Source organism: Enhydra lutris, unplaced genomic scaffold, assembly GCF_002288905.1.
Source record: "Enhydra lutris kenyoni isolate GAN:26980312 unplaced genomic scaffold, ASM228890v2 scaffoldscaffold37, whole genome shotgun sequence".
Lineage (NCBI taxonomy): Eukaryota > Metazoa > Chordata > Mammalia > Carnivora > Mustelidae > Enhydra > Enhydra lutris.
In genome coordinates this window covers 11,197,346-11,485,703 of record NW_019154121.1, presented here as the reverse complement: position 1 = coordinate 11,485,703, position 288,358 = coordinate 11,197,346, and the positions used below count along the sequence as shown (strand labels likewise).

The 288,358-nt window shown below is 37.0% G+C and overlaps 2 protein-coding genes across 3 annotated transcripts in view; one reads left to right on the top strand and one right to left on the bottom strand.

Annotated features, from left to right (window-relative positions):
* Positions 1-37,711, top strand: part of LOC111154441 (tyrosinase) — a 128,948-nt gene extending 91,237 nt beyond the window's left edge. The window contains exons 8-9 of the mRNA XM_022514041.1: positions 28,439-28,620; positions 37,164-37,711. Coding sequence (XP_022369749.1) covers positions 28,439-28,620; positions 37,164-37,393 — 412 coding nt within the window. The 3' untranslated portion in view covers positions 37,394-37,711. The remainder of the gene's footprint in view (positions 1-28,438; positions 28,621-37,163) is intronic.
* Positions 37,712-62,928: 25,217 nt separating this feature from the next.
* Positions 62,929-223,545, bottom strand: LOC111154476 (NADPH oxidase 4). 2 transcript variants are annotated; one of them, XM_022514087.1, is made up of 18 exons: positions 223,489-223,545; positions 222,732-222,827; positions 197,676-197,786; positions 196,025-196,109; positions 192,874-192,971; positions 188,918-188,945; positions 181,723-181,795; positions 176,849-176,929; positions 157,700-157,916; positions 154,740-154,904; positions 154,363-154,425; positions 135,027-135,087; positions 109,680-109,761; positions 83,890-84,009; positions 81,785-81,893; positions 75,434-75,502; positions 73,917-74,017; positions 62,929-63,049 (listed from the first exon to the last, which is right to left on the bottom strand). In XM_022514087.1, the coding sequence occupies exons 1-18, from the start codon at positions 223,543-223,545 to the stop codon at positions 62,929-62,931; spliced, it is 1,737 nt and encodes a 578-aa protein (XP_022369795.1). The 2 variants fall into 2 exon arrangements, with proteins under 2 accessions (XP_022369795.1, XP_022369796.1); XM_022514088.1 differs by lacking the exon at positions 83,890-84,009.
* Positions 223,546-288,358: the final 64,813 nt, after the last annotated feature.

The window sequence follows — 288,358 nt, the reverse complement described above, 5'->3', positions numbered from 1 at the left end:
AGGGAGAAGCAGGCTCCCTGCTGAGCAAGGAGCCCCATGTGGGACTCGATCCCAGGACGCTGGGATCATGACCTGAGCGGAAGGCAGCTGCTTAACCAACTGAGCCACCCAGGCATCCCTGAATTATTTTTTTTTAAATCAATGATCCAGTCCCACTCAGCTTAGGATATTTAGTACATTCTACTCAATGTCTGTTTCACTCCTTTCCCAAATTAGACCTGACAGAAAAGGTAATCTACTATGAAAGTGGTTCTCAAACCTTGTTATAGGAGTCTGAGATACTTTTAAAAAATACCCATGTACAGGCCCCCTACAGACACACAGATTCTTATCTGGTATATAGAGAGGACTGAGACTCAGCATGTTAATCGATTGAGAACTATTGTGTTCATGCCCACAATGAGTGGCTCTAGAATTGACAACATATATATAACCACAGATGTGCTGAAAGTGAATTTTAAGAACACAGATAGCCATCAGCTATCTTAACCTCTACTCTGCACAGCTAGACTTCTTTCTTTCAAGCTTAACATTCCTCTTTTCATATTGAAAGTTAAATTCTGCCCTGTTGTGAAGGATACTTGGCTAGGACCCTAGTATCTTGCATAACTCTTCTAAGCTCCTTTTCCCAAGAAGGTTGACACTACTTAAACCTCTATTACTGATAAAGAAATGCCAAACAGACAGACCACCTAAAACTCAGCACCTGACTGTCCCTGAACCATAGATTTCACACTAAACTAGGTTCTTCTGTAAAAACAATTAATGATTAACACCAAATATGACTACACTGAACTATGTAATGTAGCTCAATTTTGGAAAAAAGTCATTCTTACGAAGAGCTAGAAGAAATAGGACCAAGGAATAAGTTTTCAAGGCCTGTGAATTCGAGTAAGGCAAAAAGTCAAATCAGAGTCCATCACATACTTTTGAATGCTCATGTTTAGATCTCTGGATTCCCTGCACAGTGGCTTACCTACCCAAGGCCAGGAAAATTTCCTAGATTTACCTTATTTGTGACTCTACATCTCTTATCTCCAGACTGTCATTCCATCAATTTCCCAGCATGTCTGCTTGTCAACCCTTAATGGGTAATAAAGAGAAGCATTCAGGACTTTTAAAATATATTTCACTATTATTACATTGAACATCTCCTAATGTCAATTAAAAACCATTCTCATTATGTAAATCTATTATTCCCTTTTGCTAGGAGATCATAGGTGTATTACATTAATTGATTTTTGGATGTTAAACCAACCTTGAACACTTGGGATAAATCCCACTTAATTGTTGTGTATAATCCTTTTTGTATGTTGCTGTATTTGGTTTAGTAGAATTTTGTTGAATATTTCAAATGTATATCCATAATGAATGAAAAGTAAAAAGAAAATATATACCATACATAAAGGGAGAAAAGCAGTCAATAGATACTATGCCTAAGGGAGTCCAGATGTTATTTCTAGACAAATTCTTTAATAAACTTTTTAAATATGTGCAATAATCTAAAAGAAACCATGTATATAAAACTAAAGGAAAATATGAGAATGGCATCTTACTAAATAGAGAATATTGATAAGGAAATAGAAATTATTAAGAAGAATTAGAGATTTTAGGATTGAAAAGTATAATAACTGGAATAAAATATTAATGAGAAGGACTTAACAGATTTGAGTCTGCAGCAGAATCATTAAACTTGAAGGTCATACAATTAAGATTAATCTGTTTGACAGAGAGAAGAAAGGTGAATAAAAATGAACAGAACCTAAGAAACCTGGGGGACACAATCAAAGACATCAACAAATGCATAATAGAGGCCTCAGAAAAAGAGGAAAGTGAGAAGGAACCAGAAACAATATTTGAGAAAAAATAACATAAAATTTCAAAAATGTGATGAAAAACACTAATCTATATATACAAGAATATCAACAAACTCAAAGTAAGGTAAATGCAAAGAGATCCACCAATAGACACATCATAGTAAAAATACTGAAAGCCAAAGACAAGGAGAACATCTAGAAAAAGCAAGAAAAATGACTTATCACATAAAAAGGATTCCCAGTAAAATTAAACGTTCACTTCTCACCAAAAACTATGAAAGCCAAATAACAAAGGAATGACATATTCAACCTGCTGAAAGAGAATATTGTGAATCAAGAATTCTATGTCCATCAAAATAGTCCTTAAAAAATGAAAGGGAAATTAAGATATTTTCCTGTAAACAAAATCTAAGAGATTGCATTGCTAGTAGACTTTCCCAACAACAATGTTAACAGGAGTCAGGTTAAAAAAGGACACTAGACAGTGACTTAAATCTTCATGAAGAAATAAAGACGTTGGGGAAAGGTAATAAATGCATTTTCAATTTGTAACTTCTTTTTTTCTGTCTGATTAAAAGAAAAATGTATAAAGCAAGGATTATAAACCTAGTTTGTGGGCATACATTATAGGTATGTGTACTATAAGAAAATAATGATATAAAGATGAGCAAGTTCTCTATAGGAGGAAATATTTTGTATAATATTCAAATTAAGTTGGTATTAATTTGAAGTATATTGTTATAAGATGCCAGTGGTAATCCCAAGTGCAATCACTAATAAAATAACTCTAGATAGTATAGTAAAAGAAATGACAAAGGAAAACTAAAAGGGTAACTAGAAAATATATATTTATCATAAGTGAGGTCAGCAATGAAAGAACTAAGAGACAAAAAAGACCTAAGACATAAACAGAAAAAAATAGCAAAATGGCAGCAATAAGGACTTCCTTATTAGTAATTACATTGATGTAAATAGATTGAATTCTCTAATTAGAGGCAGAAATTGGCTAAGTGGATTAAAAAAAAGAAACAAAAATGACCCAACCTATGTTGTCTAAAAAACCCCACTGTAGGGGCGCCTGGGTGGCTCAGAGGGTTAAGCCTCTGCCTTCAGCTCAGGTCATGATCTCAGGGACCTGGGATGGAGCCCTACATTGGGCTCTCTGCTCTCTACACAAATAGGCTGAAAATAAAAGAAGGAAAAAAATTCATGCAAACAGTACTCAAAAGAGATCTGGACTAGTTATACTAATATCAGACTTTTAAAAAGAGACTTTAAAATAAAAATTATTACTAGATACAAAAGTAGACATAATATCATAATAAAAGGACCAATCAATCAAGAAGACTTAACAAGTATAAGCATATATGCACCTATCAACAGAGTAACAAAGTACATGAAGCAAAAACTTACCTAATTAAAGGGAGAAATACACAGTTTAACTGGAATGGAGACTTCAATGCCCGACTTTCAATAATTACTAAGCCAAACATCAGCAAAGGAAAAGAAGATTTTAACAATAGTACATACCAATGAAACCTAGCAGACATATATTGAACATTCCATCCAAAAGCAGAAAATGTACATCTTTTCCCAGTGCACATGGAATATTCTCCAGCATCAATCATATGTTAGACAATGAAATGAGTTTTAAAACTTTTAAAAGATTAAAATAATAAAGTGTATGATCTCCAACCACAGTAGAAAGAAATGAGAAGACAATAATAGAAATTTGGAAATGTTATAAATATGTAGAAATTAAGCAACAGATTGGGTCATTAACCACTGGGTCAGAGAAGAAATCATAAGAGAAATTAGAAAATACTTCAAGTTAAATTAAAACAAAACGTACAAAAACAAAAACAAAAAAAAACAAAAACATGGGATGCAGCAAAAGTGATGTGCAGAGGAAAATGTATAGTTGTAAATCACCATATTAAAAAACAAGAAATATCTCAAATTCATAGCCTAACCACCAACACTAGAAATTAGAAAAGGAAGAGCAAATTAAACACAAACAAGGAGGAAGAAATAATAAAAATTAGACTGGAAATGGGAATCAGAATTATTACTTATAGAGAATAGGAAAACAATGGAGAAAAATCAATAAAACCAAGAACCAATTCTTTGGAAAGCTCAACCAACATGATAATTGACCCAGACTCAAATCACTAAAATCAGGAATGAAAGCGGGGACATTACTTCTGACTTTATGCGGAAAAAATAGGTTATGAGGAAATACTATGAACAATTGTAGAGCAACAAATTAGCAACCTAGATGAAAAGGACAAATTCCTAGAAACACATTAATTATGAAAACTAAGGCAAAAAGAAATAGAAAATGTGAAAAAACCTATAAAAATAATAATATTGAGATAGACATTTTTTAAAAAAATCCAACAAAGAAAATCCCAGGATCAAATAAATGGCTTAACTCATGAATTCTACCAAACATTTAAAGAACTAACACTACTAAGGTCTTTCAAAAAATAAAATATGAAGAAGCATTTCCTAACTTATTCTATGAGGCCAGTATTACCCTGATAGTGAAGCTGGACAAAGCAATCACAGAAGAGAAAACTGCAGAATTAAGTCCTTTATAGAAATGAAAATATTTTCAATAAAATACTGGAAAATTGAGTCCAACACTATATAAGGTTTAGACCACAGCCAAGTGGTATTTTTTCCAAAGATGCAAGGTTAGTTCAACATATTACAATCAATCAATGTAATATACCATATTAATATAATGAAACAGAATAATTTCAATAGATGCAGTAAAAGCAGACACTCTTTCATAAAAGAATAACTTACAAAACTAGGAATAAAAGGAAACTTTATCAATTTGATAAAGAACATCTATGAGAAGAAACAGCATCACACTTAACAGTTAAAAACTGAAATCATTTCCCCTAAGTTTAGGAACAAGATAGGTTTGTTTGCCTTTGCCACTTCTATTTAGCATCATACTGAAGGTTTCAGCCAGGGCCATTAGGTAAGAAAAAGAATAAAAATTGTCCAAACTGGAAAGGAAGTAAAACCATCTCTAGGTGCAGATGACATGGTATTATATAAAGAAAACCCTAAAGAATCTACCCCCCACACCAAAAGTGGGGGTAAAGTAATGAAAGAAGTTCTGCAAATTTGCATGATATAAAATCAATATATAAAAATATATTTTATCTCGGGGCACCTGGGTGGCTCAGTCGGTTAAACATCTGGCTCAATTTCTGCCGAGGTCATGATCTCAGAGTCCTGAGATTAAGCCCTGCATCACTGGGCTCTGTGCTCAACGGGGAATCTATTTATCTCCTTCTCCTCTCTTTGTCCCTCCCCATGCTTTCTCTCTCTCTCAAAAATAAGTATGTAAATAAATAAGTAAATAAATAAATCTATTTTAGAAGCAATAAGCAGTCTGAAAATGAAATTAAGAAAATAATTCCATTTGCTGTAGTATCAGAAAAAATAGAATGCTTAGGAATAAATTTAAACAAAGAAGCACAAGACTTGTACACTGGAAACTACAAACCTTGAATGAAATTCAAGAAAATCCATTTAAATGGAAAGACACCGCTTTCATGAACTGGAAGACTTGTTAAAATGTCAACACTTCTCAAAATAATCTATAGATTCAAAGCAATCTCTGTCAAATGAGAAGTAAAGGGGTCATGATTCAAATGCCAGAGGGTTTTATGCTAAGTGAAGTAAGTCAGATAAAGACAAATGCCATTTGATTTCACTTATATGGGGAATCTATAAAATAAAACAAATGAACAAACAAATAAAAAACCAAAAGCAGACTCCTAAATACAGAGACCAGACGGGTGGTTACCAGAGGGGAGGGGGCTGGTAGGAGGGCTGGGCTAAGCAGGTAAAGGGGTTTAGGAGGTTAAAACTTCCAGTTATAAAATAGGAAAGTTTCTTGAATAAATGCTTCTTAATTTTTTTTTTATATGACCTCATGAAATGTTCTGGGAATTTTAAATTGTTGGGGTTGTTTTTCATGATTTTCATGACTTATGTTTGATTGGTGAACCAGGTCCACAGAGAGCTTCTTGCACTGCCCCTCAAGAAGTGGAGATCCCGGGGCACCTGGGTGGCTCAGTGGGTTAAACCTCTGCCTTCAGCTCAGGTCATGATCTCAGGGTCCTGGGATCGAGCCGCACATCGGGCTCTCTGCTCAGCAGGGAGCCTGCTTACCCCTCTCTTTCTCTCTGCCTGCCTCTCTGCCTACCTGCGATCTCTCTCTGTCAAATAAATAAATAAAATATTTTTTTAAAAATAAGGTAATCAAATCTCTGAGAAACTCTTGTATTTTTAAATGATTATGTCTAGTAATATTTTCTTAATAGCTAGAGATTCTCAAATGTTTTGGACACAAAGAGAAACTGTAAAGCCTCACTGACACAGACAAGCTCAACTTTCAGAAGGAAATAAGGAAATCCTAAGAACACGGGACATGAAAGATAAATGGAATTACTAATCCTCCCTGTCTAGGAGTGTATAGGCAGTTGAAGGAAAGGCTTCAAACAGGACATTCATTCCTGGGCTTTTGAAAAGAAGAGAGAGGGATTGTCAGCTGGGACCAAGGAAGAGTTTGCAAATATGGCTGCCATGTCCATCCTGTCCTTCAGAATTCCTCTCTTTCTGCCACACGGTTATGGATTGAAATGATCTCCATGGTTCCATTTCCCTTGAAGTTCCTTAAGAGCATCCTTCTCATTTCATGAATTTTACTCTTAATCACTTGGGGGAGAAACAGGTAATAAGTAATAACAATTTGGGACATTTGTAGAGATTCTAAAGTTCTCACTGTCATAAACACTTGTATATCTCCAACTTATCTCAAGATGGTCTGTATTTGCTCCTTTGGTCTTCTACCTTGTTAGTCATTGTTTTCAGAAGGGGTCTCTAATGTCTCTTCTCTCAAGAGATCATTCCTTAGCACAGAAGACAGGGATTCTTTGTGTTCACTCTCGTCCTGTAACAAAGACCCAACACAAGCAGAATAATAGATTTCTCCTTTGCCTAAAGTGGCAATTTACATTTTTTTACAAGATTGGTGACACTCAGAATCAGTAATCTTTGCAAGAAATACATTTGTCACAAACCATGACAGACTCTTGACTCTGGGAAAGAAACTGAGGGTTGCTGGAGGGGAGGTGGTGGGGGGTGGGGTAACTGAGTGATGGACATTAAGGAGGGCATGTGATGTGATCAGCGCTGGGTGTTACAAGCAACTGATGAATCACTAAGCCTACATCAAAAACTAATGATGTGCTATATGTTGGCTAATTGAATTTAAGTAAAATTTTTAAAAAGAAATACATTTGTCAATTGGAATAGAAGGCTAGAGGAATAGAAAAGAGAATTAGAAATTGTGGTAAATAAAGATATTTGGCTACAGAAAAAAAATAAAAGGGGTTAGATGGGTATATAACAACTACTTTAGAGAAATATACACAGAAAATCTTTTTTTTTTAGCCCTTGATCTATCTTTTCATGAGCTCCATCCTTCCAGCAGTCGGAATCATTTGTTGTGATTAAGATGTCGGGTTGTCAATGCCAGTTGAATTTGCTTTCTGAAAGATGTCTTACATTATCTTCTTTGTTCATTAGGCTAGACTTGCACACAATATAATTTTTCTCATCTAAATTTCCAATGATATTACTATTATTGCTTCATAAATTATTTGTGTATTTGTGTTCCATATGTTTCTATAATTATACATCATAAATATTCTTAGGCATGCATAGAATATTTGCTGTTCACTGGAAAGAAGCATTTGAGCTCATATTGAATTTTTCTTCTGCCAGATGGCATTCCTGGTGTTCAAACATTTGTGACCTTCTTTGCTTTCTTGTTTCATTTATAGACATTAACTTTGGTTTTTCTTACAGTGTTAGTATAGGACCTAGTTACTTAGCTACCTCATATGTTTTGTCGGTCCCTTGCCTCGCCTCTCCAACAACAACAAAAAAATCCTTCCTGGGCAACACTTCCTCATACATCTTCTCATGCACAACTTTTTGTAACTTCATTCACCTTCTCAAGTGACAGCAGTGACTCTGATTACATCTGGAAAAAATTCAAATGCCTTATGATGACACCCATAGATTTTTGCTATTTTGCCCCAATCTGTCCATTTTCCCTCACTATTCCTTCTTTTATCCATTTGCACCATATGAACATATTCTTTTTTTTTTTTTTTCATTCCATGTCCTGGAAAAGAGACAGAAAGCTAGGAGATATGCAGGCCAAGTATAGTATTCATGAGTTGGCACCTGTTCTATTAGTGACCCAAGGTAAAGAATGAGATTCAGGGGCGCCCGGGTGGCTCAGTGGGTTAAAGCCTCTGCCTTCGGCTCAGGTCATGATCCCAGGGTCCTGGGATCGAGCCCCGCATCGGGCTCTCTCCTCGGCGGGGAGCCTGCTTCCCCCTCTCTCTCTGCCTGCCTCTCTGCCTACTTGTAATCTCTGTCTGTCAAATAAATAAATAAAATCTTAAAAAAAAAAAGAATGAGATTCATAGTGATTTTTATTAACGAGGGCTCCTAGAACCTACAAGGAAAATAAAAGATATTCTATTTCATGGCAGATTGGCAAAAACTGATTAATGGAATTATTGCCTTTGTGCAGCCAAGAATGCAAGGCTCTTTAGGCTAGGAGATAGGCTGTTATGTGAAGAAATAATTCCATAACGTCTCTGAATTTCTTTCAAACAATACCAATTCTTTGTGAGGCTGAAAGCATTAGAAGTACATCTGAAGGGCCAGATGCCAAAATGGTAGTAATATCCTTTTGTCTGGAGAAAAGAGCTTTCAGTACAAATAAAGGAGTTCTCCATCTGTGCGGGTAATAGATGTGTGGTGAACTCTGCTGTAACCCTCAGAAGCAGGTAAACTCAATCACAATTGGGGAAAAGTAGTAAGACTGCTAACATCACATCGAAAGTTGATCCCTAGGGCCTAGAGACATGGTATTAAAAGCCCAATTTAGGGACGCCTGGGTGGCTCAGTTGGTTAAGCAGCTGCCTTCGGCTCAGGTCATGATCCCAGCGTCCTGGGATCGAGTCCCGCATCGGGCTCCTTGCTCGGCAGGGAGCCTGCTTCTCCCTCTGCCTCTGCCTGCCACTCTGTCTGCCTGTGCTTGCTCTCTCTCTCTCTCTCTCTCTCTCTCTCTGACAAATAAATAAACAAAATCTTAAAAAAAAAAAAAAAAAGCCCAATTTAGAGAGAACATTGGAAACCACAGTGTGTCATCTGGTGCTCATGATAACAATGCCAGGTCAGTGAAACGGTGCTTATACTAAGTACGCACACCTTGAACTTGTTTTACTGTTCTTGCCATAAATGATGACTTCTACTGCATGATACCTAAAGACAGCTTTCCACATTAAATACAGGTCCTAGAGCTTCGGCTAAAGTAAAAATACTATATATATACACACACACACATATATTTATGTGTGTGTGTGTGTGTGTGTATATATATATATGGTATAAGTAGCTTTTCTCACTAAAAGTTGCTTAAGGGAAGGACTCTCATTTGAGACATTTTATCTTGCACTTTACCATACACTTCCTATACTTGCCTATGTAGGTAGATACTCAATAACTATCTGTTAAATATGTTTTTAAAAATATGTATGTATATAATACATTCTCCTTCCCATGGGACAGATTCTAGACTAGTTACTTATCAAATATTTATTGGGTGCCAAGCACTTACAGGTGCTACTTTACCTTTTACGGATATAGCAGTGAGTGGAGTAAGCTTTCATTTCTCATACAACATGCCACTGGTTTTTCTACTCACAAGCTCTTTCGCAATATTTTTCTTTTCCTGGCTAAATGAGAAAATGGGCAAATCATGCACGCTCGCTCTGTTTACAAAACATGCAGTTGGAAGCACTTGTTATCACGGAAAGTGCCCAGCGCAGCAAACCAGAGTTTGATTTCTGCTGCTCCATTTATTAACTAAATGAATTGAAGGAAGTCATTTAGACTCCTGTTTTTGGTCTGTTTGTTCGGTCTGTGTGTGTGTTTTCACGCAAACACTGCAGTGAGGTGACACTTTGCCAAGGCTAAGGACAGGTACTGCAGTGAGATGCCCTGGTTTTGAATCCCTGTTTTGCCACCTTCCACTATACCAGCTGTGTAACCTTGAGCACGAGTCTTACCCTCTTTGCTTCAGTTTTCCCATCTGTGAAACAGGGATAATCAAACACTCCCCACGGGACTGGGGTTCCTACGTGAGTTCCTACGTGAGAACTTTCAGCACCATCTGGCACGTAGTGTTGCATAAGCTCACTGCTACTAATACCTCTCTTGCAGTACTGTTGGAAAAATAATACAATGGATGTCAAAATCCCCAGCATAGTACCACATATCTAACTACTTAATAAATGGGAACGATTACCGAACTAATTGTTTGTCACTATTTTAGGAGCCTCGGAAGCATCACTATAATGAGGAATAGTAGGAAGTAATGGAGAATTTTATGTTAAATGAAGAGAAATTTTGTAAGGAATGGGGGCAGCATAGCTATCTTAAGAAAAGTCTTATTTGTCTGCATATGTAGAAGTTGTCTTATCATTATTGGTCTACTGATACATCATGATCTCCAGTAGATGGAAATTGTATGTGTTGGTTTATTATTATTTAATATAGTATATAACAATACAAATAGCAACTGTAATCATATTTCTGAAATTCAAATTCAATCATGGCCACTCCTTATCTAAAGTACTTAGGTGGCAAATTAACTCTCAGGATCAATCCAGACTATACCCCCCTTCCCCTGTACTGTATATAGACCTTTCACAATCTGACCCTTCTCAACTTTCTGGTCTCACTCCCTATTAATCCTGTGCCACTCTACATTCTACTCCCACACACCAAAAAAAAATTTTCAGTTTTCAATTACATCGGTGTCCAGGCTCCCTGTGGATCGCTAGTTTGAATGCAAATCCTCCAGGGTAATCTACTCCTCAGTTTAAATACCATCCCTGCTGTGAAAAGCTTTCCTTGACTCCCAGTAATTAGTTGCTCCTGTTGCAGCCCCATAGGATTTATACACATGTTTCCAAGAGCATCATGAACCTTGCTTTGGTATTTTATGTATCTTTTTATCACAAAATTGAGTAAAGATCCATGAGGATAAGAATCATTCTGACCTGTCCATTGATTTTGACATGAAGTGGGTATAAGAATATTTAATGAATAAATGGGCAATTTAATGAAGGGGGCAAGGGAAGCTGTATTATCACCATTTCCTTAGGAAGAACACTAAGAATCTGGAGGTCACTCAGTCATATTTATTGAAATCTAGATGAAAAGCCTGCCCCATTTACAAAAAACGTTGTCTGGGAGGACTGGCCCTTATGGATATTCTCATGGACTGCTCTGAGCAGATGTGGTCTGTGAGTGCAGCCGGACTCACTTGAGTGTAACTTCTGCCTAACACAATGATTCTCGGTCCTGGATGCACATTAGAGTCCCACAGGGAGCATGGCAGCTTGCTTTTACTCCTCTTTCAAAACAACTCATGGCAGGGTGTCTTGCCACCTAATGACACCCTTAAGTGTTTATGGAAAAGGAAAAATACAACTCTGAAACTGCTTTTCATAGACTTCTAGGTTTTTGGTTCTTTTTGGTTCATTATCACTGACATTTTAGTTCTTATTCTAAAATTCCTTCAAGTTTCATCATTAGCTTAAGTTATTTTAATCTGGTTTTCACTCCTTTACCCATTCCTCAAACACTTGTCTGCCCTTTCCATAACTAAGCTAAGAATTCGTAGAGCATATATTTAAAATTATAGTCAATTGAGGTGGGCCCTGGTTGAATTTTTTAGCTGTGGAACAGGCTTATCATTTGCAGTTACTTATCCCTGACAATCTATGCTCTTAAAGTGTCAATTTCTTTTAAATAAGTTACTTTTCAGTAAAAATTTCCAAATATTCCATAAATGAGTTCTATCATTAGGCAGGTGTGTGAAGAAAAGGAACTTCAGGGAACTGTTCATTTCAAACCCAGAGAGAGGCTCCAAGTTTTTGCAGGGGGTCTCAGGATAAATAAGTTATGTATCTATTGCCTGGTTACTCCCTTTGGGTCTGCATATTCAGCTGTTGATTTATTTAATTATACAGTCATTAAATATGGTTATGTTAATTCCTTGCTTAAAACCCTCCAAAGTCTTCTCATAGATTTCCAAATAATTTTCAGACTGAGGCAATACTGATGGCTAGGGACCTAATCAATACAGATATTAGTAAGATGTCAGAACTAGAGTTCAGAATGACAATTATCAAGGTGCTGGGCTCAAAAAAAGCATGGAAGATACTAGAGAATCCCTTCCTGGAGAAATAAAATCCATTTCTGGAGAAATAGAAGAACTAAAATCTAACTAAGTTGAAATTTAAAAGCTATAAATGAGGTACAATAAAAAATGGAGGGTCTTACTGCTAGGATAAATGAGGCAGAAAAGAGAATCAGTGATATAGAAGACCAAATGATGGAGAATAAAGAAGCTGAGAAAGAGAGAGTTAAACAACTACTGGACCATGAGGGGAGAATTCGAAAGATAAGTGATACCATAAGACGAAACAGTATTAGAATAATTGGAATCCAAGAAGAAGAAGAAAGAGAGAGGGGGACAGAAGGTATACTGGTGCAAAGTATAGCAGAGAACTTCCCTAATTTGGGGAAGGAAACAAGCATCAAAATCCAGGAGGCACAGAGAACTCCCCTCAAAATCAATAAAAATAGGTCACACCCTGTCATCTAGTAGTAAAACTTACAAGTCTCAGTAACAAAAAGACAATCCTAAGTACCTTGGGACACGAGGTCTGTAACATACCATGGTAGAAACATTAGACTGGCAGCAGACCTATCTTCAGAGACCTGGCAGAACAGAAAGGACTGGAATGATATGTTCAGAGCACTAAACAAGAAAAATATGCAGCCAAGAATACTATATCCAGCTAGGCTGCCATTGAAAATAGAAGGAGAGATAAAAAGCTTCCAGGACAAAAACTAAAAGTATTTGCAAACACTAAACCAGCCCTACAGGAAATATTGAAAGGGGTCCTCTAAGCAAAGAGAGAGCCTAAAAGTAACAGAAAGGAACAGAGACAATATACAGTAACAGTCACCTTATAGACAATACAATGGTACTAAATTCATATCTTTCCATAGTTACCCTGAATGTAAATGGGCTAAATTCCCCACCAAAAGACACAGGGTATCAGAATGGATAAATTGATATGTTGTCTGTAAGAAACTTGTTTTAGACCCCAAAACACCTCCAGATTTAAAGTGAGGTGGTGGAAAACAATTTACCATGCTAATGGATGCCAAATAATTTTCAAACTTCTTACCTTTCTTAATATGGAAAAAGACCCTATATAGTTTTGGTTTAGTTGTATGTATCCACATACGTCCTTCCTTCCAGCCCTTTGAACTGCTTGCTGGCCCTAAAACCATACCTCCATTTCTTCATGCTTGTGCTTTATTCTTTCCTATACTGCCTTTTCCCATTTATTACTTTGCCCAGACTTGTGCTATTCATTTTTCAAGAGTTGGTATGAGTGTCACCTAAAATAGGGTGTCTTACTCAACACCACCGTGATGGTTAATTTTATGTGTCAACTTAGCTAGGCCATGGTACCCAGGCATTTGGTCAAACATTATTCTAGATGTTTCTGTGAAGGTGTTTTTAAAGATGCTATTAATATTTCAATTGATAGACTTTGACTAAAGCAGTTTACCCTCCATAATGTGGGTAGATCTCATTTAATCAGCTGAAGCTCTTCATAGGAAAAAAATGAACCTCCCCAAGTGAGAATGAATCATGCTAACAGACTGCCTTTGGATTTTAACTGTGTGTCTTGCCTTGGTCTGCAGTCTGCCTGCCTATTCAGCAGATTTTGGATTTGCCAAGTTCTACAATCATATGAGACTCTCTCTGGATTTCTCTGTTACTTTCTCTTCCTCTCTCTTTATTTTTCTCTGTGTGTCTCTCTGCAAGCACAGAAACATGCATATACCCCACTCGTCCTGTTTTTCAGGGGAACTCTAATACATCATCCATGCCCTTCTGAATCAGATGCTATCTCTTCATTCTTTGTTCTCCTAAGATGTTAATGGCCCTTCTTCTCCCATGGAACTCATACCATACCAAGCTGAGTGACTAATTACACGGCAGCTCTCCTGAGGATGAGATAGTTCTCCATTTGACTTTATATTCCCAGCACCTAACCCAATGGTTATTACATGCTAGGCACTGTGCTAACTGTCGTGGATCAGTGAATAGCACTATCTACAGAGATATCCAACTCAAAGCCATCAGCATCTCTTGGATTCTTCTTTTTCTCAGTTCTGTTATCTAACCACTAAATGATACCTTAATGTATTTAATTCACATTCTCTTTGAGAATTTAGTAAAAATTTGTGTGCTCTCCCAAGAAAACTCTACAACTCCCACTAAATTTCACATATCTTCAAAGTACATGAACCCAGCCCACTTGTTGTGTATGCAGTAAGAGGGACATTTAGTGAACCATGATCAATAAAACATCATTGCTCTCAGTGAGCTCCCGCATACACTATTAGAGTGACACATAATCAAATGATTACAACATGACAAATGCAATAATCAAAGGAGAGGAACAGTAACTTTGATTGATATTTTCATAGACTTGGCATTTGATCTAAGCCTTGAAGGAACAGAAGGTGTGGTAGAAAATAAATTTTAAAGAAATCCTATGAAAGGAAAATTCAAAAACAAGCTAATTATAGTTTTAATATAACAACAATACTTATCATATTCTGTACATTATTCTAGGTTGTTTTACATATATTAACACATTTAATACTTATAAGAATTGCTTTAGGTAAGTACTATGATGTGTTACTTTTGCAGGGCTACCATAACATAGTACTGCAGACTGGGTGAATTTGTTCCCCCTACTAGACCAGAATTTTGGCTGGCTGGCTGTCGGTATCCCAGGCAGTGGGTCTCAAAGCAATGTGATGATCACTGCATCTGTATTGGCCTTCCAGAAAGATGAAACCTGAGAAAACTAATCCTCGATTCTCTTATCTTTTCATCGTCTCACTATTCTCATAGATTCACTTATTAACAGGCTTATGGCTTCTCCATTTATATTTCTGGAATAAATCTTGCTCTAAAATCCAGACCCAAATATCTAGCTCCCCACCTGACATTCCCATTGGGATAGTTCTACAGTATTTTCAAGCGCACAACACATCAAAAGTCAGAACATTAATATCCTTTCCTCATGTCACCCTTCCTCTCCAGTTGTCTACATTTTGGGGGAATAAAAATATTTTGTCCTACAGTATAAGCCAGAAAACCTGGAGTTTTCTATGCCACCTCATCCTTCAGTTGTGCTGATCCAACAGTCACACACCATCTTTTTGCCTAGACCTTGCTTCCTTAGTGATTTCTTCATTCCTTGCTCCCTGTAAGGTATAGTAAAGGATCCCTCACTATCCTTCAGCCCCTCTCCACAGTGCAATCTGTGCAATCCTTTAAAAATGATCATCATATCAGTTCTTTAAAAATTATCACCTACCACCCCAGAGACAGTGACTCCATATTGCTCTTTGGAAAAATACAAATATTTCTCACATGCCTTATGCTGCACTTCATGCTTGGGGTCCCACTTACCTCTCTAGCCTGATCTTAAACTATTTTGTCCCTGCTCTCCATTGACCCATCATCATTTAGTTCCTTGGACTTGCTATGTACTTCTCATCAAATGCCCTTTGCAAATTCTGAGTCTTCAGAAATGTTCTTTCACCATTTATCTAAATGTGCCTTCTTTAGCTCTGGGTTTAACACACTATCAGAGACTTTCCAAGAGGCTGTAGATGAAATGAAGTCTCCCCATCACATCTTCTTACCACGTTGCTTTCTTGCACAGTATTTGCCAGTTTGAAATTACTGGTTAGTATCTGTCTCCACCCCTAGACTTTAAGTACCCCAAGGACAGGAAACTTCACCAAAGGTAACTTGGGGAACATTCGCTTGCACAGAGACAGTTTGTTATAGATGCTCAGAATGTACATATTCATCTGTCTCTAAAATAGATGAATAAATGAAAACTTGTTCTGTTATACAGGGGTATGTTACTTTTTTGTCGTGGTGGTGGTAGAGGTAAAGAAAATCAGTTCCTAAATATCCACCTATATCAAGGCTTTCTTGTTAGTTGTTCTTTAAAAAAATAATAATAATAAACTCTTATTGAAGAATAGTTTTCTAGTTACAAAAATGTTGCCAAGAGAGAACCAAGTTCCCATATATCCCAGCTCTAATTTCCCCTATTATTAATGTCTTAACATTAGTATGGAACATTTGTCACAGTTACTGAAATAATACTGATCTATTATTAACCAAAGCTCAGACTTTATTAAGATTACTTAGTAGTTATTGAACATCTTTTGCAGGATCCCAAGCAGGACACCACATTACATATAATCATCATGTCCCTTGGGCTCTTCTTGGCTGTGAAAGGTTTTCAGACTTCCTTTGTTTTGGATGTCCTTGACAGTTTTGAGGAATACTGCTCAGATTTTTGTAGAAGGACTCCCTATTGGGATTTGCCTGGTGTTGCTCTCATGTTTAGACTGGAGTTATGTGTTTTGGGTAGGAAGATGACAGAGGTAAGCACCATTCTCTTCACATCATATCAAGGCTGCGGGCTATCAACATAACATAAGATTATTGATGTTAACCTTCATCACCTGGCAGAGATGGGTTTGATCAGGTTTCTCAAACTGTTAAATGACCCCACTGCACCTCCCTAATACTCTTTGGAAGGAAGTCACTATGTGCAGAGTTATATACCACCTGCATTAAGTATTTGGAGTATCTACATAATTATTTAAAATTCTGCATGGCAGACTTATGTATTCCCCCCATTTATTTATTTATTGATTGATTGATTACTTTATATCAGCAAGGACTCCTCTATATTTTACATTTTAGGTGATAATCTATTACTACTTTATTTATTCTGTGGCTCAGGTTGTTCCAGGTTTGGACATAGGGAGTGGTTTCAGTGGGTACCTCCGGGTCCTTTTATTGGAGAATATTTCTTCTGCTCTGTTCACTTTTTCTTCTCCTTCTGTTATTCCAATTACATGTATGTTACCCTCTTTTGAAATTATCCCACAGTTCTTGATTTATTTTTCCCCATTCTTTCTTTCCTTGCATTCTGGTTTGGGAAGTTTCTATCTTCAAGCTTACTCATTCTCTTCTAAGCTGTGTCAACTGATAAGCCCATCAAAGCCAAAGGCATTCTTCATTTCTGCTACAGTGTTTTTGATTTCCAGCATTTTCTCTGAGTCTTTCTTAGAGCCTTTCTACCAATCTGCTTCACTGCCCATCTGCTCTTGCATGTCATTTACTTTTTCTGTGAGAGCCCTTAACATATTATTCACAACTATTTAAATTCCCTGTCTGATAATTCCAATATCTATCACATATCTGAGTTAGTGTTTACTTTGCTTTGATTGCTTTGTCTCTTCAGACTGTCTTTTTCTTGCCTTTTGGCATGCCATGTGATTTGTTCTTTAAAATCAGATATATTTTATTGAGTAGTAGGAACTGAGGTAGCTAGGCCTTTAATGTAAGGATTTATGTTAATTGGCAAGAAGTTGGGCTGTGTTTAGTGATTTTTGTAGCTGTAGGTGCTGGAGGCTTCAAATTTTCCTAGGTCAGTCTTAGTCTTCACTCTTGGCTTTGGGCTTTCTTGTATACTAGTCTTCGGACTGTCTGCCTTGTAGCTCTTTTTTTTTTTTTAAGATTTTATTTATTTGACAGAGAGAGAGAGAGAGATGGAGATAGAGCTAGCATGGGCAGAGGGAGGGGCAGAGAGAGAAGAAGAAACATTCTCTCTGCTGAGCTAAGGAGCTCCATGTGGGGCTTGATCCCAGGACCCCGGGATCATGATCTGAGCCAAAGGTAGGTGTTTAACGACTGAGCCACCCAGGCACCCTATCTTGTAGCTCTTTCACTTGCAATTCCTATCATTATACTGGAGTTCTTTTGATATCAAGGTGGGGTGTGTGTGTATGTGTCCTAAAATATTAAATTTCAGTCTTTTACTTGGCCAATGTCTTGGGGCTGTGACCTTCATGACTGTTTCTTCAATTGTATAGCTTTTTTTTTTTTTAACCCTCTCCCTCCTACATGTTTGGTTACAGCAGTCCCAATTTGTTTCCTTGAAGTTCTGACCAAAGTGCCCTATGCTTTATTTTCTCTTAAGTGAGACAGAAAATCTGGAATCCCCTTCCCCTAGTTGGGATAAGACTCTGGAAATTTATTTCCTTTGAATAAAAGAGGTTTGTTATGGAGAAGTCTGGGGACTTACTTCATAATGGTCTCTCTCTCCCTCCCAGGAAAGGATTTTTCACCAGTCTTCATCATGAAAACCTGGTAGAGTTCCTGGAGTTAAAATCCCCAAATGCTTGGGAGTTCCCCTTATGCTATGGCTCCCAGGAGTTTCTCACTACCACTGTTAGGCCATACTCAATCTCCAACCATTCATCAAAATGTTCAGGTATCTCTACCGGTTTATGGATACAGCTGCTTCTGTTCCTGGTGAGCAAGTCTCAGCTGTGTTCCCCTGGATGTACTTATCTCTGCAGTTTTGAGGGGGGTAGGTGAGCCTTTGTCCTGTGACCTCATTCTCTCATGATCCAAGAAAAGTTGTTGATTTTCCATTTGTCTAGCCTTTTCTTGCTGTAAGGATGAGAGTGTCCAGAATTCTTATATATCAGACTTGAAACCAGATTTCTCGCATTACTTTTATATCTAAAACACATTCCTTCCTATTTGCATCTGCAATCATCTTTACATTTTCCTAATTCCAGAAAACTGTCTAGATACAGTTTATATAAATCTTTGGTAATAAGTTCTTGCCAAAATGCCAGTGTGATTATTTAAGTTAAGCATCAGTATTCCAATGTGAGTCATTTTAGACATGGTTTGATGAAATTAACTGAGGATGAGAACCACCGATAAAGAATTTAATCAAGATTAATACCTTCATTTTAAAAGGTTGATAAGGTGGGTGAGCACATTAATGGTTTTATCCATTAAATCTTTTGGTGCTAAGAATTGATGTCCTTGTCTTATCTAGGTAAAGAATTTTTGTTTCTTGGCAGAAAAAAAGATTATTTATAAGTTGAACTACAGTAGTAATTTTTCTCAATTGACAGAAGGCACAATTTTTGCCTCAAACCCTTATCTGGTAGCTTGTTTAGAAACAGTAGGCTGTTTCTAAATCAAAGTTTAGTAGAGGTGGGGTGGGAGATTAATTTTATCAGAGAGCCTCCTTCTCATTTAAAAAAATTAGATTTGCCAATTGAAAAGCTGGTAAACATTGTTTAAGCATGTTTAAATATTTTTTAAACATTAAATATTGCATAATACAAATAAAATAGCCTTTAAAACATTATCTACAATACAATTCTCTTTTTTGTTAAAATGTATGTAGTGTTTTTATGCATATTTTATAAACTAGATGGAACAGAAATATGAAATGATTACATGAATTCTTCTCTCATTTCTGTTCATTTACATTTTCTGGATTGCATGTAATAAACAAGTAATGCTTTTATCAAAAGAAAAAACCTGCAGAAGTTAAAACAAAAAAGCTAATTAATAAAATTTTAGGACCTGAATAGAACGTAGGGTTTGTTTGTTAGGCCAGTTACTAAGGCACACACAGAAAAACCAAACTTTTTGAATCTTCTTTCTCATTCCTGCTGGTCAGAATCATAACCCTTCTTAAAAAGACCCTGCTCAAAGGGGCACCTGGGTAGCTCAGTCAGTTAAGCATCCAACTCATGATCTCACGGTTGTGAGATCGAGATCGAGCTTTGCATTGGGCTTTGCACTGGGCATGGTGTCTCCTTAAGATTCTCTCTCTCCCTCTCCCTCTGCTCCTCACCCCTTCCATCACGGCTTCTTCTAAAAATTTTAAAAAATAAATGTTTACCTAATTAAAAAAGAAGAAGAAGAAAGAGAAGAACCATCTCAAATATACATGGCTTTGGCATTTCTGTAACTGTATGTCTCTTCTCTCTTGCCACTTGTAACATTCTTCCAGGATAACATTAGTAGTGAGGAGTGAGGTGAAGAGGAAGAAGGGAATGTGGATGATGACTGTTTCCACTTAGATTTGTCAAGTACTTATACACCTTACTTATATTATACTAATTAATCCAGAAATATTATTCCCACTTCATAGGTGAGGAAAAGGAAAATCAAACAGGTTAAGAAATTTTACAAATATCCTTTGTCAAAACCCATGGAACTCAGGGTTTTATGCAAGCTTGTGTTTCTCCAAAATTTGGCATATAATAAGAACTCAATAAACATATTTAATAATTGAGCTATTTAGAATTTATGGGCCACATTTTCAGGACTTATCAGTGGCCTTCTGATCCCACAATTAATTCACAATTAAAAGCCAATTTTCTGGGATAAAAGCCAATTTTCTGGGAAACAAACTGTGGGTTAGAAAAGGGAGTGGGGTAACCAGATGATGTTGCAATGAGCACTGGGTGTTATATGCAACTAATGAATTGTTGAACACTATGTCAAAAACTAATGATGTACTATATGCTGGCTCACTGAACATAAATCAAGTAAATAAATAAATAAATGAATAAATGTCAACTTTAAGCACGATGGGTTTTTGAAGTCCAGATTCTCTAAGCAAATAGAATTGTTCTCCATCACGGAAAACATGATCACCATGCTGCCATCCAGCATCATTGTTATCCACTTTATTGTACTTCATAATGCTTTTTCAAATTTGTTTGTTTGAAGCTTTATCACTTTCCTTTATAGGCACCATCACTTGGGCTATGCATGTACATTTTATCTCCTAGAATAAATTTTATAGCAGAGTAACAATATTTATTAGCACTTTCACAAATATTAGCACATTGGATAATCCCTTTGGAAATAGGACATATATTATCGCTTTCATTTAAGGATGAGGAGGCTAGATCTCCAAGAATTTCAGTGATTTGCTTAGAGTCATACACAGAGCTAGGCTCAAGGGGAGTTCTCTGACCTCAGATCTATGTTAAATGTTATATATATAAATACATATATATACACACACAGACATACACACATATATGTATGATATATCTATATCATATAACCTCTGTTATATGACCTGATAATACAAAATCTTTTTCTTTCTCACATTTTTAGTGACACAATATAAATTCTTCTATAGCTTGAGTATTCTTACTCAATCGTTTCTGTCCCTTAATTGTTTACCTTTTGTTCCAGTCAGAATTTTTTTTTTTAATTTTATTTTTTTTAAACATATAATATATTTTTATCCCCAGGGGTACAGGTCTGTGAATCGCCAGGTTTACACACTTCACAGCACTCATCATAGCACATACCCTCCCCAATGTCCATAATCCCACCCCTCCCAACCCCCCTCCCCCCATTAACCCTCAGTTTGTTTTGTGAGATTAAGAGTCACTTATGGTTTGTCTCCCTCCCAATCCCATCTTGTTTCATTTACTCTTCTCCTAGCCCCTTAACGCCCCATGTTGCATCTCCTCTCCCTCATATCAGGGAGATCATATGATAGTTGTCTTTCTCCGATTGACTTATTTCGCTAAGCATGATACCCTCTAGTTCCATCCACGTCGTCGCAAATAGCAAGATTTCATTTCTTTTGATGGCTGCATAGTATTCCATTGTGTATATATACCACCTCTTCTTTATCCATTCGTCTGTTGACGGACATCTAGGTTCTTTCCATAGTTTGGCTATTGTAGACATTGCTGCTATAAACATTCGGGTGCACGTGCCCCTTCGAATCACTACGTTTGTATCTTTAGGGTAAATACCCAGCAGTGCAAATGCTGGGTCATAGGGTAGTTCTATTTTCAACATTTTGAGGAACCTCCATGCTGTTTTCCAGAGTGGTTGCACCAGCTTGCATTCCCACCAACAGTGTAGGAGGGTTCCCCTTTCTCCGCATCCTCGCCAGCATCTGTCATTTCCTGACTTGTTAATTTTAGCCATTCTGACTGGTGTGAGGTGGTATCTCATTGTGGTTTTGATTTGTATTTCACTGATGCCGAGTGATGTGGAGCACTTTTTCATGTGTCTGTTCGCCATCTGGATGTCTTCTTTGCAGAAATGTCTGTTCATGTCCTCTGCCCATTTCTTGATTGGATTATTTGTTCTTTGGGTGTTGAGTTTGCTAAGTTCTTTATAGATTTTGGACACTAGCCCTTTATCTGATATGTCGTTTGCAAATATCTTCTCCCATTCTGTCAGTTGTCTTTTGGTTTTGTTAACTGTTTCCTTTGCTGTGCAAAAGCTTTTGATCTTGATAAAATCCAATAGTTCATTTTTGCCCTTGCTTCCCTTGCCTTTGGCGATGTTCCTAGGAAGATGTTGCTGCAGCTGAGGTCGAAGAGGTTGCTGCCTGTGTTCTCCTCAAGGATTTTGATGGATTCCTTTCTCACATTGAGATCCTTCACCCATTTTGAGTCTATTTTCGTGTGTGGTGTAAGGAAATGATCCAATTTCATTTTTCTGCATGTGGCTGTCCAATTTTCCCAACACAATTTGTTGAAGAGGCTGTCTTTTTTCCATTGGATATTCTTTCCTGCTTTGTCGAAGATTAGTTGACCGTAGAGTTGAGGGTCTATTTCTGGGCTCTCTATTCTGTTCCATTGATCTATGAGTCTGTTTTTGTGCCAGTACCATGCTGTCTTGATGATGACAGCTTTGTAATAGAGCTTGAAGTCTGGAATTGTGATGCCACCAACTTTGGCTTTCTTTTTCAATATCACTTTGGCTATTCGAGGTCTTTTCTGGTTCCATATAAATTTTAGGATTATTTGTTCCATTTCTTTGAAAAAAATGGATGGTACTTTGATAGGAATTGCATTAAATGTGTAGATTGCTTTAGGTAGCATAGACATTTTCACAATATTTATTCTTCCAATCCAGGAGCATGGAACATTTTTCCATTTCTTTGTGTCTTCCTCAATTTCTTTCATGAGTACTTTATAGTTTCCTGTGTATAGATTCTTAGTCTCTTTGGTTAGATTTATTCCTAGGTATCTTATAGTTTTGGGTGCAATTGTAAATGGGATTGACTCCTTAATTTCTCTTTCTTCTGTCTTGTTGTTGGTGTAGAGAAATGCAACTGATTTCTGTGCATTGATTTTATATCCTGACACTTGACTGAATTCCTGTACAAGTTCTAGCAGTTTTGGAGTGGAGTCTTTTGGGTTTTCCACATATAGTATCATATCATCTGCGAAGAGTGATAGTTTCACTTCTTCTTTGCCAATTTGGATGCCTTTAATTTCCTTTTGTTGTCTGATTGCTGAGGCTAGGACTTCTAGTACTATGTTGAATAGCAGTGGTGATAACGGACATCCCTGCCGTGTTCCTGACCTTAGCGGCAAAGCTTTCAGTTTTTCTCCATTGAGAATGATATTTGCGGTGGGTTTTTCATAGATGGCTTTGATAATATTGAGGTATGTGCCCTCTATCCCTACACTTTGAAGAGTTTTGATCAGGAAGGGATGCTGTACTTTGTCAAATGCTTTTTCAGCATCTATTGAGAGTATCATATGGTTCTTGTTCTTTCTTTTATTAATGTGTTGTATCACATTGATTGATTTGCGGATGTTGAACCAACCTTGCAGCCCTGGAATAAATCCCACTTGGTCATGGTGAATAATCCTTTTAATGTACTGTTGAATCCTATTGGCTAGTACTTTGGCAAGAATTTTTGCATCTGTGTTCATCAAGGATATTGGTCTGTAGTTCTCTTTTTTGATGGGATCCTTGTCTGGTTTTGGGATCAAGGTGATGCTGGCCTCATAAAATGAGTTTGGAAGTTTTCCTTCCATTTCTATTTTTTGGAACAGTTTCAGGAGAATAGGAATTAGTTCTTCTTTAAATGTTTGGTAGAATTCCCCCAGGAAGCCGTCTGGCCCTGGGCTTTTGTTTGTTTGGAGATTTTTGATGACTGTTTCAATCTCCTTACTGGTTATGGGTCTGTTCAGGCTTTCTATTTCTTCCTGGTTCAGTTGTGGTAGTTTATATGTCTCTAGGAATGCATCCATTTCTTCCAGATTGTCAAATTTGTTGGCGTAGAGTTGCTCATAGTATGTTCTCATAATTGTCTGTATTTCTTTGGTGTTAGTTGTGATCTCTCGTCTTTCATTCATGATTTTATTTATTTGGGTCCTTTCTCTTTTCTTTTTGATAAGTCTGGCCAGGGGTTTATCAATCTTATTAATTCTTTCAAAGAACCAGCTCCTAGTTTCGTTGATTTGTTCTATTGTTTTTTTGGTTTCTATTTCATTGATTTCTGCTCTGATCTTTATGATTTCTCTTCTCCTGCTGGGTTTAGGCTTTCTTTCTTGTTCTTTCTCCAGCTCTTTTAGGTGTAGGGTTAGGTTGTGTACCTGAGACCTTTCTTGTTTCTTGAGAAAGCCTTGTACCGCTATATATTTGCCTCTCAGGACTGCCTTTGTTGTGTCCCACAGATTCTGAACCGTTGTGTTTTCATTATCATTTGTTTCCATGAATTTTTTCAACTCTTCTTTAATTTCCTGGTTGACCCATTCATTCTTTAGAAGGATGCTGTTTAGTCTCCATGTATTTGGGGTCTTTCCAAATTTCCTCTTGTGATTGAGTTCTAGCTTCAGAGCATTGTGGTCTGAAAATATGCAGGGAATGATTCCAATCTTTTGATAACGGTTGAGACCTGATTTAGGACCGAGAATATGATCTATTCTGGAGAATGTTCCATGTGCACTAGAGAAGAATGTGTATTCTGTTGCTTTGGGATGAAATGTTCTGAATATATCTGTGATGTCCATCTGGTCCAGTGTGTCATTTAAGGCCTTGATTTCCTTGTTGATCTTTTGCTTGGATGATCTGTCCATTTCAGTGAGGGGAGTGTTAAAGTCCCCTACGATTATTGTATTATTGTCGATGTGTTTCTTTGATTTTGTTATTAATTGGTTTATATAGTTGGCTGCTCCCACGTTAGGGGCATAGATATTTAAAATTGTTAGATCTTCTTGTTGGACAGTTCCTTTGAGTATGATATAGTGTCCTTCCTCATCTCTTATTATAGTCTTTGGCTTAAAATCTAATTGATCTGATATAAGGATTGCCACTCCTGCTTTCTTCTGATGTCCATTAGCATGGTAAATTCTTTTCCACCCCCTCACTTTAAATCTGGAGGTGTCTTCAGGTTTAGGATGAGTTTCTTGTAGGCAACATATAGATGGGTTTTGTTTTTTCATCCATTCTGATACCCTGTGTCTTTTGATTGGGGCATTTAGCCCATTAACATTCAGGGTAAGTATTGAGAGATATGAATTTAGTGCCATTGTATTGCCTGTAAGGTGACTGTTATTGTATATTGTCTCCGTTTCTTTCTGATCTACTACTTTTAGGGTCTCTCTTTGCTTAGAGGACCCCTTTCAATATTTCCTGTAGAGCTGGTTTGGTATTTGCAAATTCTTTCAGTTTTTGTTTGTCCTGGAAGCTTTTAATCTCTCCTTCTATTTTCAATGATAGCCTAGCTGGATATAGTATTCTTGGCTGCATGTTTTTCTCGTTTAGTACTCTGAATATATCATGCCAGCTCTTTCTGGCCTGCCAGGTCTCTGTGGATAAGTCTGCTGCCAATCTAATATTTTTACCATTGTATGTTACAGACTTCTTTTCCTGGGCTGCTTTCAGGATCTTCTCTTTGTCACTAAGACTTGTAAATTTTACTATTAGGTGACGGGGTGTGGACCTATTCTTATTGATCTTGAGGGGGGTTCTCTGAACCTCCTGGATTTTGATGCTTGTTCCCTTTGCCATATTGGGGAAATTCTCTCCAATAATTCTCTCCAATATACCTTCTGCTCCCCTCTCTGTTTCCTCTTCTTCTGGAATCCCAATTATTCTAATGTTGTTTCGTCTTATGGTGTCACTTATCTCTCGAATTCTCCCCTCGTGGTCCAGTAGCTGTTTGTCCCTCTTTTGCTCAGCTTCTTTATTCTCTGTCATTTGGTCTTCTATATCGCTAATTCTTTCTTCTGCCTCATTTATCCTAGCAGTGAGAGCCTCCATTTTTGATTGCACCTCATTAATCAACTTGGTTAGATTTTAGTTCTTTTATTTCTCCAGAAAGGGCTTTTATATCTCCCGAGAGGGTTTCTCTAATATCTTCCATGCCTTTTTCGAGCCCGGCTAGAACCTTGAGAATCGTCATTCTGAACTCTAGATCTGACATATTACCAATGTCTGTATTGATTAGGTCCCTAGCCTTTGGTACTGCCTCTTGTTCTTTTTTTTTGTGGTGAATTTTTCCGCCTTGTCATTTTGTCCAGATAAGAGTAGATGAAGGAGCAAGTAAAATACTAAAAGGGTGGCAACAACCCCAGGAAAATATGCTTTAGCCAAATCAGAAGAGATCCCAAATCGTGAGGGGGGAGAAGGGGGATAAAAAGAGGTTCAGAAAGAAGAAAAAAAAGGAAAAAAAAATGAAAGAAACAATTAATAAAAGAAAACCAATAAAGAAAAAATATAAAAAGGAAAAAATATATATATATATTAGATAAACTAGTTAAAAAACGTTAAAAAAGGAAAGGGTAAAAGTTAAAAAAATTTAGCAGAAGAAGAAAAATAAATTGAAAAAGAAAAAAAATTAAATTAACTGCAAGGCTAAAGAATCATGGGGAGAAAGCCATGAGTTCTGTGCTTTGCTTTCTCCTCCTTTGGAATTCCGCTGGTCTCCTTGGTATTGAAACTGCTCTCCTTGGTAGGTGAACTTGGTCCTGGCTGGGCTTCTTGTTGATCTTCTGGGGGAGGGGCCTGTTGTAGTGATTCTCAAGTGTCTTAGCCCCGGGCGGAGTTGCACCGCCCTTACCAGGGGCCTGGCTGAGTAATCCGCTGGGGTTTGCTTTCGGGAGCTTTTGTTCCCTGAGCTCTTTCCGTAGAGTTCCGGAGGGCGGGAATGAAGATGGCGGCCTCCCGGTCTCCGGCCCGGAGGAGCCGAGAGCCCGGGGCCCCATTCCTCAGTGCACCCTCAGAGAACAGCGCCCATTTACTCCCGTCACCCTGCCTCCGGCCGCGCTCTGAGCTGACCGAGCCTGCGACCGGTTCAAGGTAACCCCGAGCTGAGAGCTTACTCCTCGGCTCTGTCTCTATAGCCGGCTTCCCTGTTCTAATACCTGTAAGCTCTGCGACACTCAGACACCCCCGATCCTTCTGTGACCCTGTGGGACCTGAGGCCACGCTGACCCTGCGTGGGCTTCACCCCGGTTAAGCCTCTGGCGCGATGTCCCTCAGCGGAACAGACTTTTAAAGTCCTGATTTTGTGCTCTGTTGCTCCGCCGCTTGCCGGGAGCCGGCCCCTCCCCCTGCGGTCTATCTTCCCGTCACTTTGGATTCACTTCTCCGCCAGTCCTACCTTTCAGAAAGTGGTTGATTTTCTGTTTCTACAGTTGCTGTTCTTCTTCTCTTCGATCTCCCGTTGGATTTGTAGGTGTTTGCAATCTTTAGATAAGCTATCTAGCTGATCTCCCGCTACCTGAAGTAGTCTCAGCCTGCTACTTCTCCGCCATCTTGACTCTCCAGTCAGAATTTTTAATTGCATACAACAGATACTAACTCTGGCTAATTAACAGAAAAAGTCTTTACTAAAAGGATACTGAATAGGTCAGGAAATCATGGCGAATGAGGTTCAGAAACAGGTGGGGAAAAGGGAGGAGGAGGGTAACAACCATGAAATCTGCTAAAACCAAGCTATAAAACACTGGATAGTTCCTTGCTTGTTCTTCCAGTCTTGCAATCTCCCATAAGTTATTGCAACTGTTTTTGCCCACGACCAGAATAGTTTTCCATCATTCTTGTTTCTGTGTGTCACTATATCTGTTTCAAAGGCTTCATGGGTATATCTGACTGACTGAGAATTGATCGTATGGCCATATTCTAGTTTCAGGGGAAGTTGGGAAATGAGTCCAAGTATATTTAGTCTCCGTTGTTGGAGGAGAGCTCTTTCTCTCCCCAAGTTTCATTAAGCATACTCTTCACAAAACACGGCAAGTTGGTTGAAATAATTGAAAATTACCTACTGTGACCCAAAAAAATGACCAAATTCCAGAACTGATTCTAACTTAGTTTTATGTGTTCTTTCTTTGGGCTCACTTTCTTTGAGACAAGAAACATATTTAATTTACATTTTCAACCCAGCTGTCACTCAACCAATAATTATCCTTGCTTTGAAGCTTTCTGAAAGGTCTAAACTTGTCACGTAGATTCACTTACCTAAGAAATTCCCTTTCCAAAGTTATCCTCTCACATTTCTTTCAAATGAGTGAGCTTCATCAGGGTCTGACAGTATGAGCTAGTGCTTTACAAAATATTTTCAAAGCATGAAAAATATATCCGGGATTTTTCCGTGTCTTGGGATTTTAAGATATGCCTTATTATTTTACTCCAAGAATTCTAAATATTTTATAAATAACATGTTTCTGAGTCTGAATAATCCTTTCCTCTACAGTATTTTTGAACAGTGGCTCCGAAGGCACCATCCTCTTCAAGAAGTTTATCCAGAAGCCAATGCACCCATTGGGCACAACCGGGAATCCTACATGGTTCCTTTTATACCTCTGTACAGGAATGGTGATTTTTTTATTTCATCCAGAGATCTGGGCTATGATTATAGCAACCTACAAGAATCAGGTAAAGTTTAATTTCTTTCATATGAATTAGTGAATCTAGTGTGACCAGCTTCTTTTGAGAAAGTACCTAGCCTTACATGTTTATAATGTTATCCCCAAAGCCTTTAAATTGGGAAAGCACATTACAACACTTAATTTTTCACTAATTTATTATTACATGAACTAAGTTGCAAGGATCTTTAAATTCACATCCGATCTGCTTAATATAGGGCATTTTGTATATGGCAACCATGAAAAGAACGCTAGAATTAAAATCAGGAAAAAAAAAAAAAGGCGAGTTTAAGGCATGACTATCAGCTGACCATTAAGTGACCTTGGAAATTTTGCTTCAACCCCGTGAATCTCAGTTTTTTAACTGAAAATATTGGGATCAGAATAGCACAAAGAGATACTGTGACAGTTTTTTAAAGACCTTATTTATTTATTTGAGAGCAAGAGAGAACATGAGCTGGGGGAGAGCCAGATGGAGAGGGAGAGGCAGGCTCCCCGCTGAGCTGGGATCCTGATGCAGGGCTTGATCCCAGAAACCTGGGATCACACCTGAGCTGAAGGCAAATGCTTAACCGACTGACCCACCTAGGTGCACCAAGATATTGTTATAATTAAATGAATATGATATAGTAAAGAGTCCAATATGGTGTGGTACAAGATAGACATCCAGCAGGTTTAGAGTTATCTTTGGGAACTTTCTCCTAGGGTTACCAAGAAACTATCATGATAATTGTTATGACTATAATTAAAGTAATAACATAAAACTCTAAGATTATAATTATATGCAGGCTTTAAATAATCTCCCTGAGTAGAAATATGTCAATATCTTAATAAATGAGGAACAGTTAACAATGCCTTCCCCCACCAAGAGCTTGCTACATGCAGCTCTTATACATGTGTTATTAATAAATCATATATTAGATAAGTATTATTATCTCCAGAAATAGGTGAGGACACTAATACTATGAGAATTTTAGTGATTTTCCCAATAGCAGACACCAGTATATAGAGGAGCCAGATATCAGTACCACAAGGCCCTCTCTTCAATTCACTACATTATGCTTCTACTCTAACACAAGAGGGTCAACAACCAAAAACAGTAAAACAACATATGGCTTGTAGGTAAGAGGTATTCAATAAACATTGACATTTCATTAAATTCATTGATAATTCATAAAAATGATAAGTCATAAAAACGAGAAGTAAATTAAACAAATTGTTGACATTTACCAACTTCCAACCCTCATGCTAGATTTTAAAGACATAAACGACTGACATAGTTCCAAACCTCAAGCAGCTCCAAGTTCAGTGTGGAAGCCAGACAATTGTGCAAGAAAGTACAAAACATCAGGCTGTGTTTAGTGCAGCAAAAGAGTCATAAACAAAAATCCAAAAGGAGCACTGGGGAGAAAGCAATAACTTCTGAATAATTCAGCCTAGAAAGACAACACCTTGAAGGATGAGCAGGCAAGTAGCAGATAGACAAGAGCAGAGAATATTATAAACGAAGAGAATACCAAGAAAAATACAGGTGGAAAGTGTACAGTGTAATTATGCAATGCTAAGTTCTCCTATTTGAGTAGTAGAAGTAATGGAAAATTTCCCTGTGGAGAGAAATGGAATCCCGTTATAATAACTAACATATATTGAGTATTTTTTACATGAATGTAACTCCTCTAGGAGTGCCCTGTGCATTATTTCCTTTAATCTTCATAACTATTATATAAATGAGGCACTATTATTTCTTTTTTCCTTTTTTAGGTGAGAAAACAGAGGCTTAAAGAATGCAAATAAGGAGTCCTGGGCCATCAAGTTAGTATGTGGCACAGCAGAACCACAGTGTAGGGCCAACAAGAGAACCTGTATTTTGTCAAATTTTACCTGCCCTTTGGGGGACCCTTAGCTGAACAAATATGGGTTTCATTAACCTGTTTTGTTTTATCTGAAAATCATAGCCAGTGGAAGGAATACGAAAATGGCTAGCATTGGATATCAGTTTTTTGAAAACCTTGAGATCACTGAGAACAGGGGATTTTGCAAAGTGCAGTCATATTGTAAGGGGACTCAAAAAAGTGGCAGTCTCAAGTAACATGTTTCCCCTTCTGAAAGGGAGGGAAAGGATCAAATTGGGAATGGCTTTTCGGAGATTTACCACTTAGGATTTTATGATCTCCAAAACATGCCAAAGTCTTTCATGGGCACATGCTTTTAAACATATTGTTCCTTCTGGCTAAATTCTGACCCTGTTTATCCATTTGTCAAACTCTCAGATAGTAAATCATCTTATGCATATATATAGCCATGTTTAATCACTCCTTACTAGAGTTACATAGTAATTTTTTATATTTAAAATTTCCCCTGTCCATCATGAGTATAGTCCCACAAGATCAGACTTGACATTCTGCAAGTTTCTCTAGTTTAAGTATCAAATGACATCCAGTATCATTGGGTGAATCAGTTTGAGTACATGTGATATTGACCATGAAGTGTGGTATCTCTTAACCAATATAAGTAAAGCTTGTTATTAATATGTCACCCCTTTTAATACCCAGGTCATTTTTAAATATGTATTTTAACATATTTCAAGTCTTCTATCATGCTATGTATTTTCTAGGTGGTATTGTGATTAATTTATTCTTTCTATATACATGTATTTAGTAACTACCTAACCAATCATTGTCTTAGAATGGATACAGTGGTAAAAAACATAGTCTATCTTCACAGGGTTTGCACTGTAATGGTAGATAAAGATGTTAAACAGCTATGTACCTAATGACTTCTTTGTTTAGGGACATACCTACCTCTAGGGTTCAATGAAGTGATATTTCAGAGGACAGCAGTATGACTGGAAGAAGTGAGTAGTTGAAAAGGGGATCTTGATTATGGGTTTTGGCTACATTGTTAAAATAACAGAAGACATTGATAAATTCTAAATGGTTTGAGTTTGCAAAACCTTCTTGTTGCTGCAGCATATAGGAAATTCTGTAGCAGCTGTAAAGCATCTTCAGAGAAGGACATGATGATGCTGTTACAGGCATCCAGTAGAGAGGTGAAGACAGTGTGGGTGGCTGTCTTTGTGCTCAGGAGAGGGCAGAAGGCATGAAAGAATTTGAACTATTTTGAATTTATATAAAATGTACAGAACTTGGAAAATGATTCATATATGAGATGAGAAAAGGAGATATCGGGGATGCCTATAAGCTCTCTGGCCTATGAAGATGGTGGATGGTGACATGCTCACTGAGATAGGCACAGTAGGAGCAAGGCCAAACATGGAGGACTCTCCTGGTTGCACTAATCACACAGTGAAATGGGTGATAGGAAACATCAGGGCAAATATGTCTCTGGGGCAGGTGGATGGCCTTGAAACTCAGAAGATGTTCTGGCCTGCAGTTACTAACAGGCAATAAATTATAGACATCAGCATATGAATTGCTATCTCTGCTAATCTTCACAGTCTAATGTGAAGTGATTTTGATTTTGTTTTATAGGTAAATTGAAAACAGAAAGGTTAAGTGACTAATTCTGTCCCAGAGGTACTAAGTGGCGAATACTGAATAATCCCCCGCCCCGCCTTTACTCCACAGTAGAGAGGGCTCTCTTTAGTCCCCATGTGTCTTGTCCACTATGTTCTATCTCATGGTTCCTTCTCTGGTGTCCAAATGGGTAATTTTTACTGAAAAGGCAACAAAACCCATCCAAACGGAGGAGGGGGTGGAGGCTCAAAGAGTCCCATTAGGGCCTTATGGTATTTATTATTTCTAGTATGGTATCTATTATTTCTATTAAATATTTAAAAAATAAAATGGATTTGAAATGTTTTATCTATTGATGGTAATTTTCATAAAACTGTGAATCTACACCATTAATTTTAAGAAGGTTGACTTTAAAAACAACAACAATAATTGCCTATTTTCCTTTTACGAATTATTCTATTGCTTCTGATACACATTCAAGGAATTTAAAATTTATTCCTATTTCTTGCTAAACTTTAAGCCTACTAAAAAGAGTCCCTAAAAACTTTTTGATGTAATTTAGTTCTCAAGCAGTTTGTTACTCATCATTCAGGTACTCATGTTTGTAATTACTTAAGTGTTTTCCGTAAAAGGCAGCTGATGTCTGGCATTTGTCAAATATTTTCTCTTATAATTGAATTTAGTGATGCTTTTAAAAATTGAGCAGCAGGTGATTTTGTTGCACGCATAACTGATTCAAGGTGAGACCAAAAAGCTTTGGCGATGAAAGCTTGTGTCCTCAATGCTGTTGGTAAATGTGATCCTGCTTTCTATATGGTACTGCTCTGTTGAGAGCCTCCTAAACCCAATATATTCCCAAAGACCTTGATATTTGATGTTAAAAATGAGAGGAGGAGACATGATCATGGTAACTAGAGTGCCTCGTTCTGCAGATGGGATTTGATGATGGGCTTCTCTCATTCACAGATGTGTTCAATAGCTATGCTTGTCTACACAGAATCTTGTCTATGTATTAATAATTATTTTAATGTATCCATGCCAGGTGGTGGTCCGGTTTCCTTTGCCTGGAATGGCTTGCCATCAACATCACATGCTCAAGTTCTATTCATTCTTCTACTCAGTGAGAAAGTCTTCTGGGAAGCCTTCCTTGACTCCCCAGACAGATATAAGAGGTCTTACCACCACGATTCCATTGTATCTTTTTACATACTTTCATCATTGCAACATTACTCTTGAAATACTTAGCATGCTTGTCAGTCTTTTCTTACAGTTATTGTTTCCTTCAGGCCAGGACCTCTGCTTATGTGTCTTTTCACTTACAGTGCCAGGACCACCACTTGGCATATCATGTGTCTCATGGAACATTTACTGTATGAGTGAATCGACAAATGAATGAATAGAAGAATGAAAGATAAAACAAAAAAGACCTAATACTTGCTCTCAAGAATTTATGATCAAGTCTGAAAAGACATACGTATAAATAATTATTAACACATAGACAATTGTGTCAAGTGACACAAGGGAGCAAAGAAACAGAGAGTCTGAGAATACAAAAGAAAGTTGAACTAAATAAGTAATCAAAGCAGGTTTGAGAGAGAAATTTTTATCAGAAGCTTGTTCCATGGGAATATCATTGAAATTACTATAGAATAATGAGAATTAGTAACAGTTATAAATTGCTTTCTAAGTGCTAAGGTATTATACCAAGAGCTATATATACATTGTCTCATTTAAATATTATAGGCAAACCTTTTAAGTTATAGATTTGTAATTCATTAAGTTACGATAATGGTCCCAAACTAATTGATATATTTGTTGTGTGAGTCAATGAGCATGTGATTCGAACACATTAGAGCAGAAGACAAACAGAATAAACGATTATTCTGAAGAGAAAGGGTGACATGAAAAAATGGAACTTTGGGTAAAGATAGAAAAATTCTGATATTAAGAAAGAATTTAAAGTTGCACTGTTTGGATAGCTGATAGCTGAGAATGAAAGGCTGAATTTCGGTTTGGAGCCACTAAGAAATGTAAAGAGAGTTTCAAAGAAGACCCTTGGTGACAGTAAAAATTGAGACTACTTGGAGTGGACTGAAGTAGAGAAATTGTAAGGGAAGCTGGACAGCAGAACAGATGTAGAAATAGTATTTTGAAATTGTGATTTGGGTTTAAGCAGAGCCAGAAACAGAGGAAATCAGATTTCTTATGTAACCTCTCTGTCCTCTGCAAGACATTTTAAATGTATTTTATATATTGAAGTAACTACTAGCAGAATAAGACAGACATTTGTAGTCACTCTTTCAAACTAATTTTAAATATATTGAAAACAGTAACATTTTGATGTTTCTTTTTAGTTTTAGCTTTTTGACTTTTATTGTTTAGATTTAAATACCAAAGTTATAAGTCATTTGTATAATTTATTTGGTAATATTTATCCTTTGCAAGTTGTTATCCCTTACTGGTGAAGAGAAACTCTAAATTGCAATATTGTTCAAATTATGCTTAGTGGGCTCTTGGAATTATAGAGGTAACTTAGTGACAGCCGGCAAAAAGATGGTGTCAAGGACAGAAGAAAAAGTAATGGGAAAAATGAACTGGGTTTTAGCCCTTTAGCCCCACATAAGCCAGAGAAGCTCACTTTTATCTCCTTTGAATGAATATTGGGCTTTAGTACTATGATATTCATTTGTAACAAATTCTCCTGATTAAAAAAAGAATAATCCTTCATTAAAAAACATTTAGAACATTATCAAGTTTATGGCCAACGGCGTGACTTCCATTTAAAAATTTTTTTTTAAAAGACCTTAAGTTGGGGGCGCCTGGGTGGCTCAGTGGGTTAAAGCCTCTGCCTTCGGCTCGGGTCATGATCCCAGAGTTCTGGGATCGAGCCCCGCATTGGGCTCTCTGCTCAGAGGGAGCCTGCTTCCTCCCTTCTCTCTGCCTGCCTCTCTGCCTACTTGTGATCTGTCAAATAAATAAATAAAATCTTTAAAAAAAAAAAAAAAAACCTTAAGTTGTGTACAGCTTTAAAGATTTATTTTTTTATTTATTCATTTGACCCTGGGACCCTGGGATCATGCCCTGAGCTGAAGGCAGAGGCTTTAACCCACTAAGCCACCCAGGCGCCCCTCCATTTTAAATTTTATTTCATGTTGCTATCCCTGCTTTCCAAGATAGGTTATTAGATAAATATTCCCTTTCTCATTGGTTTGTGTATCTCATTTTTATTATATACGGAGTTCATATATCATTGTAATTCCAAAATTTTGTAAGTTAATTACTCTATTGTCTATTGTGGTGGGTATAAAATCAACTTTTTAAAATAATTAGGACTTTCAAAAATGCAAATGACAGAAACTCCACAGGAATGAGATTATATTAAAAAAGGGGATTTATTGGTTTAAAAAAATCCAAGGATGGAATGAACACTCAAACTCTGGGAAGGGCAGAAATGCAGCTGAGACTGAGGAACAGCAGGAACCAGGAAACTAAAAGCCCTAATTCATTCTCTCTCTCTCTCTCTCTCTCTGTATCTCTCTGTTTCTCTGTTCCTCTGTCATCCTGTCTCTCTCTCCTCTAGCTCTCATCTCTATTTCTTGGAGTGCGTTCATCCTGTCTTCCACAAGTTGAGATGTAAGCCTGTCATAAGCTCTCAAGCCACCTGACAACTCCAGCACAGTGAATTCTGAGTAAAGATTCTGATTGGCCCACCTTGTCAGTGGTCTACCATGTACTGAGCAATTATACCCAAGGAAAGAGTTCATAAAAAAATGTTATAGGGATACCTGGGTGGCTGTTAAGCATCTGCCTTCAGCTCAGCTCATGATCCCAGGGTCCTGGGATCCAATCCCACATCAGGCTCCTTGCTCAGCAAGGAGCATGCTTCTCTCTCTCCCTCCGCCCCATCTCCCTGCTCACAGTCTCTCTCTGTCAAATAAATAAACAAAATCTATAAAACAACAATAACAAAACAAACAAACAAAAAAAGGTTAAAATTTCTGCATCAGTAAGGATGGGAAGGTAGGGATAGGGAGCAGATGCAGGTTCAAAGATCAATGGCTAAAATATATTACTTGACTAACTGCTCAAGCAGCAGTCTTTGTATGTTGTTGAATATCAGCTCCACAATTTCAGGGACCAGAGCTGCTTCTTTCTTGTGATTCCACAAGACCTAGGGTTTAATCTGGACCACATGGTCCATGATGGCTCATGGACACACGATCTGCATTCCAGATAAGCAAAAAGAAAAAAGGAGAAAGGAGAAGACATAGCTTCTTATTTTTAAAGAAACTGCCAAAAAGTTACACATATTGCTTTTGTTCAAGACTTGAGTCACATAGACATAATTTGGTGCAAAAGAAGCCCAAGATGCACTCTCTGGTTTTCTTTGTATACAAAATGAATATGGAGTATCTTAGAGTATCTTATAAGTAGTGATGGTATTTTTAAATCAAGCAGAAGGATACAAGTTACTAACTCCCAAGAAAATATAATATAAAGAAATGTAATCATAGCACCATCTTTGTTTCCACTGTGAATATTTATATACTAAAACCAATGAAAATTCTTGATGTGGATTTGACCCCAAATCATGAATTGTTATACTGAAAAGACAGAGGAAAGAAAAAGGGAGTTGTAAGAGAACAAAATTATTATTTCTGTATGAAGAACTCCAGATAGAAACCTGATGAATTAAAAGATGGTAATATTTGCCTGTTATTTAGAAATGTGCAAGCAAATATCAGAATAAAGATCTAAAAGTTATGGTAGTTGACTTGGTTGTAGACACTGCATAATTTATAGGTTAGATATTATCAGTCAATTTTAAAACGTTCCAACGAGGTGGGGTCATGTTCCTGTTCTCCTGATGAAGAAACTAAGGCATAGGAGTATTAAGTGTGAATTTTCTGAGCTCTTACAGCTCATAAGTGGCAGAGCTGTCATTCGGCCCCAAGCATCTGACTGCATAGTATCTGCAAGGATAATGATGATGGTGTTAATGATAATGATGTTGATGATGATGATGGTGCAGCTAATGATGACAACAGTCAAAACATGGGACATCTTTCTGTTTCAGAACGGGACATTTTTCAGGATTACATAAGGCCCTACTTAGAACAAGCAAGTCGAATCTGGCCATGGCTCACTGGGGCTGCTGTGGTGGGCTCCGCCCTCACTGTTGTGCTGGGAGGGATCACTCGTCTATTGTGTCGTCGTCGCAAGAGAAAGCAGTTCCGTGAAGAAAAGCAGCCACTCCTCATGGAAAAGGAGGATTACCACAGTTTGTTGTATCAGACCAATTTATGAAAGGCTTAGGTAATAGAGTAAGGCCAACAAGGCCCTCACTTTAAATCAAATGATGTTCAAGTTCCCAGGAGTTGTCCCCAGAGCAATCCCTGGCATTTGTTTATGAAGACTGTTATCAGGATTGATACAAACTGTACCCACTCCTCCTCCAATTCAGGTAGAATACACCTCTGCTTGCCTCACTGTCGTTTAATCATCCCTTTAATAGTTTTCCTCAAACCCATATTTCTAAGAAAAGGACGCCATTTAGTAATGAGTAACTGCTACCAGTATCTGAATAAAAGTGCTCTTATATCGGGACGCCTGGGTGGCTCAGTTGGTTGGACGACTGCCTTCGGCTCAGGTCATGATCCCGGGCTGCCGGGATCAAGTCCCACATTGGGCTCCCAGCTCCATGGGGAGTCTGCTTCTCCCTCTGACCTTCTCCTCGCTCATGCTCTCACTGTCTCTCTCTCAAATAAATAAATAAAATCTTTAAAAAAAAAAAAGTGCTCTTATAAAAATGTGGGAATAATTTTGAACTTTCCTCCTGATTGTTTAATGAAATGTTTCCTTTTATTGTCCTCCTTCCTTTGATTTTAATAAAATAGTAACAAATCCACATTGACTCCTTTGAACTTGAGAAGTACATTTCTATTTTCCTCAGAAAGCATGTTTCCTTTGTATTTTATATTCTTGTTCCAATGTGTTAGGGACTTCAAATAGTCAACAACTTTCAGCTCCTTCCTGCCATAGTTCTGACTATGTGTCTGAAGGTCACTGAAAATAAAGGTCACGCCTGTATGATAAATCTGGCTAAGTATCTATCTCAAGATATACTCATTAAATATGTTGATAACAGTGATAATCCTATTGAAAGCTTTTTTAAGTTTCTAAGAAGAATTTTACTAGAGGACATTAAAATGCTACAAAATATGTGAAGTTTGAGAACTATTATGTGAATTGCCTTCTTGTAGTCCTAGTAAAATCACATTTTTGTTTCTCTTGGCTATTAATCCTTAAATTAGGATATGCAGATAATCCTGTTCCTCGAATTTTTGGTTCCCATTGAAATTCTAAGAATAGTACAATTTACATTACATTTCTATTATAGCTATGTATAGCATAAAAGATAAGGACCAGTTGTTGGAAGTTATAAGGGACCATTTTGGTCCAATAAAAGGAAAAACTGTCCAATACTCAGAGCTTTCCAAACCCCAAAGGGTTTGGAACCCTTAGAAAATCACAAGTGGTCACCACTATAATTCTTCACATAAAGGTTGGATGGCTAATTCAACTTGAATTCTACAAAAAGAATTTAAGTATTAAGTCTATAGTAATACTTACTTAAATCTCCTCAGGACTCTTAACAACTCCCTATTTAGAAACAAGGCCAAGCACGTTCCACAGAAAGTCCCTGTGATTCTTCCACAGTATTCCAGGGTGTTTCACCAGATGCCAATCTGCACTCCCACTGGATGTCCAGCCTCATTTGCTCTGTCCTGGTATCCTCCATCTTTCATTTCTCTTATGCTTAGTCAACATTTTCAATATAACTTTAGATTTGCTACTTGATTTGCCTTTCCCACCTCATCTCTGGACACTGTTTTCCCACTGTCTCTTGATGCCAAGATTTAATGACAGAGTTGTCTACATCTCTGGGAGAGTATTTAAAAGGAGACCAACAGACCTGTATGGTACCTTTCAACTAAAATATTCTATAGTTCCTGTTAAGCTCTGAAGCACTGTGTTCAGATTGTTTATGAATGCATTTAAAAATGAGTGGACTGAAAAATGGAGCTCTTAAAAATGCCTTTATCTGGAAAAGACTGAATAGAGAGTTAAGATCATATATCTTTAAATGATTACATTTCAATTAGTCCCAGTTTCAATTTCAAAGAAGAGCAAGAATTAGCCTATTTATACAGATTGGTCAAATGATCTTGGCTAATTTTCATTTAGGATAAAGAGAAATTCACAATTATTGCTGAAGTAATATCTTTGACTCTCAGAAATTACTAATAGTTAATAAACTCAATTAAATAGAGTAATATGATCTTCTAACTCTCGTTAGTCGTCAGACTTATTGACTAGCTTGTCTAATTTCAGATGCTTAGTGAAGAAAAGTCAGGCAAGGGATGGGGTACAGTGTATTTATTTAGACAGTGGAGGTTCTGGGGGGCTTGAGGGCAAATATAAGGGATTCTCTCCTCAACTTGGGGTATCACCTACTAGAAAAATTTTTTTTTTCTTAACATTGGCATCTGAGGACTGGATTCAATTTAACTGGGAATTGGAACCAGTAAAACTGAAAACAAAAAGTGGGAAAAAATTTGGAAAACGATCTCCAGAAGATTCTGAGGAAGCTGTAATAGGGAACATGGTTGATTGTCTTTAGTCAAATCTCGGCACATAATGCAGTTACTTAGCAAGGTTTGACTTGGAGGCAAAATTTTAGTCCAAGAGGTATTTTTAACCATTTTTACAAAGCACCTCAAACAGAAGTCCACCCCAGAAATTTTCATTGCTCCTGACAGTGGTCTGTCATTCTTTTCTTTATCACAAGACAATTCCCTTCTTTATCACTGCATTTCAAGATAGAATATTGTGTTGTTTCTCTAGAGGCTCAAGGTATTTACTTGTGTAGCAGCAATATCTGTGATATAACCACCACCACACTGATTCTCAATAAGGTTTTCTCAATGAGGTACCCAAATTACCTGACTGATATTTGAAGATATCTGACAGTTTCATTAAATTCTTACCAACATTATATTCTGCGGCATTGTTTTAGAGTGTGGCTTTTACAAATTGCTTCATTTTTGGCTCTGCTTTTTTTCTATTGCTACATCACAAGTCACATTTTGTTACAGAGAAAGGAATAAGCAGCTGCCACTCTTTTTGTTCCTCTTTCTGTGTTTTATTTTTAAAAAAGAGTATTTTTAGTAACCAACCTTTCCAACAAGTCAAATATAATTCTCCATCTGTAGAAATAAGTATGTGATGGGTACAAGTCATTTCAACCAGTGTCTCTAGAAGGCTGACAACTGGCATTGATGGTTGATGTTTTTAAATAACCTTTTCCTTGTTTATATGGGCTTTGATTTGAAGAACGTTTTTCTTTGCCATTATAAAAGGGCCTCATTGGAGCCTCCTATTGTTAGCCTGTGCTATTTTGGAGGGCATGTCAGGAGAACAAAGTTCCACTCCCCTTCTGATGAGATTCCTTCTGAAAGCTGCTGAAATGCAAGTAAAAAGTGGTTTTGTGTGTGTGTGTGTGTGTGTGTGTGTTTTATCCTGCTTATTTTCAAAAGCATTTGCTAGTTTGTACAGTATCATGAATATAAAATTGCCTATGGCAACTACTGGAGGTCTTAAGGGCTTTCAAATCGTTCAGCTATTTAAAACTATATGGGAATAATTTGAGTATTTCTTTAAAATATAAGCTTTATTAAAACTCTAGATAGCCCATGCTTATCTAATTGTTTTTTAAGTTCCTTTCTTAATTAGCAAGATAAGAAATGATTCTTATAACTTCATGTTAATGTACCAATTTTGGTGTGCATTACAATCATAATCATAGTGATTTCCAATTCCTTATTTGAAAATAAATACCAGAGATGTTGCAATCTAGTGAGTAGTTATGATTCAAGAAATTCAAGAAGTTCAAGACATGTGTTGAGTGCTTCATATTATATGAACTCATTTACTTCTGTGTCAATATGGGAATAAGTATTATTTGTATTTTCAAATGAGGAGACAATGGCTTAAAAAGGAGACATACTTTGCCTAAGTTCACATGCCAGTTTACTAATTTAGGTAATTTAACTAGGGTCCAATTCCAATTCTTTGTTCATAACTATAAATGCCATTATTGTTTGTTACTCAATTATGCTGGTGTGCCATAACTTGCCAGTTCCTTGCTATGGGAAATTTAGGTTTTATCTAGTTTCTCTTAATTAAAAATTTTTGATTCCCATATAAATGCACAGGGTTACATTGGTTTCAAGGGCATGGTATAATGACTTAATAGTTCGGTATGTTTTATCTAGTTTTTAAATTGTGTTTAGTGCCATATGGAATATCTGGGCATTTCTGGCGTCTAGTTTCTCTTAAATTATCTTCCAGGAGTTCAATCTCTGGATCAAAGCATATGAATAATTTTATGTCTTTTCTAATGAATTGCTTTTGAAAAGGGTTGCACAGATTTAAAAATGCAGAGATGAAGTCTAAGAATAAGAGATCAAAAGGAATGAAGGAGAAAACGAAGAGGTGAAGAACTTTGAAGAAGGAAGAAGAGTTGCAATTCTTTTTGAATGGAAGACTCTAATTGCCACTTGCGCGTTGCTTCTTTTCATAAATCTTTTTTAGAATTATAACATCAATTTAATGGGCAGTTTTTTCTCTCACAAAAATTAGAAGAAAATCCAGACTCAAGCAATTTTAGAGAGATGGGGAATAACATGCATGTAAATTGGTCTCAAAATAAGATGTACATCTTGGCTAGATACAGAAGTGTGTGTGCATCAAACTATCAGAATCATGCAAGAAAAACAAAACCAAAAGCAAAAAATCCCAGCAACACTAGAATCCATCCATCCTTGGAAGAATGAGCACAAGGCCTTAAAATAGACTGAATCAATGGAGAGTCAGAGTCAGCTACGCGGATAAATAAGATCACGTAAATGGGGTAGTGAAGGCTGGGAAGACTCTGAAAACCAAGCCCCGGGACAAGTTTGAATGCTTTTATTTTTAGTGCTTTTGAGAAATACTCTGCCTAGAATTTGGTCAGTCTTTAGCAGACCATGTCAGTTTTTAAATACTCTTGCAGAATAACTGCAAAGCATAGATGTATTTATATCAATGTGTGTGTGTGTGTGTGTGTGTGCACGTGCGCGTGTGCCCGCGCACAGATGTGCCATGTACAGAGAAACAAAGAGAGAAAAAACAGAAAGACAAATTGACCTCTCTCCAAAATCAAAGCTAACTTTGTTGTTGATTGTATTCGTTTTTATTGCTACTGTAGTAAATTGCCACAAACAGTGGCATAAACAATATAAATTTGTTATCTTGTAATTCAGTTGACGAGAAGTCCAATATGGGTCTCATTGAGCTAAAATCAAGGTGGCAGTAAGGCTGTGCTCTTTATAGAGGCTCTGGAGAAGATTTCATTTCCCTGTTTCTCGGCTTCGAAAAGCCATCTACACTCCAAGGCTCCCTCCATCTTTTAAAAGCCAGATACATTATATCACTCTGGTCATTCTTCTGTAGTCATCTCTCTGATCTCAAAAAGAAACTGACAAATGAATTGAACTCTTCAAGTTCACCCATTAGATGAGGTAGTTAGGTAGTCAACAAAATCATGGCAAGCACTGACAAACTGTAGCCCACGGCCAGAATGTTGCCTGCCACCTGTTTTGTAAATGAGGTTTTATTGGAACACAGCCACATCCATTCATTTATGTTACATACTGCCAATGGCTACTTTCATGCTACAGTGATAGAGTTGAGGACTTGCAACAAAAACCATATGCCCCCACCAAAGTTTATGATATTCACTACCAGGTCGATTACTGAAAATGTTAACTGACTCCTGGCCTAAATCAAATCAAGAAATCATGGAAGAGAAATAAATTTAGATTCAAAACCATAAAAGAGAATTTCACCTTAACAACTGTAACAATAGTTCCTTTTCTTGTTATTCTACTGTTTTGCCAGTTTATTAAGATATAGAGTTCTTCAGTAGAGAGAGAAATATAGACACAATTACAGTTTATGTGTGTGTATCTATATCTATAGTGTAGATTAGGAATGATTCACAAGGTTGCAATCTTAAATTATACATATAAGGTCTATGAAATTACCAGATAGGAAATCCTTTATGTTTCTGCCAACAAATCAACAAACTTCCTACATTTTTATTCATCTTACTTTTATTTTCTGCTGTTCCCATTTAAATATCTTTCCTGCTGTCAAAGCCCCATCTCTATAAACTTGAGATCCCAACCCTTCTGAACTCCTGGGTAACCTTTACTTCATTGCTTTTCCTCCTTTCTTGTGTCTTCAACTCTTCCCACTCAATAGGACTCTTGACACTTTAGCATTTATATATGCTCACCTTAAAAACAAAATCACTCTCCTTTGACATCGCATTTCCCCCTAGCTTTTGCCCTATTTCTTGGTCAAACTGTTTAACAGAACTCTTTAAAAATATGTGACGACCACTGGGTGTTATATACAACTGATGAATCATTGAACACTACATCTGAAACAAATGATGTACTATACGTTGGCTAATTGAATTTGAAAAAAACAGAAATATAAACAATATAAAAAATAAAAATAAAAATAAAAAGGTGTGATCTCTATGTCTTTGCCTCCTACTTACAATTCAACCCAGTCCAATCTGTCCTCTGTTTCCACCTCTCCATTGTAACCCTTTTGGCCAAGATCACCAATGGTCTGAAAAGTGCCAAATCTGATGACATTATGGTACTCATTCTACTTGATCCTTGCTTGATCTCTTCTTAAACTTTTTCCTTAAGGTTTCTGGAATAGAACTCACTCCTTCTCAGCATCTCTTATGTGCTCAGCTCTCTATCTAGGCATACTGAACATTTCCTAGTTGGGCTTCTCTGAGAAACAGACCGAGGCAGAAGCTTACATGCAGGAGATGTGTTAGGAAGTACTTGTAGGACTCACACTGCTGAGAGAGTAACAGAAGCAGGTATGGAAGTAAGAGAAAATGGAATCCAATGGAAGCCTCACCGGCTTTACAAGGAGCTCTGCAGCTAGAATGGATATGAATAGTAGATATATATATAATACACATATGTGTATTATATGTATATGTGTATATATATGTATTATAAAATAATATGTATTATTAGAATGGAAGTGTATATAAATTTATTATTATATATTATACAGAAATTATATATATAAATGTATAAAATTTATGATAAGGAATTAGCTTATACAATATGGGTAATTATTAAATAAATCTGAAGTCCTTAGGGCAAGCAACTCAGGCAAGAGGATAACAAGCAAACTGGAATCCCAAGAACATGAGCTGAAATGTCTTCACAGGTAGGAGTCTCTTCATTCAGGAAAGGCCAAGCCCTGTTGAAAGGGCTTCCAACTGTTTCAGCCAGGCCCACTCAGAATAATCTCCCTTTTGACCGACTGAGTGGGGCCTTGGACCATACCTACAAATTCCCTTCGTGGCAGCACCTGGATTAGTGCTTGACCGAATACTGAAGATGTGTGAATGGGACAAAATGCTTCTTCCAGCTCTAGCAGAGAATATTCCTTGTGGCTCATTTTAGAAGCATAGCGGGAATTCTGGTGCAGGAGTTCATCATAGCCAAGTTGATAGAGCAAAAGCTATTGCACATGGTAAGGAGACCAGATCCTCCCGATTTGGAGCCATTCTCAGGCTGCAGCTTCTAATGGATAAGCTGGCAGCTTCAGGGCAGTGCGGTATGAGATGGAGCCTTTGGATCCCATGGTCATGTGCTCCCTGCCACATCTCCTCTGCTGTACAATGTGAGTATCCCAGGATCCCTGCCGGAGTCTGTTCTAAAGCTACATCTCCTACACTTAGTTCTGACTTACAGAGCACAGACACCAGGGAGCTTCTCAAAACTACTGGTGCCCTTCTCAGAGCTTCTTAATAACTTTTGATATTAGACGTTTCTTGAAGACTTACCATGAGACAGCAGGTGGTTTTTCCCGTCCTGTTCACTCTATCTATCCTGGTCTACCCTTTGATCCTTCCTCCACCATCAGCCATGGAGTTCTGACCTTTCACTTTCCTTTAAGGAGGGCCATCTTTTCCTCAAATATCCAAGAGTGATCCTCGCATCATGTTAGCACTGTTTCCTGGGATTCTTTCAAAGATTTTAAATTCTGTATCATGGGAGGTGCTCCCCTTTCGGTAAATTTTTCCTATCTTGACCAGCTTCCTTAGGATCCAGGCTCATATATATTCTCCCTGATCTTCTGGGTTTGTATCAGCTAAATCTATACATTGTTGGTATATATACTTTTTCCTCTTTTAACTGACTTAGTGTGTCTGCAAGCAGTTTCATATTGTTGCCTGTCCCTAATTAATTATCCAATGTCCATGAGGAGAGTTGGAGGTAGGTACTGGAAGAGGAGTGTATTGTTTGCAAAACAAAGTTGGTATCATTTTCAAGCAAGAGAAGAGGACTAGCCTTTAAGGGGGATGAGTGGGCCACTTTTGCAGCCCAGAGGGTAAAGGGGAAGCTGAGGGTTCAAGATTTTTAAGTACACTTGGGCGCCTGGGTGGCACAGTTGGTTGAACATCTGACTCTTGGTTTCAGCTCAGGTCATGATCCTCAGGGTCATGGGATCGAGTCCCACATCCAGCTCCTCACTCATGGCAGTATCTGCTTGAGATTCTCTCCCTCTCCTCCTGCCCCTCCTACTCATGCTCTCTCTCTAAAATAAATAAATAAAATTTTTAAAAAAGATTTCTCAGTGCATCAATGTAAATGTCTTCAACTTGACTCAGGATTCCACTCAGTTCCAACCAGAGTCCTGATCTTTAGGTATCAGAATTGAGAAGGTTAAAAATTCAAACTTTGTAACAATTCAGTTTCTGATATTATTAAGTCTGAGACTGATTATCTGGTGTTTCCGTCCTCTGGTGGCAGGGGCTGAAATCCCCTTTAGATTCTGCCAAGGAGGCTCTCTGGCTTTCACATATCAGCTTACATTGTAGGTTCACTGGCGTTCACCATCCACCTTAAAATAATTACTCCTAGGCTTTCATTGTCTCTTTTTCAGTGTATCATAGTAGTTAACAAGAGCCATTTGCCTTGAATTTCTCAAACCCCTAAATTATGCTTGAGTTAGAGGTGTATTCCATGTGAAGTCTGAAACAACTTCTCACTACAACAAGCCAGAAGTGACCCACTCTTCAAAGATGATAGAGTCTCCAAAGTGATAAAGTTTTCATTGCCAATTAACTGATAGGTTTTCCCACAGCAAGATCCTATTTCAGAGCCTGCTTCTTAAGATGACTTCTGACACCAGATGTCTTTACGTGGTTTCCCCGATGTCTCATGTGATCCTAGAGCTATATGAAACTAACACAGTCCTTTAGAACTGTCCCACATCAAGGCAAGGGTCTTTTAACTTCTGTTTTTCCACCATGTCTGCTCATTGTGTATGAGCTGTCCTGAGGAGGAGGTGGATATTTGGGCAAGAGATCCCCTTCTAGTTCCTAGAGAGGGACTCAGTTATGCACAGTCTGTAGCCAACAGTGCCAAGAGCTGGGGAAATGAGTTTGTCAGTCCTGAAGGAGCAATCTGTCTAATACAACACAGCAGCCCTACGATCCTCTTCTCTTCCCATTCTACTTTCTTCATGAATTTTCTTTTCCCAAATTTCCACAATTATTGATGATTCTCAAGCTTATATCTCTAGTCCAAGTTTTTTTTTTTTTTTTCAGATTTCCAGATGGATACATCCAACTGCTTATTTTTAAAATTTACTTAAATATCTTTCAGGAATTAAAACTTACACAAGTTCTTTCGGGGCATCTGGGTGGCTCAGTGGGTGAAGTGTCTGCCTTCAGCTCAGGTCATGATCTCAGGGTCCTGAAATCCAGCCCGACATCGGGTTTCCTGCTCAAAGGGGAGTCTGCTGCTTCTCCTCCCCCACTGCTCATGTTCTCTCTCCCTCCTTCTCTATCAAATAAATAAGTAAAGTCTTAAAAAATAAATAAAAAATAAAAATGAACTTAATACCTTTCTAAAAATTAGTTCCTCCCCCAAACTGCCACACACGAATAAACGGCACCTATATCCAAGCCACTGAAGTCCTTTCTAATATCTCATCCCCCTTTACCCTCCATCTTGGTTCTACTTTCAATATACCTTGCATGTGGAAGGTGTCCCTTTGTTTCACCTGCCCTCTGTGGAATAACATGCTCTCTACTGGTCTGGTCTCAACCATCATCGTCTCTTGCTCAAACTACTGCCATAACCTCTTGGCTGGCTTCTACCTTCCTCACTTGCCTTTTTCTAATCCCCATAACATGCGAAGTGGCTGTTTTTAAGTGTGCTTCTAACACTTTGGAAAGCAAATATTCCGCTCTGGTTAATTCCCAGGTCCTCTCAACAAAGGTTTCCTTGTTGGGGCTTGCCTGTCTTTCTAGGCCTATCTCATTCCATTCTGCTTCTTACCCACACAGTGTTCCCACCACATGGTGGTTTGTTTGCTTTTGCTTGGTTTCTAGCCCATTAAACGTGTGATTCTTTCTGTCATCCTAGCATCCCAAATACCACTCCCTTCTTGCCCCAAATTCCTACTCATACTTTAGATCTCAAATGCCACTTTCACAAAACAGATCTTCCTCTCATATTTTATTTTTCTTTCACAGCATTTACCACAGCTTTTCACATAACTGTGTACATACAGTTTAATTTATTTTTTCCCTTAAAGCAAGAACTCAATGAAGACAAGGCTGGCGTTAATTTCCAGGCATATTCTCAATGCCTGGCCTCTAGTAAGCACGTGATGAATATTACATGGAAGAACAAAAATGAAATCAACAAAAGTTAGATTTCAGCCAACAGAGAAAACTAAAAACAGAATGAACACAATGTGTACATAGAAAATCACAGCAGCCCCACCTCAGCATATAAAGGACTTGCAAACACCTAGGGCTGCTGATAGTTCTGCAAAAGGTCAAGCTTGCATTAAACTGGGTAATGCTCCTAATAAAGGAAAATGGAGAAGCCGGTGGAAAGAGTGACCCCGAAAAGAGAAAAGTGCTCCTGAAAAGATGCTCGGCAGGAAATGAAAGCGCGGTGACATGATAGATCTGCTAATGGCTCTAGAAGACAGTGTTCTTAGAGCAGATGGTGAGCACCCCCATTAGGGCTTCCAGAACGTGATAAATCATGATGAAAAGGCCATTCATGATAGACAATACTGGAATAATTTATAAAAGTAGTTCAGTTCAGAACAATTCTTTGTAGGAAGCAATCAATAAAGTCATGGGCTGGAATTAAGCATCCTCAGGCTTGGATGTGTGGGCATATAGAAATGACGAGACAGAACTGCTGTCCTTAGAGTGTCTGCAGGCCAGGAAGAAATATAAGACATACTGACATACACAGACTATAAAGCTACAGCAGATTTGACCTGGGGTCATTGGAGAAGTATTATAGAAGTTGAAAGACTTGGTGGTCTTAATATTTACAGAAGACTTTATCATATGTCATGTGAAGATCTGGGCATATTATGTATTTGAGCTCCTTCCACTGTCACTAAAATTCTGTAAGTTTAGTATTATCTTCATTGAAAGATAAGGAAGCTAGACTATCAAAATATTAAGAGGCATGCCTGAGGTCATATTGCTAATGTGGTGCTGGGATTCCAACCTACATCTGATTCCAAAGTTCATGGATTTTCAAATATATGTTGGTGGAGCTACCTGGCACATGTATGGGATTGTGTGTTGGGTGCTCTTGTGTGTGCATCTGTTGGTAACATCAAGAAAATCTCAAGGAAGTAATGACATTTAAGCTAATCTTTCTGGTTATTCCAGTGACTGATATGCTTGAATCAAAGTTCGAATACAAGACAAAAAAGAGTATGTAAGAATTTTCGGTTTGTTTCCTTTGATAATAACAGAGCTTCTTTAACAAAGCAAAAGAAAACCCTGTTCTCCTGTTCCCCAGATGACTACAGGTCACTGGAGTGAGCATTCTCTGAAACTTCTCACTGAGATGCTTCCTTAGCTGATGCCTCAAAGAATTTTGACTGAAGCCATTGATATTAAATAAAACAAACAAAAAGGCTAAGAGCTATGGATAATGAATTTTTTTAATGAAAAATGTTCTCAATATATACATGCATGGAAAAATAATTTCTATTATGTAATGTGAGTAGTCTCTAATGCTCCTCTACATTTTGGCCAATGAATTAATAAATTGGGACTGAAGCTGTATTTACATGTGAGATAGTAGCCATGGGAAAAGGACAGACATGAGAAACTTCAAAAGAAAAGAATTAAGAGGACTTGGTTTCATAAGTAACAAAGAAAAAATCAAAATTAATACTCAAGTTTTGAAGTCTGATTCTACCTTTTCCCCAACTGGTCAAATAATTAAAGTGTAAGTGCTTTAAAAAAAAATCTTTGATCATATAAATGATTAACTGATTCTTTTTGGTTTTTCTTTATAATATTTTTCTCTTTCTTGAGGACTATTTTAAGATTATTTCTCTGCATAGAAGTACCTCTGGCAATACCCAATGTTTCCTATCTGTATGCTCCTCAGTTATAACAACACAATGAGAACTAGATTGAATTTAGTAAGAAGTTACTGAGAATCTATTGAGAATCAGTTATTTTGCTAGGAACCAGAATATAAAAATGATTAAGGTCCTAAGACTGTGCACTTCATTAACGAAATGAACAATTACTGGAGGTGTCAGGCAAACAGACAAATAACTATGAAATTGTAATGGAAATATTATCACCTCAGAGCAATATCTTAAAACACACTTTCATAAACGAGATCATTATACAGAAAAAGTGAAGAATTATCCATGGTCTAATCCTGGATTTCTTCAGGCTGGCCTAATTTCTTCCATAACACTTATCATAGTTACCTTTTTGTCTATTTATATGCTAGACATAATTCTAAGCACTATTATTATGTAATTGCTACTTTTCATATAAATTCTGAAAGTGGATATATTATCTTAATTTTAATAAGGTAGAAACTAAGGAACAGAGACCTGCCCCAAAATTGCAGAACTAGACTTTCAATTCATACCTGTCTGCTCTAGCACCCTGCTTCTAGACTTCCATAATCATCTTTCTCTATGTAATAAAATTATCATTATTGACAGTATTGAGCACTTTCTCTGTGTCCCTAAATACTTCGTGTGTATTCGTTCATGGAACTGTCATTTTTTAGATAAGAAAACTAAAGCTGAGAAAAGTTAATGAAAAAAAAATCATCCAAGATAACCAGACTAAACTTAAGCAGGATTTTAACTTAAGCAGTATGATGTTAAATTTTAGGGAGTTTGTCTCAAAAGGAGACAAACCATTACATTGTATGGTCAGTTCTGGAATTCTGTAGGTCGAGAAAGACACTGATCTGTAAAGTCAATTGAAACAAGTCATTGGCCTCCATCTTGACAAAGTATAACATTAAAAATGTGACACCTGATAAGCAATCAAATGGGCCTCACCTTGTCATGTGTTGACCAGACAAATGCGATCTCAGGTGCGGTAATTCTTCTGTATGAAATAAATCAAAGCATGGTGAGGAAACTGGTCTCCAATCCTTTTGAAAGTGTAATAAAAATGGCTGATGGAGTCAAGTCTGTTGTTCTGTAAGTTACGAGATTTGATATAAAGAGGTTGGAAAATGCAGGTAAGAGAACAGAGAAAAAGGCATATCTTAGAAAAACTAATCTTCACAGCAGAGCCCACAAAGGAAAAGATGGGAACAGACAGGTTGGAGAAGAGGATGGGTAGGAAAAAGAAACAGATGAGTATCAGCATTGTGGGTGGTGTCTTTATGATAGTTAACAAGAGAATATTTGAATCCCGCTCTGACAACTACCTCTGTTTTGTGAGGTACTCTTATTTTGTCAGTATCAGGGATTGTACCTGAGGTCAACAAGATGCAAAGAAGAGAAAAAGTGGTGTTAGTAACCAGGCCAGTGTCTAGCCCCAATATGGAGCTCTCTGATTAAGCAAGGCTGATCCAGAGGATGTAAGCAATAGTTCTAAATGGAGCCCTCAGCTGTTAGTAAAGGATGATTCTGGATCCAGGGCATTTACTGCTGTTAGTCTGTAGGTGGAGAAAAGAAAGTGAAGAGAAAAAAGACACACAGCAAAGAAGACAGCAATTTTCAGACAGGCTGCTTTAAGAGTCAGCCACATGCATGGAATAAAGAAAAGGGAAGAGAGAGCAGAGAGTGTGGGTAAGGTCCTGCATCCACTTGCCTCCCCCGCACCCAGAACAACAGAAAGAGACCAGGTAGTGAGAGGCATGCGGGTTATGTCAGGATGCCCAATATGACATGGATTTGGTGACTCTCTAGGAGGACTTGGCATATAGTTGTATTCGTAGCTAAGATTACAGCAAAAGGACAGAGGCAAAATCAATAAATGGAAAAGGTATGTGGGGTGAAGTCAGAAGGAGGGAGGCACAAGCTTCCAGGAGTCCCTCCTAGTGGAGTCATCAACATACACAGAATCCCTCCAGCAACCAGTGGCTAGTTGCCTTTGTGAACTGTTGTCTACAAGGGAAGCTCATTAGAGATTCAAAATATTTGTTGGGGATTGATCGCACAGGCACCCTGTGCCTAGCCCTTATTGAAATTCCCGACTCCCAGCAAAAAGCAGGTGTTCAATGTAAATCTTATTGCTTATGTGAACATTTAGTCATATTGAGCTACTCTTACCAATTAGGATGGTGGGAACACTCCTGGAACCTAAGTTCCCAGATGCCTACAAATGACCAGCCTTATAAGCAGGTCTTTCAAAGAAGGGTAGAAGCCACAGGTCTGGATGTTAACTTTTTCTGACCACAAATATATGCACAATCTTTTACACACAATAACCATGCCTACTAATGAATGTGAGCCAATAAAAATTCCAAACTCTGTCCAATCAAGTTAATATTCCCTATTTTTGAGGTGGAAGAAGGAAAAGGATTAGAAGAGAAGCAGGTCAAGATAGAGAAGTATTTTTCTCACCTATAGAAAAGATACTCCAAAAGTTAGCTCAAAATCAATAAGTGGGAAGAATAAAGATGAAAGCTACAAAAAGGCACAGAATCTTCCTTCCCAGTTGCCATATCCAGGAAAAGTAGACATGGATTATTAACCTCAGTAACCCTGTTATTCATAGATTCCTTATGCATCAGTCACCCACTTGCTAAATTTTTGGGAACCCCCAAATCAATACTTGCTGTAGTTTACTGGTCATTTGCAGACCTGCACAGAACAATGAAGAATTGGAGTCACTTGGGGTCCATGCTCTCAACTGATGTAAAACATGGCATCTTTCTGCCTTCTTGCTTCATCTCCCATACTGCTGTCCTTTTCTTGGTTCATTTAGTGCCACATTTTTTGCATGTTTATGCTTTTTGTTTGTGATTTTGCTGTTTAAAATGGTCCCCAAACGTCATGAATTCTTGTCTAGTCTTCCTAAGTGCAAGAAGGCTGCAGTGTGCCTTGTAGAAAACACATTATGTTAGACAAGTTTCATTCAGGAGTGAGTTACAAGTGCTGTTGGTCATGAGTTCAATGTCAATGAATCAACAATGTGTATTAAATAAGAAATACACATAAGGTTATGTATTGATTGGTTGATAAAAGTATCACGATTAGAGGCTCCCAAGATCCTAAATGGGAGCAATGGTTCAGTATTCACTAATTCGGTGCATGTGCGGCATCCCTACAGAACAAAACTACGAGACAAAAACATGATTCAGCTATAACTAGAGCATCGCTTAGTTATAGATAGTTATACATAGAAATGAACTCTCTCAATTTCGCATAATGTTACCTGGTTCTATAATATACTGTGTGTGAATGGCAGCGGCCATGACCATGGGCACAGAGGGATGTGGCTGGGCAGGTATGAGCCACGCCTGTGTGACTCCCCTAAGCCCAAGACAGAGGAAACTCAGAACCGAGGATAGTATGTTAGCTCAGGGGTTGAAAGGAAAAGAGAAACAGAGCCTAGGTTAATCCAAAGTCCCAAACAAATAGACTATAGGTCCCAGGGGTTCCAAGATCTATAGCTGGGCCAGGATAACAACAGAAAAAAAAAAAAAATTAAAAATACATGCTTGAGAGTCCTGATAAAGGTTCCAAGTTAAAGCTGGTTTCAAGGCAACAGGTGGAGAATGGAGTCTATATTAAATGATGGAAAAGAAAAGCTTTGGACATAGGACAGTTTCAGCTCGCAGCTGTGGTTCCCAGGGTTGTCTGCCCACTGATAAACTTTGGAGCACATTTCTGGTTACTGACAGAAAGGTTAAAGCGCAGGGCCAACCGCTCCAAAAGGCAAGCTTCAGGAAGCCCCCACAGTTGTAACACATTACTAGACATATTGTTTCCATCTGCTTTGAAAGACCAAATGTTTTTTCCCTTGCAAGTATCCCATCAGGGATTTAAAAATAAATAATTAACTACTTCTCACCACCACCTTAAAAGAAACTTAAAGCAGACAGACAGCTATTTTAAAAACTTGAAGCCTGCATTTGTTTGGTAATCAAAACCTCCCACCAAAGTCTTTTGTCAGAACATACTGGAAATTTAATTTCAGAACTCACCTTGTCAAAATGTGTACAAGGTGACTTTGAAATCTGTCACAATTAACAGTCACTCTAAGTCAAAGAAGTATTTTTTACACAGTACCTTGTGTCTCCGTGTGAAATGCAAAACCAAGTTTTAGATGTTTGCTTACATCTCCCAGTTGGTGAGACATTTATCAGCAAGCTGCAAACAGGACCTCTGTAATACAAGCTACTTAAAAAGATTTCTTATAGATTTCATTGCCTAGTAAAAAGTCTGATGAGGAACTTTTATTGTCACACATTTTCATATTTTTGAGCTCTGGCAAACACATTCTTGACATCAGGGTAATCAACATGAATAAAGGAAGGCATTTTAGAGGAATTTTTAATCTTGAGGATTGAGATTTACATCAAAGTCTCCTTGATTTGTGTACCCCCAAAACATTTTTTCCCCAATTATCTTTTGTGGTTTTCTCTCACTGGCTGCTGCTGCTGAGTATTTTACAACACTAATGCTTTAGCATGCACTCCTGACCCCATTGTGACACAAAGCAAATAATGCTCATAGGGAATGCAAGCACATAACTGCTAATCTTGCCTTTAAATGCATTTGAACTCGACCTATTGAAATGCCCATTACAGAATGCATGACAGCTTCACAAAATACAGGAGGCAAGACACGAAATGAGGAAAGCAGATTCTTTGAAAATAAATCACTAGAAGACTGCAATATGGTAGGAATTGAGAACAATGCAGTACCACATAGTGAAGTAACCTGCTTCCCCTACAAACAAGGAACCACTTATAAAAACTCTAAGATTAGAGCACGGTAGCATCTGATTTGACCCATGAATGACTTTGAGATTAGGGAAAATAATGAATAATACTTTAATGTCAAGAACATACTTTTGTAAATATGGATGGTATAACATCTTTTACCCTGAAGCAAGTATCTTTTCACTCTGCAAAATGATGCAAAAAGGCTTTCCAACTTTGTGTACCTGGCAAGGCATACCTTAGGACCTAAAAGTGACCACAATCATACATACTGAAACATCTTCACTCGTCCTATTATCAAATTATACCACAGCCAAAGCACAAACACAACCTGGAATGAATCTTGGTCTCTAGTCTGTATTATTCTGATGGGGTGGGGGAATCACACGACGAGTTTTCAGATGGTGCTGGAACACAGGTGTGGCTCTGAGAACTTTTGGCAAGCTGCTCATATCCCACCTATGTAAATATCAGGCAAACCCATGAGTGAGGGATTCTATTAGTATTCTTTATTTTGTGTACTTCACAGATTTCTAGAAAGGGAGATAATACTCCTTGTCCACGAGGGAGACATTTGAAGACCCTCAGTGGGTGCCTGAAGCCACAGATAGTACCGAACCTTAGATATACTGTATTTTTTCCTATATATACCTATGATAAAATTTCATTTATAAGTTAGGCACAGTAAGAGATTAAAAACAATAGATAATAAAATAGGACAATATAACAATATACAATAAAAGTTATGTGAATGTGGACTTCCTCTCTCAAAATATCTTATTGTACTGTACTTACCCCTCTTCTCGTGATGATATGAGATGGTAAAACGCTGACGCAAGGTGACAAAGTTGGGTGAATAGCGCAGGCATCTTGACATAGCGTTATGCTGCTACTACATATTGACCTTCTGACCATATGTCAGAGAGAGGGTCTTCTGCTTCCGGAGCACGGGTGCCTGCATGTAACTGAAGCCAAAACCACGGAAAGAAAAACCACAGATAAAGGGGAATACAGCAAACAAAATCCTCAGCCACAGAAACTGTGTGGGTGTAAATATTTATGGCAAATGCAATGTTTAGGTAAACTTGAAATCCTCAGTGATAAAGTATAAAAACTCAACATTTAGACTTAATAATGAACATATTTTATTAGTTTTCTATGCAGAAAAAAATATATAGTTTTGACATCTTAAAATTATACAAATAGGGGTGCCTGGGTAGCTCAGTGGGTTAAGCCTCTGCCTTGGGCTCAGGTCATGATCTCAGGGTTCTGGGATCTAGCCCTGCATTGGGCTCTCTGCTCAGCAGGGAGCCTGCTTCTCCTTCTCTCTCTGCCTGCTGCTCTGCCTACTTGTGATGTCTCTGTGTTAAATAAATAAATAAAATCTTTTAAAAAGTAAAAATACAATTGTATAAATATTTCAGTGGGCACGATTGTGAGATTTAGAAATAATATCCCCCAACACCCCCCTCAAAAAATAAAACCAAAATTCCAAACCCAGCATATTAAATTTAGAGTTTAGAATTCTTTATTTCCCAATTATACATTAGATGAAATGAAAGTTACAAGAGAGTTGAGAGGTTTGGAATTAGACCACTTTTGATTCTTCAAAGGAATATTTCTTAAATATTGCTTATTTAATATTGTCACAAGTAAGACTAGTGTGATCTTTCATTAGGATGAAAATAACACGAACGTGTTCTAAAAGTCCTGGAGACAATTCGTGATTATTATTGCCAAAGGTGCACAATTAGTCTATAATGAGAGGGATTTTAAGCACATTTGTTCAACCTTTATTTGTCTAGCTTTTAAACACTATGCCATGTTCTAAAACAATAAAGGTTTTCTACAAACATACCGTGTCTTTACAATAATAAAATTACATTAAAAATAACTATATATATATTCTTTTTTCCAAATCTTTGCAAGTATTGACTCTGGGTTACTGCTTCCTCTCTAGCAAGGTATAAACTCACACCTCATTTTAGCCAGACAAGTATCAAATGCCATACTTGGATTGCCGAGCCTCTCATATTTTGATAGAACTATGCTTCCTCCAGTTGCAAACCTGCCACCACTGAATGCTTATTATGAAAGCTGGAAAGCATCAATACACAGTATTACAGAATGTCATTTTCATTCAGGCAATTTACTTTCTCTCTCTCTCTCTCTCTCTAACACACACACACACACACACACACACACATTTAAATACAGATATCTAGAAAATAACCCAAGCTTTGATGAAGAAACATAGCATGAAGTATCTTTGGTAAAAGTTAAAAAAAGATAAATTTTATTTCATCCAGGAAAAAAATAACTGCAGTGAAGTGCTTTTTTTTCCTTCTACAGAATTTCTAGTTCTAAGATATAGGCCTTAGTTTTAATTCAGTGGAATGTCTCATACTTGCTTTCTCCTCCATGAAACCTTAAGTAGAATAACTTCCATCACCCTCCAGCAACTCCTAGCCTGTCATAGATCAATACAGCTCTCTCTAGCCACATTGGGCCTGATCAAAATTTCTTACGAGGAATCCAGAAGACAGCTATAGTGGATATAACAGGCAACTTTGTTTACGGGAATCTCAGAAAAACAAAGATAGATAGTGGTGTTTATTTGCTTGAGGGTATTTCTTTACTTGCCCAGAAAACGTAATTAAATACTGAGCCTTTCAGTTGCGATGGACAGTGACTCCTAAAAGCCTGCGTTTTTACTTTCTCAGAGCACTGTTTTTAGTATGTTAGCAAAAAACTTACTAAGGACGATTTACCCAGGAAATTCCTCTTAACTTAGCATTTTTTCCCTCTTCTTCTCCACATGCTTGCTCTACCACATCCCAATAAAAACGATGTAGGAGGAGGTAGAAATTACATGCATTTTTATGTACAGAGTCTAATACTCTTCAGGGATAAAGCCTGTGAGTTTTCAGATTTCTAACCTAGGGTCTGTTTACCCTACACAGTGGAGGTGGCTGGATAAGATGATGACTCTGGCCCTCTCAGCGGAAAGAGAATTGCAGTCAATTATTCCTAATTTTGAAAGCAGTTTCTACTTTTCCCCACTCTGAATCTGAATCAAATTTTAATGAGGAGAGAAAAAAAAGAAGAAGAGTTCCCTGTCAATGCCACTTGGTCAGAAAATAGTGGTCATCTTTAAAACAAGGATATAATTGCCCCTGGTGGATGCCTACATAGGTGGTTAAAGATGTTAAGCTGACTGAAGAGCTATAATGTTCCTGGACAGTCCCTGGGAATCAAGAATATATTGTGAAATATATCGAATCCCAGAACATGGAGTACAACTCAGGTCACATTCCAACATATGCGTGGTAAGGTAGTTTACATTCTTTTAAGACTCACTTGGAAAGGAACACCTGGAATATGTAACTGCTTTCTCCCTGGCCAATGGATTGGCTGCCATATATATTTTTAGCAGACAAACAAGGCTCCCATTTTGTCCACTATGGAGATCTCTCATCACTACAATTAATTATATAGACATCCTAATTGAGAACCAGTTTCAAATGAATGTGCAGATATAGGTGAACAGATACACTGTTAACATACAAGAGAGAACTTCTGTTTCTCAGTGTCTGCACTTGTGAAGAAGGTTTCATTCTCTGGGTGGAAGGATGAGAGCTGAGAAATATGACCTTGCAGTGAGAGAATTTTAATGTGCAGTGTATTTAGCTGAACAAAGGCCTGGCAGACTCCCCTTCTTTATTGCTACATATATTAGAGCATTTACATAGTGCTAGTTCTTGTCTAAATGGTGGGGTTGTGTCCAGGTCAACCAGCAGCTCATGAAAGCTCTAATTCTCCTAGAAGCCAGATGCAATTCTGATCAAACGTAAAGCTTTTGCTACAATTCTAGTCGCAAAGAAAATGTGAAAGGACCCCTAGAAACAAACCAAACATTACATTCTCTTACATTTTCCCAAACCACAGTAACAGCCAGTTTTGCCAAACACTTGAATATCTATTGAGTTGTGATAAGAAACGCATAATCACATCCTGATGTGTTCAGTAATTTCTCTTTCTTTGACTCCTTTTTTTGTCTTCCTAGTTTTGCTCTTCTGAGGCATTTCTTGCCCTCACCAATACTTAAATTGTAGCCTAACACTGCAGGAAGATTACTGGTAATTTTGCCACAATGCTTAAAATAAGAAATCCACTTTTAGATTTTATCAACAGGAACATAACAATTTTGTATAGGAGAAACTAAACATTCTGTGTATTCACTTCAAAGAAAATTTCTGGTCTCTGTTCTAAGGCAACATTGCTTAACTCTGCTAATTTTAAGTGGCTGGCATGGCCATTTTTCTCTTCTTGGCTAAGTATTGAAGGTCTTCTGCTTCTTTCTTTTGGAAAACTTCATCTAGCTAGCTTTTGCAACTTTGTCCTTTGAGAATATCACAGTATGGGATAAAGAAGCTGGGGTAATGGAGTGGAGATTTAGACAGAAGGAAACATAGAGTTCTCATTGTTCTGTGCTGGTTGAAGTAAATGCTCTTTATGCTTGATTTCATTTATTTCCTGTCTCACTTGTTAACAAAAAACTGCTTCTTTTCTCCTGAACATGATGCTCTTGTGAGAAGAGAACAACAATCATCTGTGTTAATATCAACATTTCCATGGACGTTTAGAAAGCTGGGAAGTTATGACTCCTGTTTACGAATCTAAATTTAAAATTAAATATTAGTTTTTCCTAGAAACCATACTATTCCATATTTCTTCAAAGTTCTGGAGAACATAACCCCTTCAGCATAATCGCCGTATTTTAAAATGGATTTCTGGAAATTGGTTCTAACTGGCAAAACATAAAAGACTAACATATTTAGAATCAGAAGATACATAGGGAACAAGAGTGTGATTTTCTGCACCTGAATCTGGAATTAACCCATGGTACATTACTTTCCACCTCGCACTAAAGAGTTTACAGCAAACTCATGGGACCAGATGCATCTTATTAAATGTGTATGTGATAGGGAGGGGGACAGAGCCCTTCAGTAGCATAGAAGAGGAAGGATGAACTCCAGTTTCAGCTTTGTGACAAACTCAATGGTTGACTTTTTTCCCCTACCACCATAAGGTTGTGATATGACTAGGTATCCCCTGTGCTGTACATCTCACCCAGTGGATGACGAAGCAAACTACCATTTCCCTTTATGCCTTGGTGTTCTTGACCACAAAATAAGAGCACTCCTAACTTCAGCCTTTTATGTTTCTATAACATTATTGGATATGAAAATATCCTGGACTGCACATGAAAAGGAAATGTTTATCATAAGTAGCACTTAAAAATGTATCTTACCAGTTTATTTAAAAACAACATCACTGTTCAAGCTGGGTTAACCTTAAGGAAAAAAAATTTTCTTAGGTTTTTTTTTTTTTCTCTCTCTACTATCATAAATATTCTTAGGCACAAGCATTATCTGTTGATGACAACGGCCCATTTGCCTCTGACCAGCCTCTTTAGAAATACCTTACAATTTCAGTCTATTCCCTGCTCGAATGCTCCAAGGAAACAGTGATTTGGGGAGTAGTAAGTAACTTGGATATGGAGATTAAATCAATTCAGCCTATCCTTTGTCTATATTGCTTTTATTTTTTAATGTAAGTGCTTCTGTTATCACAATCACCCAGCTGGCATTTTAAGTTGCTACATGAAAAAAAAAACCCTATTATTTCATTTTTAACCTGACTTAAAAAAAGAAAAAGAAAAAAAAAAGTAAGCCATGAATACACGTGTAGTATGTATGTATGTATGTATATGAATCTGTCTTTTATTATTATGGGTATGTAAAAATCACACCCTTCCTTTGCATAAAGCAGGAGATCTAAAATTAAAAACTGGGGGGACGTTCTGTTGGATTCTCTGTTTGAGTGCATATAAAGAGAATTTCCTTTCCTTTGTCCACAGAGTTAATTTCCTACTAAAAATCTTATAAAAATGGATAGTTTCTTGCAATGAAAAAAAATCACAAAAAATGTATAAGTAGAAAGAGCTATAGTGATGGATTATTCTGTTCAGAGTTTCTTAAATTGGAGTCCTTGGTTTGGAAGACTGTGGGCTCCCCAAAATTGTATGTAATATTTTGTATTAATGTCATTATATTCACTTTTAATCAGGTTCTCAAAAAGATACATTACCCAGAAAAGATTAATAACTACTAATCTAGTCCAAATGAGAAATCTTAATCCCAGAGTGGGAGCAACTTGCCAGTTACACCACAGACCAGTGACATCTACAGCTGCAGAACCAAACTCTTAAGGCTCTGATGCTAGTCCAGATGCAAATAGATTTTTTTCTTCAACTTGCATCCTCTTGTGAAAAAAACACTGCCTGCTTTATTTGTTGCAAAAGTAAATGTACTTTATAGAGTTCCCATGATACCATTTTAATTTTAACATTTACTGCCACCAACATGACTGTTTTAAGACTTGTCGGACAAGACATAGGCCCAGAGGGGGTACAAAAAAATCCCTCAAAACAAAACAAAACTCTCTCTCTTCTACACGCACGATGAAAATCTAATTTATTATTACCTACAGAAGCAGAGATGACTTGTATTTAACACTCCATGTTTGAACATCAACTAGAATTTCAAAGAGACAAAGCTGTTCATCCAGAATAGCAGACCTACCTGGAAAAAGGTCTCCTTTTCTGAAAAAAATCTTCTTTTACTGAAATCAGGCATATTAATATAATCACATCAATAAACTATGATCAGCAAAGAGTCAGTATTGCACATCAAGCCTCTACTAATTCAAATTCCTTTTTACTTGTTCTTTCTGTGTTTTTATGAAAATTCTTTTTGATTTAGAAAGTGTTGCCAAGATGTACTGGTTATCAAATATGCCTTCAGAGCTAAATCTGTAGGAACATTGCACATTTCCCATATTTTTTTTTGACTTGTCTTCCCTCCGCAGAAGGAAGAAGAAAGAATTCCAAGGAAAAGAAGAAATATCTATAAGTAATATGTTCAGGGGCATTCAATGCTAGGTGGTTTACCATGCTTGATTGCTATTGGTGAATCTGAGCAAAAATATGATGATAACATCTGTCATGTTCTGTGAAACCATGCACAATTTTAACAAAGGCAAGATAAGTCATTTTACTTATTTCAGCAATGTGCTCTACTTGATATCGATTGATAGATGTCTACAAAACAAAATCACTAACCTGCAAAAATGACTAAATTCTTAATGTAGGGTAATGTTTTCCTCTGAGCCAAGAATATAATGGCCAGTGAGCATAAAGTGATAGGATCATGCAGTATTGTCCCAACAGTGACTTTAAACTCGATAATTTCCCCTTCAAGACCCTGAATACCAGACAGTGCAACAAATAATATTCCTGATTCTGAACTTAAATTCAAATACTTAATGAAGTATTTCCTCTTGTGTAGAAAGTAAAGTACAGGGTTTGGTTGTTGGTGTTCAGGAACGTCACTGCACTTTCCATGTCTCCAGTATAAACCAACGTGTGGCAAAAGAGAGATATTGTATATCTCAGTGACCACTGAGAGACACAGTGCTCTTCAGTCTCAAAGTGCAAATTAAACAAAGTACCTTCAGAGGTGAAAAATAAGACAATCTACGTTGGGGAAGAAAGTAAATAAGAATAACAGAGGCCAAAATGCTGAACAAGGGAAAAAGTTATTAGTCTATATATTCCATTATGATTTACAGTAGTGATATTTTCCTCATTACTATGCAACAGTAATAGATTTAGCAAATTGCAGATGAAAAAGACCTATTAAATCATTGTGTCTAATGTATGCAAAGGAGGGCAGATTTCCGTAGACAAAGGAAAAAAGAAGAAAGAAAAATATAAAAATAGATACTCTAGCAACATCTACCAAAGTTCATTCGGCATTAAGGCCACAGACATCAAATAGAGGTATTAGCATCAGTAGTGAGGAAGAGGAGACACAAACTACCCGTATTAATACAGAGTCCTGTGCTGTATCTTCAAACATCTACTATATTTGCCTGGAGCTTTCCTCAATCAAAGCTACTCTGTTTATACTCACGTAGAAAATGTAATCTGAGTTTCAATGCATTTTTAATTTCATTCAATCTTGCATGTTTTCAACCAAAAACAATTTAAAGAGGACCAAGGCTATCAGCCTCACAGTGAGCAAGTGCGGTGCCTCCCTAGGGAGTTCTTGAATCTGCCATAAAAATCAACAGTGTGCATCTAATAGTTTTCTTTTCATTTGAGCACTGGAAAGTGAATCATCAGAGCAACTATTCTTCAGGGCCTCTTTGGTTTCCCGATTAAACATGTAATGTGACCTGTCATCTTGCCACATCCTCTGCTTTTCCATTTTAAATAATTATAAATAAGAAAACCTTGCTACTCTTTGGCATGGTACAGCTACTTGATTCAGCTGAGCTTCAAAGTCTTAGAAATTGCACTCATTCCTTGTTCAGAGTCCCAGCTCCTCTCAAAGGCTTTCAGCTGAAAGATTCTTTATTGTATTCAAATCTTGTCCCATATGGGTTGTTTTGGTTACTCAGTTTATGAAGAGTCTTAGAAATTGAATTGGGTCCACAGCAGAAAACACCAACCGTTTTCCTGGTGAGAGAGAGGGAAAAAAGGGAAAATCAGGTGGAAAATTAGGCAGAACATAACACAAAGTATGGGTCAGGAGCATGTTGAAGGTATTAACGAAGTTCATTTCTTGCTGCTTTGCATATGGAATTAACTTCCCAATTATTTCCAAATGTAAATAATCACCATGAAGATATTTTATGTACTTCATGCTTCCCTGCTAGAATTCAGGATAATTCAAAGAATCTAATTCTGAGCACAGATTTGCTTATAATCAGACAGAAAGTGAGCAGTCTGCTCTCAGCCTTTCCATTAGATGCAGGAACCAAATCAAGAGCAGCAGCGGATTGATGTCCATCCACACTGGATCATGTCAGTCTTCTCTTACTGGATGTCTTATATGCATTTTTCTAAAGATCCCATGAATTGTCATGGGCAGTGATGAGTAAAAGAAAGAAAACTACTACCAGTTTGAAAGGATAATTCTAAGTAACTAATTTATATCCATGTTGAAACAAAAGCATATTAATCTGTATACATTTTCTTGTTTATTTATGCACTGTAATAACTACACCAAATGCCAAGCAGGTTTATTGTTGCTAACATAAAATTTTAGTAGATAAAATTATACATATCCCTAACAAATCGACTAAATAAATCCCAGGAAATGACTGGTATGTCACATCAATCTTCCCCCGAAGTTCGTTATTTGCGCTGAATTCTTCCTAAGATACCAAAATGATTAACAATTCATATCCTATCTTGGATAAATATAGTATGTCCTCATTATCTTATCTGAGAATAAGTGGTGCTGAAAAAAAAAACAGTAAATCCATTTAAATGGGTACCAAGATTTTATAATAAATATTTAAAAAATGGTTTTACTGTAACTTTCTACCTTGAAGAATGAAACAAAGAACTACAAAAATAGAACTTTCACTTGTGGCTATGGAGTAGCAGGGACTAGACTTACCCTCATGCATTGAAAAACTAGGGCAAAAAACCCAATATATGGAATAAGTATTTTCAGATTACTAGACAGTAGGTAGAACAGAACAGTGATTCCTAAGACAAAGAGAAAAAACCAAGGTGAGAAAACCAGTTGCCAGCAACTGTCTTTGCTTATGGCCTGGAGGCAATCTACAGCCTGCAGCACAGAGAAACTCAAGCCAAGGCTGGGATTCCCATTGAGCTGAAGAGACAAAAGAATGGAATTCATGGACAACAAAGTGGCTGGAATTTGTGGAAGGGAAGAGAAATCCAAGGAAGGAAGCTCTATCCTCAAGTCTTTGGCTGAGCACTGATGTGCTTCTGTGTGAGAGGCAACTACGTGAATCTGGATAAAGAATTAGCAGGGAGAAGTAAGGCAAACAATTCCGAGTTGACACAAGGTTGTGAATAATTCATATTCCCACAAGCCAGAACGGAAAGATCTCCTTATCATATGTGGGCAATGGGTAGTGTTCTAGAAAGTTATCACCTTACTTGCAAGAGGCAGGATGGATGTTGGTAAAATTAGCCTTAGACTGAAGGTGCTCTGGATCTATACCCAGAAAGATCAAACTGAACCCAAGTCACAAAACTTCATGCCAGAAACAAGTCCAACAGTATTGAAGAGATCGGAATTTGGCATTGAACATCTAAACTCCACAATGTACAGTACTCCACGAGAAATCACCAAGAATTTTATAAACCAAAATTGGGAGTGTTATGGGCTGAATTATGTCCCCTCAAAATTCATTATGTTGAAAAATCAAACCGCCAGTACTTCAGAATATAGCTGTATTTGGAGATGAAAGTTTTAAAGATGTGATTAAGTTAAAATAAGGTTTTAGAGTAGATCCTATTCCAATCTGACTAATGTCTTTATAAGAGAAAATTGGATACAGAGACATGAGAGAACGCAAATGCACAAAAAAAAATATCATATGAAGAGGCAGCAAGAAGGTCGTCATCTGCAAGGCAAGGAGGGAGGTTTCAGAGGAAATCAACCCTGCTGGCATCTTGATATTAGTCTTCCAGCCTGTAGGGCTTTGAGAAAATAAATTTCTGTTGTTTAATCTACTCAGTCTGTGGGATTTTGGTATGGAAGCAAGTCCTAGCCAACTAATACAGAAAGAAGAAAGATCAGTCAATAGAAACAGGCCCAGAATGACAAAAATGATGGACTTATCAAACATTTCATTGAAATAGTGATGAGAAACATGTTTCATTATATTCAAAGGAAAGCATCACCATGATGAGAAGAGGAAAAGAAGATTTTTAAAAGGCCTAAGTGGAAATTCTAGTGATTAATGGAATATTTAAGATCATAAATATTCTGATGGGTTAACAGACAAATAGGCACTGGAGAAAGTAAACTTAGAGGCCTGGTGCTACAATCTATCCAAAAAGACCACACAGAGAACAAAAATTAGGGAAAAGATGAACAGAGGCTCAGTGACCTGTGGCACAATATCAACTATTCTAACATAGATGTAATTGTAGTCCCAACATGAGAGAAGACAAAGGGAAAGAGAAAAAAAAAAAAAAAACACTTAAAAAATAGTTGCCAATTTTCCCCCAAATTTGATGAAAACAAATACATAGATCAAGGATCTAATGAACCCCAAGGAGAATACACACACACACACACAAAACATGCAAGTCAATATAATAAAATGAATCATGGAATACTACATCGAAAACTAATGATGTACTGTATGGTGACTAACATAACATAATTTAAAAATTTTTTAAAAATAAATAAAATAAATAAAACTGAAAACCAGTGACAAAGAGAAAAATATAAAAATAGCCAGAGGAGGCAAAAAGACACACTACAAATAAATAAACACAAGATGAAAGACGGAGCTCTTGTGAAAAACTATGCATGCAGGGGGGTGGGAAGTTGGGCGAGCCTGGTGGTGGTTATTATGGAGGGCACATATAGCATGGAGCACTGGGTGTGGAGCATAAACAATGAATTCTGGTACACTGAAAAAAAATTAAAAAAACAACAACCATGCATGTCAGGAGGCAATAAAGCAACATCTTCAAAGTGCTGAAAGACAAGAGAAAATCCATCTATTCCATACCAAGCAAATTCTACACTAAACACAAATAACTTTCAAAACCAAGGATGGAATACAAGGTTTTCGAACAAAAAGGGAGAGAATTCATCACCAGCAAACCAGCACTATCAAGTATATTAAAGAAAATTCTTCAGGAAGGACAATGAAATGAGATGAAAATTTGAATCTACCCAGAGGAATGAAGAGCACAAAAATGGTAAATGTGTGAATAAATATAATGTGCATTTTGTCTAATTTTTAATCTCTTGGAAATATAATTGATGCCTGAAAGAAATGTACTAACAATGCATCATGGAGTTTAGAGTATATGGAAAAGAACGATGGATAAGAACAACAGCCAAAGATATGCAGAGGGAATGGAAGTACAGACAGTGGTATATTATTATTTGGAGTTCACTGTGATAAGCCAATGATGTACACTCTAAATCTAGAACAATGTTCCTCTGATTTTAGCTTCATCAGAATTATTTGAGGGACTTCACAGACCATAGACAAGCTGGTCCACAGACCATCCCTAGAGCTTCTGACACTGGAGATCTTGGATAGTGCTCAAGAATTCGCTTTTCTAACAAGTTCCAGGTGACGCTGGTCCAAGGAATGAAATTTGGGAGGTAATGCCTTAAAGAAATCACTAAAAGCAAACAGACAAACAGAGAAGTATGGCTAACAGGTCAATATAGGAGAAAAAAAAAAATGGGGTCATAAATGTACTCAATCCAAAAGAAGGTAGATGAAGAAAGAAACAAAGAAAAAGAACAAATGAGATAAATAGAAAGCAATAGTAAACTGCTGGATTTAAACTTAATCAAAGGGAGCCAAGAATACTCAATGAGGAAAAAAAACAATCCCTTCAATAAATGGTGCTGTAAAAACTGGGTATTTACATGCATAAGAATGAAACTGGACCCTTATTTTATACTACTCACAAAAATTTACTTGAAAAGAATTTAAGACTTAAATATAAGATCTGAAACTATCAAACTTCTAGAAGAAAACACAGGGAAAAACTCCTCGACATTACTCTTGGCATTAATTTCATGAATATGATACCAGAAGTACAAGCAATAAAGCAGAAATAAATATGTGGGACTGTATCAAATTAAAAACCTTCTGTACAGTGCAAGAAATGATCAAGAAAATGAAAAGACAGCCTTTGGAATGGGAAAAAATATCTGCAGTCTACACATCTGATAAGAGGCTAATATCCAAAATATATAGGAAATAATACAACAAAATAGCAAAAAAAGACAAGAAAAAAGAAGAAAAATAATAAAATAATAGTAATTGAATTAAAAAATGGGCAAATCCTGAATAGAAGTTCAGGCTATTCAAAATAGCCAAAAGGCACCTGCCAAGATGTTCAGTATCACTAATCTTCAGGGAAATGTAAATGAAAACTACAATGGGGTAACATCTCACACCTGTTAGAAAGGCTATTATCCAAAAGATAAAGAGGCAACTGTTGCCAAGAATGTGGAGGAAGGAGAAACCTTGTGCACTACTGTGGGAATGTAAATTGGTGCAGCCACTGTGGATAACGGTAAGGAGATTTCTCAAAAAATTATAAATAGAAGTACCATATTATCCAGCAGTCCCTCTTGTAGGTTTACATCCAAAGGAAATGAAATCATTATCTCAAAATATATCTGTACCTCCATGTTAATTGCAGCTTTATTTATAGTAGCCAAGACACAGAAACAACCTCAGTGTCCATCAATGACTAAATGGATAAAGAAATCATGATGTGATACACATATATATCACACACAAACAGAGCAGTATTATTCAGCCATAAAAAAGAAGGAACTCCTGTCATTTAAAACAACATGATTGGAACTTGAAGGCACTGTGCTGATACAAATCAGACAAAGAAAGACAAATACTGTATGAGCTCAGCTATATGTGGAATAAAAAAAATAATAATAAATACCCCCCCAAAAAAACCCCAAACTCATTGAAATAGAGAGCCAACTGGTGGTTACCAGGACCAGGTGGGAGAGGTAGGGAATGGGTGAAGGTTGACAAAGAATTATAGACTTCTAGTCATAAGAAGAATAAGTTCTGGGAATGTAACATACAGTGTGGTAACTATAGTTAACAATACTGTGTTGTATATCTGAAAGGTGCTAAGAAGGTAGATCTTAAAAGTTTTCTTCACACACACACACACACACACACACACACACAAATTGTAATCATGTGAGGTGATAGCTGTGTTGATTAACTTCTTGTGGTAGTCATTTTGCAATATATATACATATATTAAATCATTACATTGTACATATTAAATTTACACAAAATTATGTGGTAATTATATCTCAATAAAGCTGGAAAAGTCCAAAACTATTTTTACTCCATGAAATAATAAAATGTAATGTATTTTGTAATGAATAAATATAATAAAATGCAATAATAATAATAATATATAATGGAATAGTTCAAACACTACAACTAAATCCTCCAACTAAAACACTCCAATGGGGCGCCTGGGTGGCTCAGTGGGTTAAGCCGCTGCCTTCGGCTCAGGTCATGATCTCAGGGTCCTGGGATCGAGTCCCACATCGGGCTCTCTGCTCAGCAGGGAGCCTGCTTCCCTCTCTCTCTCTCTCTCTGCCTGCCTCTCCATCTACTTGTGATCTCTCTCTGTCAAATAAATAAAATCTTTAAAAAAATAAAAAAAATTAAAAACTCCAATATACATGAAACAAAAACCAATAGGACTATAAAGATATATAAATCTATAATTATAGCCAATGGTTTCAAAACTCTTCTCTCTGTAATTGACAGAACAAGTAGAAAATCAGTAAGCGTACTGAAGACCAGAATACCAGTATCAAGCAATTGGAACAAATTGATATTTATAGTGTACTCTATGCCCAAACAATGGAATACAAATTCTTTTCAAGTGTGTGTGAAACATTCATCAAGACAGACCACATTCTGGATAGTAAAACAATCTCAAATAAATTTTAAAGGACTGAAATCACAAAGAGTATATTTTCTCAACAGAACCCAAGTGAACTAGAAATCAAAGCCAAAAAGATATATGCAGAATCACATGTTTGGAGATTAAACAAAATACTTTTAAAATAACTAATGGGTCAGAGAAGAAATCACGTGGAGAATTTAAAGATATTTTGAAGTGCATAAAAATAAAAATATACGAACATTTGTGTGATGTAGCTAAAATGTTGAGAGGGGAATTTATAGTATTGAACACTTTTATTAGAAAAGAACAAGGGTTTGAGATCAATGATAGAAGGTTCTACCCAAAGAGACGAGCAAAAGAAAATCTTATTAATCCCAACGTAATAAAGAAGAAAATAAAACAGAAGTGTGAAAATAAATTAAACTTAATAAAATTTAGATTAATATTAAAACCAGATCTAGACATGCTAGGTTACTTAAATTGAATAAAATTGAACCATTCAGTTTATACCACCAAAAAACAAAGACAAACAAAAAACATAATGTGGTTTCCATGAAAATGAGAAAGCACAGAGTCATTTTGTCTGTATACATTCTCCATCAACACTGCATTACAATAAGATACCATTACTTTCTTCATAGGGCAATTATAAAGTTCAATTTTCAATTTTTACAGACTTCTTGAAGGCTCCTCTTAAATATTCCACAACAAAATTATTATTTTTAAAGAACCCATATATCATATATATATTTTTACATTTTACATTTTACAGTATATATATATATATATATTTTTACACTTTATCATTTTAAAGCACCCATATATAATATGGGTATATATATATATATACACGTATATATATCATATATATAAATTTTTTTACATTTACTTTACACTCTAGTAAATTCTGTGTAATTTGAGGAGTTCCCCAATGTCACTCTCACTAACAATGAGATCCTGTAACTTTTTCAAGATCTATACTTAATTTCTGCAATCCATTTGCACTAAATTTGCATTAGGTCCAACAATCATCCAGAGATTTATCTACAAAAACTTTGCTTTGCTGCTCTGGGTAGAGATACACGCTAAAGCAAAGAACGCTGTTTGGAGTCAGATGTTAGGACCTAGTTCCGTAAGTGTTCAATATACTTGTGCATATTTTCCTATTATACCAATCTTTGTTTTTCCATGGAGATTTGTAAGTGTGGGATCTTATAATAATGACAGCTTATTAACTCCTTGGAATACAAGCCCAGAAGGTTTGAGTGACTTGACCCAGGGACACAGATCAAATGTTGGACAGCAAACCTACATATTCTTAATCTCTATTGCTTTTGAAACACCATGAGGCAGGAGAATGTAGACATGGTCTCAGGCATTTCACCCAATCCCAGAGTAATAGTTTTCTACTCCAAAGGCCACACAAAGTTAATCCTTTATTTCTCTTTTGAATAATGTATAAATTCGACTAATATATATGATATGATATATTTTTATTACAAATAATAGGAAAATGGACTTTGGTTTAGGTAATAAAAGAATTTCCTGTCATCTTATCAAATACTAAATATCTTATAAAGTAATATTTAGAATATCTTTTATGTTTTTGAAAAATTAGTTGTTAACACTTTTAGTATATTACAGTTAACATTCTGTTGTAATATATATAGTGAACATGATGGTTTCTTTCAACATCTCACTGTCCCCAAGAGGGGCATGGTAACGTAAAACTGCGACTCTTTCTACTTGTAACCATGCTCTGCTGTAAATGAAGGCCATTGAACTTTACAGCCAGGATTCATTTCTGAATTCTGACTCATTAAACACAGCTTGAGAGAAATCGTCTTTTTTGGGGGGGTCCTATCTTCTTCACTTATAAAATAATGATGAAAGCAGGTGACTTCAAAAGTTCCTTCACCTTCCTGGATCATACCATTACATAATTCATTTTCTGAATTTAAAAAAGGCACATGTGGAAGGAACCACCTCATACACATGTGTAAAGTAAATTGAATATAAATTGATTCAGCATTTTAGTTTTGATAGGACAGTATCTAAATCAATTACTATCTAAATCAATTACTCTTTGAGCCAGCAATTTCATTTCAAGGATCCTAACTTACTGCAATATTCCCACAAGAGCATGAGAAAGTGTGTGTAAAGAGAATTATCATAGCACTATTTGTAACAGTAAAGGACTGGAGGTAACCTAAATATCCCTAAGTAGGGTATGGATCATGTTATCCATATTCTAGAATACTTTGGGGTAGAATCACATGGAAATTATCCATGAACAATATATGAGTGTACCTGAAAAAGACTACACTGAAGAATTCTGTATTATAGATTCATGCAACTTTTTATTTTTCTTCATTTTTTTTCAATTTTTGTTTAAAAATGAAGGTTCATAATTTCAGTGTACAGATTTTAAATATGTATATGCATATACATACACATATATATATGAATATAGACTTTTATAAGTATGTATGTGTGTCTCTACAAATTCTTTCAGTAATTTATGTACTCAAGGGTAACCAAAATTTTACATCTAAAATAAGAAGTTCTGTTTAAATAGCATCTTTTTTCAAGTTAGTGAACCCTTAAGATGTTGATCTGTTCTTTTCCTAAATATGCCATGTAAACATTTTTTTAAAAATAATGCATTTTAGGTGCCTGTCCAGAGCAAAAACACAAAGTGAAAGTGTTGTACAAAATGTCAACAGTAGATGGTGCACACTTGTTCTTCTTAAAGCAGCTTTGCTGTTTGAAGAAAATAAACCACCAACCAAATAAACATACAAAATCTAAGTCATGAACAGTTTAACAAATTAGAATTCTTAAGGCGTAACCGAAGATATCAATAATCCCAATCTAATTTCTTATAAGTAATCCTCTCCTGTTTTAGAGTTTGGTTTTAGAATTGAGCAAAGACAATAGCAACAACAACAAAATGCCCAAGTTTTCATCAGCACACTATAAAAATTAATACAAGAATGCTTGTCAGAAGTCAGCTGAATATCTTTAAAGAGAAAGGAGTCTATGGTACATTGCAAGATCCAGGTGAGTATGACAAAATTATCATGTCTTAGATGGAAGATACTGGAGAAAGATGGGAGAAGAATAACCAAAACTAGTGTGACATTTTTTTTAAGTCTATAGTTCACCTTTAACTAGGGCCTTAGTTACTACAAAGGACGTCTGTTTCCAAAGTAATGCTTCTCTCTTCAACCCAAAACTACTTCCTCAAGAGAAGGGAAATACAGAAATAGTTTCAAATATAACTACAACCTGACTTTCATGGGTAGCTATATTACTTTTTAAAATTTGCTCCTGGGGCTCCACACTATAATTCCTAAAACAAAAACCTCTGAAGATAGAGTCAAAGGACGATGATGATCAGTGATTCTTTCAATAAATCATAGTCATCCAAGAACTCATGAGTTGAAGCATTTTTAAAACTCTTCATCCAGTAAGATATTTCATTCATTTACAGATATCCTTTTTATATTTATAAAAATGTAGTTTTTAAATTATGAGTTGACCAACTATATACTACGAGTTATCATGATAAATCAACCTAGAAGAGCCATAGGGTCTAAGGGAATTTTTAAATATTAAGTCTTCAATTTATCTACATTCTTACTGGAGAAGTATGGTTACCTAAGCAACAAAAATATGATTAGTTCAAATGTAAAAACACACTGAATTTTGATAAATTCTACAGGTTGAAAGGACAGAAATACAAGTTCAAGTAGAAAAAAAAATAATGTAAAATTTCCAAATGCTAATGAACGCTTGTTTGTATATCTTTGCAATATAGGAGGTTGGTATCAAAAAAATTGATAATTCCAGTAGGCATGTTTAAAGAGTTACACTAATTTCAAAATGTCAACACGTGCAATGTTTTAGAAATTAGAGTTCTGTGACTATTTAAACTTTTGATGAAACTACTTCAATGCCAAATTTAAAATGTCTGAGTGGGTATATGGTTTTCAAATTGCTTTTAGAATTCTTACAGACCACTGCCCTGAACTACAAGTTTACAGAAGACAAAGGTGTTGGCTAGTATGTGCCCTCAAGTGAACGCTCTCCTTCCACAGTCATCTCTTCAGATCACGGATACATATTCCATAATGTTAAGATTCTTCAGAGGAGGGGCGCCTGGGTGGCTCAGTGGGTTAAGCCTCTGCCTACGGCTCAGGTCATGATCTCACGGTCCAGGGATCGAGCCCCGCATCGGGCTCTCTGCTCATCGGGGAGCCTGCTTCCCCCTCTCTTCTCTGCCTGCCTCTCTGCCTACTTGTGAGCTCCCTCTCTCTGTCAAATAAATAAAATCTTTAAAAAAAAAAAAAAAGATTCTTCAGAGGATTATAGCTTCCAAGAAAAAAATAATTATGTTTGGAAATACTCCTGATTTAGAGACTGCATAGTACAACTAAGGGTTTTTTAAAAATTTATTCATTCTCATAGAAAAGTTCAAAAATCTGATTTTTAAGTGCATTCATTGTTGGAACTGCTGGTAGAACTCCTTTATTTGTCAGTGTGATTTTGAAAAGGCTTTCCAGTGATCACCTGATACAGGATGTTGGAATGAATACCCATTTTAACATGGGTCTACAAAAATTTGAAAGTCCGTAGGAGAGTTTCATTCATAAATACTTTAATAGACTATTTCAAAGCCAAATTCTAATGATTTGGTGTTCCAGATATGTGAGGTGGTCCCTCCCTTGCCTCCTCCTTTGCTAGTGATAATTGAGTGTTTAAGCGACTTTGTAATTTGTAAACCCGTTACCCAATTCATCTTTAAAAACTACATGTAATGACTTGAGAATATTTTAATTTGATCATTAGCCACATGGCACATTTCCTGAGCAACAGTACTTACCCTCTGTTACATTTTGCTATTTCATCAAACAGAAGTTTCCATCGAGGACGTCCAATAAAAAGTCTTGAATTCAGTGCTTGATATTTTTCTCCAATTATTTTCTGCCAAAAAGAAAGCACTATATTTTATATGACACAGAGTTGGACGAATAACTGACTTCTCTAACATCATTTCTACTGGTACTGTGGCTTCCTAACAAATTGCTGTGATATCAAGAATATAAGTATAAAATGGCAAGCTATTAAGTACAGTCATTTCGAAGCATCATCTCCTTCCTCTTTTCCTTTAAAATCCATTAACTTCTTGAGTGCCATTATTACAAATGGCTGATTTTCCTAGACTTTAGTTTGTTGCTTCATTTTTAACAACCACAGTGTTGAAGAATGCATTTTAATTGCCTACTCTCAAAACGGGTGCTGCACATAAACGTTATTGAAGTGTTTTTGCACTGCGAATCAGTCATCATATTTGGCTCATTATTTGAGTAAAATACTACAAACTGTCCTCATAAATTTGGGGAAATGATCCTAGGCAAGACAGCCTAAGACAAAAGGGCTCCAAATCTTGGGTCTATCAACAAATAACTTCTAAAGGGCTGGTGTTTGCAGTAAACAGGAGATTAGATCTGGATTGGCAATAAAGGGTCAAAGGGAAGCGAGAAGAGAGGGAAAAGTGATGGCAGGCAGACAAACTGAGAACCAATGCAACGTACCCTCCGAACCTTCATTACAGCCATAGCATTAGGAAGAATGATACTGACTTGTTTCATGAGAATAGTAAAAGTGAATCTTTTTTTTTTTTTAACATACCAAGTGGAGTAGAAATCTGACTAGAAAAAACAGGGTTAGATTAGTTTTGAAGTAACTGACAAGCATTCGTACTTTGTATCCAAAGTATTCTAGAAAATGTATAATGGAAAATACTAAAATATAACTTGTGAAAGCATCCATGCCCAGACTGACACCCCTATGTAACCCTTCACTGTCATCTGTAAACATCAGTTTCTTCATCTATAACATGGGGATATCACCAACATCTATCTGTTGGAATTACACAAGATAATATAAAATGCTTAGCACAGTGTCTAGCACAGTTAATAAATAATGTGTGATGGCTATTACTACACTTTTAGGTTCCCTTGAAGAGAAGAAATAAACTTAATTAGGTATGTCCTTATCTTGTCTCTCCATATAAAAACTCCCCTTGATGAACACAATCATGAGACTGTTTGCTTCTGGTCCAATCTCTAGAGGTAAAGGATTTAAGACAACAGTGAAAAGGAGAGAGATGAACTCAAAGGTCTGTACCAGCTTCCTGTGAGGAGGGCAAATGAAAGGCATAACACGGTTGGCTTCAAGGACAGCCCATGGGTTTTCTGGACACACTCCAAAAGAGGCATTCCTCTGGGAAACTTCTCTTCAAACCACCTGCAGAAATTTTCTTCCAGCACAGCCCCTACAGTAAATCTTGTATTACCAAGGGGCTTGTTTAATTTATAAAAACATCCAACCACATACCTGTATCCCATCTGTTTGACTGAGGTACAACTGGATGTTGACATAGTCGGGTCTGTTCTCCTGCCAAAACTGAGAGGACATAAAAGTAAATGGACATGTGAATTCTCTCTGCAGACTCAGACTTTCTCCTCTTCTAACATACGTGATTCCACAATTTAAGATGTATCTGGTCTAATCACAGTCAACATTTACAAGCAATATACATGCCAGATTCTAGCATGTAACCTGTGCCTCCTGGCACAATTAGCGTAAGCAGCAGTAGTATAAGAGAAGAATTCTGTTGTCGTTACAGATATAGAATCAAGCATGCTAAATACGACACTGATATTCCCCGAAATCCTTCCACATATCTCATATTTTATTCCTGAATCCCTAAATTATAGCCAAGAGTTCACTCATAAAGAGCATGATTTTCTTACAAAAATAACATCAACACACAAATAGTGATAAATAATATGCATGCGAAGAATCAAACAAAACAAAACAAACAAGACAAAAACGAAAGGCTCTGTTCCTGTTCCTGCCTTCCTCCTACTCAGCCCTGGTTTTCCTTGTACAGAACTGTATGAGGCAGGAAATACACCTGCTAAAGAAAAAATAGTCTGGGGAAAAAAATCGTGAACATTTCAATACCTTGAAAAGTAAAATAAAAAGGATACCGTCTAAAGGAAAATAAACTCAACAAAGAGGGTAAAAGGATGGTTGTTGTCCCTATATGCTTCCTTTTACCTTCTTCATTTTCATTTTAAAATAAACCTACTAGTAACTGACCTGACTCTGACTGACTCCTAACTCCTGAAATCTATTCTTTTAAAAAATTTTTTGTACCTGAAACTAACATTGCACTGTATGTGACTAACTGGAATTTAAATAAAAACTTAAATGAGAAAAATATTTTAAAATATATTTTAAAAAATATTATATTTAAAATTTTAAAAATAATTTTTAAGATAATTATTTTATTCATAAAAGTATTCTTCTTAGGGCTGCCTTTCATGACCCTGAAATAAGGAGAAGTTAAAAGTTAAGGATCAGGCATCAAAAGTGGAAGAAGAGAAGGAGGGGCATACAAGAGCATGGTGGGCTCCTCGGATAACAGGTGTGGATCTGAGTGTCTGAGGTGATAGGACCAGCATTTCTTCAAAAGCCAAACCATTTCTTGAGCCTAATCAGCATAGTGGGTTTGCTTGAGATGGAAAGGTTTGCTGGAGTTTACTGCAGCAAGAAGATCGCTGATTTAAAGTACTATTTCTATATAGTATAATGATGTTTAAAGCACCATTATCTATAATAGCCAGATTATGGAAACAGCCCAAGTGCCCATTGACTGATGAATAGATAAAGATGTGATACACACACACACACACACACACACACACACACCCCATACATTATACACACATGCAGTGGAATACTACTTGGCCATCAAAAAGAATGAAATCTTGCCATTTGCAATGACGTGGATGGAACTAGAGAGTATTATGCTAAATAAAGTAAGTCAGTCAGGGAAAGACATATACCATATGATTTCACTCATATGTGGAATTTAAGAGACAAAACAAATGAGCAAAGGGGAAAAAAGAGAGAGGGAGACCAACTAAGACTCTTAGCTCCAGGAAACATGCTGATGGTTATCAGAGGGGACGTGGGCACTGGAATGGGTGAAATAGGTGATGGGGATGAAGGAGGGCACTTGTGATGAGCACTGGGTGATGTATGGAAGTGCTGCATCAGCCCTCTGGAACACCTTACAATGGAAGGTAAGAGCACTTGGCAGGTAACTGACTTGTTTCTATCGCCACCATTGTCTGGCCCTGAGACTTCTAAGGAGTTACTGATTCATCTAGGCCTCTGTTTCTTCATCAGGTCAGTGATAGATAGGGTTGAACGTCATCATTCCCCAGGTCTCTTTTCAGATCTGAAATAATACATTTTCTGATCGGTGGAAACTCTGAATATAAAAGCCCAATAAAAACATATTTTACTTTAAGAGTGATGTGATGATTCTCAGCTCTCATAATATTCTTAAAATATAATCATTAGTTATATCCCATCGAATGGTTGCTTCAAGTTATATCCAAATGCTAAATTCATTTTAGGCCATTTCTGAAATGAATCAGAGTTTATGAGTTTTAACTGTGAAGAAATAGAAACTTCTACATGCAAGTAAAGAATAGCACCTCACAAAACACATGGCTTGTGTCGATTCTCGTCTTAAATGTCTACCAGGATGCTGTTCTGAGATCGGTCCTGTGACTCCTGCATCGATAACTGTGTTTGGTGTCTACGGCCCCAAGTAAGAACTATGCAAATCTGGATAATGTTTTTTAATGATTTCAATGTCTCCACTTTAACTTACCCATTACTGAAGACAATAATATCTACTCAAGGCACAATGTTCTCCAAATAATGGAACAGTGAAAAAACAGACATGTGGATCAATACAATCTTGCAAGTAGATTAGGATTGTAGGATCATGCACAAATATTATGTTTTTCAATTTTATTTATCTTGCCTGTACTCCTCCTCATTTTTCTCCCAAATAAAAAATAACAGGATGTGAGTCCTGGAAAGAATTTTACAGATCACTAATAGGAATCATAGCAATCATTTGTTAAATGCCTTCAAAATGATAGATACTTTAGGTACGTTAAAGCTGAGTCTCACATCAGGTTTCAAGTGCTGTTAGCCTCCTTTACAGATTGAAAACATAAATTGGGTTTATAGAGGTTAAGTGATTTACCCAAGGACTCACAGTTCATATAAGGTAGAACCCCTGTTCCATTGTAAATGACAGACTCTGAATGCCTGATGGAGCCCTGATCCTTCATTTCGACTTTCCCAATATGACTTACAGAGGTAAAGTGACTCGAAGTAAGTCACACCATTGATATTGGCAGAGCTGGTACCAGATCACCTGACACCTGGCCCTGCACACTTCCATCATCAGGTTGGACAATCTGGCCAAGCAAGATCCACCTCAGATCCACTTTTATCACCACTGCAGACAGCCTGACACCAAGACAGAGTGACTGGGGCAACCAAGATAGCTTTGTCCGAGGCCTTCTAGAATGATGTGAGAGAACTCACAGCTGGAACAAGATCGAAAGACGGTATTTTCATCTGGTTTTCAAAAACACTTTCAGCTACTCTTACACAGACTGTATGTAAAGTCCCTATGCTTTATTGCTATTGCTTTCTCTCTCTCTTTCTCTCTCTCTCTCTCTCTCTCTCTCTCTCTCTCACACACACACACACACACACACACACACACGCACTGAACTTGATAACACAGTTGCAAACACATCATTCTCCAGACACAACTGAAGGACCAGTGTTCACCCTGCTGATGGAAAAAATCAAAACACAGATGCAGAGGTGTTTGTAGAAGATAATCATCACTGTATTGTTCACATAGTTGTAAGCTTTTATATTATTTACTCCATGGACTCCTAAGGGTAAAGCACATCCATCAAAAGACATGAATGGAAAGAAAACATAAATATTAAGATTCAGCTCCTTTGAAGGTCCAGCCACTTATTCTTTTCTTTTATTCCTTTCCTTCCCCACTCCTCTGCCTTATAAAGCATCTATTATTCAAATGTGCCTGTCCACATCTTGGATCATTTTACTTAAAAAAATGTACAGGTTCTGTGTATCAGTTCAAGAAAGATTAAAAATTATAAAAACAGAGGCAGAATTAGGAAATCCCAGAAGTAATAAAACTGGTCAATAATCACAGGAAGAGAGTTTCAATCTCACTTGCATTTAGGAGAAAATAGAATGAGATCTCACTGTTTAAGAGATTGGTACAAATCTAAAATGTTGGTAATATAACATTTTAAATAAGTGCCTCTCATACTCTTTGTTTTTTTTTTAAATTTTATTTATTTATTCAGAGACAGAAGGAGATAGAGCACAAGCAGGGGGAGCAGCAGGCAGAGAGAGAGGGAAAACCAGTCTCCCTGCTGACCAGAGAGCCCAATACGGGGCTTGATCCCAGGAACCCACGATCATGACCTGAGCCAAAGGCAGATGATTAACTGTCTGAGCCACCCAGACACTCCCTATCTTCCCCACTTAGGATGGAAATCACATGAGATAAAAAAAAATTGCTTTTTATTTTTATTTTACCTGTAGCTCCAGGTCCTAGAACAGCTTGTGATTTATAGTAGGCAATGAGTGAATATTTGATGAGTGACAGAATGACAGACTGAATAAATGAATATCTGAATAAAAAGACATGTATGATATTATATTCATTGCAGTGCTCTTTTTTTTTAAATATTTTATTTACTATTTATTTAGAGAGCACATGAGCAGGGGGAGGGGCAGAGGGAGATGGGGAGAGAGAATCTCAAAAACACTCCATGCATGATATGGAGCCTGATGTGGGGCTCGATCCCAGGACCCTGAGATCACGACCTGAGATGAAATCAAGAGTTGGACGCTTAACCAACTGAGCCACCCAGGGGCCCATCATCGCACTGTTCTTTGTAATAAAAAAGTAAATATCCATCATTAAGGGATGGTTAAATAAAGTACTGAGTACATCCATACTACAAAATAGTCTACAGCAGTAAAGAGAATGAAGTAACTTTATATGTACTATTATGAAAAATGTTTAAGACACAGTGATAAGTTTAAAATAAACAATTCACAGAACAATGCAAATAGTATGGAAGAATTTATAGAACACTCATGAGTTGCCTCTGGTTATACAGATTGGGTGAGGAAAGTAGTAAGGGAGGATTTGGTTTATCTGAATTATATGACAGTTTTCAAAGAAGGCATACAGATGGCCAAGAGGCACATGAAAAAATGCTCAATATCACTAGTCATAGTGGAAATGCAAATCAAAATCACAATGAGATACCACTTCACATCTGTCTAGATAGCTAGTATCAAAAAGAAATAGTAAGTGGTGGTGAGGATGTGGAGAAGAGAGAATCTTCACATACTGTTGGTAGACATGTAAGCACCGTGGAAAACACGAATTTGAAAAGATATATGCACTCCTATGTTTACTGAAGATCATCTGTAACAGTCAAGATAAGAAAGCAACCTAAGTGTTCACTGACACATGAATGGATAAGGAATATATGTATATATATTTGATCTTGCCATTTGCAACAAGATAGGTTGACCTAGAGGGTATTACGTTAAGTGAAATGAATCAGAGGAAGACAAATGCCATACAATTCCATTTATATGTGGAGTCTAAAAAACAAAACAAACCTACAGAAACAGGCTCATAAATACAGAGAACAAACTGTGGCAGCCAAAGGGAAGGGGGCTGGGGGGAGGGGTCAATAGGTGAAAGGGACTGAGAGGTACAAACTTCCAGTTATAAAATAAGTAAGTCACAAGGTTGAAAATTACAGTATAGAGGATACAGTCAATAATATAATAATAATTTTACATGGTGACAGATTATCACTGCATATATCGTGGTGAGCAGTTTGCAATGTGTAATTGTTGATTCACTATGTTGTACACTTGAAACTAACATACTACTGCATGTCAACTATTCCACAACTAAAAAGAAAAAGGAAGAGCACCTGGGTGGCTCAGTCAGTTAAACATCTGCCTTTAGCTCAGGTCATGATCCCGGGATCCTGGGATTGAGTCCTGCACTGGGCTCCCTGCAAAGCTTCTCCCTCTGCTCCCCATTCCCCGTCTCTCATGAATAAATAAATAAAATCTTAAAAAAAAGGAAAAGGAAAAAAATTGCAGGAAAAATGCATGTGTATTACTTGTATAATTTTAAAAAATAAAATAAAAAATATACGTATATTAATACATAAATAAAAGGTTACATGTAGGATAGATGAAGAAGGCCTTTTTAAAAATATCTTAAGAATTAAAACTTAGAATTTGGGATTTTGAAATTCTGCCTAGTATGCCAAAAGCCAGATGATGGTCCATTTGGAATATTAAAAGCAGAAATAAGAGGTTAGAGCTAACAGAACACAGGATGGAAAGTATAGTAACAACCATCTGCTGATGTTCCCCTGTCTGTCCTCCCTCACCACCCTCATACACATATATCATTGCCCATATCCCTACATTTCTATGTTAAAACACAAATAGTAACATATTCATGTTAAAACATATCTCATATATATATATATATATATATACTCTCACCAATATCTGAAAATATGTTTACTAAATTATTAATATGCTACTTCTGTTCTTTGAAGTTTAAGAGAATGTTTTTTCCTTCTTTGAATTTCTCTGCCTTATTTTCTGGCTTATTCTACAACGAACATTTATTGCTTTTGTAACTAGAAAAAATACTTTTTTTATTTAAGAACATTGCAAAAGGAAAAACAAACCTAATTTTACCTTATTATGTAACACACAGAGTAAATCTGCAAACCAACGGAAGGACTGGATGTCTCTGCACACCCAAATAAAATACAGTCTTCTAAGCTTGTATGGTTTCCAGTCATCCCTTTAAAAGTAAAAGAACACAATAGTGATTAGGATGGCCAAAAAAAATTAAGAATCCCCGCGTCTTTGAAAATTTGCTTTTCACTTACTAATGAAAAACCAGTCATTTACATGTATCATTTTATCATCTTTTATCATTTGTCATCGCACTTACTACAACTCCCAAATGAATTTAAAATGTCATACACAGACTCAGAGGCATGATGTACTCCATGAGCTTAAGTGTTTATACGTGTGTATATTCTAAGTATACCACCTATTTTCAGTTCAAGGCAATAAACTAAACTCCTGGATGGAAATAGGAACCCCGGCTCTCAGAAAAAAAGTTCTCTATTTTCAGTGAATTCTATCTCAGCAGGGCTCCAGTGGTCATTAGCCGTGCCCTAGCCTCCAGGCAAAATGAGGCAACACCATTCCAGAAAGCTGGTTGTTTATTCCCTTTTAAAAATCACTAAAGAAAGAGATGTAACAGTCACCTACTATGTAATGCATTCCAGGGCCTCATAATTCCAAGTCTGGATTCCTATTTATAATTATGAAAGTGGCCTGAGGTTAAGAAAATATTTTCTCCTTTTCTTAACTTTAAGTGTCCAAATAACTTGCAGTATGTTTTCAGTAACAAATGATTTCTGGCTTGGGATATGGTTATTTTTCTAAGAACCTCCAAAAAGTCCCAAATTTGTAACAAGTGCTTAAAATTGAAATAAAATATTATTCAAACACATCATTTCAATTTTATTATTTCCTTCTTTAGTACTCCATAAAAGACTCTTAATGCAAATCAGGTCTACTTGAAAAGGGAAAGGAATTGATTTGAGAATAATTTCCTACTGTTGTTTTGTTTGTGTTTTCATGACATTATTAATCCATTAATTTTTGCTTATAATCTTGGAACTAAAATAACTAAAAAGTATTTCCTACATAAGCACTCTTACATTTGAAATTTCTATTCTTTGGTCTGTTATAAATTTGCAGAGTAACATACCATGGAATCATGTGTTCATTTGTCATCCGCCCCAGCCAAGTTTTCCTGACCATATGTCTACAATGACCCCGCCCCTTTATTTCCATATCCCATTAATCTCTCTTCTTTTTATCAGACTTCTGATATTTCTGAAATAATGTTATTTATGCATGTCTTATTGGTTTATATTTGGTTTGCTCCATTTGAATATAAGTTATTTAAGGGCAGGGAACCTATTTCATGCAGTGCAGTATTTACCAGTCACTATAGGATGGGTGGGCACATAGGTGCTCAAGATACTTGTTGACAGAATGGATGAAGATCGCCCCTTAGCTTTTAGGAGGAAGTACAGAGATGAAGGCTGCTGGAACGGCTTGGCAAGGATAGAGGAATGCCTGATTGTGATAATTTATAAGACAGCATGCTGAAAGCCATGCACCACGTCCTGAGAATCATTGAATTCTCACCCTCATCAGTCAGTAAATGGAGTTCCATGCAAAACAAGTACAGTAGCCCATCCTTATCGGTGGTTTCACTTTCTGTGGTTTCAGTCACCTACCGTCAGGTCGCCCATGGCTGGGAGGCAGACGGCATGTTGTCAGAAGATCAAGGGCAGCCTAATGCTTACATCATTCCCCTTACCTTATCTCATCTCACGGGCATTTTACCATCTCACCTCATCATAAGAACAAGGGTGAGTACAGTACAATAAGATATTTTGAGGGAGAGAAAGAGATACCACATAACTTTCATCACACTATAGTGTTATAATTGTTCTATCTTAATATTAGCTATTGTAGTTAATCTCTTATTGTGCCTAGCTTATTAAACCTTATCACAGACACATATGTATTGGAAAAAACATCATGTATGTAGGGTTCAGTACTATTGGCAGTTTCAGGCATTCACTGGGGATCTTGGGATGTGTTCCCCCGTACATGGCGGGGGGGTTACTGTAGACAAATTCTATGAGGAATTACCTCATACTAAGAATTCTCTATTTGAATTAACAAAACGGATCAAAATAACATACAGCAGGGTGTTGAGTATTGATGCAAATGGAGTTACTCCAATGCCTCCTGCCACACAGAGGCTAACCTCGTAGTTCAATGATTCCTCAAATGGACTTCCAAATGGACCGTCAATGTAGAGCCTGTGGAGAAGGCACACAAAGGTGGGGAAAATGAAATAAGTTAAATTAATTCTCTGTAATAGGTAGCACACATGCTGAATCCTGTTTCCAGGCTTTGTATGGCTCAGTTCTTATTTCATTGTTCTCGTACTGAAAAACCTAAAGTAATAAGAAATGTATATGAAGTCTCAATATTAAAACAGGTACATCTGTTTCTAAGCCTTCCCTTTTTGAGGCAAACGTTAATTAAAAGTACAGAGAAATGTATATAGGACCATGACAGATACCTAAGGACAAGTTAAAGGTCTGATCATATTATATTACTGTATTTAACTAAATTAAAATATCAATTGCTTTACTGCATCTAAATTCAATAAATAAGGTTCTCTTTCATGGCAAAGTCAGTAGCAGAAATATTTATTGTAACATTTACTCTGTGAACAGAAAAGTAATAGGAGAAAAATAAAAAGGAAACTCTTTCCCTCTTGCCCTAGTGAGGTTTATTAGTATAGAAACAACTGGAGAACAAGCTCAGAGGAATCTCTACTTATTTGAGACTGTATAGTCGTGTGTGTGTGTGTGTGTGTGTGTGTTTAGTCCTTAACTACAACAGAACTTGTTAATCGTTCACTTGATATTTTACCCCCTCCCCTTCTTTCTTAATAACAAAACATTAATTTATTCAGGGAAGCAAAGTGTCCAGCCAAACCACTATGTCACCCAAACTCCATCACCCAAAACTGTACTTATTTTGACTGTGTGACTCTGTTCTGGTTAATATCATGTAAATGGCAGTGCTATTAGAAAAAACTAGAAGGCTTCCTGCAGAAAGCTGCCTTAGCTGAAAGTGGTGCTCTTTATCCCTCCCTTTGCTTCCTTCATCCTGATACCTAAAACGTTGTCCTGATGGACTTCATACTTACCATTGATGGCTGTAGAATTAAGATAGCCTCGCTAGACTACCTAGTTCCAGGTATCTTACTGTGAAAGATATCTTAAAGGCATTGCCTTGTCATGCTCTTTTTTTCTATTTTAAAACAAATAGCTTTGCTAAAACATAGCAACTATCCCCAAAAGTACATTTATGTCATCAGCCTTATGATATACATAGCTTTCACTGTGAGAAGCGACCGCAACAGTGTCTAACTTACTTTTAGGTATCTGTGGTGTTACTGGTTAAACGTTAAATGAACGAATGGACAGTCTTTTGACCTCGGAGCTCCATGGCATGCAATCTAAGTTGTATCCCATTAGTCATTGCCAATATTTGGTTTCGGCTCCTCCTGGACACTTACAGACTATACTTCTTGGAATTCTTGTGATTATATTGAGCCATACATCTAATTCTGATCACGGGGCTGTGAGCAGAGGCAATACTTGCTATTTCGGAATAAGGTAGGGAAAAGCTCTGTCCCTTCCATGAAAACTAAAAGCCATGAGTAGAACCAGAAGACAAAAGCCAACTGAATCCCTGACTTATCACTTGAAGGGAACTGTTCTGGAGCCACTGGGCCCACAAAAGTCACTTCATGAGTAAGAAAGAAATCTGTTTTGTGTCTTACCACATTTTCAGGATATTTCAAAGTTCACTAGTTACTGCAGCAGAACTCAGACCAGCATAACTACCACATGTACAGTTTATATTTAAATCCTCAAAGGAATTTGGAAGAGTACTGATTTAAAAAAAAAAAAATGCCTAGCCTATTAAAAAGCTACTTGCTGTACCTCAAGAAAAAATAACCAAAGTTTGAATGCTTGAGGTAGTGTTCTAAGCACAGCAGAAATTCAGAAAATACTGATAGATCACATACAGAAAATATGCCTAATTCTTATTACATCCATCTCCTTCACATTTTACAGACTATTCACTCAACAATCATGCTCTGTGTACCAATGATTTCTGTGATACTATTTTGGACTCAAAGATAAAATCGACACCGGGACATCAAAAATGACATTACCGAAGTTTTTCCATCTTCATATTAAAATCACATTACATAGGTTGAGGGGATGAAAGAATATACTTTGATCTTTTTAAAGATAAGATCCTCTTTAAAAATATCAATGATAAAATTGGCAGATGATTTTAAAGGGTACTTAAAGAGCAGAATTTAAGATATGACTGTTTATATTTGTCTGATGTACAATGCTTTCATAAAGATATTTTTACTGAACAGAAAAAGAACCTGAAAACAAAGCTACCAGAAGATATTTGAAAATTAATGATCAGTACATTAGATTCTTGATATAAATCTCAAAATATCAGTGGCCCATAAATAAGATATGTGAATTGATTTTACCACTTCTCACCATGTAAACAAATCTAGAATATAAACATTAAGTACGAAAGTTGGGTTTAAAAATAAATACTGCCAACTGCAAAAACAGATCATTACAAATCTCTACAAGTATTTTAGACTCCACTACACCCAGTGCAATCTTCTCTTAATTAGTCATTCACTTATTGAACAAATGCTTTTATGCACCTTCAATGTGCTCGACTGTGTGCAAAGTGTCAGGGAAACAGAAATAAACAAGACAGAAAATGTCCCTGGCCTCTTGGTTGATTCTAGTGGAAGAGGAGCTAGCCCACAAAGAAAGATATAAAAAGATCTATAATGTCATATAGGATAAGTGCTTTTAAAAAACAGGTAAAGCAGAGTGCCTTGGTGGCTCAGTGGGTTAAGCTTCTGCCTTCAGCTTGGGTCATGATCTCAGGGTCCTGGGATCAAGGCCCACATCAGGCTCTCTGCTCACCAGGGAGCCTGCTGCCCCCTCTCTCTCTGCTTGCCTCTCTGCTTATTTGTGATCTCTCTCTCTCTCTGCCAAATAGATAAATAAAATCTTTAAAAAAAATAAAAATAATAATAACAGGTAAAACATAGTCATTGTTGGAGCTAGGTGACTGGTACATAAAAATTCATTTTACTCTTCTGTTTACTTTTACATATGCTTGAAATTTTGCATCAGCAGTTTAAAGGGATAGTCAGGGAAGTGCATACGACAATTGAACAGAGACCTAAATGAAGTGAAGAGGCAAAATATAAAAACATCTGGAAAAAGAATCTTTCCAGCAGGAATAATGGGAAATAGAAATAAACAAAGCCTTCTGGTTTAAGGATGTATTCACGCCAGCTACACTTCCTGGGAATCTTCAGCTCAGTTTCTTCATTCAATCTCCTGCTAATTGTATTTATGAATTTTTCTTTGTTAGGACTGATGCTCTGTTTGGACCAATCCCTGTCATTTCCTCATCAACAAAATTTTTAGCATCTATCCTATAAAAGGCACTTTTCAGGCTCTGGAGATGACAGCAGTGAACAGGAGACAAATACCCCCGTCCTCAGAGAGGGCTTCTCTCTCGTGTGATTATCTAACACATCCATCATTCGCATATATTGATTATCTCCTGTGTGTAAAGTCCTAGAGATAGAAAAGCACAGGTCCTGTCCCCAGGAATTATGCTGCTGTCCCCTTCTTTACTCATGTCTGCTTCCTATAAGAAAAAACAGACACAAGGACACCTTATTTGACCAGCAAAGGAGAAGAGCAGTTAGGAAATATACCTCTTTGCTTCTTGTCTGCTTTACGATCGACAGCCCCCACGAGCACCCTCCCTATGTGTTTGGTGTTCCAAAACAACTTTTGGCAAGGAGACAAGAATTCGGGGTTCTAGACATTTACTGGGGTTGAGCGTACAGGCCAGATAATTGTCCTTGCCAAATCTGATTTCCTTCACTTTGAAAAGGATCAATCAGATGTGGTGACACAGAAAAGGCTTGCTGAAGAATTGTGGAGGGCCACAAAGATCAGTTAATGGCATCAGTGAGCACTTGCCATGTCCTGTCAGGTCAACTGAGAGGTCCAGAGATGAGATGAGAAGCAGACAGGAATGTGGTGCAAAGGACTTGAGAGAAGCAGCTGTCTGGGTTTTATTTTTCACTAATTTTCTTTTTTCAAAAGTTTTTTTGAAATTTTAATTCCAGTTTAGCTGATAAACAATTCTGTCAGTTTCATGGGTACAATATAAAGATTCAGCAGTTCTCATTACACAGAGCTCCTCATGATAAGAGTGCTCTTAATCCCCATCACCTTTTTAATCCATTCCCTTCCCACTGCCCCCTCTGGTAACTACCAGTTTGTTCTCTATTAGAGTCTGGTTTGGGTTTATCTCTCTCTCTTTTTTCTCCTTTGTTCATTTGTTTTGTTTCTTAAATTCCACATATGAATGAAATCATACGGTATTTGTCTTTCTCTGACTGATTTGCTTTGCTTAACATTATATTCTCTAGCTCCAACTCCATCCATGTCTTTGCAAATGGCAGGATTTCATTCTTTTTTATGGCTGAATAATATCCCATTGTGTGTGTGTGTGTGTGTGTGTGTGTGTGTGTGTGTATAAAACTTCTTTTCCATTCATCTATTGATGGACACCTGGGCTCCTGGGCTGCTACTATAGTTTGGCTATTGTAAACAATGCTGCAATAAACAAGTGGGTACGTGTATCCTTTGAATTAGTGTTCTTGTTTTCTTTGGATAACTACCAGTAATGCCATTACTGGATTTTAGGGTAGTTCAATTTTCAGATTTTTGAGGAAACCCCATACTCTTTTCCAGCGTGGCTGCACCAGTTTGTGTTCCCACCAACAGTGCATGAGGGTTCCTTTTTCTTCACACCATAGCCAAGACTCCTTTCTTGTGTTTTTTATTTTCGCCATTCTGACAGGTATGTGTTGATATCTCATTGTAGTTTTAATGTATATTTCCCGGATGATGAGTGATGTCGAGCATCTTTTCATGTGTCTGTTGGCTTTCTGTATGTCTTCTTTGGAGAAATGTCTATTCAGGTCCTCTGCCCATTTTTTAATTAGGTTATTTTGATTTGCGGTGTTGAGTTGTGTCAGTTCTTTATATATTTTGGATAACAGCCCTTTATTTGATATGTCACTTACAAATATCTTCTCCATCCCATAGGTTATCTTTCAGTGTTGTTAATTGTTTCCTCCACTGGGCAAGAGCTTTTTATTTTGATGTAGTCCCAATACTTTATTTTGCTTCAGTTTCCCTTACCTCAGGAGACATTCCTAGAAAATTGTGTTATAACTGATGTCAGAGAAATTAATGCCTCTGCTCTCTTTTAGGATTTTTATGGTCTCATATTTAGGTCTTTAATCCATTTTATTTTTGTGTTTGGTGTAAGAGAATGGTCCAGTTTCATTTCTCTGCATGTTGCTTCTAGTTTTCCGAACACCATTTGTTGAAGAGACCTCTCTTCTCATTGCACGTTCTTTCCTGCTTTGTCAAAGATTAATTGGCTATACAACCATGGGTTTATTTCTATTCTGTTATATTGGTCAATGTGTCTATTTTATGCCAGTACCATACTGCTTTGATTACTACAGTTTGTAATATAACTTGAAGCCTGGGATTTTGATACCTACAATTTTGTTTTTCTTTTTCAAAATTGCTTTGGCTATTTAGGGTCTTTTGTGGTTCCATACAAATTTTAGGGCTGTTTGTTTTAGTTCTGTGAAAAATGCTGTTGGTATTTTGATAGGGATTACGTTAAATGCATAGGTTGCTTTGGGCAATATAGATGTTTTAAAAATACTCGCTCTTCCAACCCTTAAGCATGGAATCTCTTCCCATTTCTTTGTGTTGTCTCGAATTTCTTTCATCAATATTTTATAGTTTTCAGAGTTTATTTCTATACATTTTTTTTGTTTTGGTGCAACTGTAAATGGGATTGTTTTCTTAATGTCACTTTGTGCTGCTTCGTTATTAGTGTATGAAAATGCAAAAGATTTCTGTACATTGATTTTGTATCTTGTGACTTTATTGAATTCATTTATCAGTTCTAGTATTTTTTGGTGGTGTCTCTGGGGTTTTTCTATTTATGGTATCATGTCATCTGCAGTTAGTGAAAGTTTTACTTCTTCTTTACCACTTTGAATGCCTTTTATTTCTTTTTGGTTGTCTAACTGCTATGGCTAGGACTTCCAGTACTATGTTGAGCGAAAGTGATGGGAGTGGACATTCTCGTCTTGTTCCTGACCTTAGGAGAAAAACTCTCAGTTTGCACATCGAGTATGATGTTTGTTGTGAGTTTTTCATATAAGGCCTTTATTATGTTGAGGTGTGTTTCCTCTAGATCTACTTTGTTGAGGGCTTTTATCATGAATGGATGTTGTACTTTGTCAAATGCTTTTTCTGCATCTATTCAAATGATCATAGGGTTTTTTATCCTTTCTCTTATTGATATGATGTATCATGTTGATGAATTTACAAATATTGAACCATCCTTGCATCCCAGGAATAAATCCCACTTGATCATGGTGAATCGTGCTGGTGAGGTTTGTGCACCTCTTCTTGGAGGAGAGGGCCTGTAGTACGGGGAGTAAGACAAATGTGACAGGGAGGGGCAGATCTGCTGAACCACAGGGGTATGGAGCTTGGTGTAAGGAAGTTAGGTAGCAGGGCTATGCTGGTTCTACAGGTGGCTGTTGTTTAGTTGGGAGGGGAGAAGAGGGAATTGGCATAATTGGGAGAAGGGGGGGGAGAAGAAGGAAGCTCCTTTGTCCCTGGAGGCATCTTCCTGTGATCCCTGATCTTTGGGGCACATTGTGAAATAAGTAAATCACTCTCCTTCTTCTTCCTTTAGCACTTTCAAACTGGTGCTTCTACACTGTATCTCTGCCAACTGTTTGTGGTACTTTCTCTTTAAGGGTAGGGATTCAGCTTCCTAAAGCTTTCCAGGCTCTCCCAGAGGTGAGCCCACTGATTTTTATAATCCCAGGCTTTCAGTCCCACTTGTTATAAAAACTCATGAGATTCAGCCCCTCTCACTTCCAAAGCCAATTGTTATTGGCTGTTCATGAACTCCCTGGTGTGAAAGTCTGTTTTACACCCTTCTCCACATCACTGGTGTCCTCTCCATTGTGGACAGGCATGGTGCCTGTATCTGGACTCCTTAAATGTCCATGGGAAGTTGCAGTCTCTCCTGCAGGGAGCAAAAAAGCCACCCGTGCAATGGAAATCTGAGTTTGGAAGAAATAAGGAAAGGAGATGGTTGGTCACAACTGGTTCATTGTCCAGGAAACCCAGAGTGATTTCTGGGGGTCATCTCCAGACTATTCAGTCTGTTTTATACCACTAGCATTGGTCAGTAGCATCAGGGCCATTTTGGTCCCAAACCACGCCTTCACTATTCCTACCTTCTATGATGTGTCCTCTTCCGTACCTTTAGTTGTGGAGTTTACTCTGCCAATCTTCAGATTGTTTTCTGGGTTATTTACACTGATATAAATGAGGGTTAGCCATTTGTATCCATGGGACTAAGGCAAGTTTAGGGTACTCCTACTCTGCCATCTTCCCAGCCTCTATCTTCTCTTTTTTGTTTGTTTGTTTGAAATACTTTTTGCATATGGAGAAACAAAATTTTGCTGCTTTGGGAGGAAAGATTAAGAATAAAATTGTTGGTAATCTGACAACATCTGAGCTTTTGAGGGAGGCAGAAAAGGGGAACTATGTAAGTCATTTTTCATTTATTTAATGTGACTAATGTGTAAAATCCATTGCCTTTCATTTATGAGCAGTGATTTTCTCCCATCTTAGTACCTGCTCTATAAAAATAATCTTTTGTGAGAAGATTACAGAAAATAAAGGCAACTCTCCAAAGTCCTGCAAAAACATAATAGAAGTGAGCTCCACCTGATATATTTTTAAACTTCTGTTGATGACTAATAAAAATTTCATTATGAAGGAGCGTGGGTATAAGAGAATTCTAAGAAAAGGATGGGTGCTCTTTCCTGGACCTTTCCAAAAATATAAACATTTTTTTAAATTCAGTATGTTTTTCCCTTGAAAGTAGAGTATGCTAACATGTTTAAAATTGATTGTAAGGATGCCTGGGTGGCTCAGTCGGTTAAGCATCCGCCCTCAGCTCAGGTCATGATCCTCGGGTCCTGGGATGGAGTCCTGCTTCAGGCTCCCTGCTCAGCAGGGAGTCTGTTTCTCCTTCTCTCTCTCCAACCCTCTCCCCTGCTCCTGCTCTTGCGCTCTCTCAAATAAACAAATAAAATCTTTAAAAAACATCTTTAAAAAAAAAGTTGATTTAATTTTTCAGTGTGTAATACAGATCAGCTAATAGACTAGTTATATCAGATCTTTTCCTCTCAAGAGAAAAATCCATGGGCTGCAAATTAACTCAACTATATTAAAAAATAAAAGACAACCAAAAGTTCTCAAAATCTTGTTCCCCAATACTTCCTATCGCTTTCCTCCAAACACACTGACATCATAATAAATTAAAATAGAACTTATTTAGATAATCTGATAATTTATAAAATTAAGAAAGATATGTTTATTAATTTAAGAAAATAGATACAAATTATACAAGTATTTCATGAACAATAATTTAAGGAGAAAAAAGTATTTTGCAGTCAAATTAATTTGGGAAATGTGTTAAGAAATTTGTTTTACTTGTTTATTTAAAAATTTCTTTTTTGGGGGGGCAGGCAGAGGAAGAGAGAGAATCTTAATGGACACTTTGCCACTGGGTGTGGAGCCTGCTTAAGATGAACAGTGCTTAACACTGGGTGTGGAGCCCAGTGCAGAACTGGATCTCACAACCCTGAGATTGTGACCTGATCCGAAATCAAAAGTCAGATGCTTAACTAACTGAGCCACCCAGACGCCCCTAAAAATTTCTTTAAAAAATAAAAATTCCTTTAATTCAAAACTCCTCTAGGCCTTCCACATGCCAAAAGTGCCTTATGAATCTCCAAGCAGCAGATACACAACACTTTGTAAACATATTTCACCACTGGGGTGCCCGGGCAGCTCAGTAGGTTAAAGCCTCTGCCTTTGGCTCAGGTCATGATCCCGGGGTCCTGGGATCGAGCCCCACATCGGGCTCTCTGCTCAGCAGGGAGTCTGCTTCCTCCTCTCTCTCTGCCTGCCTCTCTGCCTACTTGTGATCTCTGTCTGTCAAATAAATAAATAAAATCTTTAAAAAAAATATTTCACCATTAATTCTTTCTCCATAAAATATCTGCCAAGATTTTAGAGAGTAGGGAACAAGTTAGGAAATAGGGAATCAAGAAAAAGAAAAAGCATTCCTCTTTACCGGACCCACATCCCTCGCTAGGTTTCACAAAGGATAACTAGCTGCAATAGCCACTGCAAAAATCATTTTAAAGATTACGTGGGTGGGGAATTAATGTGCTTTTATTTAACATATAAGAATGGAAGTCTTAATATAAGCAAAGTCCAGTACTATCTGCTGCAGCAAAAAAAAAAAAAAAAAAGCAGAGAGATGATTAATTGCAATTAATTATCTGCCCTTAAGGGGGTTATAAAAGGGGAATTGGCTGGGACAATGCATAGGGTATAAAATGAGGCACAATTTGAGGCACAAATTACTTACATGTGTTGTATATCCATGTTATATGTAATATATATAATATATTCACATATATATATCTGTATACACAATGCTTTGTGCTTTTTACATATTATCAGTCATAATCTTAACACTGTATGAGGTGGTTACAGTATAACTATACCCATTTAACAAGTGAAGACCCTGGGGCCACGAGAGGTGCCATGACAGGTCTGAAGCTCCCTATGTCCAAAATGAGGAGGGAGAGGATGAGGTAGAGGAAAACATGAGGAGAGACAGACCAGGGTTCTGTCTACAGAGAGAACCTCCCAGGTTGTACATCTCAGTCACAGATCTAAAAATATCGTTCCAGGCAGAAAGAAATAAGTTGTGCTTTCATGACAGCCATTGGTCAAATGTGAGAATAATCTGGAACTAACGCTATCGTTGGAAAGGAAGCACACCATTGCTCCACAGCTGCTCTGTCTGAGCAACCATGCAATCCACCCTACAGGTGATAAAAGTGGAAAGAACGCATATCGACACTTTGCCAATGGTAGTCTTTGCAGTGAGAGGAAGAGGAAGCCATTGACCTCAGCAAAAGCTAGATGGGCTGAAATGCTGGATCTGCTCAGTGGTTTTTAGATTTTATAGCTGTGCATGCACAACTTTAAAAAAAAAAAAAAACTTTCATTACGATGATTCCAGCAAGGATTGGGGTGGGTGGGATAGAATGAACAGCTTTGAAGTTACAATTTTGTAATTCTCCATCCCTGACTTCCTGTCACCATAAAACTACTGTCCAATTACATTTTGATAAATGTAAGTTTGTTAGAAATTAAAAATGTCATGTTATAAGAGAAGAGGCTTTTCTCAATAAATATATTTTTAAAGAATAATCATAGGATATGATGTGCTAGCCTAAGACATAAAAGATCTTGGGATTATTAGCCATAGGCACTGGAAGAGAAGGCCAGTAGGCAAAGATAAAGTGAAGTAAATATTTTTTTCTTAATAGTCATTAGGTGGGTAAGAACCTTGAGCAATTTTATGGTTGTTTTTATGGTTATCTTTATTGATTTAAAGATCAAAAAACACATCTGTATGAATTTCTGATTTGATCTCAGAGCAATCCTGTGTCAGCAAAATATGGCAAAAATGGACATTCCTCCACATCTTCTCTCTGGGTTGACGTCAAAGATGTTACTTTTAATGAAGTTTCAGAGGACAACAAACTTTGGGGGCAGTGAGGTTTCTGTAGGGAATAGCTATCTTTGAATTAAACTAGACAGCCCAAGGATTATTTTTCTGACCAAAATAAATTTATAGGCCTAATCTTTTTATTTATGGGAAGATGCTAAAATGTACAACTATCAACCTTTTCCTTGCCTATCTGGGCAACTATAGAGCTATGTGGTTGGCACAGTGCTAAATGCTTTAGATGAATTATTTATCATTATTAAATCAGAGTTAGATGATATTATTTGACTTCATTGATTAAGAAAGTGAGGTTCTGGAAGGTTAAACATTTCTTGAGGCCAAACATCTAATAAGTGACTTATGTCTACCACCAGAACGAATTCCATTTTTGTTCAGAAAACAATCTAAAACTTCCCAAAACAGGAGTTTGTTTTAATTTTTCCAATCAGAGAAATAATCAAATGGACCTTTTCTAAATGATTAGTAACTCCCTTTATGCCTAGAATTATTTTTATCTTAAAGTCTATTTTATTGGGAATAATTTTGGTTTGGTTAGAATTTCTCTGCCATATTTCTCACCTTCTTTATGATCAGCTTTTCTTTATCTTTCAGTTTTTAGTCGATCTCTTGAAAACTGCCTATTGTTCTGTTTTCTTTTCTTATCCCAGGCCAACAGCCTTTTCCTTTGAACTGGAGAACTGAGTTCAGTTATGGTGAGTGACTTACCACAGTGTCACCGTGTCCTGTTTATCTGTCCCTCTTTGTCTGATTCTTCCCCTCCCCTTTCTTTCCTTGACTATATTTTTATTACATGTTAGTCTCTGCTTTTAGTTTTCTGTAAGCAAATTATGATGTTTTGCACTGTGAATTTTTGTTATATTGCTTGGGATTTATTGGTATCTCTGAATTTGAGCTATTTTTCTTCAAATATGATATAGCCTATACTCTTTCTCTCTTTTTTCCCCTTTCTTATGGAAGGCTAATGTAAAGAAATGCAAGAACTCCTCCCCCTACCCACTCTATTTCTTCACTCTTTCTTATTTTCCATATCTTCATCTCTCTATGCCACATTTTGAATAATTACTTCAGTTCAATGTGACAGTTCATTTATTCTCTCTATGGCTATTTAACCTGCGAAGTTTATGATATTGTTTCTTTTATTTGGAGAAGCTCTATGGGCCCATTTTCCAAAATGCCCTAGGAAGTTTGATTGTCCTTTGTCCCTTGATCATTATTTTAATGCTCTGTTTTATTCCTTTAAATTTATGAAACATTTGTGTTATACTTTTTGGACATATGATTTCTACTAACATGTACTCGTGACATTTTGTTTCCTCATTTTTTAAAATACGAGTTCATTTTCCTTGGTGTCTTGTAGAGAGGAATCCTTTGGGGATTACAATGTGTCCTCCAAGAGAGGATTTTCGTTTTCCTCTTCCAAACAACAGGAGGGTGCCATGAACCTGGAATCACTCTAAACTAAATTTTTGTCTCTGGGTTTATTGGGCTACATACACATTAGGATTTTATCATTCTAATCCAAATGGACACTAGATATGAAGGGAGAATTTTTGTTTTAATTCTTCTTAGAGCCAAGGGGGAAATAAGGCAATTGTCCCTGCTATCTGTCCTGCATAGCAGGATATTTATTCTCTATCTGATCCCCTGAGGATGGAGCACATGAGGAATTTAGGCCATTTGCGGGGTCCTCTGATCCACTCTCCCACTTCTTGGGGTCCAGGCCTTATCTCTTGTCCACCATGCATGCCTACAGTCCACTGAAACAAGGTCTCAACTTTGGGGATAGATAGATATGTTGGTAAGAGCAAATATGAGCTCAAGTACTCCCTTCACTTGTTAGTCTCTATAGAAACGTCTCATGGTTTATGATACAAAGCAACGTCATCTGTTCATTTTCTACCAACTCAAATGTGCATTAAAAACGTGCATTAAAAAATGTGTGTGTGTGTGTGTGTGTGTGTTAGTAAACATTTTTAGTTTTTTTTGTATCATTTTGTATTATAGTAACATTATTATCTAGTATGCCGTATTATCTAGTATGTTATATGTATTTTTCACTCTTAGGTACACAGACACAGACACACACACACACATACATGAATCCTCATCATTAAACTTAGTTCCTACAGAAAATTAAGGAGAATTTTTTTTGGCCTTTGTATTTTGTTTTATGTGTTGGCTAATGTCCACTTGATCTGCTAGTATGCAACTTGACACTTTAATTCAGATGCAAAAAACAGTTCAAATAATATCAAAGAAAACCTATCAAACTGTTCAACTGTTCAGTACTTAAGTGGAAACATGAATTATAAGCTGACCAAACCCCTACTGGATTTTCAAATGTAACATCGAGCCAAATTTCACACCCCACTCCAGCATATATTTAAACACAGCTGTAACACTTATGAAAATAAAATTACCTCTGAAATCTTTTAGAGGGAATAGAGTCCGTTAAAATAAACACCCTTTAAGACTGAGTTTAGATCTTTAATTGAGACTTTTTTTTTTTACCACAATTAACCTTTCTTTTTTTTCTTTTTAAAGATTTTATTTATTGATTTGACAGAGAGAAAGAGAGAGAGAGCACAAGCAGGGGAGCAATAGAGGGAGAGAGAGAAGCAGACTCCCTGCTGAGCGGCGAGGTTATCCCAGGACTCTGAGACCGTGACCTGAGCCGAAGACAGACACTTAACCAACTGAGCCACCCCGATGCCCCTTTCCAACAAAAAGTGCTATTTTATAAATTGTATTTAAACTGTTGTTTATTTAGACGGTAATGAATCCTTTATTTCCTCCACTTATATGTCTCCAGACCCAAATATTTAATAATTTTTCTCAGACAAGTCATTCCATCCTTTTCCTGTCTTTCCTCCTTTTTCCATATGGCTACTGACCTTCCTGCTGAGAGCTAGGTGTAGAGCAGGCTTTTATCTTAATTGCTGGCTAATTTTAGCTTCTTTAACCTTTCATACCCCAAATTCCTTTGCACTATATTTCGGTTTTGCTACTTCTTTTCCATTAGTTTAGAGAGCTCAATTCAATTAAGAAATAGACCATGGCTTCTATCATAGTATGTATCTTCTTGTCTTCACAGCCAATTAAAAAAAAAAAAAATAGAAGTGGGGGTAGGGGGAAAAAAAAACAGAAAAAGTGGGACAAAGAAACAAAATAATGTTGTAGAATATAATTCAGTGTAAATGGACCAAAATCTTTGGTTTTAAAGGAAAAGACTGTGAGGCTGGAATAAAAAAATAGAGTCATAAATCTTTTCAAGAGATTCAAGATTCCATGTTTTATATCAGGATACAAAGAACTTGAATGTTAAGGCATAAAGATATGGGAGGGAAATTCTAGCAAAAGCAAAATAGCTGTAGTTACATCGATTTCGGATAAAACAGATTTGAAGGCAAGGCACTACTATAGATATACTGTTAGTAATTACTTATAACCCAGCTGGCTATGCTTTCAGATTTTCCTTTGTAATCAGAGACAGACGGCTTTGAGGAGGGAAACTCTATTCTACTCTATTCTCTCCTGTTTCACATGCTGAGCACGTCTTTCTTCCCTGGCAACACATGTGGCAAAATGTGACTGTGAAGGGTATGAAAAGCCCTTCATTAGGCTGTGACTAAGACGATATGGTTTGTTTCTATTTAAAATGTTGTTCTCAGACCAGTAGCGTCAATTTTACCTGAGAACTTGTTGGACAGACAGACTCTTGGAACAACTTCAGATTTATTGAATCAGAATCTGTGTTTTACTAAGATTTTTGGGTGATTCATACACCCACTAAAGTCTGAAAATCACTGCTCTACTTTATCTTTCCAGAGAATTCCACAATGTCAATAGAGAAGTGCGATTTCCCCCTGTTTTTCCTCTTGTCCTCTGTGAATATTATCTTCTTTGAGCCTTTTTGAAAGTGATGGGTTAGTGATTTCAAGACCTGGAGGATAATGTCTACTACTTGAATATGAATATTCCCCAAAACTATATGATGAACAGGAATGTAAATAAAATTACACATAATCCATGCCTTCAGCATTTCTAGGAGATAGAGACTATCTGTTGCAGGGAAAAAAAAATCACTAAATAACAACAGATAAAAGAGTGGTTGAAATGGAAGACAGGCAACTTATGTCCAAATTACATACACCTGTATTCTCTAAAAACAAAACAAAACCACTACAATGGCATAGAACTAAAAAACAGAATCCAAGGAAGTAAGAATTCAAGAATACCATCAACAAAATCTCAATATATTAAGTTACATAGGCTTTGGGAATTAAATGTTAGTATACTTTGTGAGTACATGATTTCAATATTCTGCCTCACCTTCCCCTGCCATCCTTTTTCCCTTCCCTAGGTGAACCCCAAAATGTTGATTTCAGCTGTGAAAACATTTACCAACTGCAACATTTTTCAGACAGAATGAAATTATCACTGTTTCTGTCAATCTAGCTTCTATTCTTACTAATCAATGGATTAGAGGTTCTCAATAAACAAGAGGAAAATTATATAATTAATAAGTAAAACTGACAGAAGAAATTGATTTAACAGACAAAATACGACACATGGAAGTGCTTTGGAAACAATAAAGCTCTAAAAGAATAAAACATAATTTTATAAGTACAGCTGGCTTAGGCATTGCCAGATTTCCTGCTTGGGTTTTATTACTAACTCAAAAACCTAAGAAAACCAGGGTGCTGTGTTGAAATAGTTTGGCCCATGATTATCTCCAGTTGCTGGCACTTAATAGGCACCAAACAAATATTTGTTGAAAGAAGTACTGAAAAAATATAATATGTTCAACATGTTCATTTGCTTTTAAGACTACTACCATTGGGCCCTTCATTCCCTATGGGGGAGAATGCTCTTAGTAGGGCAAAGTTTTCTGTTCTCACAACTTCCACAGCAATTCCTTTTAGAACAGAAATTTTAACAACAAAAATCTGCATTTTAAACTCCCAGTAGGAGAAAATATGCAACTTCAAAGAGTTATGGAAAACTTAAGGAAGATTGGTATATTTTTACTGTATAACAATACAGTAAATATTATATGTTTTTACTATATAATAATACAGTAAATTAGAATGTAGGCTCTCCGAACTAGTTTAAATCATTGGGTTTAGCAGGTGGCACTACATGACCTTGAGCAAGTTACTGATCGCTCTCTGCCTCAACTGTATCCTTTGTAAATAGAAGGTGATCTAAATAATACATATCTCACTAGTTATTGTAAGGATTAAATGGGGTAATTCAGGCAAGGCAAAGACCACTTATTGTCTACTGTTTATCCCATTTCCCTTTTTCATTCCCAGTTTTGGGGTGGCGTGATAGTAATGTTTAGGATAACTAGGTGTAAGAAGTGCTGGGTTGAGATTCTGAGAAAATCTTTGCAAGGGAGGCTGACTCGGCATGCCTGCACCTTTCACAAGGGTGGATAAGGATGGGATGGCTGGGATGAGGATGTGGTGGCTGAAGCTCAAAGAGTCATCTTGCAACCATGAGAGGGGGAAGGAGGAGAACCCTCAGATGTGATATGCTGACAACAAATCCCAGCCACCAAGTATCTTGGTACTTCTGGTTACGTGAGAAAAATAAGCCCTCATCAAAGTATAAACTGTTCATATTGTACCCGGACACACTAAGCATTTGATAAATCTTAGACATTACTATTAATAATAACAAAGGGTTGTAATTCACATCCACTTAATGCTAATGTAAAGTTTCCATATTTGGAAAATTACTCGCCTTTCTTATCTTTATCTGATTAGCTTTTACTCTTAAAATTCTTCCAATTAAATTAAAAAAAGCATTCCAAAACAATCTTAGACCCTTACCTCCAAATCCTAAAATGAGATGTAGTAACAGATACTCTTCACTGAACATATGACCCAATCCAGCGTCTACACTTGTTCTGTGTACCCCTTCCCTCCTAATCCACACAACAGCTTTCACAGGAGATACACTCTGCCTCTTACTGCACTGAGAACTAAAACCCAAAAATGCTAAGTAATTTTCTCATGCCACACTTCTGTTAAAGGGAAAGACTCATCCAATTCGTTATGAGTCTGACTCCAAAGCTCACTTACTTAGTGATCACACACTAATCATTGCAGTCAGTTGTAAATTATTCTGGTTTGGGATAATACAGAAAGGCAAATAAAGTCTGAAAAGGGAACACTGTGCCAAGGAAGTCCTGGAAATCCTCCCCTGCAGGCTAGAAGTGGTCAGAGTCATTCTTCATATAACAACTATTCTTTCATTCGGGAAAAAGATGGAAGTCATGAATTGTCTCTCTGGAGACAATGGTGTTGCAGTTTTAGACCATTCCAATCCCAGGAGATAATCACATCACTAAAAACAGCAAGAAGCAGGAGGGAGTTAAAAAGCCTCGGATGGTTTTCAGAATCTTTCTATCTTGCACTAATGGTCCTCAAAAGTTAGCATGTATCAGAATGTCCTGGAAGGTTTTTTAGACACAGAGTGCTGGGTCCCACCCCCAGGTTTTCTGAGTCAGTAAGTCCAGGCTGAAGTCTGAGAATTTGTATTTCTAATAATATCCCATGTTGCATTTTTGCTGTTGGTAGAGCAGATAAAAAGGATGGGGGGTGAACTAGTACAGGTGATGATTTTGATGTGTTGATCAAGGTAAGCCCTTAACATTTGAGTTAAGACTTGGTGAGAGTGGTGGGTGGTGGTCCCTATTGTTTGGGCTTTTTTTAAAATTTAGAATTTTTTAAAATAAATTTATTTATTTATTTGAGAGAGAGAGTATGTGAGAAAGAAAGAGAGTATGAGCACAGAGGAGGGTCAGAGGGAAAAAAAGAAGATGATGCCCTCACCAAGCAAGGAGCCCAACGACATGGGGCTCGATCCCAGGACCCCAAGATCATGACCTGAGTCAAAGGCAGATAACTCACTGATCTACCCAGGTGTCCCTTGTCTGGACTTTAGGAACAACTTAAGGAAAGAAACTTTACCAGGAGAGGGTTAAGAAATCTCTGCGGGTAATGTGCGACTATTACTTAATGCAATCTCATGCATAACTAAAAACAACACTGTTTAAAAAAACCACCTTGACTGATGTTTGTTTTTTGAAATTCTGAATTATTCAATCAAGGCCTTACAAATAGAAGCTATTAATTAATTTAGGGTCTGCAAAGGAAAGAAAAACCTCTTTGACAAGGAATTCCAATAAACAGACATATTGTTAAAATTTATGACTTGGTAAATATAAGACTGTTTTAAAATTCATCCCGGCTATAGAGTTCATAAATTGCTTCTGAAATCATGGCTTCACTCTGACATCTCGCTTTTGTAGAGCTGGGAATATCGTTGAAGAGCTAGAAATCACCTATGCCAAAAGGAGGGCGTTCCAGTGCAAGGAAGTTAAGGTGGGATTTTAAGATTTGTAGCAAAGGAAGAACTTCAGGTCACTTTCTCTCTCACCTGACAGACAATCTCTGAGTCAAAGCAAACAAATAAACAACAACCCCAAAACTTAAAGCAAATGCTCTCTGAGGAGATACGTAATGGTGGGGAATGGAGGGTAGATCAGAACAGAGAAAGCAGATGGCTCTCTAAGGCACGAGGTAGAGAATCACATGCGCTTACCTTACGCCCTAGAAAGTGTTCACTTTCTCAGCTTGTTTTGAGATTTCACGTTCTTGGCCTCCCAGCTACCAGCTCCTCTTGGCCCTATCCTTGAACCAGTTCTCACTTGAATCCAAGATAAGCTATTCTCTCACTCAGCACCGAGGCATCCTTAAGTCTTGCCCACTAGACTTGCACTAACAGAGTTTCTTGACTTATCACATGTCTGAGCCAGTCTTTCCAAGTTCAGGACTACCTCAGTGTTTGTAGGAGTGTTTGCAGTCTGGGTGATCCACTTGGCTTGTGATGGCAGGGTTTCTACATGTGAATGTCAGCCCAGGGGTTAGGACCTACTACCTACTGAGAGACCAGCTTAATTCTCACATCTTGCTTGCTTATGTTCACAAATATCGAAAGAACTGGGAATCCTCATTACTGCATTCCACACTCTCGTCAGAATGTTAGCTTATTAGATCTCTTGCCAGACAGGTACTGGAATATCACCTATTATACAAAAGAAAACCTAAGTCTAGGGATGAGAAGAGGAGAAACTAATTCCTTAATGAAAGGCAATACTACAACTGTAGGTATACTGGGAAGAACATGATGCAGAGCTGTGACTGTAGAATCCATACAGAACCACCTTTGTCAGGCAGAACAGCATGTCCTTTCTGGCAGGATCTGGACTGGACCAAAGACAGTAAGCCAGACCATGTGGTAGAAACTTTCCCTTGTCCTGAGGTAAAGCATGGCTTTGAGAAAAGGAAGAAGAGAGCCAAGAATGAGGATGATGGTGAGGATTCACATTTGCGAGACCAGGTACTTCCCATCATTTTATTGAATGATCACAAAGTCTAACAAGGGAGAATTATGCCAGGCACTGTGCATTTCTCAAAGCAACATCAGGGGAGCTACTTGTGAAATGATAAGAAATACTTATATTGTTCTCTGCTCCTGGTTCCTGACAGAGAGCTCCTAAGACCTTTGTAATTTCCTGAGGGTTAGACTCATCTGACACAGAGTTCCTAAATCTCTTGGAATTTTCTGGATGATGGGGACCTATTTTGTTCTAATGAGGTGACTCTTGGTAGGCTCATTGATGGGAGCTGGTTGGCAGAAACACCAAGCCAGGGGTGCCTGGTGGCTCAGTTGGTTAAGCGCCCAACTCTTGATTTCAGCTCAGGTCACGATCTCAGGGTAGTGAGATCGGATGGGTCCCATCCCGCTCTGTGGGCTGTCTGCTTGAGATTCTCTGCCCCTCCCGCTTATGTGTGCACTCTCTCTTTCTCTCCAAAATAAATAAATAAATAAATAAATAAATAAATAAATAAATAAATCTTTAAAAAGAAAGAAAGAAACACCAGGCCATGACTAAAATCTTGGAATGTTTAGCCCTACTCTCTATTTTCTGGAGAGGGAAGAGGAGCTGGAAATGATGTTAATAATCAATCATGCTTCTGTGATGAAACTTCCATAAAAACCCCAATGGTATGGGGGTTCAGAGAACTTCCAGGTTGGTGAACACATCTACAGGCCAGATGGGTGGCACACCCCTACTCCATGGTGACAGAAGTTCCTGCACTCAAGACCCTTCTAGATCTTCATCTGGTTGTTCATGTCCATCTATATCGTTCATCACATTCCTTACTATATAGTGAATTCATAAAGTATGTCTGAGATCCAAAAGCTGTTCTAGCAAATGATTGAATCCAAGGATGAGGTTGTGGGAATTTCTGATTTGTAGCCGATTTGGACAGAAATTGTGGGTAAATTGGGGACCTGCTACCTGCGACTGGCATTTGGAAATGGGGGTGGACCCCTGTCTAATGAGAATGAGCCCTTAACCTCTAGGGTCTGCCCAAACTCTGGTTAGTGTCAGAATTGAATTGGATTGTAAGACACCCAGCTGGTATTGAGGAATTGGTTGGTGCGTGAAAAACTACACCCCATATCTGGTGTCAGAAGAATTGTATGTGAGAGTAAAAGCAATTGTATGTGAGAGCCTTTTCTACAGCACTATTATTACCTCCATTTGAAATAGAGACCCTGGAACTGCTGATACAGAATATGATCCAAATGAAAAAGTTTGAATGCCTTCTTTGAACTCCTTCCTCCCCCCTGTCCCTCCCCTCTCCCTTTTCATCTTCCTGCCCTTTGCCCTTTGTCATGTGCCTCCTAAAATCCTCAGATATCTACCTGCTTTTCCCTGTTATTATCACTATGGAATCGATCCTTTCTCACTGCCTTCCTGAGTATGAAACTGCCAACCAGCTAGTGTGCCAGCCCCATGCAGTGCCACGTGGCCCTCTCTGGCTCCATGATAAAACTAGGAAAAGGCAAATACAATGATTTTTGCTCCTTTGCTTACAGTTCTTTCATGACACTCCACTGTCTTCACCACAGAATCCAAGCTCCTTTAAATGGCAAGCCACGTCCTTCTTGGAGTGGTCCCTGCTCTCGTTTCTCCTTATATCCCAGCCCTTCAGTGTGTGTATATGTATGAACATTTCACATACACACGCACATGTACATGTGCACACACACACATGCACACACACACACACACAAAGCTTTTTCAACTGGAACACCCACAGGTGATCTGTCAATGAACAGCCCACTTCACGGCTCTATATTCTGTTGTGCTCTTGGTTCCATTTAAAAAGCCTCTTCTTCTGGTTCCATAGCATTTGTCCAGATTTTACTCCAAGGGAAAATGAAACTTTCCATGAATTACCAAGACTGGAAGACACATTGTCTTCTCTTTTCCCATTGAGTTTAGTGCATTTCTCTATAACTATAGGTCTTATCACATTGCTATAATTAATTTCTCCATTAGAGTCCGATTCTGTCCCCCCCCACCAGATTCTAGTTCCTCAAAGTCATATGTTATGTCCTCATTATTTTTGTATCCTCAGTAATTGTGACTGGTTCTAGTGCACAGTAATTGTTCAATAAATATTTGAAGAATGGACTAATGGAAAAATGGATAGATGAAAGGATGAGAGGCAATATAGCATAACCGGGTATAATTTGGGGGCCAAGCAGACCTTGAATTTGGGAACCAGCTCTTCCATATGATTTTGGTTAAGTCACTTAACCCATTTAAATCCTCTAATATACTAAATCTGTAAAGCTGGGGAAATAGTACTACCTAACCTACCTCACAGGGAAATAACAAAGGTTAAATAATACCTATAGAGCACATAACACAATCATGGCAATGTAGAAAATGTTAAATGCTAAGTGTTTTTATTATGAATAGGAGTAACTTAGCTCCAGTGACAAATATATTACATACATACAGATGGAACAGAAATTACTAAAGAGAGAGAGGAGGCCTCTGCAAGAAGAGGAACCCAAAATTTTCTTTGGGAAAGAGAAAGGAAGACAAGTTGGAGAATAGAAGAAATCTAGAAATGTCTTCTGAGGCTTTGTATTTAATCCCCTGATATCACCGCTTGAAGCCATTTTTAAGCAGTCCATTGGAAACGAGAATGGGTTGAGGCATTGCTTTTATTGTCTAAATAATCAAGGTTATCCTCTGGTGGCAAACCAAGTCAAAAGGAATACTCTGAACTTGATCCTAAATAATACATCTTTCTCTAAAGAGTACTGAGATTAAGCATTTAGTACTTGATCTTCATGAGAACCAAATAAAGCTATGCCACATGTTATGCCTACATTTTCACAATATTTTTATACATAATATGGTGAAACTTCCAGAACCATTGAATCATGTTTTGCTGGTATAATTGCTAAAATGGTTGCAAGTCATTTGTGAGCAAAATTATGCCAAATGTCTTCAACCATTTCATGTCTCCAAACTGCAAGGATAAGAATATTGATAGTTACCCTCTAGGTTAAATATGTTATAAACCCAAATGCCTCAGAGTTAACAGTGACACCAGCTAAGACATGAGCAACAAAGCAAGTTTCATTATCTCCATTTCTTTCCTCTAACCTATGAATCAACATTTATTTTATATTAAGTATACATTCCTTTTCTTCTTTTCATTCACCTGTTTCTGACAATGGTCACACCTATTCATGCTCCAAGAACTTTCATGAGGCAATGTCTTCGCATACATCTGATGAGAATGGCTGTGCCAGGCTTTAGCAAAGTGTCAAATGCAAGATCACAAACGTAAGAATGTGATGAATGAACAGAACAATGTTTCCCAGCAGGGAACTTTTTTTTTTTTTTTAATAGCTTTCCATAAAACACACACACACACACACACACACACACACACACACATATACACACACATTTCAAGAACTGGTCAGTTCTCTTCTCCATGATTATGTCTCTACTAAGTAAAATACAAAAATTTCCCTTTTTTAGTATCTATTATATGTCTTTTGATAACCAGTTGCTTAAGATTATAGGGACAATATCCTGACTAGAGTTCCTACGCTCAATCCAATAACCACTGTCCACTCACCAACTCATATTAACCAGGGCAGAGTGAGTCTGACTTAAAGAAGCTCAGCTATACCATGCTCTATACACATTACCCTGTGACACTAGATAACAGGGCAAACAAGCTGCTTCTCAAACCATATTTTAACTCCTAAAACATCTCTCCCTAATAGGGTCTATACTCAGTGAGTCATAAAACAAGCAGAAAAGGGAGGGAGAATAATCTCAATACAAATAGGTCTATGACATTGTGAATGAGAACAACAAACACTAAGGGTCTGATTAAATTTCCAGCTTTCCAGAAATTTTTGCATGTCAGGAAATGACAAATTCCTTGACTTATAGCCATCCTCAGTAATGAATAAATGATAGTATATTTAAGAGTGAATACAAATGAGACTAAATGAGAATATGGAAAACCATGAATAATCCCAAAATAGTTTAAATTAGGTCTAGACATACACAGATCCCTGCCCCCTTATATTTATCAAGTGGCTCTTAATACAACTGCCTCTTCTTCTACCCCAGCCTTCTTTACATGGCCATTATTTACATGCCCAGAGTTTTTGCTCCTATGCTTTTCCTTGGACCAGTTTAACACTCCTTAGGCATAGCATAAATAGAACTATTACCCTTTGTCTGTTCATCAGCACCTCCTAAAATTCTAGCCCATACTAGACATTATATGGACAATGGGAGGATGCAAATTTTTAATATTCTATAACCTAAAATAAGACACTGTATTTAATCCAGAATTTTTATATAAATATTATATATTATATACATTATATTTTATATAAACTATATTTTATATAAATATAAAACCTAAATAAACCTAAATAAGCCAATTGTATTTAATTCAGAATTTTTATATAAATATTATATATTATTTAATGTTATATATTTAAATAAATACATTCTATTTATATAGTTATTTTATATAAATATATAAATATTATTCAGACTTCTTAATTAAAGATCTCTTTAATTAGCATGCTTTCATTGGGTAATTTGGAAAACTGAAACTCATAATGATTTTTTTCATTTTATTTTATTTTATTTCTTTTCAGTGTTCCAAAATTCATTGTTTATGCACCACTCTCAGTCTCATAATGATGTTAAGTGGTCACCAAAGCAGTGCCTCACATCAGCAACTAGCCATAATCTAGAAATATTAAATAAATAGTTCTGCCCCAAATATTATTAAGGGAAGAGTGATAAAGGTATCCTGACATAAGACCTATCCTCCAAGATCAATGAATAGTCTACTTCACTAACTTGTTTGGAAACAGACAGATCTAGTTAATGCTATATGCAATTTTAAATGAGTAGCAATACTTGCAGCTACATATGAAGTATCGCTATGTGTCCAGCTAAGTTCTAAATATCTTTTTGTTTATTAATTTAATTTAATTTAATTATGTAGATTTAATCTACATAACACCCCTTGGTGGTAGGTCTTATTATTTCTCCCCTTCCACAGAGGTGGAGACTGAGGTACAGAGGGTTAGGTGACCTGAGTCACAAAGCATGGCTCGTGAGGCAGTCTGCACTCCTACTCGCCCCAACATGGTGTATGTGGCATCAATGGATGACTTTTATTGTTTTAGTCCACAGATGCCCCCCACAAAAACAAAACAAACACAAAAACTACCCTAAGGACTAGACACTGACGAAGGATTGTCTCATGGTATCTCTGTTAAATATCAGAATGATATTGGAACATCACTATGGGAAAAGCAACCTAAGAGCAAGAGGGATACGTGTTAAAAACATAGAGCTAAGGAAACCTAGGGAAATAGCGGGAAACAGATTACCATTGGGTAATCTGAGAAGCAACTATGGTTCCCCTCTTCAACAAATATGGGAGGTGGATAGTAAGTGAAAGAGGCAGAAGATCAGGCATCACTACCCTCTGCAAACAGCAGCCGAGGGCAAAAATACTGATAGACATGTGTCAGCCCCTTCAGACTCCTCCATGCTCCCTGTCATGAAAAGTAATATGCACAGAATGATGTCCAGGTTTTGTATGTCCCTCAGGAGGGTCCCTGTGAGGGAACTAGAAGATTATTGCTAGATATTAAATCAGGATTAATATCAAAGATAATGACCAGATAATTCAGATCCTGTATTTTTGTTATCAGAGGTAAGTCACTATTATCAAAGCTAAGTTTTAGGGAAAAAATTATTCTAAAATTGAAGTCCCGTGGATACTTGAATAAACTACCAAGTCAATCAAAGAATGAGTCATTTAGCATAGTGATTGGTTTTGATGAAATATGTATAAACCAAGCTCTAATTCTTCAAGTTGCTGACCTTCCTTTTCTATATGAGAAAGCAGTTTATTCCCTTCTCAGCTTGTTGTAGACTAGCTAGCAAATAGAGTAAGACAACCATGAAGTAGAGGGTACTCCAAGCTTGTACAGGAAGGATCAAGATACAGGCATCCATCAGCTTTTCAGGAATAAGATGCCTAATAAAAAACATACTTGCTGATTCTCTGGGAAGATGAAGGCATATGCCTTCAACCAATAAGTACACTTGTAGCATCTAAGAGAAGAACAGTTCTGCCCCACATAAGAAAGGGCCAGGAGATTTCACTTCCCGTAATCTTCAAGATAGTAAAGAAGAATATAGAGAAATTATTAAAATCATATCTAACAGGTGGTTATCTTAAAACTACTCATTACAATATGAATGAATCCTTGCATTCAAAGGCTAGAAACCAGGACACCAGATGAGGGATCACCCACAAAATATCTGTCGCTGTTGATACAGAATCAAGCAAAAAGAGGCATGACCAGACACCAGTGCAGGTAACTTACAGCTCGCCCTCTGCCAATACTCCTACTCGCAGCTGGGCTGTAGTGCAGGCAAGGCTCTTTTCTCTGACCCAGCTGTGAAGAGCCTGAGACATTACAGTGCAGGAGATGCCCTCCTTAAGTAGGTTGGAGTATTTTAACTTTTTCAGAAATCCTTAGAAAGAAACTATTTTGTTTTTGTCCCCCCAAGCCTCCCCTGTTACTGCGCCCATCCCCACCCAATATCCAGTGAACCCCTAGTGCTTACTTGGGATACTTTCTAGATTGAATGAAGGGCAGAATCTCAGAGTCTTGATTAGGTGGCGGAAGTAGTAAATCTCGAAACCGTTCTGTCGAAAGAAAAATAAACATCAAGTTGTGAAAAAATAAGTCATGAAAATAATTTCAAAATGTAACTATTACCTATTGTTTTGACTTCTCCATTATTTTAAATGCATATCTTTTATTAAAAATGTGCCCACCATTTTGTATAGTACTGTCATGTCTGTTTCACGTTAATAACTATATCTTTTTAGATTAAGATATTACAACAACTGTCAGTACAAAAATAAAAAGTATTCGTTATATAGACTAATAAAATCTTAAAATTTAAAGATTAGAGGAAATAGTCATGATCAACAAATATACCTAAGAGATGTTCAATCTCAACAGTAACCTGGAAAGTGCTAATCAAAGCCACATACCATTAGATAGCATTCATATATTATGGTGCGTTTGATTGACAGAAATGAATCTCACAAGACCAAGTGTTAAAGAAGATATGCATCAACGTAAGCTCTCATATCATTCTGGTGAGATTGCAAGTTGGTACAATAGCTTTGGAAAACAACTTGTGATTATCTTCTAAGTTTAACCTCAGTGTACCCTATGAGCCAATATTTCCATTCCTGGGTATATACTCTGCAGAAATTTTCACATAATGTCTTAGGCAGCAAGTAAAAGAATATTCATAGCACTTTCATTACAACATAAAGTGAAACCACTCAATTGCCTATCTACAGGAGAATGGACAATTTGCCGCACATATACACAACGGAATATTAATTGAAGTGGAACTGAATGAAATCAGTCACAAATTAAAACATAGTAAAATGGTGAGTGGAAAAAACCCAAGTAGATTATATACAGAAAAATATCATTTGTTAACTTAAAAAGCAACGAAGCAATGTATCATTTAGAAATGTCATGTATAAAACAAAGAAAACCAGTGGAAAAAAAGCATAATATACATAATCCAGGATAATGGATATCTTTTAGAAGGGGTAAGAAGATGAAATAGGAGAAAAGCAAGAGGGAGGTCATCATTGTTAATATTTCACAACTATGTTAAATATATAAAATTTAGTTATGTGTATGAAATATATCTATAGCATCATAAAAGAGTAAATGAATGATTAAGGGTCAGGGATTGTCCAATGATGACATTAACCCACGAACCAAAACTTTTGACTAACAAGATTCTGTGCTTATTAAGCTCATAATGAAGGAAGGAGGGATAGGAAGAAGAAGAGAAGGAGGAGAGAAGAAGGTAGGGATGGAGAAAGGGGTGAAAGGAAATGGGGGAAAAAAGGAAAAAGAGGAATGTGGACGAAGGAAGAATCCTCAGTTCTAATTTAGAAATAGCTGTACTGCATAATTATCTGCATTGCATAGCGTAGTCTATCACCCTGATGCTGGTCCCGTGTTTCCAGAACTAGGTACTCATTACCTCTAGTCATCCCTATGGGAAGGTTTCCTTGATCCCTCCTCTTTCTTTTCCTCCTCCTTTAAAATCTGGAATAGATGGCCCTACTGTGCGTATTCCTAATATACTCCATGCTTACACTCTCAAAGAATGTTCCAGATTGGATTTTTTATTGTTAGATATAATTGTCTATCCACCACTCCTTCTCCTTCAAGTAGATGGGTATTACATCACCCAGATATGGAACATTATCTGATACCTATTAAGATGCTCGATAAATATTAGTTGAAATAATATTTCTATTTTTACTGCATAAAGGAAATTTCCAAGGTTAATCATAACGCCTTTCAGAAAAGCGCAACTGGTCATCTATCAACCATGAAAAATAAGGGTACTGGAGCTCCAGCCTTGACAGGGTCTCAGGCTGAGAGAGAGTGCAAAGCCGAGGCTCCAAGCTACAGTAAATCCATCACTAAATGAAGGTGCACAATTTCCACGAAATACTGAAAATTCACAGTTGATGACCATCGCCACTTCCCAGTTACTAAATAGCCATATGTTAAACCCTGGTGAACACAGTGGTTACAAAGGGTGCTGAGAAGCAGGATGGTGATTTATCTCCATATTTATTACAACATTGAGTCAATGTCTAACTGACTCTCTGCTGCTTGCTATCAGCACTCTGACATTCTTACCTACCGCACACTTGGGGAGGACCTGAGAAGACCCTAAGAGAGGTGCTTGTACTTTACAGCCCACAGATATAAGAAAGCATGTTTTCTTTTTCTCTTTTAAGTATACTTACTCTTTGAGTTCATATCTTAAAAATTAATTTATGCTGATAATGTTTATGTCAATGAAATGACTAGTAAATTCTTCTGATGTGACACTTGTCTTTCGGGACATGTCCCAATTTACGTAGCATTTCATTAAATGAGCAATTTGTAGTGTTTCTCCTTTTCTCCCTCTCCCCTCCATTTATCCCTTTCCTAAACAAATCTTGGAAAACAGAGCCAAAACACAGCCACAAACATGAACTTTTACATCAAGAAAAGAAAGAATGGTTCAATCAAACAGCTACATTGAATACAATATATCCTGGGCTGCTAACAATATAAATTAAAATTTTACTGAATGATTCCCAAAGTGATGGAAATGCAAAAAAAAAAAAAATCAGAATTCTTAATTTGAACAACCATAACATAATATAGCTGGAGGCTTTTCCCTGTTTTTATCATCACAAAAAATATTTGATTGTAAATTTGGAAGACAATCTCTGGAGATAACATTATATTGATAGGATTTAAAATACACACACACACACACACACACACACACACACACACACGCAGCAAAAGTAGCATATGAGAAATCACTTGCAAATCCACCCAAACTGTAACATTTAGAATGAATATTCTTATATTTGAAGCATCCTTTAATCTGATATCCTAAATGCAAGCAACACTAAGCAAACATGAAGATTCTTCACTAGCCACCACAAATGTTAAAAAAAATGTTCATACGTATACAAAGAAAAGAGCTGCTTAAAATTATGTCCTTCTAAAATGTTTATTTTTATTATTACATTCATAAATTCCTAAATATGAACAATTAACTTTATCCCATACAGGTATAATGATTATTTTTTATGAGAATAAAAATATACATAGAAAAGTATCCTTAGAAAAATCCGAGTAAATGAAAGATTGCTTAGTCTCCCAGATTTCTGCCTATCAACTAATTAATTAGCATCTCTTCGTTTATCTGATGCTGGGAAAAAAGACTGAAATAAACTGGTGTTTCCTCTGTTAAGCAGCAGAATTTTTAAAACACTACTTCTTCTCTTGCTGCAAATGTCACACCAGATGATCTGCTTTCTCAGGAGGCCCCAAGTCTATTTCTTAGGAAAATGGCAATTATCTGAACACTAGATCTCAATCCTTTCACTGGGTTCTTAGAATAATTTCATTAAAGCCACTGAAAAGAATCAGGGGATTTTCTGAAAAGTGATATTTTGATGAGTTGACTAATGATGAGATAATGTCTGAACATGATTGTCTACCAGTCGGGGATATATCTTAATTAAAATAAGCTTTTGTAGACTTTCACCCACTCTCCACTTCTCCCGTTGAATCAACGAAGATTGTGAGGCTATCAGAGCTGGACAGCATACTACATGTGATTACACTAATTGGAACTCTCTGGACAATCAATTGTGAGACAATACACTTAATTATTTAAAATCAAAGATGAGAAAAATAAAATAATCTTTCCAATTCGAATTCAGACTTCTTTGTATATTTATTGTGACTCAATTCTTTATCTTCCCTTTTGTGAAAAATGGCCACTTTGTAGTCCTCCCCCAAATGCAGAATGTAACAGATGCAATACAAATTTGCATAACAACAAAAAAACCTGTATGCAAATACGTTTCTGAAATGAGAAGACAATAAAATCTTCCTACCACTATAAAAAAAGAAAGAAGTTAAATAAGGGCAGAAAATAAAATAAAAAATGCTGCCTTCCTTCTGTAGTACAAAAGTTCTTTGCATCTAAAGATGTGATCATAGCCACTTAATGGGGGTCTTCAGTAAGAACCTGAGAAACAGCTGTTGTTTGCTGGAGGAACTCCGTGGAGACTTTTACCAACTCTAAATCACTGTTTCTTTCCAAGTAATTTCCTTTCCTTACCTTTGCTTCTCCATAGTCTTCACTATGGAAATGAATGTTTTACCTACTTTAAGTATTACATTATCACAGGCAGGAAAGAAAACTAAATAAAACATCTCTAAAGAGTGATAATGCTGCTCTAAAAAACCTGGTAAGAAGTTATTGGGATTTTTATTATTAGATACAAACTTTCTCCTCTTTCTTTTAATGCTCATATGACACTTGATTTGCCAGTTTTAATTTCTTTCTTCAAAAAGCATTAAGACAAAATCCTTAAGGGGTATTAAACAGACTCATTGGAGACTTAAATTTAGCTTTAATAATAACTAGCATCATGCAGCACAGTATTTGAAATTATAAGATAAGGGTTATAAGGAAATAGGCATCATCCCCATGCCCTTAGTCTTTAAGCAAAATCTGTAAATGATTACACTATAATATTTCTATTATTTTACAAGAAAAACTGAAGATTATCTCATAAGACAGGCAGTGTTCTAAGTGAGTCTGCATGATACAGGGTGTACCATAGAATGAATCTCTCTTTACTACAGAGTTTGCAATACTTAGAAGCAACAGGGTATAATAGAAAAGGTCCCAAATTGGTTGTCAGAAAGTCTGAGGTTCTCCACCTCCTTCTGTCTCTGATCTTAACTCCTTTTCTCAGTTGACAAAATGAGTTCAGTGATCTTTGAGCCACCTTTCAACTCTGAATCCCTTAAAGAACATAAGCTTAAGGACAGGATGGGAATCTTGCAAAAGCCACTGATGGGGAGGGTAGCTGTATGTCTTGGTTTGCGTGGGACGGTGCTGGTTCACCCTTGCTAGCATTCTGTTCAATTTAGTATTCATCTCAGAATCTTATTTTCAAATTGAATGTTACTAATGAAATACACTAGGGGGCTGTGGTTGATACATAGAACCCCCCCACCCCCTTATTCTGCTTCAGTGACGTGCTTGTCATCCTGTTATGATGAGTACAGTCAGCAGGTAGCCTCCGGCTGTCACTTCCATCAGGGTCCACCTCAGATGCAAGGGACAGAAATGACTTTCCCAGAACAGCTCATAGCCAGCAGCTGAACAGGCAGGGGTATTTTAGCTTTACAGAGGCAATATTACAGATGGGAAATACTTGCTTCAAAGCTTCCCACCAGTCTGGCTAAGGCTTGTAGACTCTGCACGGTGATTCAACTGTTGAGGAAGCTCAACCCAATCCCACATCCTTCCTTCTCCCTTTGGGGGTGTTGATCCCTAATAAACATTTCAAATTCATAAATTACTTCTCAGACTCAGTTTCTGGTGAACCCAACCTGCAGCACATGGGCTTGCTAGACCCCCACTTTCCACTTAGAGCTTCTGCCATGTTCTCCGCAACTACGGGCGAGATGCATGTGCCTGTGGTTAAGCCAGAATAAATCAATTTCTTTTCCAGCCCTTTCCAGAAGTAACATAACTAACACCTTCGTTATGAGTACAGATGCCCATTGTTAAAATGAAGTGCTCTCAGACACACATACACCTCGGGACAAGTAACATGGTCCAATCTGGGCTTGGGGTGGCAGAACTAGATAAATACCCTATAGGCCCCTCAGCACGCCAGCCAGCTGCACTAGGCCCTGCGCTGCAGTCCAGGAGATACATGGGGCCATCAAGCCTTGAGGGGACAGTGTCAGTAGGAAATCATAATTTAGGTTGATATGAAAGTTATATATAAAATTATATAGTACCGTGAAGTGTATAGAGCAGCCTGGACACTCTTATTTTGTCCTTTCTTATGAAACACAATAAGTGTTTATAAGCTAAAATACAGGATGATTAATAAAAAAGTAAATGCTAAATTTATCTTACTTTGTCCAAAAAGTTGAATATATACCTTGAACAACATGTTTGTCAAGATCTGCCATATACCTTGGAGGCCATAACGATTTCTCTGAACACATGAAAATGCTCAAATCTGTTGATGATGAATTGGCATCTATTTCACAAGTTACTCATTATTTTATGAAAACTATGCATAATGATGATAATTTAACATATAAATACACAGAAGGTCCAGTAGGTGATCAATGTTATGAAAAAAGAAATGAGCTTGACAGTACCTGGGATCCATCCAGGTAGCCCAATCTCTACATAATGTCAAGTTACAGATTGGCCATTCATCAAAAGATAATAATAATTCTAATAATTAATCTAATAATAATCTAATTATTAATTATTAATCTAATAATAATCTAATTAATCTAATAATAATTCTAACTTCCTATTACTGCTCAGAAACCAATCATTGATACATGGGAAGGTGGGGAGGAGTGAAGAGAGAGAATGATTTAAGTGTCCACAAACATGTTATACTCTCTCTTATGCTCCTTCCATTGATGCCTACCTCAACATTCTCTACCACAAAGCAGCTTTTATATCCCAAAGGTCTCCAGCCTGTATGCTCAAATTAGGAAAGACAGGCAGGTGTTTCATTTCTCTTTTCTTTCCTATTTTTCCTCTCTCTATTCAATTTCCCATTCTTTCTCTCTCTTTTTTTTTTAATGAAAACCACTCATTCCAAAAAAAATTCTTCTTTCTCACCTATTTAGTCATTTTCTACCCACCTCCTCTCGACTCCATCTCAAAAATGCAATAATAGTTCCAAGAGACTGTCTTCTCTTTAGAAAGGGAATTGCAGGGGCACCTGAGTGGCTCAGTTCATTACATGTCTGCCTTCAGCTCAGGTCATGATCCCAGGGTTCTGGGATCAAGCCCCACATCGGGCTCGCTGCTCAGCTGGGAGGCTGCTTCTCCCTCTCCCATTCCCCCTGCTTGTGCTCTCTCTGTCAAATAAACAAATAAAATCTTAAAAAAAAAAAGAGAGAAAAAACAAAGAGGAATTGCAGGGAACAAAGAAAGCTGGTAAAAACCATATACTGGTTAGTGAGGTCTTCAAAAACTTATCTTTAACAATATTTACACAAACAGAAAAGAATGGGGCTTAACTGTTGGACTTTAAGAAGCAAACAGTACCACATATGATGAAATAAACTTAAGACTAACAGTCAAACATGGGAAATATTCCCTTTTTAAAAGTGCAAAACATCAAGAGTAAATTTTTTAAAAATCATATTAAAGTGGGAGAAAAAGATTATATAAATAAGGGATTCTGACAGTGGCTCAGCATGTATTCCAATCATGCATTCTGGTGGATTCAGGGACTCACTGGGCCTATGGGGACACATACTGAAGGTGAAACTCCATGAGCTTCCCATAAGCCCCAACTGTTACTGGTCTACTACAGTAATGTTTTGGTTCCTCAGGATATAATAGCAGCTTAGAGTCAATGTCAGTTCACCAAAAATTGAATATTTCCCTTTCACCCATGTACTAAACTTGCCAAATCAGAAGAGGATCATTGTATAGTTTAATTTTGACATAGAGAAGGGTCTTTTCTCAAAGGGACCTGACTATCCCTTTATTAAAGACCGTTTAGAACTGACTCAAGTCTGGGAATTGGAAGAAGGGCTATACTCTGTATTGAGATGATTCAGGTTATGCCTCTGTTTGCCCATCTTAGAGTTTTCTTCTCATTTGTGTAAATCAAGTAAGACTTTAATAGACTGTCCATCTATTTGAGTCCTACAGATGCCATGGTCATTTAGTCAATACTGAAGATCTCTACATATCAGTCTAATTGGAACACTCTTCCAGCCATCTTGACTTTATCAGTTAAATGTGGTCTCTTAGCCCCTGCCTTTAGGGGCCCCAACATCTTCCCTGAGTTCAAGAAGCTCACTTCAGGGACGGTTGGGTGGCTTCATTAAGCATCTGCCTTTGGCTTGGGTCATGATTCTGGAGTCCTGGAATCAAGCCCCGGATCAGGCTCCCTGTTCAGCATGGGGCCTGCTTCTCCCTCCACCTCTGCCCCTCCTCCCTGCTTGTGTTTCTCTCTTTCTCTCAAATAAATAAATAATATATATATTAAAAAAAAAAAGAAGCCCAATAATTGGCCTCTCTCATTTGTCATTTTTGGCCTACAAATAGTCACCCCAGAGCTTTTTCAAGGGCTCTAGAATGCCTATCATCAGTGAATTTTCTCAAAGCCACAGTGAAAAAATCCTTTACGGGAATTTAGTTAAGGAGTTGATAATCCATCATACAATAGTGAATCTTCTCCAGCATTCCAATCTCTCCAAGGTGTTGGATAACTTCATCTACAATATATTTAAGAATCTATAAGCATATATATATATATATCAAGGATGAATATGTTTAAGGATATGAGATGAAAGGAAAAATGTGTTAACTTTTATCTATAATCTGTTCATATTTTTAATATCTCAGGAATAATTTTTGAAAAGATAGATGCATATACTATCACTTGTACACACACATGAACATATCTTCAAAGGTACTTGTCATTCACATATCTTACACTCCAACTGTCCACTCCTCCATCTCCTAAGGAAGTCATAGCATCAATGAAGAAACACAACATGCACATGTACAAACGCACACAGATATACACACACGCTACTTTAAAGAGAAGGTACAAGCTAATTTCCCCCATAATATTTAGGGAGCACTGTTTAAATATATAAACAAAATATGCACATCTAAAAATTACTTTTTTGGCAAACATTTATTGACCAGGAATCAATTTAGGTCCTCAGTAAGCTGAAGGTCTAGTACTGAACACAGATGTTATCAAAAGAAAAGTGCACTACAAACAAATAAATGCTAAATGTATATTCCAAGAATCCAGAAGAACAGAAAAACCAATGTCTCCTAGATCTGTTGGTAATAAAAAGCAGAAGAATCAAGAAGGTTTTATTTAAAAAGTGAAGTAAAAAAGCCAAAGAAGAACTCCTTCTGATCCACTGTGCTAGATGAAGTAAATAATTTTGCTAATATTTCTGTTGTCTATGATATACCAATAATTGCTAATAGCACCAAATTTAAAGACTAGTATTTTGAGCAGAAAGAACTTTTATCAATTAAATCATACGTTATTCTTTTACTCACTCACTCAGCAAACTTTTAGTAAGTACCTATTATTTGTCACACACTATGAATAAAAAATGATTCTTATTCTTAAGGGCAGCCCTGTTTAACACAGGGAAATTCCAGGACAACAAAAGAATTGCAATTCCAATTGCAATTCCATTAGAGCTACTTGAAAAAGTATTTAGAATGTAATTACAAAATTACTTAAAAAGGGAAAGAAGTGCCGTTCTCTCTCCTAGGGATTTAAAGAAATTAATGGTTTGTAAAAATTCGATGTTTTATTTTGCTCAAAAAAAGAAAAATGCACACTAATCTTAGAAAAACAAATTACTTCAAAAACTGGGAATGAAAGGGCAGAGTTACAGTGGTACATTCAAACCAACTAGAAAAACAGAGTCTAAATTTTCTGAAAAGTTTAAATCAAGTGAATGTTCTTTATTACCATGGTAACTCAGTATTGAATAACAATAGTTGCTATTTAAAATATTGCTTTCAAAGCAACATCAAAGACATTCAAATTAATACTATTTTAGGTAAATTGAGAAATCTAACTGCAGGGCAAGAGTATTTTGCTCCTAAAGGTATAGACTGTTGATAAAATTCAAATGGAAATTCTGCAATTCTAGGAGAAAAGGCAATCAGCCAAATGCTCTGGTTATTTAAACTACCTTCTCCACAAATATTAAGGTCAATGTCAAAGGAATATAAAAAACAATATCTCATACTTGTCTTACACAAAGAAAAACATTTTAAAAAAACAAACAAGCCCATATTTGCAAGTCAGAAGGTGAGGACATACAGCATATACACAACCAGAGCTAATAAATGAAGAAGATCCTTAATAAATGATCGGGGGAAAAAAAGAAACATAAAAATCCTGTACTTGGCATATATCCTTCCACAATAGTTCCTTTAGATTTTCTCAACTATACCAAAATCAATCTTTTCTCATTCCTACTTATGTGGCATTAAACTATCCACATTCTAGAACTTATTTCTCTGAGAAGAATTATAGAGCTTTACAAAAGCAACGAGTTGAGAAATGAGAAAACTCCCGTAATGCAGTATGTTGTAGGCGAGGAAGCTAAAATACAGGTGGACTGACCAGCCCAAGGGCACATGGCAAGTAAGGAACAGAGACTTAACAAACAAGGCACACCCCCCCCATCCACCCCCAGCAAAATTCATGGTCCAGTGCTTTACAATGTCTCACTGTTCTTTCCCTCATTCTTGGGAGAGAAAATGCTGTACTCCCATCCTTACTTTCTTCTTGTCTAAGGATTACAAAATGAGAAGAAAAAAAAAAGGCATACGGTCTATATACATGGACACCTGGTACTCTAACACCGTAAGGCCTGGAGGTAGACAAGGCAGTATTATACTATGGAAATTTACTTATCGGATGCTTTTATTTCCAGAGGAAGCACAGTGATAAAAGTCTGTTTCTTTAATACTCATTATTCTGGGTCCTACTTGTTAAACATACTATTAAAAAAAAATCAAAAGCAGCTTTTGAAAGGACTTCTTGGCCTCTAAATACATCAGTGAAGCAATGTCTATCACTAGCTTTCTTATAAAATATAAATTCTCTTCCATTGCCATAGAGGCTAAACTACAGCAAAAACTGACGGGGGAAAATAAAAGAACAGGTTCAAGGAAAGTGAAAGCAAATAAGAGAAGCGTTTTTGGATAAACACATTATTGCTACTAAGCAATCCACCTTTTAGGGAAAATGTTATATTTTCATTTGTCACAGCAAATGCACTTTTTTAACAATGTTGGCATTCAACAAAAGAAACACCTCAAAGTGATCAAGGCTCAGCTTGATACTAATTCAGTTCCTGCTTTCTGCACAAACTCTGAATACCTGCTGGGTGCATATTCTATAAGGAACAGGCAATTTTATCCAAGATCCAACGCAACTGGACATTTTCTTTTATGTTTTTATGAAGTTCTAACGAAAAACCCTGGGCTAACAAAATTAATGGCATGCAATATATGGTCCTTTCAAGTTTATAAAAACCAACCTCATAGTGAGAGTCTTCTTTTAAATAGAGGACCTCCTGGTCAAAGAACAAGCTTATAAAATGGATTAAAGAAGAGCAACAAGCAAATATATGAATGTGTTTCCTTTGTTAGGTTGTTTCACTGGAAAAGTTTGGGTTTTCCTTGATCCTTCTGGTTTTCTTTTTTGCACATGCATTCCCAATGTCAGTATTTTGCATCTTCACTAACAATAGATATCGCCAACAAAAATATTTGTTAAGTGACAGACACAATATCGTATTCTAGTTATTCTAATTAACACTTATTTGAATACTATTGTGATTTTCTCTGTTCATACAATTCATCCATTTCCTTTTTCAGCTTTCTTTTCTTTAAGATTTTATTTATTTATTTGACAGACAGAGATCACTAGTAGGCAGAGAGGCAGGCAGAGAGAGAGGAGGAAGCAGGCTCCCTGCCGAGCAGAGAGCCCAATGCAGGGCTCGATCCCAGGACCCTGAGATCATGACCCGAGCTGAAGGCAGAGGCTTAACCCACTGAGCCTCCCAGGCACCCCTCCTTTTTCAGCTTCTTATTGAATTGAAGGGACTCTATGTATTGATGGTATTAGTGAGTAACTGCTATAAACGTTTTTCTGTTCAACTCTGTTTTCTTTTCTGATTGGATTTTTAGGTTTTTATGTAGTTAAAACTATTTAGTTTTCACTGTGTATTCTTCTAGGATAAACGGTCTTTTGTAACCAGAAACTCCTATTAATTTCTCATTTCCTCTCAATTCCTTGACAGAGTAACTTTTTTATGTAAAAATATTTAACCTATTTGGGATTAACTTTTGGTCTTCTAAAGTAAAGATGCGATTTTTTTTGGATAGTTAAGTGACAATTGTTTTAACTATTTACAAACTAATACTTCACATTGTGAAGTAACACTTCATATTGACTTATGGACCTTTCTTATCATATCTGATCATATTGATTTATGGACCTTTCTTTATATCATATCATATGTATTTTCATGTAGTAAAGGGTCTGTTTCTAGGATATCTATTTTTCTTTGTTAGTAGATTTCCTGTCATTTTTGTTCTAGTACCATACTCCTTATACTATTTTAACATTATAGGAGGACGCATAGTAAATGAGCACGTTTTAGCATACAGTGAGCCTAAATTAAAATCTCAACGGATCCACTTCATAACTTCATGTTCCTAAGTACATCTCTTATCCTTATGAATTCCTAGTTGGTAAAGTTCATTTCACTTGATAACACGTTTTAATATGGCCAGTTTTGTCATTTAAGACATTCTAGATTTTTTATTTATTTTTAATTATTTTCTTCTGTTTTTTTCAAATGACCATTGATAATTATTTTTTACTTTGAATTTTGATTTTAATTGAAATCATATTAAGCCTATAATTTATCTTGGGGAGAATTAACAGTTTTAAATATTCAGACTTTATATCTAGAAACATAGAATGTCCCTCTACACTGTTCTACCTTTTAAAAAAAAACCTTCATTTTCTTGAGATTACTTGATTTTCAGTTCTCATTGAAGTTAAATCAGCTTTTTTTCTTCTGTGAATTCTTTTTAATATGGTAAAAATAATACATACCAAATGCACGTTTTTGATAGGCTTAGGGAGTTTTTTGTTAAAGGTTTACTTATAAAGACTACCTCCTCCAGCTAGATAAAAAGGTAAATATAATATGTAATCAATATAATTAAAAACCTCTTTCTGAAAGATAATTGGAAAATGCTGTCTTTTGTTCCTACCCTGTAGAAAAATTAGGAATAAGAATATTCATGTAAATTCCTTCCCTGACTTAAAGGAAAGAAAGAAAGAAAGAGAGAAAGAAAGAAAGAAAAGAAAACGAAAGGAAAAGGAAAAATAAAGTCCCATTGGTATTGGTTTGGGTCTTGACCCTAGTTGCCTTTTCTGTATTTTTGTTGCCAGGCTTGAAAGTCTATATGGTTGAGTACGCTACCTCAACCAGAGAAGACAATATTCACATTGCCATTGAAGAGTCCACCATTCCAGCAGCAACAAAAGATTTTCACTGTTATTGTGAAAGTGGAAACTCAGAGGACTATGTCATAAATGAGAAGGAGTTGGGGTAATAAAGGATGACAAGTCACTTGACTATTCCTTGAAGGACGTCTAATTTTTAAAATACATTTATCTGTTCCAATTAGAGGCATAGCCTTCTACTAGGTATTGTCACTGAAAACGTTGGGATATGCAAAGTTTTTTATTTAGGTCTTCTTTCTTCTCCTCTTTAATTATGTTGATAGGGGCACCCCAAAATACTTTACTAGTTTCTCAATACAGTGCCAACAAAAAATGAGATAATCTCCTATCACACTATAGCAGACAATTTTAACTCTGCTTACTTAACAATCTATTGTACTACTCAATTTGGCACAATGCTTGGGGTTTTTTAGCATTTCATGTCCATTATTTGTCACCTCCAGATTTTTTTTTTTTAACATATAATATATTATTAGCCCCAGGGGTACAGGTCTGTGAATTGCCAGGTTTACACACTTCACAGCACTCACCATAGCACATACCCTCCCCAATGACCATAACCCAACCACCCTCTCCCTACCCCCGCCCCTCAGCAACCCTCGGTTTGTTTTGTGAGATTAAGAATCTCTTATGGTTTGTCTCCCTCCCGATTCCATCTTGTTTCTTTTTTTCTTCTCACCTCCAAATTTTCTAAAAATCTCATTTCATGAAAGAGTTTACTTTACCTTCTATTTACATCTGTTTATTATGCCCCACACCCCTCCTTTGTTAAAGCTGAAAAATCACAGTAGTGGTACCATTTTCACTGGACACTCTTCCCAAAACTCCCTGACTCAGTTGCCTTTGAATCCACAGAGGTTAAGCACCTTTCTTTGGTATTAACACACTTATTTAGGTCTTAGGTGTATTCCTTTGGATGACATTTATGAACCTTATCTGCAACATTATAATCCATCAAGTTATAATTTTGCCTTAAAAATTATAATACATTTAGGGGCGCCTGGGTGGCTCAGTGGGTTAAGCCGCTGCCTTCGGCTCAGGTCATGATCTCAGGGTCCTGGGATCGAGCCCCGCATCGGGCTCTCTGCTCGGCAAGGAGCCTGCTTCCTCCTCTCTCTCTGCCTACCTCTCTGCCTGCTTGTGATCTCTGTCTGTCAAATAAATAAATTAAAAAAAAATTATTAAAAAAAATTATAATACATTTAGAGAACAGGAACTATATTTATTTAGCTTCCCTTATAAAATGCTTAGCAAGTGCAAGAAACAAATGAGTACTTACAAATGTTCCTCATGATCATGATAATGGCACATAATCATTGATTTTTTGGCTTCTTGGAAATTATTTAGTTCATTGACACTAGATTAACTTGGCAAAATGATATACATGTTTTTGGCTATCCAGTACATTACTGTCACATTTTTTACATTCTTAAGAAATCATATTACCAACAAAATTCCTCACTGTTCTTATTTTCTTTATAGATTAAAATCGAGCAGAAAAAAATAGTAAGATAACCGAGAGTCCAAACTTCTCTTAGGGACAAAACAATTCATAATAAAAATAGAATAATCCATGCAAACATACCACTTTGCTATAATAACTATACTTCCAGGTCCAAAAATTGCAGAATTTGCTTATTTCCAAGAATTAAAAGTCAAAATTTTTATTGGTTAGAAAACAAAAATTGTGCATTCCCCCTCATTTTTGGGATCATAAAATGACTGAACTAGAATAAAACTTAATGAATAATGAATTCCAATCTTTTAGTGAGCTGTCTGTACATATTCAGTGGCATTATAAGTGAGCTGTCTTCTGTGAAACAATGATAGCTCAGATTTCATGTTCATCAACCAAGAAGCCAAAGGAAAACAATTCATCCTCTCTCCTGAGAGCAGATGGGTATTTAAATTAAATTACTCATTTCCCTGATAGAAAAATGTCCTTGACTTCTGAGGTTATGAAATATGAAATTTAACCCCACCTCATATTTATTGAATGATGTATTATATTATGATAGCAAATGGGTCATGTTGAATTCTATCAAATTAACTAATTAATTGTCCTCCATGATTCCCACATACTCACATGAGACCAGAAATATACTGCTCTGTTATATAAGTAATATATAACATTAAGACATAAAATGTTAATCCTAAACCTAACCCAGACCCACCTAGATGGATACTCAAGTAATTGCATATGGATTTGCTACTCATCTCCCACTGCTAACTAAACTATAAATTCAGTCGCTCTCAGAGTTCTGGGGAAATTTAGAAATAGGAGGAATTTGGAATTCAATCCATTTGCTATTAGCTTCTTTTTGTATACTAACTGTCAATTTACTGGTCTCTAATATACTCAATAATTCACAGCAACACAATCATCCCCAAGCCTCTTCCCTACATTTTCCCACTGAAGTAATTTTTATACGGTTAGCAGTAACCCCCCATAGTAACTGTTTGGCCCTATTACATTGGACTCTATATATCATTCGTTCCACACAACTCTTTATCTCCTCAGCTTCCTTCACTCTACGACAAATCTTTAATTTGGTGTCTTTGCTTCTAACCTGGTCTTTCTCCCAGCCAGTCTTTGTGGTATCAGTAAGGAGATCCATATAAAACGCTAATTTTACTTCAGTTCCTGTTTAAAGCCCTTCCATTTTTCAGCAACATCTTTAGGCAAAAAGACCAGACTTCTTAGCAATTCCAAGCTCCTCCGTGACATGGCCTCTGGATACCATCCCAGTTTGGCCTCCCAACATCATTGACATTTCCCTCACATTCCATGATAGTTCACACCTCTGAGCCATTATTCAAGCTATTTCTTTCCGTGGAATAATCTCCCAGTCTGGACAAGTCCTGTTTACCCTGACGCTGTTGGCCCTAGAAAGCCTCGTAACTCTCCTTCCCAGAAGCATCTACATCCTCCATCTTGGAGAGAACAGCATTACATTTTGTTTATATATTTGACTCCTGCCCCCACTAGGTTGTGAGTGTTGGTAAAGCAGAGGATATGTCTCCCTGCTTGCTTTACTCCTTCCTCCTTCTGTCCATCCCTTTCTCTCTCCCTCCTTTCCTTCTCTTAACAAATAATTACATTTACTAGGAACAAGCATTTTAATTGACCTTTGACTACAATGGTGAGCTAAAAGATTACAACCATAATTATGCTGAGTCTATTGGAGGAATCTCACCACACCAATGACAACACTGAAAATATAGTTACCAACAGAGATAACGATCCATAAGAACAGAAATATCGCAGCATATAAGAAACAACACCTAAAATTGAGGTATCTAGGATGCTTCTCTGAATGACTCCTGAGCTATGATCTAAACATCCCAGGTACACGTGTTGGTAGGGGTGAGTAGGCTGGTGGAGACTGCTGTAAACATATGGATCAGGACAGATATAGGGTGGAAGGAAGCAAGCAAAAGAAGAATGAACCAAAAGGCCAGTGTTGCTGTAGTGCAGAGAAGAAAGAGTTGAATCAAGAAGAGAGGTTGTTCAGGACCAGAGCAGGGAGGCCCTTCAAGGTCATCATGAGGATTTTCTCTCTTTATCCTAGGAGCAATGGGAAGCTCTTCAAGAGAAGTGATTTAATTTGATTCAGCTTTTGAAGCTTCTCTGGCTACAGTACAGAGAATGGATTGGAGATGAGAGCTATCGTGAATTCAATCAAAAGTAGACCAACAATGGTAAAATCCAACACCAACACCACTCCTGCCTGCACAATAGCTAATCTGAAGAACTGGACATGCCTGGAAAAAACTGACAATTATTCTGAGTTGTCTCATTTGAGTTTTGGACCACGTGCCTTAGTAGGCTCCTTAGCACATCTCAGAAGGGCTACTATGCTTCACTCATTAATTCACTACTCCAAACGATACATGAAACCTCCTCCATCTCCTCAAAATTCAGCACACCTTTCTCCATCCTCAGTCTCAGTGATAACCCATTTTTTTTCACCAAGAAAAAAGAAGGAACCAGGAAAGAAACCCCATCCCTCCTACTTCAAACCCCTCAATCCATCTGTAGTCATGCTCTGTAATCATCTTCTCTGTGCCCCCTCCTGTTAGGAAGCATGAACTGCCCGGCTGCCTTATCCATGGTCAACTCCTCCACTTGTACATCGAATCTAGTTCTTCTGGAATGCATTAAGAGGCATGTGTGGACCTTGCTTCTGGGATTATGCCCTCTATTGCTCCAGCAATACCGACTCTTTCTTCTCTACTTCATTCTCATTTTTCCCAGAAGTATCTACACATATTATAATTGCTCAAATGAAATATATGTATATGTGTACATATTTTATATTTCTACACATGTATTTGTTATATGTCCTCTTAACTTATATCTGCCTTGTCCCTATATCCTCCTTCCTTCAGCTACTGACTTATTGCTTTATTTCATTTTATATTAAAACTCCTTAGAATTTGCCCAGTGGTGTTTTTGGCAAATATGTAACAGCCAGGTCTTTAGAAACATTTTTTAAATCCATTTTTTATGATGTCTGTCAATTTTTGTGGCATAAATATACTGTGATGATTTAAAGCTATTGAACTTGACCTCACAGAACATAGAGTTGGAAGAGGAGCACTCGATCAAATGAGCTCACAGGAGCTGGTCCCAACATATCACTGGATTTATCTATATGGACCACCTCTACCTCTCCTACTATCTCTTGGACCTACTTGAGACAGGCTTCTGTTCCCAATACTCCATTAAAAACACTCTTGCAGTGTCATTAAATCAGCCCTCAATTCACTCTACTTGTCAGAAGCAGCATTTGTTTCAATTAATCAATGCCTCTTTTTTTGAAACAATGTTTTGTTCTGTTCAGGATTCAAACTCTCCTGGTTCCCCTCTTATCTCTGTGGCCACTCCACCTTTGTCACCTTTGCTGGACTCTAAGTGTTGAAAGTCTCAGAATTCTGTTATACTTCTTCTCTATCTATACAAGTAACTATTCTTGATAGCACAGTGTCACTTTGGAGGTCCAGCTTTCAGAACTTGGGGAGGCAATCTGGTTCTCATAATGATGATCAGCAGTTACTAAAGTGTGGAGGGTAGGGGTTAGAGACATTCGATATCCTGTAACATTGTGGAGGAGGAGATGCTATGCAACAAGGAATTATCACACTTCCTGCTTGTTTTTCAAGTGACTTTTTGGACATTCATGTAAATGGAAAAACTCATTTGTCATAAATGCAAAGTATTTACATGACCTAAATATGTGCTAAAAAAATCCCAAAATTGTAGCCACCCTGCAAACTGCAGTAATATTGTAAACTATTGTGTCTAGAACTTAACCAAAAGAAGTTCACTATTTTGGAAAATCATACCATAAAGAAAATAGTGCTCATAGTATTTCAATTGTATTGAGATCCTGTATTTAGAACTGTCTTATTCATGATCACTCTGTATGTGGGCTGAGTCACCTATTTCATTATGACTTCTAGTATAGTCATGTTTGAAAATTTAAATAGGAAATATAAATTATTTATTATAAATTACTTTATTTTAATAGCTCCTTTATACTAAGGTTAGGATATTATATTGGTTTTTAAAAATAATTTGTGTACATAATATTTGCAATTTCATTTTAAGACTGTAAAGAGGGCATATAAAATGCTATAAAATGAATATAAATTGCTATAAAAGGAATATTAATGTAATGACATACAGGCCAAATACATACAAGGTAAATACATAATACATACAATATAAAATATATATAAAGGTATATTAAAATGTATATAAATCTTACATAGATGAGAATTATTGTAGCTGATCCTATCCAACTTCCCATCTTTAGATCCAAAATATCATAATTCCCAGGTTTGGATCTCTACCCTAACCTCCAGATTCACACATGCAATGATCTATTCAACTTTACATTTTGAAAGTCTAAGAGGCATCTCAAATTTAAACTGTACAAAACTGAATCTGAATGCCCACTCTTGTTTCCCTGATATGCCACAAAGTTCTTTAACTCAATACACAGAGCACTGTCTGTCCACTTACTTACTCTAAATACCTTAGATTATCTCTGATTCCTAACTCTTCTTTTTTGGAATTTTTAACTTTTTTAATGAGTTTATTTATTTATTTGAGGGAGAGAGAGTGGGGAAGGGGCAGAGGGAGAGGAAGAGAGAATCTCAAGCAGATTCCAACTTAAGTGTGGAGTCCAGCATGCAGCTCTATCCCACGACCCTAAGAAAATGACCTAAGCAAAATCAAGAGTTGTCCCCTTAATCGACTGAGCCACCCAGGCTCCCCATGATTCTTAACTCTTCTTACATCCCACTTCCAATCCATCAACGATAGCTGTCAGATATACCTTCAGAATCCAACCACTTTTCATGATCCTGTCACTGTCACCCTATGTATAACTAGCACTTTCTCTTGTCTACACAGCAGCAAAGGCTTCTCTTTAAACTCATCTCCTAATTCCCGCTCTGGCCCACCCACATCACATTCTCTATAGAGCGGCCAGAGTTACCATTTTATTTTATTTTTTTTTAAGATTTTATTTATTTATTTGAGAGACAGAGATCACAAGTAGGCAGAGAGACAAGCAGAGAGAGAGAGGAGAAAGCAGGCTCCCCGCGGAGCAGAGAGCCTGATGTGGGCCTTGATCCCAGGACCCTGAGATCATGACCTGAGCTGAAGGCAGAGGCTTTAACCCACTGAGCCACCCAGGCACCCCAGAGTTACCATTTTAAAATGTGAGTCAGACCCTAATCAAAATCCTCCAGGGATTCTCTACAACATTTAAAATAAAACTGAAGTGTGTAAGTGCCCACCATGTCTGGTCCATGGGTATTCTCAGATTTTATTTCCTACAACATTCTCACTCAGTTCATACTCAGTTCTAGCAATACTGCACTCCTAACAGTCCTTGGCCACAAACATTTGCCTGCTTTTGGGTTTTTACACTTCTTCTCATCTTCCCCAGCATTCCTCCGGATTCAGAGCTCTGCTCACAGAGGCTTCACTGTGAACTGGACTGTAATAGTCCAAATCCAACCCAAACCAGAAATGGCTACATAATTTAAGTGGAAGGAATTTAATATAGGAAACTAATGACTTAGGTGAGGGAAGAACTGAAGCTAAAAGACCACAAAGAAAACCAGAGAATAGAAAGAAGTTACTACCATCATGGGGGCTGATGGGGCACCAGGCTACCAGAACCCATAAATCAGGAATGTATGGCAGGAGATAAAACCACTCCTGAAGCATTATTAAAATAATGATATATTCCCCACCCCAACAAAAAGTTTGACCTGTTTTCTAGCACTCTGAATTCCCACCTTTTCCTCCCTCTCCCTAAACTCAATCATTTAAAACAAATAAATAAATAACCTTGGCCTGACAACAACTAGGTAGGGTGTATTAAAATAAAATGCGTATCATTCAGATGTAGATTTTTAAACCATGCCTATTTTCTCAAGCACATAAAAATCCAATCCTCCCATAGCCTACAGTGTCTGACCCCCTGCTTACCCCTCAGTCTATTTCCTAGGAGTCACCCCTTCTTCATCTCTATTCCAGCCCCACTGGCCTCCTTGCTGCTCCTTGAGTATCCAAACATTCCTACCTCAGGGAATTTGCACTGCTTCCTCAGGATTTCTTCCTGAAATCCACCTGACAAACCCTCATCTCCTAGTCCGTAACTAAACACCCCATCTAAAACAGCACTCCCCCCCCCTTCATCATTCTTACTTCCTTACCTTTATTTTTCTTTATAGCATTTATCACTATCTAACGTATTATACCTTGGTTGTTTGTTGTTCTTGTTGTTGTTCTTTACTGAAGATCTCTACTGACTAGAATATAGTCTTTAGGAGAGCAGAGACCTTGTCTGTTTTGACCAATTCTGTATCTCCAGATACACTACACAACAGTGTCTGGTATACAGTTGGTGTTTAATAAATATCTAATTATGAGCCAAAATAACAAATAGTTTAAATGTTATCTTCCACAAATATCTAAGCATGACAATTTGCTAGTCAAAGCAGCAGTCACAACAACAAAGAGTATTTCTAGTCATTCCTTTGTAAATGTAGAAATGCGTAATTCATATTTATTATGGGCTTCAGCTAAAGCTTATACTATGTGAACATGCATTATGTAAAACCCAGGTGTTTCATATATCCAAGTATGATTTGTGCTGTTCAAAACAGCCAGTTTGCTCAAACCTATTTTGCATCTGCTTTTTGGGCATGCCCTCTAAAAAATGGTTGGTATTCAATAGGAGTACTTTTGATTTTTTACTCTTTTTACAGCCACCAAAGCCATTCACAGATACGGATGGTAAAAGGTGGATGCCACAATTGTTCCAAAACATGTTCTCATTATGAAATAATAACATTATTATAATCTGTGTGGCCATAATCTGACTTGTAAAGAGCTCCTCCAAAAGAAAAAATATATATTTAAAATGCATTACACATATTCTGTTTTAATCTTTTCATAAACAATCAGCTAGATGAAGTATAATATGTACCTGGCTAATTTGATGACATAGAAATAAATAGAGAGAGAACTATTAACTCTTTTTTTGGTCTAGTCTTCAATTAAAATTTTATCTATGGTTTCTTGTACTATGAGTATCCATGTATTATGTATTAAGACAAATTCATGATGTTATATGGCCCTGGTTTCCCACTTTTGATCCTCAAAGTGAACCATATCCTCTGATTATAGGAATATTTTTCATTAGACATTAAATTGATAGAAACTGATAACACAGATTCAAGGATTGTACAGGATATGTACAATAAGCCCTCATTGCATATTTATCCAGTTGTCAATCCATTAACTATTGAATAGAAAAATGACAAAATTTTTAGAGTAATTTCAATGCGTATAATGCTTTTGTAGTAAAACTTAACCTCTCTAGAGTAAGTTGCTATTTAGACCACTAAAAAAACCAACAGTGTAACATTATCTCAGACATTATTCAATAGTAAGGACATCTAATGCACAAAATAACAATACATTTTGGATAGTTAGAATGATAAGCAAACCAGTAGGCAATCTGTGATCATGTATTTGAAATTGCAAAGTATGACTGACTCTAGAAAAGCAATAGAAATTAATTCGATGATAAATCCACTTGAGTAATTTACGCTATCTGTTCCATCACCATCATTTCAAGGAAAAACCTAAATTGTGTTTGAGGTTTGAAGGGTCTTCCAAACTTAATGAGTCTTTCACATACTTAAGGGGTGCAACAAAAGTCCTGGTTAAAATAAAAGCTAGACAATAAATCTGAAACTTTGAGGCCTGCTTATCCTGAGCTATGCTCAAATTGCTTCTTGGTCACTTTGCTGCTGGGTATCATTGATTAGTCTTGGAAAGACCATCCATGGGGCAGTCTAAAATTTGTTCTTTTGACCTGCCCAAGACAGAACATATTTCAGGGAAGAAAAAAATAACTATAAAATATTTGTCAGTTTTGGGGCGGCTGGGTGGCTCAGTGGGTTAGGCCGCTGCCTTCGGCTCAGGTCATGATCCCAGGTCCTGGGTTCAGGCCCCGCATCGGGCTTTCTGCTCAGCAGGGAGCCTGCTTCCTCCTCTCTCTCTGCCTGCCTCTCTGCCTACTTGTGATTTCTCTCTGTCAAATAAATAAATAAAATCTTTAAAAAAAAAAAAATCTGTCAGTTTTGAAAAGCAAACCTCTGATATTCAACTTTTAAACACCTTTTTGGTATTTACTACCCCTGTTGCTCTTAGCACTAAGTTTTAATTAATTATTTTAAAACAAAACCCAATGATCTTAGAGTAATGTTCCCAGTTTTCCTTCCATAATTATAATTCCATTGTTTTAAGACAGTTAAACCTTTTTTTGAACTAAAGTGCCAGATATTATTTAGTGCAGAATTATTTAGGGGTTTTATGCATGAACGCTTGACACTTTTTTCCAAGTCAACAAATATTTAGAGTCAACAACACAGAAGGTTTATTAATTGAAAAGCATCTGACTGGAACTGAACTCTAAATAGAATGATCTTATTTCTCCCTCAAAAAAGGAGAAAAAATTAAAACTATAAGGTGTCCCTAATAGAAAAGATTGAAATAAATGATGAGGCAATCATTTATTTTAATGAGCTACTGATAATAGAAAATAACTTTATGAAGAAACTTAGTAACAATAGCTAGTAATAATCCATCATGAAGTTTTTCCTTATCATGATGAATTAAATTGTATCTTCATTGTACTTTTTCTCTTCAGATACAGAATTTTTTCAATGACCATTCATTACTGAAGTTAATTCTCATTTCATTGAGATTCTTAGCAAAGAACTTTACTTGTTCTTTATTTGTCAAATAGTGCAAAACAACTATGATTATATCAACTAGTTCTGGGGTTATCATGAGAATTACTATTTTCATGCTACACCAGTGTTTTTCTAACAAGGGGCTACCATGATCTCTTTTGATGCAATTAGATAAACTATACGTATTGAAGCCTGATTTTTCATAACTCTGAATGGGTCATTACTGCTCAAAGGTCTTTTGATTAATCTCATCGTTTGCTCATTAAATACTCTGTTGTTTTTTTTTCTCCATTTTCATCAAGTCTCCAATTCCAAGCTGATTGTCCTTTCTATGGATAAAGAATTTACACACTATTACTTTTAAATGTCTGATGTAAGCGCTTCAAATGTCCTTCTTTGTAAAATACCCCCTTCTTATTACAAAGTATCTTGCCCTTTCCCGATTATTACAAAAATTAGTCCCCCCTTCCAGTGCTAACTTCTCAAACCTGTGCCAGCAAATCCATTCCTTCTAGTTCTCTTTCCATTCCCACTCCTCCACTGAACTCTTCCCCTCTGCCTTTCAGTACCAGTAGATTCTAATCTATCCAACTAGCAAATTATTAATGCTATTATTGTTACAATGATCCAAATCTCTCAAAAGTTCTCTAGCATCTCTAAGTTATTTTATTATCTTGTCAAGGCATTCAAGATCTTCACTGTGGTAACCCCAAATATCTTTTTCATAGTACTCCCAAGAATGAAGTCTTTGCTTCTGCTAGGCTGACTGACCACCCTTCTCAGATATGGTTTACACATTACCTTCCCTGATTTTTGACAATGCTGTGAATTTTACTAAAATGACCTACTTTCTTCTTCATATGCCTGATTTTCAAGTTTCAGCTCAAATTCCCTCTTCTCTGTGAAGCTCTTCATATAACCCTAGACTATTCTAAATCTACCTTTTTCGGATTCCGTCCTCCTAGTTTAGCACTCAATTAGAAAATACTTTTATTTACACTTGCATCATGTCTATACCGCATTCTTTCTTTTGAGCAGCCAAAATAAGCAACTAGCCAACAAGTTAACATTTATTGAGCACTCACTTGTTAGTCACTGTATTGGACCAGGGGAATAGAGAATGAACAATGTTTCATTTATTTATTCAGAACCCTTAATACAATGCATGTCACACATAATATAAAAGTATTTATTGAATAAATGAGTAACACATCACTAATAGATCTGCTATGAAAAATGACCACTATTCCGGGGACACCTGGGTGGCTCAGTGGGTTAAAGCCTCTGCTTTCGGCTTAGGTCATCATCCCAGGGTCCTGGGATCAAGCCCCACATCGGGCTCTCTGCTCCGTGGAGAGCCTGCTTCCTCCTCTCTCTCCCTGTCTGCCTCTCTTGCCTACTTGTAATCTCTGTCTGTCAAATAAATAAGTAAAATCTGTAAAAAAAAAAAATGACCACTATTCCAAAGATGCCGTGGAGTTGTTATATTATACACATAGGTAATACCACAAAAAGGTCATGCAAGAACTGGAAGATTTAAATCTCAATAGAAATCCCAATCCCAGGTGTTGATTAATTTGAGAGTAAAATCAACTACTTATTTTAAAATCATATTTTCTAAAAAGCACATTTCATTCTTCCCACCATTGCCAGTGCATTTGACAAGTAGGCAGAAACCAATGATTTGTAAACACAGCAAACAATACATTAACAATTATTGATATCCAAGGTATTTGAATTCTAAAAATGCATCCTACAAGAAGAAAATATGACTATCAAAACTGTAAATGCAAAGAAAGAAAACAACAGCTTGAGAACATATACACATTTCTATATATGCTAGTTGTCCTACTACTTAAACACATGCAAACTATTGTATGACCCATTATTTTCAAAGCATGTACCTTAAAACTCTGTGTTCCACATACCTGTCCAGTCTCCTACTATTTTAAGGTGGACCCCAAATGTTGCTTTGGTTTCAGTAGGACACTAAAACAAACAAACAAACAAACAAACAAACACCACTGGAATCAATTCTGAGTAATAGTTAAGTATTACCAAACTATGATTTAATAACAATTTTCATTCTCATAACAAGTCCTCCAAATCAATAGCAAATAAAAAGGAATGAACTAAAAATCGATATAGATCCTCATTAGTGGAAGAAAAAAGCAACTTCGACCAGTCAATAATACAATATACATTTCTCTAAAAGCCCATAGGAATCTATATAAAAAAAGACATATAGTCTAAAATTGTTAGTATATCACATTTAACAACAAATATTGCTAAAATGCCTTTTGAATCAAAATATTTAAGAGGGCACAGCTTTTAACCACAAAGGAAGAAATGGAGATTAATGATTTTAATGTCTTTTTCACTCCAGATATTAATATACACTTCACATCTACAAGTTCCAGGAATAAGGGGGAAAAAAAAAAAAACATTTCCCAAAGTGACCTGAATTTTCCATGTCCGACAAGGAAACTCCTACTGAAAGAGTTCTATTTCATTCCCTCCCTTAATTCTCAGAAGAAATAACGTGGAGTGAACTGGCAAGGGTAACTGGGAGGGAATGAGTATGGTTATGGAAGTAAGAAAAGCAACCACAGCCCCATGTTTATGAAATGTAGAAAACACCCACATCACTGAAATGAGAAAATAATTTTGGCTCACAATAAAGAAATGCAGAATCTCCTTTTATTTTTCAGAACTCTAATCTCTCATCCATAATCATCAGATTCAAACCTTGTGAAAAGTAAGTATTTTCATAACTCATTTGGTGGCACTATCTGACTTGAGTTTATGGGAGGGTAATGATGGGAGGCTAACACCTTTGTATAAAAATTCATACAGAAGTGTTTTCTATAGAAGTATCCATTTGTTGGGGCACCTGAGTGGCTCAGTAGGTTAAGCATCTGTCTTTGGCTCATGTAATGATCTCAGGGTCCTGGGATTGAGCCCAGCATTAGACTCCTTGCTCAGATTTTACTTAAAAATAAAATCTTTAAAAAAAGTATCTGTTTGTGTAAGAATGTTACCCCATATCCTGCTAGAGATCTTATGTAATATATGAAATATACATACCTTTTAAAACCCACAAAATTTTTAACTCTGAAAACATGTCTAATCTCAGGGTTAAGGACAAGAACTTTATACACATTATTATTTTAACTGTATGATAAAAGTTCTTTCAACTGTCCTACTTCCTAAAACATCCCTTTCTCATCACACAATATCTTGTCCTTTCCTGATTTTTACAGAAATTAGCACCTTCCCATTGCTAACTTCTCAAACTACCAAAGTTTTACTGAGTACTATTTACCAAGGGCAGTGGCAATTCCTTTATTTCCAAAATCTCACAACAGCCCCTGTCTTTCATAGTAAGGGAAACTGAATAATTCAGACTGAAAAATATGAACTTGCCCAAGATCATACAACTAGTAAGAAGACGAGACAGAGTTTGGATCCAAGTCTATCTGACTACATAGTTTTAACTACGGCAAGTCACTGTTCCCACTAAGGCAAACATGGAAAATGGGTAAGGGTTGCATGAGAAATCAAATGGTGTAGGAGGAAGAAAAGTTATTTGTTGAAGATTACTAGAATCGACGTACAACAATAAGAATTAAGGGGAAACATGAGCTGAAGTCCTATGTGGTCCTGGGGACTCTGCGATGGAGAATGGGTTGCATAAAGCAAGTCCGAGATCCTTGAGCTCACTGTGTCAACCAATTAGTGTAGGTCATACTGGGATGCTGTAAGAAGAGGAAATAAGAGGAGAAGAAGACACCATGGAGAAATGTAAAGAACTCACAGTCAAACAAGAAAGGCAGCTTGGAAACCAGAGGGAACACGAAAATAAAAATGTAGATATTGCTCACTTCACCAGAAATCATAAACATACTAAAAATACATGATCTAATAAAGGTTCAGGGTTGGGAATTGATGTGACATGGAATTTCCAAACTGCTCTTTTGCAATCAGTGTCTCTAATGAAATCATTACTGTATGATAAAAATACGAAACGAAGTAAAAGAAACTATAAATATATTATTTAAATATTATTTGTACTATAGAAGTGCTATTTCATTTATAATGGTGACTCTAATATTTATCTCATTTGCATTCCAAGATCATTAAGTTTTGTTAACTAGTATATCTTAATAATTATACCATTAGTAAGATGGTGTGATGTGTAAAAACCACCCATCATTTTCACTCTATACTATTTAATGCTGGTCAGAGCCTCTATGCAGTAAAATTTGTGCCTTATAGAAAGCAAGAACCCCAACAGAGTTCCAAGCGACCAATCTGTGTGTCCATGCATCACCTGATGTTTCCCTCATTGTGAACTAACCCTCGAATTATAAAAATAAGATCTAAGCCAAGAAAGTATCAGAATAGAGAGGAAAAAGTTAGTCTTGAGATGCCTGAGTGGGCATCTGGCTTGATATAATCTCATATTCTAAAGGAAAACATATCTTCCCAAATATTCATATCTGTAGCCCATTCTTTCAGTGCGATTGTAAAAGATACTCAGATGTGATAACATCCCCTCCAGTCCTGTAGGAGCCTACAAAACTCCACCTTGTGAGGCTGGCCAAATGCATCAGTACAGTTTTTAACGCTGATCTGATTGTGAATAGATAAAACATAGTAGTGTTTCCCTCAAACTCTGGGTATAATACCTTTATAAGTACTGATACTTTCTCAAACTAACTGGAAAGAAGAACACAGAATTTAAAATAGTCTTGCCCAATCATATTGTTTCAAATATGAAGGGGTCCCGCCAGAGTAAAGCACAGAATGGTGTCAGCATGTGTGCTTTGAAGCAATGACTGAGGATCTTAGAATCACATTCTAGTAGCTTTGCACAAAAAATGTTCAGATTGGGGCGCCTGGGTGGCTCAGTGGGTTGAGGCCTCTGCCTTTGGCTCAGGTCGTGGTCTCAGGGTCCTGGGATTGAGCCCTACGTAGGGCTCCCTGCTCAGCAGGGAGCCTGCTTCTCCCTCTCTGCCTGCCTCTCTGCCTGCCTCTCTGCCTGCTTGTGATCTCTCTCTGTCAAAATAAATGAAATTTTAAAAAAATGTTCAGATTCACTAATGTTGCTTAAAACATAGTGTAGTGATTCTTTAATGCTTCCTCTTATCTTTTAATTTTTTTTAATTTTTTAAAGTTTTTATTCGAATTTCAGTTAGTTAACATACAGTGTGATATTAGTTTCAGGTGTACAATACAGTCATTCAGTGCTTCCATACATCACCTGGTGCTCATCACAAGTGTCCACCTTAATCCCCATCACCTGTTCCCTCTTCTCCCCCACCCACCTCCCCTCTGGTAACCATCAGTTTGTTCTCTATAGTTAAGAGTCTGTTTCTTGGTTTCTCTCTCTTTTTTCCCTTTGCTTGTTTGTTTTATGAAATCATATGATGCTTGTCTTTCTCTGATTGACTTATTTTGCTTAGCATAATACTCTCTAGGTCAACTACATCATTGCAAATGACAAGATTTCATTCTTTTTTATGGCTGAATAATATTTCTCTCTGTGTGTGTGTGTGTGTGTGTGTGTGTGTGCATGTGTGTACGTACAGCAAGAGGCAAAAGAATGAAACCAGACCAAGACCACTCTCTTAGTCCATGCACAAAAATAAATTCAAAATGGATGAAAGACCTAAATGTGAGACAGGAAACCATCAAAATCCTAGAGAACACAGACCTTTTGACATCGTCCATAGCAACTTCTTTCCAGATATGTCTCCTCATTATCTTTTTAATAGTGCTTAAAAAACTTCTCAAAGAGAAGAAATAGTAAAGTACAGATATCTATGGCTATCTACTTCTCTTCAAACATTAATAAGGAAATGCGCTTATGACAAGTTTTCAGTTTAAAAAGTTTCAGGATAATATGTGTACTTAAGCCTGTATTATTAAAATAAAAACAGATATGACTTTTTTTCTATACAGAGAAATAAGTTGAAGAGAATACATAGTATGGCATTAGGAATATTAGCTTCTGGGATGCAAAACTGAAAACAGAAAATGAGAACTCATTTTGTATACATCTCTTTTTAAAATTTATTATTAGCCTTTGTAATGTTTATAATTTTAAATATTTTAAAGACCTAATTTAAAATGTAAGCAATAAGACATTGCTGAGTCTCAATTTAGTCTCACTTAAGTTTCCTACATGAAGAAAAAGAGTATGGATCATATTGACCATAATATATGTACCAAAATATACATCATCCAGTTTAAGGATAAGAAAATAAAGTGACCAAATTTGTATGAGAGAACAGATCTGGAGGAATTTCTATTTTGATATCCTTGAGTAAAAATGTTTTCCTTCCAATTATTTGTTCAATATGGCACTGAGTTTTTAAAGTGCTCAAATGACTAATGATTTTATAACAGTCCCACAGAAATATAAACAGATATTACATAATCATCTTACATTTGAGAACTAAATGTAAAAATGATGTCACTGCACAATGATTTATTCAACATGGAAAAAGAAATTTCAAAGCCACAATGTGTTTGTTTTTAAATCAACATCCTGCAATAATAAATAAAAATTATTCTAACGTAGATGGTACTTTATTAAACACTCTATTTTCAATATAACAAATTTGTTAAGCCACAGAAAATGATCACAGAATATGAGTCTTTAATTATTATTGTCAGGTCTTATTTTTAACCCCTTTTTCCAAAGCTCTAACTTCTATGCCTGCTGCATGTTTCCACCTGAAATTCACTCTAAATGTTCTATGCTTAAAATTCTCAGTATCTTACTTCTCAAATTGTCCTCTCTTTCTGATTCTCTTATGTCTGGACATAGAACCTAGACCCTTATCAGGACAGAAGCTCAAATCTCGGAGGAATATTATGTATATTTCTTCCTGCCAGCATGCAATCAATTTTCGAGTCCTCTAAAATAATCTTACCAAAGAAAATGTCTGATTACAGCAATCTCCTATTGATTAACCTTTTGTGTCCGCCTAAGAAAAAACACCCCCTTCTTTCCTAGGGTCTATAACCAAAAACACCTGTTCCAAATTCTTTCCAACTTTATATTCCATATTCTTCCTTGACCACTCTAATCCACCTAAGCCAATATGGGTCAGCTAATACATTTCCCCGCTCTCTCACTTTCCCACTTATTAGTCTACTCATTTAGAATGACTCCATTCCCATTTCTCATATTGTACCCTAGCAATTCTTTAAGACCCATCTCAAATGCCACCACTTTGATGAACAAATCCTAATTTTCCCTGCCATGAAATTCCTCACTTCCTTGACCCCCTAAATTATTTTACTTTTATATTACAGTCAACCTCCTTAATTTTATATAATTTCTCTCTGCATTAAAATACATTTACAATGTCTTGAGGTCAAGAAATATTTCTAAGTCAGTACTATATATTCCATAGCACCTTACCTACAGCAGGTATGCATTCAAATATCAGTTCAGTAAAATATTGGAGAATTAACCTGAGAATGAATAAGGATCTCAACAATGGACAATTCTTCTATAATTTATTCATACATTCAAACATGAATCCAAAGTGTTCCAGAGACTATACTAGGAGCTCATGCAATTTCACAAATGAGGATTGTTCTAAAAGTAAGAGAAGAAATAATGAGCCAGGAGCACAGAACCCATCACAATTAATGCAACATCATGACTTTAAACATTTTGACAAATACAATATTTTAATGTCTACTTGTTTACTTGAAGAAAAAAATTAGTGTTTACTTGTATATTTGCATGAAAAAATAGATTGCATCTTAAACAGAAAGATCCTGGAAGAGTATGTAAATGAAATGTTTGTGAACTCTGAAGGAAAGTGTGTATTTATCTCAACTCCCTCAAAAAAACAAAACACTAAAATGATGGTTTAGGGATAAAAACACAAACTAAAACAGCAAAGATGACATGGGGTATATCAACAATGGAGAGGTGTCAACAAAATTTGGCATGGTGAAATGTAATGGTGGCTGGGAAACTGATAGAAAGAAACATATAAGCTTAAATTCCACTATCTTTATAAGGGGGATCACCTTGAGAAGCAAGCCCATCTTTTCCTCACAACAGACCTTAGAGGCAATAGAAGGAACCTGAGTTTCAGCTTATGATCGGAAAAAAAAAGAAAAAGAAGACTTATGTTCACATCTGTATATGGGATAATCTGACCCCCAGAATCATCTGACCCTAAGCACAAGCCAGGCAACTCCTCCTCCCCATACCCAAAGACAAATAGAGGTGGGCCAGAAGGGGTTCTAGGTGTAGGAATAAACTGTACAGTGAAAAGGAAGGCTGTGATTGTTGAGATCAGTGACTTCACTGATTAGCCCTGCAAATATTTAATGAAAGCACACTAAATGCCGTCTCAAATTTACATTCCAAAACTGAGCTCTACAAACACTCATCAGGACCTGCTCTCCCCATAGCCTTCCCTTGTTCAATGAGGTCCCAGTTGCTCAGACCAAATACCTGGGAGATAACCTTGACTCTTCTCTTGCACATTCCATACCTAGGCTATTAGGAAATCCTGTTAGTGCTCACTTAAAATATACTCTGAATCTGACCACTTCTCACCTGCTCCACTGTCACCATCCTGGTCCAAGCCATCATCATACCTCAACTGGACGCCCAACTGGATGCCCTTCTACGTGGTCTCCCTCCTTCTGCTCATTTCCATTCATTGAATCTTAACACAGCCGCAAGAGTAACCCCTATTAAAAAGTAAATCAGATCATGCCATTTCTCTACTCAGAAGCCTCCAGTGGCCCCTCCACACTCAAAGTAGAATCCAGAGTCTTCACAATATTCTATAAACTCCATATGATCTGACCCCTCATGACTTCTCCAACAGTATCTCCTACCATCCTCCCTTTTCCTTAGTGTATTCCAGCCACACTGACCTCCCCTCTCCTGTTCACACACATTGACACATACACATTTATACAGATGCAAATCAATAGCCATTAGGTATAACTCAGGGTGAAAACCAGCCAGTTTTGAATAGAGAAATGACATGATCTGATTTTCATTTTAAAATCATCACTCTGGCTGCTTGTTAAGAATAAATGTAGGTGAACAAGGGCAAACAGAGGGAGACGAGTTAGCAGGTTATCCAGATGGTGGTAGACTGGACCATGGGGCCACTTGGAAATGGTGGACAAGTTTTGAAGGCAGAGCAGAGGAAATGTGTGGACAGATTATTGACTATATTTTAAAAATGATAAAAATCAAGATTACTATACAGGTTTTCAGCCTGAGCAACCTGAATAATGGAATTGGCATTAACTGAGGTGGGGAAGTCTGTGGATGAAATAGATTTGAGAGATTGAAGGTTAGGAGTTCAGTTTTAGACATGCAAGGTTGTCCTTTAGACATCCGAGTGGAAGTTTCTGGCAGACAACTGGATACATGAGCTTGAATTTTAGTGTTGGAGGCAGGGCTGGAAATATACATTTGGGGGAAGATAGCACCCAGATGCATCAGTAAGCCTGCATGAGATCATCAGAAAAATGAGTTTAGCTAGAGAGGAAAGGGGGTTCAAGGAATGGACACTGGAGTGTTCTGATATTTAGAGGTCGTGAAAATGACAAGAAAGAGCAAAAAGAGACTGAGCAAAAGCCAGAAAATGAGGAGAAAAACCAGGTGAGTTGGATGTCCTGGAAACAAAATGAAAAAAGTATTTCAATAAAGCAAGTGATTGTGCCAAATGCTGCTGAGAGGTCAAGTCCATCAAGGACTGGGAACTGATCACTGGACTCAGCAGTCATATGGTCATTGCTGACCTTGGAAGTGTTTTTGTAGGGTGCTGTGGGCAAAACGTCAGTGGATTTAAGAGAAAATGAGAGAAACAGAACTGAAGAACCAAGAAATGGGGCAATAGCTGGAAAGATATGTGAGTCTAGAAGGGAGCTTTTATTCATCATACTCTCTTTTGTACCTAGGTAGAAGGAGGCATCTAAAAATACCAATGGGATAAATCAAGTTTAATATTAAACAGCAGGTTTTCTCTAAATACACTGACCTATTTACGTTCATATTTATCACACAAAGCGTCATTAGGCACAAGAAGGAATATTTTCTTTTCTCCTGGAAAGGAGCCAAACTAGAGCAGTTAGATCATGTTTAATGTTCAGGGAGTTCAGCTATCCTGTTATGTTTCATGAACATTATTGACCTTTTTGGGGCAATTTCTACCAATGTGTCTGGTCTATGGTTAAGACACATCATTGCCTTGCTAATCTATCATCTATCCCAGCTGAGTTTCTAAGCTTCCTAAGCAAAAGATTTGTGAAGCCCTAGAGAAAAACCATTTTTTTTTTCTTTAAGAAATTACACAAATGAAAGCAAGATCCAAGATCAAAACAGCTGATGCAGACTTCCTGGTTGTATTTAAACCCATGAAATGAAATAAATAATCATAACAAAAACTTTGCCAATCTTTAAGGAATCCATGACGATTCTTGTCTGGTTTTCATTGAAAACTGGAAAGACTATTCCCAAAGCAACTGGTTAAAAGATTAAAAATACAAAGCAGCAAAATGATGGCAAGTGCAGGCTTGCTATGAAAAAGCACAGACAATAACAAACTAACAGCTAGACTTGCCTCTGACTCACGGAAAAATATGTGAAATCGGGTGATCCCGGCTTAAAAATAATGAATCACACAACTTCAAATACAGATGTCAGGAAAGCACATGTTATTTCTGAATATGAATAATAACGAAAGGATATAGAGGTATTCACGCAAACTGCAATCAATTACACCCACAAAAAAACAGAGTCTATGTCATTTCTTTAATCAAGAATCCATGAAGAATACCAGGGAACAGAATTAATGTCCATCTCAGGTAATTCCTACGAGATGCTCCATTTCATAGGAAGCAGTGGTTTTCATGCTTTCTTAAATTTGGGCTTTTTAAAATCCACATCTGATTTGCATATCTAAATGAGGTGAAAGAATGCCCTAATAGAAGATTTGTTTTGGCAAAAAATCTAAACTTTGGTAATTACAGAACATGGCTGAAAAGCACTGTTAAAGATTCATTACATAGTTGAAGAACAAAATAGAAAATTCTCCCCAGATCTGAAGCCCATAAAGTTCCAAAGAGGGAGAAGAATCTGGAAACATAAATTCTGGATCTAACTTTGTCATCAATGGTGTCACTTTGGTTCCTTTGATCCCTTAAAGAATCACCCTTTCCCCAATAATAAGCAAAAAACCAAAGTTGGTGTTTGGACTACAAGTTGATTTTTAATTGATGTATAGTTGACATACAATATTATATTGGTCTCAAGTATGCAACATGGTGACTTAACAATTATATACATTTTAAAATGCTCACCATGATAAGCGTAAGCACCATGTGCCACCATACAAAGTTATTACAATCTTACTGACAATATTCCCTAAGCTAAACTTCCCACCTCTGTGACTTACTTATTTTATAGCTGGGAGTTTGTGCCCCCTAATCCTCTTGGACTATACATTTTTAAAATTCAATGAATTTATATAGGCTAAGATTTTTTTATGTATCTCATATTCAATTTCAAGTTTTAAAAAAGAAGACTTTTCTCACAAAAGATATATTTACTACACTTCTTAATATATTTATAAATATATAATTGAGTATAAATAAATAAGTTAAAGACGTGCATTTAAATGTTATTTGTGGTGGGAACAGTGGTGCGTTGCTCGGACCTTCTGTCTCCCCCAACCCCCCAATTCCCCGCACTGCCTCCCAATTTTCAGGATCAAAACACTAATTCCTCAATCTCCCAGCCGTTCCAAGGGTTTCCTGCAAAGCTCATTACTGAGGCCCTCCCCAGGATCTGCTCGCCACAGAAGAAACCCATGCCTCTAAGTGCCTCTCCCTAGGGATATCTGACCTCCAACAACTGGTCAATTGGAGAGTACAAAGGTTTGTCCTCTTGACCTCCACATAGGACAACTTTGAATTCTCATTTTAGGCAGAGCTCCGGTCAGGCCTAAGGAGGACTCTGTTGAGACTTTATCATGGTTCGAATTCTGTGGTGTGTTCTCAGTCCCTCACTCCTTACCAACGTTGTCCTGAGCATACTCCCACAACCTCTCTCAGAAAAATCTTTACCTTTCAGTCTGTTTCCCAGGAAACCCAACCTAAGACATTCATTCTATAGGTTAGTGAAACACAGGAGGCAAATCTTCAGTTCTCTCAAATGACTGTTTCTCAGCCAATCTGTGGACAGAACTTAGTTACTCCATGTTGCAGAATGAGGCAAACAAAACAAAACAATTCAGTTTAACCCTGTGTTGGTTCTCCAGCCATTCTCTGAAATAAGAACTATAACAGCTTGGGACACCTGGGTGGCTCAGTGGTTTAAGCCTCTGCCTTCTGCTCAGGTCATGATCTCAGGGTCCTGAGATTGAACCCCACATCGGGCTCTCTGCTCAGTGGGGAGCCTGCTTCCCCCTCTCTCTCTGCCTGCCTCTCTGCCTACTTGTGATCTCTGTCAATTAAATAGATAAAATCTTTTAAAAAAAAAACAAAACTGTAACAGCTATTACTGAGAACTTAGTATATGCCAAGCACCATGCTTAGATCTTGATTATATCTTTCTAATGAAAATGGGGAGTAACTGTATGGAGAACTTACTATTATTAACCACATTTAATAAAGAAGTGAACCAAAGTTAAGGATGTCAGTAGTCATAGTACTAAATGGGGGATCTAGACCTCCAATCCAAGTTATAGGATTCCAAAATCCACGGTCTAACACTACACAATGGCCTCTGATCACCATAATCCTGTCAGCAAACACATGCTTGGTGGTTCTGCTGGAGAGAACGAGGAGCATTAGCAGGAAACAATCACCACTTCCTAGGAAAACCCAGCAGATTAACACGTCTTCCTTGTGTAGGAAAGTTAATGTCAAGTGTTAGAAACACTGAAGCACTTTAAGCAATTAACACTCCAACCTCTGGATTCCTAATTAAATCAGTACTCAAAACTTAGTTGTACTTTCATTAAAATTGTGAGACCTACTACAGTGCTTCCATACCTTATCTTTTGTACTTTTTTTTTATATTTTCAGTTTTAAAAGCTTTATCTCCATGTTTAAAAATGAAAGACTACTGAATTTATAATTGTATATTTTACATATTTACTTTTCTGTACATTGGCACAGTATATGAAAATAAGCATTAGGGTTTTTTTTTTTCTAGTGGGGGAATTGGGCCTTTAATGCTCCACAATAGAGAAGAACTTAGTAGTATGGATAATCCAATACTTTGAACTGCATCTTTCTCTAACATTTTTATACTTTCGGTAAACATCTCTCCTCCGTGGCAATTCTTTTTTGTTGTTTGACTCCAGCAACAAGGATTTCCAAAAGCAAGAGGAGTTTCAGAAATACGAATGCCTTTGGGATGCCTGGGTGTCTCAATCAGTCAAGCGACTGACTCTTGATTTCAGCTCTGGTCACAATCTCAGCGTTGTGGGATCCAGCGCTGCATCAGACTCCCAGCTCCACATCAGAGACTGCTTGAGATTCTCTCTCACTCTTCCTCTGCCCCTCCCCTGCTTGTGTGAGCACGCGTGCTCTCTCTCTCTCAATAAATAAACTCTTTTATACACACACACACATACACACACATATGCCCTGAACGTCAATGGAGGGTGAGTCAGGTGAGAGCACAGAACAGCTAGCTACCACCGTGCCCTTCTGCCAAGGAGGTCCGTGTTTATATCTCACCTGTGCCACTAACCAGCTGTGTGACTTTGGAAATGTTATTTAATCTGTGGCACATTATTTTCTGCATCATACAAGATGAACAATACATGTCTCACAGGAATACAATACAAATTAAAACTATAATATTTTTCAAAGTTTATGAGAAAACTTCTTAGGCACTTATTTAGTACTGACTATTATCCTTAACAAAGATAAAGTGTTTACACACTTCTTAGTGGGAATCAGCAAGTGGGAAATTGTTTTGTGTTGCTTTATTTCACAGGAACCCTTAAGGGAAATATTCAGTGAAAATGTTTGAGAAGCATGCATTTTACATGTAAGTGCCAAGTCGAAGTATTTAGAAAAAAAGAAAGAAATGGCAGGAAAAGACAATACATTAACATAATAGCATGATGCAAAATTTAGCTTAGAAATGTTTGCTTTACTTAAATTCATTCCCAGGCAGCAGCAAGATTTGCCTCTTTTCCCTCTTATGAAAATAGAAACTCCCTTGGGGGATAGTAGGAGTAAGCCAGCCAGTAACCCCCCAAAATCTGGGAAGGCTACAAACCATTTCCTAAACCTACACAAGTACATGATACACAGATGGCCTGAAGAAAAGAATTTCCTTTGCCTCAACATTTTTTTTGGAAGCCAACTATTGTTACAATCTAAACTATGAGATACAGATACCCAAAAAAATGATATTTAAAATAAGAACAAATGTGAATACACAACCTATACTTACAAAATGAAGACCTATTTCCTAAGAAGTATTGATAGCATTTGTCAGATAAGCACAGAGATTAGAAACAAGGATTTTCCACTGTTAGCCCAGGTAATATGGAACGGGAGGTGAAAAAGGACCTATTGTTTTTGACCAGACAAAACGCATGGATTGTTTCCTTCTGCCTTTGGTATTTCTCCCCCAACAACTTTGTCATTAGTACATCCCCCCTCCTCTTCTGAGCTAAAGAAAAATAGCCACCCTGACCTTACAGATTAAACTCAGAACAGAGCTGGCAATCTAGTCTTTGTCAGAAAACCACTTCAGCCATAAGCATTTCTCCTTTTTCTTTAATCACTATAACTTCCTCTTCTCCAGCTTCACCTTCCAAATAAGAGTATGCCAAAACAAAACGACAACAACAAGACGGAGGAAAAGATAATCTATCTACAAAGTACTTCTCAAGCTAGATCACAAATGCTAGCTATAGATTAGGTGTTTTTTCATTCTTTCAACAAATTTGCATTGGGTTACTCTGTATCCCAGACACTGTGCTATGAATGCATCTTTTTTTAAAATAATTTTTTAAAATTTTTTAATAAACATATAATGTATTATTAGCCCCAGGGGTACAGGTCTGTGAATCGCCAGGTTTATACACTGCTGTGAACGCATTTTGAAAGGGCTCCTGGACCTTTTGGTTAGAAGCAAGAGGCATTAACCAAATAATCTAATGGCACTGGTGTTGAAGACAGTACACAGGCACATATAAGAGGGAAAGGTCAAGAAACAACCTAATAGGAAGGGTTTGTGAAGCCTTCTCAAGAAGTGAGTGACATTGAATGAGGTGGGAAAGATGAAAGGAGTTACCCAGGCAAAGAGAGGCTCAGGCATTTGGAGTGTGAATTAGTAGAAGAAGCAGAGGTTGGTTTTCAAGGTGAACAGACTAGTCTATGCCAGGACCCAAAAGAGGGAAAGTGAGAAAGTATTAAGTAAATAGGTGAATAAAATTTAATGAGATTGTTTATGAAAGAACTTCTAGAACTATTAATATGTTAAGAGGCTCTATGAAGGGGAGCCTAGGTGGCTCAGTGGGTTAAAGCCTCTGCGTTCGGCTCAGGTCATGATCCCAGGGTCCTGGGATCGAGCCCTGCTTCGGGCTCTCTGCTCAGCGGGGAGCCTGCTTCCTCCTCTCTCTCTCTGCCTGCCTCTCTGCCTGCCTCTCTGCCTACTTGTGATCTCTGTCTGTCAAATAAATAAATAAAATCTTAAAAAAAAAAAAAAAGAGGCTCTATGAATTTCTAAGTGCTATATGTCAAACAGTATTTTCCAAACTACTTTAGGTCATAGAAAATTACTTTTTCTTTCTCCTTTTTTTCTTAGAGGATTTTCAAAAGACCACATTCCTTTATGAGACCTGAAGAAGTAGCCTGAAAGAAGCAGAAGGAATAAGGAAAAATCTTTTCTTGACTGACAAAAGTAAGAAAGAAGAAAAACTGGGAGGAATATAGAACTCCAGGCACTCAAACTTTTGCCTCCATTCAATATACTCATGAACTTGAATCTTCTGAAACAAGCCTGCACTGGACTCAAGACCTTAGTGCTGAGGGCTCACCAGGCTGTCTCCAGAGTCAGGGGAAAGGGTGACGGTCCTTTGCTACAGCAGGCTGCTTGCTCTTAAGGAGACTCAGGAGTGCTGTATACCCAACAGAGCCTCACTGAAGTGAAGAGTTCAGCTGTCTCCCCACCACCCAGGAAAACACATCCTATTTCCCAAAGTAGGCACTAAACTATTATTTGTTCTCCAAGAATAATGTACTGTTGTTCCCATTCTCACATCTTAGGATTCCATAGGGAAAAAAATAATAATCTTTCATTCATATGACAAAAAGTTCAAATATCAGAGAATATTCTTACATCATTTTAGCTCTTGAATAACTTTTATCTTTATATCGCTGTCTGAACTTTTTTTTTCTTTTTTAAAGATTTTATTTATTTATTTGACAGAGATCACAAGTAGGCAGAGAAGCAGGCAGAGAGAGAGGAGGAAGCAGGCTCCCTCCAAGCAGGGAGCCCGATGTGGGGCTCGATTCCAGGACCCTGGGATCATGACCTGAGCCAAAGGCAGAGGCTTTAACCCACTGAGCCACCCAGCGCCCCAACTGAACTTCTTTTTTTAAAAGATTTTATTTATTTATTTACTTGAGAGAGAGAGAGAGAGAGAGCATGAGCAGGAGGAGAGGAAAATGGAGAGGGAGAGGCAGACATCCCCGTTGAGCAGGGAGCCCGAAGTGGGACTCAATCCCAGGACCCTGGGATCATGACCTGAGCTAATGGCAGATGTCTAACTGACTGAGCCACCAGGCATCCCATATCCTACCTTTTCTTCCAATTCATATCCAAACCCTATTATTTGGGAGTGGATGACTACAAATACGGAAAATAATTATGAATTTGAAAATGACTCAAATTCTCTTTCAAAGCTCTCTACTGCATGATGGTATTCCGGAGCTCAGAGTAGCCAAAATAATTTCTATGGAACTCCAAAAAGGATTTTAGTTGAGTAGAAAAAAAACATTTTTTTTTTTTTTTAGGTGATGATACCCATGAGTAGAACCCTCATTTGCAGGCTAGTTGAAAGAGAGGTGTTCCCACTGATGTGAGAGCTGGGTCCCCAGAACACAGTTAGGCACTGTGACCCATCACCTTCTCTACCACCTCCTAAATTCTCCCTTCTCATCGAGAGCACTGTAAGAACCATGGAAGAACTATTGTAAGGGCACTGTAAGCTGTGCTGGGCAACTACTAATCGAGCATCATGGTTCTCAACTGTTGGCAATTCTGCCCCTCCGGGGTTATTTGACAATGTCTGGAGATATTTCTCATTGTCACAAGTCGGGGGTACTGTTGGCAGCTAGTGGATAGAGGCTACCAATGCCGATAAACACCTTATAATGTACAGGACAACACGTCACATCAAAGAAGTATCTGACCCAAAATGTCAATAATGCCAAGGTTGAAAAGACCTGATCTAGCACAAAGTTCCTTCTCAACATTCCAGGGAGGTGGCTTTCTTTTTTTTTTTTTTTTTTTTTTTTAAGATTTTATTTATTATTTGACAGAGAGAGACACAGCAAGAGAGGAAACACAAGCAGAGGGAGTGGGAGAGGGAGAAGCAGGCCTCCCGCTGAGCAGGAAGCCCAATGTGGGGCTCGATCCCAGGACCCTGGGATCATGACCTGAGCCAAAGGCAGACACCCAAGGACTGAGCCACCCAGGTGCCCCAGAGGTGGCTTTCTAAGTTTCTGGATGGGTGTCACTGTTAGAAATGTCTTTATCATATTGAATCAAAATATATTTCTCTAAAACTTTTTACCATTGGTCTTATTTCTACACCTTGGGATCCCAAAGGAAAAATGTCTAATTCTTCATCTACATGACAGATTTTCAAAAGCTGAGACTACTGTGATATCCCCCAAATTTTTCATTTTCAGGTTGAAAAACCACATGTTGGATGTCTTATCCTCGCCGCTCAAAAAATAAATAAATAAAATAAAAATAAATAAAACAAAAAATGTAATTGCAGAAGTGAAAGCAAAAATCCAAAATTAAAAGGAAACATTCTGAGATGATTAAAAATAACAAGAGTGTAGGTACCAAACACTGACCACCTCCACACACACCGTCTAGGCACAGAACCCATGAGTGACAGAGCGGGGACTGAACTGTCAAGTCTGTGCTCTGTGTATGACTACTCACTGCCATTTTGCATCGCACATAATTGTTCTCCTTTTCCCACCTCTGGCTCCTACTTTTGGTTGCTCTTCCTCTGGTCTGTCCCCTTCCCCAACTTTTACCTTCCCCCCAACTCTGCCTGCCACCAGCCACAGAGCTATCACAGCCCCGGCCCCAATCACCTTCTTGGGAAGCAAGTCAGGCCACCAGAGTCCTTATGTCCTACAAACCACTCTTTTCTGAATTTCTCCTTTTGCCCTGTGAAAGGACTTTAGGACAACCCAAAGACAATAGATCTAGAAGCCTCTTCTTGGCATGTGCCATAAGAGAAAAATGCTTAGATTTTCTGTTTTCAGAAACATAAAGATTTTTAGTGATAAAATATATGCTAAAAAGTAAACTATCTTCTCTGTTTGTACTGAAGCTGGGTGTTGAGAACATGGCAGTCCATTACACCATTCTCTCTACTTTTGCGTGTGTTGGGAAATATTTTTGTAAAAACAAAAAACAAAAAACCCTCTCTTCTCTGAATTTAGCATTCAGCAGCTACCTTCCTTTTTTATTCCATATTCTCTATTTAATGCTATGGTGAAGAAATTATTTTCAAACTAAAGTCTCAAGTCGCACACCTTAAATGTATACAGTTTTTCATTTTTCAATTACACCTCACTAAAGCTGGGAAAAAACAGAGCCTCACACAAGGAAAGAATAACTTCAGAAGTAAATTTCATATGACCCCAAGAGTAGTCCAAACTCTTTAAATTACTTAAGGACAAACATACATGCACACTTTCTCCCTGTTGCATTCTTCCCCTTGTTTTTAAAGTTACTAACTTCATGTTTATGGGATGCATGCAGTCAGAGAAATGGAAATGTATCTTACAACTACCAGAACGAAACACGGTGCTTCTGACGACAGTGGATGAGATTGTGTGAGAATGCCTTCCTGATTCAGCGGAAACATCCCACAAGCAGCTTTGTTTGTCATATTTATTTGCCAAGAATCCTAAGGTCTCCTGGAACTAGGACAATATTAAACCACATTGTAGGGCGTGCACATCCTAGAGCAGTGAAGGGCATGATATGCCTACTTGGCTCCTGGTGATGGCTGGGTCCTGGACTCTGAGGTCCTGACTTTGAAGCCCATGAGGGCAACTAAGTTTTCACTGTTCCTCATAACAACACATTTCCCCTCTCACTCTAGCTAGCTGCCCACATGGCTCCAGATGAAAGGGTGTCTGGACAATACTCATCTATCTTCAGATTGAAGAAACAATGGTAAGTTAATTTCTTCCTCAAGGTAAGTCAGTGCTGCCATCTTTCTTGATAAAATGGAATGCTGTCGATCATTTCAGTAGATGCTAAACCACCTTTCCTTAATTGCTATAAATAAGTTTGCTACCTATAAACAGAATGCAAAATTTGAAGGAATTGAAGCAAAAATATATTTTTCCTTTAAAGAAATGCTGTTGAACAAATCACGTCTGTTTTTTTTTTCCCAACCACTTGACACTTCCTTCCTGTTTCTTTTATCCCTTAAATATAGATTTTTTGGGGCCTGTCTTCACAAGTACATGTTCTCGAGGGGCAAATTCACAATGAAAATAAAAATCATAATAATTGTTAGCATATATTTACATGTACCTTGCACCTTCTATGTTCCAGGCTTTGTTCTATATGCTTTACTTGTGGGAGTTCACTAAAACACATGACATACCTCAGAATAGATACTGTTTTTATCACAATATTACTCTGAGGAAACAAATGCACAGAAAGATGAAGTAACATGGCCAAGGTTTTTAAGTTTTCAACCTAACACATCAAATCTGAAAACAGTGGCTATTCTTGGAGCGCCTGTGTGGCACAGTCGGTTAAGTGTCCAACTCTTGTTTTGGCTCCATCTGTGATTTCGGGGTCATGAGCTTGAGCCCCACGTTGGGCTCCATGCTTATCACAGAGTCTGCCCCTGCCTGGCCTCGCTCAAATAAATAAATCAATCTTGAAAAAAAAAAAGTGGTTGCCATTCCCGGCATAGTCCCACCCCTACATTCCAGCACTTAAGCACCCAGTGATTTTTCTGTCCCCCCATCTGTTCAATTTTATTTGCATATCTTAAGCATATATTTAAACATGTGGGTCCTGTTCTTACTTTTGCTAGAAATTGGAAAAAAAATCTCAAGTCTCCATCATCAATGGGAAATATTAAATAAATTACAGTATATCCTACTGTGAAATATTAGGCAGTCATTAAAAAAGAATGAAGCATATGCAAATATAGTAACATGGAAAGTTGTCCATGATATATTGCTGAGTGAAAAGAGCAAATTATAAACCAAATGATGTAGCAAATGAATGTCAAACATCTATATATGTCTAAGTACATAGGAAAATGTCTAGAAGAATATACACCAAATTCTGGAGAAGAAAGAGAATTGAAAAGTGGGGGAAATGAGAAAAGGTAAATTGTTTACTTTTTAATAATAAGCTCACGGTATATTTATAATGCAAAAAAGAATGTTAAACAATGTCTGATAAGCTAAAAATATTTGGTGAAGCCATTACTTAGCTACATCTGTCCCCCACCCATTATTTATCCATTTTGCTTTTTCAATTTTATTCTCCTTTTCCTCCCTCACACACAGTCTGGGCACCAATTACAATGGGCTTTTTCTTTTCTAAACACTGCTTGGATTTTCTTACGCTCCCACCTCAACTCAGAGTACCCTCTTTGCCATTAAATTCTATCTCTCTAAAAAAAAACATACATAATATATTTTGGTACAATTTCATAAAAGAAAAAATATAAATACCCAGAAAATTTTTTGCATTTTGAATCATTAGGTTTTAATACATTTTAATATTTTGCTTCCTGAATTGTAGTGTCCAAAAATAATAAAAAGCTACAAAGTTTCTGAACAGATATTATTATTTTGTATAAAAAAATGCTTAAACATTTAGGATATTGTGATGACCTTGAATGATTTTTAGGATAAGGTAGAATATACACACGAAAGAAAAAGTTGCATGTCACTCTAAAAAATTTTAAGAATCAAAAACAAATTTCTTACCATTGTGAGGGTAAATGGATGGTTTTCTAATGCAGACACACTGGGACAATGTAGAATAATATACTGAAAAACAACAAACATAATTTTTAAATGACCAAAAAAGAAGTACAAGTATTCTAATGATGGCATGAATACTAATTTTTTAAAAATTATATAAAGATAGAGAATTTGGGGTGCCTAGGGGGCTAGTCAGTGAAGCACCTGACTCTTGATTTCAGCTCAGGTCATGATCTCAGGCTTGTGAGACCGAGCCCAGCGTCCAGCTCTGCACTGGGCCTGCTTAAGAGTCTCTCTCTCCCTCCGCCTCTGCCCCTTCCCCCTTTAAAAAAATTAAAATAAATACATACATATATAAAAGTTGCTGAACACTGACTCACCTGGCCAGGTCTTGCTTTAAAGTTTTCTTTGATCATTCGGATTTCCATGACATCTGAGGGATGACTTATGACCGAGATGATGGTAACTGGTTTATTGCTCCGGATACACCTGTAAAGTCTTTCAGCACAATATAGGCACAGGGGTCCAGAAATCCAAAGCCAAGTCTGATGGAGAATTTTTAAAATATACTTAAAAAAAATTTGTGTTGTAGAAATATTTATATCCTGCTCAATTGTTAATTTCATACATTACAATAATGGTATTATAATCTGTATTTTAAATGATAAAATGCAATGAAAAACCAGTAAAAAATAAGAAACAAACTGAGGGTTTTGGAGGGGAGGGGGATGGGGAGTTGCACCTGGTGGTGGGTATTATGGAGGGCACGTATTGCATGGAGCATTGGGTGTGGTGCATAAACAATGAATTCTGGAACACTGAAAAGAAAAAAAATAAAATGAAAAAAAATTTTTTTTAAAAATGGGGCGCCTGGGTGGCTCAGTGGGTTAAAACCTCTACCTTTGGGGCGCCTGGGTGGCTCAGTCGGTTGAAGCCTCGCCTTCGGCTCGGGTCATGATTCCAGGGTCCTGGGATCGAGCCCCACATCGGGCTCTCTGCTCGGCAGGGAGCCTGCTTCCTCCTCTCTCTCTCTCTCTCTCTCTCTCTCTCTGCCTGCCTCTCTGCCTACTTGTGATCTCTGTCAAATTAATAAAATCTTTAAAAAAAACAAAAAAAACAAAAAACCTCTGCCTTTGGCTCAGGTCACGATCTCAGGGTCCTGGGATCAAGCCCCACATCAGGCTCTCTACTCAGTGAAGAGCCTGCTTCCCCTGCCCACCACCTGCCTCTCTGCATACTTGTGATCTCTGTCAAATAAATATATAAAATATTTTTAAAAAATCAGATGCTCACTGCAACTTATTCAAACAAAACTAAATATAAAAATAAAATGTAATGTGACACATCAATAGGTATGTCTACTTTGTTTCAAATTTCTTCCTGTGCATACAGAATACATAATGAATGTATATAAAATATCTTCATCTAAAAAGAAAAGACAGGGAAGTTAAATGCTCAAATAAATCTGAAGACGGTTTTAGAAAAAAATGTGCCAGTACAATATTTGTTAAAAAAAAAAAATCCTTGATATATGTATGATTGTTTTTATTTTAAGGTATTAAAATGTTTTCATTTCCAAGAGTAACTGGAATTCTTCAAAATATCAGGTAAGGTTTTTTTTAGTTTTTTCTTTTTTTTTACATCTATCTATTTATTTACCTTTTACTTGAGTGTAGTTGACCCAATGTTACATTAGTTTCAGGTGTACAACTTAGTGATTTGACAAGTTTATGCATTATCCTATGTTCACTAAAGTATGGTTACCATCTGTCTATTACATAACTATTACAATATCATTGACTGTTTTTCTTATGCTATACCTTTTACTCAACCTTGGCTATTTTTAATGCACATAATATACGTGCATAATGTACACATACATAATGCATATACAATATAAAATATGTATAAGAATTATTTTAAAATATAGGATATCCTAAGCATGTTGCTTACAACTTACTTTATATAATAAAAATAATATGCACAGAAGGTATTATATAGAATTTGGAAAGTGTGACGATTTTGCATGCATGCTGGATGGATAGCCCCGATCCCAGGATAACCCACTGCATATGCTCAGAAGTACAGAAGCCTGTCCTGTGTGACCAACCCTTTTCCTAGAACTGCACACCATCTTTCCCCCATCACTGAGGGGCCTCTGACCCAAACTTATTTTAACGGTTACTTTTTAAAACCTTGTTTACATAGCTATTTCAGATCTTTCTCCTTTCACACAGGTGGATCATGCCTCTTCCTGATATTTAGCTAGTTGCTCTGTGGGTAGTAGGCATCTCAAGACAAGCCCTGTAATGCAGCAGGCTTGCACCTTTGGAACAGGCACTTACCCTTCGAGCATTAAGTTGCACATAAGTAAAACGAAGTCAACACCTGTTCTGCCTAACAGAGAGCACTGTGTGAAGCCAAGAAATCTGTGAAATTGTGAAGTCTATGAGAAACCTAGAGGATTATTATTACAAATAAACACAAGACTAACATATTCATTCCTAAGTCATCTACAAATTCAATCTACTTTTGGACTCTTCTTTCTTCCCTTCTGAAAAGAGACATTTGACATCACTGTCCCATAGGCAAAGAGTGTTAATTTCCACATGGGCAGTTCCCATACCCACATGGGAAGATTAGGGCCCTTATGGAACCACTTCTGGGTATTTGAGTAAGAAGTTTTCCAAGAACAAGCGTTTTAGCCAAAGACCTAGTTTTGGACTCTACTTCTGCCTATATTAGGTTGTAGAGTTTGCTCAAGGTATTTTATGTATTTAAGTCACAATTTCTTCCTCAGAAAATTAAGGATGATAGTAATTGCTTCAATGGGCTATTGTGAATATTAAAAGAAATCATGCATGCAATACATTTTAGTACAGTACCTAGCAGATGATACCATGCATTCAATAAATTGATTTTATGATTTATCATTTATTATATACATAATATCATACCATAATATTATGCTATACCATAATAATAATTACAATTAGTATTAGTTCTTTCGCTATTGCTTTTATTACTCAACCTACTTTTCTCGTGGATAGGGAAAATATCTTTGTCACTTCTCTTTTGGCAAGCACCAGTGCCACAGAATGCAAAGATTGTATGGCCATTTAAGGAGGAATTTTCTATATTCTGTAGTATCATAGGTCTTTTTCCTTGACCTACCAGCTGCCTTTAATGGAAAAATAGGTGCTATCTCACAGCTGAAACATCCTGAAATGTTTTATAATTCCTTTATAAACCTTCAAAATGTGTTTAAATACAATGCTGATCAATAATTATGAAAATATGGACTTTGAGGAGACCATCAAAGATATAAAATTAATCTGACCTGTGGAAAATTAGCTTGAAATCTGGGCTCTTCCATACAAATATTCACAGATCTGTTTTTGGTAAGTTCATCTGGTTTTGAAAGTCCTCCAGAGAAAGATTCATGAAAATGTTCCAAGCTGTGGTCTGGTAAGTGAACATTCTGGTACCGGGTTCCATTAGGATTGATGCAGCCAGGAGGGTGGGTATCTAAATTAGCTTGATACTTCAGCAACCCTCTGAAATTAAATTAAGGGGAAAAAAGGAAGATGAAAATGAAATTGAAATCAGAGGACACAGTGTGAGAAAACAGCCTCTTTTTTTTTATTAACTTCCCATAGTATTTATCTGAAAAGTGCTTTTCATATATCTTACTTAGGAGCAATTGAGAAATCCTACAGCTTTTAATGAATTCTTTACTATGGGACTAAACAAAGAGTGTTAGCCCTTAAACAAATACTACAAATACATGGTAGGGAAGAACATATCAATCTTTCCAATTATTCTTGAATTTCACAGCCTTTATTTCAACTCTATTAGGCATGCATACAATTATATGCTACTTTTCACTTCAATATATACTATAATAATGAGTACTTTTGCTGTATCTTCAAACACAAATGGGAAAGTATAGGGATCATATTTTATTTGACTGAGACTGGATAAAATAGGCATTGCTGATTTACAGAGATATTTTATACAAACATAGTAAGAGGAACTGGAAGCTTGCAATTCCTTTGGTCTGAAAATAATTAATATGCAGCAATTAGACCCTACACATGTGTACTTTTCAATTTCTCCTTAACCAAGACCACATAAAAGACTCTAATTAATCAGGCAGGAAAGCCAACAACCCTAAAATACCATTCTGATTGTTTCATATTCTGTGACCTAAGATCACCATTCAACTTCCTGTGTTTTGTGTTGTTATTAATGAAAAGTTAAGTAAGATCTACCTCATGGGGATAATGCATCAAGTGATAGATTGTGCAGAACATCAAAAAAGATCCCCACTGCAAATCTTGAAGAAAAATTAAGATTTTGAAAGCTTTGGAAATTTGACAGTGTGCTTTATTTTTATTTTAAAGATATTCAAATTTTAGCATCCAAAATTACTTTTCCTGGTTAGCTAAGAATGTATTTTTAAATTACTCTTCAAGTTACCAAATAATTAACTTTAGTATATTGCAAAAAAGTATATTTTAAGTATATCTCAGCTACGATGATTTTATAAATGATTTTACAAATATAGTATTTTGAAACAACAAAAATTATAACATGAATAAAAAGACTGAAGAATATATAAAAATTAGAAAAGCAGTGACCAAGGCAGTCTTTGCTGGAATTCACCATCTACTCAACCTGACCATTCTCCTTTTGGTTATGTTCATTCTTTTCCTCTCTCTCTTTTTTTTTTTTTTTTTAAGTATTTTATTTATTTATTTAAAGAGAGAGAGCAAGCAAGAGTACACAAGGAGGGACAGATGAAGAAGGAGAAGCAGACACCCCATTGAGCAGGGAGCCCAAAGAGGGGCTCAACTCCAGAACCCCGGGATCATGACCCAAGCCAAAAGCAGATGCTTAAACAACTGAGCCACCCCCGGTGCCCTCTCTCTTCTTTTTATATTACTTTCTTCCTTATAACTAATCATAATGAGATTATACAGTATAACAAATACTATGTGCTCATTAGAGAGACGTTAGACAGCACACAGTATATATTATAGTATGTTTCTAAGTAGCAGGTTGTATTGTATAACATCAATGGCAGCCCACACACCCATTTTTTTAAATCAATATTGTAGATATGGCCTGGGTACAAAATAAATTAATGATTACTATAGAAATGTGAGCAAAGTACAGAACGCTTCATAGAATTCTAGTCATATAATACAGTCACTGTGGTATTATACTTGGAAAGCCTATGAATTTGATTCAGGTCCCATTACAAGTAAAGATTTACCCAAACTTGTTGCAATCCCAAGATGCTGACCATCCCAACACTGACAGGTGGGTAGGCCAAAAATCTCGGGCATTTATTCTACTGGCCTGAAATTAGACAAGCTTTGGAATAATGCACTTGGCACTATTCTAGGTGATTCTACAAAGTTCGATAGGAAGTCAAATCTGGTCCCTGAACATCAAATACTTAAAATCTAGTTTAGAAGACATCTTGGAAGATGCTGAATGGAGGTGAACCACAGATACTGGGCTGGAGTATTTTAGTAAGACCTTAGTAATGTACAGTTGAACATCAGGTCCCCAAAGAGCAATTTATATACATTTCACATTATATGCACAACTGCATGAAATAGGAGTTATTATTCCATTTTAAAAATTAAGAAACTATTTGAATAAATTAAATAACACCCCTGGGCCATGCAGCTAAGTGGCAGAGCCAATATTTGAACCCGGTTCTGACTCATATTCTATGCTCTTTCCCTGTCACTATACATCATGTTAGTTCATTGGATCCTTATAACGTATCTACAGAAAAGATAATGAGAGGAAGATTAATATTTAAGAAAGGATGTCAGGATTTTTTTAAGCATTTATTTCTGACTTAAACTTGAAAACAAAATAATCATACAGGGTAAGCGTTTTGATGCCCATTACACAGATGAGAGACTTAAGAGACTAACTAAATGGTCATCTAAGCATGGGATTCAGAAACCTCAACGCCCTCATTCCAAAAACCTGTATCATATAAAGTAAATCAGTTAGTTATAGAAGTCTACCTCAAGGAAAGAGATTCAAAATAACAAAAGCCTAGAAATAAAGTCAGATAACGTGTGTGTGTGTGTGTGTGTGTGTGTGTGTGTGTGTGTGTGTGTGTTGGATTGAACTGGGTTGCTTACCGTCAAGCAAAGGAATGCTATTTACTCTCCCTAAGTCTTAAGTGGTCAGGTGGCAGGACCCCATGTGCTAATAAGCCTCAGAATGACAAACATTGTTACTATGCAGTGCAAACCTTCAGGCCAGCTCAGTCCAACATAGCATTGCTATTCTTGGTGTCTCAAAGGGTATGTAATATTCTAAAATCCCTTTTAGGAGTGCCTGGTATGTCTCAGTGATGTGGGCAACGAGGAAGATCAGCATTGTCTGGCATATAAACACCGAGCTGCATGTTCCGGAAACCTCAGTTGTATTTGGAAAGATCACATTAAGCTCTAAAGAAAGACATGCATATTATGTCTGTTGAAATAAATTTGATACTAGGGATTCAAAACAATCATAAACAATAAAACCACACATAAGATATAACTCAGTTTTAACAAATGTACTCACAGTGATGTGGAATAAAGAAATGATATCTGATATTTACCTATCAATTCAAATATATTCATAATCTCTACTCTACATTTGTATTAAAAATTCTTCAGAATGAAATTATTATAATGGATACCGAATATAATGTTTTAAGAAATATTATATTCTAAAAATGCATATTCTAAAAATTCCAAGAAATTTTGTATTAGTACAAAAGGAATGAGAACTTCTATTTTTTTTATAACACAGTGAAAAAGCAAGTTATTGCATTTAACTGGACTTGAAAAATAATGTGAAGTTATTGGTTTAGTTAGACATATACTTCCTCCTTTTCCAAATTTATAACCAAACAGAGCTGTACAGTTTTGTTCCACACATACATTGGTCTTTAATTTCAGGATGTTGTCCATAGAAAGAATGGAGCAGTTGGGGAAGACCTAGTACAGGAAGGACTCTGTACTTTGGTCTCTGACCTGGCTGGTCACTGACTGACAGTGTGGTCTTGGGCAGATGAAAACTCCAAACATTCTCACTCATTCCAAGATGGGGCAACTGATCTTTACCACACAAGTTTGTTATAAATTTTATGGAAATAGGCAGTAAGGCATGTAGCACCTTACTGGTATGCCCAATACTTATCCTTTCAACGCAGAGTTCAGAATCTGCCAGTGTCCTTCCATGTAAATCCATCAATATCTCTGCCATCTTATTTAGCCAAATCTAACCTGAGATTCTGTGTTTGTTTTGTTTTGATGAGCGATGTTTTTTTATTTGTTAATCATGGTCTGTCTATAGATCTTTTCTCTCTTATCCTTCTTTCTTTGATAGCATCAATTACAAAATGAGACCAAAAAAACCGTTTTCATAGGGTTTTAAGAAGAGGTAACATACACCATTTAGCTTGAGAGTAGCTTACAATAACATACAGCTCTCAAACTAAAAGGGATTTTTTAAAAGATTTATTCATTTTAGGGGGAGGGGCAAGGGAGATGGAGAAAATCTTAAGCAGACACCAGGCTGAGCAAGTGTGTGTCTCATGCATTTATATAACCCCCTCATGTCCACACTCACTGCCAAACCCTGTCAGCCTTCTAGCAAGTTTCTGGCACATGGTAGACCTTCAGTGCATTTCTAGTGAATTGATTTTAAAAGTAAATAATCACATAATTTGTTTGCATATGGCAAGGGCATAGAAGTTAAAATAAAGAGAACATTCTTGTGCATACCATTGTATTTTTCATAATTAAATGATAAATAATTCAAAAGGAAAAACAGGAAGGGAAAAAGATGTTCATGAATGGTAAACAAAGAGTCTTGCCAAGTTAAGATGGTGATGTAGCAGGGGTAGGGGAAGAAGACAGACAACGTGGGAATAGGAGTGCTAATTACTCACTTTTTTAAGTTGTATTATGTTCCAAAGGAGAGATTTTGAAATATATTTGGAATGTCTAGTGTTCTTCTATCATGAGAAAATAAAAAGATTTTATGGTATTTCTAAAGACATGGTTGTGAATGCTATTGTTTTGGTACTCATAGGATTTCAAGATGTCCTTTCAACACTCAGCAGAGTTCCAAAAAATAGGTTCCTTTCTTTTTTGCCTTTTTTCCTCAAGAGGCATTATAGTTATACTACCCTGTTTTTAATGACAAAGTCATAGAAAATAACATATACACAGAATAAATCTCACTCGGTTACAACACAGAAATCATAAAAATATTTTATGGCAAAAATTAAATAGTACAGAATGCCATGTGTGCTGAAAGGAGAATCACAAAATCATTCTTACTTGAATTGCATGTTAAAAATATCTAACAAATGCAGTGTCACTTATGTAACCTTTATGTTTGTGATTTTAATCCTTTTTTAAAGTAGAGAAAAAAATCCTTGCCCCATGAGAAACCTACTTTTTTCCTAGTATTCTATAACACAAAATGTTTCTTTACAGAAAAAATAGAACAACCTGTTTCTGACTGTTCTTTTTACTTTGCTTCAATACCAAAAAAGAGCTTAAGAAAACACACCCAAATTCGTTATTTCAAAACCCACTGGAATTCACTGACTTCTGTGGAATCCACTAGAATGCACACTACTTAAGGTCAAGGATTCATCCTGTGTTTCAGCCATATTGCTGGTGCCCAGAACAGTGTCTATACTCTATAGCAAGTGTTCAATATATATTCATTCATGAATGGCTAGAAGTATACATACAACTTCTTGTTTGGATTGCTGTTGAAACACATGATTGAGGAGTCATCTGGCTTTAACAGACACAGAAGGGGGTTTGAACTCATAATCCAACTCCGAAAAACATGTCTATATTTTAGGAAATGGTATTTATTAGTAAAGTAAACCATGTATACACATTCACTTTTGTAAGAAATACCATTAAATCGGTCTGCAATTTACATCATCCTTCTCCACCCTCAAGTATTTCTAAGTTCACCCTGAGATCTCAGCCGTGCTCTGACCCTGGCCCTATTCTAATCTCAGCAGACAAGTTATCAAGTGAGTTAAGTTGTCAACCTACTTGTTAACAACATGTAGACATGGCATGCTTTCCTAAGCTAAGGATCCAGCATACATCAGGGAACCTCTAAGCATCTGAGTACGTATCAGATCAAAGCTATCACTCCCTACTTTGTCTGGTCTAGACAGGTGCTTGCCTCTTCATTCTTTCCTAGGTGCTTGCTACTGATACCTGAGGGAACTCACATTCCACAGCTTGACTGGAGCACATACTGTGTCTAGCTCTTGCTGATGGTGTTGTCCAACATCAAGACTGGACAACACAGACAGCGCCAACATCATGGGTATGTGACCTTTGCAGTTTCATGGAACCATGCTCTTAGAAAGACGCCATGATTGGTCCAACACTCTGTTGTCACCATCTTGAAATGCTTAATAATTTTTTAAAAAGATTCTGTTTATTTATTTATTTGACAGAGAGAGATCACAAGTAGGCAGAGAGGCAGGCAGAGAGAGGGGGAAACAGGCTCCCTGCTGAGCAGAGAGCCCAATGTGGGGCTCGATCCCAGGACCCTGAGATCTTGACCTGAGCTGAAGGCAGAGGCTTAACCCACTGAGCCACCGAGGCGCGCCTAAATGCTTAATAATTTTTTATGAAAGGGCCTCACATTTTCATTTTACAGTGAGCCCTGCAAATTAAGTAGCCAGCCACAGACACTATGCAGCTTCCAAAACTAAACCTTGGAGCCTGAGAACACAGGATCAAGACCGGAACATTCCTTAAGTGCGTAAAGTTAAATAGGTCATTTTACAAACTTTCCTCAGCTGAAAAAGTGAGATAGTTCATGTTCCTCTCTACTCCATGGGTATATAAAGTAAAGGACTTTGACCTCTTGGGAAGAAAAAATGTGTAAGCATCCGATATTTTTTAGTATATCCTTTGCTTTCAGGCCTCACTAAAATGGTGGTGGGAATAAAAGAATGATTTCACAGTTCAGAAAAACACTGTACTAAAGATATTTCTTAAACTTAGCCCTTGTTCTTCTCCTTCCTCCTCAAATTTGTTAACCTTCACCCAGCCAGGACCACTTGTTATAATGAATAAGAGCCAGGAAGAAAAGTGAGATTAAAATTATGTGATAAAAGAGGGGGGGTGGGGTTATGGACATTGGGGAGGGTATGTGCTATGGTGAGTGGTGTGAAGTGTGTAAACCTGGCGATTCACAGACCTGTACCCCTGGGGATAAAAATATATGTTTATAAAAATAAAATTAAAAAAAAATTATGTGATAAAGTATTTGGTCTGAAACTCACTATTCTTATCCTCAAAGTAGGAAAGAAGTAAACTTACAATTTAGATTAAAAACTTGTGAACAAAAGCAGCTTCCAACACAAGTGAATTTATATACATGAAAATGCTCTGTATATCCTACATCTATCTACCCAGGCATATGGAATCCTTAAGGGAGAAAAACCCACATGACCTCAATACCTATCTCCACCTGCTTCCAAGATAAAATATCAGCAAAAGTACATAAATCATAAGAGCTTAGTCCAGAATTAATATGCAGAAAAATCTTTTTTTTTGCACAAAAACGAAAATCAATCCTATGAATGGGAAATTAGAAGTGGAGGGAAAAACACATCATAAAGACCATAGTTGCGTAGAATATTATGTTATTAACATATGGGCAATACGTAAATATTATGTGACAGAGATTTTAATTCCAGATAAGAAAGATTTAGACCTTTAGGAATTGTATTCACTCTATATATTCGGGTAAACAATTCAAAAGCCAAAAAGTGAAAGAAAACAAAGAGATGAAATTATTTTCTTCTGCAATCCAAAGAATTTTTAGCCACAGAATTACACAAAAATCCCCAACAAAATATGTGCCAATCTGCAAGATGACCAAAATAATCAAGTCTTAAAGACTAATTCCTCTGGCACAAGAATTGATATACTAGTTACCATAAGAACTTATTACCCAGAGAACACTGAACATAAGCAACGGTCCCCAAATGGGAATCCAATTACACTGAAACAAATACACAGATTATTTCTTATTATTATCTGCAATGTTTTGATAATTGGGGAAACCTGGAAGGGCCTAGAAGGACAACAAATTCCTAGCCAAAAGCCAATTAATACAGCTCCACTTAATCCAGCACACACTCAATGGTGACTTGTGACAAGGATTCCGTTGATAAAGATGGGTAAGAAACATTCTTGCCCTCAAAAACAGTATAATTAACCTTGAATATATCACTGCTGTATTGTCTTTTCTCTTTCGTATTGGAACTCAAAGATCCATAATGCGGTAGCAGAAGAGAACACTAGACTAAATTCTACCATTCCACCACAACTCCAGCTGTAGCCCAACTTCTCCCTTTTATTTAAGATTTTACATAATGTATCTTATTCTATACTCATGGATATACGGTATTTATGGGAATTACTCTCTTCCCTCAGGATACTTTCAAGGAGTATATATATATATAAGTTCTTTCTTTTTTTCTGTACAATTCCTATTCTCCTTAATCTATGTTGTGAGCAATGACAGGCAATGAGGCCTGGTAACAGATTTTGAAATATGTGGACACCCTGTCCGCTGAACAAAGAGCCATATACACACAGTGTAGCAAGAATACTGGTAAGAGTATCTCTTCCACTGTATTTTTATTAGCTCTAGTCTAGAACCTAGCTTTTTTCATTGTTATTTTCAAGTCATCTGGAAGAATTTTGGATGTTAGTGTACCACATAGATATAATTTTATTATTAGGGTTATTATAAAGTTGTATTTATTATGTACCATAACAAGGGTGAACGTTGTAAGAAACATTTATAAAACAACAAAGAATTTTTTTTCATTTTCTTCTTACCGTCTTCTTGGAGGACTAAACTTCTTCAAAACCTTGAAATCTATGTAACTTGTAACAAAATTGAATTTCTTACTCAAAACCCACAAAATACACACATAACACTCACCAACTTTTATAGATAAATTGGACAGTTACTCCAGAGTTTCACATGACATGAATATATTTCTTTCATAAGCAAAGTGCCTTCCAAGCCATGAATAAATAACTCATTAATTCAAAAAAAGATTAGAAATTAAATACATAGATTCTAGGGACAGACTGTGGGTCAATCCTTAGCCCTAGCAGGCCCTAACTAGGTGGTTTTAAATAGCCATTTAAAACCATTTATATTCAATCATTTAATTTAACCTTCTGTGCCTCATTTTCCCATTTGTAAAATGAGGTATATAAGAATAGTACTTACCTCATAGTGCTAGGAGATTTAAAAAAAAAAAAAACACCTCTGTGTGCATGTGGGGGGGGGGTCATTTATGTATATATGAATGTGTACATAAATTAATGCTAAGAACAGTACCTGTCACATACTGAATTATTATATAAACCTTGGAAATTATTATGATGAGTACCACTATTACCCTCTAAAATGATAATGTGATTGACAGATTCAAAGCTATATTTATTAGGTAAATTCTCCTTACAGCACCATCATGTGAGAAGAAAATTGTCCCAGTGTTTCTTATGTTCCCCACAATCTATTGTTTTGAACTCTGGATAAAACTGAAGAGGAGATATAAAATGTATAAATGTAATATTACAGCTCTCTAGTAAAACTCTAGCTTTAAAAGGCTTCGTTCAGGGGCGCCTGGGTGGCTCAGTGGGTTAAGCCTCTGCCTTCAGCTCAGGTCATGATCTCAGGGTCCTGGGATCGAGCCCCACATCAGGCTCTCTGCACAGCAGGGAGCCTGCTTCCCCCTCTCTCTCTGCCTGCTTCTCTGCCTACTTGTGATCTCTCTCTCTCTCTCTCTGTTGAATAAATCAATAAAATCTTAAAAAAAAGAAATAAAAAAAAAATAAAAGGCTTCGTTCAGTTCAGATATTTTTGGGGCCACATACAGCCTTGTGAATCTAATGAAAGCTAAAAGTGTGTTTGTGTGTATGTGTGTGTGTATAATATATTAAATATAAATATATATGTGTATATATATTTACACACACACAGAGGCTTGTATTCAGGAACTCATGGATCCCAGCAATAATTCAATGATTCTTAGAGATTATGAATCCTAGTAGAGAACTCCCACTCTACTGAAAGAGAAGTAGGATTTTGAGGTAGAAGTAAAAGGCATCAAACTTATAATAATGATGTGCACCTATCAGAAATTAAGCACCTAGAAACTATTCAGAACACGTTACCTGTAAGAGTGATGAGTAGTATACAAAAGATTGAGCCACAACCATGAACATGCAAATCCTCACCTTCTAACTAACATGGTAGAGGACATTCATTTATGATCTGTAAAGTGGGACAAAGCTACGCAAACTTACTGTGTTTATTATTTGAAGGTTCTAGTCTCCCAAATACCTATGTAGAGCCCTTATTTGAGGTAAGGTGATCTTCTGTGGCTCATTCGCCCAGAACTTTCCCCTAATGCCTAGGAATAGATGGAATCACCGAATGCCCTGGTTTACCCACAAGTCACTGCTCAGTTATTAATAGCATTCCAATTCATTCTCAGAAATGTTTGGTTTGGACAATACATTATATGGCCAATTGAAATCTAGAGACAAGGAAAGGAACGTGGAAAAGTAGGTGTAGGAAAATAAATTATTCTTCCCCGGTGCTAGAATAGAGTTGGCTTAACATAACACCTCTGGGCCTTCCTTTCCCTGGGCTTCACCAAGTTCCCTTTGACTTTTTAGGAGCAAATGTCTCTGACTAGTGGGAAGATCACCCGGGCCTGTGTGGGTAAAACAAGCCCTCAGTGCAAGTGGCTTCTGAAAGAGAAGATATTTGGGAATCAGCGACTTTCAACACTTATCTAAACTGCATAAATACCTCTACCCTCCAACAGAATGTTCTTAATTTCCTCCTCCTAAGGGCCTAGAGGAGGGAGGATAAGCCAGTACAGTAAGCCTAACTTCATAAATATTTGTCTAACCCTGGTTAACTTCTGGAGCCTAAACTCCCATGAAGCCGACGGTGCCTCTGGTTCATTAATGTCCTTGTGGACAAAGGCTGCCCACCCTGCCTGCCCTCGCTGAAAGAATAAATGATTTTAGAAATATGCACATCGAAACCCATTTCTTTTAAATCCCCCTAGAAAAAAGGATTTAAGGAGAATATAAATCATGCTCTTCAAGGAACTCTTGCCAGGAAGTAGTCCCAAAAGGCAAAGAGCTCTGTTTGAAAGAACAATGTGCCATGTAATAAATAAGTAATATATATTAATTTATATAATAAAATAAGGTCTGAGAGGTCCAGCAGAACTAGCACAACAATATTATTTACACAATTAATTGCCATACATGCCTCGGAAGAGGCCTTTCCCCCTCCCTTTTTCAGAATCATGACATTTTGATTCCTCTCTCATGTAAATAAAAAAGTAAAATACAGTCACTATGCACCTAACACCCCGAGCTAGAGCCAATGGGTGTTGACTATGAGAGGCCAAGGTGCCAAATCTCATTTACAACGCGTTCCCTCCACAAGCCTATCAAAGGAGTAGGGTTAGTCTCTCAGCTGAGGCTCTGTGACATTCATAATTGCTTTTCCCTCCAATATCCCTTTTATCAGTAAGTGAGAATGGCAGTATATATATCTTCCTGATGAGTTTCTCAAATGAAAATAAAGAAATGTCCAGTTACATTCGTGTCTGAAAAGAGGAAACAGTTTTGGCTTTTTTTTTTTTTCCCCTCAAATGTCTTCTGAATTGAAATATCTTTAATACAGCATGCAAATAGCAACCTCCTGGAAAGGTGTATTAAAAATTAAAAAGAAAAAAAAAATCCCCTCAGGAGGAGGCTTGTCTTGCAAGTTCCAGAGTAAACCTTTATTGTTAAAATCAATTGAATTTTTGAGACCTAACAATGTTATAAAAATTGTTGCCCTCTCAAGGAATATTCTTTTGATCTGTTAAGCAGTTTTCATTATACTTTCATCAAATTACTTTGTAGATAGGAAAATCTGGGCTCTTCAAAAGTGTTGTGTCTTTATAAAAACAAAAACAAAAACAAAGATTCTTCCAACAGTTAAATGTAGGGTTTCTTCCTAATATAGCTATTAGGTATTTGCAAAAGTATAATTTTTTTTCCTGCTAATCCTTGAATATGCCTATATAATGCTTACATTGCTATATTCACTTATTTAGTGAGTGTTCACTGAAACAACCTGATGATGTAAGTGACTTTATTAATCCCATCTAGTAGTAGTTAAGAAAAAAAAATAGGTCAAATTATCTGGCAAGGTGATACAGCTATTAATGATGTACCTCTTAATTGCCATGCTTTTTTGACCTCTTGGAAAGGAAAATTAGCATATTTTAAAGATACAATTGACCAATGAAAAGAAACATCTGAGTTGAGCATATATGAAATTTTTTTTAGGGTTTCATGCAATAGATTTGCATATAAATAATTTTAAAAATCGAAGACACAGGTAACAAGTACAAAAACTAGGTTAAGATAAGGGATGGGTAATTATGGAACAAGACAACCAGGTCCTAAATAATGGCTGCAATATTTGGAGCAAAAAAGATAAACTTTCCATGTTACCAGTGTCGTATCAAATACACCCAGAGCACTGCATGTAGCGTGGTTTCCACTTTTTAAAGGGATCCAAGGGAAGCATACCAAACAGCAGCCAGCCTAAGTTAGTGGTGAGGAGTGTGGGCCCAGGAATCTGATCCCTGGGTTCAAACCCAAACTCTTTTACTAACTACCCATGACTTTTAACAAGTTACTTCGCCTGCCACTACCCCTGCTCTGTCACCTGGACAATGAGAATAATGGTCACGGTCATCATCAGCACAACAACCACAACAGCAACAGCAGCAGATTTTATCAGGGTTGTTGGGAGGATTAAACGAGATCAAACATTAGTAAGTACAAGGTGAGCACTCAATGAATATTCACTGTTAACATACATATTTGTTTAAAGTTTGGAATAATGAGGAGATTTGATATGATCATCAAGCATGGAACAGATGAGCAGAATTTGAAGGAGATTTAGTCTCAGCCACTGAAGTCCCTGATTTAAATTAAAGTAAAATAAATTCTGTCTCTAAAGGGAAAGAACTTTGTGAAAATTAGAGTTTCCTAAAGATAGAATTGGCTTTTCAGAATTAGATATTTACTTAGTTTGTATGGGATACTCAAGGCATCTTACTCAAGATATCCTTTAAGCTTCCTTCAAAATTTGAGATTCTATGAAAACAAAACTGACCTTCAAAAAATCACTACTCCTCCTATTGCAAAAGTCTGCTTAGGCAGAGAAGCTAACCAACAATCTCTGATCATTTCATCCTTGAAGCCTAAAATTTTCTTAAATTCCCAGTCTACGTTGCCTCTTTAATTTTGAACTACCAGAATTCTTGAAAAGAAAATGTTTATACATGGAAAATACGCAGTCTAAAATTCTCTCTAGCTCTTTCAACTGATGTTTTAATTCTAAACTAATTACCAACGCTGGGAGACTAAAGATCATATATTATATTGTTCCACCATACCTCATTACTGTACTTAGCACACTGATGGAAACAGTAAATGCCCAGAAAATACTGATTTCCTGTCCCTACATAAAGCACACCCTTTAACAGAAATCTCAATATAAATCCAAGAAACTTATTTTTAATAATAGCACTGTATTTCCTTATATGACCAAAAGCTAGAGAATGAAATTATCAAGGTATTTCATAAAGCAAAGATAATCTATGTTCTCAACATTGGCACAAATGATAATAATTTCAATAGATTTACTTAGATCCTTTAGCAATTAAAAAATTTTTTGAGAAATATTCAATTTTGAAAAAGCTGTAAGTTTTTACCACCAGTAAGCTTTCCCATACCAGGAGTATAATCGATGTGGCTTTATTCAAAATTTAACTTCACAGGTTTATAAAACTTTAGTTATAAGATGGAAAAGTTCTGAGGATCTAAAGTTATAAGATGGAAAAGTTCTAAATATTATTAACCATAGCATGATAACTATAGTTAATAATACCATACTATATACTTAAGATTTCCTAAGAGAGTAGATCTGAAGCAACCTCATGGGTAGGGGAGGTAACTGTAAAGTGTTGGATATGTTAATTCATTTGGTTGGGATAACCATTTCACAACATATATGTATTTTACCATGGTGTATACTTAAAATATATTACTTTGCAACATACAATATATATAATTTTATCAAATATACTTCAATAAAAACTTAATTTCATAAAAATGTATACTATAGAATGTTTATAGAATTATATATTTGTTGCATGACACTGATTTCAGTATTAGAAGAGGTTTTTTTACTAATAGTTTATAACAATTAAGTTAAAGAAATTGATTACATATAATTCACTCCGCAGATGCCTTTTGTTATTTCATTGCATAAATTAAAATCACTTTTTGTTTATGACCCTTGTTTTACAAAAGTAAAGTCATAACTTAAATATGCCTTCTTTTATCCAAATAATGAAGAAAGAACTCTCAATACAAGCCTCTTTAAACTTAAGAAATCTGTTTGAACTCCTGAACCTTTTTTAAAAAATTGACTCTATTTTGAATTACAAAGAAACAGATATTTTCAGTTTTAACTTAGTACAACATAAAGGCAAAAGAATGAGTAATTAATTATACTAACAAATGATTGCATTTTTCTCTCATCTGTTACAGATAGATGAGAGAGACCACAATCCCAGACAAAACAAGATATTAACCTTTAAAAAAATTCTTAACACCCAGTTCTCAATACAGAGCTCTCCAAAAACACAAAACCAATTATTACAAAAAATAATAATGAGTTTTTGAGTCAGAATGGCCAAATCTGAATCCAGGATCCATCAGTTAAGTAAACTTTAGCAAGTTACTTACTCTCCCTAAACCTCAGTTTTCTGATGTGTAAAGGGGGTTTAATAATATTATTTTATCCTTTTAAAACTCTGACCCCTGAAAACATAAAGCATCTAAATTATTCTGAATTTATCCTTGGCATATAGTAAGCATTATGTAATTATTTTAAATTACAGTTAACATTAGTAGCATCTGCTTACTCATAGTTCATTTTATGATAATAGCCCTGACAGCCAAACAAGCCATTTAAATAACAGAGTGTAAACCAAATTTGTACTGAGAGATTTCTTGGTGTCCTAATATTCCATAGAACATATTATCCCTGCAAAAGGAAAAGAATAGAACCCAGAGCTTCCTCAGACCATGGCCCTCTTCTTTGGGTGGCAGGAATGACTAACCAGAAGCCAGGACAATAATGTGAGGCCATGTTTCTGATGTTCTACAACTGTATGTTCTGGAACCCAGTACAGAATAAATTGAGCCATTTAAGGACATATAAGAACCATGAGGACATATAAGAGAGACCCATATAATACTGCTGTCTAAAACAGTGGTCTCCAAAATCAGAGGGGAAAAAAAAAGCATTTTAAACATGCGCCCTGAAATAAATACATAATTTATGTATGTGACCTACTGTACAAAGTACGTTAGAAAACATTCTGAGGAAAAGATTAACAGCAGATCTGAACCTTTCTCCGAACACTGTCTCCTTGGAAACATTTTGGGCTATGATAAATGGGGAATGCCAGCTGTGTTTCCAGGCAACATTGTTTATTATTGGTGGAATGCATCTGGACCAGGAGGTCTATGAGTGAACTATAAAATCATTCAGGACTCACAGACCTCAGTTTACTGTGTGAAGTGTGTTATCACAACAGAGGGCATCTCTTGAGGAGATTGGGGCTGCTACCAAGATACTGGTTTCTGTGGAGCTTGAGCCTTATGCAAGGCAAGGTAGTCCATGCCTACCTATGTGGCTTATTCATCTTGAAACTAAGTTGGGGGGCGAGGGAGAAGAGGTGGGAAATGATTCCTAACCAACCAGAGGGATCTCCACAGAAATAGGACCTGACATTATCCTATTGACTTTCTATGTTTCCTATACTCTATTACTCTACTCAGTCAAGCAAGCCTGAAGTTAGAAAATGGCCTATTGTGTCATATTAGTGTGAGTCTCAAGACGAAACCACAGTCTACTCTGGTGATCACAGAGATACATACATACATATTATGTACATATATTATTTCCTTCCTCTAAGCTAATGGATTATTTTAAACACTATACCATTGAGTAAACTGCTTCGGTTGACACACTTTTCAGAACACTTGGGGTAGGGGGCGCTTGGGTAGCTCAGTCAGTTAAGTGGCTGCCTTCAGCTCAGGTCATGATCCCAGGATCCTAGGCTCAAGCCCCACATCAGGCTCCCTGCTCAGCAGAGAGTCTGCTTCTCCCTTTCCCTCTGCTTGTCACTCTGCCTACTTATGCTTTCTCTCTAGCTCTCTGTCAAATAAATAAATAAAATATTTTTTTTTAAAAAAAGGAACTCCTCTGTTTAAAAAAAAAGAAGATATTTGGAGTATATTCTTTGTAACAATCTTAGGATATGCTCTTTTTTTCCTTTGTGATCTGATGTTTTTGACACATCCTTGTCTTTGGTCATTGTAAACCTTTGGCTTTCTCTGCAAGTATTATTGCAGCCAGGCCTTTTTGTTTTGTTTTTATTTATTTCTTTTTATTAAGTTTTGTATTTTAATTCCAGCATAGTTAACATACAGTGTTACATTAGTTTAAGTGATTCAATAATTCTAATCTTTAATCAGTGTTCCGTGAACCCCAATGTTTATAGCAGCATTATCAACAATAGCCCAACTATGGAAAGAGCCCAACTGTCCATCAACGGATGACTGAATAAAGAAGATGTGTGGGGTGGGTGTGTGTGTGTGTGTGTGTGTGTGTGTGTGTATACATATATAACATGAAAAAGAACATGAACACAGGGGAAGGTAAAAAAGATGGGTGGGGGAAGCAAACCAAAAGAGACTCTTAACTATAGAGAACAAACTAAAGGCTGACAGAAGGAGAGGGCAGAGAATGCGCTAGATGCGTGGTGAGTATTGAGGGCACTTGTGAAGAGCGCTGGGTTATATGTAATTGATGAATTACTAAATTCTATATCTGAAACAAATTTTACCATACATGCTAACTAGAATTTAAATAAAAACTTGAAATTAAAAAAAAAAAAAAAAACAAACAATAGTCAGTGTTCATCCTGATAAGTATACTCTTTAACCCCTATTTAATCACTTATTTCACCCATCCCCCCACCCACTTCCCCTCTGGTAACCATCAGTTTGTTTTCTATAGTTAAGAGTCTGTTTTTTAGTTTGTGCCTTTCTTTTTTTTTTTTCTTTTGCTTTTTTGTTTTGTTTCTTAAATTCCACAGAGGAGTGAGATTATATGGTGTTTGTCTTTCTCTGACAGACTTAGTTCACTTTGCATTATACTTTCTAAGTCCATCCATAGTTGCAAATGGCAAGATTCCATTCTTTTTTATGGGCGAATAATATTTCAGTGTATATATATACTACATCTTCTTTATCCAGTCATCAATGGGTGGACACATGAGCTGCTTCCATAGTTGGGCTATTGTAAATATTGCTGCTATTAACACAAGGGTGCATGTATCTTTGATTTAGTGTTTTTGTATTCTTTGGGTAAATACCCAGTGGTGTGACTGGTAGATCATAGGGTAGTTCTATTTTTAACTTTTTGAGGAAAATCCATGTTGTTTTCCACAGTGGCTGCACTAGTATTCAGGCCCACCAAGAGTGCAAGGCGGGGGAGGGGTTTCGATATCTCCACATCCCTGCCAATACTTGTTGTTGCTTGTGTTTTTTGTTTTAGCCTGAGGTGCAGAGTGATATCTCATTGTAGTTTTGATTTATACTTCCCTGATGATGAGTGATGTTGTGCATCTTTTCCTATGTCTGCTGGCCATCTGGATGTCTTCTTTAGGGAAATATCTGTTGATGTATACTGCTGATATTTTAAAGATTTATTTATTTTCTAGAGTGAGTGCGTGCCCATGAGCAGGAGGAGGAGAAGAGGGCAAGGGAGAGGCAAACCTCAAGCAGACTCCCCACTGAATGTGGAGCCTGATGTGGGGCTTGATCTCACAACCTTGACATCATGACCTAAGCCAAAATCAAGAGTCGACGCTTAACCAACTGAGCGACTCAGGCACCTGTTCATGTCTTCTGCCCATTTTTTAATTGGATTATTTGGTTTTGGGATATTGACTTATATCAGTTCTTTATATATTTTGGATACTAAATCTTCATCAGGTAAATCATTTGCAAGTATCTTCTTCCATTCAGTAGTTTGCCTTTTAGTTTTGTTAATTGTTTCCTTCACTGTGCAGAAGTTTTTGATTTTGATGTAGTCTCAATAGTTTACTTTGCTTTTATTTCCCTTCCCTCAGGAGACACATCTAGAAAAATGTTGCTCTGGACTGTTAGGCCTTTTTAAACTAAAAACTGGTAACTCCATTGCTATAAATTCTGCAGCAGCAAGACATAAGGAATTCCTAAAAATACAAAAACTAAAATACTTTCTTGAAGTCTTCTCTTCCTACTAACTTTCTCTTAGACATTATCAGAGCATAACCATAGAGCAGCCCCTGGGCAGCTCTGTCAGTTTACTGTCCAGCTCTTCATTGTGGCTCAGGTCATGATCTCAGAATTGTGAGATCATGCTCAGTGTCGGGCTCCATGATGGGCATGGAGTCTGCTCAAGATTCTCTCTCTCCCTCTGCTACTTCCCCCATCTCCCTCTACTTCTCTCTCTAAAAAGGAAAAAAAAAAAAAAAGGATATAACTATAGAGGACTGCAATTTAAAAATTGCAATACTGTGGGGGCACCTGAGTGGCTCAGTTGGTTAAGTGTCTGACTCTAGATTTCAGCTCAGGTCATGGTCTCAAGGTCCTGGGATCAAACCCCACATTGGGCTTCACCTTCAGTGAGGAGTCTGCTTCTCTCTCTTTCTCCCTCTCTCTCTGCCCCTCCACCTGCTCACACACTCTCTCTCTCTCTCTCTAATAAATACATCTCGTAAAAAGAAACCTGCAATACTGTGGGACAAGTAACTCTTTCAGTTTTATTTTTTTAAAGATTTTAATTATTTATTTGACAGGGAGAGAGAGCACAAGCAGGGGGAACAGAAGAGGGAAAAGCAGGCTCCCCACTGAACAGAGAGCCAGATATGGGTCCAAGCCCAGAACCCTGGAATCATGACCCAAGCTGAAAGCTGGTGCCTAACTGACTGAGTCACCCAGGTGCGCCAATTCTTTCAGTTTTAATACATTTTTATACTACTTTCATTAAAATATGCTATGCTAAAAGTAGAACTATCTTCATTCTTGAGACAACTCTCAATTCCGAGTAACCAAATAATTTTACCACTTCCTATGAAAATTCCTATAATCTTTCATTACCCCATTTTTAGGTATACATGTTTTTAAAAATATTTAAAAATATTTTTAAAACTTACCCTGAAACATGTAACATCAGTAGCATGTAGAAGACAAAGAAGAGATTATGAGTATACCAGAAGATGTCATAGTTGGAAACTCTGAAAAAGCAAATAACTTCATTTCAATGCTACTTTACATTCCATCATTTCAGATACATGTCACAGTTGAAGAAAGTTAAAATAAGAGTTATCTCAGATTCATCTACTAGTATCGAAGTATTAACACATCATGCAGAGAGAACTGACAAAATTATAAATAACACTTTATAATTTTGAAGGTTCTTTGTATTTCAAATAAAGATACATGGAAGGAATTAAAATAAAATATTTAAAGTTATGATAATGTAAGATTGAGGAGTAGGTAATAGAATGCTAATATGCACCTTTACTGTCCTTTTGATCACTATGCTCGATTTCCAAATGATATCTAAAACAAATAATGCTCTTATCCCAATACACACTGTGGGAGTAGTCCAAAGGAAAGGTAAATTGGGAGAAATTAAATAAATGCTCATTAAAGTTTTCTATTCTTTTCCTGAACAGCATACATGCTAAAAATAACACTTTGGTGTTAGTGGCCTGGGAGAGAACCAAGAGCCTGAAAAGGAAAGGGTATGATAAGCACCATCTATTAAATTTTTGAGAAAAGTAGAAAGACTTAACAGTTACTTCATTTCATATGTCTGGGTGGATATTCATATCAGAATCTTGGAGGTGGAGGTCAGAAATTGGTAAAAGCTTCTCAGAAGATTCTGTTACAACCCCTAGACCCTCTTAGAAACCCTGATTTAGGCAGTATCCAATTGACTGGCATTTACTTTATCCACCGCTTTTGCTATCTTGCTAACAAGATCATTATCATCCTCGTAACATATGTCTTTTTTGCACATATCTGATTTCTTTTTGAACCTAAATTCCTAGAAGTGGAAATACTACGTCAAAGGACACACATTTTGTTTTTGATACACATTGCCCATTGCTCTCTGAAGACATGTATCAATTATAAACCACACTATAGAGTAGGAGAGCCTGTTTCTCAAGCCCAGACTCCACTTCATATGTTTCCATTATTTTGTATTAAGTGGAATTGGGTATTATTTCCTTTGTGTGCTACTTGCTGTTAATTCTTCTGTGATTTATCTCTTCATGATAATTATCCATTTCTACATTTTCTTAATTGTTGTATGTAAACTATTTAAATTTTAAGTATCTACTAGTTCCATATAATTACAATAATTTATTATCGGGCAAAGTTTCTTCTAAATTTTTAATGGCATAATTTTTTTTTTACAGTTACCTCTAATTTACTAGAATTTCATTCATACAAATTTACTTTCCTCATAACTTTGTTATGGCATCTTTTTTATTCAACAGCTTCATATATATAGCAAAGTCCCTTCCAGGGCTTTCTATGAACTCTCTGTCATTAGATTCAATTCCTTGGTCATTTTTGCAATTAAGTCCTATTCTGTTTTAAGTTACTGAAGAAGCCTAATCATGCTAATGTTTAATAAGCCACACTCCCCTTTTATTCCTCTCTGGAACATGTACTTGAATGTTCCCTCAGATGAACTTTAGAACTGTTTTGCTAAGTTCAAAAACAAACAAAATAATCTATCTTGGATTTTGATTGGAATTGCAACAACCTATAAAATGATTGAGGAAGAACTCCATCTTTATGGAGTTATGGAATAAAGACAGTCTTTATTCAAATCTCTACTTATGTCTCTCAGTGAAGGTCTGTGTTTTTTTTATATAGCTTTCAATAGTTTTTCTTTTTTTTTAAGATTTTATTTATTTATTTATTTGAGAGAGGGAGTGAGAGAGAGCATGAGCAGGGACAGGAGAGAGGGAGAAGCAGGTTCCCTAAGAAGCATGACCCTGAGATCATGACCCAAGCTGAAGGCAAATGCTTAACTGACTAAGCCACCCAGGTGCCCCTCAATAGTTGCTTATTAAATTTATTTCCAGATATTCTTTGTTCTTGTTGCAATTGTGAGTGGTACCTTTTTATTTTATTCAATTTCCAAACTGATAATAGCTGTTACATAAAAGCAATTTTTAGTATTTGTTTTTGTGTTCATTTACCTATTCCAAATCTTTAATTAATTTGGTATAATACTATTCTTTTTCCCATAGTTCTTTTGGATTTTCTGGCTAGACGATTTTATATATATATATTATTCCATTGGGAATAATGGGAAATAATGATGACTTGTTGCATTCTTTCTAATGATTCCATTTCTAATAATTAAAATTGTTTCATTTCTTATCATATATAAATAATGGTAGAATTAAAAATACCACTTAGGTTTTCCCATAATTTTCTTAGGAATGTATCTTATGTTTCTTTGGTAAGTATGATCTCAGTTCTGGCTTTTATATTTTTTTAATTCTATAAAGGAAATTAATTTCTAGTTTATTCTACTTATTCTGATTCAGAACTAGAGTTCAGATTTAATCACCACTTTTAAAAAATCTATTGAGATGAAAATATGTTTGTATTCCTATCACCTGTTATTAAAAATATATTAACTTATTTTATTTTATTTAAGATTTTATTTATTTATTTGACAGAGATCACAAGTATGCAGAGAAGCAGGCAGAGAGCAGGGGAAGCAGGCTCCCTGCCGAGCAGAGAGCCCGATGCGGGGCTCGATCCCAGGACCCTGGGATCATGACCTGAGCCGAAGGCAGAGGCTTTTAACCCACTGAGCCACCCAGGTGCCCCTATTAACTTATTTTAAAAGATTGAGCACTAATGGACCATTGGTGAATTACTAGACTATATTCAACTACTCAAACAGAGGGGCCATTTGTTCACTCCATTTCTTTAATGTTTTATTTCCTTACTGGTAAAGACAAAAGGTAGAAGAAGATTATCTCCATGATCCAGGGAATCCCTGGGGATTCCATGATTCCCCCCAGGAACGCATGGGTGGCTCAGCCATTTAAAGCATCCAACTCTTGATTTTGGCTCGGGTCACAATCTCAGGGTTGTGAGATCAAGCCCCACATCAGGTTCTGCACCAGTGGGCAATCTGCTTGAGGATTTTTCTCTCCCACTCCCTCAGCCCCTCCCTTTCCCCCCATCTCTATCACTCTAAAATAAATAAATCTTTAAAAAAAAAAAATTCCATGATTCCCCCAATAAAGTTTGGAAAAAGTAGAGATGATTTTATAATATCTTTTAAAGAAATGAAAAATGGGGCACCTGGCCGGCACAGTCTGTTAAGCAGCTAACTCTTGATTTCAGCTCAAATCATTATCTCACGGTTCTGCAAATGAGCCCCAAGTTGGGCTCTGCTGGCAGGTGGAGTCTGCTTGGGATTCTCTCCCTCTTCTTCTGTCCCTACCCCCACTCACACATGAGTGCACTCTCCCTCTCTAAAATAAATAAATATATTAATCTTTTTTAAAAAGAAAGCAATGAAAAACCAAAGATTAATAAATGTTCTTTGAATTATTACAACCACAAATGTCATGGCTCAGTTGAAAATAGAAGCTGATCTTTATATTCCATTTTACAAAACTATCTCTCAATTACAGATTTTTTCTTCTAGATGTAGAACACTCAAATATCTTCAATCTTGCAAATAAATGTCAGATGCCCTAATTTTCCTTCAAGAATACCTAAATGAAATTTTTTAAATGAATGCTTTACATAACTAAAAGAAAATTTCTCCCCACAAAACTGGCACTCTCATACACTGATGTTAGAGATTTGATTCGCCTTCTTGTAAGGTGATTTTTAATTCCTATGAAAGTTCATAGTGCTAATCTCTGAGTGGTGAGTTTACTTGTAATGTTTTATTGCATGTAGATATGAATACAGATGGGTTCAGAAGTGCAAGGATAGACTCATTTTAATACTCTGTTGGGTTGGGGCACCTGGGTGGCTCAGTCAGTTAAGCATCAGACTCTCGATTTCAACTCAGGTCATGATCTCAGTCATGAGATCGAGCCCTGTGTCCAACTCTGCACTTAGTACAGAGTCTCCTTGAGATTCTCTTTCTTTCTCTCCCTCTGTACCCCCCAACCAGCTTGATCACATATGTGCTCTCTCTTTGTCTCTCTAAAATATATAAATAAGTAAATATAAATATAGAAAATCTTTTTAAAAAATACTCTATTGAGCCATTATTTTTAAAGTGTGTATATGTGCGCAAGAGTGTGTGTTTCCATTAAATTTCACATCTCAACAAGGAGAATGATCGGGGATTCTTGAATATTACGTATTATCTCTTCTTTTTGCTTTCTTAAACAAAAAGTTTGACCAGAAACATAAGATGCTGTAAAATAGTATGAAATACAGAATATATCTATCAGGAGGAACATGTGAAAGTGCTCATGAAAATGTATGCCTACAGTTACTCAAAGTCTAGATGAATAAATATGTAACTAGATGAAGAAATATGCATGCAGATATTTCTGATTAACAGATGTCAACTAACCATGTTTCCAAAGCTTCATTTAGAACACTACATTAAATTGCTGTAAAACAAACTCATACCAGGAAATGAGTTACAAAATAATTGTGATATATTCCTCTGATACATGTTGAATTCAATCTCATGTCTCATAGAGATACACTATCCTTCAGATGGAGGAACTCAAATTTCCTTAGTCATCCAAAAGTCTCCATATGTTTCCTTACCAACACAGAATATTTGACTCAAACAATGAGAATTTTCAAAAACAGGAAATGATACATAGAAATGTTTCTACTTCACTCTTAGTTATCCAAAATAGTCCATTGGCCAGAATGTTGATTGCATTGGCTAAGCATTCCAGTTAATCAAGGCTTTTTCTACATATGAAAGTGAAGATAATCTGAAGAAAATCTAAACACTCTGGCCAGTAAACATTGAAATAATGACTCTGACACTCACCGTATTGCGTATGTAGAAGCTGTAATCATTAGGAAGAGCACCAACACCATGCCGACACCCGTCAGCCCAGGAACTATAAATAATGGATATAAGGTCATTTCAACTTAAACCATACTGAGAAAAAAGTAGAAAAATTATTACTTTAAAAAATCCAAATTACCATGCTGCTCTGTGGGAAGCCCAATTCAAATCGCCTATCTCCTTGTATGTTCCCTCTCCAAAAAAGCCCTTTTTAAAATTTAAAAACTTAAAAACAGTTTTAAGGTACTTAAGACAAAGCAGCCTTTCTACCTTTAACAGAAGAGTCCACCTTAGTATTTTCAAGTATCCCACTCAGAATGGTGAATGTGTACATACTTGGGACACGTTCTACCAAATGTACATACTATATCGAATGTCAGTGATGAAGACAACAGACAGTTTTGGAACACTGAAAAAAGAAAAGAAAAGAAAAGAAAAACAGACAGAAATTAAATATATGTTTAACGGAGAAGCAAAGAGGGACAGCAGGGAAAAACTTCCAAAGACATGAAGAAATGTGAAAGACGGAGTGTTAAGATATGTTCATTATATTGATAGTGATGATGGTTTCATGGATATATGCAAGAGTCAAAACTTATGAGAGTATGCATTAAATAGATACAATTTATTAGATCCTAATTATACATTAATAAAATTGTTTTAAAGGAGGGAAAAATACACAACAGGGCTGGGTTGACATGGAATACCATTTAACTGTGTTGTTGTATTTTTTTCCTCCACCACAATACTAAAACTCCCTTACTCTCTCAGCACCTCCCTCCCCTTTTATGGAACTAGTATCTGCTTCAGTTTCAATTCAAATAATTTCTTTTGTGCTTTACTATCTAGAATGACTAATTTTAAAGAAAAAATAAAACCTAAAGCTTCTAAAAACCACAATGTCAAGTGTAGAACAAAACAATAGTAGATCTCAAGGAAAAGAAAAAAAAAATAGAGTGCTGATGTTTCCTTAGTATGGAAAATATGCTGTAATCAGTGCTTCTAATATTATATAATACCATTTTTTAACAAAGAAAAAAACTGTGCAAACCTGTTGGTTTTCAAACTTAATGGTGATGTGATAGGTGGCTAAAAATCCAACGTTAGCCCATATAGCACAGCCTAAATGAATAGTTGATATGCTTTATCAAAAAGAACTAAAATCACAATGGTCTCATTTCTTATTATCTTATTCCTACCAAATAAAATATCCTGTCGATAAGTTACATTATTTACTACTACAATCATACAAGCAACAGTAAGTCCAAATAACCCGGAGCTAAGAGAGTCCATCTTAAATCTATATGGAAAGCTACTGAAACAATTTTGTCTCCAAAAGCACAGGTGTCCCCCAACTTCTCTCCTTGCCAAAGAACCACCTAGGAAACAGAAGGGCCATCATGAACTACAAGCACTAGCAGAAGCAGACAAGCTGGGAACAACAGAAGAGCACCATAGGTAATGCTTCCTTAGAATCCCAACAGTTTAGAAACTCTGCAAAATAACATTAGAAATCTCAGTACAAGGGTGCCTGGGTGGCTCAGTGGTTTAAAGCCTCTGCCTTCGGCTCAGGTCATGATCCCAGGGTCCTGGGATTGAGCCCCGCATCAGGCTCTCTGCTCAGCAGGGAGCCTGCTTCCTCCTCTCTCTGACAGCCTCTCTGTCTACTTGTAATCTCTTGTCTGTCAAATAAATAAATAAAATCTTTAAAAAAAAAAGAAAGAAAGAAAGAAATCTCAGTACAGTGGAAACAAGTTTCTACTTGTGAAGATCCACATGAGAAATTAAGGAATTAGTTTTTGTATACTTAATAGTTGGATACTCTTTCTTCCTCAGTCTTTCCACTGTACAGATTTGGAAGCCTAACAAGACTTCTATTTCCTGATGTGCTTAAACCAAATCATCTCTTCCCTACACTTCTTTCCCAGGGCACTTCCTTCTCATCTTTCCCATTGCCCCAGTGAGTACTAACTTCCTAGGGGTCAGAAAAGAACAAGATAACTGTACTAGTTCACACTAAAAGACTAATAACACAGAGAAATGCTGTTTACAAAGAACAACATGTCTATAAAATGTCCCAGCCTTTTTATTCCCAAGTATTTCCCCAAAATACAAACATATATCTACATAAAAATTTGTTCAAAAATATTCATAGCCACTTTACTTTTAACAGTTAAGGCTTGTAGACAACCCGAATTTCCCTCAGCAAATGAATGGATACACAATTGTGGTAATATCTGTACCTGGAAAATGAATCAGCAGCTAAAAAAATAAACTGTACACGACATACATGAACCACAAAATTATTCCACTGAGTGAAAAAAGCCAGACACTCTCCCCCTCAAAAAAATCCCATGAGTATAAACTCTGTGATACCTTTTATATAGTATTCTAGAATATCCAAACTATTCTCCAGTGATAGGGAGCAGATTAGTTACTAAGAGGAGTAAAGGGCAGAATGCATTATAAAGGCACAAAAAACTTTTTGGAATGATAGATATATTTGTCATCTTGATTTTGGTCTTGATTTCATTAAGTGTATACATATACCAAAACCAACTGAATAACATAATTTACATATGAATAATTCAATGTACCTCAATTATAACTCAATACATTTGAAGAAGAAAAAAAGAGGAGGTCTTTCTCTCTGGCTTTAAGTAATTAAAACAAAACAAAACAAAACACCCTTATTTGGCCAAATGAATAAATAAATGATAGAATCCCAGATGGCTCCAAGATGTGAAATGTGTGGCTGGAGAGGCTTTTCCACTAACTGTCTTGGGGCTTCATTAAGGTCTACTGGATCTGCCCACAAGGTTTCCCATGTGGTTCTAAATATGCCAAGATTAGTTATGGAATGTCTACAAATCATTTCATGAGGACACCTGGAAAAACAGCATGTTAAATAGTGTAGAAGCATAATTTTTAAAGTATATTATTTGAATATTAGTTTCTAGAGATATTAATTTCTATTACTCAAAAGTGTAATAACTATTCCTTGAAGAGTCACAGGACACATTAGTAAATTAAAGTCTCTGGCAAGTACTAGTATCAAGAAACCAGTTTAAATTTGAACGGATCTTTCCTCAAACATTTAACTAGAGAAATGCTTTTAAGAGCAGAACATGGAAAATGTATTGGAAAGATCTGGGGGGTGGATAATAAAATAGTTGGCATCAGTCATTTGAATATGAAGCAGACAGCTTAGCCAATCAGATACCCATTCTGGGATTAAATAGTCCTATTACTGTCCCTTAGGACAAACCCCAATCTCACTGGATCTCATCTGTAAATTTAGGAGAATCAATTCAATGCTTTTTAATATTCTTTCAGATTTATGAAGTTATCTTTTTTATCTAAAGGATTCATGTTTCCTTTCTAGCTCCCAGACGTATAAAAAGACCAAAGTTTGTAATTTACAAAGTAACAAATCGGATCAATGAAGATAAGTTACTTAAAATTAAAAATGAAGAGAACAAATTAGGGGCGCCTGGGTGGCTCAGTCAGTTAATCATCCAACGCTCGCTTTCAACTCAGTTCATGGTCTCAGGGTCAGGAGATTAAGCCCCACGACAGGCTTTGCACTCAGTGGGGAGTCTACTTCTCTCTTTACCCCTGCCCCTGCTCACACTCTGTCTTAAATAAGTAAATAAAATCTTTAAAAAAATTATTACAATTACAATGGTCCCCCCCCCACCAAAAAAAGGAGTACTTTAAGAAGCTATGATTTTCTGTCACTGGAATTAAACAAACAGAGGCTAGCTAACTGATTATCTGGATGCTGTAAAGGAGATCTATGTATCAAGTAGGAGAGTTAAACAATTGGCTTTTATTTTCAGTGAATATTTTCTGGACATTTGTAATCTACTGTTAAGTGAGGAAAAAAAAAAAAAAAAAGAATCCTGCTCTAAAAGAAATCCCCGTCCAGTGTGGGAGACAGGATAAGCACACAAATGCAACCTAGGACATTAAATGCTAAAAGAGAGCTACGCTTGAGTGTTTTCCAGGTACATCAAAAGGCACCCTAACCTAGCTTTCAAGGACAGCTCAGCTAAAACCCAATATAATAGCCTCTATTACTACATACATTTCAGGAGTCAGGAAGAACAGGTTGGAAATGACTAAGCTAGTCAAAGCTTACTGGGCAAAGTCACTTGCCAAAATGAAGTACACTCTCTCTTTGAATCATTCAAATTATGAAGCAAAGACTATACTTGTTTCCTTAGAAAAGACATGGTTGTATGATTATTCTTATTACTTTTTATCTATGCATATTACATTTGTAATTTAGTTGCCTTTAAAATGAATGACTACAGTGCACTGCCATTTCTAGATGAAACTGAGAGATCATTTTCATCCATACCCAGATGTGGTCAGAAATATACCATCTTGTACTCATTATCCTGTTGTTTCTAATGTAACTGGAAACACAATATTATTTGTTTATGAGGGTTTTTCTAATTGAAATTGGATACTGTGCATTTTCTTCTCATCATACAAGCTTCTACCAAATTTGGAAATAATGTAGCAAATGTTTTGAAATGCATATCTGAACAATCCAATCTTTTAAATTTGTTTTACTTTATAAATTCCTTTTTTTATTTTATAAATTCTTAATTGGACTGTTTTTTAACATTTCTTATTGAGTGACCTAACTACCATATTTTATGTCACTTGAACTGCCACAGGCTTTAGTTTCTCTGAAACAACCTTAATTTCTCAGTTGTAGATTATGTTGAAAAATATTTAAGGACAGAGAGAGAGAGAGAGAGAGAAAAGACTCTATGTAACATTAAACAAACGAAAATCCAAGAAATATATTAACTAATAAAAAAGTCATTATCACTAGAACATCTAAAAACATGCATGCATTCCTCTGTCAGAAATGTGGTTTTTCCTAGGCCTAATGATGTTCAAAGATAGCTATGAAACAGTATTAGTCATAGATGTATTAGTAATATAAAACTAGATCAAGTCTATTTGTAGAAAATGGTCTCTTATCCCTTGACATCCTTTGATTCTGCTTTGTTCTCTCACCTACTACTCGGTAGGGTCAAAGAGATGCCCTCAAAGGTCTAGACTCATAGTTAGGGGTTCCAGGCTGGGTTTCAAGCTAAGAAGTGGATGGCTCCCTCTGGCTAGCACATAATGTCTTTCATGAAATGATGTAGACTAAGACACTGAAATGAGGCTGACATGCTGATTTGGGATGAATTCCAATTGTTTGTATCGAAAGAAACTCCACCAAAAAATATGTACCTGGGATCCTGCATGCCCTACGGGGAGCTGTACCTCACACCTGAGAAGATTACTTTCCAGTGGAAAAGATTATACCTGTAAGGAAAGAAATTATTCTACAACATAATACTTTATTATGTCTCTTTAGGAACGAACCAAGGCCAACAAAACAGACCAGCTCTGCCTACTGGAATCAGGGACGAATGTGCACATGATGGGGCATGTCTGCTGAGACTCAAAGGAGGAGCAGAAGTGGGCTGAGTTTAAAAAGAGAGAGAGAGAGAATCAAGTAAGAGAGCAGACAAAAGTAAGGTGTTCCAGGAAGGGAATTACAAGAGTATGATGGGATGCCCAATAAGGGTGAAACGAGGACTCCCAGGGTACATGGGAAGCTTAATGAATCATACTGTTGGGTCACACCACAAAGACTCTCTAGGATGGCGCCAGGAAATTTGTGGGTTTTTGGTTTTTTTTTTAATTTGTCTTTTTAAGTATCATCTCTAGTTAGTCCAACACCATTCATGGGAACTTCTGGGGAATAACATAAGGATGGTGGGTTTTTATGCTATATGGAGAGGTCACATGTTTCTGTACAAGTATTCATTATACAAACCTTCTTAATGTAATGTCTTGGTCATATAAGAAATCTTTTTATATGTTTGAAAACTAAACTTTTTCAAACATTTTACATGTCCCAGTGTTTCACTAGACTTGGTGCTATAGAAGGTAATATTTAAAAAGAAAATATTAAAAAGGAATATAAAAAATACTAAAAATATTAAAAAATTGATTCTTTCTGTAAAATGAATTCATATGAACCAAAACATATATTGATTCACACATAAGGTTTTGTTTTTCTGTTTTTTCTCCTTCCTATTTCTCATCCAATTCTTAAAGCTTAAATTAAAAACATGCTTTCAATGAGCAAAGTTGTAAGCAAAACTAAAATTGTGTTCCTAAAGAGAAACCGTGAAATACCTTGTAAGTGGCAAACGTCATACATAAATAAACAGGAAAAAACCGTATTTTATAAATCTAAATATACAGTTCTGACAGGGAAGAGAAAAACACCAGAATTATTGCTATTTTTTTCATAAAACTGATTGAAAAGAAAAACAATACATTTGACAGATCATGCCTCAGTCTCCTATGCAATCCCGATCCTTAATGGGGTGTTAATGGTAGCCAAGCCTATATGACAGACCCTATCAATAACATAATCATCCTTATCCCTGAAATAATGTGCTAAAAAGCCCCCAAATGCAGTTTTTGGCTTTTGTCCTTATAAATGCAGAGTTGAGAAAAAGAAGAATTTTAGTAAAATTATACTAACATCAGGACAAAATTTTGAGATGTTTACATGTGCTTTAACAAATGAATAGTCTAGACTGAGATTTCATGGACAATATGCTTGAGAAGGAAAAGTAAATTACAGTTGAAAAAGGAAACATATTTCAAGAAAAACAACCGATTTTAATGACTGTTCATTCCTCCTTTTTATGTAGGTTATAAGGTCACCAAATGTCCTACTAAATTACTGAGTTATAAGAATTCCATCGATAATCAGAGTGCTTGGTGTTTCCTTCCAGCACCTTGAGGGTAGGAGCCTACTCCATGTGTATTATCTTCAGTACCACCTGCCACAGCCAGGGGCACAGAGTAGGTCCTCAATAACCGGATGGCATTGCACTGTTGTTATCGGAAGAACATATGGAAGGCAAATGTGTTTACTTCCTTTTACTCTTCATTCATTCGAACCCCACTATTTGCCTTACCCCTCTGTTTTCACTGCAACTTAAGTTTGGTAACAGTTGTTCTGATTGCAAATTTCCCACATTATATTTAACATACATTGAATTGCTGTGTAGTTCGATGATGCTTATTCTCAAAGATTTGCCTGAATCTTCAGAAAGAGCAATGAAAAACAACTTACCAGTTGTGAAGAGAAGTTTTCTAGGATCCTGAGAAAAAGGGAAAAAAAATTGACTGAAAAACAAAATATTGACAATGTAAAATTCTACAAGGAACCTTCTGGGTATGTGATCCATTAGGCATTTAAGACACTATTCTCTCAGTGGAAATGAGAAATTCAATCAGGTTCCATAATGTTTTCATGCAACACAGGTTCTGGAATCAGGATATTGGGGGGGGGGGGGTCCTGCCTCTGTCACTTACAAGCAAGTTTCAGAAATTCCCTAATTGTTTCTCAGCTGAAAAATTAAAAATATCTACCCCAGGGGTGCCTGGGTGGCTCAGTTGGTTAAGCATCTGCCTTCAGCTCACGTCATGATCTCAGGGTCCTGGGATTGAGCCCCACGTCCAGTCCCACAATGGGTTCCTTACTCAGTGGGGAGTCTGCTTCTCCCTCTCCCTCGCCTTCCCCCTACTCATGCACAAACTCTCTCTCAAATAAACAAAATCTTTAAAAAAAAAAAAAATCCAACACAGAGAAGACTGTCCTTCTGAGATACAAAGAGCACTGAATAAAATCAGAAAATGTAGACTTTCATCTTAATGGGTAATTACAAGCTATTAACAGTGGCCTGAAGCCTACCCTTTGACCATTTGAAACTCAGTATCTTTGACTATAATGTTCTGCACCTACAAGATGTTGAGACAGTGAGAATCAAAAGTGAGAAAATATACAGGGAGGGTTGTTACTATAAATTCAGTGCAAAGAATACTAACTGAATACTTACAATGTTTCAAGTACCATGCAAAATAGTGATGATACTCAAATACAGAGAATAGGTTTCTATTACTCAGAATTGTAAAAAGTAATATTGCTAGTGTAATCTATCCTTTAAACTACATCTTTCATAGTGAAACGGACCTTAGGCAACTCCCTTTCTATCTCTGGAAAACTGAGGTCAATCCCCAGGAGATCTGTAGATTTGTTTTTCATCCTAATGGTGCGTAGTATTGCACAACTTTGGAAATTCTTTCCTAGGCCTCCATTGCTCTGGAATCAGGTCACCCTGTATCCAAAGTGGGAAGCCATTCATATGAAATAATTTCAGAAGCCACCTTCACAAAGGGTGGCTTTCTAAGGGCCACCTGCCTCACAAGAGCTCCTCATCCCACTGGGGCCAGATGACTTCTACCTCTGCCATTAGGACGCAGCTCAAGGGTAACCTAGAGGAACCTAGTATATAAACAACTAGTGAAAATACAAGACGAGCTGAACAAAGTGGTAGTGCCAGAAATCTGGATACCAGAACAAATAGCCAGGAACTCAGAAGACAGAACAGTTACTACTGCCCGCGAGTGGAGATGAAATGTAAAGTAAGAGACAGTTTCGAAGATGACAGCATGAGGCAGATTCAGCTAGGCCATCAAGAACGTGACACCCAGGAGCTGGAGGCTGGGTCATTAGAAATCTGGAGAAGACAGGGGCGCCTGGGTGGCTCAGTGGGTTAAAGCCTCTGCCTTCAGCTCAGGTCAGGATCCCAGAGTCCTGGGATCGAGTCCGGCATCGGGCTCTCTGCTCAGCAGGGAGCCTGCTTCCTCCTCTCTCTGCCTGCCTCTCTGCCTACTTGTGATTTCTGTCTGTCAAATAAATAAATAAAATCTTAAAAAAAAAAAAAAAGAAATCTGGAGAAGACAGAAAGCACAAAGCAAAGGACAACAGGGTGTGTGGCACAAATCAGTCTTTCTCAAAGACAACTCAAGGAAGGCTGTACCTGTTTATGCATGCAGTGTGTGTGTGTGTGTGTGTGTGTGTGTGTGTGTGTGCGTGTGTGCGCGCACGCGTGTGTGTGTGTGTGTATGTGTGTGTTTTCATCCTCCTCTAGCACACTGTCTGATGCCCACTAAGGGCTCAAAAACATTTATTAAAATAAAGAAGAGGGAGGAAAAAAAAAGAAAGAAAGAAAGAAGGAAGGAAACAAAGAAAGGGGAAATAAAAATTTAAATAATGAGTTACTATTTTTCATCTGTCAGACTGGCAAAAATTAAAGAAAAACAAAAACAATTGAGGAGCAGATACAAGCATTCTGACAAACTTGGTAGAAGTGTGTCAACTAATGAAGCCTTTTTGAAAGGCAACAAGGCAATGTCCTTCAAAACTAAAAATGTACATAGCTTTGAAACCAAAGTCTACTTCTAGGAATCTGCCTAGTGGAAGCATATAAAAAATTAATTTATTGGAATGTGGTTCACTCAAAAAACAACCTAATCATCTGTGAATAAGGAAAAGGCTAAAAATAAACCATCGCACATTAAGATGAAGAGAGTGATAGATCTATACTTTCTGATAGAGCAAGCTACAGTCCATGTGATTATAGAAACAAGAAAACTGCTGAGGACTAGGTTTCATAAAATGCCCCTCAAAATATAAGAGAACAGAAAATTATTAGCTGCGGCTACTTTTGGAGGAGAAGCTTTCACTTTCAAACTTCATTTGCTTGAGGGTTTTAAGATATTTTATTTGGGGTACATATCCTTCACAGAATGAAAGAAAATAACTAAAAACCTATGATTAAAATTTTGGAATATTTTACAATATTCCAAGTATATAACATTAAAATGAGAGAACCATTTTAGTTCTTAAAGACCCAAGATGACAAAAACAAAAGAGAGAGAAGCAAAGAAGGAAAGATAAAGAGGCAGGTCCATGGCAGACATAGGAAACAAAGAAGTCCACGTTCTGTGGGCTGAGGGGGATAGAGGAATGGGGGGAAGCCATGGGAGACAGAAACGGTGGTGTCTCCAGTTCTGGGTTCTGGAATCATTCCGTATGAAGAGCTTCTGGAGGAGCTGGTTTTCTCAGTGGCTCTTAATGCTGGGTGCTCACCCCAACTACCTGGTGAACTTTAAACAAATATCAAGGCTGGACCCCAACCCAGACCAGTTACATCATATTGGTGTTTTTAAGAATACTAGAGTCTTATCAAAGGACTTATGAAAGGCTGCTGGCGATTTTGGTTTTGTGATTTGTTTCTGTGTTCATTGTTAGTTTTCTCTTTGTTTTATTCCAGGAAGGATATCAAGCACATAATCATAGCAGACTGGCAAAAATTAAATATTTAAGTATTAAGTATTAAGTATTAAATAATTAAGTATTAATCTCGGCAACTCCAGTGACACATGGAAGAGAAGAGAGACTAGGGGGGGATGAAGAACAATCTTACAAAGTCCCTGCCAGACCTGGCAGAACAGGGCAGGGAGATCCAGCTCCGTTCCCAGCAGTTTTTGATGTAGTCTTGGCGTGAAGGAAAGGCAGACTGAGGACAGGATAAGTCCTGAGCGAAAGAGAGCTAACACGTGTTCATTAGGCTCTACCCCAGCACCCTGAACATACAATTTCATCTCATGGGTGCTGCCCCCTGGAGAAAAGCAACCCTAAGTCAGATATTACATGCTACAGGACTCAGCTCAAGTTCACCTGTATCAAGGACTAAAACAAAACAAAACAGAGGAACACTAAAACTCAGTGAAGTTTTTTAAGTCAAATAAACAGACGATTCAAGATCCTCAAAGAGTCAACCTGCTTTTCTGCCCTTCCCCTTCACCACTTCCAAGAACGGCATCTGACTTATTAAAAAAAAACAAAAAACAAAAAACAAAAACAAACTTGTGCCCATAAAGACACTGTGGACAGTCTCCACTGGATGGAAACCAGATAACACTGCTGGGAGGCAGGAGGCAGGCCTGAGTGGCCCCCATCTGAACGCTGCAGAATATAAAAATTAGACATCTCGAACTCCCATTTTCAGCAGGAGACACTGTGAAATAGTAATTACCTGTATTTTCTATTGAAAAGGAACAAAACTCAACTTGACAACTGCATTTTAAAAGCACTCAAAAGGAGCGGCAAGGTACAAATTTTCCATGAAAATCACAGACCTTCATTAGTGGGCTCACGACAAGCAAAAGGAGACCACCCACCTCATCTCGGTATCTCGCTGCATTCAGTTCAGCAAAATCCTCGCTGAAGTTCACTGAGAAGTTGAGGGCGTTTACCAGATGGGCAGCCACGTGCACACCTGCAAAATCACATGAGGCTCAGATCAATAGGATTTCCATATACGCTCCACGAAGAGGACTCCCTTCCTCTCCCTAAGTTAACACAGGGTCCAAACTTTGACAGCTACCTGAGCAAAAAAATATTAAATTGAAAAGGGAAAGTTTAAAGACACCAAAAGTCTTTATTACAGACACCTGGGTATTAGAAATCATGTAAAGAAACTGAATTTTCAAAGGCTAGAATTAAACAACTAGCAAGTCGGGGTTAGGAAACAACATGTTCCAGTGTGTGATAATATGGTCATGTATTTATTTATTTAAATAGCTCCTAGATATTTGAGTTTTTCTACATTTTTCACCTCTCCTCTAGCTCCAATCTGTTATAGGTCTTGTACACTTCAACCTAAAATAGAGGCTCACTGAAAGACTTTCAGGCAGTTAAAATTTCTCACAATCCATAACTTCAAGAAGTAATTTCCTAAATTTCCTAAACCCCACAGCAAAAGTGTTGGTAATCACTTCATTGGGATTAAAAACTCAGGAAAATAATAATTATCATTTCATCATCAGCTTACACTGGCAGAGTAAAAAGAGCTCAACCAATGCAGAGCTCACACAGAGGATGGAAGTATTAGGAAATTATAAGAGAGTTGAAGAAAAACTCATTTTGGCACAGCCAAGAAGAAGGAAAATTATCTTGAGGAGGCTGGACAAGGAAGGAGCAAATGAACGTGTGCATTGGACGAGAATGCCTTCTCCCTTCCCAACCTCTTCTTGTAGGAGAAATAGGGTCTGAATTAACAGTACATTACAATGTACTAGAAAGGATGAAAGGTAATTAACTGGAAATCTGGTTTTCTTGCTGCATGGCTACCAACACCTCAGGTTAGCTCTCTGTAAAATGACAATGACAGAATAGGAGACTTAGTGAGATAAGTGACCTGAACTTCGCAAATGAACCATTATAGTCCATACCGATATAGGGCATGGAGTTATTCAACAGAAAACGTGCAGAGAAACTGGAAAACTTTACAGTTCTTTCCAACCTAGCACATGAGATGTAGGTATGCCAAGAGTTCTGAAGGACTCACAAAGACAAATAGAAGTGAGAGAAGGACTAGAATGCTAACTAACTTCAAAGTTAAAGGATTGATAAGCTCCTGCCAGAGTCAAATTAGAGGAAGGAAAAAGGTCTCATAAAAAGTGGACAGGAAGTTAGAAGGGGGTTAACTAACAAGCAAGGACACAATTCTAAGGAAATTTTTAAGAGGCAGTCCAGGAGGGATTCTACTATGGCATAGGCATAAAAGATTATTTAAGAAGAATGGTCTGTGTCCTCTAGCTTTATCATGTCTAAAATGTTTAAGTTTAAAAAAATCCCTTCATTTTAAATCAAAGGTTTATATGTTAACTACATGTTTGTGGCTCCTTCTTTCTGAATTCTTCTGGAAAAAAAAAAAAAAAGCCCTAGGTATCAGTTGTTTGAGATACACCCTTAAGGGATATATTCACTTTCTTTAAAGGACTTTCAGGTCAAAAGAAATTGGGGCTTCTAATTTGGGGCAGCAAAGAGAAAGCCAGGCTGGACATTTTGAGTAGATTTTTCTGATTTAATTCTCTCAACAAAACAATGAAATGGGTAGAAACATCCCTTTGTCACAGAAGGTCAGAAGAGGCCACCCAGCTAAGGTCAGACAACTAGTGAGTGGCAGAATGAAACTGTCTGGAATGCATGTTCATTCATGGCAAGACTCTACACGATCTCAGTCTTTTGGTTGTTCTCCAGTGGAACCAGAATATTTGGACACAACTACAGTGTAGCACAAACCGAGTTACAAATGTGTCCACATTCCCAGACCCTCCCGCTTTCCTGACCTTTCACTCCCTCTGTTCTAACCCAGCCCTGACCCTGGCCACACACTTGGTCCTCATCTCATTCTGGACTCTTACTCCGTCCCCAGCCTCTTGAGTGATATGGAGTCCTGATCCCACCCAAGCCTCTCCCCATCTCTTGCCTCCAGAGGCGGGACCCACCAATAAAATGTCCAGGGACAAAACAGTGCAGATGCCTGTTTCAACAATACGTGGTAACTTTTTAAAAGTGGAGAGCTTAATGACCTCTCAATAGTGGCTGCACGAAGATATGCCTGATTCAAAATAGCCATTTATACATATCCAGACCAAATGTCCCTGGTGTAAAAATAGCTCTGTCCTATCAAATCATGACTAGAGGAAAATGTCAGGTGCTATGCCACTGAGATAATTAACCCCGGAGTTTGTAAATTATAAAAAATTCCATCCTAAAAACTTCCGATGGGCGATCTCATACTGTCAATTATTTTATGATTAAAGCAACAACAAATCAAAGACCAGAGAGCTTATGTCACACAATAAGGTAGAAAGGCAGCTGGGGATAGATCCTACACAGCCTTGTCTCCAAAGTCCACATACTTAATTAATGTTCCAAACTTTGAAAATTTGAAAAATATTGTTCCAAATTTTGAAAATTTGCCGTTCCAAAATTTGAAAAATATCACATAAATATTCAGGATAAAAACTTATTTTAAAATGACTCTTTTAAAAAGCCAAAAGACTCTTCCTTGATATTTTAACTTGGAACTGAACATTTGACATTTAATACCAGGAATTAATATCAAAGAAATATTTATCAAATATACTTCTAAATGGAATCACATTCTATGAATGTATGTTTCACATTCTAATTTGTATGCATTTAAAGTCCTATCATATCTTTATTTTTAAACCTTAAAAACATTTATTTTGTTTCTTTTAGTCTTTCTAAATGAAAGTATTTACTTCAAAAAAAAATTATTAACAGCTTGAAGGCCAACTCTCATATATTGTAATGTGAAAACTATATCTATAATGTGTAAGACATGCTCATTTTCTGTAGCACCATTAGGCAACTCTCTTTAAACACATGGAAGAGAAACTTAAGATATGGAATGAGACAATCACAAGTTGGTGACAGCAAATAATTTGCAGAGCCACAAAAATGCCATTCATAACATGTGTTCAAAGGTAGTATTTTCACATTGTTTAGTTTTCTCACCTGAAAAAATACAGATAGTCACACCACAGGTTATATGGAATGTTCGGCTTTTATCCAACAATCTTCTGGTTCTCCTGCTTGGAACCTAAATAAAATTCAGTGTAGTGAAAATGAAGCAGGGAAGAAGATATATGTACAAAGTTTTTCTCTATAGCATTGTTCATGATATCAAAGTTTTAGAAATATGACAGAAGCCTAGGAATTAAAACTTGGTGAGATAATTATGATATATCTAATCAGTGGAACACCTAAACCATTACAGAGAATGTGAGAAGACTTGTTATTTATATGGAAATATGTGTCATATATATGGCTAGGTAAAAGAAGGATAACACATATACTATACTATAGTCCTATGTTGTTTAAAATTAATGGCATTCTATGCAAATCTGAAGACCTTTCCCCAAATCCGTAATATGTGGTTGTTTTAGCACAGTATTAGGAGAAACTTTCACTGATTACTTTACTTATTTCTGGAAGGTTTGAGTTGTACAATATAGATGATTTCCTTCTGTAGTCAAAAACTAAGATGATTTTTAAATGAAGCAATTCCATCTATGGGTTTAAATGCCTTCTTGATCTTATAAAGAAATAAAATGTCAAGCATCTTTGAATACCTATGTTTCACATCAGGGGACCACTCTTTAAGACTTATTTAAATACTGAGAGACTTAGGTGGGCACTTTTCCTGCCGTTTATCTTCTCTTTCTTCACACCAAGCCAATAGCCAGCCATAGGAATCAGAACCTAGCATTTTACAATGGTAGGCAACCTAGAGAAAGAGTTATTTCCACAAATTACTGCATTAAAAGTAGAGTTTCTAAATATAATTACTGAAAAGTTTGAGAAGTTTTACTGCAGTAAATCTGCTCATATGAACCACATAGAACATCAAGTGACCTCATACAAACAACTTCTTTTAGAATATCAGTATTAATTCTGCAGTGCCTTATTATTTCAACAGAGAAAAGAAACACACACACACAAGGACAACCAAAGACAAAAAAATATTTTGTTGAGTTTTAATTTCCAAAGTGCTTTACCTCATTTTACAACATCACACATGACATCACATCTTAACCAAGACATCTCCGAGACTATTACACAGCTTAAAACATGCATGTGTTTGAAAAGGAGATAAATCGCCACCAACACCAGTCGTCACTGTATATTTTGCTCCAAGTGCACAGAGCTCTAGCTTCTAGGTTGCTCACCTGTTCTTAAATAATTGAGAAAACAGGATCTCATTGAGGCAAAATCTCAGAAATGGGACTGATCTTAACTCTGCCATTTTGCTAGTCTCATGACATTGGTCAAGTTCCTTAACCTCTCTGTGCCTCAGCTCTTCATCTACAAGACCCACAGAATCATTGTGAGGATTCATACTTACCTCCGTGGAGTGCTTAGCACCATGTATGATAACACTATTAATAGCCATTTCTATTACCCACTGCCTCTATCGAGCGTTGCAGAATAGCTCACTGATCATCTTGACAGGTGACACGGTCTTTACAATCATCTGGTAGATGACAGCAGATGCCAGAAGTCAGTCTATTAGAAGGTCAGACCATGAAAACTAAGTAGTACTAACTTGCTGCTGCTCCACTTGATTTTGATCCTAGAATCTGTGACCAGGATTTTTCATTCTTACCTTCTGGGATCCTCGAAGGTAAGCCAGGAGCGTCCGACACACAGGTAAAAGGATAAGGCTGCAGTTGAGGTTAAGAACAGATGCGGAGGCTCTGCTTAGACACAATCCTAGCTGAACAAATAAGGCAAGAGTCAAAACACTGTCAAGGCAAAGACAGACTACAGACTCACTGCAGACCTCACTCTGCTTCTTTTTGAAGGATCATGCCAAAATCCCAACTTCTTTGAGAATCTTGAACAACTGTCTTCTTCCCTCTCACCAAAAACCCCAAAAAGAAACAGGTCTCTTTCTGCTCTGCACTGCCACAAAACTTAGTCTCCCCGCATTTCTACTAGTGTTATAAACACCTGAGTACATTTTTCTGGCATGAAGTCAATTTTTTGTTGGGCCCCCACTAGACCGTTGTGGGTAGGAAGGGCCCTCCAGACCCCCACACTGGTGCCCTTGAATCCTCTTTTCAATTTCAATTTCAAATAAAGCTTTTTCATTTGTGTTCTCTCTAGAACACTCTGACTACACAACCTCCTTCCAAACCACTGCCTGCCTGCCTTTCAGCTCTTCACCCTACTGACTCTCCCCGTCTTTCAGGTTTTACCGAGCGCTGCGCCTCTAGTGTTCTTCCATGATCCAAACCTAGGTGGGCTCCAGATCAGAGCTGTCCCATACAAAGATAATCATAACCACATTATGTGATATTTTCTTTTCCAAAGAATCAGAACCCACAGTGTGGAGGCTACACTTTCTGGCAACTAATTCAAAATCAAACTCTGCTAAATTGTCATCTGCTATTATCTATTCCTACCTACATTCTTCATATAAATAGTGTATCACATGAAAACAAGAGATGGGGTCTTATCTGTCCTCTTGTCCTAAAATAAACATAAAAGTTCTTTATTGACTAAGAAATACGTATAAGTCAGATGCTTTTCTTATCTTAAAATTATTCACACTCCTGAGATTTCCAGCTTAACTTCTGGCAAAATAGCAACTCTGTTACAAAATGTTAGTTGTCAGCACATGAAGTATTGCTCCTGAAGGGGAGATGGGGCAATAAGTCTTGTCAGGAAAGCAATAATTTTCATTGACTTATATAAAAAGTAATTAATATTTCCAGTTAGGCTATTTCTACTCCATGAGTTAGAAAACCTTAGGGATATATTGCAATGAATATACTAGTAAGTAGACAAATAGAAATAATCCCCTCTAGACTATCTAAAAAAATACTAAATATAATATTCTCACTTTATGCAGCAAAGTTATTATCATTTCAGAGTGATGGGGTTTTGTTATCTAGGCCTCCAGAGAAATAGAATAATTGTTATTTCTTTGATCTGGCATCTGCCCATGATAAGAAAATTTTAGCTCAGGGGATTTTAGATGATAATTTTATCGGTAATTTTAATGTACCTGAACAATAATTCATTTAAAATGTATCAGCAAAAATCTCTCGTATAAGTGTAGGACTTAAGAGATACAAATAAATTACCCAATTTTCTTTTCTAGTTCAATGATATAAAGAAAATTCTCCTATTGTTCATTTTCTAACCATGTATTGCATGTCTGGAAGTGTTTTATTGTTGTGCTTACATTAAATCACATAGTAATCTAATTCAGAGTGGCTTTAAGTGTCCCCTTAGGATAGATGGAGTTTATCTTGGCATTCCACTTCTTCCTTAACGATGCTGTAAAATCTACCCGGAAGTCTTACCAAAGAGTTATTTCCTCATGTATGCTTGTTCCGGAATATGCTTAGTTTCTCAACTAAGATGAAAATTTCTTTTTATTAGGTTATCAGAGTACAAAACTCCCTCGTTCTGAAGCAATGGGGAAAGTAAGGAACTTGGAGACAGGGCCCAGTCAAGCGGTGCAGTCATGGGATATCCTGTGATCTACTTACTATGTGCGTGACATCCTACAGCGAAGAGCATTTGTTTTACCTAGTCCCTATTAGCGCATGACCACTGTAAGAATCAGCTACCTCAAATGTTCACTAAAAAGAAAGGACCGCCCCACGTTATGCCAGGTCCACTCTGTGACTGATTCATGTCAGCATTCCTAGAGCTCTTAACCGCTACTCTACTCTATCAACTTCATTCAAGTCTGTTGTCACTAGATGGCAGTATTACTTTCACGTTTAGAATCCTACCTGTCAAGGACTCTAGAACATAAATAAACTGAGAATTCCACGTGCAATTTTAAAACCACAAATATATTTTAGATGAGTATATACAAATAAAACATAGCTTACTCCTTTTTATGGACTGAATGTCTGCCCCCCCCAAGTTCATATGAAATCTAATGTCAAGAAAAGAAAGGAAAGAAAGAGAGAGAGAGAGAGGAGGAGGAGGAGGAGGAAAGGAAAGGAAAAGAAAGGAAAGTAAATCAAAGGAAAGGAAAAGAAAGGAAAGTAAATCAAAGGAAAGGAAAGGAAAGGAAAAGAAAGGAAAGTAAATCAAAGGAAAGGAAAGGAAAGGAAAGGAAAGGAAAGGAAAGGAAAGGAAAGGGGAAGGAAGGTAGGAAGGAAGGAAGGAGGAGGGAGGGAGGGAGGAAGAAAGGAAAAAGAAGGAAGAGAAAGAAAGGAGGGAAGGAAGTAGGAAAGAAAAAGAAAGGAAGGAAGAAAAGAAAGAGGAAGGAAGGGAGGGAGGGAGGATGAAAGGAAGGGAGGGAGAAAGGGAGGGAGGGAGGGAAAGGAAGAAATCTAATGTCATAGTATTTGGGAGCTTTGGGGAGGTAACTGTGTTTAGATAAGACCATGAGATTCGGGCCCCCATTGCAGGATGAGTGTCCTTGTAAGAGGAAGAGGCCACAACTCTCCATAGACTCCGTGTCAGGAAACAGCAAACCTGGAAAAGGGCTCTCATCAGACACCAAATCTGCTGGCGCCTTGATTCTAAACTTTCCAGCCTCCAAAACTGAAATAAGTGTTCTCTTAGCCACCTGATCTACAGTATTTTGTTAGAGAAGACTGAACTAATGCAGTCCCAAAGAACATCATAAGAACATATGCCATTTGAAGCAAGTTATAAAAGAATATAACATCTGGGTAGAACAAGTGCATGGCAATTTTCCTAAAATCTCAAACACATGGTTTCTTATCTTAAATCTACTACTTAATAACTATTCATCTTGAGCTAGATAACTGTCCTTTTCTGTAAAATTAAGAAGGATAAATGTTCTTATCTGTAAAATTAATATAACATATATGATACAGTAATCCTAGTTCTTAGAACTTTTGTGAAAAGTAAAACCAGTCCAAAATATGCAGGCACTATATAAAAATAATTTATTGCCTTGGGGTCACAATATCACATCCTTTCTCTGAATGTTCTCCTCTGTGCTTCTATAGTAAGTTCCACTTACATTATTCACTCAATACATATTTATTGTGATATGCACATATGTGATGTGCACATATCCCAAGGCACCAAGAGTTCAATCATGAACGAAAAACAGAGAATGTCTGTTCCTAGGATGTTTATATTCTAGTAGGGAAAACAGACATGAATCACATAGCTACATAATCAAATGTAAATTCTAGAATGATCAATGCTGTGAATAAGAAATACAGAGCATGAGCATGTGTAACGGGAAATGAAAGCCAAAGAAGGTCAGGAAGGTTGCCATGATTAAGTGAAAAGTGAACTGAGATTTTGAGGGTGAGAGTACAAGTCACTCAAAAATAAGAAAGACACCCATACAGAAGAAAAAAACAGCATGAGAACTGATGCAGCAAAGGGGAGCATAGTGTACATATGAGAATTTAATAGTAGCTCAGCGTGGTTGGATTGGAAATGGAAGGTGATTACAACATAAACGTGGAGAAGGGGGAGGCCTGCTGAATTGTGTAGGTCATATTAAGAATGCACGTCTTGGGACACCTGAGTGGATCAGCCCACTCAAGGGGGGTGCCTTCAGTTCAGGTCACAATCACGGGGTCCTGGGATGGAGCCGAGAGCCGGCTCGTCACTCAGCAGACAGCCTGCTTCTCACGCTGCCTGCCGCTCCCCCTTCTTGTGCTTTCTCTCTCTCTTTCTTTGACAAATAAATAAATAAAATCTTTTTTTTTTTTAAGATTTTATTTATTTGACAGAGAGAGATATAGTGAGAGAGGGAACACAAGTAGGGGGAGAAGGAGAGGGAGAAGCAGGCTTCCTGCTGAACAGGGACCCCGATGTGGGGCTCTATCCCAGGACTCTGAGATCATGACCTGAGCTGAAGGCAGAAGCTTTAACCCACTGAACCACCCAGGTACCCCATAAACCCTATATTCTGACATGTTTCCTTCTCAATTTTGCTTTGGCTAAAAGTTTTACATTCGTGTTTTCCACATCTTCACCTAGGTTCTTGACAATGCTATTAAAGTGTATCAAAACCCTGTTGAAATTGTTGACCTGCAAACTACCTTTTCCAGTAAATTAACTTTCAAATGAACATTTTGCTCTCAAATGGGAATTTTCTCAACAATTTTGAGGAAATATGACATTCTACATGTAAATATCTATGCAACACCCTTGTCCAAAGGGCTTTGAAAAGGCCGGAGAAGTATTAAAAGTAAGTTTTAATAACTGGTCATTTTTCTGTAGCTACCTCTCGGTGAGTCAACAATTAGTCAACTATTTCCAGGAAAAAAAAATAAAAATTACCATAAAGGTTTATAACAAATTATTTTATATTCTGGATTGGTATTTTGTATTTGTTTAAAACTATGTAAATTTGTACTCATTAAGGTCAATTTTGTTGATTCTTTTTAATCAAACCAAAGGAAGCCTATACAACCCCTAATTCTCACATATTGTATAGCCACAGAACTGTAGCTAGTTTATGGGGCTTTACACATCATCTGGCCCAACCTTCTTTTTGCCACTATTCACATGCTGCTTTGGAAAGAAACCGGGATTAGAACCCAGGCCCGCCTCTAGGCTATCTGACATTTCCTAAGAACACATCACTCCCCAGAACAGAGATGTGAATCCAGACATCTTGCCTAGTGCACTTTCCAGACCATAATACTTCCTTACTCTTTCAATTGCTTACCTTTTATCCCACCAGTATTTTTCCCTGTCATTTTGTGTAACTCTTTACAGAATATTTTCCTATCTGACTGCACACTAAAATCACTGGATGGACTATTTACAAATAAACACATCGCCGCTGTACTTTCTGAAATTTTCATTCTTTAGATCCGGAGGGGGGCCCCAGGAGGTAGACCCAGGCTTGGCAATCGCTGTTTTAGAATGCACTTCAAAGTCAAACAAACCTGAGTTTAAAAGTTTAAAACACCTTTATGAGCTGTGTGGCCTGATGCATTTTCTTACCATGTCTCATTTTCTTCATCTATAAAATAAAAACAATACATCAACCTCAACGAGTTATTGTGAGTATTAAGTATATATAGTACCTAGTGCAGTACCCAGCATCTAGTAAAAAGTCAGCAGAAGCTATTATCATAATCCCACTCTCTGGCCATCCACTAACCTGCTCTAGTTTCAAAATGTAGGTGTTCTTAAGGCATGCCTTCCTACAAATAACTTCTTCCTAGCCTGTCTTTCCATCCTCAGCTCTGAAGAATTAAGATTCTAGTTGCAGCTATAGGAGCTGAGCTTTATTGCACTTGGCTGATTCTAAAGATTTCAAGAAAAGTTCTAAGCAATTAGTGGGTGTTCAGTAACTTTAAGGTGGTTGAATGAATGAGTCTATGAGAAGATCCTTCAGTGTCCTCATTTTGGAAATTAAGAAATAAATAATCAAGACCAAAAGTGATCACCCAAGAAATGTAGTTTACATCTAGTGTTAGACTCAGACCTGTTCTCTCCATCATACCATATTGCCCAAGAATGAAAACCCTGCCTCCATTTCCCCAACTACCACCATTCTTGAGACTAGGATTTACTCGATGGAACTGCACGCCCAATTTAAAGATTTAAATTGGTATTTCTGTCTAGATTTTCTCTATCTTGTCTTTCCTGTGCCAAAAACCCAGAGAGCATTAGAGATTCACTTCTAAACAATACTTAGGGCCACCGTAGCTCTTTGATGAGTCTGTATAGGTCATCTAATCCAAAACTTTTTGTACCAACTTATGTTAAAAGTCTGTAAATAAGCCAAATTGATGATCCCATAGGGCCCACTGGCCATCCTTTTATAATTAATGCAGCTCCTGGAGGTATTACCAGATTAATCAGCTCCTCTTCTAAATTTTCACCACATATCTTCATTCACTGTCCCTAGCTCATGGTGTTTATCGCCATTCCTTCTATTTGTGATGGCATTCCACCTCTTCCAACCTTTATTTCCTTTAGAGTATTTGAGATGTTTTATTAGAATATTTTACCTATTTATTTCCTTGTTTTCCCCCAAAAGCTAGCAAGTGGCAAGCACTGCTAAGTGCTAAGTTCTTTTGGGCAATGCCCAAAATGCCTCTTATTGTTGGGGATCTCAAAAGTGCATGCTCATTAATAGTGAAAATTATTTTGAAAAAAAAAAAAAAAATACTCCTCAGAGAAAATATGCTTTTAGCAATGAAAGTCAAAGAAAAGTAGAAGTGAGACAGAAACATAAGCAAAAAGAGACTACTCCATAAAGTAGGCCATACAATTTTCCAAAGCAATAGTAAGCACTTTTTGCTGTCTTTACAATCACCAAAATGGTCCATGGCAGAAAATCAGAAAATTTATTTTCCCTATCCCTTTAAATCAAACTTGTGGTCCTAACTTAAATTTCAGTGTGCACTATTAATATATTATAATAGGGGTATGAATTAAGAATATGATAGGCATTTCATACAGGCAGGATCATACTTAATGATTCTTAAAAATGACATTTCAATGAAAAGTTACTTCAAAAAGTTGATTACCTATTTTGATAAGGCTTCATATGAAAACAATAATGCCATGAACTATCAGAAAGCAGTTAATAATAATTAGAGTAATTATTTCTTTAAAAAATTCCAAAATAAACTACCAATTCAGTGGTCTTGGGGTATATCCAGAAACTCATGAATGTCCCTTCATTCCATTATGAACTATAGTTCATGCCAAATGATCCTAGCTGGTTTCTGTCAACTAACTACCCTGGAGATTTTAACTATGATGTAATTTTTGACTCACATTGACCTCTCTTTCAATCTATAAACCCTTTTTTTTTTTAACACTGTTTCTAAAAAAGCTATCAGTTCTAAAAAAAAATGCAGCCAGGAATGGAGTGGAGAGGGGGTAGATTTTGTTTCCATATGATTAAAGGGGCCACCAAAAAAAAATAGAATCCATCCTGACTTCATATGCGGATTTCTTTATGCTTAACTCAGATCTTCCCTTTTATACACCATCATTTATCATTCCATCCTTTCTAGAAGTAAACTTTCTTCCATTTTCAATAGGAATGTACTCCTTCCTTAGAGGTCTATTACAAGAAAGAAAGAAATACAGTTCTTAGACAAGAAGAAAGCAAGATTGTAACATGGTATTTCTGTCTAGATTTTGTCTATCTTGTCTTTCCTGTGCCAAAAACCCAGAGAGCAAAAGAGATTCACTTCTAAACAATGAGTCTGTCTGCAAAAGTCGAAGTTCAACCTAAATGAGATCCAGAACTGCATTAAATACATTCATGGGTTTCTACAGGCAATGTCGTCTACTAAACAGGTCACCACATTAAAAAAAGCATATTTTTATCACACTTAATACCTGTGACCCCTACCAAGGTTATTGTCTCCAAAACCTAGAATTAGAGAACTTAACAAAACACTAGTCAAAACTTGCTCCACTTTCTCCTTAGAATTGTTCTAAAAGGTAAAAACAAATCAAATGAAAATGGCTTGATCTCTTTAGCTGACAAAATGGATTTTAATTCACCCATTATATTTCTATAGATTTTCATTCTCATCTCTTACAATCTACTCCTATCTACAGCACAAGAACAAGGGTCTCAAGAATTACAGCACATTTGCTTTTATGTCATTTTTACAGTTCCTCCTCCTACAGAAATTTGCCATGCACAGGGAAAGGCACCAAGGAATGGCATGTATTTTGGAGAGCATGGCTGGCTAGAAAGCTGAGACAGGCCCTGTTTTTCTTCCGTCACAGGTCCAGCACATCTGATGACAATTACAGGATATTTATTTAGTCACATCTCAGCTACTCTTCATCAGGAACAATCATTCCAAAACCTTGCATCATTCTTCCTCATCCTTAAACCATTTTTAATTTCTCAACATTCCTCCTAAAACTTGGAAGCCAAACAGATATACTAAAATAATTTTGAAAGGAAGTAACAGTCATAGCAATGGTACACCCTCACTTGGTTAGGCTTGTAATCAAACTATCCATAACACCGAATATTAAAACTCATACAGTGGGTGTGTCTGGGTGGCTCAGGCAGTTAAGTGTCTGCCTTCAGCTCAGGTCATGATCCCAGGGTCCTGGGATGGAGTCCCGCGTCCAGCTCCCTGCTCAGTGGGGAGTCTACTTCTCCCTCTGCCTGCCGCTCCCCCTGCTTGTGCTCTTTCACTCTCTCTCTGTCAAATAAATAAAATCTTAAAAATTAATAAATAGGGGCGCCTGGGTGGCTCAGTGGGTTGGGCCGCTGCCTTCGGCTCAGGTCGTGATCTCGGGGTCCTGGGATCGAGCCCCGCATCGGGCTCTCTGCTCGGCAGGGAGCCTGCTTCCTCCTCTCTCTCTGCCTGCCTCTCTGCCTGCTTGTGATCTCTGTCTGTCAAATAAATAAATTAAAAAAAAATTAATAAATAAATAAAACTCATACTGTGACTACAGAGTATTCAATATTAAGATTTTTCTCTCGTTACTCTCATTTCTCTCATTACCATTTTACTTCTCCTAAACTCAATCCTATTTGTTAACGACTCTTATTATTTTAATCTATGAAACTGTCTTTAAGTTCTATCTTGATCCTCAAAATATTAGCAATCTTAGCTAACTCAGCATGTCTTTTAACTATAACTTTCAACTATGAATCCAGTTGAATTTCTCTTAGTCTTTCTTTGGAAAAAAAAAAAAAACACACTGTCTCCAATAAGATATCAATTCTAAGAAAACTCTAGGTGTATCAAAATGGCCAAAATGGCTGAGAGAGTAGGTACTCAGTAAAATGGACTGAATGGATTGTCTGGTATAGACTATTCACCTAAACTTCCTGACGCATACATTTCTTTTTTTTTTTAATGATTTTTTTTAAGATTTTATTTATTTATTTGACAGACAGATTTATTTATTTGCCTACTCACAAGTAGGCAAAGGCAGGCAGAGAGAGAGGGAGGGAGGCAGGCTCCTCGCTGAGCAGAGAGCCCATGCGGGGCCCGATCCCAGGACCCTGGGATCATGACCTGAGCCAAAGACAGAGGCTTTAACCCACTGAGCTACCCAGGCACCCCTGACACATACATTTCTAAGCATTAGACTCTTCTAACAAATTCTTCAGAGTTTAATTGGTCAACACATAGTGGTCCACACTAGTTCATCTCCTGGTAGAACAATGCATTACATCAAATGTAAGATGATAAATAGGTATAGGAGAGGAAATGTAAATCAAAAATAATCTTTTTTCCCCTAAAAAAACTAACATTTAATAGGTCCAAAATATCTCACTTTGGAATTTCTTTTTTTTTTTCCCTACCCTTCCCTCCCCCTCGCTTTGGAATTTTTTAAAAAAATAAAGTGGCATACAGAAATACTTGTCCAAGTGTACATAAAAATTTCTATAAGGATACTCACTGCAGTATGTCATGTGATAAAAACAAAAAGACTAGGACCAAATGGTTAACAGTAGAGAAATGAAAAAAAATTATCTATACATTATGGGACAGTCTTTAGCCACAGAAAATAAGTTAAACTTGTATAATGGAAATGAATTAATAATATGCATGTGCAAAATGTGTATCTGTATATAACATAGATTATATAGAAATAAAGGAGAATTCCTGATTTTTTTCTATGGTAACATCTGTATTCAATGTACAGAAGCATGTGTTTCTTTTGAAATGTAATGAATTTACCAAATAAGTACCAAAAACTAAATGGATAGATCACAATGAAAATTTGCAATAAATAAAATTAAATGGGTTAATACACTTTGAATTTCTAATAATATATCCAAAGGACATGATGATACAAACAAAAGAGGTATTCTACACAATGATGTTTTTCATAGCATTTTCTGGGTTAATAGAGACCATTTGAATGTCCGAAATTTGGGGAGTGTTTGCAACAGGTATGTTTGTATTTATTCAATGAAATATTAAAAATAAAAAATGTATTTTTGTATTATATAACTATTTGTGATAATATAATAGAAATAAACCTAATATAATATTTAATGCTGCATGTTAAAAGAGTAATATAATTGTTTATTATATATAAATAATAATATATAAATTGTATATATATAAATATAACTGTTTATTCTGATCATGTTATTAAAAAAAAAAAAAAAAAGAAAAAACTTTTACTTAAGAAATAACCAAAATGTTAATGGTGGTTAGGTGTGGTTCTGAAATGATTTTTTTTTTGCATTTTTTGCAATTTCTATAACAAATATGAAAAAGATTTAATAAACCTGAAAGTCACAAGAAAGATTATTTTGTAAGTAAAATGGAGTGGGGGAAAAGTCTTAGAAGTACAATTTGAGCAGAAATATTATCTTAAAATACTGAAAATGTGAAAGGCAATTTTCCTTTTATTTCAACTTTTGTGCATTTCATTGTGCAGCAGGAATTTTGTGCATTTTTCCATTTTTTCCCTTAATTGGATGCATTATTTTCATACTGAAAAATCCATGACAAACTTTATAAATTATCTTGCAAATATTTCCGTGGCTTAAGGTGATAGTTTCCAGAAGAAGGACATTAAGCTACTGGGCTCTTTTTTTTCCAGCCTTTGATAAACAAGAAGATATTTACTTCAAGTTCAGGATCAATAAGACAGTATAAGATAGGACAGGACATGACAGTAAAGGGCAGAATAGGATGGGACAGGATAGGGTGGGACAGAAGAAGACCGAATAGGACAGGACAGGACAGGACGAAATAGGACGAGGCTGGACAGGATAAGATTGGACAGGATAGAACAGAATAGGACATAACACGACAGGAACAGGAAAGAGGGGAAATTATAATGAGTGACATTCGAGCTGGCAAGGAAAAGGGGGATTCCAAGTAATGAACAGAACTACCAGGGTAATGGAAGGGCGTAAGAGACAGCGATTCTTGCACACTACTGCAACTTAAGTGGGGCCCAAACATTAAATATCATCCAAACCACAGGTCACTTGTGACAGAGAGCATCACACATTTCTTACAGCTTGGTCAGCTTACGTGCTCTTAAAATATTTACCAAAGCATTTCAGAGAAAAAAATAAAGTATTTCTACATATATTAAAGTATTAATAAAGAAAGCCCTCATATACTACTATGAACAAAAACAAAAAAAAAAACAACAACAAAAAAAAAGAAATAACCTTCCAAGCACACTCCATCCCGCAACCTTCATAACCCTGCTTGGTCTCTGGGTCCATACAGCTGTCTCTTATATTACACTTTGCAGCTCAGACAGTTCGGGTGAATCATTGCTGTGACACGTCTTTGTTTACTTTTCTGTAATCCATTCCACACTATTCACCTATCCTTTTAATGTTTTCTCCTACATTTATTCCATTTCCTATATCTCTTTTTTTTTTTTAAGATTTTTAAATTTATTTGAGAGAGAAAGAGAGAACACAATGGGCAAGGGCAGAAGGAGAGAGAATCTTCAGCAGTTTCTGCACTGAGTAAGGAACCTGACACAGGGCTCCCTCTGAGGACCCTGAGATCACAACCTGAGCAGAAACCAAGAGTTGGAGGCTTAACCGACTATACCGCCCAGTGCCCTCCGCCATTTCCTCTATTTCTAAGTCTGATATTATACGTGTTATTATTATTGTTTTTACTGTAACTGTTTATATGGGTAGGTTTTTTGTTTAAATGGTTAATATCATGTGCAATACATAAGAAAAAAACCGTGGGAATACAGAAATCAAATAATAACTTTAAATACTTGCTGCATTCTTCCCTTTAGTTATCCAACAACCTTTAGACTTCTCACTGAAAACCAGTTACTACAACTGAATATCAATTTTTAAAGTTGTACTATGTGTGATCACATCCAATGTCATCTCAATCTCACTAAAAACCTTTATAACAAGTATATAGAAATATCCTAACAAAAATGGGTACTTTTGTTACAAGATGAACAGATGACTTGTCCTCCAGGGACTGGGCAAAGTTCTAAAGCACAAAACCAGGAAACTAATGTATAATATCTGTACTCTAAGAATATGCTTTATGTTTATCACGATGTTTGGTCGTGATAAAGTCATGAGTCGTGATTAAGTCATAGGAAATCAGAGGAAATCGAAGGGTCCCTTTCTGGGAGAATGGGCAAGTACACTGTGGCAGATGGGAACCATGGAATACTGTGTAGCAATTAGAAACAAAACCCCAAGAACTGCATAGTCACATGACAGACTTTAAAAACATAATAGCAGATGGAAAAAAAAAGCAAGAAACAGAATGAGTCTATGCATAATACCATTTCGGTGAATTCAAAGAAACACGCAAATAAAATAACAACAGAAGGATACATGTCAGCATGTTAAAAATGTTCCTGCTGTCTGGAGGAAAAAGGAACTGGGGAATTGGAGAATGAGGAGTAATTACACAATGAATTAATAAATGAATGAATGATGAAGAAAGGAAAAGGCCCAGGAAGGCAGTCTGCTACAAACTAAGATACATGTTTCAATACTCGGTAACTGAAATCCAAAACATAGCTTTTTAAATCCTTTGTTTTTACAAAGAGTCACTGCTAATGTCCTTTAAAATTAGTTCTCTTTGCGCAAACTTCAATCTTGGGTTGGTTTGACAGAAAGCTTTTAAAAGGCCAAAAAATTGAGATAAAATTTGAAAACCATTACCAGTTAAAAAGCAATTAATTGTGAGCTTCAATAGTTTTGAAATTATAATTAACAAAAACACACTGCCGCTTGCAAAATATCTCTTTAAATAATTCATAATATATACACTGTATGAAATTAGGAGTTAATGTCTCTTAGTTGCTGGAAATTTTGTCATTAGCGGTCATTTACAAGTAGATTTCAACATCAAAACATTCTTAACTTCAAAAGTGTCGCCTGAAAGAAATGACTCTAGCATAGTCTACTATAACTTGCCATTAGCAAGAAGGGAAGTCATACTTTTTGAAGGCCTCACACGGATTTCTTCCCCATCCTACTTAATCCTCTCTTCAAAACAAAACAAAAGCCTGTAAGAGATACTAGGTTAAACTATGCAAAACTGCCATCTTTTTTTTTTTAAGTCAGACTATTTCAATACTGGAATTTTTAGGTAATTCAATTTCATAATATAATTCTCCGTTTAAAATTGAGGAAACTTGGGCGCCTGGGTGGCTCAGTGGGTTAAAGCCTCTGCCTTCAGCTCAGGTCATGATCCCAGGACCCTGGGATCAAGGCCCGCATCAGGCTCTCTGCTCAGCAGGGAGCCTGCATCCTCCTCTCTCTCTGCCTGCCTCTCTGCCTACTTCTGATCTCTCTCTGTCAAATAAATAAATAAAATCTTTTAAAAAAAAATTGAGGAAACTTAAGGCTTTGGAGGTTTCAATAAATCACTTAAAGATACATTTCTTATAAGGTAAAGTCCCGATTTCCACTTTAGTCAACTTGTCCATAAAAATCCATGTTCTTATATTCATTGTTCATTACATTGTATTGTTTCCATTAAACATTGGAATTTTCCCAGGTATTACTATATTTGAAATTTAAACTAATAGTCATTACATGCTTAGGAAAAGGTGGTAACAGGCAGTTTTTACAAGAATTTTTACACGTGTCATAGAAGACTTGAACAAATTTTATAAATCTAAAATCTGTGGGTTGAACAAAATATATTTTCTTCTTTGAGAATAACATATCTAAGCTTTAAAACCAGTACAAGTAAAGAACTAGTTTTCTTCAGGCAAACCAAAATTAAGTAAACTCTATAGAGCCATTGTGATTGTAAACTCCTGTAAGATGTTCATTGGACTCATTTTCCCCTCTCTTATGTTTTACAAAACGTAAGAGATCAAAATAAATAGTTCAGTGATGGGTTCTACATAGTCCAAGCCAAGCTCCAACCCTACAGAGAACTTCCATGGGAGGTAACAAATGTAATACAGACAATGCCCAACAGCAAATGCCTTTTCTTGAGTGGAATAACATGCAATGGAAGCTCTGCATTCTTGTGGCTTAATATGAGTCATTTTTTTTTTCCAACTGGAACCCATTAATATAGACCACTGATGATATTTGCTTAGTTTTCCCTTTAGATATTCTGGGCGGGGGGGGGGGGGACAGAAGGGAGGGGGTGGAGGTGGGAATAAAAACATATTCTTTACCTTTGTTTGCATGACTCAAAGCACTTTACAAATGTGCTGTTGGGTCCATGCTTTTCAAACTGAGAGAATTAACAAAGCTCAAAGGCCCAAAGTAACTTCTCAAAAGCAACTTGGCCCAGGGAGATCAGTGAGAGGTAAATGCACTCTTATCATCCTATTTTCAGCATCTTCACAAGGGGTGGTTCTTTTCTTGTACCACAAGAGAGAGAAATGGGGGGTGGGGGGAATTAGCACAGAGAATCAAAAGAAATTTGTTTGGATCACTACCTCTTTGTATCCTTCCAATGCACCTGAGCTTTCTAAGATCACATGGAACAAAATTAGTGGCACTTTGAAATCAACTATTGGATAATCCTATCACCAGAAAAAGGAATCTAGTCAGAAAGGCATTCATCATAAATCATTTCTTAGATTTATCTTAGTACTGAAGTGTCCGCTTTTCTTTTTAAATTTCAGGTGTATAAAATGTTTTTACTTTGTGCATCACTCATCTCTTCTTGCCTTAAACTATTGAAGACCTCTGATATCCTTGGGATGTGTCCGAAGACCTTTAACAATTTCCCAAATTCAAAAAACCATTAAATCATGTGATTTAAACCAAGTTCCCCATAGAACTTGTATTCAATTCATTTATAAAATGAAGTCATTGTCAAATTCAAGTTCCCAATTTCTAAGTACGTAAACATTCTATTGATCATGCAAAGTCCATCTTCTCCTTAATCTACTTTTTCTTTAGTCCCACTGCCAAAGCACTAAAGAAATCAATTTTCACACGTATTTTTACCACTGTTTGCTTGCTATCACATCACAAAGTTGCATTAGAATGTGGATACTAAAAAAAAAAAAAAAAAAAAAAAAAGAATATGGATACTAAGAAATGAGACCCACTCCCCATCTAAGTCATCTGCTCTTCTACTAAGGTCTCAGTCTTAAGTTCTTAAGGCTTAAGTATTAAGGCTAAGTTTATGCCTTAGCACAATTATTAATCACAACATGTCACAAACCATCAAGATCCCATTTCAAGAGTCAATACTGTAATAAATGTAATACTGTAATATAATAAATGTAATGCTGTAATATTGATAATAATGTAATAATTAATAATAATGTAATAAATAATAATTTAAATTAAATTTTAAAATAATAATAAATAATAATGTAATAAATGTAATACATTTACAATACTGTAAATGCAATGCATACACCAAATGCATTATATTTGATGTTTCATGTGCATTTCATGCACATCAGAATGTGAAAGGCCATCTGACACTTGTCCCTCATTCCTTTCTCCGCAACTTTGCTTTTGACCTCTGGAGGAGCTCTGTCATGGTGCCGTGGCTGGAGCCTTAAAAGCTGGGAGGAATGAAAGGTACAGCAACAGTAAAGGATAACTATTTTTCACATCCATGATGTTTTCAATTCTTCAAAGTACTTTCCTACCCTTTATATCATCTAATACTTAACATGACACTCTGAGATAAGTAGAACAGTTTCATCATGTTTCAGTTAGGTGAACTATCATCTGTGGCTATGAAGGAGAGAAGAGGGAAGGAAAGAGGAAAATTGGCATCTGGGGGAACACCTGTTATATAATGGGTTTTATCCTCGGTATTTTATCCCACAAGCAAGTTATTTATAATTTCTGTTAGTTTCTCCTTATGTAATAGAATCTACCTTGTGGACTAGTTGAGTGGCTCTGTTGTTAAGCATCTGCCTTCAGCTCGGGTCATGATCCCAGGGTCCTGCATCAGGGTCCCTGTTCTGTGAGAAGCCCCCTTCTCCCTCTCCCACTCTCCCTGCTGGTGTTTCCTGTTTTCCCTATTTCTCTGTCTGTCAAATAAATAAATAAAATCTTAAAAAAAAATGTATAAAGAACGTAATTCAGGGTACCTGGGTGGCTCAGTCCGTTAAGTGTCTGCCTCAGGCTCAAGGTCATGATCCCAGGTCCTGGAATCCAGCGTGCAAGGGTTTCTTGCTCAGTGGGGAGCCTGCTTCTCCCTCTCCCTCTGCCCCTCCCCCTGGCTTGTGTGCACGCGCGCACACGCTTGCTCACTCTCTCTCTCTCTCTCTCTCTCTCGCATGCAGCCTCTCTCCCAAATAAACAAAATCTTAAAAAAAAAAAAAAAAAGAACGTAATACAATGTCTGTCCATGAGAACATTTCAATGAATGTTGGCTCTCATTTTTGTTTACAAGCATAAATAATTTATAATAATCCTATTCAGTGCTATTAATACTATGAATGCTAAATAACACTACCTAATTACAGTAATAACTATCATTTGCTGAGTACCTATGTACCAAGTGCTAAGCATTTCACTCACATTTTCTCATGTAATCTTCACAACTAAACTGAGGGAAAGATTTAAACTCAACTTCACAAATGAGTTAAACTTACACTCAGAATAGAAGTTTACCAAAATCATAAAGGGAGATAAACGCCTGAGCTAGGATTCAAACTCATATCCATTTAGCTCCACGGTTTAATGATCTTCATTTGATTGGTTTTTGAATATTTTATTTTCTACCCCAGAATGACCTAGGCACTTTTAAAATCAACTTTAAGATCATCACATTGCTTAGCATGATGAATTAGAAAACTTGACTAAGATTAAAAGACTGGGTTAATAAAGGAGACATTTAACTTCACCAAGTTCATCTGTCAAAGGAGCTAAATGAACTAGATCAAACCGTAAGATCCCTATAACATTCAGTCATTCTACAAGCTCTTCTGCCTCAGGCTGGGTGTTCCCCAGAGAAAGCATAAAGCATATGGCCTCCAGAATTGTGAGAAGATGCATTCCTGTTGGTTAGACCGCCCAGTCTGTGGTACTTTGTTATGGACACCTGAGCAAACTAGCGTGGGAGGCACCAGTTAGGCTGAGGTGTACATGTCTGCGTCAGGTCTAAGAATAATCCATAAACAATATTCTCCCCCTCATTTCTGATCAAATACTTATCGATACAAAAACCCACAAACATACATGTAGACAGTCTGATGCAGAGCCAGTGGGAGGACACATAAGAAAATTCCAGTTCTAACCCCATCTGTCTCAGAACCTCCCTGGGGGGGGGCATAGTGATTGAGAACAAGGTCCTCAGTATGAGACAAATGTGGGTTCCAATAGGGCTTCTCCTGGGGTTAGTTGTGTGACTTGGGGACAATTACCTAACCACTCAGAATCTCAGTTTCTCAATCCCCTAAAAAGTGATGTTTCCTATCTTCCAGGGTTGTTACTTACAAGGATAATTTAAATATAAGGAGTAAGTGAAATTATATAAAGAAAGAGCAAAGAACTAATTATATCTGGCACATACTATGTGATTAGTAAATGGTAACAGTTGTTATCAGGTTGAACTATATGAAATGGCTGTTATTTGATTATTCTTTATCTAAATAGCAATTCATGTAGTTCAGCCTAATATAATGTCACATAGAGGCAGAAGAGCACAATAACAATACAAGTTCTGGAACCAGGATGTGTGGGCTGGAGTCCTGCCTCTGTCACCCACTAGCAAGTCACAGAACTTCCCTAATGCAGTTGCTCAGGTGAAAAATTAAAAATATCTACTCTGGGCGCACCTGGGTGGCTCAGTCTGTTAAGCATCTGCCTTTGGCTCAGGTCATGATCTCAGGGTCCTGGGATGGAGCCCCAAGTCAAGTTGGGCTCCCTGCTCAGCAAGGAGTCTGATTCTCCCTCTGTTCCCTCCCCCCATTGCTCATGTTCTCTCTCTCAAATAAATAAATATCTTTTAAAAAAAATCTACTCCACAGGATGAATGGAAAATTTTAAACAAATTAGTCCACAGAAAGCCCATTTCCTAGACAGTCCTCAATGAATATAACCTACTATTGATGTTATTACTATTATTAATAACAAAATGAAGTAAGTAGATTTGAAATTCTCTAAAATTAATTCTACCTTCTAATTCTATGCTATTTTGGCTGGTATTGATAAAAGACAATTATGCAGTGGACATTCAGCTATATATAATAAAGAGGTTAAACACTAAGTGCTGTAAGTCCAAAAAATATTATGGAATCAGAAATAATTTAAATAAAAATAAGTCTCATAAAAAATTCCTTGATAATTTGTCTGAAACAAATCTAAAACAACTATAATGCTGAAAATTATGTTATCTTGGGGGTAAATTACCTTAACTTCTTAAATTGCTAAACATCTTTAAGTAACATTTCCCATAAGATGGAAAGCTAGTGGTCTACACAGTGTGGGGTTTAATTTGTTTATGTGTATGTGCATAGAGTTGTTCATCATAACAGACTATCTGTTGGACTGAGGATCAAAGACCAGAATAGTGACCAAGCCACTTATTCAGTGGGTGATGGTGAGCAAATGACTTCAACTTCATTTTCTGTTTGGAAAAATGAGGAAGAAGTCTAAGTAAAGATACCAAAGCTTAATTCCAAGTCTAAAATTCTGAGTCTCCAATACTGTAAAAGGATTAAGACTATAATGATTGCATCAAAGTAACATAAGTCCTTTCATCCAGCAATAAACAGGAAGTAAAGTATTTTCAGATAGCAGAATGCTAAGAATAAAAACAAACAACAACAAAAAATCACCCATTCAGTTAAAAAATATCCCCTGAATTGAAACACACTGCATGCCTAGGCAAATCTAGTTGCTTTTATATTTTATGCAATAAATGAAAAGAATTAATGATCAAGCCTTTTCTGAAACTCATAGATAGTATATATTCCTTCTCAGCAGATATAAAGCTGCTTGGGTCAGCTATGAAACCAATACTGACTTAAAATCCTAGGTGCATTTGTACAGACAGTCTAATCTCTGACCTTAACAAATTCACAGGACATCAGATTTCTGTCTCCAAAAATTGTTAATTATGATATAACTTCTAGGACTTTTGAGAGGGTAAATTAGTTAATATTTCTTAATCACTTAAAGGATAATAATTAACCAAAGAAAGATCATCACTCTGAGACTAGAAAAAATCTCAATGTTCCCAGCTTTCTTCCAACTAACACAGGTATCTCAATAAAAGTCTTTAAAAAAGAAAAAAAAAAGATCTTCATGATGGTGCAGTAGATCTAAAATAATAACTGTGGGGGGGGGTTTCTGGCTGGCTCAGTTGGTAGCACATGAGACTTCTGATCTTGGGGTTGTAAATTCAAGCCCCACATTCGGTGTAGAGATTACTTAAAAATAAAATCCTTACAAAATAATAATAATAATTGTGAGACAAAGCAAAAAAATTTAAATGTCTCATCATGGCACCATGAGAATAACTAGGTTGAAACTGAATGATCCATATACACACATTAGTTTGGGAGGAAAAAGATAGTAAAACCAAAACACATTGAATCTTGTACTAGAAAACACATTTTCTTCTCAAAGTAAGATGTTCTTACCAATTAGATTATATCTGTTAATTATTAAAACATCAGACATACAACTCAGAAATAGATGAACTTCAGTATGAGGGCTTCTATCCATAATATATTGAGTTAAACTGCCCAATATTTCAAAAAATTTAGGGAAGAAATCTAAATTTCTCAGGGTCAGTGACAACACATTGGGACTTTCTAGTAAAGTGCAAGCAACTACATTTTTCATTCCTTGAAAACAAATAAATCAAAAATAGATTTTATCTTAAAAAAATCAAAGTACTCCTTTATTTAAAATTTTGTTATGGGAAATGGAGGAGGTTATTGCTTGGTTAGTTTATGTGTACGTGTGTTTGTTTTGGCTTCCCTCAAAAGAACTTTTTTTCTTCTTCTTAGCTTAATTTTAAGATTCCAAAACTCACAGCATGTCATAATTAAACATCTCCTAGGAAGTGCACAGTCTGATTAGCACATTAACTCAGGCATAAACCAGCCGTGACCAGGCTGCCTCCAGGTCTGGGTCAGACCAGTCTGGGAGAGAACAGTCCTGATGAAAACTCCTACGAAGACACATTAACCTCAACATTACTTTATCTTCCATCAGTTAAGATCTTCTTTTCTCAGTCAGTTTTTACATGATTTTTTTAAACCATTAATCCTGGACAGAGAACAATCCACTAGCATCCCATAAATATAAATAAATATAGATTAAAAAAAATAAATCCACTAGTTCTGAGCATTAAATAATTATACCTTCACTCTCAAAGGTCCCCACCACCAAAAAGCTCAGATGATTAGGGAGAAGTCAGAGATATTCTTAAGGTTACACACAAATAACAAGAGCCCATGACTTCCCATCCGATATCAACTCCTGTTTTGGAGAGGGAGAGCAAGAACACTACCCATATCCCTATGTTTTTTTATTGGGCTGGTTGGTGGCCAGCTGTTTGCTGTAAAACAAAATGGTTAAGTGTGTATGACCATGGGAGTAGGAATATCTTCTCCCACAGTCTATGCTTACGCTGTCCAAAATGGTGACCACTAGTCACACACAGCTATTAGGCATTTGAAATGTGCCTAGGCCCACCAAGAAACTGAATTTTTAGGTTTAGTATTTTTTTAATTTAAAACTTAAAGTGAATAGTTCTTTGTGTTATTAGAAAATTTTTTAAATCCGTTTGGAACAGCTTAGGTATGTGAATTCACTTTTTTATATGTAAAATTTTATGAAATCTAGACACAAGTCAAGTACTTCTGATGAAAATCTGGAGACTGGATTATGATGTGCACAAGTATAAAATACATTTAGACAACAGCCTAAGATACCTCATTGATATTTTTAAAAATACTGACTACATGCTGAATACTTCAATCCAATACAATAGTTTCGATAGACTATTTTAAATAAAATACATTATTACACTTAATGCCATTGGAGTTTTAACTTTTTTAATGGGCTACAGAAAAAATTTGAATTGCATGACTCATATTACATTTCTGTTGGGCAGCACTGATGATGAGTAATAGTAACCAGTAGCCTAACTACCAGAGATGGGCCAGTGAAGTGTTTTGAAAATCTGTGTAGCATGAGGAAAGGCAAAAAGGTCAGACAGGACTGCAATCACATCCCAGCTCTGATGCTGAACAAGTCATCAGCTTCCTCAGCCTACCTTTTCCCATGTGTAAAATGGGAAGAATGGTTTCCTGGCTTAAACCCAATATTTGTAGATTTGTTGAATACATAGTTGGTTTCCAGTAGAAAGCAGATTTCCAACTACTAAGAATTAACTGCTTGTCAATATCTATGCCTTCTTGCAAATGGGCTATATTCTGTATACCTTCCCTCCCCCTCATACTTCTATGACTGTTACTGTAACCTTACTTTTAAAGATGAATACTGGCAACCTTTATACTCAATACTATTATCAAAATAATCAGCAACTGGAGGAACTCCTTCGATTTGTGTTTTAAAGTGGTAGTAATTTCATCTCCAGGAATACCATCATTATTTTTAGGAATCTAAAATTCACCTTCAAGAGACTGATGGGAGAACCTGGGTGGCAGAGTCAGTTAAGCATCTAACTCTTGGTTTTGGCTTAGGTTGTGATCTCAAGGTCATAAGATCGAGCCCTACCTGGGGCTCTGGGCTGAATGGAGAATCTGCTTGAAATTCTCTCTCTCTCTCCTTCTACCCCTTCCACTCGTGCTCTCTTTCTTTCTCCCTCTCTCTAAAATAAATAAATAAATATTTTAAAAAGAGAGAGACATTTGTAATATCAGAACACTTATTATATTCCTTTCAGTCTTTCTAAAATTCATCACAGTGGGACCTTGTCCTTGTGAGGGTAGGCTCTAAAATGCGCTAAGGCAATAAGTTAATAATAATGAGGTATCAGTATTAAACATGTAAAAGATGGGAGTCAGAAGTATTTATTTTAAGATTAATTTATATCCCATTGTTACACTCTATTTTCTTTGCCACTCAAAAAATGCCTGCAAATTCTTACACTATAAGGTAATACCATAATCATCAAAAGATTAGGAATAATAAGCCTAGGACAAATAAAATTAAGTCCTCCTTCATAAAGCAAATAGTAACACCATAGATAGAGTTCTTTTTTCACTAAAAAGTAGAGTAATATAGACTGAAAACATTCCAAAATGATTTAGATGAATTAATGCTGAGAAAAACACCATATAGGTAACTACTGAAAACTGAGAAGTTTGGAAGTCACCTTTCATTTTTCGGGAGGATGACAAGGAGAAAAACCATTCCTCCCCACGGTGACTTTTCATACAGTGTTGACTTCTGACAGGATGGCCTAAGGGTCAACTCACTATGATCATTCTTAGGTTTCTATAAAAACTAATTTACAATGACCCCTCTCTTCTTCTATCTGTTTGTTGCACTTTGTACTCATAGTTTTCAATTTAGGCCTTTTATCATTTTTTCCTTGGCCTCACCATTGAATCTCCCTAGCCTGTCTTATTATTCAAACAAAAGCACTAGAATGTGATGGCAAGAAAAAAAAAAACATAACTTTTTTTGATTAGTTGGGTTATACGTGTGTGTGCGTGTATACCCTTCATCATATCTGACTTGTCACCAAAATAAATTTGAAGTTGTCACACAGAATCCAAGCTCATAAAAATTAACTTGCTTGTTTCCAACATAATTAACTTTAAGTAAGTTATTATTTTAGCTTACACTATATCATAGAGATGAAATCCAAAGTTCATTTCTGGCTTCAAGTTGCCTCTTCTTAAATTGTATATTAATACAAATATCTCCTTTAAAAAATCTGTTATTTTTGACAGGAAAATTTGCCATCATAACCCTTTTGAGTTTTCTCCAAGTTATTCATATAGTTACATAATAGGTCAGATATCACCTACTGAAAAATCCTGTTTCACTAATTCATACCTAAGGGGACTTACAAGGGGGGGGAAAAATTAAAAAGGTCAGAGATCTTCATATATTTATTAGAGAAAATTTTTCTTAACTTGCTTATTCAATTATAAGTATTTACTTGTTCCATTTTCCACTAGATTGTAAGAAACTTGTGGGCAGGAGCAAGGGCTCACTTTCCGTGTGCCCATTTGAAAAGCATGGGTTTCATGACAGTTTGATAGATGGTTAAATGGAAAGGTGGTTAAATGAGAAAGAGAAAGAAATGTTCAGATTTAAGAGTTACCAAGAAAATGAGGAGCACCTGGGTGGCTCAGTTGGTTGAGCACCCAACTCTTGATTTCAGCTCAGGTTTGTGGGATCTCAGCATTGTGGGATCAAGCCCGATATTGGGCTTACACTCAGCACAGAGTCTGCTTGAGATTCTCTTCCCTCCCCCTCTGTCTCTGTCCCCTCCCCAGTGTGTGCTCTCTCTCTCTCGCTCTAAAATAATAAATAATTTTTTAACAGTTACCAGTAAAATAAGTTTCATCTTTGAGAACATTTTTCTTAACCCATTAGTTAAAAATACAGGTGATGGATGGCGATAACATGTCGATGTAGGTTCATCAGCTGTAACTTATGTATCATACTGGTAGGGGATGTTGATAATGGGGGAGGCTATGCATGTGTGTGAGTAGGGGAACATAGGGGAAATCTCTGTACCTTACTGCCAATCTTACTGTGAACTTTAAATAGCTCTAAAAAAAATAAGTTCTTTTAAAAAAACCGGTGTTAAACTTCGAAAAATATCAATTGTGTGACCGAAAGATAATGAAAAATAGTACTTTATTGTATAAAATAAAACATCAGTTAATTAATTAAATCTCAATTGATTGCAGTCTTACTTAGCATGTGCCAAGCACTACTCTCAGAGCTGAAGTCTGAAGATAAATAAGATCCATAAATGTAAAGTAGAAAATGGAAAGCTGGTTCCACTAAATTCACATGAACTAATCCTAATTTTAAATAATCATTAAACCACAGAAAAGAAAACAATGCATCTCCTATTTAGAATGTGTTCTCTTCCCCAACGAAAGGTAATGACAAAATTTTTTTTCACATGCTTTAAAATTTTTCAATACACTTTATACTTTTTGCTTGTTGCTCAGAAAATGCTAACTCTTAATATAAAGATGTCCTCAATGCCTCTGTCTTCTGGTAAGGAGTCAAGTAGGAAGGGAACGGAAAGAATGAGATCAGAAATGCCATGGAATAGAGAAAAGGAAAAATATCAACATGAGATAAATCAGAGCAAAGTTCTGCACAATATCATTCTCATATTAGACCGGAACACTGGAACCATAACCAACCAGTAACCTAGGGTAAGAAGCTAAGACACAGCTAGAAATGAATAGGTGCCTCAGATACATACTTTGTGAGAACTGGCAGTAAAAGGAAACAGTGCAGAAATCCTCTGGATAACTTATGCTCAGGCTGAAGTCTTGGTTAGTGAAAACTAAAAGCCTGTCATCGGTGGGTCCTGCTGGAGAAGCAGATCCTTCAAGGCATTTGGCAGCTGGCAAGAGGCTGCCAACTTCTCTCAGGCACTACCGGCCTGTTCTGACAGGTTCATTCCTTGCATTTTAGCACATAGAATCTTTGGTTCTTGAAAGAGTCATTCATTTTAACATACATGAGTGTAAATGATACATCAAGAAAACGGGACCACTTCAGAGAAGGACAAGCCTTTCTGAAGTGAACAACCTGGGTTTCTTTAATAAATGGAAGAACTGACCAAGCCTGGTAGCAGTGTCCGCCTACCTTAAACCTGTTCTACCAGGTTACCCAAGTCCCACTTACCCCTAACATCTGGTGGAGGTAGTGATACTCTGGCCCTTGGTTATACAGCAGGAAGGTTTTCCAGAAAAGCAAGACATTCAGGGAGAGCCAGATAAACTAAATCACAGAGAAAGAGAAAACAAAAATTAAAAATAAACATTACTTGATGAATGGAAACCTTAAGGACATTCGTTGGACACAATACTTTCAGACGAAGCTGGGTTAGTAATTGCAGAAAGCATTTTCAATTAACCAGCAAGCTGAAAACCTCTCAGAGCAAAACAAATCTTAACTCAGTCCCTGCACCTGAGATTAAGCATTTGGATTGCAATGTCTCCTAAATGATCGGCAGACATCCCCTGCATCCCCTGAGCCTAAGAAATCAGTGACATCACCTCGTCCGGAGAATTGCATGTTGTTAAAAATGCAACACCAAACAGAAGCAATCTGGGGAAAGAGTAAAGGAGGGGAAGATGTTGAAAGGGTTAAGAAAAAGTTGTGTTCACTAAAAGTGATCTCTTCTCCCTTCCTCCACATCCGCTCTCCCATCAGTGTGCAGGAAAGTTCCCATGCCTTTGGAGCCGGGATGGGTTTGGGGGGTGGGGGGATAGGTGGTGTTATTATCTCCAGGTATTAACAGCGGAAAGTTTTGTTAGTTGAGAACTTTTGAATTAGAGGCAAAACTTCTTCCAGCTTCCCACCCGCGCACGCTCAGAGAATGAATCAAAGTTGCTGCACAAGAGACAAAACGCAGGGAGAGCCTTGCCCGCCATCCTACCAGGCAGAGGTGTTTAACCCCTTCGTTGGCCAGCCAGTTCCTCCAAGACACAGCCATGCCGCCGGCCCCGCTGCGCTGCGCTCTCCGCTGGCCGGCCCGAGAAGGAGCGGCGGCGGCCGGGGCAGCGGTTACAGTGGTGCGGCCTGCGAGGGGGGAGCGGGCGGGGACCGAGGGTCAAAGACTGAGTGGAAGCCCGGAGCCCGGCGCCGAGCCAGCCCGGGCGGGGTCTGCGTCCCGGAGCCGGGTCTTCCGGGCGCCGCGGCTGCGGCCCGCGCGGGGTCTGCGCTGCGCGGTCGGCGGCCCCGGCCCGGCGCTCGGAGCGCGCGCTCCCGGTCCCCGCCAGACCCTTTGTCTGCGGGCGAGCCTGTTGTTGTGGCTGCTGCGGTTCAGGGTGTCCGGCTGGGGACCGGGGGCGGCCCCCGCGCAGCCTCAGCCCGGCCGGCGCGGCTCGCAGAGACCCACAAAGACGTGGAGAATGCTACCCATACCCCAGGTGGGGAAGCCCGCCGCACCCTCGTACACTCGCGCACACCTAGTTCTTTGGCACGGGTCGTTTTCCCCAAAAAAGTTCAACTCAAAAAGCCTCCGCATGGAAATTCGAGCCGGAAATACCCTTCTGTGCACAAATGTTCGCCTTCTCCCGCCCACCCTCTGCGACTCATCCCACCCCCAAGGAGCGCCTCCTCACAACCCCTTACCTAAAGCTTCCTCTGCCTCCCCCTTCTCAGTCCCTCACCCCCACCCCACCCCACATTCAGGCAGAGCTTTAAAGAAAACTCTGAATAAAAGGAGCCCAGCGGTTTCATGGTTAAAGCTGACGTAATTCTCAGGGGGCTTTAGGGAAGCTCAGATTCACTCTGTTTGGAAACGTGCGTTTTATTACCCAGTATCAGAATTTGTTTAGTAATAGGAATCCTCTGGAACTTGTACCAGAGGTCTGGCGAAAGGTGAGAATAGTATGGAATGGACACAGGCTACCTATCCTACACCGCAAATTATCAGTATCAGGAAAGGGGGGGAGGGCGCATTTATATAGAAGAATGTCTGATGCAAAGTAAGTATTCAACAAAAGTTTATGAAATCAGGAATTTTCCAAACTTTAACAACTAACAAGTGGCAGGAAAGGTAAACCAGTAGGAGCCTAATCTCATGGCTTTCAAGCTTTTTTTTTTTTTTTAACAAAATCCATTTTACAACACATGCCATAATGTGTAATTAAAACTATAATATCATAAAATCTTCTCTTACTACAGCAAGGTACTTACCGCAATTAATTTGATGGACAGATGAATGACAGCAACCCTCCGTTCAAAACCTGAATTAATCCATATCAAGTGTGGTTTACATTTCATGCAGTTCACTCTCTAGTAGTTGTCATTTCTCTGTGATAGACTTTCCTGTTTCATGTATGATCAAATCCTGAAAACTGCTTTCAATCTTATTGGAGTTAGGAAGTATATTATTTATAAATAACACCTTTTCTCTGTATTTCCGATGTGATGCCTAGAGGACCCAAAAAAGACCACCCAGAGAACCCAGGGAGAGTCACCCCTGGGGAAGGTCAAATTCTGGGACACCCTGGTACTCCTCAAATTACCCTTGAGTAACCATCTGAGAGCCATAAGTTCAATAGATGGGAGGTAAAAAAGAGTCCAGCAAAATGGTTTGATTCTTGCCACAAGTTGAGAGGAATGAAACAACGAAAAAATAGTAAAACAAAAGACATTTTTTCTTGACTTAATTGACCTAGTTCTTTTTTTTTCCAGTTTTATTAAGAAATTATTGACACACATCATAGTTATAGCATACAACATCACGGTTTGATTCACATGTACTATGAAATGATTACCACAATAGGATCAGCCAACATCCATCGTCTCATATAGATACAATAAAAAAGAAAAAAAAAATTTCTGGGGATGAGAACTCTTAGGATTTTCTTTCTTAACTCCTAGATACCATACAGCAGTATTAGCTATGGTCATCAAGTTGTACTATATCTCTAGTATTTATCTTATCACTGGAAGTTTGTACCTTTAACCACCTCCCTCCAATACACCCCTCCTCCCATCCTCTGTCTCTGGTAACCACAAGTTTGAGCTCTTCTTCTAGGAGTTGTTTTCTTTGTTTTTGTTTTTGTGGGAGTTTTGTATTCCACCAATAAGTGAGATCATACAGTATTTGTTTTTCTCTGTCTGACTTACTTCATGTAGCATAATGTCCTCAAGTTCCATCCTCATTGCCACAAATAGGAGTATTTCTTCGATTTTTATGGCTGACTAATATTCTATCAATGCACAGATATGTTGTTTTCCATTTCTTGGCTAGTGTAAATAATGTTGCTATGAACATGGAGGCACAGATATCTTTTCCAGTTACTGTTTTCATTTTCTTTGGGTGTATTTCCAAAAGTGGAATTGTTGGATCATATAGTTGTCCTATCTTTAATTTTTTTGAGGATCCTCTATACTTCTTCCATTCCTGCTACACCAATTTACAATCCCACTAACAGTGCACAAAGATTCCCTCTTCTCCAAATTCATGCCTTTTCTTGTCTTTTGTTGATGGCCATTCTAATAGGTATGAGATGATATTTCGCTGTGATTTTAATTCGCATTTCCCTAATGACAAATGATGTTGAACATCTTTTCATATACCTATTGTTCTTTTATGTATCTTCTTTGGAGAAGGATCTATTCAGGCCCTTTGCCCATTTTTTAATCACCTAGGTTTTTTGTTTGTTTTGGTTTTGTTTTTATTTTTTGCTATTGAGTTGTATGAGTTCTTTATATATTTTTGATATCAACCCCTTTTCAGATGGATGGTTTGCAAATATTTGTTTCTACTCCATAGATTGTCTTTTCACCTTGTTGATAGTCAAATACCTTTTTTTTTTTTTAATTTCAGCTACTTCTAGGGGGAAAAAAAGACAGAATGGATCTAGCTCTTACTATGATATATCTAATATATCTACTACTTGTCAGCCACTCTCCTTGGTACTTCCTACTTAAAATCTCACTTAATTCACTTGCTAGCTCTCCCAGTGAAAGCGCCCTTACTTCAGAGAGAGAGAAACTGAAGCTGAAAGAGATTAAACTCACCGGAGAGGGTGGATGAAATGGGCAGATGTTGGTTAAAGGTTACGAACTTCCACTTATATGATGAATAAGCTCTGGAAATGGAATATACAGCATAATGATTATAATTAACAATATTTTAATATAAACTTGTAAGTGCTGAAGAGAGTAGATCTTAAATGTTCTCATCACAAAAAAAGAAAGGATAACTGAGTGAGGTGATGAAGCAGTTAGCTAAGTGTAATGATAATCGTGTCACAACAGATAAATATCAAATCAACATACTCAACAGCAAATGAGCATAATCAACACTTTAAGCTTACACAGTGTTATATGTCATTATATCTCAGTAAAGCTGGAAAACGTTAACTAGAAGAATAAGAACATTACAATAAAGACTTAAAAAATCAAAAAGGAGAGCAACTTGCTTCAGATGGCGGGATTTGCTTTCAATGCTAACAACCCATAATCAGATACTTTTGTGAAATCCTTTTGTAGAATGATAGGATGCTATACAAATGTTGATTATTACATTGATCCCTATTATCTTGCAGGAGTTCTGTAATAGCGGGCCAGGATCTGACTGTGTATGTTGCCTTACGAGGAAGCAATACTGCAAGCTATCCTCAGGGGGCATAGCTATTTCCCTGTTATACAGGAACTCTCATTAATGAGGTTCTTTTCAATATCATTTTCTCTAGGCCAGATGGGTTAGTGCAAGGAGTTACTGTCTTTACCAAGACAGCAAAGCCTGTCCTTGAAAAGAATGAGGAGAGTCCTGTTGCTAGATCAGTATCCCAAAAATCATAATGAAAGAAACAAATTACATTCTTCACAGGGAAAAAAAAAAATCAAATGACAACAAATACCTTTGTTCTTGGTTTAAATAATAGGAAAATAGTACTGGCCACCCTATGCTGATTATAACCTGTTTGGCAGTTAGAGATGTTTTTGATCTGTTATCTATTACTTAATAAACACTGCCTAAGGTAGACAGCGTCCTTCAGAATACGAAACCCTTGGAGAAGAAAATTAATCAAAGTTTACCCCTTTGGCCTGCTTCAGTTCAGAGGCATGCCTTTGCCATTAAACTTTTTCTAGCTCCCCTCTCCTGCGTGCTCATATGCACGCATCCTGTAGTCCATGCACTCTTCAATGTGTTCACAATACTCTGTGCACGTGAGCATTACAGCATTTTCCACATATTAATGTCATTGTATGTGTGTGTGTCTAACTCCCCTCATCAACCTCCTCAAAGACGAGGATCCTGTCTTAGTCAGTTTTTATTCCAGAGCTTAGGACAAAGATGAAAACATATCAGGAATGAGGCACCTGGGTGGCTCAGTCGGTTAAGCATCTACCTTGGGCTCAGGTCATGATCCTGGGGTCCTAGGATGGAGCTGGTGTTGGGCTCCCTGCTCAGGGGGGAGCCCGCTTCTTCCTCTCCCCATTCATGCGCGCGCTCGCGCTCTCTCTCTCTGTCTCGTCATCTCTTTTTCTCTCAAATAAATAAATAAAATCTTAAAAAAAAAATACCAGAAACTTACAGAGTAAATACTAGTTAAGTACATTATCCTTGTTTCTGTGTTCCTCAAACTCCAGTTTATCAAGGGTAACTTTCTGATAATGTAAGAAAAGTTCCTGCTCAGCTTGAATGAACTGCTAGTAAGGACAGAGAGGTGAAGGGCCCTTTAAAATCTTAGCATCACCGGCACCACAGATCATAAGATAAGCAGTGAGACAAGGGGGCACCTAAATTAATTTCCTGGGACTGCAGTAACAGGTTATCGCAATTTTGGTGGCTTAAAACAATAGAAATTTCTTTTCCTGCAGTTCTGGGAGCCAGAAGTCTGAAATAAGACCATTAGTTCAAAATCAAGGTGTCAACAGGGCCAAACCCCCTCCTGAGATTCTCAGGGAGAATGTGTTCCTTACCTTTTCCCCATCCTGGTGGCTCCTGCCACACCTTGCCTTGTGGCTGCCTCCTTCCACTCTCTACCTCCACGGTCACTTCTCTGCTGTCAGTGCGTATATCCACTCACTCCCCGCCTCTCTCTTCTAAGTGACACCTGTGATGGTATTTAGGGTCTGCCCCCACCCCCACAGGTCCCCATGTCAAGGTCCTTAACTGAAATCACATCTGTAAAACTCTTTTTTCTCCCCCCTTCTAAATAAAGTAACATTTACAGGTTCCCAGGATTAGAACCCGATATATTTGGGTGGTCGGTTTTCACCCTGCTACCCTACCAAAATTAACTTATTTGGTATTAATTTTATTTCTCTGGTTAACTATGCCAGACTTGGAGTAGGGTTTTTGAGGAAATTCATCTTAAGAAATAAAAGTTGGGGGATGCTTGAAGGGCTGCGGTTAAGCATCTGCCTTCAGCTCAGGTCATGATCATAGGGCCCTGGAATCCAGTCTTGCATCAGGTTCCTTGCTCAGCGGGGAGCTTGCTTCTCTCTCTGCCTCTGCCTGCCATTCCCCCTGCTTGTGCCATCTCTCTCTCTGACAGAAAGGAAAAAAAGAAGAAAAGAAAAGAAAAGAAAAGAAAAGAAAAGAAAAGAAAAGAAAAGAAAAAAAAAAGAAAAGGAAAGGAAAGGAAAGGAAAGGAAAGGAAAGGAAAGGAAAGGAAAGGAAAGGAAAGGAAAGGTAAAAAGAAATAAAGGTTGAAAATCCTGGTTAACAAGGTATCAAAAAGTCAGATACCAAGTACCTTTGTGACTTGATTGGATTTACTATTTTTCTTTTCCCTTATCTGATTATCAGAAATGATAAGCCTTAAACTCAAGATGAAAAGAGACTGTGTGTTTTTCTTACTAACAGAAAAGAGGAAAGTAGGAAAACAATCCTAGGATGGGGTGTTACTGGCTGAGTAGACAGAGAATCCTAGAGGTGTAACTGACATTAAAGAGAAAGCAAACCACATTGTAAACTTTATTTTCCAAAAAAAAAAAAAAAAAAGGATCTTTGAGGGCATAAGAACCTCTCCAGCTTCTTCAGAATTTCTCAAAGAACTGACCTAGCTGTGCGAGTGCAGAGTGGACATTCCAAAATAACTGAATCAGATGACGGTCTACACTTGTTTTTGTGTAGAAATGAAATGAGTCAACTGTCTGGAACTTGTCCCCAGACTTGTGAATTTCTCACTGGTTTCCTGAGGGGCTCTTCCTTGCCACGGGTCTCAGGGACATGGTTTCATTGAATAAAACTGAATGATAATAAATTTTTGTTTGGAATTGCCCTACATACAACGCTTTTCCAAACTTCTGGATTTCACAGACCAACAAAATTTCAAACAGAAAAAAATAAATAAGACCAACACAGACTATCTAAATTTTGCTACATAGAAGGACTTCTAAAATGAGAAATACACAAAAATACCATACACAGCCATTTCATTAAAGAAAATTCTTTTCTACCAAAAAGAAATAATAATTGTAAGAAATTTTTAATACCTTCAGCTTCCACAGAAACTCATTATAGTCTTTCTCTCCCCTACCCCTCCTCTCTGTCCTCATTATTTTTCATTATCTGAGCCTCAAATCTCACCTATAAAATGGGTGGAGACATTCTTGTCTTCACCCTCATTTTATACCTGAGGGAATTGAGGCATAGGAACAGTAACTAACGTGCTCTAGGTCATTCTTTCAGGTTTCTGGACCCAATTCCAATGTGTGTGGAGAGTGGGAAGGAGGGGAGTTTCCCACACTAACAAACAATTCTCTGAATACCAGTGGCATGTCCTGCAATTCTACTCAATTCTGACAATATTCAGAGAGTGTCAGATTCCACAGGTTAAGGACTCAGTCCTATAAGACTGTCCCACTCTGTCCCCTGGGGTGGTCTCACTCCAGGTTGTTACCTGTACTTTGGACCAACTAGCTATAGACCAGAGGTTCCCACCACCTCCTCCTCAGGTTCAATTAATTAGCTAAAGCCGCTCACAGAACTCACAGATACATTTTATGCACTAGATCTAGTGGTGATCTAGTACATAAATAATTATTATAAAATGATATAATTCAGGAAAGGCAGATAGAAGGGATGCATAGGGCAAGGTGTGGGGAAAAGGTCCAGAGCTCCCATGCCCTCTCCAGACATGACACTTTCCTAGCATCCTCACATGCTCACCAATCCAGAAACTCTAAACTCTGTCCTTTTGAGTTTTTACACGCCTCATTACATATGCATGATTGATTGACCCAATCACCATGATTGGCTACTGGTGATCCATTCAATCTCTAGCCCCTCTCCCCCTACTCCTCCTACCAGGGTAGGAGGGAGCTGGGAGGAGAGTTCCAATGTTCCAATCACATGGTTCCTCAGGCAACCAGCCCTCACCCTTGGGTACTTTCCAAAAGTCACCTTGTTAATTTAAAAAAAGACACCTTTATCTCTCTCATCCATCTCTTAGAAAATTCCAAGGGTTTTAGAGGTTCTGTGCCAGAAATGAGAACAAAGACCAAATATATATTTCTTAGCATAAATCACAATAGCACAAGCATCAAGGCAGAAAGTAGTAGGTTCACAGCAAGCCAGTACCCCTGTTCCTTCCTCCACACTATGTTGGCACGTCTGAACTAGGGCTTCCAAGAGATCTGTGCTAATACTTCACACTTCAAATGAAGCCACAGTTGCCAACGTCCCAGTCATCTGAGTGTATAGGGATTTACCAGTGGGCTTTTGTACTCCCAAGAAACAGTACACTTTCTCAAAAGATTGCCTAGTCTATTACTTATGACATTATTTGTCCTTTTTCTTGTACAACGTTTCCTAAATACAGCCATTAACGGAATAATTCCTGGATGTTTGTGTTATTTTATTGTTCTTAAAGTTTTAAATAGAAGTGTCCCAGGGGGCCAAAAGATATCCTTAACACCTGCTTCCATATTCTGGTTACATCCTCAAACAGCTTTGAAATATTGAGGAAATAAGATTGGACTTCTTTCCTAGTTTCACGTCACTTTCTGAATGTACCGTAAAAATCTTAAGTCATAACTATTCAAATCTATGTTAAATGATATGCATGTCAGAGTCATAAAAATATCAGACTGGGAAGGGGCTTTGGAGAGCATCATCACTTCCATTTATCAAGAGGAAGCTGAAACCCTTCTTTCAGCCCCTCAAGTTCACCAACACCCCTCAATACCACTGAGCCTTTGCACAACCGGAAAGCCTGTATTTATATATTCATACATGAACTTACATTATTCATAGTCTGTCATTAAATGTAAACTACCCAAAAGTAAGCACATGCCTGTTTTTGCTCATTCTTATTTCCCAGAGCCAAGTATAGGACTTAGAACATGAGTAAGTGCTCAGTAATTATTTTGAGTTAAAGAAAGGAATGCCAGGAGGAGAATGGGTTTCCCAATTTCTCTTACAATAATATTTACACACAGATTGTTTCCTTTTCTACACTGACATGGTATTCTATACTTCTTCAGTTATTTCTCCTCCCCAAATATATCCTGTTTTCTATCTTCACCCATGTGTGCATGTTATTCTTGCTTTCAGAATTCTTGCACACCCTACCTCGTGGTACCCAGTCTCCAAACTCACGACAAGTGTTCTTCTGCCTTAGGGCCCAAATGCCAAATGGATTCTTCCCAGCTGGATCACAAACCTCTACGATGTGAGTCTGTGACCACCATGTATAGACCTTTCCCCGAGCAGTTTGCAAGCTGCATATGTTGATCCATTTTCTTGGTTGTTCCTTCAATGAGACTGTGAGCACTTTGAACAGAAAAGTTTTCTTCATTACCTAAAGCCTCACACATAGTAATTGCTCAAAAATACTGAATGAGTGAATGAATGAATGAATGAAACCCTAGCCTGAATAACAGTTAAGGTTATTTTCAAAATGAAAACTCCAGGGGCGCCTGGGTGGCTCAGTGGGTTAAGCCGCTGCCTTCGGCTCGGGTCATGATCTCAGGGTCCTGGGATCGAGTCCCGCATCGGGCTCTCTGCTCAGCAGGGAGCCTGCTTCCCTCTCTCTCTCTCTCTCTCTCTCTCTGCCTGCCTCTCTGTCTGCTTGTGATCTCTCTCTGTCAAATAAATAAATAAAATCTTTAAAAAAAAAAAAAATGAAAACTCCAGCACTCACCAATCTTATTCTAATTTCCCAGAGTGTAGCTAAGGTTTAAGCCAAAAAAAAGTCCAGGAACATAAAAGAAAAGGAAAGAAATTGACTTCTCCTTGTCTACCACCTCCTCAACATTTTTTCATGGAATTTAACCATCAGGCAAACTTTTTTTTTCCTATTCTCCCAAAATTTGGTACTCACAAAAGTATTGTTTTTATTGTCATTCTCATATACTGACTCACTTATACCAACACAGCAACTTAAATGTGTGTATGTACATATGCGATTATCTATAGCCTAGTTGATCTTGAAAAAATATTTTACAGGATCAAATGTTTTGAAAAAAAAAAAAAAAACCAGAACGATCCTACAACTTTGAGCTTCAGTTTCATATTCCACAATTGAAACTTTTGGTGAAGGGGAAAGTTTTGCTTTCTTACTTAGTCTTTCCCTTTTCTTCAAGTTCCATCAATTTTTTACTTGGAGCTCCTTTTGAATCTGATTCCTACCAAAGGAATAATCACCGTGCCTCCTCCAATCTTCCAAATTCCTTAGTTCAAATTTGCATATGCTCAACCTTTCTACTGTGATGTAATTATTGGCTACACAATTGTTTCCCTATCAGTGGGATTTCACTGGAGTGGCAGAGTCTGTGAATCTTCCACTATTACCCTCTTCTTCATGTTAGTAATAAATCACTCTGATTTATTGACTATTATATACCCTGTCCTCTCTTGCAGTTAGGAGTAGGCATTGATTACGTTTCTATAAATGCCATGTGAGCAGAAGGGAGGTGTACATCCCTATCACAAAGGAAATTGCTTGCACTCCACTTTCTTTTTTATCCTTTTACACAGGCTGGAAATAGGCTTGGAATGTGAAGTTAAAGACAATGAATGGTAATGAAAAAATAGTAGAGAGGACCATGCTGGGGATAAAGAGAGGTGCCCCTAGTTATGCTGCTTGGAAATATATGCTAACTTAGAAACAGACCACATTGCTACCAAGCCTGTAGCTTTGGGGAATCAGATAGAAAACAATGCCATATTTTTGATGTATGTTGGCTGCTACTTGAAATTTTTAGCAAAGTGCTATAAGAGACATGAGATAAACTTAGACAAAAATGACCCATTTGCATATAGAGATGGAAGAGAATGTAGCACTAGTAGAATCTGTCTGTGAATGCAATTTAATGGATTAAAATGCCATTAACTTGAGGCCCTGGAGGATTGGAAAAGTCAAGTGCTTTTGGTCCCCAAAGAACATGATATAACATTCGTCAGCATCAGCCCAGGAGCAAAGATCAGTTTACGATTACCAGCTCCCCAGACAACTTCCCAAGACTTCAGTTTCGGATGGCATTAAGGTAGCTGGTATTACGTTAAGGGGGAGAGAGATGAGGAGTGCATAGAAAAGAATAAATTAAAGATGAGTGAATACAGGTTTCATGGAAATTTGTCCAAAAGAGGTCTTTAAATGAGACTACGCCACATGGAACTGACTAGAAGCAAATAGACAAGAATCCCACTAAGGTTTTGAGGGAATTTGTTACCAAAGAAATCACAAGTCTAGCATACCAGAGGTTATAATTGTTAAATCTCTAACACAATACTCAGTTCCCTGAAGCTGCCCAGAGTAGAACATGCTCTTTCTTGCTCCCTCTGATATGGATAGTAGACAGGGGAAAACCTCCCAAACACACATAACAAAAGCCCCAGCAAACAATGAATAAGGAAGATACTTCAGAGCAGAGGGAACCAAGAAGAAACTTACTGCACCAGGAGGAAGTTTTCACAGTTCCTGCCGGGAAGAACTTAACATTCACCATGGTCTGAAAACCATTCTTTACATTTCTCAAAGGGTGTTTTCTCTTTATTTCTTTTTTGAATTAAAAAAAATTTTGTGGTAAAATATATATAATATAAAATTTACCATTTTAACAATTTTTAAGTACGCAGTTCAGTGGCAATCAGTCCATTCACATTAGTGTGCAAACATCACCAACCATCCACCTCCAGAACTTTCTCACCTTCCCAAACTGAAATTCTCTACTGATTAAACATCCCCCCTCCACCATCCTGCTTTTTTCCTTTCTTTATGAATTTGACTATTCTAGTTATTTCATGTAAGTGGAATCATATGATCTTAGTCCTTTTCGCATGTCTGACTTATTTCACTCAGCACTACGTCTTCAATGTTCATCCATGTTATTGTGTAATGTCAGAATTTTGTTTTCTTTCTTTAATTCTTCAATTTTTTTTTTTTTTGAGAGAGAGAGAGAGAGAAAGAGAGTGCAGGTGCATGAGCAGGGGGGAGGGGTCAGAGGAAGGAGAGAAGCAGACTCCCTGCTCAGCAGGGAACCTGATGTGGGGCTCCATCCCAGAATCACAACCTTAGCTGAAGGCAGACACTTAACCGAATGAGCCACCCCAGTGTCCCCAGAATTTTGTTTCTTTTTATGGCTGAATAATATTCCATTTATTTATCCTTGACTGAAACCTTCCATAGGCAATTTGTCCTTTTCAGGATTCCACAACTGGCATAATGCCCTTTCCTACTCTATCACTGTGTATTGGAATTGGAAGAGACTTACAACCTGTATTTAGTTGATGGGTTACCAGATTAGAAGAGCCACTTTCAGGTCTAATAGAGACGACTGTTCTACCCTGGTCCTGGATTTTCAGCTGCATTGGATATGATTACTAGATAGGGTTTTAGACAGCTCCCTTCTCCAAGGTGAATGTATTTATGAGGAAAGATGAGGATGCATGGATACTTAGGTGGCTAGAAGGGAAAACTGTGCCAGAGACTGCTAAGTGTTGCATAGAATATTCATTCTGCTCTAGTCCACTGATAATAGAACCTCCACAGATTATCCAAGCATAGAACTTCCTAGCAAGAAACTGCATTTCCCAAACTATCTTTAAGGTAAGACAGAGGTGACTAAATTCTGGACAATTAGATGTTAATAGAGGTAATGTGTTAAACCTTCTAGTCATATCCATTGTGCAGGAAATTGCTTACATATCACTTCCTCTCTCTTTCCCTTTTATAGAACCAGGACAAAGATGGGCCAAGGAACTGTTTTTCACCATGAGGACCACAGCCTAGGGGATAGTTAAGCAACACACTAGGAGAAATTGTGTCCCTGAATGATTCCTTAAAGCAAAATCCCTGCTAGCTAGTATTGAACAAATTCCCACATTGGAGAGAGAAAAACTTACCATCTTGATGAATTCACTGATGCTTTGATGTTTTTAATCTTACGGTAGCTTAGTCTATACCCTATGCATTATAATTAGATTAAGAAAATTATAGATTGATTATGGAGAAATATTTCTGATATTCAGAAGCACATTAACATTCTAAATGTTTTCACTACATCTTAAGTTATTGATAAGTAAGGGACTGTATCTTAATCTTCATATTCCTAGCATTTATCCTATTGTCTGACATGGTTATCAATGAATATTTCTTTCATTAATTAATCAAATAATTTAATAGTGACACTAGCAAAGTAAGAATGGCTATGTGATTCAAATAGCCTTTTAAATGAACATTAATCTGCTTCTTTTATCTATTAATTGTACTTGTTTCCCTAATGTCTAGCCTAGTGCCTTCTCATCAAGGTTTGATTGAATTATTCTTCATCTTATCTATCCTATCTGAATGAAACATGCCCTTGATCCCCATTTATTTGTCCTAGAAAATTCCAATCATTTATTTTAGCAGTAAATTTAGAACAACAGAAGATAAAGTGCTTGTTAAGTGTGGAGATGTGCTTGTTAGTAGAAGATTTAAAACTTCCTTTTCATATTTTTATAGTCCCACAGGCAAATTTTCAGTGGCAAATTCCAAACTACAGTAATCCAAAATATTATGAGGTCACACAGAAATAAGTCCTCAGATAACCTCTTCCACATGAACTTAATTTAAATAAGAAAAGCATCCAGTTCTAATTATGATAATTATCTAAGTGGCAATACTCATTACCATAGTCTCTAACAGAATAAATAAAGAATATGTGTGGAGAGCACAGGAGTAATATAACTGGGCCACATTATTCAACACAATGGAAGGAGAAACTACTACTCATTTTCCTGTTGAGTATCAAATTTCATTTCCTCCTTCAAGCTCATCAGTACTGAATATAGTATTGTTTACCTCACGAGCGAAAAGTCAGACTATGAAACTGAAAATTGCTATGTTAGGGAGGCATTTTGATATACTGGACAGAACAATGAATTTGGATTTGGATTAGAAGTTCTAAGTGCCACTGAATCCTGGCTCTGCCATTAAATTTTTTTTTTTTCTTCTACTATGGACAAGTAATCTAACCTTTCTAAGCTTCAAATTCTCAACTTATGAGATTAGTAGAATGAGCTAGATGATGACTAAGGTATTTTCTGGTTGTAGAGTTTTATGATTCTATAAATTTCTCAATCCATGCCATAACATTAAAAACTCATCTAACATATATTAGCTGAGCAATGCACTTTGTGTTAGACACCATGTTAGATCAAAGTTGAAGATAAATGATCAAACTAGGCATGATCTCTGTCCCTCTGGAGTTTCAGTCAACTTAAAAGACAGAGAAAAATAATAACACGAAATAATTAATTGCCATTTATGAGAAGTGCCACCAAGAATGGTAGACAATGATATAAGATATAAAATAAACAAAGCTAATCTAGTTTAGAGTGCTAGGGCATCTCCTCTAATTAAGAAATGTTTAAGGCAAAACCTGAAGCAGAGGGGATGTCCAGAGAGGGGAAAAAGCATGAGCAAATTCCCTGTAGTGGAAGAGAGTTCTTGGACCAATTAAGTTGCTGAAACCAAGCTAGTGTTCCTGGAGACCACAGAGTGAGGGAGAAAGTGGTACAAAATGAGACAGGATAGGTAGGCAAAGCCAGTTCTTTTGGTCTTAAACACAAACATTTTGGACTCTGTACAAAGATATATGGGAAAAGATAGGAGGGTTTTAAGTAGGGATGCAATGTGATTTTGCCTTTAAAACATCACTCTCTCCCTGAGAAATACTGTAGGTAGTGACTGTAGCTGTGAGGAAACCAGATCAGAGGCTGGTTAGATGATAGATGAATGATGATAGGGACTTTATCAGGCAGGGTTATGACAGTTAAAATGGAAGTCAGTGGATAGATTTTTGATAGATCTACAAAAAAGATATATCTACAAAAATTATGATTATTTTGGATCTTAGTGTTGAAGAAGTATGAGTTTTCAAAGGTCATTCCATACTCTCAGACTTCAGCAGATAGTAGATGTGGATAACATACACCAAGCCATATCACTTCCCCTTTGGAGAAGGGGGAATAAAGATTTCAACTTGAAATAATGAGTTGTGTTGCCCATCAAACACCCAAGGAAAATGTTGAGTAGCATTTGGATACATGGGTCTAAGTCTTCATAGAGATATTTGGGATATATAATGTTATATATATTATTTTATACATGTATTATATATATATATAATATATATTATTAGGAAAGGAGCTATTATGCATATGGTATTTTAAATGATGAAAGTGGATTGAATTGTCAAGGTGGAAAGTGTAAAAAGAAAAGAAAGCAGAAAAGGAGAGAAGAGGGGGGAAAAGAAATGGGAAAATGCCCCAGACAGAGTGCTGAGAATATTCAACATCTAATGCTCACATCCAAGAGGAAGAAAAATCAAGAAAACTGATAAGTGATCAGAGAAGCAGCAGAGGTTGGTGCGGGTGCAGGTGGAAAGAACACTTAGTGTTAAGAAGTCAAGATAAGATGGTACTTTTAGAAATAGAACATGATCGACTGACTATATGGAAAGCGGCTGAAAAGTCAAATAATGTGAGGACTTAAAGTAGCTCTAATGTAATTGACACAGGAGTCATTGGAGAACTAAGCAGAAGTGGTTTTCATTGACCAAAGGCGTGTGGACTAAGACATTAATAGGAGATAAGAAATGGAGTTTGGTACTTTTCTAGTTGTTTGGATATAAGTGGATGAGGAAAAAATGGACAGTAGCTGAAAGAAGGGAGAAAATCCAGGATTGTTGTGTGTGTTTTTTTTTTTTTTTAAATGACGGAAGAATGTATTTAAATGTTGATGTAAGCACAATAAAGAAGTAGATGATGGAGGATGAATGGGGGTTAAGGGAGAGGGAAGGAGGAGAGCATGGAGAGGGAGGAGGGAGAGAAGAAGGAAATGGAGGAGGTGGAGAGGAGGAGAAGAAAGAGAAAATAATGATAATGATGATGATGATGATGATAGGACTAGTTGGTAAGAAATGTTCTCAAAAAAGTAGAAAAGAATAAGCCCATAACACAGGCAGACTTTAGTTGGAGGAGGGACAAATCCTTTAACAGAAAGGAAGAAGAAAAAATATAATAAAGATATAGGAAAATTTATAAATTTGGAAACAAGAAGCTGAAGTGATCTCCCTCTGATGGCTTCCATTTTTTTCCCCCTGCAAAATAGACGTTTTATCTGCTGAAATTGCTAGAAGTGAAGCAAGAGATCAGAAATTTGAAGGGAATGGAGAAGGCTTAAAATAGTAGTTTTAGAAAGCAGGAAAGATAACTAACTAGAGAAACACAGGAATACTGCCAGCTCCTGTTGAGACAGTTAAAACAGGCAGTCATGAATCATAGAACAACTTCTCTGCTTCATTGTGCCATTGTCTTTAAGTGAATTTAATGAGCAAAGAGCCAGAACCCCAGAGAGAAGGCTGTATGCACTCATCTGTGGATACTTGGCTGGACAAAAGGGCTAGGAAACAGAGTTTCGAAATGCTTGCAGCCACAGACTACAGAACATATGGTAGATGGACAAGAAGTGAAGAGGAGGCTAATGGGTAAAGAGAAAAGAGATGGGACAATTAACTGGATGCCATATAATTCTGAGTGGCAGAAGAAATTTAATGTAAATAATTTGGAAGCGTTATCTCCAAACAAAGGAGGTTGTGGTCAGAGGATTACAAAATTAGAGCTTTTTTAAGTGAAGTAATTCTGAGTACTGTAAATGCCCAGTATGTGGCCAAAGCAAGGGTTGGTGGCAGTGAAGGTGATAAGAATGTTTCTGGTTGTGAGAAGAATCTTCTGTCTTTACCCTTGCCTTGGTCTCTCCTATCTTTAAATAAAAGTTAAACAAAATTTAAAGAACTTATTTTGAAGTGATGCCAAATCATTATGCCCAATATGACCATTTGCCTAGGGTCAGCCCTGACTGAGGTAGAGGGGACAGTAAACTACCTGCTAGGAGTACTGACAGTTGTTCACAGAATACTTTCTGAAGGAGGTGACGCCTGAGCCAAGTCTTACATGGTAAGTACTAGTAAGCAAGATAAAAGAGAGGTACAAGCAAAGTTTCAATTAAAAAAAAAAAAAAGAAAGAAAAAGAAAAAGCACTGAAGAAATATTTATATTTTTAATTTTTTTTAATTTTATTTATTTATTTTAGAGAGAGAAAGCACAAGAGGAAGGAAGAGACAGAGGGAAAGGGAGAAGCAGGATCTCTGCTGAGCAGGGAACCGGATGTGAAACTTGATCTCAAGATCCCAGGATCACTATCTGAGCTGAAGACAGATGCCTGACTGACTGAGCCACATAGGCGCTCCATGTTTAAATCAATTTATTTATAAATTGTTTGTTTCATTCGAGGAAACCTCTGCACTATCCACTTTGAAAACACAAAGATATTTTAGAAAAGTTCTCAAATGAGTAATATTGAATATAAATCCTCACTGCTATATCTGAACTGATATTTGTTAGATTGCAAGGTTAAGGATAGGAACCAAGGCTCTCTTGAATATTTTATTGACTTGATACCTACAATAATAATTTGGTATATAGTAGGTATTCATTACATAATTGTTGAATAAATGAATGAATAAATTCAATGACTAGTTTAAGTCCCAGTATAAATTATATTTCAGTATAAATTATATTTCAGAGTACTTGTGAATAAATTATGACATTTTGAACTAATAGAGAAATATATGAATTTATTCCTTCAACTAGTGGTCATACAGTCTTTGAGCAACTCCAATTCCAGAAAATTTGCTGCATTTTAAAGATACTTGGTTTTTGGACAGTTCCACATGTTAGAAAGATCTTCCTGATACCATCTCAAAATTTCCTAACTTTAATTACCACCTAAATTCTCTTGTCTCACCTCTGAATTCTAATTCTTCTAATTCCTCTTTGACGAGGCACACTTCAAACATGTCAAGGTAGCATACCACTTATCATCTTTCCTTCTGCCCTCACCTAGCTTCTACACCAGGCTTCTTTTCCCCAGGCTAGGTACAGGAATTTCTTCTTTCTTTACCCATCACTCTTTGTTAGCTGTTACTCACAGATTAACTACTACTTTAGTCTCAGAAAAGCCTAATACAGAAAGATTAGGTCTCCTCATTATAAACTCCTGTATCACCTTAATTTTTTTTTTCCTCATGGCACTTTTTGATTTTATGTCTTACCTGCTAAACACAAAGTACATTAAGAGAATTTGGCCCATGAGAGGGAAAGACAATCAAAATCACTATAGAGAGATTAAATTTGAATGAGACAGATAATTATTAAATGAGTAAACAATATAAAATTAGAAACAGCATAAATCTTAAAAAAAAAAAAAAAAAGCACTGCATAGAGAATAATATGGGAACAATGGAAAAGCCAAGGTCAGGAAGGGCCTTTCTCGTATTTAAGGTGAAACTCAGAGTAGAATTTAGTTAGGTGAAAATTTGGGTACAGAATATTCCAGAAAGAACATCAGTGTGGAAAAGGTCTCTGAAGCTTAGCATGCTAATACACATAGAGTAGACGTAGTGAGAAGATAACTGGGTGGGGGGCAGGGTGGAATTCACTGAATAGAGTGAGTGTGCTATATTGTTTGATGGAAGTGTAATGTTAGGAAAACACAGAGATCTTGAAACTTTACTGGTGCAACAAAATTTGACTGATTTCATGTCTACAAAATAGGAATACTATTTATAATCAATATAAAAATATTAAAATACAATTAATTGGATTTTTGCTTCCAGCCAAAATGGTGAAACAGGGAGCAGAGTTAGTCTTTCTTCTGAATCAACTAAAGAACCAGACAAAATATATGAAACAATGGCTTTCAAGACATTGGACATGAGATGATGAAGCATAATGAACTCTAGAAATAGGAAACAAAATCAGTTGAGTCCTACATTGCCACTGGTTATTCTTTTCCAAGAGTTTCTAGGTTGAGTTGTGGGGAATGGAGACACAGGTAGAGCCCAATGGCCTTCCTGAATTGGCAGGATGGAGCTGAGTGACTGGGAGACCAAGGAATTTCACATAGAAGAGAAAATACACAAAAAGAGAATTACAGAGATCTTCAGAGGACTCCCTTCAATAGTTATCAATACGTGTATGTGAAAAAACTACATGAAAATGGATAAAGAGGGGCGCCTGGGTGGCTCAGTGGGTTAAAGCCTCTGCCTTCGGTTCAGGTCATGATCCCAGGGTCCTGGGATCGAGCTCCACATCGGGCTCTCTGCTCAGCAGGGAGCCTGCTTCCTCCTCTCTCTCTGCCTGCCTCTCTGCCTACTTGTGATTTCTGTCTGTCAAATAAATAAATAAAATCTTTAAAAAAAAAAAAAAGAAAAAAGAAAATGGACAAAGAGTTATCCAAAAGTTAAGAGGGAATAACACAATGTAGGCAAACAGGGCCAGGAATAGTGCCTCTTTTCACCATTCAGCCTGGAAAATATGCAATTCACAGGATATTAAGACATGTACTCAGGAGGATCTTATGTCTATTGTGGAGAAAAATTAGCCTTAAAGTCAATGCTGTCTTGGTCCACAAAATGAAACTTAAAATCAATATGCAAAGGAATCACTCTATTTATGTAACTTAACAGTGACCCAGAAGAAATTGTCAAGAATATTTAAGGAATACAGAACTATCTGACACCAAATAAGGTTAAATACAATGTCTAATATCAAACATAAAATACCCAGGCTTGCAAGTCGATGCCATGTAAATGCATCTTTCATAAATAAAGATGAAGTAAATATGCCGTATGAAAATATAAATCTATGCAAAAAAATCAACAATCACTGCAAATATGAACTATGATGGGTAAGTATATAAGATTTTTTCATATTATTTATATCTTAAAAGATAAATAGACAATTAGAACAAAAATATCAAAAATGCAATGTGGAATTTATAATATATGTAGAAGTGAAATATATGACAAAGTAGCTGAAGGTTGGAGATGGGGAGAGAAAGAACTATCCATTGTAGGATTCTTATACAATATGTTAGTGGTATAAAATCTCTTGAATGGAGATTATGAAAAGTGGGAGATACGTATTGTAAACCCTAGGTAACCACTAAAATAACAAAACAAGGAATTATACTTAACAGATGAACAAAGGAGATAAAAATAAGCCATTAAAAATGCTCCATGTATCCAAAATAATGCACAAAAGGGTTAAAAATTGGACAAAGAAGGGATGGGACAGATACAAAACAAAATTAATCACATCAAATTAAGATGATCTAACTATACCAATTAATAATCTGAAATTATCTGACTGCATAAAATAATCCTTCCCCAAAAAGCAAGAACTAACCATACAAACTACTTAAAAACACACATGCTTTATTTATTTATTTAGTTAGCTAGTTAGTTATATCTTGAGATTTATTTATTTATTTTTAGAGGGAGAGAGCATGAGCACGAGTATGGGGAGGAACAGAGGGTGAGGGAGGGGAAAGAATCTCAAGCAGACTCTGCTCTGAGTGTGGGGCTCACCATGGGCTTGATCTCACAATCCTGAGATAATGACCTTGAGATCATGACCTGAGCCAAAACTGAGAGTCAGACTCTAAATTGACTGAGCCACCCAGGCACCCCTTTTTATGTACTTTAAAACTTCATTATGAGGAGTAAAGTGTATAGGATTTTTCTGTCCTCTTGATGAAGTAACCTCTTTATCATTATTAAATGACCTCTTTTATCCATGTAACACAAAGTCTGTGCACAGTTAAAAATAAATACATTGACCACCATAAAAAATTAGGACAGAAAAAATACAATCTCAATAACAAGTGTCAATCAATCAGTAGTGATAATCTCAATACCAAATGCAGAAAAAACATTTAACAAAATCATATTTATATATCTGATAAAAACTGAAGAAAACTAGGAATTGAAAGTAACTCCCTCAACTGCATAGAGAACATACTACAGAAATCTTACAACAGACCTCATACTTGATGGTAAAAGCCTTCTTTCATCCCAAGATCAGGAATAAGAAATTGGCATTCTCTCTCAACACTGCAACTCAATATTACAGTGATATATGTACCACAACATGTATGAATCTCAAAATAATTATTCTGAGAAAAGTCAGACATAAAAGAACATGCACTGCATGATTTGATTTTTACAAACAACTAGAAAATACAAGCTATATTCTATATAGAAGAAAGCGGGAGGAATTACAGCAGGGGGTTGCATCTAGAAGGGAGGACATTAAGGGACACTCTGGCAGCAACAGATATATTCATTATCCTAACTGTGGTGATGGTTTTATGGATGTATTCATATGTCAAAATTTATCAAATTGTACCCTTTATTTATTTATTTTTACATTTTATTAACTTGAGAGAGAGAGAGAGAGAGCACAAGCAGGGTGAGGGGCAGAGGGAGAAACAAGCTTTGCTGAGCAGGGAGTCCAAGGTGGGGCTCCATCCCAGAACTCTGTGATCACGACTTGAGCTAAAGGCAGAAGCTTAACCCACTGAGCCACTCAGGTGCCCATGTGTCCTTTAAATAACTGCATTTTGTGCAGGTCAACTTCTGTGGCTATACCTCAATAAGGGCGATGCATCTGTGCACATGTCTGTATGTATGGGTATCCCTCACTTTGCAAAAGTTCACGCTATGCCACTTCACTTTTACAGAAGACCTATGTTCGTGCCTGTTTCTGCTAACTGGCAGTAATCTGAAGAGGACTTACTTTTAGGAAAAAAAAAGTGGGGGGAGAGTAAAAATAGCGCGGAGCGTTTGTTTTGCAGTGAGACATCATAGAGGCAGTGCCTGACCCGAGCAGTGAGAGTGGCACCCCCGAGCTCCTTCCCAGGGAGCTGTGCTCAGCATCTCAGCACCAAGCTGTGTCTGTGAGCATCTGCGCTTTATCTCAATTTAGTCTGTGCATCCAAGATGTGTCCTAAGGTCTCAGAAAAGCCGAAGAGAGGTTATTTTTGGGTCTAGGAATGCTCAAAAAATTTTCCATATAAATGAATACTAATTGCTTGTTTATGGTAAACCATTTTGGTTTACACTTTTCATAGAAACGTTCTGCTTTTGTATAGCAGGGGAAAATTGTATATAATATATATGAAATATATCATAATACAAAATCATATTATGTATAATAGATAATAATACATAAAATAAATAATAAAATGATGCACATATACATATATGATATACATATATCAAGAAGATTTTGTGTGTGTGTGTGTGTGTGTGTGTGTGTGTGTAGGCATATAAGTAACTTTCTGTTGAAAGTCATTCTCAAATCTATGCCTTGCTGCAATTTGGTGTCCTAAGTGCATGGGATTACCTCATTTTAGGAAATTACTTGTGTAATATTCTGCTTTTTTGTACTTACTTTCATTTACTCTTCTCTGGTTTTCTGCATGTCCAGCTTAGTACTTTCCAGATGGCAAATACTAACTAATTCTTGGTTGAGTTCAGTAGAAGTAAGCTTCCAGAGGGAATTATTTTCCCCCTAAGGATATCCAAGATGGAACTTTACTAACAAAGAATGGATTTCTTATAAAAATCACAGTTTAATTCAAAAGTCAAAGAACCTAAACAATTTGGAAGTAAAATCCAAATAGTTAAGCATTCTCTCTCACTTAAACCTTGTATCTGCCTTCACAGTTTATACTGAAGGAAATATATTTTTATACTAAGCACTTATTCATTTAGAATATATACGCCCAGGAATATCAAATAAACATGTTTTTTTTTTAAATGGCAGAATGCAGTAACTATTGGTATACTAATTAACCTTCTTAAAACCGTCAGGATCCTTTAGACATAACAATCTTAATACCACACAGTGATAGGGGCCACCGATTCAAACCATTATTTAGAACAAATTGAGGCTCCGGAAGCGACTTACCCAATGTCCCATACTTAGTAGGTTTGTGTGGATGTGATGTGTCCTATAAATGAGTGCTAACCCTTTAAAAAGTGCTGCTCTCTGTCTGCCCTGTGGGCAGACAGCCCAGATCACAAATGTACTCATTGTTGAGAGCTTACCAGTACACCTGATGGTAACAGTAATCATCATCATCTCTGACCCATTTTTAGTTTAGTCTAAGATGACTCATGTTGAGAAAACAGAGGCAGTTATATTTTGGAAAAAAAAATAAAAACAAAAACAAAAAACAAACCCAATCTTACCATGTTTGTAATATGCTCAGGACTGTGCCAGGTTCTAATCATTGAAATAAGACACAGTCATTTGACAAATGACATAGATTCCCATACTCTCAGAATTGACCAGAGATTGCCCATGTGAGACATTTCTTTGGAAAGAATGATGAGGGTGAAGTCACAGAGATAGTTCCTGAAACTAACATCAACAGTCTACCAGATACTATACCAGGCCTATTAAAGATGTTGTATTATATAATACCCCCAATATTCTGTAAGACAGCAATTAGAAACCCCATTTTACGGACTGAAAAACTGAAGCTATGCCTGGTTAAGCCACTTGCCAAATTCACAAAGCAACAAAGTAACAGAGTTACTATTTAAACCCAGGGTTGAAGGATGGATTAGGATTTCCACTGTACTACACAACCTCCCAGACAGAAAGATTCAGCAAAGGGGAAATACTAAGTGTTTTCACTTTATTCGGGAAGTATAATTCAGATCCAAATTCAGGTCATGTCACTGAGGACTTTCTGATAATATGTCTTATACTGCTTTTACTTTTTGAAAATCATGAGTGCCATGATTCTGTTCCTCAAGAAAAGAAATAATAGAATCAGAAACAATAAGTAGAATAGATTTATAAGAAATAAATCACTCTGAGCAAATCTAATTACTTTCTTTCTTCCAACAGAATTACATGGCCAAAAGATAATGGAAGTACAAAAGACACAATATATCTTGGTTACTAATATAACAGATAGTGTCTCTTAGACATTAACTCGCACAATTAATTGAAAATCGTCTCAATCTGGAATAAAAATTTACTTCATAGAAACAAAAGGGCAATCTCATAGACTGTCAAGGACCATTCTGCGCTGCCTGCCTTGCCCTGCCCCAGTGGCCATTCGTCATGGTACTTGTAGGGGCAGCAATTGTCTGGAATGACAAAGCAGACAAATGCTTCTGTCTACTGCTGGCTCTGCCTAGCTAGGAGACCCAACTTGCATTAGATGAAAATAAAAATGGGGAGCCATGGAGAAGTATGCACCATGCAAATGAATAGCGACTGTAAAACAAATGCATAATGATTCAGGAAATGAAGTGCGCAAACCACCAGAAGGAGCCATCAGGACCTCCAGAATGTTGTAGTTGAATTTAAACTGAGGAAACAATGCATCAGTCAGAGTCAGCCTTGAAAACGTACAGAGAGGAGCCACTGGGACAGGAAGTGAACCATGACAGATTTAGCAAGTTCCGTCACCTGCCTAAGGGCACATCTGTCATTGAGGGTTTGGAGGGAGAGCTAAAGCACTAATGTGTCTGTATCTCTTAATTTTAACCACCTGAACTTCAAGGTCACTCCATGTAAAGATGGACACCATCAACTCACACTTCTCTACCTCCTTGAAGCCGGGCACTTGAGGCTTCACAAGTCAATGAGATGACCTGGAGGGTGGTTAGTAGTAGAAAGAGGCACAACCTCCTGTAATGAAGATAGGTGGAGCCCACAGAGCGGTAAATAAAGAGACAGATCCCAGCTTTCCTCCTAGGAAGTGGATTCTTTTGAAGAAGTTAGATCTTGGTTTAGTGAGAAGGCATGGAAGGGGCACTGTGCTACGCACCTGTTGGGCCTTTGGCCAGGACAGAGATGGCCAGGTTTGCCAAAGTGATCACACCCTCAGACTTAGCCCAGGAGGTATCCTCATTCAGATTTTACACAGAGTGACAATTTGGGCCACTTGTTAGGATGAAAACAAATTCCTTATGACTCATGCAGAGCAAAATCTATGTTTGCTATTTAGAGATTAAAAACTGTCCCAGGCCATATTCTTGTTGCCTAAAATGAAGATAGGCAAACTCACTCTAGGCCAAAAGAGGAAGCCCTCAAAATGTTTTTCCATATTCTGGAGATCACATTTTGCCTCACTGAGTGTGATAGAGTGAGACTACTACAGCTCCAGATCCATGCTTTTCCAAAATTATGCCAATGGGAAAGTGCCCCAAAGTGACAATATTTCTTACGCAGGAACACGAAAGATTATTTTAGCAATTACTAGCAAGCCATGTACTTTTGTACTAATCAGGTGTCATTTTATATTTGACTGTAATGTTGATGCATTAGAGCAGACAGCAGTGGTTTAAGAAAAATTCAGACAAAATGAAATAGACAAGAACTTTCTATAAACCTAAAATGTTTGATAACTTTTTCTGAACAGGCATCATTTTTCCATCTTAGCAGTAAGGTGCATCTAGCTTACATGTTCCTTATGCATATTACTTGAGAAATCCTGGCTTGGATCCAGGAAATGCTGAATTTGTGAAAATTCGACTCCAGGATTTTGTCCATGCCCAAAACATATCTAAAAGTGATCACCTCCCTTTGGGTTTGTAGCCCACTCTCTTTAATATCTAAGATGAAGTCTCTCCTAATTTTAACACAATCCTGCTACTGCTACTTCAGCGGTTCCAGATAAACATTTTTAGACTATTTGACATTTTTTTCTAGAAATAATTATTTGTGTTATGTTAGTTTGCAGCAATGCTGATATTTTCTTTCAGGGTTCCTATAGCTTTTTAATGCACAATATTGGGGAAGATTTTCCTGGTATAAATTTCACAAGTTAAGACCAGTCCTTTTTGGGCTATCTAGTTACAAACAGATACTCTGATGACAAAGATAGGATCCTGTTTACAAACACCTGTGTATCAGAAGACAGCCTAAGTGTTCTTTCAAATAATGCTGAATTTGGCCAACTTCTGAAACTGGAGTAGAACCTTCTGAAAAATTGATTCTTTGGAGTGCAGTTCAGGATTTAGAGCCACTTAGACTATTTTCCGGGTTACATGTTCTCCAAGGCTTGCACTTATCTGGGCAAAGTAAAGATTTCCAAAGAGAAGAACTCATCAGATTTTTCGTTCTGTCCATTATACTCCAGACTTGTTTTCAAACAGAGCCTACTCCTCCTAAGGTCATCACAATTTACTGAACTTACGAACATGTTAAAGGAACACCTTCTAACCAGGATTACTGTCTTCTCTGTCTGGAGATTGTAAATATAATTAGTAGGTGTTTGTACAGCTAAGCTTGATCCTGAGTTCAATAGAGCATTTTTTTTTCAATAGAGCACTTTTTAAGAAATGTTTTACTTGATATAAGAGTTCCTTAAATATGTCATCGTTCCCTCTTGTTTAAACTGATATGTTCATCTTCATCTCAGGTTAAACACCCGTGATCAGTTAATTCTTCCCTAACTTGCCATTTGCTTCCAAATTGTCCTGGATTGGGGCATCTGGGTGGCTCAGTGGGTTAAAGCCTTTGTTTTCAGCTCAGGTCATGATCTCAGGGTCCTGCGATTGAGCCCCGAATCGGGCTCTCTGCTCAGTGGGGAGCCTGCTTCCCCTCCCCACCTCTCTGTGTGACTCTCTGCCTACTTGTGATCTCTGTCTGTCAAATAAATAAATAAAATCTTTAAAAAAAGATTGTCCTGGATTCCTTCCCATTCATCAGACTTGCAGTTACTGGTTTGTATATAAGCCCCATACACTACCACTCTAGATAATAAGCAAATGTCAGTGTACGATTCTGTCCTTTACTGCAGGACCAGTGTCTAGCAGAGTGCTTGGAACATACTCGGCATTGAAAATATGTTGAATAAGTGAATTATTTAATTGAAATATTTGGAGGAACATTTGTGAAACTCTTTAAAACTCTTTGTTCTAATATTACTACACTCATAGAAAGAATTCCAACAGAATTGTGTCTTGACTCACTGGGTCCCATGAAAACCTTGACTTTAAATCTCACTGAAAAGCAAACATAAAACAAAAATTCAAAACAATGAGAAGCTCTCTAGCCAGTGACACTTTGTAATGACATGCCACAGACATGAAGGGATCTGTTTATAATATAATTTTTCAAGCATGAGCCCAGTAATTTTTGCAATGCAGTCAGTTTAATAAAAAAAAAAAGTTAGCCTGCAAAGAAATGTGGATATATATTTTTTTAGACATTAAAAAATCTCTGTTTAGGGAAACTATCCTCCTGCTGATCTGTAAACTTACTTATGTATAGGTTTAAGCACAAATGAGAAGAATTTAAATAAATTCTAAATAATAACAAATAAATTCTGCTCTAAATATATTTAGACCTTCCCAACCTGGACAAATTATTAATTAGAGAAAACAGAGGAAACCAGCAGATGAATTTGTTAAGTAATTGCCAACTGTCCTTAAAGAATCTTGGAGAATGAAAGATATGCCAAAAGATTAGAGAAGGGAAAAAGTATGGTCTTCACATGCATAAAGAGTATATTCTGTGAATTATCAATCTGTGCATTTAGTAGAGATACAAGATAAAATTCTAGGGGATATTATTAAATAATAGTTTTAAGTACTTGGAAAATAAAGGAGAATGGGCAAAAAAAATCCTGTTCAGGTTTTGGATTATTACATATAAATGTGCCAATAGATTTAAGAATATGAAGTATAAATTTTGTCCAAATAAGGGCTATCTTTGGAGAAAATGATGCTCAAATTGCTTTATAAGAGAATTTTTTAACCTTTGGGGCATGGATTAGCTTCACAAAGTTCAAAGTTCATAAACTTCCTGAAATTGTGAGCAAATATTTCAACTATGTCTAAGTACCTTTTATTAGGAAGAGAGCTCATAGCTTCCTTATCTCAGCTTCTAACTCGGAAAAGTTAAGAACTGCTTCAGTAATGTCTAAGAATCCTAATGGCAAGTAATACTACTTAGGTGATATTGATTATTCACAGGTCACATGGATCTCAGAAACTATAATGTTCAGAGTGTTATTTCAAGAGAACCTAAAAACCTTACAGTATTCCCTGCAATGAGTACAAATGACTGACTCCAAAACATAGGGTGGCATTTTAGTGATATATAAGGTATACGTGGTACCACATATTTATCATCGATAAAGATACCAGACAGGGCATGTCTCATTATCCAAAAAGCTGAAGGCTTTATAAATCCCCAACATGAAGATTCATATTAGTGGTATTCAAACTTGGCTGTAAAGTTTCAGTATGACTGATTTCATTAAGAAATTCATTAGTCAGGGCACCTGGGTAGCTCAGATGGTTAAGCCTTCGGCTCAAGGTCCTGGGGTCCTGGGGTCTTGGGATTGAGTCCCAAATTGTGCTCTCTGGGGGTTGGGGAGCAGGGCTACTTCTCCCTCTGCCTCTGTCTCTCTCTGTCTGTCTCTCATAAATAAATAAATAAAATCTTAAAAAAGAAATTCATTAGTCAGGGTGCCTGCATAGCCAGTAGGCTGAGTGCCTGACTCTTGATTTTGGCTCAGGTCACTATCTCAGGGTCAGAAGATTGAGCTTCCCATTAGGCTCTTTGCTCAGCAGGGAGTCTGCTTCTCTCTCTCTCTCCCTCTTCTTTTGCCCCTCCCCCACATGTACTCACTCTCTCTCTCTCTCTCTCTCTCTATCTCCCCTAAAATAAATAAATAAATCTAAAAAAAAAAAAAAAGGAAATTCATTACTGACCGCATATAGGGAATATACAATGTCTTCTTGGGAAGAATATCACTGCCGGGGCTTCTGGGTGGCTAAATTGGTTAAGCGTGTACCTTTGGCTCAGGTCATGATCCCAGGGTCCTGTGATTGAGTCCCAAGTCTGGCTCCCTCCTCAGCAGGAAGTCTGCTTCTCACTCTCTCTCTGCCCCTCCCCCACCTCCTTCTTGTGTTCTCTCTCTCAAATGAATAAAATTTTTTTAAAGATTTTATTTATTTATTTGAGAGAGAGAGAGAGAAAGAGAGAATGAGAGAGAAAGAGAGCATGAGTGGGAAGAGGTCAGAGGGAGAAGTAGACTCCCTGCCAAGCCGGGAGCCCGATGTGGGACTCGATCCCAGGACTCCAGGATCATGACCTGAGCTGAAGGTAGTTGCTTAACCAACTGAGCCACCGAGGAGCCCCATCAAATTAATAAAATTTTTAAAAAAAGAGTATCACTGTGAAATTATGCTGAAGGCTTCAATACCTCAATTACATATTCTCTGAAGAATACTGGGTTTATGATGGCAGGTAGGAAAATTCCATATTTTCAGTCATTAAAGAAATTCATTATAAGTCAGAATCTCTGATTTTTTTACTGAGATATAGTTGACATGTAACATTATATTAGCTTCAGATGTACAAGGTAAAGATTCAATATTTGTGTATATGGCATTGCAATAAGTCTAGTTAACATCCATCGCTGTACATAAAATGTCTGATTAAAGATTTAATTTTTGCAATTACTTCAACATTAGTTAAAAATAAATTGTCCTCTTTATTAGAGGGGAGGTGGATGGGAGGATGGATTAAACAGGTGATGGGGGGTGCCTGGGTGGCTCGGTGGGTTAAAGCCTCTGCCTTCAGCTCAGGTCATGATCCCAGGATTCTGGGATCGAGCCCCACATCAGGTTCTCTGCTCAGCAGGGAGCCTGCTTCCTCCTCTCTCTCTGTGCCTGCCTCTCTGCCTACTTGTGATCTCTGTCTGTCGAATAAATAAATAAAATCTTTAAAAAAATAATAAATAAACAGGTGATGAGGACTAAGGAGTGCAGTTGTTGTGATGAACCCTGGATATTGTATGGAAGTGTTAATCACTACTATATTGCACATCTGAATCTAATAATACATTGTATGTTAACTAGCCGTAATTTAAATAAATTCAAACAAACTTAGAAACAAAACAAAACAAAAAACAAAGAAGCATATTAAATAAATAAATAAATAAATAACATTGTCCCGAAATAAAAATTGACATTCTTAGGGTGAAAAATACAAATTATAAGTCCCTCCTATTCGACATAAATAAGGCACTGTTGAAATTCGAATTTATTTAATCATCAAAACAAATCTATGATGGATATACTGTTACTCTCATTTTACAAGGAGAGAACAAGTCTAGTGTGAGTAACTAATCCACCCAAGAACACTGAATAAACCATGATAGAAATCCATATCCCTGTCAACTCTTCAACTTTTTTCCTGCTACTGATGACTTTTTAAACACTAAATTTATTGGGATATAATTTATGTTCAATAAACTGCATCCATTCTAATAATATGATTTAGTGAGTTCTAATAAATGTATACACCCCTCCAACAATCACCACAATTAGGATTCCAAGGTAATAGTTGTAGGATATTTATAGCACCTTCATAAGTTTCCTCCCATCTCTTTGTAGTCAATCCTCTGTCTATTCTAGGAAATCATTAAACTTTTCTTTGCCCTTTTCAAATTTTACATCTTTATTGAATATGATTCACACACTATAAAATTCAGCTGTTACAGGTGTTCAGTTCAATGTCTTTAGCATGTTCAGAGTTGTGCCACTAATACCACATTCTAACTTTAGGACATTTTCATCACTTCAAAAAGAAACCCCTTATGCATTACCAGTTACTGCCCATCTCCACTCTTTCCCCCTGGCATTCCCATCCCCAGCCCTCAATAAACACTAGTTTACTTTTTGCCCAGGCTGCACATTTCAGCTAAGCGGAATTTATGATATATGTTTTTTTGGGGGGGGGGGGGGGATAGTCTTCTTTCACTCAGCCTAATAAAAACTCATCCCCCCAATACTCCACTTCTAATTGTCAAATATTACACTGCGCAGAGGTACCACATCTTATTGACCCATTCATTATTTGTCGGACATCGGAGTTGTTTCCACTTTTTTACTTTTATGGATAATAATGCTGCTGTAAACATTCATGCATACATTTTTGTGTAGACATGTTCTAGTTTCTCTTCACCTATACACCTGGAGTGGGACCTCCAGTTTCCTGTCCCCCACATAAGGAGTTTGGAAGCCATCACTTCCATCCACACAACAAGGAAAAAGCTGAACAAAATGAAAACCAACAATTCTTCTTGGCTGCATCACAGAACCGAGGTCACAGGGCGGAACACAGCCTCCACAGTTGGAGAGACAGGCAGGCAGATACAGAGAATCACAATTTAGTGAAGCAGAAACCCAAGCCTCACTGTGGGCAAGTTTGAAAGTTTAAAACTTCTGGAGGTCCTAGTCTTAAAGGAAGTGCCCTGAACTTTGTAAATTTTACCTCCAGAATCCTGCCAGCTTCTCATGGTGAAGACCATGGAAAACCACTCTCCTACTTCCAGCAGGGGGAGGGGCAAAGCAGCCTTTTTTAAATACCCCAGAGAATTCTGTTCTTAAGGAGACCTGTTCTCAAAAGAAATCATTTTACCAGAGCCTAACCAACTGGGATTTTACCAGAGCCAAAACAGCCTAGGATGGATAGGGAAGGGAAATACCCAACAGCCACCAGCTCCACACTTCTACTCAAGGAAGGAAAATAACCAGCTCTAGTCCTTTATAGTCTTCTAGTAGTAACTACGCATAACAGGGACTGAGAAGCACTTGTGAAAGTCACAGCCTGGGGCACAAGCTCTCTGAAAGACCAGATCACAGGCTGTGGAATGCTTACCCTCCCCCTACACCTTACCACAGTATCAATAGGGTTGCAGTGTAACTACAACGGAGGGACATAGCTGAAAGAAGTGCAGGCCTCAGCTTGTATTTAGGAAGTCGCTAGGGAAACCCAAAGATAATAAGGGGACAATAAACTGGACATTTTGGCTTCTGACATATACAGCCAGAGCAAACAGTAAACAGCCTAATCCTTTGCTAGGACTAGACATGCGTAAACCCTCATAGGAAAGGTTATTTCGCCCCATTCCTTTTACCCAGCATATCATGTCACATCAACAGACAAAAAACTCAGAGTGAAAAGACAGAGCAAGCATCAGATAAGGCACGGAGGGCTATTGGAATGACCAGATTGGAAATTTGAAACAACTGTGGTAGATTACTGAGCACGCAAGAACAGATGGGCAGTGTAAGGACAGAAATGAATAAATATCTGAGGATCAAGAGGAAATGCTGGAAATAAAAAACACTGTAGTAAAAAACAAGAATGTCTTTGGTGAACTGATTAATACACTGGACACGGTCAAAGGGAGAATCCGTGAACTTGAAGAAATGTTGAAAGAGACTTCCAAAACTGAAATTCCAAGAGAAAAAGAAAGAAAGAAGAAAAAAACAGAACACCATATTCACAACTTGTGGGACAAGAACAAATGTATTAACGTTCATGTAAGGGGACTACCAGAAGGAGAAAAAAGTAAAGAACAGAAAAAAATATTTGGAACATTCATGGCTGTGAATTTCCCAAAACTTATGGCAGATATCTATAGTGGATTTGTTGGGTCATATATTTACCACATGTTTAACATTTGAGTAACTGTTAAAGTATTTTCCAAAGTGACTGCACCACTTTGCATTTCCACCAGCAAGGTATGAAGGCTGCAATTTCTCTACATCCTCGTCAACATATTGTTGTCTTTTGACTATTATAGTCATCTGTTGACTCCTATAGTCATCCAGCTGAATGTGAAGTCATACCTCATTTGCTTTTCTCTAATGCATAATAATGGAGAGTGTCTCTGCATGGGACTCTTGGTCATTTGTGTATCTTCCTTGGAAAATATCTATTTTCTTTGCTCATTTTTAGCTGGGTTAGTTTTCTTCTTATTGAGTTATAAAATGTCTTTATATTTTCTGGATATCAGTCCTTTATCAGCCGTGATATCAGATGTATGACTTAGTAATATTTTCCACAGACCTGTCTTTTCATGTTCTTGATGAGATTATTTTTAGCACATCTACAAAAATTTACTGTAGTCCAATTTATGCGCATACATAGGTTTATGTATATATGTTCTCATGCGTTTTTGCCACTTGACAAATTTTGACACCAAACTTGTGTTTGGTGTCATGCCCATGAAGTCACTGTTTAATTCAAGGTCAAGGAGATTTACTCCTGTTTCCTTAAGAGTTCTACAACCTTAACTATTAGAATTATGTCTGTGATCCATTCAAGTTAAATTTTTTATATGGTGTAAGCAAGAGGACCAACTTTATTCTTTTGCATGTGAATATTCAGCTGTCTTTACACCATTTGTTGAAAAGAATATTCTCTTCTTACTAATTTTTCTTGACATTCTTGTTGAAAATCATTTGCCCATAAATTTGTTTCTGGACTATCTGTTCTAGTCCATTTGTCTATGTGTCTATCCTTATGACAGTCCACACCATCTTGATTTGAATTCAGGAAATGTGAGTACTCCAGTTTTGTTATTTTACAAAATGTTCCGGGCTACTCTATGTCCCTTAAATTGTTATGTGAATTTTCTAATCAGCTTGTCATTTTTGGAAAAAAAATAAATAAACCCAACCAAACAAACAAACAAACAAACAAAAACAGCTGGGATTTGGTAGAGATCACATACAATTTGTAAATGAATTGGGAAGTACTGTCATCTTGATAATATTGTCTTTTGATGCATGAACATGGGATGTCTTTCCATTTATTTAGATTTCCTTTAATTTCTTTCAACAAAGTTTCATAATTTCCAGTACGTATAAGTGTTACACTTCCTTGTAAATCTTATCTGTATTTTATTTTTATGATGCTACTTTTCCTGAACTCTAATAATTTTTTCGTGTGATCCTTAGGATTTTCTATATACCTCATCATGTATCTACAAAAAGTGATAATTTTCTTCTTCCTTTAGCGTTTGTATGCATTTATTTCATTTTCTTGGTTACTTTACTTGACTAGAAACTCTAAAGCATAATAGCATAATGTTTATTAAAAATGGGAGGACAGGAGTGCCTGGGTGGCTCAGTTGGTTGAACGTCTGACTCTTGACTTTGGCTCCAGTTGTGATCTCAGGATCCTGAGATCGAGCACCACTTTGGGCTCTGCACTGAGCATGGGGTCTGGTAAGGATTTTTTTTCTCTCTCTCCCTCTGCCTTTCCCCTGCCCTCACTCTCTCTCTTAAAAAAAAAGAAAAAAAGAAAGAAAAAAAAAGTGGCAGGTTGGACAACTTTGTCATGGTTCTGATTTTAGGAAGAGAACATTCTATCTTTCATGTAATGTTAGTTGTATGTTTGTTGTAGATGCCCTTAATTGGGTTAAGATAGTTCCCTTTATTCCAAAACTGTTGATGGATTGTTTTGATTTGTTTTGTGCTATGTTTATCATGATGAAATACTAGATTTTATCAAATGCTCTTTGTGTCTATTGTGGTGTATCATGTGCTTTTGATTTTTATCCTATTAATATGATGTATCACATTGACTGATTTTTGTATGATAAACCAAATTTTCATTTCTTAGATAAATCTATGTTTGTTTGTTTGTTTTAGGATTTCATATACATTTAATCACTTAGTATATATCACTTAATATATATAATATGTATCATATATACTTATGTATATATCATATACATTTAATCATTTTTTTTGTTCCTGTTCTTCAGACCAGCATAATTATTTTTGAGATTCATCAATGCTCTTCCATGTATCAGGTCATTTCTTTTTATTGTTAGTAGTATTCTGTGGTATGGATAGAACATGACATTTTTTCATCCATTACCTATTAATGGACATTTTGTTTGCTTTTAAATTTTGGCTAGAATGAATAAAAATGCTATAAATATTTGTGTACAAGTCTCTGTGTAAATATTCATCTTCATTTGCCTTGGGTAAATATCTAGGAGCACAATTTCTGGGTCATATCGTATATAGAAGTTTAACTCAAGAAGAAACTGATACATTTTATTCCAGTGTAGTTATGCCATTTTAAATCTTCAACAGCAGTGTATGAAGTTCAGTTGTTCTACAACTTTGCTTTACAACTTGTTCTACAAGTAGAACTTTGTTCTACAACTTTGTTTTACAACTTTTTATTGTCAGTCTTTTGTTTTTTAGTAGTCCTAATGGACATACATGTTCAATACCTTTCCATGTGCTTATTATCTATGTCACTCACATAACTTTTCTAAAGTGTTCAAGTTGTGTTTCCTCTTTTATTTGTTTTTTTGGATTCAAATTATTTTTGGATATATTTGGATCCAAAAATAATTTGGATTCAAATTATTTTTCACAAATTATTTTTCACATAAAAATAAATATATTTTTTTCATTCTGCTCCTTCTGCAGATTCATTTTCTTAATGGTGTCTTTTTTAATGGTGTCTTTGTAACCAAATGCTTTAATTTTTATAAAGTTCAATTAATTATGGTTTATGATCTTCATAATTCTGATTAAGACACTTTTCCCTAGGGGTTCCTGGGTGGCTCAGTTGGTTGAGCATCTAACTCTTGACTTTGGCTCAAGAGCTGTGATCTCAGGGTCCTGGGATAGAGCATAGGGCTCCTGCTCAGTGGGGAGTCTGCTTCTCCCTCTCCCTAGGCCTGCCTCTCCCCTGGCTGTGCTTGCCTGTTCTCTCTCCCTCTTTCTCTCTCTCTGTCAAATAAATAAATAAAATCTTTTTAAAAAGAAAAGAAAAGAAAGAAAATTTTCCCGATTCTAGGCCTTTAAATTTTTTTCTATGTCTTTCTTTGGAAATTTTATAATTTTAGCATTTACGTGTAGGTCTATTGTTTATGCCAAATTAATTTTGTGTGTGGCAGGAGATGATGGTAGATATTCATTTTTTTACGTATGGAATCTATTGTTCTAGAATCACCTGCTTAAAAGACATTATTTGTTGAAAATCAATTGACCATGTGTACACGGGGCATTTCCTAGACTTACTATTCTATTGCAGAAAAATTAGCTGAAAATATCCCAGATATCTCGAAAGACATCATTTACCCCCATTATATCTTCTGTTTTCTCTATTTCACTGTTGAGCTCACATAGTAAACCTATGGTTTCATCTCAAGAATTTACATTAGCTTTTTTGTTTGTTTTGTTTTCATTCTTCTCATGATACCTTCTTTCTGTTTACTGTATATTTACCTCATATATAACATCTTTGATGTTCTCTATTAATTTCTTGAGATCTGAGTTGCCATATGTTGTCATTTCTCTTCAGCATGAAAAAAATATCAGGACCTTTAATAGTACATTTCCACTTACTCCCTCATTCTGGTACTGTGTTGTTTTATGTATTTCATCTATATACATTATAAACTTCAGAATACACTGTTATAGTTTTAGCTTTAAATAACCATAGTCTTTTAAAGAAATTAAGAAAGAAAAAAATCAGCAAAATTGAATATAGATCATTAGGAATTGCAGATGTAAGACACTCAGCAAACTAAACAGGGCGAACACAGAGAAAATGCTCTCTTAGCTATACTATAGTCAAACCATAGTTTCCTTGCTTCTAAATTCCTCTCTAATTTTCAGGTGCTCTGCCAACCTTAGGCTTTCCCTCTAATACCTCAAACAAAACAAAACACCAGCTTTCTGATCTACACAGAGTTGAGAATCCACTCAGCTTAAAAAGCAGCAAACACAGGTCTTATCTTATCTTTAGCCAAATCATTAAAGTGTATATTATTCTCGGATCTCTGGCTACATTCTTGTCAGCCCCGCCTAGGACCTCCCTCATAGGAGGTCTAGCTATCAACATGGTATTTGGGCAATTTATAGTCAAAATTTGGAGGTTTACTCCTGAAATTCTCTCACTATCAGGTTATCTCCACCTGTTATTCTAGTTATAACCGCTATTGTTTGCTACCTTGAGCTAGTAAGCCTGCAATTTTCTGCTGCCCTTGTCTGCACCCATAGTAGGTGTTAGAGAGTGCCTCCTGCCAGAAAATTGCACCTCTTGCCCTTTTGGCTAGAGTTTTTTTAAAAAGTAAACTCAACAGGCTTCTGTTTTTGTAATGTCTTCTGGAAATTTATTTATTTATTTATTTGATTTTTTTTTAAAGATTTTATTTATTTATTTGACAGACAGAGATCACAAGTAGGCAGGGAGGCAGGCAGAGAGGGAGAGAGGAGGAAGCAGGCTCCCTGCTGAGCAGAGAGCCCGATGCGGGACTCGATCCTAGGACTCTGAGATCATGACTTGAGGTGAAGGCAGAGGCTTTAAACCACTGAGCCATGTAGGCGCCCTATTTATTTATTTTTTTTTAAGATTTTTATTTATTTATTTGACAGAGAGAGAGCAAGAGAGAACACAAGCGTGGCAGTGGGAGAGGGAAGGAAGCAGGCTTCCCACTGAGCCAGAGATATGGGACTCGATTCCAGGACCCTGGGATTATGACCTGAACTGAAAGCAGTCACTTAACAACTGAGCCACCCAGGCATCCCTCTTCTGGGAATTTGAACAATCATCTTTAATATTTGGTCCAGTTTGTAAACTCTATATATGTTTATATAAGTTGCTAAGTGTAACTCCAGGTATTCATCAAGCTTTCATGTTATCTGGTTGAACATTATCAGTATACTGATATCTGGTTAAACATTACTTGCCCAAGTAATCTTTCCACGGTTTTGTGTGTGTGTGTGTGTGTGTGTGTGTGTGTGTGTTTGAAATGCACCTGTGCCCTTCCTTAATGCTTATCTTTTTCAATATCACTTTAACATATATTGTTTTCCTGAGGATATAAGCACCGAAGAAGAAGCATTATGTTTGTTTCGTGCAACACTGTATGTATGTCCAGGACCCAGCATGGTGCTTAGAATGCAATGTCTGCTTAATGCATGTTGACTGAGTGAATAAAATAAAATCTCTGGTGAACTATGTGTAAAACCCAAAGCTCAAATGATCTTTAATCTCAATAAAGCAATTCCAACAAACATCAATGGTATAAAAATTTCTGACTTTAAATTACATTGGAAAGTAAACACACAAACAAAATCCCAAAAGAATAAAGATTAAATGAACTGGCTAAATACAGTCAGAATTTTTTTTTAAACTTTGAAAAAAAAAATCAACACAGAAGTTGAGACATACTTAGGAATTTGCAATTAGGAATAAGTAAGGAATGGAAATAAGAAGATAAAACAAAACTAAACTTTTTGGGAAGAGACAAACATTTAATGAGAATGAAACTAAAATGAAATGGTTATTTAGAGATTCTATCTTATCTTAAAATAAAATTCTGTCTTATTTGTCTACAGCACCAACCTTGGTGTTCCTTACAAGAGTATGTCAAAGGCATTTTTGTGTGGGTTAACTCTATCCCTTTGACACTCTGGTAAGAGACATAAGTCCACAGAAGCCCTCACCCCCAGCCCCCTCCCACGCCCCCCCACCCAACACTCTTTATTGAGAGAAAAAAAAATCTGAAATCACTGCTCTGTACTTTTGCCAAATTAGATAATCCAATACTAAATGAAAAGCTGTATGGTATAATAGAAGGAACAATGGAAAAGGAAATGAGAAGATCTGTCCTTAATGAACTGTGTGACATGGAGTATTTCACTCAACTGTAAGGCATCAGTGCTCTCATTAGCTAAGCAAGGAGACTCAACAAGGTGGCATCTAAGACATATTCTACTTTTTGTAATTTCCTAACTTGTTATTCAAATAATTTTCCACATCATGATCCACCTGTCATCATGACCTAAAACTTTACCGAAAAGATAAGTATTGGAATTAATTTTACAAATTATCAGATGGTAAATGGTGTCTTGCGGTTCTTATGCAGGATTACACTGCATTGCATTTATTCATTAATACAACAAATATTTACTAAGTCTTTATTATGTTCCTTTCTACTATATTAGGCTATGGATATAAAATGGTCATCAACAAATTTCAAGTCCTCAGTTAAGTCATAAAGAAATAAAGGAGACAGGTCAATGAAAAAATGTGCCATGATTTGATTAAATGCAAAGTATTCTGAGAGCACAAAAGAAAATTACCTCACCTGTTTTGTTTTGTTTTTTAAAGATTTATTTATTTATTTGTTTGAAAGACAGACATCACAAGCAGGCAGAGAGGCAGGCAGAGAGAGAGGAGGAAGCAGGCTCCCTGCTGAGCAGAGAGCCTGAGCGGGGCTGGATCACAACCCGAGAGGTTAAAGGCAGAGGCTTTAACCCACTGAGCCACCCAGGCGCCCCTTCACCTGGTTTTTAGAAAGTTAGGGAAAGTGTTTCAAGGTAGATGATACATATGAAATTGTGCTATGTACTATAGAGAAATTTACAGATGTCACCAAACAACCCCTAGTTTCAAAGTGATGTGGTTTTGAACAGAAGACAAAACGTAGGTAAATTAGTATTGAATGAAAGGTAACAAGGGACATAAAAAGTTACCTATACAAATTTTCATCGTTTAAAAAAGAAGTGGAAACTTCCTCCAACTAAAGAAATCAAGGACATCTTCAAGGAAACTGTGGCATATCAGCTGGTATTAAAAAGACAAGGGAAAGCATTCCAGAAAGAAGAGATTAATTAAGTCCAAATTTCCAGAGCTAAGGAGTAGCCAACAATGTCACTTACCAAATCCTAGGGAAGTAGGGAATAGAACTACCAAGGCTTATTTGGGGGGTAGGGGTTGTTGAGCGTGTCCTTTAAATAACAGATGCATTCATATTTGGAGACTAATGATATCACCAAGGCTTGCTCACTCTCTTCCTTGACTCTAATGATCTCTGATCTATGAATGATGACCTGATGCTTTTTTTTTTTATAGGCATCCCTGAGCTAACATCTTTAAACCTTAGCAATGCAGATACAAAATCATTTCTCTTTGTCTTTTAACATTCATATGTAAAATGTACTAAAGGACTCTTTTAACATTTCTTTGTTCATTACTTACAGGAATCACTAGGAAGTATAAAATGGGTTACAATGTTGGGCCAGTCCTGTCTGTAACCTTGTGGTCAGAGGATAGACAGTGCTCTGTGACTGATGGTCCCTTTAGGACTGGGAAGGACTGAGGAAAAGTAGCTCTCTAATGGGACAGGCATTCTGGGTAGACAAAAAGTTCCTGCCCTGAGGAGCTGAGAAAAAAAAAAGTATAAAAAGCCTTATTTTCCTCCTTGCTATATGTCAAAGTACATACTATCATGTCAGTGCTTGATAAATATTTACTGGTTTTAAAAGAAACATACTAATGGCTCCCCTAAATGTCCAGCATTCAATAACATTTCAGTACGCAACCCCACCAAAACAAAATATTTAGGAATATTCCAAAATATATAATCCCTCACCCCATCAGTAAATACAAACACACATTCCAGAAGTAAAAGAATGGTTTAAATTCCATAAATAAAAGGGGAAATGATGTTGAAAATTATTAGAGCTTTTGAATGAGAACCATTCAAAATACCGAAGAACTCGATTCAAGGATTTTTAAAACGCTTTTCACAAAGTAAAACTAAACTCTTAAAATTTTTGAATCCAGCAATGGTATCTACTAAGGTAAATACAATCAATCCGCGGTAGTTTATCACAGGATATTTGTCAGCAAACGCTGTTATCCCGAAAAGAGAAAGAAAACAAAGTCCTTCAAGAAACTAAACAAGGTATCCCCAGAGCTCCTGCTCCTGGGTAACGGGAAGCCCTCACTGAGTTTCACATCCTTGTATCAGTGTCCTTTACAACAAGCTTAACTGGGTCACACTGTATGGATTCCTTCGAATAATAGATTAGGTCCAATAGATGAGAAAGCAGAGAACTCCCAGGTGGCGATGCGTAATGATAACCCCGAGGAAGGACAAAAGAAAACCTAACAATGAGTGAAGAGACATAGGAGAATTGAAAAAAGCAAAGTAGTCTGAGGGTGGGGGGTGGCACCCAAACAGAGGGTTAAGAGATGCTAAGTCACAACATTTGTTTGTATAGAAGAGGCAGACCCAGGCTCAGTTATTTAACTGTAAATTCTTTAACATTTTCCATTGGCTTCCCTCCACAGAGCTCAGAATCAAGGAGCTTCTCCTCAGATATTCCACTCCTACTTATTCAACTGAGGGAAATGAAACATCTGTCCACACCAAAGACTGGCACGTGAGTATTATAGCAGCTTTATTCACAATAGCCCCAAATTAGAAACAACCCCAGTATCCATCAAGGAGTGAAGGGATAACCAAAATATGACACATCGATTCTAGAGGAACCTACTCATCAATTCAAAGGAATAAACCACCAGTAGATCCAAAAACTTGGATAAATCTCAAAATCATTGTACTGGACAAAAGAAATTTGACAAAAATGAATATACACATGGTGATATTAACATAAAAATTCAGATGCAAGTTAAAAATGCAAGTTGATCCAGGGTGATAAAAACCAGACCAGTAGTTGTCTAGGAACCGAGATGGTGGGAAGGTGAACTGCAAAGGGCCCAATGAAGCTCTCAGAGGTGATGCAAATATCCTGTGTTTGATGTCGGTGGTGGTTTAGACATGTATGCCATCTGCCAAAAGTTTATCTAATTGTATACTTTAAATAGATGCTGGTTGTTCATCGTCAATTCTCCCTCAATAAAATCACTAAAAAACAAGGTTTTTGAAAAATTTTCTGAAAAGTTTAAAAACTTTTAAAGCAGGGCCCTGTTTGATGCCTAGTTACTAGACATGTTAAGTACCTGGGGCTTTTTTGTTTTGTTTTGTTTTCCTGAACAGTATTTGAGAGGATTTTTTTTTTTTTTTTTTTTTTTTAGATTTTATTTATTTGACAGAGAGAGAGAGATCACAAGTAGGCAGAGAGGCAGGCAGAGAGAGAGAGAGAGGAGGAAGCAGGCTCCCCACTGAGCAGAGAGCCCGATACGGGGCTCGATCCCAGGACCCTGAGACCACAACCTGAGCCGAAGGCAGAGGCTTTAACCCACTGAGCCACCCAGGTGCCCCATTGAGAGGATTATTTTAATTCAAGACTTTGTAAAGACCCAAAAGAGTGCTAATTTTTAAATTTTTAATTTTTAAGAGTGATAATTTTTAAAAACCTAAAGGGGAAAAAACAGACAAGTATCGATCACTTATTAAGTACAAACAGTTTGCTTATGCTGCATCATTTATTTCAATGTAATAAGTAGAATTTAATCCATATTGTAAGTGAAAAAAACGCAAGGCTCAGAAAGTTCATTGAATTTCCTCTGGCTTTCACATCGTTTCAGACCAGTGCTTCATACTCCTACGTAAGATTTGCTTACTTAACATAGTGAGGGAGACATTACATTCAGTAACATGTACCCATTTGAAGTGCACATTCCCGTAAGAGTTAATCCGTGTATCTAGTCATGCAATCACTATCACAAGCAACAAAATATTTTCATCACAGCAACCATTTCTTCTGTGCCATTCCCAGTTAATTGTTGCAATTCTTGGTCCTAATCAATCAATTACCCGCTTTCTCTCATGATAGAGTAATTTGCAATTTCTTATTTGCAAACTTTTATATTTCTATATCAAATATAAGCTTTTTTATTCAAAAACAATGCGAGTAGGATCATATTCTTCTGCACCTGACTTCTATAATTCAGTGTAATAGTTTCATGATTATTACATATTACTATGTGTATAAGCAACTTGTCCTTTTAAATTACTGAATAGTAATCCATCATAGAGATACACTGCATTTTTAATCTAGTCACCTGTTGGTTGATATTTAGATTGGTTTTAATTCCCAGTTTAGGACTATTACAAATAAAGCTTTTATGAACATTTGAGTATAAATCCCTATATGTACATGTTTTTTTATTCCCTTGGTTAAATGCCTAGCTCTGCAAGAGATACATACGTAAACATATGGATGTATGTTTAACTTTATAAGAAATTGCCAAGAGGTTTTCCAGAGTGGTTGTACTATTTTTACATTTGCACCAGCAATAGAGAAGAGCTTCAGTTGTTCTATATCTTGCAAATATTTGGTTTATTGACATTCAAACAACAACAAAACGTAGCCATTCTAATGAATATCTCATTTTGGTCCTGGTTTGCATTTCCCTGGAGTTGAGTACTCATATGCTTATTGGCGATTTGTTTAGCTTCTTTTAGCCCATTTTTGTACTGGCTTGTTTTTCTTCTTATTGTTTTGTGAGAGTTCCTCATGTATTGTAGGTAAAAGCCTTCTGCCAGATACACATTTTGTAAATATTTTCTCACAACATATACTTGCCTTTTCATTTTCTTCATGTCTTTTGGAGAGCAAAAGTTTTAAGTTTTGCTAAAGTTTGATTTATCAGTTCTAAGGAATTATAATTTTTGTGTGTTAAATAAGAAGTACTTGCCTACTCTTAGTTTTCAAGGATTTCTCATATATTTTCTTCTTTAGATTTTGTAGTTTAGATTTTACATTCATGTCTATCATCCATTTCAGTTTCATCTTTTCTGCATGGTATGTTCATTTTTTACCCACATGTTTAGTTATTCTAGCACCATTATTTATTTATTTTTAGAGATGTATTTATTGATTGATTTGAGAGAGAGTGAACGAGAGAGTGCTAGTAGAGGGAGGGGCAGTGGGAGAGGGAGAAGCAGGCTCCCTGCTGATCAGGGAGGATACAGGGTTGGATCCCAGGAGGCTGGGATCATGACCAGAGCCTAGGGCAGATGTTTAACTGACTGAGCCGCCCAGGTGCACCTCTAGCACCATTTTTAAAAAATACATTCCTATTCAATTATATTGTCATCTTTGTCCAAAATTTACCCTATATACATGAGTCTATCTTGGATATTATCTATTATTTTCCATGTATCTTTCTACCAATATTATGTGTCTTGACTAAAAGAGCTTTATAATAAGTCTTTAAAACAGGTTGTATAAGTTTTTTTTTTTCTTTTTAAAATTGCTTTGACTAATGTGGGTTATTAGAATTTACATATAAATTTTAGACTCTGCTTGTCAATTTCACTACAAAATAAGCTTGCTACAATTTTGATTGTGATCTAGTTGAACCATTAGATTGATTTGGGGAAAATTCATATTTCAGTAAGTCTTCAGCCTTCCAATTAGCAAATGTGCCCTATCTTTCCATTTTCTCAGGCCTCATTAAATTTATTTCAGCAATTTTTTTAGTTCTCATTGCAGAGGTCTTGCACACTTCAAATTTATCCCTAAGATTTTGTGTTTTTGATGCTCTTAAAAACAAATTGTATTTTTTCTTTTGTGTTCCAATTTTCCATTATTTTATAGAAATGTTAGTGATTTGGGGGGCATCTGGGTGGCTCAGTGGGTTAAAGCCTCTGCCTTCGGCTCAGGTCATGATTCCAGGGTCCTGGGATCAAGCCCCGCATCGGGATCTCTGCTCAGCGGGGAGCCTGCTTCCCCCTCTCTCTCTGCCTGCCTCTCTGCCTGCTTGTGATCTCTGTCAAATAAAATCTTTAAAAAAAAAAAAAGAAATGCTAGTCATTTTTTATATGTTGATTCATATAAGTTCACTTACTAGTTTTAGCTGTTTTCTTTTTTTTTTTGCATACACCTCAGAAGTTTCCTCATAGATGATCATGCCATCTGCGAATTAAACAGTTTCGTTTCTTGTCCATTTGGTATGCCTGTTTGTTTTTGTTTTTGTTTTGCCTTTTTCCATTGGTTTCTATTTATATAGTGTTTGATTCAGTTTGATAATATTGTTAAGGATTCATATGCTTTAAAAAACATGCAACAGTAAGTTAGATACACACTCACTTGAGACAACTTACTACATTCTTCCTTGTGATATCAATGTGGCATCAGGTGTTTTTAGATGTGACTAAGACAACAATTTGTTGAGGATTCATTTGATTTGAGTTTAATGGTAAATACTTTTGTAGCTCACTTTCATTTATAATTACTTTATTGTATGCTCTCCTGATGCAGAGATATCCCTCTGTCCGCGGCGCCAATAAACTCAACTTTGTGACATGACTGAAGTGTCTATTATGTCTATCTTATTCTAACTTTGGTAGAAATGTGCATAAGGGAGGAAAAAGTTTTAAAGTGTATGGAGCCGAAAACTTATATGTTAAAAAATCTTTCCAAATAAAAATATTTAGTACACAATGTGTTGCTACTTCCTAATTATGTGCATTGAGCATGTTCCCATGAACTTTGATCTCCTTTATAAAATGGGATAAAAATATAATACATATGTTATATATAAATAAGTTATATATAATACATATTATATATAAACTTGAGAGATTGATATTTTTATTGATATTGATAATTTTATCTCCATACCATTGGAAAAAAAATATATGGCATTTATCTTTGCACTTTGCATTATGCTGGCAATTGTTATGAGACAGGAGAAAAATACTAATCTATAAGTAACACAATCCCCTTCTCCCTCCTTTTCTATAAAGTGTGGTTTCTGATAAAAATAACTTGTGTTTTGTGAGCTGGTAGAAGAGGATACAGACTGGGGGAGCCAAATCCCAGAAAGTAGAGACTCAGAGGAAGAATTTAAAAAAAAAAAAAAAGAAGAAGAAATGTGTGCACCTGTAAGGAGCCTGACATTTGAGGGATAATGATAATGGACTAGTGGGATTCTTAGAAAGTTCTGTGTTTGATGTACCATCTAATCCCTTTCTCAATGTCCTCAAAAGACCCTCAATAAAGATGTACACTCTTCTTTAAGGGTTTTGGGGTAGATCTGTTTATTTTTAGTGTGACTTTGTGATGAGGCTGGCCTTACGGCAGAAACTGAAAAGTACAAATGTATTCATTTGCAGCTATAATCAATTTCACTAAAACAGAGTGTCATCACAAGTCTGATGGAAAGAAAGCATTGGAGAAATCAGGGAAAAGTCGCCTGATACACAGGGCTTTAATAAGTCAGATAAACAATAATATTAGAAAATGTTTAAGCAGGTAGAACCCTGGGAACAGAATGTTGACAGTCCTGAAGCCAAGGGTGATTTGTTAAAAAGCCACAAATATGATGTTTGGAGACTTTATTTCCTTTTCATTCCAAGGTGTCTCCTGAGAAGTTTAGAAACTCAAGATTCTTGAAGAAGCTATCAAAAGAACAGAAGACAAAAATACTAGCCACCAATCACTTAGAAAAAGATAAACTGTAACCAGAAGGAATTTACAAACTCCAAAGTCCTGTCTCCAGACAGTTTCATGCTTAAATTTTTTTCAGTGACACATTGGAAAGCTTTCACTGGTAAACCTAACCAAGACTGGAAAATAAATCAGGGTTGTTTACCAAATTAGACAAAATGTGAAAAGATTGGATGTGATAAAGAAACCTGTGTGGTTAATAGTCATAGCACACTGGTTCCCATTTCACTGGATTTTGAAGTTTTTATAAAACCTGTATGTTTGGGATATCTGGGTGGCTCAGTTGGTTATGCATCTGCATTTGGCTCAGGTCATGATCCTAGGGTCCTAAGATTGAGTCCTATATCCTGCATCGGAATCCCCACAGAGCCCTACTTCTCCCTCTGCCTGCTGCTCCCCCTGTTTGTATTCTCTCTCTCTCTCTCTGTGTCAAATGAATAAATAAAATCTTAAAAAAAAACCCTATATGATTTTGGAGGATGATGCTCACTTTCATATGGATAACAAATACAAAAGAAAGGAAAATTCAAGAAGAATTAATAATGGCAAATATTAGCTTTTAGCACCCACTGTGGGTGATTCATTTTACATACTTTATTGTCAAGCATTGTAGTAATCATCAAGACTAAGAGTTATAATGCCAATATTACCTATAAAAAGAAACCTGAGTTTATTTTAAATAGAGCCAAAATGATTTATGCAAGTTTATAGGCACTGATGAAACACTATTCAGATCCAGATCTGCTTGACTCCAAATCCCATGTTCTTCTCAGCTACCAGCTGTAGGGATGGTCAATGTACTGGATTCCTTTGAAAGAACCCTAATTGCCTTCCCCTTGCAAGAGATACATTCTTAGTCGGTCCATATTAGTTCTTCTAGAAGTCTGGTTTTTTAGACTATGATTCGTTTTACTACTTCCTGCTCATTACTGGTTCTCATTCTGGCGAAGGTCTATTGGTCCATGGGTAGGCACCTGATAAAAGCTGACCTATTTATAGTCTTTCTCTGGCTTTGTAAAATTAATGACAAATAAGTAGAATTAAGAGCAACATGTATGGCTTTGTAAGTTGGGGGAGCAGAGGATACCAAACTGTAGAGAAAGAGAAGAAACATGTATAGAGAAACATCAAGGTGAGAGAAAGATTTCTGCCTGGGTTCTTAATAGTTTCTATTCCCAGAACGAAATTCCAGTTCTTCCTGTGGCCCAGCCACATTCTTCCTGTTGAGCACAACGATATTCCCTTGTTCCATTATGATTTGTTGCCCTGTTTTGCTTTAGTTAGCTCCAGCTGGCTTTCTTTACTTGCAATCCAAGAGTTCTAACACCAAATATGCCAGAGTTGATTTTCATCAGAAGGATAAACAGATAAAATTTCACTGGCCTCAAAGAGCAAGTTGACCGAAGGTCTGTGTCTTTCTTACACAGACCTGCGTAGATCTCTAACGATAGTTCTCTCCGTGAGACCTCTGAGACCACACCCTCCTGCTGAGCACAAGATCTCTTTCTAGGCAACAGGGATTTTAAAACAACTACCCCAGTCATGCAAATTAGTTACCATTAAGACCACCCAAACTTTGGATCAAACAGACCTGAACATAAATTCCAGGTGCTAGTTTCCTGAGCGATCTTGGGGAAAAAAATCCCTTAGTGTCACTAAATCATAGAGTTTTTAAAAATGGAGGTAATGTATCTCAAATTGTCGTTGTCTGGCATATAGTAGGCACTCAATAAACTCTACTTGTAGATTGCCCCAATTCTGACCTTATTTTCCTACTGGTGATAAGTAACATTGCCATCCATGTGAATTCCCTACACTGGTTTTCTATATGGTCTTCCTTTATAACTTTTGTGTAACAGCACAAACTAAAGATAGAGAGGCTGCCTCCCAGGTTTAACAGTCTAACTGAAGAAAATTCACAGCCATGCAACAGGCCAGGTTGGGTATAACGATACAGGAAAAACCCTGTGCTAAGGTCACACAACATGGAAACATTTAACTCAGAATGGAAGTTCAGAAGAAATTATCTGATGCCCCAGTTTCCTGAGTCACTGTTTCCTTCTCAGGAAAGCTGTTAGATCTGCTTCCAGCCCCACTGTGATTGAGAAATAAAGTGCTGTTCTGTTAAGTGGCTAAGATTTAGGAGTTCTTTGTTATAACTAATGTGAATTATATCAATGAACCTAGTTCCCAACCACCAGAGCCCCATTTCTGAGCACAAGCCCCCAGGTTATGGATACTTGCATGTAGACTCAGGAACCACCTTCCCGCACAGATTTCTATTGTTTGCTGCAAAGCTTGTTGATTCTACATAGCTTGTCTTAACTCCTTCCTTTTGATCCATCTGTTCCTTTTAATTCCCACTGACCACACCCTCACCCCAACACAAGCCCTCATGGTGACCTCTGACAGTATCATCTGACTCACCTCACAGTATCTGTCTTGTCTCCAGCTGCCCAAGGATGCTGGGAGGACAGATAGAACAAAGTTCTTACTGCACAAAGGGCAGCTTTAATTCCACATTCCCGCATTCTCCAGGTCTCAATTTCTATCTTTAACCTTTTCATAAATCTGCAAAAATGCTTATTTAGTGACACTGCATTGCGACTCAATTGAATAGGAAGAATGGCTTTTGTTTTGAGCTAGCAAAGACCTTACTTTTTTTTTTTTGAGTAAAAATTCTAGATTTTATTTTTATTTATATATTTATTTTATTTTTTTAGTGTTCCAAGATTCATTGTTTGTGCACCATACCCGGTGCTCCATGCAATACGTGCCCTTCTTAATACCCACCACCAGGCTCACCCAACCCCCCACCCCTCTCCCTCCAAAACCCTCGGTTTGTTTCAGTGTTCACAGTCTCTCATGGTTGTCTCCCCCTCCGATTTCTCCGAAAGATACAGATGTAGTGAAAAGAAGGGCCATCTGTGCCCCAGTGTTCATAGCAGCAATGCCACAGTCGCCAAACTGTGGAAAGAGCCAAGATGCCCTTCAACAGACGAATGGATGAAGAAGATGTGGTCCATATATACAATGGAGTATTATGCCTCCATCAGAAAGGATGAATACCCAACTTTGGTATCAACATGGACGGGACTGGAGGAGATTATGCTGAGTGAAATAAGTCAAGCAGAGAGAGTCAATTATATAGTTTCACTTATGTGGAGCAGAAGTGAGCTGGGGGGAAAGCAAAGACCTTATTTTTTTTTATTTAGTTTCCTAATTCCTCTCAACCTGAATTGGCACAATCTCCAGTGATCCTTTCTCTACTCTCCCTATCTTCCCTCTTCACCTTCCCTCCACTACACACACACACATACACACACACACACACACACCCCATCTCCACACCACACACACCATAGTCCATGTAGGTTCATGACCATAATAGAGCCTTGTTGTGTCTTATATCCGCCCCCTACAGCACTTGTTTCAGGTTTCTCTATAAGCTTTTTCTAGAGCCTTCACCCTGGGTTTGGATCCAAGCCTATGAATTAGTTAGACATGTCAGAAAAGGGAATCAGCTTAGAATGGCCTCAGAGTTCTTCCAGATTCTGCTCCTCTGGATATTTTTGTTTGTTTGTTTGTTTGTTTGTTTGAAGTATGCTCCACACCAACGTGTGGCTTGAACTCACGACCCTGAGATAAAGAGATGCATACTCTACCAACTAAGTCAACCAGGCATCATGTTTGTCTGAATATTTTTACCCATTTGCTTGAGTGCCCAGGAATCCTCCTTGAAGACCCACTTGAGCTAGATGAACATTTGGGACATGGTGCTTTGGCAAGGTTGGTCGTCCTTACTAGATTTTTATTTACACTATGTTTCTGTTCTTTTTGTTTTACCATCTAGTCTCAGTATATTCTGCACATAGGGCTATTTACATATGATAATACTCATAGGAGTGGATGATAACTATCAATTCTGTCAGAGAAGCTAAGGAAGTTCTTGGATTTTAACTCCTTCCTAACTTGAATGCTTTGACTCTGGAGTCCAATTTTATAAAACTGGCAAGTGTTTTAAAACAGAGCCTCTTTGCAAAGGCTTGATCTATCTTTGCAGTCTTAGAAATTTATTTTTCTTTTGTTACATTTTTTCTTTATCAAAGTAATATAAACACACTTCAGGGAAGAGACAAATGAAAAAATATTCAATCTCAGCCCTCAACAAGAAATGTTAGCATTTTTCTACTGTTTTCCTTCTCTAGCCATTTTTTATGAATATGGACATTACGAACAGAATTATGATCAAAGCATTTTTTCTTCAATTTTATTGTAACTAATTATTCTACCCCACTTGTGGTTTTTAATTATTTGACTATTTGCTCTTCAACTGCCTTTGGTTAAATGCTTGAGTCAAGAGATACATAAGAGACTTTTCTGAGTGACTTTTCTTGCTCATTTCAATGGCAGCCAAGACCAAGTAATTGTCTAATAAATACCATCAGTTTATCACTAAAACTGTAAGAAGTAGTATTTCTTTCTCCCTCAAAAAGGGCCTGAATAACAACAAACCACCAAATGCTATTGCACAAACATTCATCAGATGCTTAATGAAATTTATTATCACGATCACTGTTTCCTTCTTTCTTCTTTTTTTTCCTCTCTCATCTTCCAGCTGTTGGTACTGTGCCAATGATATCTGAGGATACAGAGATGAATAAGATAGAACTTAAAAAAAAGTTTTAACTAAGCAGCATATTTACTTATTTTTATTTTATTATGATATTTAAAGAGAACCTAAATTAACAAATTTTAATGAAAACTGTTGAGAAACTAGATGACAACCATAAAAATTTAATCTTAGCAATACTGTATCATAATATATTACAAATGTATTTTTTTCCAAAGACACCACTGAAAAATCAATATAAAAAAGATCGTATTTATTTCAGCTATGGAGGAAGACGAAAATTTCCAAAGATAGAAAACCTAAGTGAGAAGGAACAGCCCACAGTCTCTCAGTTCAGACCTGAACTTCCTCTTCTAGAAAACTTTACCAAATCCTGCCATCAAGCTGCTCCTGGGGCTCTTTCTAGGCATCTTAAGTCTCCTCTTTGTCACTGTCACTTCGCTCACTAACGTCCAAAGTTCTCAGCGGTCTTTCGCGATCTGCTCCTTCTCTACCTGGGTCATGTCATAATAGTATGCAATATCTTTCTCTTGCCTCCTTTGTCCACTCCCGCTCAGATCTAAAGATTTAGGGCTATAAGTGTGCTGCAAGGTTGTAATCGATTTAGACATTCTACTACTTCAGATACTAGCTGATACATCAAAAGCAATTCAGTAAATGTTACTGTAAACATTATTCACAGGACTTCTACTTTCTATTAGCACTGTTACTACTATTATCACTCCTTCCATAACTGCCACTGCCCTTCCTCCTCTCATTATTCTGATTACGACCAATTATGGTTATGACTATGATTTGCTAGATCCTATGGCTAACATAGGATGAGTATTACCATCCTTATTTTTCACTCAAAGAAACGAGATTGGAGAGCTCAAGTTAATTGCCCAAGATCTAAAAGTTATGAAGTCAGAACTCAAATCTAGACTGCCTGACTTAAAACCTTGCTTCTTCTTCCATATTGTAATCATTTCTAACTAGAAGATTGTGTTATGTGAATCTTCATTTTGAAAATAGTGACATGGTTCTTGGAGAACTTAGAGAAGTACATCTGAACTACATAAGTGGGATTATGCCCATTTCTGAAATTAACAATCAAAAAGTCAGCTGAACTGGTGTCAAATATTTGACTGAAACTCACAAAAGCAAGGCATATCCAGAGCCAACAAGAGCAGCTTGGCTTCTCCTATTCTGAATTTTTGCCATTGTTTAAAAATATAAAAACAGAATGTAACATGTTGGAAATAAAATGTCAGCCAATGTCCTTAGTCAAAACTGGGAATTGCTTTATTTTCATAATGTTCTAAAGATGTTATGCAAACATTATGACCTACTGAATATATTATTTGATTTTTTCATATGGGGCATTAAAATGTATAATAAGATGTTTTAATTTAAAAAGCATACTCATATTTGCAGGGAAAAAATATCCCCTGAATTATTATGCAATGCTTATAAACACCCTTACATATATTCTTTTTAAGAAATTGTACTAGAAACATGTATATTTCCTTTTTTTCTCTTCCGGTTTATCACAAGCAAATTGCATTGTAAGTGTAGAGTCCCCTTGAGATCAAACTTCCCATTTTTAGATGCAATAATGTTACTTATAGATGTCTACATACACTTTCAAAATTGAAGAAAAAAATCTGTCATGCATAATAATTCTTCCATTTGAAGATTAGTTTTTGTCCAGGAAGTTGAGTGTGTGTCCAAGCACATAGGACATAGAAGAGGCCAGTTGTTTGTATTTTTCATCCCTAGCTCTGACCCAAATCTCTATTAAGTCTCCATCCTGTGGTAGCTTCCTTGGGCCAACTACTTTACAAATATTTTAACACTCCCCCCAAGTGGAAAAACAATATGTATTTCTGGCAGAGGTTTTGAGAAGGGAGAACAAATAAAATGACAGAATTATAAACATGCTAATATCTTCATCTTATGCAATAGGAAGTTGAGAAATACTGTCTCAAATTGCTAGGAAAAGGGGCACCTGGGTGGCTCAGTCGTTAAGGTGCCTGTCTTTGGCTCAGGTCATGGTCCCAGGGTCCTGGGATCTAGCCCTACATCAGGCTCCCCACTCAGCAGGAAGCCTGCTTCTCCCTCTCCCACTCCCCCTGCTTGTGTTCCCTCTCTTGCTGTCTCTCTGTCTGTCAAATAAATAAATAAAATCTTTTAAATAAATAAAATTGATAGGAAAAGAAAGATAAAATTTAATAATATACTAGTAAACCAAATTCAACAGTGCATTAAAAGGATCAAATACTGTGACTATTAATCAGAGTTTCTTTTTAAGATTTTATTTATTTATTAGAGAACATGGTGGTGGGGGAGAGAGAGAGAGAGCACAATCATGGGAGAGTGCACAGGGAGAAACATGCTCCCTTCTGAGCAGAGATCCTCATATGGGGTTTGATCTCACAACCCTGGGATCATGACCCGAGCCAAAGGCAGATGCTTAACTGACTGAGACACCCAGGCACCACTTAATCAGAGTTTTCCAGAGAAAGAAGCCAATATGACAAATATCTGTATGAGAGGAGATTATAGGAATTGGCACATGTAACTATAGGGACCAAGAGGACCCACAATTTGTTATTTGCAAGCTGGAGAATCAGGGAAGTTGTTATGTAATACAGTTCAAGTCTAAAGACCTGAGAACTAGGAGAGCTGGTGATGTGAATTCTAGATCAAGTCCAAAGGCCCCAAAACTAGGAGGGCCAATGTACCATAGCAGGATAAAAATGTATGTCCTAGCTCAAACAAAGGGAGCAAATTCACTCTTTCTCCACCTTTTTGTTCCACTAAGGCCTTCAACAAATTAAATGATGCCCATACACATAGTTGAGGGAGATCTTTACTCAGTCTACCAATTTAAATGCTAACCTCTTCCAGAAATGCCCTCATAGATGCACCCAAAAATAACATTTTACCAGCTGTCGGACATCTCTGAGACAAGTTAAGTTGACACATAAAGTTGATCACAATAATGACCAAGTAGAATTTTTCCTGGGAAGCAAGAATGGTTCAACATATGTTAATCAATTGATGTGATACACCACATCAACACAATGGAAGAAAAAAATGCCCACAAGATTATAAGTGCATAAAAAGCATTTGACAAAATTTAACATCTTTTCTTTACAAAAACTCTTAAGGTAGCTGTAGAAGGAAATTACCTCACCACAATACATGCCATATATGAAAAACTCAGAGTGAACATCATATTCAACTGTGAAAGACTGAAAGCTTTCCCTCTAAGATGTGGAATAAGGCAAAGATACCCAGTTCTGGAAGCCCTAACCAGAGCAACTAGACAAGAAACAGTAATAAAAGGCAACCATATCAGTATGAAGTAAAATTACCTCTGTTTGCAGATAATTGATCATTTGTATAAAAATTCTAAAGACTTAACCAAAAAAAAAAAAAAAAAAAAAAACCCTAGAAATAAGAAACAAGGGTGCCTGGGTAGCTCAGTCTGTTAAATGTCTGCCTTTGGCACAGGTCATGATCCCAAGGTCCTGGAATGGAGCCTTGCATTGGGCTCCCTGCTCAGCAGGGAGTCTGCTTCTCCCTCTCTTTTAGTTCCTCCCCCAGCTTGTGCTCACTCTCTTGTTCTCTCTCTCACTCAAATAGATAAATAATATTTTTTTTAAAAAAGGAGAAATGAATTCAGTAAAGTTGCAAAATCCAAAATCAATATACAAAAATCAGTCATTTTTTTAAAGATTTTATTTTTTTCATTTGACACAGAGAGAGCGAGCACAAGCAGGGGGAGTGGGAAAGGGAGAAGCAGGCTCCAGCTGGGCAGGGAGCCCAATGTGGGGCTCAAGCCAGGACCCTGGGATCATTACCCAAACTGCAGGCAGACGCTTAACTGACTGAGCCACCCCTTAGTCATATTTCTATGCACAAACAACAAACTATCAAAAAAGGAAATTAAGAAAACAATCTCATTCACAGTAGGAACCAAAGGAATAAATACTTAGGAATAAACCAAAGAGGTGAAAGACTTATATATTTGTATAATTTAAAATTATAAAACACTGATGAAGGAAATTAAAGCAGACATAGGTAATTAAAAAGACACCTGTATTCATGAATTGGAAGAGTTAATATATTAAAATGTTCATACTGCTCAAAGTGATCTAGAGATTAAAGATCTAATGCACAGCAATGCAACTATACTTAACAATACTGCTCTTAGATGTTGCAGGAGGGTCAGTAACATATCCTCCTACTGAAAAGGTACTTTAAGACCCAAAACAAAACAAGCACTCTATACCATTTATACAGCGTTTAATTCAGGGTAACTTACTGATGGGGGGAGATCAGGCAAAGTGGGGATCCAGGCTGTGAGCAGCCATTCTGTACCCAGTTCCAAACTTAATTGCCAGCTCTTATGGAGTGAGGGACATGGTGATGAGGTCATAGGGAAGTTATCTAAAGTGGTACAGCTGTGCGCCAGAAGATCTCTACGAGTTTCCTAAAGTGGAGCCTTCTGTGTGCCACTGTAACTAAGATCAGCCTTCCTACATTCCTATCCGGGCATACATTACCCTCCATGGGGCCTGGAACTCTAAGCCCTGGGAAGGTCACTGGGCAGACATGAACAAGATGGAGGGCCAAAGATGGAGTCCATGTTGTTAGTCTCCTTCAACTGTTATCACATGCATGAAATTTGCTAAGAGGGTAAATCTTAAGTGTTCTCACCACAGAAAGAAAGAAGGGGAAAAAAAGAAAAAAACAGAAGAAAAGATAAGAACATAATAGCCATGTATGGTGATGGATATGTTAATTAGTTTGATTGTGGTGATGATTTCACGATGTAAGTGTGTATCAAAACATTAGTCCACACACCTTAAATATGTACTATTTATATTTGTCAATCTTACCTCAATAAAGTTGGGAAAAAAAACTGAAAAAAAGGTAGAGTTTGGTACACTTCATAAATTGACATAAATATTTAAGAAATGATATGTAGTAATAGAATCATCAAAAACTGTCAAATGTAGAATGGCAAATAGTGAATCAGTTAACATCTCATTTTTCATTATGCCAAGTAAATAGATGCTATCCGAATTTAATTGATCAAGCAATAAAATTATAAATATTTTGCTGATAATAATGGAGGTGACCACTAGGAGAAATAAAAGTAGAAAGAATTCAAAGTAATCACGTCCAGAAAGTGAAGCTGGCAAGGAGAAGAGGAACCTATTCCTTTCTATTTTGTAATTCTGTCTTTCATTTTCTAAATATATAAATTTATTATTTTGAAAATAAAAAAAAACTTAATAAGGGCCATTTTCCTTATACTGAAGACTCACATAATATTAAGGATTATGTTCCTAGAATTTCAGGCCCAGAAATGGGCAATGATTTGATTGAATTGATCTCAATGCATTTCAACAAATATTTGTCATTAGCTTAGTTTACATCTTCCTGATCTCTGGTTCCATTTTATGTATTTATCTATTGCCTGATTTTGTCACTAGGACTATAAACTGTGAGAGCAAAGACTAACATGTTTTGGCTTTTTCCTCCTCCACTGTAGAATTAAAGCAGTTCATTAAATGCAAAATCAGACAAATGCAGAACTAAAAACAGGTGGGTCAGTCAGAGGGTCAGAACACTTCAACAAAATGACCAAAGAGAAATTATAAAGTAGAAGGAGTGTTCAACGGTAGGATAGGTAACTTTGCAAAGTACCATACTCAAAAAAATCAGAGTCTAGTTGGCCATTTGTCTGGTATTCTTGCATTGAAGAAATGCATATTATTGGACACCAAGAAATTTAAGAAAAGATAATGCTCTACTTACACAGTCTTTCTTAATCCTTACAACAATGTGTCTAGCTATGTAAAAACTACCCCAATTTTGCAGTAAAGGCAACAGGGCTGAGAGTGGTTCAGTAATTTGCCTTCATGCATCCAGCTAGAAAGATGTAGAACCTGAATTTGAATTCATGCCTACTTTTTTTAAAAGTCACACTCTCCAAAGATATTTGCAAATGACATATCAGATAAAGGGCTAGTACCCAAAATCTATAAAGTACTTATCAAACTCAACACTCAAAGAACAACGAATCCAATCAAGAAATGGGCAGTAGACATGAACAGACATTTCTGCAAAGAAGACATCCAGATGGCCAACAGATACATGAAAAAGTGCTCCATATCACTTGGCATCAGGGAAATACAAATCAAAACCACAATGAGATATCACCTCACACCAGTCAGAATGGCTAAAATTAACAAATTAGGAAATGACAGATGTTGGTGAAGATGTGGAGAAAGAGGAACCCTCCTACACTGTTGGTGGGAATGCAAGCTGGTGCAACCACTCTGGATAACAGTATGGAGGTTCCTCAAAAAGTTGAACGTAGAGCTAACCTATGACCCAGCAATTGTACTACTGGGTATTTACCCCAAAGATATAAATGTAGTGATCTGAAGGGGCATCTGCACCCTAATGTTTATAGCAGCAATGACCACAATAGCCAAACTATGGAAAGAGCCCAGATGTCCATCAATGGAGAGGTGAATGGATAATGATGTGTTACATATATATAATGGAATACTACACGCCATCAAAAAAAAAAAAAGAAATCTCGCCATTCAGAACAAGTGGATGGAACTGGAGGGTATTATGCTGAGTGAAGTAAGTCAATCAGAGAAAGATAATTATCATTTCTCACTGACAGGAGGAATTTAAAAAACAAGGCAGAGGATCATAGAGGAAGGGAGGGAAAAGTGAAACAAGACAAAACCAGAGAGGGAGACAAACCATAAGAGACTCTTAATCTTAGAAAACAAATTGAGAGTTGCTGGAGGGAGGGGGTGGTAGAATGAGGTAACTGGATGATGGACATTGGGGAGGGTATGTATTGTAATGTGCGCTGGGTATTATATAAGACTGATGAGTCAGAGACCTATACCCCTGAAACAAATAATACCTTATACGTTAATTTTAAAAATATATAGTTAAAAAAAAAGCCACACTCTCCTTAAATTCTGTTTTAGCTCACAGCATTTTATGATGCTCTGAAACTTGCCAAAAAAGAAAATGTCCATTCTGTGACCCCACCCAATCACTCAATTTACTGAAATATCCAGATTTGGTAACAGCATCACCTTGTCCAAATGCCTGGTGTATTCTGAGTAACAAACAAAATTTAGCAAAGTCTCAGGAACTTATATATTTAGATTAGCTAGTAGTTTGTGTTCTTGCTATTATAGTCTCTAAGTTGAATAGAAGGAAACTGAAACAACTTTCATTTTGTCCTGCTTCTGTCTGTACATGACAGTTATTTCAGAACAAATGCTCTTCCAAAGATTGTTTGCCAAAAGGTCATCCATAGCAGGTGCTGGACATTTAGTTCTGTGTATATCTTCTTGCTTGGACCAGTTTTGTGGAAGCAAGGCTGCTCTTTTCCAGTAGAAACCTTTGAAAAATTGTGTTCAGAGTCTAAATTTGGCATTCCATCTATTAAAGCTCTAAAAATGATTTTTCTCATTTTAAATTAAGAACCTCTTCTCAGTCCTAACTCCTAAATAAAAATCATTGGCCAATATACTTTCAGAGTCATGAAAAACAACAATTTCAGCCATTTGCCGATGATAAAACCTATATATATTCATTACAGAAAATTTAAAATATACAAATGTGTAAATAATTTTCTAGTGGCTTTTATATTATATATTTTATAATATAATATAACATTAAGTGTTAATAATCTCCAATATCAGTATTAATATTTTCATAATAGGGAAATTTACAGATGACGATAAGTCACCAGATTCACATGTTAAAACTCAATTATAAATATGATTGATGCATTGCTGCTCTTGCACTAAAAACAGTCTAATCAATACTAAAATTTGGAGGACAAAAATATTGTTTTAAAAGGGCTGTTCTCATTCTCATTTCATTTCTTCCCTGCACCATTACTCTGTTGTCATAATGAAAAGTAAGAGGCTCTGATTTAACCAATGTCTCATCCCTTCTCCTGCAAAACAGAGTCCTGAAAACGATCTTTTTAAAAAAGATTTATTTTTTTATTTGAGAGAGAGAGCGAGGTGGAGGAGGGGCAAAGAGAAAGAGAATCTCAGGCAGACTCCATGCTCCTGAACATAGAGCCTGACACTGGGCTATCCCTTAACCCTGAGAACATGACCTGAGCTGAAATCAAGAGTTGGAAGCTTAACCAACTGAGCCACCAAGGCACCCCTGAAAACAATCTTTTGACCTGAAAATCAGAGCTTTACATCACATTTCCTAATCTGCAGCCATCCTACCTGCCTGATCCAGAGGATGAGGCTTCCTGCATGGAATGATTTCCAACAGTGCTCATGGCTCATTACCCTCATTACTTCCTTTTACGTCCTCCAGTGGTGTGTGATATATCCACCATTTGAGTGTATCCTTTGACTTAACAATATTAGAAAAGCCCTCTGAATTTCAAACGTTTTGGTGTTAAAAGTAACATTAATTTATTTGCCTGGCAGAAATGTATTCATCTAGTGTTCTAATCCATTCCACCTCTAACCCCACTGCCACTGCCTTAGTTTAGGTGTTCATAATTTCTCTTTTACGTAATTCAAATAGTAGTCATTTAGTCCCTCAATAAATATCTACTATATTCCCCAAACTGTGTTAGGTATTGATAACCAAAAGAAAAATAAGGCACATTCTCAGTTCTCAAACGATGTTGATAAACCCATGAGACTGTAACAACTCATAGGAGGAATCCTAACTGGTCTCCAAGCCTCCATTTTGCCCTGTCCAATCATGTGGTTGGGACAATCTCTCTGAAAATGGAAAAAAAAAAAGTATCTTTTTCCTGTGTTTAAAACTCATCTTTGACTCTCCATTCAAGCTTGTAATATGGACTTGAGCATGGACTCAAGAGAGATAAAGACTTGGCTCTACCATGTATTAGCTACAGGACCTAAGTCAAGTAACAGTCTTTTCAATTGCTTATGGTTTCTAAGCCACTTCATAATATTTTTAAAAATTTTTTTTCAGTGCCTGCCTCTTGAGGAGTTTGTGTGAGAATTAAATGAAATAATGTATATAAAGCAGATAGCAAAGTGAGACAGTAGATGTGTAACAGATGTTCAAATTATCATTTAATGAAATGGCCCTCCTCTCTCCAGCCTCATGTCCATCTCATCCCTTCCCTAAATGGCACCTCCAATCTGGTCATCCCAATCTCCTTGTAGAATTTGTCATACTGCTCTGTCTTCTCTCTTTTGTGTATGTGCTTTCATTCTGTCCTCTGGCTTCTCTATGTGACTAAATCATACTCAGTTTTATGGATTCTCCTCCTCTGAGGGGCTTCTTTGACCTACCAGGGTGGGTTTGAACCCACATTGTGCTTCCAAAGATGTCATCATGAGAAACAAAAAAAATTAAAAGCTCAGAAAGACCTCATTAGGATAAGTCAGCAGAGCTGAGACTAGAATCCAGTTTCCAAAGTCCTATCCAGAACTGTACTAGATCTGTTCCTGTCTCTGTAGGACACACAAAAAGAGTTCCCAATGCCCTACATGTTTCCATAGAACCACAATGGACAATAAACACCGCTAATTTATTCAACTGAAGTTAAAGATTTGGATCAGCTGTACTAAGCAGGTATAGTGAGTTGTAAATTTTCTGACATGGCAAGATGCTCTTTATTTTCTAATAGATATTTTTTAGGATCTAAAACCAGGGCTTGCTCACAGGATAGTAATAATTTTTCCCACTTGGAGCTTGAGTAGGAAGAGACATATTTCAGAAGACAATTAAATGGTGAGATGTGATGAACTTTAAGCATTCTAGAACCTAGCTATTCAAAGTGTAGAACCAATAGTAGAACTAACACTATTCACATCTCTTGGGGGCTTGCTATAATGACACAATCTCAGGTTCCACTGCATTTTTATAGAATCTACAGATGATTTACATGCCTTGGAAGATTAAGAAGTACTGTCTAGGGCAGTGGTCATCAAACTGGGCCATGCATTAGAATTACCAGAGCAACTTGAAAACAAAATAAACAGACAAGTGATACTCGCGACCCATGTTCAAGGGCTCTAATTTAATTGGTTTAAGATGGATATAGGCATGGGTCTTGTTGCAAGCTTGCCAGGTAATTCTAAATACAGACATGGTTGAATATCACGGCTGGGAGAGTACACCCACAGGAGATAGCGAAAGATGCCCAGTATTTCTCCTCACCCCTTTATGTATGGGACCAAGAATCTATCAGCCTTTCTTCAAGGGAGTGATGGACAAAGGGACATGGATACACTTCTACAGAGCAAAAGGTAACTGAACAGAGAAAAAAAACCCTTGCAAATGTAACCTCTGAATTTGATAATTTTACAACACACTTGATGAGATATAGGGAGACTAAGTATTTTTGTAGGAAAGTGTGACTGGTTCTAGAAAAAAATGGAAAGAGGTGGAATTCAGTAGAGGGTGGGAGACGAGGCCAAGAACTTGGTGTGTGAGGAGGGCATACTGGGAACCCCCCCAACCCCCAGTGAGGCCTTCCCTCTAGAGCCGTAAAAGGAGTGATGTATTAGACTTCCTCTCTTTTCACCTTCCCCCAATTCTCCTGCTTTTCCCTGCCATGCAACACCTTCCAGATGCTTGGGGACAATTATTTGAACACCTTAAGAACCTTAGCCCAAATCTTGTATTTTTATGAGAAAGTGGGTGAAAGGCTATCTGCACCCAAGAAGAGACTTTCTTTCTTCTATGAGATGAACTGGAAGCTACTGCTGTGTTCGTAGTCTGCAGACCTAGCGGGACAAACCATAAAGCTTATCTCCAGACTCACCCACCCCCAACTGGGAATGCATCCAAAGTATCATGGCCTATCAGACAGAGAAAAAAACAAAACAAAACAAAACAAAGTCTCATAAAGTTTTCAGGCGTCCCAAGTCCCAAGCTTGTTTTTTTAACTGGATACTTTTCAAGACCAAGAAAACTATATCTATATCCATATCTATATTACCTATACCCATATATATATAGTGTAATTATTTTCTGCCTTTGAAGGGACAAACTTAAAGGAATGGATCTGTTATCCATTGTTTATTATAGTTTCTTTAAAAAAAAAGATTGTATTTATTTGTTTGAGAAAGAGAGCGCACAAGCAGGGGGAGTGGCAGGCAGAGGGAGAAGCAGGCTCCCCACTGACTTCATCCCAGAGCCCTGGGATCATGACCTGAGCTGAAGGTAGATGCTTAACTGACTGAGCCACAGAGAGGCCCCTCATTGTTAATAGCTTCTATATAGAAATCATCTTGTCAATTTCTTTCCAGGTATAGCTTTCTTTTATATCCTTTATTATCATTTAGCATCATAAAACAATGTTACTGTGTATGTTGTTAATAATAAATATTTGCAGACTAAATCATGTTTTATAGACCACATTTGATTTTCTACAATTAATTATTTCCAACACAATAATCTTCTCCCAAATTTCATCCTCTTTGTTTTCTGATATATTGCACACTATCAATCAGCTCATCCTTGAAACTCTCCTATCTTGCCTTTGTGGCAAAACTTTGTGTTCTCCTCTTATGTGGTAATATCATGTGAAATGCTTTACGTGTATTATGTAATGCTACATTTTCAAATTTCTTATTAACACAATCTGTGACAATAAATGCACTTTGCATTCCACTACCTCCATTCTATGTACACACATATGTACACACACACACACACGCGCACACACGTGCACACACACATACACACACGTGCTGGAATTTACTGCCAGAATTTAAAAAAAAATACATTCACTGTAAGTTCTTCTCCATTATTTCCTGTTATTGTTATAAAACACTTCAAACAAGAAGTGATATTTGCAGAGAATTTTGCAAGATGAGGTGTTCTCCAGGTGTTTGGTGGAAATTCCCAAGTATAAGGAGCAGGATGAACAGAGGCAATTATGCAAGTACAGTGAAGCATCATATGGAACGTCTATGAGATTCTAGAAAATGCAGTTCTTTAATTGTGGATCAAGACTCTTGTTTCTTAACTTTAGTGGGTGTGAATGAGGCTGTGTGTATCTGTGTGTGGGTGTAAGAAGAGAGACAGAGTTGATATTTGTTACACCATATTCAATAGCCATTATAATCTGCATATTACCACACTGTCCCTGCACTGACACTTCCTAGTGTATTGATTCAAGCCTTTAGATCAACAAAAGAATGTTTAAATAATGTTGTGGGAACAAAAGTAAACTCATACTATTTGATAATCTGTGGGACTCAACAGATAGTTAGTACACTGCAAACCTTTGCAGGCAGGTTTGATGGAAACTTTGGTGGAAAGTAGTTGTCTAAGATATACAGACCATTTATTTTTTTTAAGATTTTTTTCTATTTTATTTGAGAGAGAGAGAGAGAGTAGGAGGTGGGGGAGGGTCAGAGAGTGAAGCAGACTCCCCGCTGAGCCAGGAACCTGACTTAGGACTTGATCCTGGAACTTCGGGATCATGACCTAAGTGGAAGGCAGACATCCAACTAACTGAGCCACCCAGGCACCCCAATACACAGACCATTTAATCAAGCACAGGATAGGCAGCAAAGGCATATTATATCTCTTACTAATTATTGCCCTTGTGTATCTGGGATCCAACACCTAGGCTACCATACAGTAAACATGCAATAAACATTTATCAATTGAGTAAATAAAATGATCAAGTGGATGTATTAATATGATCATGGCCCTAATCCCAAAGCAAACTAATGGAGGTCCTGGAAAGAAGTCATGGGGAAGGCGGGGCGGTAAACTGAACAGAAACTTACATCATCAAGAGTAATGGCAACATTACAAGTCCAGAGGGAGATATTTGAAGGAAGACATAGGAGTATGGGGGGAGGCAAAATAAAGAAACTAATTAAAACTATTCAGTAGAAAAAAAACATGGTTCAGGGGAAGAGTAAGACAGACCTATAGTCAGCTCTCCATTCACACATGGTGAGCTTTGAATACAGCTCAACTTCCTTCTGAGACAGATCAATAATAAATGCAACAAACCCTAGCAAGCTTGGTTCTGAAATAAGAAATCCCTTGGCACTATTATGGCACAATGGGGCTGGGGGAGAATGGAACCCAGTAACAATGCTCTGGGCAGGAATTCATGCAAATATGCATGGTATTTTAATGAAAATGTGAGGCTGCCAATGCCTACTTCACACGTGCAGTCACATTACCATGACAACCAGCAGCTCTCTAGGGTTTGGATATGGAGTAATGACTTGCTTATACTTGAACATTTAACAGTTTTTCATGCCGCTAACAAAGATTAAATTGAAAAAGAACCCTGAGCCAAATCTGACAGATAGGGGAAAAATTCATTTCTGGAAACAAATGTTGAAACTAATTGCTGGCTACGTTTGCTTCCTAATTCTGAGGATAAATCCCAAGGCATGTGGCAATACAAAAGCCTAACCTATGAATTTTTTCATGGCGAATGCTAGAATTCTAAGTGAAGATGACTTTGCAGCATGAACTTGAATAATAATTACAGCCAGGGCAGTGTTGAAAGCACTTCACTGACAACTACTTCTCTGGGAAAGTAGAGACTCAAGCCAGGTCTTACATTTATTTATTTACATCTCTAAAGAAATCTTTTCTCCTGGAAGACTCCTTGTTTTTAATTCATGCCACATCACTGGCACATCGCTGAGTAGTAAATCACACCCCTTAAACACTGATCATGTCCCCTGGTCCCTTGCCTGCCTTCTGTTGACTCTTTCAACATAAACAACAGCCAGGTACTGACATAATGTAAGGAACAAGGGAAAACAGGTTTTACTCATTTGTTTTTTACAGCTGGGACTGACCAGGTTGATTGGCACATTAACAAAGGTAGCTGTATTTCATGCTCCTTGAACTTGGGCTCCCTCAGCATCTACCCAGGACACCCCTAAAAGGAAAGAACACTTTTGGAGTAATGGCACAGGTGTGTGTGGGGTGGGGAGGTCCCCTTACATGAGAGCAGGGTATAGGACTCTTAGTTGTCCAGTTCCGGTTCTGAAGCAGAGACTCTTGTAGGAGCCAAAGGGGCCCATCTCTCTGTCTTTAAGGGTAAGGACGTCCTTACCTTAATAATGGCCTGGGAGAAATAAAAGAGGGATGAAAGAGAGGAGGGACTTTTAGACATGGGAATTGACATTTATGAGCACTTTCTGTTTCAGAGCTTGGGTTTTAATACGTGGCATTCTTCAATCTTGACATCAACACTGGGCCAAAACGAATGGTTGTGCAGTCTGCTTCCTGTACTTGAGGACAAGTAGTCTTGTCCCTGACTAGGACTGCCACAAGGAAGAGACACCTGTACACTGACACAAAAATGCTCTTCTTTGCCAAGCCACTAGTTGGAGGAACTGCAACAGCTCAGAGCAGGTGCCCTTTACTAATTCACACAGAACTTTCTTAAACATTAGCAGTGGCTCTGGTATCCCAGGAGGTTTCTCTTGTAACCCCCTTTGGGGGATAAGGAAACCAAAGTGCAGAGATTAAGTAGATTGTGGAAGGTCACTTAAGAAATGGAAGGTTGATTTTAATACCTTAGTGCTTCTCTTTCCATTCATTTTTTAAAGGGCTTTATTTATTTATTATTTTAGAGGGGGGAAGAGAGAGAGCACGCACGTGTAGGGGGAGGAGCAGAGGGAGAGGGACAAGCAGACTCTGCTCTGAGCGCCACGGAGCCAGATGCAGGTCTCTGTCCCACAACCCTGAGATCAGGATCTGAGATGAAACCTAAGTCAGACACGTAACTGACCGAGCCACCTGGGGACCCCTTCTCTTTCCGTTCTGCCATGCT

Coding starts and splice junctions, on each gene's coding strand:
- LOC111154476 (XM_022514087.1), bottom strand. CDS start 223,545: ATGGCTGTGTCTTGGAGGAACTGGCTGGCCAACGAAGGGGTTAAACAC. Junction 157,917..176,848: donor CTGATGTTACATGTTTCAGG/GTAAGTTTTAAA, acceptor ATTTAATTTCAG/AGGGTTGCTGAAGTATCAAG. Junction 63,050..73,916: donor ATAGCAAAATGTAACAGAGG/GTAAGTACTGTT, acceptor CTCTCTCACCAG/GAAAACGGTTGGTGTTTTCT.